This window comes from Puma concolor, chromosome C1 (assembly GCF_028749965.1).
Source record: "Puma concolor isolate L17-30 chromosome C1, mPumCon1.1.hap2, whole genome shotgun sequence".
In the NCBI taxonomy this organism is placed as follows: domain Eukaryota; kingdom Metazoa; phylum Chordata; class Mammalia; order Carnivora; family Felidae; genus Puma; species Puma concolor.
In genome coordinates, this window is record NC_141674.1 from 18,099,102 (window position 1) to 18,383,413 (window position 284,312).

General features: G+C 47.9%; 5 protein-coding genes and 2 long non-coding RNA genes across 24 annotated transcripts in view; 5 read left to right on the forward strand and 2 right to left on the reverse strand.

Moving 5' to 3' along the window:
• Positions 1–1,281: 1,281 nt before the first annotated feature.
• Positions 1,282–4,439, reverse strand: LOC147577842 (uncharacterized). Its single transcript, XR_015254141.1, has 4 exons — positions 4,136–4,439; positions 3,015–3,130; positions 1,575–1,870; positions 1,282–1,387 (listed from the first exon to the last, which is right to left on the reverse strand). It is a non-coding gene; the product is annotated as an uncharacterized LOC147577842 (long non-coding RNA).
• A 14,670-nt stretch (positions 4,440–19,109) lies between these two features.
• On the forward strand, positions 19,110–54,274 carry GRHL3 (grainyhead like transcription factor 3). 3 transcript variants are annotated; one of them, XM_086716039.1, is made up of 16 exons: positions 19,110–19,365; positions 31,118–31,304; positions 34,574–34,635; positions 36,030–36,375; positions 36,632–36,705; positions 37,710–37,863; positions 38,074–38,185; positions 39,548–39,642; positions 41,267–41,425; positions 41,988–42,066; positions 42,186–42,322; positions 44,349–44,383; positions 45,515–45,603; positions 46,498–46,583; positions 48,998–49,062; positions 53,324–54,274. In XM_086716039.1, exons 1-16 carry the CDS (start codon positions 19,349–19,351, stop codon positions 53,436–53,438), a joined length of 1,812 nt encoding a protein of 603 aa, XP_086572165.1. In that variant the 5' UTR covers positions 19,110–19,348; the 3' UTR covers positions 53,439–54,274. The 3 variants fall into 3 exon arrangements, with proteins under 3 accessions (XP_086572165.1, XP_086572166.1, XP_086572167.1); XM_086716040.1 differs by having other exon boundaries at positions 42,189–42,322; XM_086716041.1 differs by lacking the exons at positions 45,515–45,603; positions 46,498–46,583; positions 48,998–49,062; positions 53,324–54,274 and adding an exon at positions 44,949–45,506.
• Positions 54,275–58,344: 4,070 nt separating this feature from the next.
• STPG1 (sperm tail PG-rich repeat containing 1) lies at positions 58,345–115,506 on the reverse strand. 9 transcript variants are annotated; one of them, XM_086716052.1, is made up of 11 exons: positions 115,401–115,506; positions 114,867–115,027; positions 109,414–109,554; positions 96,503–96,624; positions 89,247–89,405; positions 85,284–85,385; positions 80,663–80,833; positions 76,195–76,303; positions 70,936–71,101; positions 61,841–62,031; positions 58,345–59,632 (listed from the first exon to the last, which is right to left on the reverse strand). In XM_086716052.1, exons 3-11 carry the CDS (start codon positions 109,484–109,486, stop codon positions 59,556–59,558), a joined length of 1,170 nt encoding a protein of 389 aa, XP_086572178.1. In that variant the 5' UTR covers positions 109,487–109,554; positions 114,867–115,027; positions 115,401–115,506; the 3' UTR covers positions 58,345–59,555. The 9 variants fall into 9 exon arrangements, with proteins under 9 accessions (XP_086572178.1, XP_086572177.1, XP_086572176.1 ...); XM_086716051.1 differs by lacking the exons at positions 114,867–115,027; positions 115,401–115,506 and adding exons at positions 111,743–111,854; positions 113,980–114,008; XM_086716050.1 differs by lacking the exons at positions 114,867–115,027; positions 115,401–115,506 and adding an exon at positions 113,980–114,074.
• Positions 115,507–115,645: 139 nt separating this feature from the next.
• NIPAL3 (NIPA like domain containing 3) lies at positions 115,646–166,916 on the forward strand. 3 transcript variants are annotated; one of them, XM_086716049.1, is made up of 13 exons: positions 115,646–115,800; positions 120,216–120,538; positions 140,629–140,697; positions 142,169–142,340; positions 144,879–144,938; positions 147,495–147,640; positions 151,305–151,401; positions 153,478–153,613; positions 155,652–155,740; positions 157,178–157,241; positions 160,311–160,405; positions 161,829–161,860; positions 164,315–164,448. In XM_086716049.1, exons 2-12 carry the CDS (start codon positions 120,443–120,445, stop codon positions 161,843–161,845), a joined length of 1,041 nt encoding a protein of 346 aa, XP_086572175.1. In that variant the 5' UTR covers positions 115,646–115,800; positions 120,216–120,442; the 3' UTR covers positions 161,846–161,860; positions 164,315–164,448. The 3 variants fall into 3 exon arrangements, with proteins under 3 accessions (XP_086572175.1, XP_086572172.1, XP_086572174.1); XM_086716046.1 differs by lacking the exon at positions 161,829–161,860 and having other exon boundaries at positions 164,315–166,916; XM_086716048.1 differs by lacking the exon at positions 164,315–164,448 and having other exon boundaries at positions 161,723–161,858.
• On the forward strand, positions 116,401–228,308 carry LOC147577843 (uncharacterized). Its single transcript, XR_015254541.1, has 2 exons — positions 116,401–116,794; positions 227,068–228,308. It is a non-coding gene; the product is annotated as an uncharacterized LOC147577843 (long non-coding RNA).
• Positions 187,450–223,763, forward strand: RCAN3 (regulator of calcineurin 3). 4 transcript variants are annotated; one of them, XM_086716043.1, is made up of 6 exons: positions 187,590–187,729; positions 195,008–195,259; positions 215,139–215,312; positions 216,567–216,738; positions 218,373–218,525; positions 221,717–223,763. In XM_086716043.1, the coding sequence occupies exons 2-6, from the start codon at positions 195,065–195,067 to the stop codon at positions 221,740–221,742; spliced, it is 720 nt and encodes a 239-aa protein (XP_086572169.1). In that variant the 5' UTR covers positions 187,590–187,729; positions 195,008–195,064; the 3' UTR covers positions 221,743–223,763. The 4 variants fall into 4 exon arrangements, with proteins under 4 accessions (XP_086572170.1, XP_086572169.1, XP_086572168.1 ...); XM_086716042.1 differs by having other exon boundaries at positions 218,373–223,763; XM_086716044.1 differs by lacking the exon at positions 195,008–195,259 and having other exon boundaries at positions 187,450–187,729; positions 218,373–223,763.
• Positions 228,309–241,852: 13,544 nt separating the features above from the next.
• Positions 241,853–284,312, forward strand: part of NCMAP (non-compact myelin associated protein) — a 42,561-nt gene continuing 101 nt past the window's right edge. The window contains exons 1-4 of one of the 3 annotated variants that reach the window (XM_086716059.1): positions 241,853–241,942; positions 275,057–275,145; positions 278,344–278,428; positions 281,629–284,312. The exon at positions 281,629–284,312 is cut by the window's right edge and continues 101 nt beyond it. In XM_086716059.1, coding sequence (XP_086572185.1) covers positions 275,064–275,145; positions 278,344–278,428; positions 281,629–281,770 — 309 coding nt within the window. In that variant the 5' untranslated portion in view covers positions 241,853–241,942; positions 275,057–275,063 and the 3' untranslated portion in view covers positions 281,771–284,312. Of the gene's footprint in view, positions 241,943–265,643; positions 265,739–271,654; positions 271,826–275,056; positions 275,146–278,343; positions 278,429–281,628 lie in introns of those variants that run through there. The other 2 variants (XM_086716061.1, XM_086716060.1) reach the window with 2 other exon arrangements.

The following is a 284,312-nucleotide window of genomic DNA, read 5'->3' on the forward strand; positions in this document are numbered from 1 at the left end:
ATGGGGAGAAACGGCGAGTAGGCTGACTGCTGGGGCCTGCTCCTGCGATGGCTGTGCCTAGGCCTCCCTTCTGCCAGGCGTGGCTGGCGAGGAGCGCCTTCCCAGTGGCCCGGGCCTCCCTTGGGCCCGCTGCCCCGCAGCTGCCATTTCAGATGTGAGGCTGCAAGCTCCTGAGGGGGGGCCACCTCCCGGGAGATTACGCACCCCTGCAGGAAGGCTCCAGTGAGGAGGAAGGCCGGGCGAGAGGGGGCACCCAAATGAATATCAGGTCCACGGTGGGCACTCAGTAAATGAATGAACCCCGGGAAACAGTGGCTAAGAATGTGGCCACCGGAGCTGGTGGATCTGGGTTCACACCGCGGTGCCGCCTTTAAGAGCTGTGTGTCCGTCAGCAAAGGAGAACCGAATGCCCACTGCCTAGGACTTTGAGGGGGATTAGCAGAGCACTGGGGCCTGCTAGTGCCACCGAGGACCTGGCTTTTAGACTTAATTTAATGAAACTTATATTTAAATCTGGAAACTGACTCAGCGTAAAATATTTTCCTATGAAGGACCACTTTGTTGTTTTGGTAGGACTGCATCACACTTTTCATGTATTTTTCTCTAACTAGCTGCTTTATTAAGATATAATTTACATACCAGTAAATTCTCCATTTGAAAGTATACAACTCAGTGGCTGTTAGTGTATTCACAAGGTTAGGCGACCGTCACCACTAAATGCAGAACACTTCATCACCCCAGAAAGAAAGCTCATACCTGTTAGCAATCTCTCCACGTTCTCCCCTGCCCCCAGCCCCTGGCAACCATAATGTACCTTCTGTCTCTAGGAGTTTGGCCATTCTGGACATAGCATATAAATGGAGTCATTTAAGATACGTCCTTTTGATCCTGGCTTCTTTCACTGAGCGTAGTTTCTCAAGGTTTCCTTCATCTTGCATTTACTCCTTTTTATGGCTGAATGATATGTAATATTCCTTTGAAAGTGTATGCCACCATTTGCGTATCTAGTCATCAGTTCACAGATATTTGGGTTGTTTCCATTTGTTGGCTACGAGCCCCTGGAAACATAGCATTCAAATTGAGATGTGTGCTAAGTGTAAAGTCAATTCCAGATTTCAAAGACTTGTACAAGAAAAGAATATAAAATGCCTTGTTAACACTTTATTTGTATTGGCTGTATGTTGAAATCACACTTTTTTTTTTTACATGTGTTGGGTTAAATAAAACATATCCTTACAAAAAACTAGCCTGCAAACAAGACCGGGAAGGCGTGAGCCGCTGGGGGGTGGGCAGGGGCAGGGGTAGTTCAGGGCCTGAAATGCAGAACAGGTTGACTCAGCAGCCAGAGCAGATACTTTTGGTCACCCGTCCTTGGCACTGAGGGCAGCTGCAGGGAGGAAAATCTAGGCAGGAGTTGGGAGCAGACCCGCACGTAGAATTAGGGACAAAAGGAATAATTCCAGTGGCCAGTGACAACAGTGGCTTCTCCTGGCACCTGGCCTGGGTCGGGGCTGCAGAGATGCTCACACCCCCATAAGCTCCCCGGCTCCTCCCAATGGGAGAGGCCTCCTTACCCCTGGGCACCGGGCACCTGGCTCCTGAGTGGCCATCAGGAGCCTGGAGCCCCGGCTCTGCTGTGTCACCATCCTGCTGTATGTCCTTGGGCAAGTCCCTTCCACTCTGGGCCTTGTCAGGCGAGGGGATTGGCTTAGGGGATCTGGAGCGTTCTCCAGCTTTACTATTTAATATAACAATTTTAACATTAATATTTCCTATTCTAAATGAAAAAGTCCTGAGTCAAACAGATGGGAGATCAATCCCGGCTTTCTCCTTACGGGCTGTGTCACGTCTCTGCCCCATGTTTCTCCATCTATAAAATGGGGTAAATAATAAATAGTTACCTCACAGGGTCACCGTGTAGTTTAAATCAGATAATCATTGCTGAGGCTGAGTGCTTAACTAGGTACCAAGTACTGTCCTAAGTGCTTTGCACAGATGAGCATATTTAATCTTCCCACCAAACCCTCCAAGGCAGGTCTCATCAGTTCCATTGCCAAGGGCACATAGTGACAGTGTTTCAGAGCAAGGGTTTTAAAGCCAGGACTTCCAGAGTTCTTTATGTCTCATGCTAACCCAGTGCCAGCACACATAATAAACCCTCAGTAAGTGTTGGAAGGGAGAGGGAAGCAGAACCCCATGGTTGTTGATATACCTCGATGGAGACACTATTAAGCTCCCCACCAAACAGATAGGGACACCAGGCCCAAAAGGATGAAGTGATGTGTCCTGGGCCACCGCCAAAACGGTGACAGTGCGAAACCCAAGTATCCTGGCTCAGAGCTCCCTCAAGTCTTTGAAACAGGAGTGGATCTCATGCAAGTCTGCTGGCAGATGAGTGGCCCCAACCCAGGCTGATCTCAGAACTTATCACTTGGCTGATTAACATCTGAATATCAGCGCCGTGCTTCTGGAAATGCCTTTGTCTTCCTCTGTGTCGAGTCCCTGAACTCATCTAGGTAGAATCCTTAGTTGCTAGGTCTCGCATTTAATAAGAATTGTCTGCCCAGGGCACTTAAAAAGTCACTCTTGGCTTGAGACTCAGTTCAGATATTTCTTGAGTGTTTACTGTGGGTAGAACATGTATTAGGTGCCAGAGCTACAGGGAGATGAAGGGACTACCTCCCTGCCCTGCCCTCCGGGAGTTCCCAGTTGAATCAGACAGATAAAAGAAATTCCCTTGCTCAAGAATAATTGCTTAAAGATGGGCAAAAATGATAAAGGCCAGTGTTGGTGATGGTGTGGAGAAGGAATCACTCTTGTTCCCTGCTGGTGGGAAAGGAACTTGGTACCACCTTTCTGGAGAACAGTCGGTCACAGGGACTAAATGTCATAAAATTGTGCCTGCCCTTAAGATCCTGCAATCCTACCTCTTGAAACCGGCCCCGGGGAAATAGTTGTGGCTGGGCACAAAGATTTAGCTGTAGTTATGTTAATACAGCATTGATTATACTAACGACAAACTGGATGTAACTCGAATGTCCCTCAGTGGGTGCTTGGTAAATGAGGCCAGGTCTTCCATACAAAGGTCTTCATAGAACATTTCATGCTGGAAAGAGGTTCACGTTGTTGCCTAATGGGAGAGAAACAGCAGGTAACAACAGTATCCGTGCAGTGATATCATTTTTTTTTTTTTTTTTTTGGTCAGGATACATATTTGCCACGATGAGAGCTAACATTTATTGAGTCAATTACAGGGATTATGTCAATCCTACAACATAGATCGTTTCTTTAAAAAAAAAAAAAACCTTCTAAATAAACTTTTTCATATCATAGATGCGGTTTTTATTTTCATTTTACAACTGGGGAAATGAGGTTCAGACAGTTTAGGAGACCAGGCCACCTGTGTATAGCTGGGATTAGAATCCAGCTCAGAGAGCCTGTGCATTTAACCCCGGGGGCTGTGGCCTTCCTGTAGGCAGAGAAAAAGGTAGGGAAGAGCCACAGTAGTTCTCTTTTTTTTTTTTTTTTTAATTTTTTTTCAACGTTTATTTATTTTTGGGACAGAGAGAGACAGAGCATGAACGGGGGAGGGGCACAGAGAGAGGGAGACACAGAATCGGAAACAGGCTCCAGGCTCTGAGCCATCAGCCCAGAGTCGGACGCGGGGCTCGAACTCACGGACCGCGAGATCGTGACCTGGCTGAAGTCGGACGCTTAACCGACTGCGCCACCCAGGCGCCCACAGTAGTTCTCTTTGGATGCAAATTTTTCAGTTATTTATTAAATGTATTGTTACTTAATTTAGTCTTCATTATATTTATCTGCATTTTCTTTTTTTTTTTTTTCTCTCGATGAGCACGGTTATTTTTACTTCAGATAATACTGGCCTATTGACCCTACAAATCAAAAAGATCAAAAGCTTGAACTGTCAACAGGGTTTTTTCCCTGCCATGCCTTCCAACTGCCAGAGGGCTGTTTCAGGCTAAGGAGCAGGCACACCAAGATCCAAACTCCTGCAAAGAGCGGAACCTCATCCCCAGCCAGCCCCCCTCACGCAAGATCCCAAAGGGCTAGGTTCCAGCCGAAGGGGTTCAGTCTACCCACCAGCCCCTGACCTCCAAGGCCTGGACCTCACCTGCAATTCAAAGGTGGGCACTCTGGTCACGGTGGCCCCATTCCTCTTGATGTAAGGCTTCCAACCACCTCATTTCAGAATGAACCAGGCAAGGAGAATCCCAAAGCAGGTGGCAAGGATTCTTAAGAAAACCAAGATTCATGTTTTTCCCAAATCAGTTAGCGATCCCCTAGTCACCACCCACCAACGGGTTAGTTCTTTTTACTCCCTGTGCTGGCTGGCTGCTGTAATAACTGTTCATGATTTAAACTGTCACAACGGCTCTTAGACGGCCATATCTTAGGTTTCCACCCTCTGAGGAAAGGGAGACGTTGAGAGCAAGCCAAAGAACTGTTGGGGGGGGGGGGGGGCGGGGAGGAGTGGGAGCGTGGGCGGAGGAGGAGGGCAGGGAGTTGTAACCATACCGAAAATAGCAAAACGGCAATAATAAACTTAACCAGCATTTACTGAGAACTTAGACATGCTGTGAGGTTTACATGCATGATCTCATTGAATCCTCCCTTAAAACACCAAGAGGTAGATCAGGCACTGTTACTACATGACCTCAAAGGTGGGAGAACCCAGGCGGAGTGATATTAAATAACTTGCCGGAGGTCATGTCACGCAGCTGATAAATGATGCAGTTAGGATCCTAAACCCAAGACCTCCTCTTGCTAAGTAGCGCCTTCCTGGAGCTGTGGGAGCCCCAAACAGTCTTTACACCTCTCGGTGCACACACACACACACACACACACACACACACACACACACACACGCACGCACGCACGCGCGCACGGGCGCGCGCGCATGCGCTTTGCAGTTTCAGGGAAACTGCTGCTTTCAAGTCTCTTGGCCAGAAAGAGCTCACATTTCTTTTGGATTTATGTGAGGCCACTTTGGAAATAGGCCAGCTCGACGACTCTGAGATCAGGCACCCGGGTTTGTATCCTATTGCCAACACTACACGTTTCTGTGACCTTGGGCCTCAGTATCTCAGTGTAAAATGAAGATTGGTAATAATACATACACGCATGTACACAATCGCATGCTGACCATAAGGTTTGGAAATATACTATTATTTTGCCTGGATTATAATGTAACATAGCTAAACCGTTCACATTGGGTTATTCTTTGTTATTAGTATTTGTCTGTTTTCAGACTTAATGGCTACTATGTATTTATCTCATGGGGGTTATATGCATGCGCCTGTGTATATGTATACATACAGATATAGATGTTTAAACACATGTATATATATTGAAATATGTGTGCAAGGAACTTAGCATACAGCCTGACACACAGCAGGGGCTTAATACGTGATGGCTCCTGTTATTTTTATTTTCAGAAATCTGGCCTCAACTGACTCTCACCAATGTTAATTCAGTGCTTGCTATGGGAGGGCCCTGGGGGGAAGCTCACACCCAGTGGGGTAGGCAGACATCCTCATGAAGAATTCTCATGGGAGTCTACATAAGTGATGTGCTACCTATATGGACACAGTGCTTCAAGAAAATAATAGACAAAGGAGTGCATTATTGCCAGGGAGACTTAAGTGGTAAGATTTTTATTTTTAGGTTAAATGCACAATACAGATAGGTGCACAGGTCTTAAATGTACAATTTGGTGAATTTTGATGGAAGTATACACTCGTGTAACCACCACCAGAATCAAGATGGAGAATATTTCTATTCCCTGCCCCCCCCCCAAGCCCTTTTGTGCCCCTTCCAGTCACAAAGGCAACCACAGTTCTGTTTTTTCCACAGTAGCTTTGCCTGTTCTTGACCTTCATATAAATGGAATCATTTACAGTGTCTTCTTTTTAGGTCTGGCTTCTTCCATTTAACATGGGTGGCAGGTTCTAAGTTGAGCTTCAAAGCATTGCTAGGATTGAGTAAGTAAACAGTGGGGGCCAAGGAGGTAGCTTGAGAAAAGGTAAAAAGGGAGAAAGATTAACATAGTATGCTTGGGGAATGGTAAGTGTGGCTAGAATAAGGGTTGGGTTCCCAATGGGGAATAGTGAGAAAGGGATGGAAAGGTAGGTTGGAGTTTTGTTTTGCAGGATTTTAAATGCCAGGTCAAACAAAGTATGTGGACTTTATCCTGAAGGCAGTGGAGAGCCACCTAGGATTCCTGAACAGAAGATGAAATGTGGGTTTTGAGAAGAAACATAGATATCTATCTCCATAGCAGATAGCATAAAATGAGTAGAAAGAGTCTGGGGCCAGGGGATCAGTCGTTGGATCGTTCATTCATGCATGCATGCATGTATGCACGCATGCACATATGCGGGCATCCATTCAGTCTCCCAACTTTTTGACCAGATAGACTGTTCATTCATTCACTCAAAAAAAATGTATCTGTGACTGGGGTCTGGTTTGACCATTCTCCATTACATTTCATCCCTGGCTTGGGTCCTTGGACTAGAAAACAAATAAAAATTTGATAAACCCTGTCTGTTGTTGTTTCAAATTCTACTCTCCCTTCTTCCACATTCTAGAAAATCCTTAATCTATTCTGGGCATCATCATCAAGTCTTAAGAAAATCTTCATCCCCATCAAGTATATTTTTCTTGAAGACCCTATTGGGCAGGCATCCCCTTATTTTGTGAGATTAGCCCCAAGAAACAGGAAAGGCTTAAATCAATGAAAGCAAGATTAACTGCTTTTGGTGGAAGGCTGGCATTAGGATTTCCCAAAGTGGGTTCTGCACTGGGCCACTGGTTCTATAGTTGTTGCAGGTATATGGTAGGGATAGGGAAGATGATTACATGGCCACCTCAGTTTGGGAAACCCTGGGTTGAAAAAGCAAACAAAACAGCTTTCCTGAGGCGCCTGGATGTCTCAGTTGGTTAAATGTCCAACTTCAGCTCAGGTCATGATCTCACGGTCTATGAGTTCGAGCCCCACATCAGGTTCTGTGCTGACAGCTCAGGGCCTGGAGCCTGCTTCAGATTCTGTGTCTCCCTCTCTCTCTGCCCCTCCCCTGCTCACACTCTGTCTCTGTCTCTGTCTCTCAAAAAATGAATAAAACATTGAAAAAAAACAGATTTCCTAACTGTTGGACTTTTAGAGACTTGACTGTGCATTGCTAATTTTTAAGGGGGTCTGGTGAGTAGCTCTACCCGAATGGTTGATCCCAGAACCTTTTCTTGGGCATTCTTGTATTGTCCAAAAACACATCTGTGGGATTTCCTGACTTGACTTTAGAGAATTCAAAAGCAATTGAGATCCAGGAGAGGCATGGAGCAAACTGCCCAGGACAGTAAAGCCAGAGAGAGGAGAGCCAGGAGCTGTGAAGAAGAGGGTGCTACTTCCTCAGGAAGGGTGGGGTGGGGTGGGGTGGGGTGGGGTGGGGGAAGGGAGTGGGCTTGAGCCTCACAAGGAAGTGGGAAGAAGAAAGAAGCTTCCCAGCTGGAAGAGGAAGTGGCTCAGGCTGGACTGGGGCCTGGAGAGGATAGGCATCATGCAGAATTCTATGGAAATGTTCTCTTCAAGACTGACTGCATCTGGATGCTGTTGCAGGACAGAAGGAAGAGGAGGAAAGAGTCCAAGGTTCCTGGCCACCGACTGGAACACAGGGTCCCCCATCACAATCTCTAGGGCTCTACCCACACCCACGGACAGAGGCCTGTGAAGCTGAGCTCCACCCCTTCCTGTCCTGGCTCAGACACTGTCACAGGCCCTGGGCTGCAGCTGCCCCTGCTGTCAGGGGACCAGAGGATGATCAGGTGGCGCTTCCAGAAAACAGAGTCTGAGATTTCGTGAAAGATGGGCAGATCTGTGTCTCATCACCACCTAGGTGGTGGCTTCAGGCAAGTTTGCACACGAAATTACGGCTGCCGCTAATGTTCTGGGGTAATTCCGGCCCCGGGTTCAAGTCCCAGCTCCACACCCTCCTTGAACAAATCACTTTACTTCTCTGGGCCTCAGTTTGCCCACCTGGAAATGAAAAGCCTATTTTTTCCTAACAGTAAAATATTTTAAAAAAAAATAATAACATAATAGGTATAAAATAATTAGCATGCGTTGGGCACTAAGGGCTTTGTAAAAGTGTGTCTGTTCCTTACCAACAATAAATTCCTCCAAAGCCCATTGTCTCTGCAAAGGGAAATTTGTGGCGTGTTAAAATGGTTAAGTGATGTTTTACTGTAGGGGGTAAAAACTGGTAGAACTAGTTGAAACCAATTGTTTTTTATTTTCTGTAAACCCCACCCATCTCATCCCCCTGGGGTCAAACAGGGCATAAGAATAACTCAGTGGGGCTCTGCTCTAATGGACACTCCTGCGGGGAAGGACTCTCATTCCCAGGGATGCTAGACGCCTCCTCTATCCCCAGCATTTGTCCCCTGCTGGGGGTGACTCAGACTGCTTGATAGGCGAGGGGTTGGGGGTGGGGGGGTTGGGGGGGGAAGTGTCAGAGGTCACTACACTAAAAAAAAAAGAAAAAGAAAAAGAAAAGAAAAAAGAAAACCTTCCATTTCCCTGGCGGGGCCTGTTTTATAACAGATCACTACATCCCCAGGCTCCAGGGGAAACATCCCTCCCTTACCATAAACTAATCCGTCCTGAGGAAGTGAAGACCGATTCCTGCCTGAGGCGTCCGTAAGGGCAAAATCCTGGGGTGTGATGTTTGAGGCTGGCCAGGTCATTGTGATGCAGGTTTTGCTTTCTGACCCCACACCTTCCCTGGGGCCTTGCTGGGGCCTTGCTGTGGCTCCTGAAAGCCTCGTGGGGTCTTGCAAACAGTTCTTGGGGTTGGGAAGGTTTAGCCTAGAGGCTGCTTGGATGCGGGGGTACATAGGTGGGGGATCAGCTTTTGAAGATGGCACCAGGTCGCGGGTGTTTGTGAAATGTGATCCTGGCAGATAAGACATCTGGCACTAACGCTTTCTTCCGTTCTGTTTTCTCTCGGGGGGCACCTTCAACATCACAGATCACAAATCTTACCTAAAAGGAACCCGAATGACCTTCAAACCCAAACCTTTCATTTCACGGTTGAAGGGACTGGTTCAGAGAAGAGTTAACTTGCCTAAGGTCAACACAGCCAAGGAGAAGCAGAACTGGAACTCAAACCTTGACCTCCTGTCTCTTGGTCCAGTGCTCTCTCCCCCACTGGGTAACAACAGTACTGGTAGCAGCCGTGTTAAGTGCTTCACATGCATTTCATCCTCACAACCATCTATGAAGTAGATACTGTTACTGCTGCCATTTTACAGATGGAGGAAACAGACCCAGACAAACAAGCTCAGGGTCACGGCTAACAAAACGCAGAACCAGGATTTGAACTCAGGTCTGGCTAGAAACCTGGGAGCTCAGATCATTAACACTAAACTTAACTCTCAATACTCCAAACCACCTCCTGGGCTGCGGGGAGCCTGGAGAGTGGACCAGGGTGAAGCAAAAGGCTCCCAAACGTGTCACATCCAGGTGAGGCTAAGTATAAGCTGTCAGTTATCCAAGGGTGACCGAATGAAATACTGTGGGACCCTATATTGGGTCATCAATCACTTCAGAGGCCACTAACAGTTTTGAAATATGGCCACACAGCCAAAGCCACTAGCTAGAGAGTCAGGTCCCTGTCACCTGCCTACGGAGACTCTTCTCCTCCTGGAGGTGTCCTCAGGGCCCTTTAATGGGTAATACTGGGGGTGTCTGCTCATGACTGAGGAGGGTGTGAATGACAGAGCTCGTTGTGAAAGGGGAGGGGGCTGAGGCTGAAGCATCTCTCCAGGGACAGTTGTCAAGGCATGACTCAGATTTCGAAAGAGCCTGGGCAGAGAGAACACTCATGCTCACTTCCCCTCTGAGGATGAGGAATCTGGTGACTAACCTCCATCACCAGGCACATCTGCCCTGGGCTGCGTGCCCTGGTGGCTGGAGCCGAAGAAGAGACAAGACAAGGAACTCACTGTTTCCCTGGGAGGCAAGATAAGCCATGTGTAATGACAGCAACAACAGCTGACATTACCAGGACTTAGAACACAAGAGTGGTGCTAAATGCTTTGCGTGTGTTCAATCATTTAAAACCCTACAAGGTAGGAGTTCTGCCTACTTTGAAGATGAAGAAACGGAGGCTCCGAGAGATCAAAGAACTTGCGTAAGGTCCCACGGGTGGTAAACGGTAGAGCCAAGGTTTGAACTCAAGAAGGTTGGCTCCACAATCTATGATCTCAACTAGATGGTGCCCTACCGTGTGTTCATGTGTGTGCACGTGCACGTGTGCGGGGCAGACGCTCTGCAGTAGAATCCTGCATCCCCTGGAGGGGGAGATTAGCACACTCTCACGGAGTCCACCAACACGTGAGAATCTGAAAATTCCATCAGGAAACCGATTTTGCAGAAAGCCAGTTGTAGACAGAGGAAGGAGGCAAGGTTTTCCAGAGTAGAGGGGTTTGGTGAAGGTTCCCCCACCAAGCTTCCTGGTGGGCAGAAACATACCTTATTTGTTCCTCCCCCCGGCCCGTGGCACAAACGCTTGGCCAAAGCAGGTCCTCACTAAGCCTACTGAATAACTGCTTGCTGAGGCAACATCGACTGGTGGTTCAAGGGCTTGAGCTTTAGAGCCAAATGTCCCAGGTTCGAATCCTAGCATGGTCACTCTAGGGCTGTAGGACACCATCAAGTTCCCTGGCCTTTCCACGCCTCAGTTTCCTTACTTAGAAGATAAGAGGTGGTGATTGTATCTAAACCTTTGGGCAGTTGTAAGGATTGAGTGAAACCGGTCAGGGAACGTGTTCATCACAGTCTGGCATATAGTTAAGTGCTCAAAAAATAAGAGCTACCATTGTAATTTTTAATGATTCAATGAATCTTCATAGTTGTTTAAATGAATAATGCACATATACAGACAGCAGGTCCTGAAGTGGAGGAGATTCCAGAACATCTGGAAAATCGAAGGTAGAGGTGGTAAATAAATAAACCCAGCCCGGGAGGGAAAGCTGACCACAGCGTGACATGTGCCCAGGTAGTGTGGGCAGCCTGTCCAGAGCACACTCCACTAACCCCAGACACTCACTCCTGTTCAGCACTGACACACCAGGACTCTGTGTCCAAGCCAGGTCTTGGACATTTTCCTTGTAGTTCCTCAAGGAAACCCTCATCTGAACCCCGCAAGCCTCCAGTTGGATCCCTGCAGACAGATGATAAGGGGAAATACATTTTTAGCTTTGTTGGCCATGGTGGCAGTGGGATTAATAGGTGTTTTTTAGCGAGGCTCCCTTTTATTTGAAAGTGGGCAGTAACTTTTTTTTTTTTAAGTTCCTTTGAGAGAGTGTGCAGGAGTGGGGGTGGGGCAGAGAGAGAGGATCCCAAGCAGGCTCTGTGCTGCCAGCGAGGAGCCCAACCTGGGGCTCGAACCCCAGCGATCCGTGAGATCGTGACCCGAGCCAAAATCGGGAGTCAGACGCTTAACCGACTGAGCCACCCAGGCGCCCTGGCAGTACCTTGTTTAACGGTGGCCCTTTTAACATGCAGACTGATGATGGCAATGGGGATGGGTCGCTAAGGCCAGAGAACAGGTGCCTGGAAAGAGTGGGCCTCCGGGGCTGAGCCAGGTGGGTTCTGTTCTTTGCAGAGGGCCCTCTCCTCCTAGGATGGAGGCTGCCTTCCCTGGCTGCCTTTTGCTCTGGACAGTTCCTGGCAACAGAGAAAAGACTTTCCAAAGAGTCCTCTGGCTGCTTCTTCCTCCCCCGCTCAGGGACAAGCCTTCTCTGATTTGCTACTTTTTTAAAACCACAGTTTCCTTTTTCCTTTCTTTCTTTCTTTCTTTCTTTCTTTCTTTCTTTCTTTCTTTCTTTCTTTTTTAATGTTTTATTTTATTTTTGAGACAGAGACAGACAGAGCATGAGCAGGGGAGGGGCAGAGAGAGAGGGAGACACAGAATCCCAAGCAGGCTCCAGGCTCTGAGCTGTCAGCACAGAGCCCAACACGGGGCTCAAACTCACAAACCGCGAGATCATGACCTGAGCCGAGGTCGGACGCTTAACTGAATGAGCTACCCAGGCCCGCCACCCCCCCTCCCCCCACTTTTCTTTTTTATTAGCAGAAGAAATACTGTCCATAAGTAAGCCGAAAGAATAAAATATAAATGACCCCTGATCCCATTATCCCTGATACTCTCTGGTGTGTATCTTTCCTGTTCTTTTTCTATTCATATAAATGGGTTTTTAAAACAGGAAGTGACTAATTTACTAAAAGTAGAATTTGAGACTCAGAAGTAGAAAACAGACCCAGCTTCTAGACCCAGAAGCTTTCAGTAAGTTGCTGCATGAATGGGCCTCCCTTTTCTCGTTTGTAAAAGGGTAACAGCAGCTACCTCATAGGGTTGTCATGAGCATTAAATGAGATAGAACACTGAGCCCAGTGCCTTGCCTACAGTAAGGACTCTAACAATTGTGCTGTAAACTCAGTAAATAACTTTACGGGCCTCCTTTCAAACTGGCTCAGTGTGCAACTACATTCGGGTATCTTATTCATCACTGAGCTTCTGTTGAAGGGTATTTATATTAACTCTAATTTTTTAGGATTATAAACGATGCTCTGATGCATAAACTTGCAGATAACTCTTTGCACCACAGAGATTACTTGCTCAGACTAAATTCTTATGAGTGAAACTGCTAGATCCAAAATGAGCTAAAATCTAAAGCCCACGTTTGGACTGATTCACATTCCCTCCAGCAAGGAGAGAGCCTGTTCCCTCACCCTTAACAACACTGGGGTTTGGCATTTTCTTTCATCTTTATCACCTTGGTAAGTGAAAAAACAAACAAACAAACAAACAAACAAACAACACTTGCCTGCTTGTTTTCCAGGTATTCAAACCTTCTCTTGACTTTTTTAAAGGGACGCTTTGAGGACAGTTTTAGACCCCATAATGATTCTTCCCGTCCAAAGCACTGCCAGGAAGGAACACAGGTGGTGTTAACAGCAGAACTGTGATAAAAACCTCAAGTACAGAACCGAAGAGGGTCTGGATGCTGCCCACCCCTCACCCCTCACGGGCACAACTTGCAGCTTCTTCCATGCTTTCAAATGAGGGCTGTATTCTCTGTGTAGGGCGTGTGGCCTGTTTCTCCACTAAAGTCCAGGGATGGGGTAGAAAAGAATTTTACGATGAAATGTTTACAGAGCTTCAGGCACATGTCCAGGATAGCACTTTGGGGATCCATCAGGCTCCATAATGGTATCCAGGATGATGCTTTATCCAAAACCTGAGGTTCCAATCCAAACTCCTTTCTTAAGTAGGGATGTTTTCTCCGAACATCAAGTTCAAATGGGGCCAAAAATCCAACCCCACCCCCCCCCTTCACTACCTCCATCCTGATAAAGCCAGAGAGAAGCCAGAGATAAAGCATAGGAAACATATTCTAAACTGAAAAGAGCTTCACACATCGGGCTGTTAACAGAGGCTGAGTGCTGAGTGCTTGCTGTGAATTAAGCCGTGTACTGAGGCCAGAAATAGGTGGTGGCCAAGGACCCTAAGCTACATGCTCACCTATAGCCCCGGCTATCTTTTATTAGGTACCTACTATTAGCCACTGGCTTTCCATTGAGATCTTATTTAATTTAATCTTCAAATCAACCCCACTGAGGGATGATGGGGAAACTGAAACTTCCAGAAATGAGTCACTGGTCCAAAGGCATATGCTAATAAGAGGAAGTGTAGCAACTCGAACTTTGCAAGTCTTCCTTGGGGGTTGGAGGTAGAAGGCAGCAGCCGATTTCCCCAGGATGTCAATTAGCTTCTGTACATTGTACATGTTCATCCGTTTTTCATTTATTCAACACATTTATTGAACACTTACGTTGAGACCTGGGACAGGCGCCACATAAGATTTATTTTTCTTTGTGTGCTTTCTGCACTCCAGAATCTTATAAATCCTTCCTACCTTACAAATCCTATCAACCAACCTATCTCTTTTTCTTCCTTTCTTCCCTCCTTCCCTTTTTCCTTCCACCACCCATTCATCCATCCAAGGCTTTATTCTAAGCATTCAGGATGCTGAAAGGACTGCTTCCAAGGCTTTAGGGTCAGGCAGACATCGGTCTGATTCCGTCACTAGTCAGACAGCCAGGTGACCCTAGAGGAGTTCCTTCACCTCTCAGAGCTGTTCCTCTTCTGCAAAGTGGGGATAATTATGACAACTACTTCACAGAACTCCAGGGAATGACATGACCTGCACATAAAGCACCTAGAACTGTGCCTGGCATGTACAGGGATGATGGCACGTACTAAGGACAGTATCTCCTTTAACTTGCAGAGCAATCATTTCACCGAGGAGGAAACTCAGGTAACAAGGAAGTAAAGTGGCTTGTCCAAGGTCTTAGGCAGTTGACTCCAGAGTTGGTACCCTGTAGTAACTTGGCCAGTGCTCCAGGAGTCAAGTCCGTCTGGAGTGGATTATGTGACCCCATTTGACAGGCAGGAATGGGATAAAGCATCTAAAGCACGTAGCACAGGGTGAGTGCTCAATTAATGATCATTTTAATGAAGTCAAGATTAGAACTGATTCCTGAGCTCCCTGCTTCGAACCTGCAAGTTGGGCAGCCCCCATTTTCCATGCACACACTTCACAGGGAGGCTCCAAGCAAGGACTCCACATCTTTACTATCTTTATCTCTACCTTTGCTCCAGGAAGAATGGGGACAGAAGGACCACTTAGTTAATGGGCATTAAAACTGGGGTTTGGGGGTGCCTGAGTGGCAGCTAAGCATCTGATTCTTGATTTCGGCTCAGGTCATGATTTCACAGTTTGTGAGTTTGAGCCCCACGTCAGGCTCTGCGTTGCCTTGCTTGGGATTCTTGCTCTCTCCCTCTCTCTCTGTTTCTCTCCTGCTTGTACTCTCTCTCACTCTCTCAAAATAAATAAATAAACAGCAACAACAACAAAAAACCCCTGGGGTTTTGTAGGGGTACCTGGCTGGCTCAGTCAGTAGGGTGTGTGGCCTTTGGTCTTGGGGTCATGAGTTTAAATCCCACATTGAGCACAGAGATTACTTAAAAAAATAAAAATATTTATAAAAAACAACAACTGGAGTTTGGCATAGTATTTCTAATTAAAAAGCAATGCAAGATCAGTGCAGAAACCTGGTAGGGAAGAGAAGATAGGGAAAAAATTAAAATTCTGTCATTTTAGCACCCACAGAGAAGTACTGTTGACATTTGGGAATTTGTCCTTTCAATATTTTTATGTAGGTCAACAGATTTTCATTAAGTCTTGGATGCCCATGAAGTCTTGATGTGTTAGGAAAAAAAGGACTGTTTGCAGCGCCAACATGTCCAACAGCGCAAGTCTTGTACCCTAAGATGGCACTGTGCTTGTGCAGTCCACAGCCTCTGCAGACAAACAAAACAGCTCCTGCTCTTAGCATGTACTTAACTCCATGGTCCTAACCTTTATCCCTCCCCAACACGTAAAAAGTGTCACACTCTTTCAGAGATAAATCTGGAAAGGAGAAGGAGGGATTTCCAGAAGTAATCTAGAAAAGGAAACCTGGGTCATCTCGCATGTAACGCCTCCCTTTTCGTGATTCATTAATCTGGTCTCAGAGGCTCCGAGAGAAGAAATTTACCCAGTTGTAGAGCTAGGAAGTGACCAGCGGCCAGGCAGAACTTGAACCCAGGGCAATCCCTAACTTAACCTAGTTCTACAAGAATGGAGGCAGAAAGATGTGGGTTCAGATTTCAGCTTTTACTTATCAGCTTTTACTTATCAGCTTTTCACTTTTGAGAAATCATTTAACTCCTCTCAGTTTCTTCACCTGTAAAATGAGGCAGCAGCTTCCTCATGAGGTTTACATGAGAATTAAGTGAGAAAAAAAGGCTATCCTAACAATTACTGAGTGCTCTGGGCCAGGCATTGCAGAATGCACTTCACGTGCATTATCTCATTGAATCCTCACAATGACCCTATTTCACAGGTGAGGAAACTGAGGCTCAAAAAGCTCAAGTCATTTGCCCAACATCACGTGGTTGGGCTGGGATTTGAACCCAGATCTGTCAGTCTCAGAGCAATACTGTTAGCTAACATAGGTAACTCTTAGCACAGGGCTTCCAACATACAAACGTGAAATAAACAGCAGCCACCATTATTTGCTTACACTGTTGTGAAAATAATTACTATGTCACATGTGACTGGTTGGTCTCTGTTTTCAATCTTCTCAGCCAAGAAACCAAGAATTGGGCCAATCCATAGAGGAGGAGAGATGCCAGCCCAGCTTAGCCCTGGGGCATGCCCAGGCTACACAGGAGGAGGAAAGGGGTGTGGGCAAAGCTTGGGTAGTGTCTCTCTCAAACCTTGGCATCTGTGATTCGTTTAATGAAGGGCTAGAACAGCCCACACCTCACAACTGGGAGGCATAGCTCTGCTGAGGGGTCTGGTAACCTTGTAAACTGGCTCATGGTGCCCGCGCCTACCTACCCTAGACCATTAGTCTATGGTCTCCATTCCACCCAGGGTGCCTTCCCATGTTTGGAGACATGGGACCCCTCTGCCCCATGATCTGGGCCTCTGCTGATCTCTGCAGATGGGTGTGTGTGATTAAAGAGGCAAAATCCAGAAGTAGAGAGAGAGGACCCATTTTAAAAAGTCCAGCGAGCACAGACACGCCGCCCGGAATCCCAGCCTCCATCTGAGCCCAGCCAACATGAGTCACCTCCACAGCCCTTTACCTGTGAGTTGCAACACAGCTGACAGAAACTCCCAGCCTTCCAGGAGGCGGGCAGACCAGTGTGCCATTCCTTGGGCCGCAGTGAGCTTTGCAGTTACAGCTGGCACCAAATGGCTCTCCTGCCACCAATAACATCTGCAAAGTGGTTGGACACCGGCTCTGTTCTTGGATCAAATCCCAGCTCCAGCTCCACACTTCTAAGCTCTGCAGCTTGAGTAACTTAGTCACTTGTACTTGTTTCCTCATCTCTAAAACAAGGACAATCAAAGCGCCCCTCTCACAGGGTCCCTATGAGGATTAAGTGAGACGATGCACGTAACGGCGGAGCACGACGTCTGATATGTGGTTATCTGAGCACCTACCGTCCGCCAGACCCGTAGTAGGCACTGGAGGTTCAAAAGCGAACAGGACAGACAAGGTCTTTACTCTAATGGAGTTCACATTCCAAAAAGGGGGGGGGGGGATGAACAATAAACAATCAGAAAAATATAAAAAAGCTGTAAGAGTTTTGCAGCGAGCCGAATAAAGTGGTGTGATATAGTGACTGAATGTGACTTTAACAAGGGCAGCTGGGGGGCCCGGGTGGCTCAGTTGGTTGAGTGTCCGACTTTGGCTCAGGTCATGATCTTGCAGTTCGTGAGGTAGAGCCCCGCAAGGGGTTCTGTGCTGACAGTTTAGAGCCTGGAACCTGCTTCAGATTCTGTCTCCCTCTCTCTCTGCCCCTCCCCTGCCCGTGCTCTTTGTCGGTCTCAAAAATAAATGTTAAAAAAATTAAAAAACAAAAAACAAACCCCCCCCCCCCCATTACCCAGAAAAAACAAGGGCAACTGGGAAGGCCTACTCTGAGCTGATGACTTTATTAGCAATTACTATTACTATTTACTGTTATTCGTCAGGGTCCCCTTGGCTGCCACCAACACAGCCTCCAGTGAGAAACCAACCTCTGACATTTCTCAAACCCAGTACCCTTTCTCCACAGTCCTGACCTCACCCTGAGAAGGCTTCTTCAGATTCTGACTTTACCCTGAAAACCTCCATCATATTGGCAGGAGGAGCTGAAACCGCACCCTTCCCTGAGAGAGAAAGGAGTGGGCCAAGGCGAGGCTCCCAGGAAGACAGAGCAAAGAGATAATTTGCTAAAAGGGAAGAGGGGGTGGGCAGAGAACAGAAAGAGAGAGGGAAAAAACACATACCAAGATCTGTAGCTTAGATTTAATTTCAAATTAATCCTGGTGGAAGCTCTAAAAACAGCTCTAGCATTCTCCTAAGTGTGTCTGTGGATCTTTCGGGTTTACCAACCTTGTTCCTCACAGAGCCAGCTCATGGCAATTATTCCACAATTACTTAGTCTGAGGAGTATCTGATTTCTCCTGTGTTTCCAATGAGGAAGAAAGCGCTTATTAGGCTCTGTGAAATGACCAGCTAGCTAAGGCTTCAGAGGTGGTGGACTTCAACTTTTCCATCCCTTCTGTGCTGGCCAAAGGTATCTGGTTTGCTCATCTCTCATTCAGATCTGTATCACACCAAATAAAAGGCTGCTTCCCACCCTATCTCCACCCCCCACCACATGCACACACACTCCAATTGTAGACTCCTCAAGAACAGTGACCCTGTCTTCTTGGCCTCCGTCTCCTCAGAACCCAGAGTAAGGCCTGGCACACAACAGGTGCTCAGTAAATCATCTGTTGAATTGCGGCCACTGACTTCAGCTCTAAGGGACAGCCAGACTTGGAGAGGACTGAAGATTCAGATCTGGGCTCTGACACTCAACTAGCTTTACCCCTGGGCAAGTCAATTTACCTCTCCCGCCTCCATTTCCTCACCTGTTAAGTGTGTTGGGAAGGAAGGGGGTGCAGTAATAATATCAGCCACGGTGGGTTACTGTGAGAATCAAAAGAACTCACTTGAATAACTGTAAGATTATTCAAAAATAACATACTGTTATCTTAAGGGGAAAGCTCCGAAAAACAAAGGGAATTTACACACAGGAGCCCCCCCCCCCCCCATACGGTGGGGTTGGGGCGGGGAGATCGGCTCTCTGAGAATTCCCCAGTGACTGAAGTATTTGATGCTGGGTAGAGGAAGGGGCAAAGGAATTGAGGGGATGTTCCCAAGTATCCAGGATACTAACTAGAAACAGAAATCGACCTTTGGCCAAGTATCTGTCTCTGTACTTTTCCTCTATCTTCTCTCCAACATTTTTTTCCCCTCCCTCTCTCCTCCCTCTTCTCCACCTCCCACCCCCACACCTAGGAAGGAATTGGCCAGCTCCACCTAGCCGGCCCCCCTTGGCTCCGCCCCCAATGCGGCAGGCCAAGAGTTAACAGCTGCACCTGTTGAGGCATACCTGCTGTCGCCGGCACCTGTACCCATAGCCAATCAGCACCAGCGCTGCCGGGAACCTACCTGTCAGCAAAATCCCGACACTCAAACCTCAACATAAATCAAACACTTCCCTGGGCAGGGAATGTCTGTGTCAGGCAAGAATTAGAGACAAGCGGTCAGCAGAGCCTCAGTGCTGGTGCCCGTCTTCATCTTTGAGCTTGGGAGCCTGGGAGCAAGAAGATGTCGAATGAACTTGAGTGAGTAAACATTGGTGGATGCCTGGCGCTCTCTGAGCATGGAGGCTCCGTGGGGTTTCCAGAAGGGGGAAGCGCAGGGAGGCCGGCGCCAGGATTCACAGAGCAATTTGTAAGGGTAAATGAATGGGCTGACGATCTCACTTTGACGTGTTGAGGCAAGCCCCATCTCAAGCTAGAGTTGAGTGTTTCCCTGGGAAAATAGGTTTTTTTCTCTCTCTCTCCATGCTGAGCAGTTTCGAGCCAGGTAGGGAAACACAGAGGACTGAAACCGCGAAGGCTGTCGGCACCACTTTCTAATACTCTTAAAGGGACTCAGAAATCAGCTCCAATCCCAACTAGGCTATCTTCTTGACAAAAGGAACTTCTTTGAGGTAGTTCTAAGAGCAGTCTTAGGCGGAGAGCTGGATTTCTCTAAAGGGGCTTGTTTGTTGGGTTGGAACAGTCCCAAGTGGGAAGGTTACAGAGTGGTGTTTAAACATATGGGCTCTGTAGTCAGCCTGACCTAGGTTCAAATCCAGACTCTGCTCCTTATGGGGTATGTGATCTTGGACAAGTCATTCAGCTCACCTGAGCCTCATTTACTTCATCCAGAAAATGGGCACAAGAATGTTTTGTAGGGTTCCTGACAGAGTTGTGTGTGATAAAAACTGTAAAATGCTAAGCACAGAGCTCGGGTCTGAAGATGCATTAACAAAATGTAGTTGATTTTATTCAGAGGCAGTTCTAAGTCTGAAGAAGCTGAGATGTGGTTTTCAGTGAGGTCATCTCCATTGCCTGGCAGGATGCAGTGCCTTCCTGCCCATATGAGTGAGATTTAGACTCCCCACTGGCTGATGCTGATCTTCACCATGGACCCCCTGCTTAGGGTCTAGACCTCAGAGAAGGTGGCTTGGAGCTGGGATTCTGGGCTGCTTTAGTTTGGGTTCAGGGAATTGGCAGATGCCAGGCTTCTAAACCACAGACTCTCCTTGCTATGCTCAGAGGTGAGTGGGCAGAGACAAGGGCGGAACCATCTTTTTTTCTAGCTACTCCTCAATAAATTGTTTTAAGAACATGAGACCTGCGGGGGGCAACTGGTGGGTCCTAATTGCAGACAGTGTTCCATGACACCCGCTAGCTCTTGAGTTCTCCTGGATTAGCCAACTATGTCCATAGTACACTGACTGGGCATCAGATTTCACTTAACAAACTCCCTGGGGTTGACGATGTGTTGACAACTGGAATAAAAGCAGGGGCACTGGAGGCAACACCTGGGTTCAAATACCAACTGTCGCTACTGAGCTGTGTGACCTTGCACAAGTCACTTCACCTACCTGAGTCTCTGTTTCCTCACTTGTAAATTGTGGGTGCCATAGTGGAGTTGTTGGGGGACCCAACTACTTTGGAAAAGTGATTGGTTTAAAGCCTGATAAGGAGCAAACTAACAATACCCTTGTTACTTCACAGAGAAATAACCGATGAGTATTTATGAGCCTCTTGCTTTTTATTTTTCCACACTCCTAAAACAAAAATCTTAGGTCTTGTAGATCTGCTGGTTAACACTGCAGAGGCTGGAGACAGAATCTGCTCATTAGTGCCCCTTTGGGGGGGTGGGGGGAGGGGTTGGTAAGGTCCTGAAGCTGGGATACTTGAACAGAAAGGTTTCCTGATTTTCTCCTTCTTAATGATTTGGGTTTGAAGTCTGATCAGCTGACAGTGGACACTTCTCTGATCCGATTGGGGGAGGGGGAGGGGAACCTGTGCCCGCAGAGTAATTGCAGACAGACTCGGAAGCCACCATCTGAGATTACAAGGACAGAGCCTCAGTGCCCTGGGGCTGGGCTACACTTACGGATAAGGTGGGGGGGGGGGGGGGGGGGGGAGGGTATCAAGTGCTTGGCTTGCAACTTTTGAGTAGTTGCTGCTGGTGCTGCTGTGACCACAGGCTTGGCTGCCGAATTCCCCCCCCCCCCGGCCTCCCCCCCCCCTCAAAGTGCCGAATTAGGAGGGCTGGTTCTAGCGTCCATCTTGAGCTCCGACAGTGTGATGAACTCTTGCCAGGCCTTGGTGTGGTGGGAAAAGCCGGGCTCGTGTAGGACTAAATGCTGCCACTTGGCAACCGCAGGATCCTGGTGAAATTTGTTTCTCCCCTCTGACCCTCTGTGTCCTCCTCGGTCCAACATGGGCTGTGCACACCCACCTGGCCGGGGAAACAATGCGCTCCGGCGTGCGGGCCACCCGGCTCGGGGCAGGCCTCGGGTGGAAGGCGGCACTTCGAAGGCCGGGTCCTGGGGTGCATGGCGGCGCGTAGTTAGAACCCCGCTCGAGGCGGCTTGCGGGTGGAGCACTCCAGCCTTTCATGTGGTCGGGCCCAGCGCCTGCCCGGTGCGTCTGCCTGCCTCGGGGCCAACGCAGGCCGCCTCGGGTGCCGCCAGTGGGCGCCGTCTGCTGCCCCCGAGCTAGAGCCGCCGCAAGGGATCCTGGGGCTGCGCGAGGCGCAGGAAGTCGCGGCCTGGCGCGCTCCTCTTGCGGGACGCAGTGGGCGCCTGCGCGCAGCCCGCCGTGGCTTTCTGAGGGGGCGGTCGGCTTACAGCCTGGGGTCTTATCCCGGTTGCTGTGGGTCCTTCGGGCCCCTTTGGTGCTACAAGTAGAGTGCTGCCCCGGGGGCCTAGTGTGTGCCTGGCGCACCTGCCCTGGCTCGCCCCGCCCAGGAGGAAATGAAGCGTTAGGAGACTAAGTGATCAGCACATAGTAGGTCTAATCGAGTGGAGGAGAGAGAGTGAAGTGAGCGAGGCGCACCAGGATTCCCTCCTCCAGCCTTGCACGGTCTTCGGACTGAGAGCCCACCTGCCGCCTAGAATTTTCTCCCTCCCGAAAGCCTTGGAGAGACGGGACTGCCCGTGGGAGGGGGACAGGGGACGTCCCAGTGGGTGACCGCAGGCCTCTGTCGCCGCTCCATCTGATCTCCAGGAGCGCCAGGCTCCAGACTGCCTGGAGCGCTGAAAGAGTTAACCAGGAACGCCTCCCCACTGCGGTTTTGTGGTCGAAACCATGATTGCCAGGAGCAAATTTTTGTCGTGCACAAGGTGTGTTATTAAAAGTCGGAGTTACGCTGCTGGTGAATGAAAAGTTAAGAGCCCTCATTAAGCTCGGCCTGTAAAACAGGCGGACTGAGGCTGAGACAACCCTAACGGCGGCGGCTCCGGGTGCGGGACGCTCCCGAGGCTCCTGCCACTGCACTGGCTGCCCAGGCACAGCGAGGGCCCGGGGTCAGGTGCCTGGAGCCAAAGGGGGCGTCGGGGGTCCACCCAGAGGAAGCCGAGCCGGAGGAAGGGCGGACAGGAGGAAGGGCCACAGGGCCGAAACAGAAATAACATACTGGAAGCTTTCCCTTTGGTGAAAACAAAAGCAACAGCCAAGCATTGACCCGAGGGGCCGACTCCACAGCAGACACGGTGCCCGGTGCTTGGTAAATACATGATCTCCTTTAACTCTCCCAACAATCCAGTGAGGATGGGAGCGTAAGTGCAGTGTTGCTCAAGGACGGGTCTGAGGCTTGCCCCAGGCTTGCTCGAGATCTCCAGGAAGAGCTGGAATCTTCACCGGGTCTCAACCGAGGGGCTAGAAGGATGTTCCACACCAATGTGTCACCCTGCTTCCTATCTGCACAGATATTGAAAAAAGAGGAGGAGATACGCCAACCTGTTAATAGTGGTTATCTCTGAGTGGAGGAATGCAGGTGAATTCTAGTCTCTGCTTCCAATTTGCTCTGTGTTCTACATTTTGTATATTGTGGTTTTACATACCTATGTTACTTTTGAAATGGGGAAGGTGAGGAGAGAGAGCCATTATTTTGCAGAGAATTATTGGTTCACCTAAAACTGATGTTCTCCAAGTGTGGTTCCTGGACCAGCATCATCATCTTCACCACCTGGGAACTTGTTAGAAATGCAAATTCTCAGCCTCACCCTAGACCTACTGAATCAGAAATTCTGGGGGTGGGGTTCAGCAATGTGTTTTAACAGGCCCTCCAGGCGATTCTGATGCATGTTCAAGTTTAAGAACCATTGGCCTAGAAGACCTGGCAGAGGATTGGGAGACAAGAGGTTCCCAGATCCTCTTCTGACCTGCCACGTAGTTGCTTGGTCAGCAAGCTGAGAGCTCGTTGCTATGGGGGTCACGCTTGTGTTTGAGCCCAGCTCTGCCATGTAGGGACCAGGTGACTTTTGGTTGAGCTCCTTAACCTTTCTAGGTGTCAGTGCTGTATGTGTAAATTAGTGATAATATGCCTCCCCCCCGCCCCCCAACAGGTCAAGTACAAGAATGAAAAGGCACGGGGCCTGATGCTTTTAAATAGCAGTTCCTTTTCCTTCCCGTGTTGCCCTTCCCCTCTTGGGAGCTCAGCATTTGCAACATGGAGCAAATAATCCTGGCTTCCTTTCATCTTCTAAAAAATTCAGAACTGACCTAGTGGATGTCCTGAAGGGAAATTATCTCACCAATATTTGGTGTTATTTCACTGGTGGGTGGAGCACCCGGGCAGCAAGAATTGGAAACTTTTGAGAGCAGGGACAGCGTGGTGTTTACCTTTGTGTCCTAGTACCCAGCACAGGGCTTATTATAGGGTAACTCTCAGTGAATGTTTATTGGATGAATCAGTGCGTGAATGAATGAAGGGATGTGGCACCCTGGGTTTAGAGGTGGATTTCAATTTCTTTCACATCTCAATTGAAAGAGGGAACAAGGGGTGTCTGGGTGGCTCAGTTGGTTGGGCGTCTGACTTGATTTTGGCTTAGGTCATGATCCCGGGGTAGTGGGATCGAGCCCTATGTTGGGCTCTGCACTGAGCTTGGAGCCTGCTTAAGATTCTCTCTCTCTCTCTCTCTCTCTCTCTCTCTCTGCCCCTTTTCCCTGCTCACACACTCATTCACTCACTCCCTAAAATTAAAAAAAAAAAAAAAGTGGGGGAGGGACAAGAAAATTGGACAGGAAATGAGAAGGACATAGCACGAAAGAAAAATTCCCATAGAGGGCAGAATTTTTCAAAGAGGAGAAAGCGAGTTTCTGTTATAATTAGAAAATGGCACATAATTAATTTGCGTGCAACCAGAAGCGCTGGCTGGAGCCTGACCGCCCTCAGCTTGCCCACCTGAAGCCAGATGATGAAGCTGGCAATGCCTGCCCCTCTTATCTGGGAATCTCCAAGCTTTAAGTCTCCTGTTGCTGCTAGGAGGAGGTGTCCCATTTACAGGTAGGAGAAGGTGAGGCTGTGAGTTGTCGTGCAATTTGATGGGGGCTGCCCTACAAAGTGAGTAATAATAATGATAATAGTTCACATTATTATGTGCCAGCACTCTGCTGATTACCTGCATTATCTCATTGCATTTTCCAACAGTAATACCTCATAAAGCTGCAAAGATGAAATAAAACAATGACTAGAAATTGTTGGGCCGGCACCTGGTGCTTGTTAAGCCCTCGAGTGAACAGTAGCTATCATAATAATTCTGTGAGATTAGTACTCTCGTCTTTCCCTCTTTTTACAGGTAAGAAAATTGAGGCACAGAGAGGTCAAGTTGCATTAAGTCACACAGCTAGTAACTAGCAGAGCTGAAACTGGAACCAGGTTTGCCAAACTCTGGGGCCCACCCCGTAGTCATGAGCTCACACTACCTCGTTCAAAGTGGCGTCACGATAGAGCCATGCGCTAGGCTCCCTCCTTTTTCCATCGAGGCCCCCAAAGAGCCCCCAGCATGTGCCCAGGCACATTTCACAACCTGTGCGTCCAGAAACCAGATGGGCCACTGGCAAGCACGAGAACCCCAGAGTGCTCCCGTCATGCCCAGGGGAACACTGTGCATGGGACTGACTGATAAATGATTCCTCGGTGAGTGGTTGTGGCAAGGCCTCCCTGTGGGTAATTAGTGAGTGTGATTGATCACTGCTGAGGAGGCTGGGTGGCTCATGACAGGGTTTGCAAGTTACTGGGTGTATCTGGGTGTCCACACCCAGCTCAGGTGGCCCCTGGAACTCTTCCTCCTTGGGCTGGAGGGAAGTGGGACCCAGCTCACTGGATCTATCCTGTGCCAGGCAGGGGCTTGAGGCTACCCCCGTGGTGGTGAGTTTTCTTCTCCCTTCTGCAAAATTGAGTAAGAGTCCTTCCTTTTACATCTCTGAACTATTGAAATGCCTTTGAGGTGGGGCAATGATTCAACTTAGCACTAGCTGGGAAGCTAAAAGACTCAACTCTCAACCCTGCTCTGTACTGAGTATCCTTTGGCAAAGTCACACTTTGTCTAAGAGACTAGAGTTTGAAAGTCCCTTTGCACCCTGAATTGAACCCCAAAGTCCTCAAGTAATGGCTCAGACACATTTACTTAGTATCATTGGGAGTTTCAAGTGGTTCTCAGCCCGAAGGCAGTGGGCACTCGGAGCCCAAAAGGACTTGGGAGGAAACCCACTTCATCATCCTGGGCTTCCTCCAGCATGGTGCCCAGAAAGCTCCAGGGTAGAGTCAGGAGGCTAAGAGTATGGCTGGGGGTGGAACAGCTGGTGCCACACCCCTCCCATGCTGTGGGCCCACAGTGAGCTGCTGGGGCAAGGCCCCACCCACATGAGAACCCCTGCTTGGGCAGTTTGCACATCCCCACGGGCTCGGGACAGGGGCTTCAGGAAGTGAAGCTTATCAGGTAGACGCCCGAACTCCTCTCTCTTGATCTTCTATCCAACCCTCTCCCAAGTGGAGGAGAAGGCTGGACCAGGGAGGCTCTGAGGAGGCAGCCTTGTGAAGGTTCTTGATGTTAGAAACCAGAGACCTCTGTTCTAAGCTTTATGCCGTGAGATACTAGCTGGGTGGCCTTAGGCACGCCAGTGGCCCTCTCTGTGGCTCAACTTTTCCTGCTATCACACGGGGGATAGTCATACGTTCCCTCCCTATTTTACAGGGGCGTTGCAGGATCAGAGGTGATGACAAATGTATGAGAAGCATGTTGAAAAATATAACACGCTATGCAAATGAGAGGGATTATCAAATCTGTGACTTGAGTTTCCTCCTCAGTGGGCTGGCCTTCCTTGAAACAAGGCAACTTATGCAAAAAACCTGGCACACAGTAGGTGGACAAGCTCTGGGAGCGGTCCCAGGCTTATGCCTTTGATCTTGTGTCTCTTCTCCTCTGCTCTGGAAGATCCAAAATCCTCCCCACCTATCTCACTGCTCCCTCTTCCCTCCAGTACTCCTCTTAACAACATCCGGTTACTCCCCAGACTTTAGGCAGGTCAGGCTCCTGCTTCCTTTCCTTCATCGCTGTCTTCGCCTAATGTTAGGTGTTTGTTTTTGTGGTTTTGTCTGTCTTCCTGCCACTGAAATGCAACCTGCATGATGGCAGGGATGACCTCGTCGTCTTGTTTGCCTAGGACAAGGCCTGGCACATAGTAGTTACTTGACAAATATTTGTTAAGATCAGGGATGGAGGGTTGGATGGATGCCACCCATGTTTATTGGGTTTTTCCTCTCTTCTGTGTCCCTTCTTGGAAACTAATTGTCGGTGGAAAAGTGACTAGTTGTGGAGTTAGATCCCAGGAGGGCTGGCTTTGTAACTCACTTGACCAGTCCCCTGGAACAGGTCACCTAACATCTGTGTTGTCTATTTCCTGGTCTGTAAAGTAAAGATAATAACACACCATGTATGTTGGGAGGCCCCATGAGATAATGAACGTGAAAGTCAAGGCGAGGGGTTATTACACTGTCTCTTTTGTTTTTGACACAGAACCTTGTTCACAGGAGGCTTAGGGAGGATGTTAATTTAAGAACCTCAGGCAGAGTCTCCCCTTTACTCTCATTTGGGGGGCCATGATGATGGTGATGATGATGGCTATTATTTACTGAGTGATTATTCTCTGGCAGGCTCTAGGCTAAGCACACTTCTTACGTTAATGCATTTAATTCTCCTAACAGCCCATGAGATTAGCCCCACTCCAAAGTAGCCATCCCTGGTGACTCCCTCACATGACTGTTTTAATTTTCTTCACAGCACTTATCACTGACTAAAATTAACTCATTTACTCCTTGTTTGTGGTCTGTCCTCCCCAATTAAGCTGTAAGTTCCATGGGAGCAGAGCCTTATCTGTCTTGTTCTTGGCTGATTCACCAAGGCCTAGAGAGTCCCTGACTGGGTGCACAGAAGACATTCAGGAGACCCATCTAACAGATGAGGAAATAGGCTCAGAGAGGCTAATGCCTTACCCAAGGACACACAGTTGACTTGGGTCTGTCAGGTTATGACTCTGGTGCTATTTCTTTCCATGGTGCTGCTCAGGGTTCTTCTATGCCCTGGTAGAGATCTGACATCAAGAAGGCTGCCCAAGGCCAAGTCCTCAGGCCATCCTGTCCTCCCCCATTCTCCTTCCTCCTTCTGGTAGCCGAGGAGCTCTGCCTTGGGCCAACAGAGAGTTGGTGGAAGCCCTTGAGAAGGTGACTGCACAGGGTGAGAGTCACCTTGTCTCCCCTCCTTATTCTGGCTCTGTCATCCTTAAGTAAGGCTCACTACTTGGAACTCTTCACGTCTCTCACCCACTGGGCCCTTGATCCTCAATTCCAGTGTTAAGTGAAGGATAGAAGTTCTTGGATTTCAGGATTTGGCACATAAGTCAATGCCAGTCTTATCCATAGTCAAGACTTTCTGGAAGCCAAGTGCTTAGTCTGGGAACATGAAATTGATTGGTAGCATGAGCAGGCATGGGGACGAAGACACTAGGGCTCCCAGCGCCTGGCCAGAAACTTCCAGTCATCTTGCTTTCTTACTCAGTTCCTCCTTCCTTGTGTGGGTGGAAAATCCTTTTCTGTATGTCAGTGGACCATTTGTTCAATGTATTGCAGAGGAGGGGAATTTCCAGAATAAGAAAGGTATCCCGAAAGGAGACGAGCATGGGGTACAGAACATCTTAGAGTCCAGAAGGTCCGAGTTCAGGTTGAGCTTCTACCACCTACCAGCTGAGGGACCTTGAGCAGGTAATATTACCTGTTTGAGTCTCCATTTCCCCAGTACCTGTCTCTCAGGGCTATTGCACAGAGTCGATGAGACAGTGCAGAAAACCAGCATGGTGTCTGCCTGTGGTAAATGCTTAAGGTGTGACAGCCACTGTGTAGCAAGGACTCAGAGGGTGGGGTCCCAGCAGGGTGGACTGGAGACCCTCGTAGGCCAGAAAGGCCTCCCAGAATAACGACAAACACTGACCTTTTCTTCCTTATGGGACTTTATCACTGTCTTCTAAACTTGGATTTTTAAATACGGTAAGATAACTGACAGCTCATCACAGCTGGTAATGGCCATTCCGCCAGAGTCAACGAACGGGCTCTAGGCCCAGGTCTGCCACTGGCTTGCAGGGTGACCGTGTCTTGTATCACTTTGCGACGCTCGATGTCTGGCTCCAAAGCTGGGTCCGGAGCACAAGAATGGCTCTCATGTATTAAGCACTTGTTATGTGCCAGTCTCAGTTCTAATCATTCTTTGTGTGGCAATGCACTCAATCCTCATACTCCTATGTGGTGGGTGCTTTTATGAGACCCCTCTTACAAATGAGGGACAGTGCAAAGCACTGGGGGTCCCAACTGATGTGGAGGGAGGGCACCCACCAGGCCTTTCCCTGCTTCTCCCTCCGTCCTTTTAGTGTGGGAGTTTCCTTTAGCCTGGGGCTGGGAGGGGCCGGGCCAGCGACCTGGGATTGCTCTGTAAATTCTTCTAACCCCCCGGCCCAGGAGGCAGCTAGGAGGGGCCTACTTCTCACTTCTCCGTCTTAATGCCCTTGATTTATTGTAACAGAAACTCGGGGTGTGCCTCCCTTTCCGCACCCCTAGCGCAGGAAGGTTTCTGTCATTTCTCTTTCCTGTGTGACAGCTGTCTCCCCCTCCCTCTCAGAGCCCTATGTCCCGCACCCTGGGGCCCAGTGTGATGGGAGACACTGTGCCCTGGATGAAGCCCCCTCCCCCTCCGCCCCGAGAGCTGCCGCCCACTGCCTGCCTGGGTGTGGTCTGGCTGCTGTTCCCACTCTGTGTCTGGGAATGCAGGCTTGAGCTGCAGGGTGGCTGGAGGGCACTTCCCGCAGCATGATTGTGAGGTCCTTGCCCACCCACTAGCCTCCCGCAGTGTCCCAGCCTAGCTGCTCCCATCTCTCAGCTGCCACTCTCCACACACTCATTGCTCTAAAATGAACAGACCGGAACTTTCCCACCTCTATGGCTTTGCTCACCGTTACGAGCACGTTTTACAACCATGATTCTCAAAAGGTGGTCCCTAGGGGCGCCTGGGTGGCGCAGTCGGTTAGGCGTCCGACTTCAGCCAGGTCACGATCTCGCGGTCCGTGAGTTCGAGCCCCGCGTCAGGCTCTGGGCTGATAGCTCAGAGCCTGGAGACTGTTTCCGATTCTGTGTCTCCCTCTCTCTCTGTCCCTCCCCCGTTCATGCTCTGTCTCTCTCTGTCCCAAAAATAAATAAACATTGAAAAAAAAAAATTAAAAAAAAAAAAAAAAAAGGTGGTCCCTAGACTACCGGCATCAGAATCACCAGGGAACTTGTTAGAAATGCAAACCCCCAGCTACCCCAGACTTACTGAATCAGAAACGCCAGGGGTGGAGCCCAGAATTCTGTGTTTTAAAAATAAGCCTTCCGGGTCATTCGGATGCAGCTAAAGTTTGAGAACAGCATCCTGTATTACAGCATCATCCTGCTTGAGCTTGATTGCCCTCAGGGCCCCTCACTAACAGGAGTTTGAGCAATTCCCTTAGCTTCTCTGAGCTTCAGTTTCCTCATCTCTAAAATAGGGACACTAATAGTGCCTGCCTTGCGGGGTTCTTATGAGAATTAAGTAAGAGAATCCATGGAGAGTGCTTAGCACAGCATCTGAAACATGGTCAATGCTCAATAAAGATTAGATAATAATTTTAATAATCTACATCATTATTCTGTGTCATGTCCCTATCCCTATGGCCTCCCGTGGCTCTTCTGTGTGATCTATTCCCCAGTGCTGAGTATTCCCCCTGCTAAAATGTCCTGCTTCCTCCAAAAAGCCTCTCATGATCTCTTTCCTTTGAGCCCCTGTGGCTCGTCTCTTGGGCCACATGCCCTGTACGTGTCTGAGTTCTCAGCCCTTCCGGGTTCCGTCTCCTCCGCGTGCCCTCCAGCTTTCGCCTCTGGTTCCTGGCTCTGACTGGCTGCTCGTGCCCTCTGCAATCCGTGTTGGTCTGAAAAGGCACTTCCCAAGACCAGGTTCTGCCCACAGGCTTCCTCGCCCTGGCTCTCTCTGTTCCTCGCCACGCTCCCTAACTTGCAATGATCGCCAGCCTTCCGTGGCCTTCACAGTCTGGAGAGGAACTTCTTTGGAAGAACTTGTGCTGGGCCATCTGGAAACTTTGTTCTTCACAGCTTGTCGTTGTTTCCTATCCTTCTAATGCTAAATCCCCCTTGAATAAGGATCTACCATGGAAACATTTTACTGAATCCTGTCTGAAGCTTTGCAAGGTTGGGATTATGGTCTTTGTGCTGCAGATGAGGGAACTGAGGCCCGAGGTCTACGGCTTTCATATGGCAACATTTGATATTGACTGAAAGCATCTAGCGCCCGAGGGCAGGTACGTTCTAGTCCCCCAAGCTGCCCGGTGGTGGCAGAAGAAACGGTCCCAGGTTTTTAAGACTCTGAAATCCCTGGGCACTGGCCTGAGGCTGATCATCCATGGACCTTCTTCTGGGACAGCCTAAATTTAACATTCCTTACTCACCTTCTAGTTTCAGGTCCGTACGACTGCTAAAGAATGACCCAGTCAACTTCCAGAAGTTCCCCTACACTAGTGAGGACGAGGCCTGGAAGACCTACCTGGAAAACCCCTTGACGGCCGCCACGAAGGCCATGATGAGGGTCAATGGCGACGACGACAGTGTGGCGGCCTTGAGCTTCCTCTATGACTACTACATGGTGCGTTCACCCCTCTGGGCATGTCCCCCCCCCCCCCCCCCCCCGACTGAATGTATGCCTTCGCTTTCAGGCCTCATGGCCCCGCAGGCCTCCCCCAGCCCCTCGCTGTATTTTTTCTCTCCTCTGGGTCTTTGCACATGCTGTTCCCTCTGCCTAGCCCCCTCCCCTTTCCCCCTGACCAAACCCCACTCTTAACTCTGGATCTCAGCTTCAAGGTCACCTCATTCATTCACTGAGAACGGGGAAGGTTTTCTTGGGTCTCGCATTCTGTGCCTCTTGGTTCCCTCATTATTACCATCATTACCCTTGACTCTGTCTTTAGAAACTTATTATTTATGCATTTATTTCTTCATCTCCCCCATGACTGAGCTCTCGAGGGCAGGAACCATGTGGTGATCATTACTCGGTCCTCAGCACCCCACACTACTGGCCACACACTCAGTGCTCCGTGTGTGCTGATGGAATGGATCAATGTGTACCAATGGCACACACACGCCCTTGGGTCATCCCAGTTGCCCTATCCCCCGCACCCACCTATCCCAACCTTACCACCTGGAACATGCCTTCTGCTCTTGAACCATTTTCTTTTCTTCCCAAGGCCACTTTCACTTGGCAGCTGTCCTGCCACATCACCTCTCCCTCTCCCGAGTGTCTGACTGTCCTTCCTGCCGTTGCTGCCGTTCTGTATGATTCAACACCTCCTGACGGACGGCCTTTATTGTTCTCTGATTGTTTCCGGGGACCTTGGCCTTGACACTCTGGTAGGCTCTCCGCTCCTGAGAATTAGGCCCTCCCATATCTGACATGCGGGCTTGAAGTAGTCAGCAGTAACAAATACATAACACAGTGACCTAGCTACCCCTTCCAGTGCCTGTGCCAGACATTGCTAATGGATTACAGCCTGCATTCTCACTGGGGGTACGTGGGGCTGAAGAATCTTTTTCAATGCAGTGCTCCAAGCAGCTCCTACCCATCTGTCTGAATTGTCACATGACAGCAAACTTTCTTACCTTCCCTAGGCTGGGTGACTGCTCTAAGAGACTCTCCCAGATTTGAGAATAGGAAACAGAAACAGCCAATTATTGAGATAACTGGCTTTGAACTTGAAGATTTAAAGCTACTTTGTAAAGTATTTAAAAAAAATTTTTTTTCAACGTTTATTTATTTTTGGGACAGAGAGAGACAGAGCATGAACGGGGGAGGGGCAGAGAGAGAGGGAGACACAGAATCGGAAGCAGGCTCCAGGCTCTGAGCCGTCAGCCCAGAGCCCGACGCGGGGCTCGAACTCATGGACCGCGAGATCGTGACCTGGCTGAAGTCGGACGCTTAACCGATCGCGCCACCCAGGCGCCCCATAAAGCTACTTTGTAAATAAGCCCTCAAATTTACTGACCAAAGAAATACTTTATCTACCTTACCCCAAGGGGGGGAAGGCAAACTCTCTGTGTAAATTCACGGGCCAAGGATGGAACGTGTGGCCCCAGATTCGAGAAGGCCCCCAATTTTCTCTCTGGCTTTCCTTCTCCCCTTGGAGTGGTATGGTTACCCTAGCTTACTTCCTCCCCAGCAGACCAATAGCATCCTGATAGCATTTGGCACAGGCCGACTGGAGACACAGTGGGAGCTAAGAATCCTAGGCCTGGATTGAAACCCAGCCTGGGATTTACAGCTCAAGGTTGGACCATAAAGTAAAATCCAGCACCATCTCCCCAGGCAAAGGACCGTTCCCCAGGGCCAGAACGGTGGGGAGCCGCAGGTGACCCCTATGGTGGTTTTAGTGAAATACTGTGTCCTGATGAGGCACACCTGCCCTTCCTCCCCATTTCAGGGCACTCTGGGTTCAGAACAGCTCTGTGGATAATGAGGACAGGGTCTCATGATGTGAAGAGAGCACTGAGTTGGGATTTGAGACCTGGTCTGGTCACAGACTGGCGATGTGGTTTTGGGCAATATAGTTCTAAAGGTGACAGCTTATCCTTTCTTACTGAATGCCAGGTACCTTCCTTCATCCTGTCCCATGGGGTGTGAGTAGGAGCCCAGGCTTTGGAGTCACTAGGCTGGGTTGGAGCCCTGGTTATGGCTTTATTAGCCAGAAGTCGAAATGACCTAGATGCTCTAAGATACAACGATATTATAATTATAATCATTAAAATAACATTTATATAGTGTCCTCCATATGCTAGGTGCTGTTCTAAACATACATGGGGTTGATGTTGCTATTATTATCCTTGTCTTACAGAGGAGGTACAGAGAGGTTAAGAGACTTGCCCAAGGTCACACAGCCACTGTATGGCCTATCTAGGAATTGAATCCAAGAAATTTGGATCCAGAGTCCATGCTCCTAACCACTAAGACAACAGAGCCTCTCTGGGCCTCAGTTTCTTCATTCATATAATGGAGATAACGTTAGTAGCTGTCACAGAGTGGTTGTAGGGACTAAATTAGAGATCACATAGAAGGCCCTTCATACAGGGCCCTGTGCACAAGAAGCACTCTACTGAAAAACCACAATGAAAGGGCTCCTGCTGGCTCAATCAGAGCATGTACCTCTTGATCTTGGGGTTGTGAGTTCGAGCCCCATGTTGGGTGTAGAGATTACTTAAAAGTAAAGTCTTAAGGGGCGCCTGGGTGGCTCAGTCAATTAAGTGTCTAACTCTTGATTTCGGCTCAGGTCATGATCTCACAGTTTGTGAGTTCGAATCCTACGTCGCGCTCTGCGCTGACAGCGTGGAGCCTGCTTGGGATTCTCTGCCTCCTCCTCTCTCTCTCTCTGCTCCTCCCCAACTTGCTCTCTCTCAAAAATGAACATTTATAAATAAAGAATAAGGAAATAAATAAATCAGATCTTTTTTAAAAAGTAAGCATTAACAAAATAATAAAAATGAAAAATAAAAGTAAGCATTATTTTTATTAATAAATCTCCACGATACCCTTGAAGTAGGCATTATAATCCGCCCCTCGCCGTACGAAGAAACAGTCTCAGAAAGGTGTGGCCGTTTATCTAGAGTCAGACAGGCCTTTTAAGTGGTCAAGTTAGAACTTAATCCGGATCTGCCTGAATCCAAATTCCATGATGCCTAACTGCTAATCTTGGGGTACTTCTCCAGCTGGGGGCTCAGACTAAATGATGGCCTGCCAACTCTAAGGACTGGGTGGCAGGTTTTCTCCCAGTGACCAAGGTAGCTCCCCTGTCTGGCCAAGTCTGCTGGTGGGGGGGTGGGGGTTGGTCTTAACATAAATGTATAAATCTCTCTTTCCTCTCCTCTCAGGGCCCCAAGGAGAAGCGGATACTGTCCTCCAGCACTGGGGGCCGGAATGACCAAGGAAAGAGGTGAGGCACGCCCAAATACCATCTCTGCCCCTTTCCTCACCCTTACCTCCACCTCTGGGCTTATCCATTGGGCACAGAGGGCTCAGGGCTTAGGACCCATGGGACTCTTAGGGGCCCATGAAAGTGTTAGAATTTATTGTCAAATCAGAAGAAAACAATGATTGTAATCCATCCTGGATTATATTTATTTTTATACCAATGCAATTGTAAAAGGTATTTTAAAATATTTTTCATGGAAGAAGGAGCCTGTGAAGGCAAAAGAGACTAGGGCCCATCAAGTCCTAGAGACCCTGCTTGAACACACACACACACACACACACACACACACACACACACACACACACAGCTTACTGAAAACAAACTTCAAAGCCATCGTCTAGGAAAAGCCCTGAAGGCAGCTTTTCTGTCCTAGCTCCAAACCCCTCCTCCCGGCAGCCTCCCGGGAAGGGAGACCTGGCCTGGGGCGGGAGGGGGGGAGGTGGTTCAGGTACTTCTTTCCTCTGGCTCTCTTGGGCCTCTTCCTGGCATTAGTGCCTTGGGGCACTGATGTTCCTCTCCCTGTGGAAGGCAGCCCAGGCCATGCTCGTGGTTAGATGGGCACTAAGAGGGACCCTGCCCTTTCTCTACTCTGCCCCAGCCCCCCTCTCCCACCACCTCCCCCACTGCTCTGCCCCACGTAGGGCCTCTGCTGGGAAACCTTCCGGGCTTCTGTCTGCCTTCCAGAAAATCCAAACTGCTAAGGCAGGCATTACCACTCATGTAGCTGGCTCAGGGCCCCTCCATGCTAGAAACAATAGGGTTTAGTGTGTGGGACTTTTCTGAAAACTAATTTTTCTTTTAATGTTGTTAGCTTTTCGGATTACAAAAGTAATACCTGTTTGTTATAAAATATTCAAATTCTATAGAAATGTATAAAGTAGAAAGTAAAAGTTTCCTGTATTCCAACTCCCCTCCCCCCCCCTTAACAGTTTGGGGTATATCCTTCTAGACCTTTTTCTGACCATATATTAACTGTACTCACAAATATACGCCACCACCCCCTACACACACACACTGTATTGATGACTGAATACAGGTGTTTTAAAGTGGAGACATTTGACTCTGGATAAGAAATAAATAAAATTTCAGTTTTTAAAATTACCAAGGACAGTAAAAGATAAAGCAGATGTTTTCCCTTCAGCCCTGAGCTGGTACTTTGTTCTGTTCTTAACATCCTCCTCCCTGCTCATCCCTGTGACAAACGGGCCTGGTACTGTGCCCTGAGTCACGCGTGTCGGGAAGGTCCGACGTGACGTTGTGTTAAAGAAGGTCGGTGCTCACCCTCCAGTCCGGCCAAGGATCCCCCTGCCCCTGGAGAGAAGAGGGGCACTCACTCAGCCCTCCTCTCTCCCCAGGTACTACCATGGCACGGACTATGAGATGGACCTCACTCCCCTTGAAAGTCCCACGCATCTCATGAAATTCCTGACCGAGAATGTGTCTGGAGCCCCAGAGTACCCAGATGTGCTCAAGAAGAATAACCTGATGAGCTTGGAGGGGGCCGTGCCCACTCCGGGCAAGGCAGCTCCCCTCCCCGCAGGCCCTGGCAAGCTGGAAGCTGGCTCTGTGGACAGCTACCTGCTGCCCACCAGTGATGTGTATGATAACAGCTCCCTCAACTCCTTGTTTGAGAGCATTCATGGGGTGCCACCCACACAGCGCTGGCAGCCTGACAGCACCTTCAAAGATGACCCACAGGAGGTGAGGGCCCACCCCCATACCCCTCACAGCATCCCTGGATATGTGCATGCATGTGCAGAAGGGGAGAAGACAGTGAGGAGATCAGAGGTTTGGAATCCATGGGGTGAAAAGTCCTAGAGCAGAGGCAGGTTTGCCATGTACTGTTGTTCCAGTTGTGCACTAAACAACCTGCACAGCTGTATGGAGCAGGCCCGGGATGAGGCCCCAGCAGCCTGAATGTGGCCATTTATTCTCTCTGAATTGTGTTTCTCTGCAGTCACTGCTCTTCCCAGATATCCTGAAAACGTCCCCAGAACCCCCGTGTCCAGAAGACTATCCCAGCCCCAAGAGGTAACTCAGCTGCTCTGGAACTTTGGCCACTTGGGCAGTAGGCCGGGGGCTACAGACAGAGCCTCATACTGTCCCCAGAGTAGCCATCATCAATGAATGAGAAGAGGAGAGTGAAGGCACATGAAAGGAAAGAGACTGACTTCTCCATTTGCTTCCTGGGCTGGCAAGGGGCTCAGAGCCCTGTTTAAAACACTGAGGTTCTGAGGCACCTGGGTGGCTCATTCGGTCAGGCTGCCTGACTTCGGCTCAGGTCATGATCTCATGGTTCATGGGTTCAAGCCCCACATCGGCTCTCTGTCGTTAGCACAGAGTCTGCTTTGGATCCTCTGTCCCCCACCCCCACACACACACATCTGCCCTTCCCCCGCTTGTCTGCCCTTCCCCTGCTTGTGCACGCACGGGCGCGCTCTCTCTCTCTCTCTCTCTCTCTCTCTCTCTCTCTCTCAAGTAAATATTAAAAACAAAACAAAAAAACTAAGATTCTGTTGCCCTTAGTCTCCCCTATGGTTTTGTCACCCCTCAGGGGTCTCTCTGGTTTCCATTATTTGTTATTCAGCAGGATTGTGGCTCAAGGAAACCACTAAATAGAAACTCCAGGGACGCCTGGCTGTCGTAAAGCATGCAACTCTTGACCTCAGGGTTGTAAGTTCGAGCCATATATCGGGTGTAGAGATTACTTAAAAATAAAAATAATTTTAAAAATCTTGAAGAAAGGGAGGGAGAGAGAGACGGAGAAAGAAAGGAAGAAAAGAAAGGAAAAGAAAGAAAAAGAAAGAAAGAAAGAAAGAAAGAAAGAAAGAAAGAAAGAAAGAAAGAAAGAAAGAAAGAGGAAAAAGGAAGGAAAGAAACCAAAAGTGTGGAAACTGAGGCCCAGGGAGGTTGAGTGATTTACTAGGTCACACAGCAAATCCATAGCACAGCCTCAGGCTCCCTGCCCCACTGCCCTCTGGGATACTCCTGCCTGGGAGCTCAGCCTTACTGTCCTCACCCTCTCTTCCCTGCAGTGACTTTGAGTACACCCTGGGCTCCCCCAAAGCCATCCACATCAAGTCAGGGGAGTCGCCTATGGCCTACCTCAACAAAGGCCAGTTCTATCCCATCACCCTGCGGACCCCAGCAGGCAGCAAAGGCCTTGCCTTGTCCTCCAACAAAGTCAAGGTATGTTGCCCCTGGAGCAGCTTGGGAAAGGGGTAGGATGGTTGGGCCAGCCCTGCCTGACAAGGACCCTAGGATAACTGTCCATTGCCATAGAGTGGGGGAAACTGAGGCAAAAGGGCAGGGGTACCGGACCAAGGCTCTGGGAAGGGTCAGGGGATGCCTGGGCCTCTCCAGGAGGCTGGGAGTCACTGTGGCTGCTTGTGCCTGCAGAGTGTGGTGATGGTGGTCTTTGACAATGAGAAAGTCCCGGTGGAGCAGCTACGCTTCTGGAAGCACTGGCATTCCCGGCAACCCACTGCCAAGCAGCGTGTCATCGATGTGGGTGAGAGCCCACTCAAGCCTCCTCTCTCCATCTCCCTCCCTTCTGCCCTCCCCCCCACAATTTCTCTGTCATACACACACACACACACACACACACACACACACCCCAATCAGGTCTTGAAGTGCCCTTTTCCCCAGCCCTCTGTGATCTCTGCAGGACTTCCTTCTGACCCCAGCCGCCTGCCTGGCCCCTGTCTCCAGGTCATAACTATGGGGTTTGCAGGGATTTGCATCTGTTGGCTGCAGGCTGTGGCCTTTTACTGTGTTGCTTTGGGATAAACAGTGCCCTAGAGACCCCAACAGTGTTGGATAAATAGACCCCTGGCCTGCTTGTCCCCACGGGGGGCTTAGCCAATTGAGACACAAATGCATAAGACAAGAGAGCAGGCAGCTGGTGACTGGGAAGATTTGAAGGGCGGTGCGAGAGAGCTCTGCTCTGGGAGCTGGGACCTCGGCTCTGTCAGCAGCTAGGGGGCCCGGGGAAGGGGCACGAGGTGCCACCTCATCCCTGCCCCAGGCCCTGGGATGGGACACGTAGGAGGCACAGCCCATCCTCGGGCCTCAAGGTTCTGGCTCCACACTCTTCTGACCGTGTGACCTGTGTCACCTCCCCTTTCCGAGCCTCAGTTTCTTTAGCAGTCAAATGGAATAAGGCCAGCTGCCCTGCCTGCCTATGTGCTGTTTCTTCTGCCTGGGAGCACGTGTACCGGAGAACATGATATACATAGGGGTGATTCTGTGACTTAACTGAGAGGCTACATAGCAAGTGGGTAGGAGCCTGTGTTCAGGGGCCAAAGCTGAGCTCCATTCTTGCTGTGCCTTTTTTTTTTTTTTTTTTTTTTTTTGTTAGCTGTGTGACCCTGGTCAAGTGACCCGACTTCTCCGAGCTTCATTTTTTGCGTGTGTAAACTGCGTATACATAGCATCATTGTGAGGATTAACAGAGGGCTCGCCACATTGACGTGTTCAATAAATGGGGTGGTGGTTCTACCGTTTGTTCGATATTCCTACCACCATCGCTGCCCTCATCACTACTACTAGTATTTTATCTGGGAGATCTCCTCAATCACAGTCCCAGTGAGAACGCTAACCCCCACCCCAAAATCATGAGGGCCCTGACCTAGTTGGCAGAGTTAGGGGTTCTCTGTGGGGTGTGGGCAGATCTGCTTCCCAGGTTGGACCTCAGTTTTTGCATCTGCAACTCAGGGCACAGCAGTCAGTCCTTCCTTCCCCCTGCTCACCTGCCCCTGCCCCCCCCCCACCCCAATTGAGGGATGGTTCTTGGGGAAGACAGTACAAACACCTCCCCACCACGTCCCCAAACCCCTTTCCTCCTGACTCTCCTGGTCTCCTGTGGTTTCAGCCGACTGCAAAGAAAACTTCAACACCGTGCAGCACATCGAGGAGGTGGCCTATAACGCATTGTCCTTCGTGTGGAATGTCAACGAGGAGGCCAAGGTCAGTGTGTGGCTGTGATGGGGCTGGTCACTCACAAGTCCCCAGGTGGGCACCTGGGATTGTGGCAGCCGCTCTGATGAGGGCGCCTACGGAGGAGGCAGGGCACACAGCACTGGCTCTAAAGCCAGAAGGGCTAGGCCTGCCTCCAGCTCCGTGACCTCAGACCGGCGCCTCGGCCATCAAACTGGGATGCAGTTGTAGCACCCACTGAGAGGCTGACGGGAGGATCACGGGAGATTAGCGGAAGTAGAGCACAGTCTGACACCCAAGCGGTGGCTGCCGTTACGAATCCCATCCACCCACTCTCCAGATGGGAGAACTGAGCCTCGTGCAAGGTCACACGGCAAGCCACCGAGGACACCAGCTTCCCTGACTTGCAGGCCGTCAGTGTGGCAGGAGAAATGCTTTGGAGTCTGGTAGATGAGGCTGAGATCTGTTACGTGGCTTCCCGCATCCGTAAGGAGGGATAGGAGTCCACCTCCTGGGGCCGGGGTGGGGATTTATTCCATGGGATCATGCGTGTCTAAGAGATGGGCCCGGCGCCAGACCCACTGGAGAGGCCTGAAAATGGAGCCTCTGGTGACTCTTTCATACCAGCCATTTGGTGCCTAAGGCCAACTTTCCATGTGCTTCCGGGCCTCTCTGTGCCCTGGTTTTCTGTTTGGAGAGCCGGCACCGTGGACAGGGCACTAGTCTGACATTCAGGGACTGGGTGACATTCAGGGACTGGGTCCCTTTGCCTCCTTGGGCCAGGCCTGCCCTATCATTCCACGGTTGAGTCAGCCCTGGCAAAAACATTTCTGGCCTAGACAAGCGGGGGAGCTGGGTCCTGTCTCCCGGCTTGCCTCATGGAGCGGTCCAGGCCGCCGGGAGGAAACGGAGCTCAAGGGGCTCCGAAAACACAAAAGGAGGCACAAACGTGAGGGATTATTATTATTCAAACAGATGCCAGGGGCCAGAGGAGGGACTGGGGCCTCCAGTTCGGGGAGGCGGGGAAAGAGTTTCGTAGGAAGGGAGAGGAGGGTTTCGGTTGGGATTTTCTCACAGCCTCTTAAGCCCCCAGGCTTGGGTCTCTCTCAGGTGTGAGCTGGGTGGGAGCTGCATTAGGGCTGAGTTGGCTGAGGGGGAGGTATGTCAGGCATGCGCCCGCCCGGGGGCCTGGCCCCACCGCACCCCAGCCCTACCTGTGCAGGTCAGGACCACTTCCGAGGGAAATGTCCCAGAGAACAGCGGCCAGTCTGGAGTGGGGTCTGGCCCTGGCGCCCCACGGAGGAGTCGGTCAGGCAGACAGTCGTCAGGCGAGCTTGGCAGGGAGTGCCCAGCTGAGACTCACCCCAGACTGCCGTCAGAGTTGGGCGGAGGCTTTGGGTTGAGACCCCAGCCGTCCCACTCCCCATGACAGGCCACTGCGTGCCAGGCCCACTAGGTGCTCCGTGCACCCCCTGTGTCCCCTGGGGAAAGCTGGCACGCTGCCCTGGGCACAAGTCTGTCCATCTGTAAAAGAGGTGGTGACAGGCGCCTTCCAGGGGCGCCGTTTCCCAGGCTCGATATGCAGGGCGGTTTTGGGACGGCAGGGCTGGCCGCCGGCGCAGGCTGTTTATCCAGCTCCCCTGTGTGTCCCCAGGTGTTCATCGGTGTCAACTGCCTCAGCACAGACTTCTCCTCGCAGAAGGGGGTGAAGGGCGTCCCCCTGAACCTGCAGATCGACACCTACGACTGTGGCTCGGGCGCTGAGCGCCTGGTGCACCGCGCCGTCTGCCAGATCAAGATCTTCTGTGACAAGGTGGCTGGGGTGGACGGGCCCTCTGCTGGGCCCCGGCAGGGAGGAGGGCCAGCCCCCACCCTCGAGTCCTCCCCAGCCGCGCGGGTGTGTCGGTCTGTGGTCTGTCTCTGCTTCTTGCTCTCCAAACACCTCTCTCCTCTGTGTGCTCGTCACTGTCTGCCTTGGCCCCTGTGCGCATTTTTCCCGGTCTCTCTGCGCTTCTGTCTCTCATCTCTGTCTCTTTCTGAAGATCTCTTTCTAGACCTCAGCATCTCTCCATGTCTCTTTCTGTGTCTGTCTCTCTCATGTTTCTCTTTCTTCTTCGCATCCCTCTCTGACTCCACTTCCCTCTCCTCTGTTTCTCTCTCTGTTCCTCTCTCTCCACATCTGTTTCTCTCTTGTCGCCTGTACTGGCCTCAGACAAGGCTGGGCCGGGCCGCATAGGTTGGGAGCTGGTGCTTTCCCATCTCCCGGTCTCACTTTGGAAAGAAAGCAGCACTGGATGGCTGGTCCAGATTTAAGATGCAAAGCAGCCAGCCCCTCCCAAGGCCCTGGGTGACCCCCTTTGCCCTCTTCCCGGCAGGGAGCAGAAAGGAAAATGCGGGATGATGAACGAAAGCAGTTCCGGAGGAAGGTCAAGTGCCCCGACTCCAGCAACAGCGGTCAGTGGGGATGAGTCAGGGGCTGGGCTGGCCTGGGGTGAAGGGGAGAAGGAGACTGGAGGGCAGAGGCTTGGGACGTGAAGAGAGGGGCCTCGGACGCAGTGCCTTCCTTTTCCCAGCAGGTATGAAGGGCTGCCTGCTGTCTGGCTTCAGGGGCAATGAGACCACCTACTTGCGGCCTGAGGCTGACCTGGAGACCCCACCGGTGCTGTTCATCCCTAATGTGCACTTCTCCAGCCTGCAGCGTCCCGGAGGGGTGAGGGTCTTGGGCCAGAGAGGGTCTCGGCCCCTGGGTGGGGTCTGATCAGCACAGGCCAGTGAGGAGAAACCTACCACTCAGCCACTACAGACCAATTGAGATCTTTATAGGCCCCAATGTATATATATTTTTAAGTTAATGAATTTATTTTGAGAGAGAAAGTGAGGGTGGGGGGGGCAGACAGAGAGGGAAAGAGACAGAGTCCCAAGCTGATGCAGGGCTTGAACTCTCGAACCGTGAGATCGTGACCTGAGCCGAGATCGAGAATCAGACTCTTAACCGACTGAAGCACCCAGGTGTGTTCCCCCCCCACCCCCGACTTTTTTTTTTTAACATCAAGATGCAAATACTTGTATTGAATCCCAGGGGATTAAAAACATGGCCATACATCCATATGTAACATCAGTGAAACTTTTCTACTGGGGAGAAGAAGGTTAACGAAGAAACGGATTTCATAACCACCAAAGCGTTCACACCTGGGGCACACACGGAGGGTCCGAATTTCTGAGCCCCAAATTAGATTGCTGCTGACTCAAAGCTGTGTGGATCGCGATGGTCGCGGCAATGCCCGCGAGCGCTCGCTGTGCGCCAGGTGCCGCTGTCAGCACGGTCCACGCGCCGGCTGCGTTAACCTTCACTACCTCCCCGGGAGATCGATACCACGACTCTCCCTGGACTTGTGGGCTGGACGTTGAGGCGGAGACCAAAACCACACGGTACATGGCAGAGCCAGAGTGTGGACGCAGGCACCTCGGCTTTAGAAGCCACACCCGGGAATTCTAGCTGTACCACCTCTCAGGCCAGTGAGCCATCCTTTGAGGGAGACACTGCTGTCCTCTCCACTTTCCAGATAAGGCCACACCATAGCTCAGTGGCAGAATCGAGACTCCAGAGCCTATCTAGTAGTTTGCTTCCATATTAAACAGTCTGACTATTTCCTGCCATTGAGGTCCCTCCGTGTAGGTGGGACTGTTTGCAGAAACAGCCCTTGCCCTCCAAGATGCGTTCAGTGCCTTGACCTCGAACAATAAGAGATTCTGGAACTGAAAGAGCAGGCAGTTCTTTTTTTCTTTTTTAAGTTGATTTACTTATTTTGAGAGAGAGAGAGAGAGAGAGAGAGAGAGAATAGGAGCAGGGGTCAGAGAGAGGGAGAGAGAGAGAATTCCCCACATGGAACTCGACACGGGGCTCGAAGCCACGAACCGTGAGATCGTGACCTGAGCCGAAACCAACAGCCAGCTGCTTAACCGACTAAGCCACCCAGGTGCCCCGAGAGCAGCTAGTTCGGAAGCGGCCCGTGGTCCACACTTAAAGGCCTCCTGCGTCCACCATCCTCCCTTCACTGCCCCGCCCCGGAAGCGCTCTGTGGCCCCACAGTCAGGTGGCCGCATCACCCTAATGTCTCTCCCCAGCCAGAGGCCCCGAGTTGGGAGATGACCACTCTCGGGATTGAAGGCCCTGTGGCCAGGCTGACGGCTGCTCTGTGGGGAAGAGGGAGGCACCCTCGCACCTATGAGCCTGGGGGCCGCTCAGTCCCGACTCTGCCTCCTGCTGGGTGCGTTCCTTCCGGAGGCACTCACCAGGCCCGGTGCCTCACCTCACGGAACCGGCGATGACTGCCGCAAACAGTCTCTGGAACCCTCCGGAGAGTGCCCTTCCCCCCACCCCCTTTTCCCCTGTGCCTCAGCTTCCACTGCCCTGCATGATGGTGTGCAGTCCCGACCCTTCTGGGCGAGCTGGGGCTCAGGTGGGGCTCATGGAGTTGGCCGCGTTCCTTTAGCACCTCCAGGCTCAGTCCCCTACCCTTCCACTTGGGCTGGATGCTCCCTTTCCACTCAAGATCTCAGCTCACCTAGGAGGACTAAATCTGAGCAGAATGGGCTGGAAAGCCATCACAACCGCATTCCCCACCTCACCCCCACAAAGATTGTGCCCCCTCCCCCCAGAAGGCCACCAGCAGCAGAAGGCCCCTCTCATCTTCCTGCCTGCATGTGATGGAGAATGTCTTCTCTGTTCATTGCAGGCAGTGCCCTCGGCAGGTCAGAGCAGCTCCAACAGGTAAGGGCCTCACCACCCCCCCCCACCCCCCCCCCCCCCCGCCCAACCTGGCCCCCTGCTGCTTGCGCTGCCCGCCAAGCCAGGGCCTGGGCACAGAGGAAGCAGCCATGGGACTCTGCTCCCAACCCCCAAGCTACATTCACGCTCCTTTCTCACTGAAACTGCCTGCGTTTTTATGGGTTTGTTTTATGTGAAAAGCTGGCGAATCTCTGGCGAGACACCTGCTTGTAAAAAGGGAAAGCAAAGGCCTCTGAGATGGTAGCACAGATTTGGAGAGTTAGGAGGGGCCACAGTGCTGGAGGACCAACTGAGGGGTCCACACACACACCCCCTCCCTGACTCGAGGAGGGAGGGAGGCGCCCCGAAGGGCCCCATCCCCCCCTGTGTCAGCGTAGAGATCTGTCCGAGGGGAAAAATGGAAAAATGGCCTCGTGGGCTTGAGGCAGGGATGGGGGGCCACGTGAGAGGAAAAGCGCACATAAGAAAGCACCTTAGTGTCGATATCAGTCTCTTCCCCCATAGACAAGGGGTACTTTTCCTCTGGTGCTTTCACACCGAACCACAGTGCCAGCCAGCCAGGCGAGCAGGGGTTATTGCCCGGCTTTATGGATGAGGAAATGGAGACTCAGAGAAGTGAAGTGACGTGGCCAGGCTCACACAGCTCTTAAACAGCAGAGGTGGGCTGGAACCTAAGCCTGTCTTCCTCCAAACCCCACAACGCTTCCCCCTCTCCCCGCCTCACATCCGAGTGGATTCTCCCAAAAAAGAACAACACGCTGATGATGAAACAAGAGTCCATATTTACTGAGACCCCACTGTGTGTCACACGCTGTTCTGAAAGCAGTTTGCGTGACGTCCTTCAGCCTCACAACTTTATGAAGTATTCTTGTCCTTACCTAATTGTCACCCCATTTGATAGAAGGGGACACTGAGGGACTAAGAGATTCATCCTGAGTCACCCAGCTAGTGAGTGGGATTCGAACCCAGGCAGTCCCACCTCTAGAACCTGCTGCTTTCGCTGCCGTCCTCCTGCGCTGTGCCTGCCCTCATGGGGTTTTCTGCACATCTGGGGCCCCTTCCAACTCTGGGATCCCCCGGATTCCTCACGAGCCCCTCCCTGTCACCCCCCAGGCTGCCTCTGAAGCGCTCCTGCTCACCCTTCGCTGAGGAGTTTGAGTCTCTGCCCTCCAAAAAAGCCAAGGAAGACGATCTTCAGAGAGGTACCCTCACTCCCAGCCCATCTGTTCTCTGAGCCCACCGTGTGGCCCCCAGCCCCCCACGGGGCCTTCCCCAAAGCCTCGAACGCCAATCCTGGCCTGGCCGCCGGGGCGGCACCCACCCAGCAGAGAGGGCGCAAGGAGCTCTTTGGAGCTGTATTTGGGCCACGACTTGAGGGTGGAGTGGGGATAAGGGTGACACGCAGGGTGCTTGGAGAGTTGACAGTGGAGCCGGAGGTCTTCTGCCTCCACTGGCCTCGTGGGCATGTCCCCTGTTGGGCATCCCACAGCAGCTGGGCCGAGGCAACAGGTCCATTATGTTGGGCAACCCCCCCCCCTTCTCTTCTGGGGGTGGGAACAGCATTGGGTTTCCATACCTGGCTTTCTGGCTCTGACAGCCTAAATCTGTAACTTCCTGGGAGAGGGGGATGTGCCCAAACCTCGGGGGGCTATAGCTGATCATCAGGAAGAAACCAGCCAGCAGCCAAGATCAAAAGCTCCTGGCAGCCTTCCGTGGAGCCTCGTACCGCACTTGGTGTTTAAAATGTCATGTCATTAATTCCCCAACACCCCTGTGAAATAGGGGGTGGGGCCACCTCCATTTCCCATTTGGATAAAGTGAGGCTCAGTGATGTAACAATATCTTCTTCAAGGTCACCTGGCTGGCAGGTGATAGAGCAGGGATTCCAACCTGCCCAGATTAGCACAGTCTGAGGGGGGCCTGCAGAGCCCGTGGGATTTCCCATCTGGGTACAGACCCTCGGCGAGGATTTGCCTTTCCTGCAGAATTCAATCGAATGCCCGAAACGATACTTTTGAAGATTCCCCCATCCCATGAGGTATTCCCCGGCTCACTGACCCTCCCCTCACCACTAAAGCCACCCCTTTGCCTCTCAGTTCTGCTGTATGTGCGGAGGGAGACCGAGGAGGTGTTTGACGCCCTCATGTTGAAGACGCCAGACCTGAAGGGGCTGAGGAATGCGGTAAGAGGCCCTGTGACCCCGCCCAGCCCTGGCCGGACCCCACTCTGAGTTCCTGTCCCCACTCTTCACCACACAGTTCTGATTTCCCACAGGAAGCCTCTGAGAAGGAATATGCTGGAACCCTGGCTTTCTGATGGTCCACCTGTCCCACCCCATTTCAGGGGGGCCTGCGGGCCTGGCTGGTGGGGGCGTGCCTCTGTGATGTTATCTCGAAGCCAGAACCCTGGCCCCACCCTGGGAGGCACACACACCATAAATCCTCCCTAATCTGATGGCTGCTGTCTGACAGGCCAGAGCTTTTTGTTGGCTTTGCAAACCTGTTTCTGTTTTAATGGGAATGAAACCCAAAAAGGCCAGGCCCCAGAGACTCTCTTTTTTCTTTTCCAGGGGGCCTCATTCCTCTCGCCTGTGGTTGGCTGGGGGGCACTGGCGGGGGCAGCCAAAGGTGGTGTCTGGGCAAGGAGACCTTCCCCAACCCCCCAGATTGCCAGAGCGGGCAAAAGAGCCTTGAACAAAACCCACAGCAGCTTTGTGCCTCAGCTTAAAACCGAGCAAACACAAGCCTCCACCAGGGCCGGCTGTGCTTAAAGGTCCAACCACAGAGCAAAGCCAGACAGGTCCAAGATGCCAGGCGGGAGGGCGGTGGGGGTGGGGGAATGAATCTAATAATAGCACCAGCTTCCTTTTACTGAAGACCCACTATGTGCCAGGCATCGTGCCAAGCAAGCTGCGTTTGCTAGCTCACCATATTCTCTTAACCCTGAAAAGTGGGTACTATCATTATCTCTTCATTTCCCACAAGGAAACGGCCTTCCAGTGGTCGGGCGACTTGCCGAAGTGACAGAGCTACCATCCAGCCCAAGCTCTCTCCACTCGGCTATCCCCTCCTGGTCACTTCACATACCATCCACCCTGCTTGGTCGGCACCAGCCCCAGAAGTTGGGCTCACAAAAGGCCACTAACGTCACTTGAATATTGACTCAGAATCTTTGGGCCGGACAGTACCTAAAAGGGTCCCCATCTGGTATTTGAGCTCTCTCCCCAGGCGGGTACCCGCTCTTGACTCGTGTCCTTCCAGGAATGGGGAGCTCACCGCCACACGGGGCAGCCTACGCCGTCTTTGTACAATTTATGGTTAGAAAATACCTAAGTCCGTTCGAGTGAATGGAGATCTTCCTCCTGGAAGCTTCTAGCCATATAGCCATTAAAACAAATAGCCTAAGAACTTTTCTGGACCGGAGGGATCTCCGGCAGGGCGGAGAATAACTGAGGAGCCAAACCTGACCCTTTTCCTAAAAGGCCCAGAGAGAACGTCAGTCTGAAGCCCTTGGTCTGAGGCTCGCCGCAGCCAGTAACGCCAGACTGCAGAGTAACCTCTGCCCGAGCCTCTCACCAGGGCACAGGCCCCGCGCTGGGCCCTTCGTGTAATCTTCTCGGTCCCTGCGCAGGACCCCGCTGTGCGTTTACCCCGTTATTGTGCCCGTTTTGCAAACGAGGAAGCCGAGGCTGGTGACCGGCTCAGAGTCTGCCCTCCGGTGGTGGAGCTGGGACCAGACCAGACCCATCTGGCCCGGAGGAAACTTCCGGTGGTCTGGGAGAAGCGGGCTGGCTCTCACGGCCACACTCACGGGCCTCGGAGCTGCAGGTTCTTCGTCTGCAGAAGGAGCACCCGTGATTTGGGTCGTGACGGTTGGGATGGGGCAGGAGGACCAGGGATCCGGCTGGGCCTTGGTTGAGCCCAGCATCCTCCCCCATCCAATGGGGTTAGTAATTCCTGCCTAGAAGGGGGCAATATTTCGATAATCCCCCTCGCGACAGGGTGGGAGCGTCCCCACCACTCCCCTTCTAAAAGGACAACAGTGAGCACTTATGGAGGCCTTCCACCGCCAGGAACCGACCCAGGTGTTTTACACGGGCCAGATTGGTCACGTGAGCACCCCTGTGAGGTAGGCGCTTCGACCGGCTTCCCCAGCTAGTTTGCCCAAAGTCGGCAGCTGGTGAGTGGAACCCGCTGGAACAGTGTGGTTCTGACTACAGGCGAAGGTTGGGGACCTGGTGGCTGCTCTTTGGGGTATTTTACAGCCACTAAACATGCAGTTTTTCAGGAGCTTGTTGTGATGCGGGAAGGCTTATAACATACAGTGTTAACTAAAAACAGTTCTATAAAGCTGTCTGTGTGGAACATAAAAGATCTGTACACATGGCCAAAAGATGGGAAAGGGCACAGCCAGATGTCAGTAGCGTTTATCTCTGAGAAACAGGATTAGGGACTATTGAAATTGTCCTCTCTAGATTTTTCCACAGTATGGATGTATGTTACATTCATAATCAGGAAACAAAAAGTCCTAGTATAAAAGGCTGGAATGGATCCAGTCTGGGCAGCAGACAACACATCCCCTACTGTTTTCTTCCAGATCTCTGAGAAGTATGGGTTCCCTGAAGAGAACATTTACAAAGTCTACAAGAAATGTAAGCGGGGGTAAGTGCTCATAACAGCTCTCCCTCCCCCTTCCCCTGTGCTGCCCCTTTCCCTCTATTTTATTTTTTTATTCTAATTTTTAATATTATTTTTGAGAGAGAGAATTCACATGAGCAGGGGAGGGGCAGACAGAAAGTGGGGAGAGAATCCCAAGCAGGCTCTGCACTATGAGCGCAGACCCTGACTCAAGGCTCAAACCCACGAACTGTGAAATCATGACCTGAGCCAAAACCAAGAGTCAGATGCTCAACCGACTGAGCCACCCAGGCGCCCCTTCCCCTTTCCCTCTAAAAGTGTTGGCTCTGGGAGCTCCCAGCAGGTGTGCTCTGCCTGGCCCATGCCAAGCAGCATTTGTACTTGGCTTCGTGGAAAGGATGAGGGGTGTGGGGTTGGGTGGAAAGCCCCCCGTCAGGCAAGGCCACCTGCAGAGATCGGACACTGAACACCACCAGGAAGGAAAGGAGTGGCAGACTGATGGAAGGGTCTTTGTAGAGACCACAGGTGGAGGGGCAGCGCAGGTTCAAAGATCAGAAGACCCAGGTCCAAGTTCCGAGGCCGCTGGATAGCCAAGTCATTTGATTATAACGATGATGATAGTGGCCGCCATTCACTTGCCTATGTGCCAGATACTGGGCTACGAGTAGCTCACTTAACTCTCACAGCCACACTATGAAGTAGACACCCATTACCCATGCTTCACAGATGGGGAAATTGAGGCTTGGAGGTGATAAGGAATATCCAGGAGCAGGAGCAGCAGAGTAACGGCGTGGAGGCAGAAGGGCCCAGCAATGTGGCCACAGGCCGAGTCAGGGGGCCCCAGGAGGGCAAAGCTGCTGATGAGTCCGGAAAGGGGGTAGTGATTAATGTGGTTTTGAGGGAGCCCCCCGGGGATGCTCCCCAGGCCTCCCGCTCAGGTCTGGATGAGGCAGCAGAGAACAAAGCTTTACCTTGCAGAGGGTCCAGCGGTGCGGGACCTTCCATATGTTCCTGGGGATTAGTGCTAAACACCACAGCACCCTTTGCTATCTGCCCGGGAGATCCCTTGGCAAAGGGAGACGGAGGGCCATGTGGTGACTGCCTTCCCAGGTTTGGGTCCCGTGGTCAGAGCCAGTGAGCTGGACCTTCACAGCCCTTGTGAACTGAGTCCCTGCACCTGCCCAGCGGGGGCCTCGGGTTAGCGAGGAATGGTCAGCGCCATTCCCTGCCCAGAGGACCCACTCCCAGCCCTCTGCCCACAGCGCAGACCCCATCCTCTTGCTCTAGATGGTGTAGCTCCAGCTGCACTTACTAGCGGCCCCCGGAAGGTGCTTGGGCATCGCCCCGTGGCTACTGACTACGGGCTTTCCTTTTTAGAAGGCTTTGCAAAGCCAGGCAGGTTTTGTTCCCAGGCTGAGGCCCCGTCCAGTCAGGCCCGGGGGTTGGCCTCTAGCCCTCCCTCCTCTTTGGTTCCCAGCAGCCTCCCCCAGAAGGGCAAGGGGTGGGGGGGTGTGCGGTCCTGCAGCCCCTGGAGAAGGATCCGTTGGGTTTTCGTTGTATGAGCGCCTAGGGTTTTTTGTGGGCTTTTTTCTTCCAAGTTTCGGTTTCAGATTGGGGCTCACATGTTCTCTGGGACGGAATCCACCTCATAGCAGAGGGCAGGCCCTGCTTTGCCCAGACAAGCCCAGCCCTACTTCCCCTTGGTGCCAGTGCCCACGCCCCCCAGCTGCAGCGGCACCTGGGCCACCAGCCTCCCTGACGGATGCCACTGCAGGCTGCGCTGAGGGGCTAGGAAACGTGTCGGTGTGATTTGGGGGTGGGGGTACACACGCAAGGATGCCCCAGCCCCCGGGGTAGATGATAGCGTCCACGTGTGGAGCACGTCCTATGTGCCAGGTGCTGGGCTAAATGAGTCCCAGGCATAGTTCGGTGTGATTATGTGTAATTCTACAGATGAGGAAACTGAGGTTCAGAGTAGTTAGTAACCAGCAGAAGGAATCCCGGCCTGTCTCCAGCCTCTGCATGCACCCATTTTTTACCTCGCCTCCTGCTTGTTCCTCTAACTGCTAAGTGATGTGCAAACAAAGACCGTGGCCAGGTCTTGTATTTGCCTAACCCCGTAGCCCAGGGCATCACTCAGCGGCCCTTCAGAAGCACCCTACACCCCCCCACACTCGCAATCATGAAAACTTCAGCTCTAGCATCCTCTGAGATGCTTAAATGAGAAGAGTCCACAAAAACGCTTTGGGGAGAGGAGATGCCGGGCCTGTTTTCCACCGCCCTCAGCGGCAGACTCACCTCCTCTGAGGAAGAGAGAAAATTCTAATCGATGGCCTAGTTTCTTTGCACAGAACCCTCCTGAGAGTCCCCCGGACAAAGGTAGATACAATCAGCTTTACAAGCACCACTGAGTGATTGAAAGATTAACAAATACATTGTTTTCCCGGCAGCTGGCCAAGCGTTTCAGGGGAACCAGGACAGAAGACAGCTAGTAGCTGGCAAGTGACAAGAGGCCCACATTCTGGGACGGTGGTTCCCAACAAGCCCTGCCTCTAGGGCCCGGTTGTCACTGACCTCTGAAGGGAAGGGGTCTGAGGGCTTGTCTGGGATCCCTTGTGTGTAGGTGTGCACTCGGGGCCTGCGGGGAGCCCGGCAGGGGAGTGGGAGGGAGGCAGCCTTCAAGTTCATGCACGTAAGACACACAGGGCCTGGCATCTAGAAGCCCCCAGTAAATACCACTATCCGAATCACACACCCGGCTGCCAGCAAAGCGCTCACCCCTCTGGCCCAGGCCCCGCCTCCTCCGGTCTGTTCCCAGCCTGCAGCCCCTGGACGAGGATCCCTCTGTGAAAGGAAGGAACGGCTGACAGAACCTAAGGAAGTGGGGCGCCGTAATGAGACACTGACAGTCAGCACCCCACCCTGGGCAGCCTGCGCCCAGACCTCCTTGCTGGAAGCAGCAGCGTCTGCAGAGACGGCCCGACACAGGCCATAGGCTTAGGCTCGCTGCTTCTGTAAGGTCTCCATCCTCCAGACCCGGGGACGATGGGGACAAGGCGACCGCCTCCCCGGAGCTTCCCCTGGAAAGCCAACAGCTACTTGTCGGAAGCAGGGAGCAGTAACGTGAGATCCTCAGCCCCCCGACTCCCGCCCCACTTGAAATAACCTTGCGGCCATCTAAACTCTTTCCCAGCCCTGGATTTTGCCTTCCTTACATATGCCACTTCCTAACTTACATTCATAGGGTTTTTGTTTTTCTTTCTAAAAAACTGGTACAGCAGAAAGAAACCGAAATCTGGATTCAAGTCCAGTTCTGCCATCTATTAACTGTGTGACCCCTGTGCTTCTTTGAGCCTCAGCTTCCCCATCTACCCACTGGAGTAATAGGGTTACAAAGAGTCATTTTCTCGGGCCCTACTAGATTCTGAATTCCTGGAGGGCAGGCTCTAGGATCTCTGCGTGGCCCTTGTTCTTGCTGGGCGCAGGGCCCTGCACATGGAACAACCTTGGCAAATGCTAGTGGGGTGGATGGATGAGTGGCTGCAGACACTCAACTCCATTACAAAGGGAAGCTGGTGTGGTCAGGTCAGGTCACATCTTACTGGGCTCTTCATCAGGGAGGCAGCAGCCAGAGGGGTGTCCTCTGGTTAACACCGTGGCCTTGACCCTCTGCGGAGGCCCACGGCGTGGAGGCTTGGTCCCGCTCAGGTTGGCCCAGGTCCCTGCCTGGAGGGTGTGGGGAGAGAGGACGGAGCCCCTCAAGTCTCTTGTACCATCTGTGAGATTGCAGCTTCGTGGGGGTGGAACTGAGAGGGCACTCGTGTGGCACCTGCCTCTGGCTCAGGCGGGCACATCTGAGTGACACAACGCAGCCTCCCATTGAACCCAAACCACACTGGTCCACCCACCACACCTCTTGTGCTTGAACTCTCGCTTTGTGCCCGAGTCCTTGGTCCGGCCTGGTGACCAAGGAACACCGCATCTTCCACACATCTCACGTCAGCCACTCAAAGTGTCCACACTCGTGTGTATTAGGAGAGGTGGTCTGGCGCAGCGGTGGCCGTGGTTGGAGGTGTGGCTCGGCCACTTGGGGATCGTGGCCTCTGCCGTAACGGGGGACAGTGAATACCCGTCTCTGTTGTTCTGACGGTCAGAGGGAAAGTCCAGGAGGTGCCCGAAATGTTGGCACCCAAGAGGTGGTAACCGTTACTGTCATCCTTGTCACCCAGCAGCCCTGAAACAAGGGGCCTGCCACATTCTAGACACATCTCCTCTTCTCTTCCAGAATCTTGGTCAACATGGACAACAACATCATCCAGCACTACAGCAACCACGTCGCCTTCCTGCTGGACATGGGGGAGCTCGATGGCAAGATTCAGATCATCCTGAAGGAGCTGTGAGGCCCAAGCATCCACACCCTCAGACCCCGTGGGGTGGCTCCAGGCAAGGAGCCCCCTGGGGAGTGGCCCATGCCGCACACAACCTCTCCTCATGCCCCAGTGCTGTTACTTGAATGCCCTCCCTGAGAAAAACACATCACAGACCCACAGATGTCAAGGTCAGGAAGGGACCCAGGAGGTATCCTGACCTGAACCCCATCTCATGCTTGAATCTACCCTGGACTTCCTGCCAGCCCCCGCCCAGCCAGAAAGAGTGTCGTCCTGCTTAACGTTCCCATAGCCTGTCTCCTTCTCGGAAGACCCTGCTTTCAGTCCATCTCCTGGTTGGCCGTTCAGATGGTGCCAGTGGACCCTCTTTCCCAAAGCTGACTCGACTCCTGTCCGGCCTGCATTCTTGGTTCTTCCATCAACTTCAGACTGAGGATCCCTTACCCTTTGGTCAATTAACTTGAAAACTCTTTTGATTTTCAATGCAAACAACTTTTAAATGTTACCATGGTGGAAACACTCTCTTTCTCCCGGATTTCCTTGATACAAGTTGTAAATAATAGAGCTGATTCATTGGAGTGGCTGCTGTATAAAATAACTTCCATGCCTGTTCACTGATGTACACATTTCTTATTTACAATTTTCATTTATGTTATATATATATATATATATAAGTATATATTGTATATATATGCAACATTTTATATTTTTCATGGATGCATTTTTATCATTTCAAAAAATGTGTATTTCACATTCTTGGACTATTTTTTTTAGCTGTTATTCAATTATGCATTTTGTATACTCACGTGGTATTTAGTAATAAAATTCTACCTATGTATTACTTCAAACGCTACACTTGTTCCTTCTGTGGAAGTCTTCCCGGAAGAGAGGGCGAAAGCGTATTGGGCCCGCCTCCTCCTCTGTCCTGAGGGTGCTTTACCTGGGCTCCAAGGCTGGTGGCGAGGGCTGGGCACGGGCGAAGCAGAGGTGCCCCCGGGGAAGGGAGTGGGATCCTGATGTCGAGATCTGTGTCTCACGCCGCCCCACAGGTTGAAGGTCAAGACCCTAGGACCACTGACTGGAGATGAAGAAGTCCCGGGAAGGACCTCACCCCGGGCGGAGCCCCAGGCTGGGAGTCACGTGACCGGAGTTCTCTGCCAGCTCCGCCCCCACGCTCTGGGCCTCACCATTCTCCCCGCAGCTGACTCAGCAGCTCACAAAAGCTGGTGCTCCCGTCTCTTCCCAGCTTCGTGGTCAGTGACATCATGCTGGGACGTTGCCCGGGGAGCATTTACACCACAGACATTGACAACGGCTACAAATCAAGGCCTTTATTCCCTCTAGGGAACAGACGACAAACCTGCCCTTCCTTCCTCCTTCGCCCGCTTCCTAGCGCACGACCACCTCTGGGCCTCAGTTTCTTTGGCTCTGAAATGAGGGGCGCAGGGGGTCTACGCCGCCGGTCATCTGTAACTATCATCTTTAGAGCCCCAGAGCTCACCGCTGGGTCTCAGAGGCCACCTCGAGGTGGGGGGGGGGGGGGGGGGAGGGGGAGAGCGGCAGCTTCTGAGGACCCTCCAGACTTCAGACCCGCTTTTCCCCTTTTACACGTAAGGGTTTCCCATAAACTTCTGTCTGAACAAAACTTTTTAAAAGATTTGTAAACCGCAGATGCCTCCAACTCTCAGCTCTGACAGCCAGAGCCTGTGGTCCTAATTCCCACCGCCCTGCCTGGAGTCCGCACCAGGACTAGGGTCCCGCCAGTGAGCCAAAGAGCTCAGTAATCAAGAGAAATCAACACAATGTGTTGCTTTTTTTTTTTTTTAAATAAAGGCAAAAAAAAAAAAAAAAAAATCCATGATGAACAAGATATCAAAATTTTGAAGCCAGGATCAGCATCACTGATGTTTCCTTTGGCCTCAGCCACCAATATGGCCTGCACGGCACTGCTCAGGGGACCCTGTGGGCATCCGGAGATGCCGTGTCCACTCCCAGCCTCGCCGCTGCTCTGACACCTCCCGAGAAGTGAGAGCGGGATGACGTGTGAGGATGGAAGGACAGAGTGTGTGCGGAGTGCCGGCACATCCACGCGTGCCAGAGGTGCTCAGCATCTGTGTCCTTCCTTCAGAGCTTCCTGCCGGCTCCCCGCCCCCCTCCCAGAAGCAGGCCGGGAAGCAGGCAGGTGGTGCTTCTCGACCTTGGTTTGCACCCTGGAATCACCTGGGCAGCTTTTATCCCTCTCCCCACCGGCCAGACCCCACCCTGGAGCACTTAAATCAGAATTTCTGGGGGTGGGCCCAGACCTCAGAACTCGTTAAAGCACCACTCCACCCACCCCCGTGATTACAATGTGCAGTCAAGGTCCAGAACCACTGCTCTAGAGAGGCCATAATTATACAGGCCTTGAACTTGAAGCCTTTGTCATCCTGCAGTGTCTGGCCAAATTAGCACCCACAAGGAATCAGTACCCGTGCATAGCTTGCTGCAACGTTCGGGAAGGGAGCCAGGCAGCTCCATACCCACACGTTGGCCAGCAGCCACCGGGGCTCAGTTCTCCTCAGCAAAGCCACCACGCGGTGAGACCAGGGCCGTTGGTGCCTAGAAAGGCCGTGGGGACCTCAAAGAGAGCCCTGCAGGGCTTGAGGAAATTCAGCCCTGCCCTCAGAGAAGTCAGGGGGCAAGGGCAGCCCCTGAGCCTGACAGCTGCCATTCTAGGACTGTCTCTTGCTCCAAAGAGTAAAAGGGGGAAAAGGAGTGAAGGAAAGTCCTTTGCAAACAGGAGTCACTTTGGAAAGGTGGCTGTCAGCCGGTAGGGAGGGCATCCCCTGCCTGGTAGCTCTCCCCTAGATGGCAAGTTGCCAGTGATGGGGGGAAAGGGAATGAATGAATAAGTGACGGAATGAGAAGAAAGGAGGGAGGGAGGGCGCAGGGAGGGAGGAGGGAAAACAGGCAAACAGCGGACGGGCCAACAAATGGCCAGAGTTAAGCAATTAAGTGTATTTACGAGACCCTCGCTACCCTAAGTGTGGTCCACGGGCCAGCAACATCGGCATTGCCCGACAGCTTGTTAGAAATGTTTACACCTAGGGGCGCCTGGGTGGCGCAGTTGGTTGGGCGTCCGACTTCAGCCAGGTCACGATCTCGCGGTCCGTGAGTTCGAGCCCCGCGTCGGGCTCTGGGCTGATGGCTCAGAGCCTGGAGCCTGTTTCCGATTCTGTGTCTCCCTCTCTCTCTGCCCCTCCCCCGTTCATGCTCTGTCTCTCTCTGTCCCAAAAATAATAAATGTTTAAAAAAAAAAGAAATGTTTACACCTAAAACGAATACAGTGTGATAAGGTCAATTATATCTCAATTAAAAAAAAAGAAAATGAAATGCAGGCTCTCAGGCCCCACCCCAGACAGAATCTGCCCTTTAACGAGATATCCAAATGATACGCGTGCCCGCTAAAATTTGGAAAATACTTTATTCAGCTATCAGTGTATCCTAGCCTGAACTACACACATCATAATCACGCTGAGAACTTTTTTTTAAGATTTTAAGTAATCCCTACGCACAATGTGGGGCTCAAACATGCAACCCTGAGATCAAGAGTTGCACGCTCTACCGACTGAGCCGGTCAGGTGCCCTTACTAAGAACTTGAATAAAGATACCAATGCTCAGGGGGCGCCTGGGTGGCTCAGTCGGTTGAGCCTCTGACTTCGGCTCAGGTCACGATCTTGCAGTCGATGAATTCGAGCCCCGCGTCGGGCTCTGTGCCGACAGCCTAGAGCCTGAAGCCTGCTTCAGATTCTGTGTCTCCCTCTCTCTCTGCCCCTCCCCCGCTTGTTCGCACACACTCTCTCTCTCTCTCTCTCTCAAAAAGTATACATAAACATTAAAAAAGAAAAAAAAGATACCGATGCCCAGGCCCAGACCCTACCTCAGATCAGTTAAATCAGAGCTCTGAGGATTGGGGCCTGGGCAAGGCTATCTCTGTAACAGCTCCCAAGTGATCATAACAGCCAGGGTTTGAGAATCCCTGGGCTGGATGGAGCTGTGAGCAGCAAACGACATCTTTAGAGAGACTAGACATGGTCAGGACAGACCCTCTGAGCTCAGGGCCTCACCTCCAATCGTGTCTTTGACAGAACACAGATTCAGACTGGCTACGAGCAGCCCTGCCACTCTTTTTCCCAGAGTCCCCTCTTTCCTGACCCCACTTGGAGGGGTCTCCTCTGGAGAGACAGTATTCACCTGCCAGTGCTCGGCCCAGCTGCCGAGAGGGAGGAGAGGCCTGTCTCGTTTTCCCATACGTGTCCCCACGGAGACCCCCGGGCCCACAGAGACCAGACCCCAAGGCCGGCTGCTTCTAGCCCAACGGTCTGCTAAAAACCAAGGCGCGGGGATCTGGCCCCGTTGTCAAGAGTCTGGGGTCAAAGAAAGGTACAACTTTGAAAGGGTCTTCCAGAACTTCTAGCACCCAAGTGGACAACTGACGGCCTGCAGAAGTCTTCTTTAGCCCCAGCAAGCAATTGGAAGTTGCAGTGTGGTTGTCCGCGTCTCAAATCAGGAGATCTGGCATTTTAAATATTCCCCAGACTGTGTGGAAAGTGGGCCGATGTGGCACCAGTGATCTGGAGCCGTGTCGGACGCCCCTTCAGCCCAGCAGCCTCGGCTCCCACACCCCATCCCTGCCCCTCACTGTTTTGCCCCATGTGCCGCCTGCCCGGCCCCCGCGAGTGTCGACCTTGAGCCCCGGAATTCGAACCTGACTCTTAACCTTCGAGAAGGAGCTCCGGACCTGACAGGATGGGAGCACGGGGCGTCCCGCCTCGAGGTCCAGGTGGCATCGCTCTTAACGAGGTGCCCCAGGCCATCTCCCGCCCGTCCCGACGCAGCGGGCGCTTGAGGGAATCTGAGGTTCACAAAAAGGCCAGCTTTGGCGAGACGCAAGAAGTCGGTTTAATTGGATATGGTATTCCATCCTTCTCCCTCCCTCTTCCTCACCCACCCCTCCCCACGGGGGGGCCAGTCAGCGGCCATTCTGACGGGAAGGCCACTCACCCTCTGGTCACAGAGCAAAGTCAGGGGAGGGGCCCCGGGAGTGAGGGGCCTGGACTCCGTGGGGAGCGGGGAGGGGGCTGCATAAGTGCCTTCCGCTTGCAGAAGTGAACGACAACATCAATATTTGGGAAAGGAGGGGACGTGTGGTTTCTTCTATTCCCCCTTGGTTCTTTGGGAATCTCTCCCTCTTGCCGGGGGAAACGGACGTGGCAGGTCAGAAAAGATTCATCAAAGGCTGTGTCAAACTTGAGCAGGAGGCCTGGGAGGAGACGGAGGCCAGGCCCGGGGATAGGAAAGTCCCAGTAAAAGAAAGAACCCGCAGGCACCAAGCGGTGCCTCCCTGCCCCCTTGCCCCCTCAGAATGCTGTTTCCAGGGCTCTGGCTCCAGCAGCGACCTGCCCATGTGTGCTGTTGAATGCCGGGCCACTCCACGGATGTGGTGGCCTTCTCCTGAAGGTGGGTACCGAGCACAAGTGACCACGGTGACTGGGGCCATGCTCTTCCTGAAGGTGAGGTGCGTAGGCTTAGCTGGGGGCCCGGGCCCAGGCAACCCCCTTGAGTCTGTCACAAGCACCTCTGGGCCTTTCCGGCTCCCGGAAGTCAAGGGTGAAGGATGGGAGTTGTGCCCGGGCCGCAGTCCTGTGCGGTCCACCCAGCAGGTACAGTCTGGACCTCGAGCCCTGGCCCAGCGTCAGGCTTCTAGATGGGGAATCTGTCAATGGCAGCCTTCTCCCTCGAGCCTGAGCTTCAGGAACCTCTTACATCTGCGGAGAGGACTGCACATCCCAGCACGGGCAGGTGCATGGCAGGTAACCAAGGAGGGCTCTGTCCACCCCTCATTTCTGCTCAGGGAACCACTGGAGTCAGTGGAGGCGGGTGTCCAATCTCCAGGAGGCAGTTCAAGACAAGGACAAACGCAGCCTCCCAGCTCCACGCCAGCCACGGGGGACGGGGGGGCAGGGGCAGATCTGCCCTCCAAGTCGTCGTCTGTCACACACGAGATGGGCATTCTCTGAATGAACGTCCTGGGGGGCCTGGGTGAGGCAGCTGGTGGCCAGCGTTCTCCCCGAGCTTGTGTGGGGTCCCTACAACACTGGGATCCATTTGTTGTCCTCGTTGTAGAGAAAGGACTGTTTTCCAGGGAATTCTGGCTTGTACGTGGCTGTGAGGGGAGAGAGAGAAAAAGACGGTATTAAGAGGGAAGAGGCCGGTTGCCCAAGCCCCTGGCATTCTACATCAGAGCTGGCGATGTCGGGGCACCCCTGCCCTGGTCCCTGCAACTTACAAGTGGGGAGGCAGAGAGGGGAAGGGATTGGCCCAGTCGAGGCAGGACTTGAACCCCGGCTTCCAGCCTTTAACTCCCTAACAGGAGAACATTTACAAAAGAGTTTTCAATCAGATTTGATAAAGAAAAAAAAAAAAAAAAGGGAGTAAAACAATACTCTTAAAGAAGCAAGGTGTCAGCTTGATAGGGTTTTGTTTTTCTTTAGTCCAGAAATTTCCAGAAGGGCGCCTGTCTGGCTCAGTTGGTAGAGCATGTGACTCTTGGTCTCAGGGTTGTGAGTTCAAGCCCCACACTGGGTGTGGAGCCTAGTTTTAAAAAGGAAAGAAAAAGAAATTTCCAGAAAAGTGAAAACCTTGACAACTGCAAGCACTTTCCGTAGGAGACCAGCTGCCAGGACCACACAGGGGTGACTAGAAACTCTCATACTGATGCCGATTCGGCCGACGAGGATCCAGGCAGATCCACACCCACGGGAGGCCAAGCAGGCATGTGGCTCACTCCCAGGCCAGTCCTCTGGGAAACCCACCTAGATGCAGGTGGTCACAGCAGCAGGAAGTGGCCTGCACCTGTGTGCCAGGTGCCCCACACCATGTGCAGCAGACACTCAGAAAAAGCTTCTAGATGCCTGGACCAAACAGGGTCAGACAAGGCTCCTCACCGGTCCCCAGGCCTTCTGGAGCCTTCTGCTTGACTGGAGCGTGAGTACATTTGCCCCACCCTGCTGGGTCCTGCCTGGACTGACCAGGTGACCCCAAGGTCAAACCACTGCAGTCTTCTTGACTTGGTTATCATTCCATTTCCAAGGCTGGAGCCATAAGGATGACTCTCCCTGTCCCGTCCACCTTATGATTTACTCACCAGTATGTTTGGAGGGGAAGGTGTCTCCCCTACCAGACTGACACCTCTGGGGGTAACACCAGGCTAAGTCACCGTTGTCCCCCAGGGGAGGAGCGTCATCAGCGCTCCCTGGACGACTGATTTGGACAGACCTAGCAGCCACCCCGGCTCTGCCTTCCTCCTCCCCCACCGCCTGCCCACCAGCACACGCTGTCCAGTCCCCAGCGCCACCAGCTCCGGCCAATGTCAGGGAGGGGCAAAGAGCTAAGGGGCTGTGAGAGAGCTACAAAGAGGTCAGGGAGTCTAGAGACCACGCGCTGGAACAGGTCCCTCAGGCTATTAGCTCTCACGAAGGTCCCAGAGGCGACAGGGTCCCACGGCTTCAGCCATCTGCAAAGAGGGCTCGGAACCCGACAGCTCACGGGAGCTGCTCCAGTGAACAGTCCCCGGCTTGTTTCACGACAACAGGGCACAGGGGGGAAACGGCGTGGCGCTCTGCCCTGCCGCTCTCTCACTGTGGCTCAGTGCACAACTTGCTCTCCGGGTCTTCCCCAGCTATAGGGTGACTCTGCCAGATCAGGCCAGTGATTTAAGTACTTTCAAGAACGGTGTGGGGCGCCTGGGTGGCGCAGTCGGTTAAGCGTCCGACTTCAGCCAGGTCACGATCTCGCGGTCCGTGAGTTTGAGCCCCGCGTCGGGCTCTGGGCTGATGGCTCGGAGCCTGGAGCCTGTTTCCGATTCTGTGTCTCCCTCTGTCTCTGCTCCTCCCCCGTTCATGCTCTGTCTCTGTCTGTCCCATAAATAAATAAAAACGTTGAAAAAAAAAAAATTAAAAAAAAAAAAAAAAAAAAGAACGGTGAAATTGTTGACCCATCTGACAAAGTGCTATGGCCCCTTTCTCCAAAATAATAATAATAATGACAATAATAATAATGTCTTCATGCTCCAAATCTGCAGGCAGTCTCAGGGTCACAGACCCCTCTGGGGGTCCGGATCCCATCTCCGAGCCTCTCGGACATTCACGGTCATTGGTTGTGAACCCCTGGACGGGACTAACTCCAAGAGTCCTTTCACCTCAAAGAAAATCCTTTCATACTCCAAAAGCGCAGGCCTAAAAGTCTTCCGGATCGACTCTAACCTCTGTAACCTTCTTGGCAAACATCCCATAAATCAGTGACATTTGATGGCCCAGGAATGACAAACACTTCCAGATTTGGTTTTTACAATCATTTAAAACAATCCTCTGACCTGGGCCGGGCAGGCCGGGCTGGGACGGGGCTGCTGTCCACCGGCTGGTGTTGGATGCAAACGATGCGCTGGAGGTGAAGTGTCTGGGGGGCCCCTCGTAGTCCACGATCTCGTACTGACCGGGGCCTGGAAGAGGCGGCTTCGGGGGCAGGGGCGAAGGCTGGGCAGAGAAGTTCAGGAGGGGGTTTCTCCTTCAAAAAGAGACAAAATGTGAAGACGGTGCTCAGGCAGTCTGCTGGGGAAACGGTTGTTTTTAGACGTGGCCAAGACCTGCCCAGCACCGAGTCGTTGGGGCGGCTGGGCAGGGCCGTGGCTCCACTGCCGGGGAGCCGGGGGCCCCCGGACCTCAGTGTTCTCTTCTGCGCAGTGGCGGTTCTCACAGTACTTTCCTCATAGGCTTACCGCCAGGGTTCAATGGGATGAGGCATCTGTAACACAGAAGTCGGGGCAGCACCCAGCACAGTGAGAGCGCCGCACGAGGTGTTGCAGATGATGTCGTTGAACTAACCAGAGAGGGCAGACACGTGCCAATTCTGATCACCCGGTGGCGCCCGGCTGGGGCTCCGTGTAGAGAACTCCGGCCTCGCGTGGGCTCTAAGGAAAGAGCATGGGTGATCCACTTGTGATATCTGCCATGGCCCAGGAAGTGGGACGAGGCATCCTGAGTTCCAAGGATTTGCCATCCCAAGACTAGTAGATCTCAAGAGACCATTCCAGCACGGGCATGCCGAATCCTACTAAGTATCTTCCTGGCAAGGCAGGACGTGGGAGTGGAAATCAAGAGACCCGTGCACAACACTTACCTTTTGCTGACACCTTTGGAAGCAAGGGCATTTTAAAAAAAAAAAAAGGTTTTTTTTTAATGTTTGTTCTTGAGAGAGAGACACACACACAGAGCGTGAGTGGGGGAGGGTCAGAGAGAGAGAAAGAGGGAGACGCAGAAATCAAAGCAGGCTCCGGGCTCTGAGCTGTCAGCACAGAGCCCGACGCGGGGCTCGAACTCACAAGTTGCGAGATCACGACCTGAGCCGAAGTCGGACGCTTGACCGACTGAGCCACCCAGGCGCCCTGGAAGCAAGGGCATTTTAAAACTTGGAGAGTAGGGGCGCCTGGGTGGCTCAGTCGGTTAAGCGTCCGACTTCAGCTCAGGTCACGATCTCTCGGTCTGTGAGTTTGAGCCCCGCGTCGGGCTCTGGGCTGATGGCTCAGAGCCTGGAGCCTGCTTCCGATTCTGTGTCTCCCCCTCTCTCTGCCCCTCCCCCGTTCATGCTCTGTCTCTCTCTGTCTCAAAAATAAATAAAAAAAAAAACGTTAAAAAAAAAAAAACTTGGAGAGCTAGAGGGGACCTAGAGATGTCTTATCCACCCTCCTTATTGTGCTAAAGAAACTGGCACTCAGAGAGAGAAAGTATTCACCCAAAGTCGCCGAGCAAATGAGCGGTAACGACAACACCAGAACTTAAGTCTCTGGGGCCTAGCAATTTGGGGAAGGCATCATGGCAGAGGGGACTCTTTGAGTTTTAGAGTCACGCAGACCTGCGTCTGAATTCCTGTCATCCCGCTTACTGGCTGTGGGACCTCAGACAAGCCCCTGGACCTCTCTATGCCTGCAGGAGGGAGAAATCGCACCCTCTCTTTATAAGGGAGGTCAAGAATGGAGGAAAGGTATGGAAGGACCGAGCAGAGCCCACAGTAAGTGCTCAATAAAAGTGGCCACTGTTATGATGATGCTCCTGGAAGCCACTGCCTCCTGCTTGGTCTTAGAGGACGAACCAGGCTCAGGAAAGAGACGCCAGGGTCCCCCCCCCCCCCCCACTCCCCACAGACTCACCTGAGGCAGGCCAGCCGGCCAGGGGAGGCCCCTGAAAGTCATGGTAAATCTGCCGGAGGCTCACATCTAATAATGGAGGAACAGCTGGCGTGGATGCTTCTATTTAGAACAAAGGTGCCCACAGAAAAAGGAGAGAAAACATTGCCTCTTTCTTCCCCTCCAGCTGACATGGGCGAACTGGTTATAGTGTGTGATCAACCACTTCTCCCCTCGGAGATAAAAGCTGGCTTCTCCTTGTTCTGGCTTCTGTCGCCCCTTCAAAGCACCCCCAGAAATTGGATGAGTGTGTCACTGGCATCCCTGAGAGACAGGCTGGATTCCTCACCGCCGCAGCTGGAACGAGCCAACCATTGCATGAGGTCACCCCATCGGTCTGGCTCACGCCCTCGCCCTGATCTTCGAGAAGGCCATGAGGTATGTACGTTCCTAACCAGGAACAGCCTGTAGGAGGCTGGGCCCGTGTCTCATCAGGATTCTTGGCCAGAGGGGTTAGAGCGGTCCCGTGCCCTCCACTCTGTCAGCGTGCCCAGGAGAGGCTCAGCTGTGACAGCTCAGCTACCCGGACCTTTAAAGAGTGCCAGGGGCACCTGGGTGGCTCAGTCGGTTAAGTGTCCGACTCTTGGTTTCACCTCTGGTCATGATCTCACAGTTCGTGGGTTCGAGCCCCGCCTCGGGCTCTGTGCTGGCAGCATGGAGCCCGCTTGGTTTTCTCTCTGTCTCCCTCTCTCTCTCTCTCTCTGCCCCTCCCATACTCTCTCTCTCTCTCCCTCTGTCTCAAAATACATCAATAAACTTAAAAAATAAATAAAGAGTGCCAGCCACGTGTGCAGCTCTGTGCCAGGCACTCTGTGCTAAGACACAGACCCTGAATGCTCCCAAGGGCTTGACAATTCACGGCTAGCGACAGTCGTGACTGGTGACAACTTAAGGAAGTATACAGGCTTTGCACCCAAACTTGGGTTTGAATCTGCACTTCCCCACTCGCCAGCTGTGTGTCCTTAGAGACGTCTCCTAGCCTCCCTGAGGCTCAGTTTCTTCATCTGTAAAGTGGGGGATAATAATACCTTCCATCCAGGATTGTTATGAAGTTTAACTGGTGCTTTCTTTACTTGTATTAGTATGTGGTTTTTTTTAAGCATGAAATGTTAGAATAGAGGTAAAAACACTGCACTGAGAGAGAGAGAGAGATTCCCACTAAGTGAACCCAGAAATCTACCCTAGAAGAGATAACCTTTGCCCTGAAAAGTAAGCAGGGAATTCTTCAGGTAGAAGAGGTGGGGGAGGGGGCATTTCTAGCAGAGGAAACAGGAGGGGCAAAGTCACGGACAAGGCACGAGCTGTGGCTGCACGTGGCAGGAATTGGGACAGGGAGGCAGAGGCCGAGCCTCCCAGACGGCCTTCAGCCCTCAACTCACCCAGGACTTCTAGGCTGTTCACCTGCTTCTGGCCATCCACCCTCAGAGACCCTGAGAGAAGCCGAAGGAAAAACTCCTAACCCAGCCTAATCCCCTAGGCCCCTTGCTCCCATTTGACCTTCCAGAAACACCCAACACAGGTTCAGTCTTCAGCCACTCCACGCCTTGGCCCGTGCTATTCCTTCTGCCAGGAGCACCTACTGTCCCTGCAAACTCTGATCATTCTTCCCTTCTCATGTCCTTCTGGGAAACTTCTGTGGCCACTGCCCTCCCCCTCCCCCTCCGCCACCTCTCTTCCTGTGGCTCCACAGAGGAGCATGGAATCTGGAGGCAGCCGGACCTGCATGCCACTCCCTGCCCCACCAGCTTCATCTGTATTCTACGTGACAGTAGTTAGTGCCCTGCAGGGGCGCCGGGATGGCACTAAGGGACATCCGTCAACGCTCTTAGCTCGGTGTGGCTGAGCCCTCGCGATGTTCTAGCCATTCTTCTTTTCCCCGCACAGAACGTGCTGGGTTTCCTACGCTCCTTATGTGCCCAGCTCTTTATGGCAGGGGACTGCGTGTGACTCATCTCTGAGGCCCCCTCCCTACTCCCAGGACATTTGCTGAACTGTAGGGAAAACAGAGAGGTTGCACCAAGTAGGGGAGCCCAGACATCTGAGCCCCACCTGACAGTTTTATCATCGTCCAGGGCTGCTCCCTCCACGGCGAGGTGGGGCTGGGCAGATCACAAAGGTCCGGCTGGATCAAACCCAGGCCAGCCCTCAGTGCATTGTGACCGGAGCTTTTATGAGCCTCATTGCTCAGTTATAAAAGCCAACTGGGTCCTGCCCCGTAGAAAGAAAACATCTATCAAAGGCTCTGAGTTGGCCACAACTGGATTAAGTATGTTTGCAGCTTCCAATGTGAGCTGTTTGCAAATCGCCCGAGAATAATGAATGTCGCAGAGGACTCAGCAGGTCACTGGGGGAAGGCATCCGAGACCCCTCGGGACACTCCCAGGCACCAGCACGATTCACTCTGCCTCGGGGATTCCCAGGGTCGGGGAGGGATAAAGGGGCAATTTTTTCTCATCATTAAAGGGCAGCTGGTTGCCTCTGGGGTGGAATGCACTCTCTGTTTAACAGGGTAGAGGGTGACAGATTACAGCCGCTTGGGAAGAAGCATCCCATATCTAATTGAAAATCCCAGGGGAACGTTAGGTGGGTCATCGTAATTACCCAGATTGGAGCAGGGCCAACAGGGTTTGATTCTTCAGCTCTGGCTGTGGCAGGACAGCGTGTCTGTGCAAAACCAGTGGCTTAAAAATTCCAGGAAGTAGAACAAGGGTTAGGAAGATGTCAGTGGGCGTTTCCCCTCGTTGCTGACGACAGCACCCGGGAGGGACCGTTTTGATCTCCAAAATAGCCCTTCTCCTGACTCACCCTGATTCACTGAGCCATCACTGTGACACTTCTCTTCTCTCCTAAAGAGCCCCCTGGGAGCTGATAAATGCCCTTAGCTTTGAGTCAAGGCAAGGTGGCCACGGCAAAGAGACACCTGTGCCCTGTTCTTCAGTTAGGGAGCCCAGAAACGGTCATCCTAACACCCTGCCAGCCCTTAGCACAGCATCTGCCCTCCGAGGGCCACCCAAGAAGCACCAGGTGAGCGCAGAGGACCCGCTCACAGACCTCAATAAAAATGCAAGTTACATGTATGGAAAGCTTACCGTGTGCCAGACCCAGTGAGTTATGTGAGTTATTTTAGCCTTGCAAGCACATTATGAAGTGTTCATTTCACGATCTGTAGGGTTGAATTTGAATTTCTGGGACTGAGGTGACCCCCTCCCCGCCCCCAGGCCCCCAGAGCTGGCAAGTCAGGAGGCTCGGCGCTGGCCTGACTTGGAGCCTGTGCTTTCCACCAGGCCACATTGCCTCCGCAGCCCATTCTCAGCTCTGCAGGCTGGGCCAGGGGAGTGGAGACAAGACAGGCCCATGCCTGGCCCCCTGCCGGCCTCCCGACCAGTCCCAGGACATCACCCAACCCTCCCCTCCCTGGGCTTCACTTTTGTTGGTGGGGAACACGGGACTAACAACTGTAGGGATAAGTAACATCTCCCGATTCTGCGTCCTCAAGAAAGCAGAGCCGAAAGATTATTTTTGCAGGCTAGGACCCTCCCCTCCAGATAGGGAGCCAAGTGTTCGCAATCGTAGACAAATAAGGACAGGCCTCAAATCACGTCACATGGGTGTGACGCCTGTGTTTGCCCAAAAGAAACATGCGAGGTTTCTCAGTTGCCCCACGCAGCCCCGGAGAGCTAAATGTGCTCAGGCTTAGCGTGGATAAAGTCCCAACGAAGTCACATAGAGATGGGGAGGAAGCAACGCAGACCTTCTCAGGGCCCTGAGGATCCCAGCAGGTGGCCCCCAGCTCCTGTCCCTCTCTTCCCTCCAGGGACACAGGAGAGGAAACAGAACACCAGTTTGAGAGACAGGAGTCTGGATTCTCCCTCCATACCACGACATCCAGCTGTATCTTTTCCTTATATTAACCCATTTCTTCATTATTCAACATAAGCAGATGGATGTTTATTTAGGCTAACCCAAAGCACACTTGAGTTTTATCTTTTTGTTTTTTAAATACAACTACAGATTGTCAGCTTCATCCTTTCCATGTCAATTAAAAATTTATATATTTTGGGGGCGCCTGGGTGGCTCAGGTGGTTAAGCATCCGACTTCGGCTCAGGTCACGATCTGGTGGTTCATGAGTTCGAGCCCTGCCTCGTGCACTGTGCTGACAGCTCAGAGCCTGGAGCTGCTTCGGATTCTGTGTCTCCCTCTCTAGCTCTCTGCCCCTCCCCCACTTGCACGCACGCACTCTCTCTCTCTCTCTCTCTCTCTGTCAAAAATAAACAAACATTAAAAAATTTCATTTTTTAATGTTTATATATTTTGGGCCTCCTTTGGGAGTCCAGGCTGGTTCTACGTTCACTGCCCCCAATATGCTCTCCTGAATGCCATGGTGAGCAAGCACAGGGTCGTGGAGTGTTGGAAACGAAGAGACTTCCCCTCTTTTCCCACATGATGAAACAAAGGCTGAGGGAGGTGCTAAGAGCCACCTAGACCATAGGGGCTGTTAACCAAATGTCCTGCCCAGGGCACCATCCACTCACCAGGGTGAACCCAAGTGGGGGGTCTATCTACTCACCAGAGTGAACCCAAGTTTTTTTTTGTTGTTTTTTTTTAATTTTTTTTTCCAACGTTTATTTATTTTTGGGACAGAGAGAGACAGAGCATGAACGGGGGAGGGGCAGAGAGAGAGGGAGACACAGAATCGGAAACAGGCTCCAGGCTCTGAGCCATCAGCCCAGAGCCTGACGCGGGGCTCGAACTCACGGACCGCGAGATCGTGACCTGGCTGAAGTCGGACGCTCAACCGACTGCGCCACCCAGGCGCCCCTGGGTGAACCCAAGTTTAAGAGACATTGGGTTTAGTAGGGTTTGGGGTTTTTGTTGTTGTTGTTGTTGTTTTACGTCGGGACATCTCAGAGCTTTTAATTAGGCCATGCACACAGTGATGCTCCCAGAGGTACAGGGTTCATATGCAGGGCTTCCTAGACTTATTAACCAAAGATCTGTCACTCGCAAAGCCCCACAGAGAGCCAGTGATCCCCAGACACCCCCAGACACACCAGCACCACCGCACTGCACCTGCTGGAAAGACTGCTCTCGGGATCTGTGTGGCCACACAACCTTGGGGCCATATGCTCCAGCATTCTGCTACCCCTCCTCTGCCTTGCTCTGGAGTTGTTCCCAGGTGAGCCTAGCTAAAGGCGTGTACAGTGCCCTGTTCACCCGAGCACCCCCACGGCCTCCGGCACAGACCCAGAAACCTACAGGGCCTGTTGACTAACAGACGCAAATGCCGTGAGATGGGAATTATCCCCAACCACTCGTTCAAACTTCAGCAAAGGCCACACAGCACTTCTCTGGGGCAAGCGGTTCAACGCTGAGTATTCTCCACTCTCCTTCTCACCATTTCCTCAAAGAAGCTTCCAGATTCGAGCTAGGAGCCTGAGCGGCTCGCGCCAAGCAACAGCCGTCCCCTGTACGCTCATACGCCTATAGGATACGGAACAGCAGCAGCTCTAACGATAACATTTCTCGTCTAACCCTCACAGAAGCCCTACGAGATGAGACTCTTATCCCCGCTTCATAACAGGGAGACAGGCTCGGAGAGAAGAAAGGGACAGAGCCGTGACTCACGCCCAGGTCTGCTGACTCCGAAGCCTGTCCTCTTACCCACTCTCTTCGTCGGGACAGTAAGGGAAGGTGTGCAGGGGTGCCCTGAGCCAGCCCGGAGGCGGTAAGTCCCTGGTGTTCAGAGAGAGCGTGTTCCTGGAGACTATCCTGCCCCGGTTTTGAGCCCTGGAGCCCGTGAAGGCTCAACCTGCAGAACCCAAGAACCGAAGGGCAGAAGGGACTTCTCCAGTGGATTCCATCTGAGGTCTGGATCCCTTCTCCAGATCCTAAGTCTGGCACGGAAGGTTCATCTCCTGCTCCTCTCCCCCCACCCCATCTCCTTGTCCTGGACTGATGGTCAGAGTATATGCCCAATGTTGTCAGTCTCCCGGGTTGCCTGGACGTCTGACCCACTGTGGGTATGAGCCTGACCACCTGCCTGACCTCTTTGGAGGGGTCTTCTGCAGGTCAGCCTGCCCAGTGGCCAATCCTGCCTGCAGAGGACTATACCCGGGTGAGGCCTCAGATGGCGACAGGCAGACTGACCTGGCAGTTAGTTCCAGAAGTTCTAGAACCATCTGAGGAATAAGTAAGCCCTGTGAACCTTCGAACCTGTTAGGTGAAAGTAACATTAAATGCACTGGATATTAAACATGTTAACACAAATCCTGGGCTTCACTTTTTAAATTGGTGTGAATATTGTCACCTTCTCACCTGCTACATGCCAAACATATATTATAAAATCTGAAAGCAACACTATGAGGCATGGACTGTCCCCACTTTGCTTCACAGATGAGGCCTTGGAGGTTCAGAGGGCTTAGTACCATGGCCAAGGTCACACAGCATGAAAACAGCATAGCTGAAGTTCAAATCCAGCAGGTCTGTCCAACTCCAAAGTCCAGACTTCCAGCTTATCAGTGCAAAACTCGAATGGCCCCGTGCTGCTGTGTATCCTGCTACCCCAGTAGAGATTTTATGTTATAAAAGTAGAATCATGTCGGGGCGCCTGGGTGGCTCAGTTGGATGAGCGTCCGACTTCGGCTCAGGTCATGATCTCGTGGTTCGTGAGTTCGAGCCCCGCGTCAGGCTCTGTGCTGACAGCTCAGAGCCTGGATCCTACTTCCAATTCTGTGTATCCCCCCCGCCCCCGCCCCTCTCCCGCTCGTACTTTGTCTCTCTCTCTCTCAAAAATAAATAAGCATTAAAAATTTTTTTTAAAAAATATAGAATAATGTCAGCACCAGGATAAACACAACATCATGAGGAATGCAGAAAGATCCAGACAGTCCTGAGCCTGATTCCTAGCAGCATTTCAAGTTAGCTGTGTGGACTTAGGCAGCTCCTTAGCTGCCCTGAAGCCTACCTATGAAGTAAGAATAATAATTCTTGCAACCGGGGTACTACGATGGTTGAATAGGATGCTAAGTTCCTGGTGCATAGTAGTTGCTCAATAAATATGCATTCAGCAAGTATTTCCTGAGCACCTACTATGTCACAAGGGCCCCTGGAGAGTGAGTGACCTGGCGCCATGTTCTGCCAAGCAGTGACACCCCTCCCTTTTCTGCTCATGTTGGGTCCTTTCCCAGAACCGCCTTTCAAAAGAAAGATCAGAATAATCAGGACTCACGGGAAAAGAGCCTTTTTCAGAATTTTGATGTGGTCATTGGGGTTGTAATAAGCAGGTCCCGGGCCCGTTGATGTCAGTTTTAATCCACGTCCAGTTTTTGATTTAAAACAAGACGTCAATACCTTTGGCGACTGCTTCATGAGGGATTCGTTGATATTATAATGCCCTAAGAAGAAAGACATTTTAAAACAGAGTAAGGAACTCGCCCCAAATAAATAAAAAGCAGTACCTTACACCTAAGAATACATTTAATGACTATAAGGTGGGATCACTCCAAGATGGTCAAATGGGAGGGCTGCCTGAAAAATAATACCCTTTATTTTTTATTTTTTTTTTTAAATGTTTTCATTTATTTTTGAGACAGAGAGAGACAGAGCATGAACAGGGGAGGGGCAGAGAGAGAGGAAGACACAGAATCTGAAGCAGGCTCCAGGCTCCGAGCTGTCAGCACAGAGCCCGACGCGGGGCTCGAACTCACAGAGCGTGAGATCATGACCTGAGCTGAAGTCGGATGCTTAACCTACTGAGCCACCCAGGCGCCCCGAAAAATGGAGAACATGGGCCATGTGCATCACATACTTAGCTCATTGAATCCTCACAGAAGCCCAGCTACATGGGTAATTGTCACCTCCATTCCAAAAAGGAGGAAATGAAGACTCAGAGATAGCGAATAATTTGCCCCCCGCATTTCATCTAACTAGGAAGTAGGCCCAGTTTCCTCCGCTATAAGGTAAGAATAATTCTTCCAACAACAGTAATATTTTAGTTCCAGGCGTATAGTCGTTGTTTAGTAACTATTATGCAATCAACAAATATTTATTGAGCACCTACTACGTGGGCCCAGGGCCACCTGTCTCCAAAGTCCGTGCTTTCCCACTATGCCCTGCTTCAAGAGAGAATAAAATTAACTTGCTTCAAGGAGGAAGACAATGACCCGGGCTGGGGGGGAAGTAAAGGCAGTCTCCCCTAAATTGTCAGAAGCCCTGCCGGTGGGTGCAGGTGTTTTTCAAATGCAAAGCAGCGGTGCAGAGCGAAAGCCTTGAGGACATCTGGACCCACTACTCAGAAATTAAGGGAATTATTCAACATGCAGGAAAAGCTCTAAGCGTAGAGACTCACGTAACAGCAGTAACTGCAGTGTGAGAAGGGCTAAGTGGCCTGAATGTCCAAGGCCAGGGGTACTGTCGTGGGAACAGCAGCCCGACCCGGTGGAATATGAGCCTGGACACAACAAATACGGAGACCAGAAGCCACACGGCAATGTTTTGGAAAAATAAAGGTGAGTGAAAAAAAGCAAAATAATGCCTAAAATTTCCCATACTATGATGATGTCTAGGTACAAATGGATACATCTGAATAAAAATAGGTGGGGGACACCTGGGTGGCTCAGTCAGTCGAGTGTCGTGTCGGAATTCAACTCTGGTCATGATCTCACGGTTCATGAGTTCGAGCCCCGCGTTGGGCTCGCTGCCGTAAGCAAGGAGCCTGCTTCAGGGATCCTCTCTCTCTGCCTCTCCCCTGCTCTCTCTCTCTCAAAAATAAATACACCTTAAAAAAAACAGATGGGAACCCAGAAAAGTGGAAGCGATTACATTAGTGTAATTAGTAATTACAGTTACACTATGGGCGGGAAAAATATTTCAAATTTTCTAAACATGGTGAAGTTGACTTTGTTTTCAATAAAAATGTACTTTTCTTTTTTTTTTAAAGTTTTTTTTTTAATGTTTATTTATTTTTGAGACAGAGAGAGACAGAGCATGAACAGGGGAGGGTCAGAGAGAGAGGGAGACACAGAATCTGAAACAGGCTCCGGGCTCTGAGCTGTCAGCACAGAGCCCGATGCGGGGCTCGAACCCACGGACCGCGAGATCATGACCTGGGCTGAAGTCGGACGCTCAACCGACTAAGCCACCCAGGCACCCCAAAAATGTACTTTTCCATTGCAAAAGTACTGAAAACAATATGGTACGTATTAGAAAGATTTTATTTAAATGATAATACCAGTGGTGGCAAAGGTGGGGAAAAACAGTTACCTCACAGCAGCAGGAGGAAACTAATCCCTCTGCTGAAGAACAATTTGGCCACCAATGTATATAAAAAAAAAAAAAACCTTAACTATTCTACATGCTTCTGACTTAGCAATTCTGCTTTAAGTAATTAATATAAGGAAATACTCTTGATTTTACACAAGCTGTGAGCTACAAGGATGTTTGCTGCCTCTCTACTTATATTGGTGATCGGTTTAAAACAACCTAAATTTCCAGTAAGAGGCCATTTGTTCCTTAACTTATGGTACTGCCATGGGATGGAATACCAAACAGCCATTTCAAAAAATGATATTCTTAGAAGGGTTTTAATAGCATGAAAAGATGTTCCCAATATATGCTAAAGTTTTAAAAAAGTTGCTTCAGATTCTGTCTCACTCTCTCTCTCTGGCCCTCCCCTGTTCTCTCTCTCTCTCTCTCTCTCAAAATAAACATTAGGGGCGCCTGGGTGGCTCAGTCAGTTAAGCGGCCGACTTCGGCTCAGGTCGTGATCTCACAGTCCGTGAGTTCGAGCCCCGCGTCGGGCTCTGTGCTGACCGCTCAGAGCCTGGAGCCTGTTTCAGATTCTGTGTCTCCCCCTCTCTCTGCCCCTCCCCCATTCATGCTCTGTCTCTCTCTGTCTCAAAAATAAGTAAACGTTAAAAAAATTTTTTTTTAAAGAAAAATAAACATTAAAAAAATTTTTTTTAAAAAGCAGGGGGGTGCCTGGGTGCTCATTCAGTTAAGCGCCTGGCTTCTGCTCAGGTCATGATCTCATGGTTCGTGAGTTTGAGCCCTACATGGGGCTCTGTGCTGACAGCTCAGAGCCTGGAGCCTGCTTCACATTCTGTGTCTCCTCCTCTATCTGCCCTGCCCAACTTGAACTTGCTCTCTCTCTCTCTCTCAAAAAATAAACATTAAAAGTTGAACCATCGGGGCGCCTGAGTGGCTCAGTGGGTTGAGCGTCCAACTTCAACTCAGGTCATGATCTCACAGTTTGTGAGTTCAAGCCCCGTGTCGGGCTCTGTGCTGACAGCTCGGAGCCTGAAGCCTGCTTCAGACTCTGTGCGTGTCTCTCTCTGCCCCTGCCCCACTAATGCTCTGTCTCTGTCTCTGTCTCTCAAGAATAAACAAACATTAAAAAAAATTTTTTTAAGTAAATGTCCAGGTTGCAGCCTTTATAATATTGGGATACATCTCTCGTATTAGGTTTATTTTTCTCTCATTCATGTGTAAATATGTATACATTTGTATATATGTTGTATAAAATATGTTTCCCCCTCCCACGGAAAGGTTAAAGCAACGCTTGATTATCAAATGCTGAAAAGCAGAAGCAGGACAAAACAGGCGCCCGTGATCTTACGGCCCAGAGAGAACCCGGTATAAGCTCTGGTGCATTTCCTTGGGGTCTTTTCCAGAGTGTGGTTGGAAAACTACTTGCTGCTGAGCCCACTGTGCAGATTCGATTCTGCAACCCCCGTTTCTCAAGTGACACTTTAACACAGGTGTTTCCCTTAACTGTAAGAAGCTTCTTCTATTTTGAGGAAAAAGAGAGAGGAGGACATTCCTGAGGAGCTTGGCAGATGTAAACTTTAGAAAACCCAAGCAGCAAACGTGCGGAGGTGAGCATTTGGCTCAGAATTGAAGGCGGGCGGGTCCTGGCCCTCCGCCCCTGAGGTAGGGGCCCTCAGAGCTGCTGGGACAGGGGCCCCGTGCTCCGCATCTGTTTTCCCCCAGCGGGGGAAGAAGAAACCACCAGAGTTATTTCTGAGAGGTCAGGGCTGATTGTTTCTCCCAGGAGGGCAGCTCCCCCCAGCAGGTTTCTGAGGCAGCAGGCGCCAATCCGGATGGGCCTGGATTCAGATCACCGACGGGCCCCTGGGCCTGCTTTCCAGGTGTCATTTTTTGTCTATAAGACGGGGGTCGATGATCGCAGTGGCTCACGCCTTCTGAGCATGTGACGGCATGCTGGCCGAACACCCCACGGCATCTGGACATCATTGGCTGACAAATGGAGACCCTGTGGCACCCGGTAGGGGCTTCACAGACGTTGGTGCCCACCTCTCCCTCTCCTGCTGGGTTGTGGGCTCAGGCGGCTGGCTGAGAAGGTGCCCACCTGGGGGGGGGGGCGTGATTCGCTGGCAGGGCCTCTGGCCAAACTCCAGGGCTGCCGGCTTTGTTCTGTATAAACAAACAAGGTGGGGCTTTGCCTGTGATGATGCAAGGCCGGGAGCTTTAGCGGGGCTTAGCCTCCTAATTAGGGCTGGTTTTGTTATTCAGCTTCGGACTGATCTTCTCAGCTTTAATCGGGATTTGGTGAAATCTGAAGTGTGCTGCAACTTTATCCACACCCCCCTCCTCCCTGTTCCTCCCCTCAGCTCTGGGGCTCATGGCTCCCTTGGGACGGCGGGGGGGGGGGGGGGGGGGGGGGGGGGAGGGAGCCGTCTTCAGGACCCAGCGGGCAGGTGACAAGGGCTCCCGGAATACCAGTGGCAGCATCACCAGACCTCTCTCTGGAAACCTCTGGCTGAGGCTGGAAGCGGGGAGCGGGTCTGAGCGAACAGACCTCTCCCAGCCCAGGGAGGAAGACGCCTGCAGGCCCCCTCTTGGGGCAGTTCCAGAAGTCACGAGGGGCTCACAGGGGCAGCAGCCTCCTCAGTCAGACACCTCTGGACTTAGGCCTGCCATGTGTTAGCTGTGTGACACCAAGCAGGTCACTTCCACTCTCGGAGCCCCCTCTCCTCACCTGAAATGCGGGCCCACAAGGAAGACAGGTGTGTGAGGGCTGCACAGAAAATACTTAGCACCGAGTAGGTGCTCAGTAAACGGAGCTACTGTCCATCGGTCAGTGACTAGTTGATGAAGTCAGCTCTGGGCTCAGGAGGAAAGGAAGGATCTGGACACTCAGCGTATTGAGGGCCCCGTTGGCCCGGGATGGCACCTGGGGCGTGTGAGCGTGCACACTTCTGAGGCGAGAAGCCGCTTCCCCAGCTGGCTGCCCAGGGAAGCTGCGCCCGGTCCTGAAAGGGGAGGCCAGCGAAGCTCCTCTGGGGGCCATTTCCAGAGCAGCGCCTTCTCCCCAGCCTTCTCCTTTTTGTTCAACACCTGCTCAACATCCCCTTTACCCCAAAGCCTAACTCCTTCCGAAGAGACTCCCTCCGGAGCAGTGGTGCCCTGCGGAGCAGATCTGGTCCATCAACCCTTAGGTCAAGGCCAGTGCAAGGTGGCTGCTTACCTGGGGCAGGTCCTGTGTCAGTGATAGTGAAAAATCCTCTCTGGGTTTTGGACATAAACCCGGCTCGGGCACAGACGTTGTTTCTTTGCTTGCAGCAAGAGACAGAGGCCTGGGGACAGGGGAGAAAACAAGCACGGTGTGCCCAATGCCTTCCCTTTCTTTCTCTTTGTCATCAAGCCCAGACAAGGGGCACACTGGGGTAAAAAAAAAAAAAAAAAAAAAGAATGAAAAAGAAAAAAAAAATCTGATTTAAGCCTGTCCTCACAAAATGAACTGACGTGAATGGAAAAGGTCCCAGTGCCTTTTCGGTCGCCTCAGCTAGAGTGGTCCGCGAGTTTGTGACCACCCTCAGATGTCTGGTCACCCAACATGGCGCAGAGGACCGTGCCCGGAAGAGAACCCGAAGACCTGGCTGCCAGGCCCGCGTCTGCCCCACACGGGGCGTGATTCTGCACGAGGTGTTCAATTTCTCTGAACTTGGGTTTTCTCACCTGTAAAGCAGACCCGATAATCCCTGCTCTACTCGATGGAGTTTATGCTGGTGACAGACATCGTCTATAGGACGGGGATTTTTCTGTAAGTCTGCGACACCACACATGCACGTTATTTTCATAATTTTTTCTATGCCTTTCGTTCCTTTCAATACACTTAGTCCTACATATCTCCACCCTGATTCCGTACTGTTCAAACAGCCCTTCTATAAACGCAGGATTTGGGGCACACCAGGGCGTCATGTAATTTAAGATTACGATCAGATTTACAACGCTCCCTTGTCCTGACTTTTCTGGACCGACCAGAAATCAAGCATTTTGACTGATCCATGCAATATACAGTGTGCACAGCACTCTAAAAATAACGGGGGGGGGGGGGGGGAGAACACTGAGATCATTCTTCTGTGATACGTGAATCATAAATATTTTAAATGCCAATTGGCAGTCAGTCCCCTGTATTCATTAGATAAAGGTGCAATAAAAATCGGATATGCCATGACCGGGCCTATTTACTGAACAAGTGAAACTATGTGCTGGGGCCCAGATGGTTTGATTTTCCGAGATACTCCTTTGTCAAAAAAATGTTTCGCGAGAAGTGCAGATGGCATTTCGATTTTGTGTTTACAAAGGCGGAGGAATTTAGCTTTTCCCGGGGTCCTAATGGCTAGAATGCATGCAGGGAGGACAAACAAAAACATCGGGTGGAGGGGCGCCTGGGTGGCGCAGTCGGTTAAGCGTCCGACTTCAGCCAGGTCACGATCTCGCGGTCCGTGAGTTCGAGCCCCGCGTCAGGCTCTGGGCTGATGGCTCAGAGCCTGGAGCTTGTTTCCGATTCTGTGTCTCCCTCTCTCTCTGCCCCTCCCCCGTTCATGCTCTGTCTCTCTCTGTCTCAAAAATAAATAAACATTAAAAAAAAAAATAAAAAAAAAAAAAAACATCGGGTGGAGAGGCTAATTACTGGACAGAGGGCCAGGAGCCAGGCTGCCTGGAGAGGAAGTAATCACACGGTACCACGAAAAAGGAGCCGAATAGAGAGGTGGGGGGATCGTGGTAAGCAGAGGGGAAGAGAGGCCCCGACAGACCTCACTGCACCGTGTGGCTAACAGGATTAGCGCATTTCTGCTTCTTGCCAGTTGACTCAACCATTGTTCTCCGGGTCTGAAAAAAGCCTCCTGTAGACAAAACACGATCTCGGCCTTATTCCTCACCCAGACAGAAAAACAACTGAAAAAGGGAGCATTTTTGTCTACCCTGAGTGTGTGTCACTGGAAGATTTCACCATTAGACGAGGAAAACGGTCCACTCCACTAGCAGGTTGGGGGAAAAAGAAAAAATGAAACAGGTTTATTGTATTACCAGGGGGAAAAAAATCCAAGATACAGTGGAGTAGAAAATGCACGTGTACTGTGGATAACGTAATCCTAATGCTGGAAGTAGGGATGGGGGAGGAAGAGAATATGAACGAAACTGCACCTGTTTTGAATGGCGGTTTGCTTCAGAGAGCGGAATCACAAGAGACTTCTACTTTCCTAGCTCAAGCATTTCTATAATGCTCGAATATGTTTTAGGAGGAGCATGGATGCTTTTCACAGTCACATTAAAACCATAATCAACAAAAAAACATGCACTTGAAATGGATCCATTGGCAGAAGGTCCGAACTCTGTCTTGGGAAGCGGTCTTTTCTAGATGAGCAGCTATACGCTACTGGGGGTAATTCCTTCAATGTCATAAACACTTATCGCCAAGTGCTTGGCATGCCAGGCCCTGCACGGGGCACCGGAGATGTGAAGTGAAGGAGCACCCAGTGGGCTGGGGAGGCAGGTGTGTGAAACACTAAGTACCTGTGTCAGGAATGGCAAAGGCATTTTGCGGTGGCCAAGAACCTTTATTACCACTTTCTTGGACCGGGCCTTGACCTCTCTCCTGTTAGTGTAAGAGCCTTCTAACTGGTTTTTCAAAAGCCACTCCTCGCCCACACCACGGTCCCGTCTCCATATGGCTGCTGGAGGGAGCTTTTTAAAAAAGTATATCAGATGATGTCATCTCACACCCCCTCACCGCCCCCCCTCCAAAGTCTTCCCACAGAGAATAAAATTAAAGATCCCTCCCAGGGTCTTTAGGGTCCTGAGTGAACTGGCCCCTGCCTATCTGTCTGGCTTCCCCTTCTCCCCTCTCCTCCTAGCTAATGCTACTCTAGCCACCTTCTTGTAGTTCCCAGAGCTAAGCTGCTTGCTGTCCCAGGACCTTTGCACATGCTGTTCCCTCAACTCTGCCTCTCCCTTCAGTCCTCGGGTCAGCCTCAGAGCCTTCTCTGACCACCCAATCTAACCCAATCTGAAGTACATGATACTGCTAATTTTATAAATTATAAAATTTATAATCAGGGACGCCTGGGTGGCTCAGTCGGTTAAGCGTCCGACTTCGGCTCAGGTCAGGATCTCACGGTCCGTGAGTTCGAGCCCCGCGTCGGGCTCTGTGCTGACAGCTCAGAGCCTGGAGCCTGCTTTAAGATCCTATGTCTCCCTCTCTCTGCCCCTCCCCCGTTCATGCTCTGTCTCTCTCTGTCTCAAAAATAAATAAACATTAAAAAAAATTTTTTTAATATTTATTTAAAAAAATAAAAATAAAACTTATAATCAATAATTTTATATTGATTTGATGTTGAAATAATGTTTTGAATATACTGAGCTAAATAGAATATGCTATTAAAATTATTTCACCTATGCCTTTTTACTTTTCAATGTGGCTACTGGGAAAATTTAAATGATGTATGTGGCTCCCATTATATTTCTATTGAACAGTGCTGGCCTCACAGGCATATATTGCTTTGAGCACATTACAATTGATTTGACCACTCACAGAAGGTGGGCAGGGGCCTTGTAGTCAGAAAAACAAGTATTACTTGAAAGTGTTATAAAAGAAAAAGGAGGGGCGCCTGGGTGGCTCAGTCGGTTAAGCATCGGGCTCTCGATTTCCGCTGAGGTCATGATCTCACCATTTGTGAGACGGAGCCCCTTGGTCAGGCTCTGTGCTGACAGTGGAGAGGAATTCTCTCTCCCTCTCTTTCTGCCCCTCCCTTGCTCTCACTCTCTCTCTCTCTCTCTCTCTCCCAAAATAAATAAATATTTAAAAAAGGACATTAAAGATGAAGTATTCTAAGACCAAAACATTTTGCAGCATGGCATAGTGATATTAATACCTTATGTACAATTCACGTCTTATGTTCTCACACTTGATGTCTCATTTGCTTTTTATAATAACCCCATAGGGCCAGTATAATTGATTCCATTTTACAGCTGAGGCTCAAGAAGTGACGTGACTTCCCCAGAGACAGTTCTGCTGATCTCCATGTATAGTGGAACCCTGTGCGCCCAGGGCTGTGCCAAGCGCTCAGCATCCATGACCTAATTTAACATTTGCATTAATACCACGAAGTGGACATGTGTCCCCATTTTACAGATCAACAAACTGAGTCCCGAAAGCTGAAGGGACTTGCCCAGAGCCACACAGAAAGTGGCAGAGGGGACATTTGAACCTGGCTCCATCTCTGAACCATTAATCATACCGTTCTGCCTCCGTGACTACATAGTGGGGCGTTACTGTTAAAAAAAACCAATTTCTGATACGGAAATATCAGGTGGAAAATAAGGTGGTAAATACCTATTGTCACAGATGAGAAAACTGCCCCAGAAAGATTCTAGGGCAGGAGTGATGACCGTGTTTTCCAGGGACTGGTCTTCCCACTGCTCCGCCCTGACCTCCAGGGTTGCTCACATCTTTCTCCAGGTTCTGCAAATTCTCTCTAAAGGCCTTGCCCAGCCTCAGGTACCCACTGGGCAGTCAACAAATACTAACTGATTTACTAATTGCATTAAAATGATATTTCCCAAAGCATCGTTGTCCACCCCCCCCCCTTCATTTATTTTAGTAAAGCATTCATTCGATACATATTTAACAAGCATACCCAACATCTTACATTGTAATGGTTTGGTGCAGGAGTTTCAGATTTGAGGGCTTTCGCAAAACTTGGCAACTGAAACATGCTGGAACAGGAATTACTGAAGTCTTTCTTCGAAACAAAATGTGATGGGATAGTGTACGCGTTAGCTGCAGGGTATTTAGAAATGATGGTGTCCAGTCGGGCACGCTGTAAGGGGAAAGCCAAAGGCATCAGCAGTCTTACATAATCTGGGGGCCCCAAAGGACAGACGTCAAGGGGATGATGCCCAGCACTACGTCCAAAAGCAGTTTGTAAAAGCTGAAACTCTAGCCGGTAACAACGATAAACTGACCTCAGGCTTTGAGGATTTGCTCTTGGAGGATGCGAGTTCTGGCCTGTTTTAACTTCTGTAAACTAACTCAAGTTATTCATCTTATATTTGGGACTTGGCAAAAATAATGTTGCCATAAATGCATTGCCACCCAATCCCATTTGAGGCCACTTATTCTTGACTCATCAGCTGTTGGGTAATTCATATGATGGGAAGCTTTCAACTTTCTTCCTCCAGCCAAGGCTTTCCTTCTGAGTAAAACCCCACGTCTTACTTCTAAGATTAAGTAATCTGAATTGCTCAAATAACAAGTTTGCTTCTAATGTCTTAAAGGCACAAGGGTCCATGGGGCTTGCTGTCCACCTGTGCCTCCGATCCCTCACCTAATGGCTGATTTCAAAAAACCCTACAATATCTTTCTGTTTCAGTAGAACTGATCCTATTCCTTCCAGGAAGCCACAATAAACTATTTTCAGTTAAAAAAAAAAACAAAACACAAAAACAAACAGAATCAATGTTTGCCAAATGAAAAGGGGCAAAAGCCATAGAAACTTGGTGATAACATCACTTTACCCTAGGATGGTATGGCAAGTATTGGAGTCTGATAAAACAAACGAGAAAATTCTCATTATTTTATGGTTAAAAGCTTGAGAACACTGCTCTGGGTTTTCCTCAGCGGGATAGGGGTCACTACCTATACAAACACAGCGAGTGGGTGAGGCTGTGGGAAGGCACGAACCCCCACCCCCACCAACTTCTCGCCCTTGCTCGGTTGCAGTGGGTCCCAACATTCAGTCTATGGACCACCGATGGTACGTGGGTGGATGTGCTCCCAGGGGCAAGAATGTTCTTGTCCAGAGTCCCAGCTGTTCAGAGTCGAGCCTGGGTTCAAGTCCCAAGTCGGCCTCCCCCTGTGTCCGGATTCACTGATGTTCCCAGAAGGAAGGTCACCCCAGCCCTGTATGCACTTTGCCTTTGAGTTTTGGGCAATAGTTAACTGAGTACTTTCCACGGGTTGTTGCATTTAATCCTCATGAAAAACCTGGGGAGTGGTTATTGTGATTATCCCGAATTTACAGATGAGGAGACTGGACTTTCTCCATCAGATAAGGAGTGGAACCAACATTATCACCCAGGCAGTCCGCCCCTACTATATGGTATGGATTAGATACCTCATTCTTTTTTTTTTTTTTTTTAATGTTTATTTATTTTTTTAATTTTTATTATTTTTTTTAATGTTTATTTATTTTTGAGACAGAGAGAGACAGAGCATGAACGGGGGAGGGGCAGAGAGAGAGGGAGACACAGAACCGGAAGCAGGCTCCAGGCTCTGAGCCATCAACCCAGAGCCCGACATGGGGCTCGAACTCACGGACCGCGAGATCGTGACCTGAGCTGAAGTCGGACGCTCAACCGACTGAGCCACCCAGGCGCCCCAATGTTTATTTATTTTTGAGAAAGAGCAAGTGGGGGAGGGGCAGAGAGAGAGGGAGACACAGGATCCAAAGTGGACTCTGCGCTGACAGCAAGTCCTACGTGGGGCTCGAGCTCACAAACCGTGAGATCATGACCTGCGCCAAAGTCAGACGCTCAACCGACAGAGCCACCCAGGCGCCCCTAGATGTCTCATTTTAAAGAGGAATGGGTCAAAAGGAATAAAGCAATACACGTTTTCATTTACAAGCTGGCCAGCGGATAAATGACTGTGGAAGGTTCTAGTTCAAGAAGAATCGCTATGCTCTCTCTCCTCTGCCCACTAGGCTAGACCCATCTTTCCTCTTTCCTCTTCACTCCAAAGGAAGAGGGTGGGAAGGTGAAACCCTCCCTGGTGGTACTGTCTGTAGCATTCCCATCCTGAGTCACTCAACAGATTAGGCAAGAGCGTTTTTCTAAAGCACTATTTCCCAAAGTGTTTCTTGGCATGCGAGGTGCATAAGGTAAGTGAGTGTTGGCGGTCGCAGCAGCAGGGGGAGAGTTCCAGAGCCAAATAAACTTGAGAGGGTCTCACAGCATCTTCCCATTTTGAAGATTCATAATACCCGCCGCCATATTAAGTGCCCTGAGAAGTCCTACAATAAAGAAGCCCAACTATATTTAACTAGGCCTTCCAGAACCACTCCTGCCACCATGCAAATACAGAAAGGCCATGGAAGTCTCCTCCCACCAGACTGACTGCTGTGTCATGAATAATTCTGGAACAAAGATTTAGAATATGCTAATGAAGCTCTTTAAATTACTTGGACTTAGAGAGAGCACAGGTCCCCTCCAAAGGTTGGGTGTAGTGGTTCCAACAACCATCAGGAAGTTTCTAGAATTTATAGATCCACAGAGTGTTTTGGTCAGCCTCACCTACAATCGCGCTCCTCCTGGCCAGACCGGGGTCAGTCAGGCAGATCTTTCTCTGACAAGGGCTGCTTTTAATTCCTTCAGAGTCTTCAGATCGGAAAAGGAGGAGGTAACTAACGAATCTGAAAGTTACCAAGTCGGGGGCAGAGGCACGAAATTGCATCTGCGCAGAAAGCTAGGTGAGATGTGGGATCTCCTAATAGATCTCCCCCAGCCACTGCCGGCTGCTGCCAGGAACCCAAATGTCTAAAAAAAGAAATTCCCATATCCATCAAATCGGGGAGGGGAAGCCGGCACCACTCAACGGCCTGCGTTCTTTTTGGGTTTGGTCTGAATGTTTTAAAGACCCGACAGGCGTGATTCGATTCTGTAACACTCCGACCTTCCCTTGGGCCTCTTCTCCTCCAGACGGCCCAGCCTCCTCGTTTGGAAAGTTACCGCACGCAAAGCCTCGTCGGGAGGAATTGACCGGCCACGAACGTCTCAGAGAAAACCTAGGTGTTGCAGGAGCTATTGTTTGTGACTCAGGTGGTAACACTCATGATATTTAGCATGTTTACAATGCTCCCAGTTTCAAAGAGCATTTTGCTCATTGCAATTTGCCCAGAGCCTCCAGGGAGTCTCCACTTTTATGAGGCAACTGGGACACAGAAGGGTGACGTGCTTGAGGCCACGTCGAGCATCCACAGCTGAGTCAGGATCAGGTCTTCAGTCTTGTCTCCGGTGCCAGAGCCTGGTGAGGTGGCATTTCTGTTGCAGATTACTTTCAGGTCTCTTTGTTTGCAGGGCGTGGTTCCTCTGTAAGCTCACTGGGGGCATGTGTGACTTCAAGGGCTTTGCTGATGGGGAGCTAGCTCCAAAGTCAACTCGCTCCTTGAGTACTCACCTCTGCCAAACTCAAATTCCAGTAAGTGGCTGCATTCAGTGTGTCTTAAATGGACCCTTTGTGTGTTGTTTTCTTTGTTGTTTTTTTTTTTTTTAAATCCATTCCAATGTCAGGCATTATAATACATCTTTGCAAGAGATAATTAAAAAAAATTTTTTTTAATGTTTATTTTTGAGAGAGAGGGGGACGGGGAGAGACAGAGCACAAGCAGGGGAGGGGCAGAGAGAGAGGGAGACATAGAATCCGAAGCAGGCTCTGGGCTCTGAGCTGTCAGCACAGAGCCCGACACGGGGCTCACACCCGCGAACCACGAGATGGTGACCTGAGCTGAAGTCGGATGCTCAACCGACTGGGCCACCCAAGTGCTCCTTGAGGTATTTTAATATTTAAAGGGACAGATGGCATACATGTTTTGTTGATGCAAGTTTGGGTTTGCTTTCTTTTTCACTTTCCTACCTCAGCCGGTCTTACCCTAGTTTGGCCCTTTTCCCTTGCTATATCTATTCTTCTTGCCAATTTACAAAGATTCGAATAAAGAACAAGAAAATCCTGCCCAAGTCTGTTCAGGGACATTGGGCCTTCATAGAGTTCCTTGATTCTTAGAGCCATCCACCAACATAAAGACCCTCATTGCACAAAGAAGGGAAATAGGGAGGGGAGGACGATCGCTGCATTTCAGGCCTGCTGCCTGCTTTCTTTCTGCCCCCATCAGATTTCTCAATATCTTGAATAACCCAATGAGACCAAGCGGTGTAAAACCTCATATTAGAGTGAGACCTTTTCCCCGGAACCTAAAAATCTCAGGAAAACATCTGCTTAGCCCACTCCGTGATGACAGAATGGATGGTGGATGATCAGGTCCTGGATCTCCCTCTGGCCTCTCTTCCCACTCTGGCAACGTCTAGCAGGGGAGGGGAATTACTTAAAGACACAGGCTCTAATTTACTTGCGTGACACGTGAGGTGGCAGTTATGCTCCTAATTAGAACCACGGCATTTGGAGAGAAGGGACCAGATGACCAACACGTGTTTATGCAAGGAGCAAAGGAAATTACTGATCCCGCTAGTGGCCTCACTCAAGGAGGGGGTTCTCACCATAGAGGGAAAAGTGCACGTCCCTTTCTTAGACAGCGAGACACTGTTGAACACCGGAGATTGGTGAATGACATCGTAGAAGCCAGGACCCGGGATATTATCCTGAAAGGGAGAGAACGTGGTGTCACTGGGATCCACTCATTTCCACTGTGCTCTTCTGCGAGCTTTACATCCATTACATCCACGCTAAGCCTCAGTGTAACCCTCCAGGATGGCACCACCACTTTCCCGGTGACGGCTCGGCTCTACCGTTTCCTAGCCTGCCCAGTCACTGTCTCAGTGACCAAGCGCTGGGGTTGGAATTCCAGCCCAGGTCTGGGACCCCCAAAGCCCTGACTCTCCCTCCACCATGCTGCCCTGCATTCTAGAAGAATGCTATTGTTTTGTCATGGCATTAGAGGAGTGAGCACAAGATGGGATGCTAAGTATAGCTGATGCGTGAGTCAGCGTGTGCTGATTGGGTCCGCCAAACCCAAGGTGAGGGACCGATGACCGCTGTCGCGTTAACCGCACCCACCTGACTCAGCTTCCTCCTCAGCCTTTCAGAGGAGAAAGCAGGGAACGTTTCTGTTTACAGAGCAAAACGAAACAAAAACAACCTTCCTCCCAAACAAGTCCCTTTCTAATTCTCAAACAAAAGGAGGCAGGCTCACGAGGCTCAAATGCTAAACGACGGAGGTAAGAGAGAGAGGAATAAACAAACGCTTGATTTCTAAGCTCATTTCTGCTTTTGCAGCTAATTGGACTTTCGGCTCATTTCCCAGGCAAGTTACCAGGGGGAAGTATATGCTGACGGAAGTTGGCCAAGCAAGTGGCATGAAATGAAAAGGACGTTCCGTTGACTTGAGAGTTTACCGGGTGCCTACTCGATGCCACAAGCTTTTCAAAGGTTGCTTCATTTAATGCTCTGACAAGGAAGGGGCTACTGTCCCCGTTTTACAGGTGGAGACACCGAGGCACGTGGGGATGCATTTATCCAACACCCCACTGCTACTAACGGCCGTACCTGAATTCAATGCTAAGGGCATGATGAACGCAAACCCTTTGCAGTGGGGGTGTTAGCAGGCCCATTTTAAGGAAAGGAAGGCCCAGAGGCATTGGGTCCACATTTAGTAAATGGTGAAGCCCAGATTTAAATCCGGGCAGCCGGACTGCAGACTTGCTCTCCCCAACCTCTGTCACCCAGGCTCGTTGTCTCCACAATCCCTACCACTCTCCTCGGGGCAGAAAGAAAGCTTAAGGGGCCACCAGGGCTTTCCAGGACTTTCCAGTCTGGCCTGAGAAGTGTGTGATTAAGGTTTAATATTTGGGATAGGGCCATCAGTCAGTGAGATTAATAGGTTCTTCTGTGCTGAATTTTAAATGCAGGGAATCCTTTGAGCCTCGCTTAAAGCAAGTGGGTGAAGGGGCACAGATTCCCACTTTGTAGGTGATGGTGATCTTGGGTGTAGAGTGCGGGCTGATCACCAGGGAGAATGGGGTAGGCCATGAGACGTGCAGCAGAATCAGGTGCACCAGCGCCCTAGGCCGAGTCCCGCACGTGGGAGAAGATTCGAGGAGCTACCGAAAACAAGGAAGAGATTTTTCTAGGGGGCTGTTTGTAGGGCTAGCACTTATTTATTGAGTGGCCACTCACTGTGTGCCAGGCACTGTTCTGAGCACTTTATTTATTTTTTTAAGTGTATGAGAGAGAGAGAGAGAGCAAGTGGGGGGAGAGAGAGAATCCCAAGCAGGCTCTACACCATAGAGTCCAACAAGGGGATCAATCTCAAGACTGTGACATCATGACCTGAGCAGAAATCAAGAGTCAGACACTTAATCAACTGAGCCACCCAGGCACCCCTGAGTACTTTATGATTTTTTTTTAAGTAGGCTCCACCGAGCGTGGAGCCCAACGCAGGGTTTGAACTCACGACCCTGAGATCGAGACTCGGATGCTTAACCACCTGAGTCACCCAGTTACCGGCAGTAACTCATTTAATCCCCATTTTAAAGACAGAAGGACAGGACCAAAAGAGATAAGGCTCAAGGTCACATGGCTAGTAACTGTCAGAGCCCGAATTTGAACCCAGGGGGTCTTAGTACAAAGTCAACTCTTTTTTTATAGATTGAGGGATAACTGACACATAACATTCTATTAGTTTCATGTATACGGTGTAATGATTCAATATATTTATATATTGGACAGTGATCACCCGGTAAGTCCAATAAACAGCTGTCACCATACAGTTACAGGATTTTTTTCCTGTGATCAGAGCTTTTAAGATCTACTCTCTTAGCAACTTCCCAATATGCAATACAGTGTTATTAACGGTAGTTGCCATGCTGTATGATACGTCCCCGTGACTTTTTTATTTTGTGATTGGAATTTTGTGCCTTTTCATTTCCTTCACCCATTTTGCCCATCTCCACCAAACATACAGAATCCACTACTCTTTTTTAATTTTTTTAACGTTTATTTTTGAGACAGAAGGAGACAGAGTGCGAGTGGGGGAGGGGCAGAGAGAGAGGGAGACACAGAATCTGAAACAGGTTCCAGGCTCTGAGCCATCAGCACAGAGCCCGATGCAGGGCTCGAACCCACGGACCGTGAGATCATGACCTGAGGCGAAGTCAGACGCTCGACCGACGGAGCCACCCAGGTACCCCCAGAATCCACTACTCTTAAGCATTAAACCAAACTAATGTTCAAATGCGAAGGTGTAGGATAGAAGAAAAACAAAAATCCTCCTGCGTTTTGAATCCGCAAATTCCCGTCTCAGTGCTGCTACACGCGCCAACTGACTTTTAGCAAGTCGCCCCTCTGGGCCTCAGTTTCCTTATTTGCAAATCAGAGACATGGGGCCACACACCTTTCTTTGGGTGCCTCTTAGCTTGGAGAGTCCCTAAGTCCAGGGAAAGCTGAAGCAGGACATGTACTCGCGACTCTTCCAGGTTTAAACAGTGAACGAGGAAGACGCACCTCCCTCGCCCCTAGTTCACTGCTACGCTCGACGCCCGCCATCAGTTTCCCACCAATTTTCTGGGCACCTACGTGTCTGAGGGGCTAGAGTTGCCCAATAAAAGCTACCTGCCCACCCTGCCCAGGTGAGTTTGAATTTCAGATAACTACAAACGATCTTAGTGTAAGTACGTCCCCCGCAGTTTGGGGGGACATAGTGATACTAAAATAGTTGTTCGCCATTGATCTGAAATTCTACATTAACTAGAAATCCTGCGTTTTTCTTTGCTCGATCTGGCAACCCCACTGGACCTAGCTCATGTTTTCATTCTGCTGTGTTGCAAACTGGTTGGAGGCCAGGCCAAATATGAAGAGGGCTGTCACCTCTTAGCCTGGAGGGACAGAGTGCTGCCTGTTTGCTCTGAAGGAATGTCTGAGAAGAGCTGTCCAGGCAGCAGTCTGCTGGAGCTGGCCCGTGGCAGCTCCAGAGGGGGACTGTTAGAATGTCGGAGGTTTTGCTAGCGGCCCCGGGTGGGGGTATTTACACCACAGAAATTGGCAAATGCTATCAATCAGAACTTCCCCCCCTTCGCGGAGGGGACAGCTGGTCTACCAGCCCACCGCTACCTTCACATGACTCCCAGCTAGGTTTCTAAGCTCCTTGGAGGGAAACGTCCAAATGCAGAGCCTTCAGGCCCTCTCCGGCAACTGCTAGAAGTGGTGAATGGCTCTCTGGGCGGGCAATAAAAAGTCAGACCTTTCACCTCTGGGATGACAGTTCACATGACTAACCTTTCGTGGCTTCGGTGAGTTGAGGCCTCTCAGAGCAGATCCCAGAAATAAGAATCCAGACTGCAACTGGGGTGAACTTAGCTGCCTTGGTTTCTTGGCCAAGACCACCCCCAGAGGGCAAAAATAAGCAAAGCAAAAATGGGTGTGGGAAGGGAGAAGGGAAGAGAACTATCGATCTCAGCCCTACCAGCTGCCTATCGAGCACTGAGAGAATTATGTGGATGTCATACCTGTTGTCTCCCCGGCCTGCCCCAAAGTGTGAGGATTAATTGAGTCAATACACGCAGAGGGGTGAGAGCCGGTGCGTGGCCACCCTCGTCCTCGTTTCTACCTCTGCATTGCCCACGCCAGCCGCAATGGAGCCGAACCTTCCCATGGAGGTTAAAGACCTGGAGAGTGGAATTAAGCAAGAGAGGACTGGCTCATGTGCTCCCATCCCTCCACCCAACACACACCTGGGTGACGTTTGGCTGAAACGCACTTTGAGAGCCCTTCTGAAGGATTAAAGTCCCGGAAGGCAGCCTGTGCGGGTGCCAAGGGTGGGACAAAGATCTCCACTCGCTTGACCCTGGGATAGGGTAGGGAGGTCATGAGGAGCAGGGCACAGACCTCCTCACCCCAGACATGTCCGTGGGTTATAGGAAGCTTGGAGTCCCACAGCTTGCAGCCAGCTATGCAGCCTGAGCTTTTGAGTCCTGATTTCATAAATTCTGTCCGATTAATACTTTCAAATCAACGGTTCGTCAAACTGCTTCTTGGCCTACAAAACATAGCCTCTGTTGGATCATTGGCTAAAGGCCACACAAGAGGAATGAAAACTGCTGAGGGGTCTGCTGAGGGGCTTAAAAGGATCTAATGGGGAGGGGGGGCGCCTGGGTGGCTCAGTCAGTTGAGCCTCCGACTCTTGGTTTCAGCTCAGGTCATGATCTCGCGGTTTGTGAGTTCGAGCCCTGCACCGAACTTGGGATTCTCTCTCTCCCTCTTTTTCTGTCCCTCTCTTGCTCGTGCTCTCTCTCTCAAAATAAATAAACTTAAAAAAAAAAAAAGTATCTAACAGGAGGAGGACGTGCCTGAGGTAGAACCAGAATCCTGTGCTGTGGTTAAGCCCCCGGCAAAATCACACAGGGATGTTAGGCTCCTGGGGAAACAATTTTTCCCCACAAATGCCTCTGGTCTTCAGATCTCAGGACAATGTGTCCAACGACCCTGCTGACTTCATCGAAGCGAGAAAGCTTTTAGTCGGGTTGATGTGGCCAGAGTGAAGAGGACAGCACCGCCTGGACGGCGGGAGAGTCGGCCTCTGTCCCCAGGGTGCGGCACCGGCCCTCAGGCCCCTCATCTGTGGGGGCGTCAAGATCTGTGGTTTTCCGGCCACATGCCAGGCGTCCACAGGGAGCCAGGGAAGCTGGCAGCAGCTTGGAGGAGCAGTCTGCCCGTACCTGGCCCACCAGTGGGCTTCAGGACGAGACACTGTCACAGGAAGGGCTGTTCTGCTGAGCCCGGGGTTCAAGGTCACAGAAGCTCTTTCTGGTTCAAACTGTCTCTGACTCTGAGATTTGCCCCTTGGAAGACACCTTCCTCCTTTCTGCCCTCTGTCCCTCCCTACCCCTCCCCCACCACACACATATGTTTCTGTCTGGCACCAAAGTCTCCACACCTCTGATCACAGCTGCAAAGGGAGAGAGGCCGCGAGCGTACTTCATGCAAGAAAACACTGTTTTGTTCAGAATGGGGCAGGATGGCAGAATGAAGGGACCCTGGAAGCTCTGGGGGAGCAACCAAGAAAGGGGATGAGGTCTCTTGAGGAGATTGTTTATCTTTGCGGGGGGGGGGGGGCGGCGGGGGAGGGTGTGGCAGGAGGGGCAGAGAAAGAATCCCAAGCAGGCTCCGTGCTCAGTGTGGAGCCTGACACGGGGCTCGAACTCATTACCGTGAGATCACCACCTGAGCTGAAATCAAGAGTTGGATGTTGCGGCGCCTGGGTGGCTCAGTCGGTTAAGCGTCCGACTTCAGCTCAGGTCATGATCTCGCAGTCTGTGGGTTCGAGTCCCGCGTCGGGCTCTGTGCTGACAGCTCAGAGCCTGGAGGCTGCTTCAGATTCTGTCTCTGACTCTCTCTCTCTCTGCCCCTGCCCCGCTTGCACTGTTTCTGTCTCTCAAAAGATAAATAAACGTTAAAAAAAATTAAAAGAAAAAATAAGAAAACTACTGTGGACCAGGGCTTGTGCTAAGGTGCAAGGAAGGATACAGCACGATCTGTTAGCAGTTCACACACTCTAGGAATGGGATGGAGGGGCCGCAGCAAAACAGTGCAAAATGGACAGGGGGTGTTCCGTGACTCAGCGAGGGATGCATAGACTGGAGATGGGCTCATTCATTCCATGCACTTTTGAGGGGTGTTGGGGTCAGGAAAGGACAGCGATGACCCCAGGAGTTTCCGGACAGGTGGTGAGACGGGCACACCCCCTACCATCAGGTGAAGCAGAAGGTGGACAGGGGCACAAGAGTGGCTGTCCAGAGCTCAGAGGAGGGTGTCCCTGCTTCCATCCCGGGGTGACATGGGAAGCAGCGTCTGGGAACCAGGAGCTGCCACCTGCATGCATCCTTGCCCGGCCTGACCCTGGCCGTGCAAGTTACTCAACCCCCTTTTTGTCTCAGGGTCATTATCTGAAAAGCAGAGACAACGAGGAGACTCAGCTCACAGGGTGATTATGGGAACTAAACGGGTCAATAAATGCAAAAGTCTTCGAGGGGTGCCTGGCATGCGGTCAATGCCAGCCAAGCGTTTGTTATGTCCGGGAACATATACTGCAGACCCCGTGGGGAGGCGTGCCGCTGACCCTACTGTGGTTCAGACATGCAGCCGAGTGCACACTTGGGGTAATTATCCCCTTGAACACGGTGGCCCCTGCAAACTGAACTTCCTTTCGTTGAAATATCCCTGACATGTGGGGCGCCTGGGTGGCTCAGCCGGTTGAGTGTCTGACTCTTGATTTCGGCTCAGGTCACGATCCCGGGGTTGTGGGATCGAGCCCTGTGTGGGGCTCTGCACTGAGTGTGGAGCCTGGTTGACCTTCTCTTTCTCTCCCTTTGCCCCTCTCCCTGGGTTGCTCGCTCACTCTCTTTCTAATCGAATGAATGAATGAATGAATGAATGAATGAATAAATAAATAAATAAATAAATAACTCGACATGTAAAACATCCCTGATCCAGTGCCTCATCAAGTTAATCAATGAAATGATATTAGCTTTCTACAATTTCACACAAATTAAATACAGGCCTGCTTTCCAACTGGGACGGTGGATTTACTGTCAGGCTCTCTATCGAATTAACATGTATGTTTAAATTGAGCCCTTCTAGAGGATACAGTATACGCATGCTACTGGCATTCATTGATTAGAGCCTGGAAGGGATAAGCTGGCTTGAGAGTCATGGGCCTCGCAATTATAACGTCCTTGCTTTTTTTTTTTTTTTTAATTTTTTAACGTTTATTTATTTTTCAACTTTTTTTGTTTCTTTGTTTTGTTTTTTATTTATTTTTGGGACAGAGAGAGACAGAGCATGAATGGGGGAGGGGCAGAGAGAGAGGGAGACACAGAATCGGAAACAGGCTACAGGCTCTGAGCTGTCAGCCCAGAGCCCGACGCGGGGCTCGAACTCACGGACCGCGAGATCGTGACCTGGCTGAAGTCGGACGCTTAACCGACTGCGCCACCCAGGCGCCCCTAACGTTTACTTATTTTTGACAGAGAGAGACAGAGCATGAGCGGGGGAGGGGCAGAGAGAGAGGGAGACACAGAATCCGAAGCAGGCTCCAGGCTCTGAGCGGTCAGCCCAGAGCCCGACGCAGGGCTCGAACTCACGGACCGCGAGATCATGACCTGAGCCGAAGTTGGACGCTCCACCGACTGAACCACCCAGGCGCCCCACATCCTTGCTTTTAAGATGATGCAAAGATATTATTAGTGTTACACAGCCTGGAAGGCAGTGACCACCGTCCAGAGGGAAATAGAGACAGAAACAGGGAGGTGGAGGAAGAAAACGTCCATCAGCCTCCTGGGCTACGTTCTGCCCCAGATTAGGCATGTCTCTTCATGCACACGGAGTCACCAGCACATTTGTAAATAATCGTAAAAATGTGCAGGGAAGCAGACTTCATTTTTAGCAGCCTAAATTGCCAGTCCCGACACCAAGCTCCGTGAAGGATTGATTACAGGGCATATGAGCTGGGCAGTGTTTCCCCACAAAGTCAGACGGACAAGGTGAGTGCACATTTCACAAGGCACCGATTCTCTGTGTCGAAGACGTGCTAAATGGGTCACAGAACTAATGTGAGGATACAACCAAGTTATGAGATCAGGCTCAGGGTACGGATGATTCATGTCCTAAGAAGGGTGGTGAACATCAGAGTTTTAAAATCTGTTTTTAATTTGTATTGCCTCACGAAATTGTTGGGTGATGTTACACAAGATCTTTCACTTCTCAATGTCCATTTCCCTCAAGAGAAATGAGAATAATAAGCATGGAACAAGAAAAGTTTTTTTCCAGTTTTTATAGCTTGAAGAAGCTAAAAGATTATATAGTCCAAATTGTTTGTGTTTCAGATGAGGAAACCGAAGCCCAGAGAAGTCAAGTGACTTGTCTAAAGGCACACAGCCTCTTAACAGGGCAGAACACAGGGAACCTGATTTACGGATCCCGTCGGTGCTCTTGCCACAGAATTGCGTACTTTTTTACAGACGGCTTTCAAATACCTAGATGAAAGTTCCCACGTTGTCAAACCAACGTGACTACATCTGAAAAGTATGAATCAAATTTCTGAGCGATTTCTTTCCGTATCTGATGCTGCTTACAGCTTGGGCTGGTTGCCCCCTTGGTTCCTTGAGCAGAAACGTTTCTGAAAAGTAGTAGTTTGAATGCTAACTCGAAATGCCAGCCTCTTCGGCTTCTGGAAGCGAGTCTGGGGAACCGGATCACATAGAAGGGCGCCTACACTCATTGCCTGACATCCTTCCCTACCTTGTGCTGGGGCTGTTCTGGCGAAGGCCTTTTCAGAAACATATCTGCTGACTTTCATAAATCAAATGCATGGCTCTGGAGGCCACAAAAGGTGTGGTAGTGTGTGGAAACAACATGAGGCTTTGGAGTGAGCTAGACCTGGGTTTGAGGTCTAATTCTTTCCAGGTTGATTCAGCAAATATTTATGTAGGGCCTCTTATGTGCCGAGCCCTGTGCTGAATGACCTTGGGTGGGTCATTTAACTCCCCTAAGCCTCGATTTCCTCTCCTGTCAAATTAAGACAATGAACCCTTCCTTTTAGCATTGTTCTGAGGATTAGGGACATGGTCTAAAAATGATTTCACACCTAGAAGGGACCAATAAAATGGTGGCTGCTACCATTTTTATTGGAGGCTGGACTGCAAGTATTCTAGAGATGGGCAACATATTATTACTGTCTTGACAAACAGGACCCCAAACAGAAGGTACAGAGACCGGTGGACAGTTAAAACACAGACACAGAAACTAGAGGGAGAAGAGAGAAAAGTCCTGAGCAAATATCTTCTTTATCATCTCTGAGGTAAACCTTCAAGTAATTAAAAATGTGCGTGTGGGTGTGCACGCACACGCGAGCCTATACACACACCCTATATTCTTTATTATTTGCTTTCTTAGAATCCTAAAATGTTAGAAGTGAAAGGAATTTAAACGTCCTCTCATTCAGCGTTCTTGTTTACAAAGGAGGAACAGGCTGAGGGGCAAAGGGGCCTGACGAGGCCCCCCACGTGGCCAAAGGTAACTGAGATGTTGACTCCTTCAAAAGAATGTTATTCTACAGATCTTGGTTAAATGAGTAAAGGAATGAAGATTTGAAAGACTAAGGATGTCTGTGAGGTGCTTCGGCCCCCTGCTGGTGAGAGAGGAGACCGTCAGACCCTTGAACCTTTAGCCAATGCAATCCCAAGCTACTTGAGGACCCACGAGGAGTCCGGGGAGCCATGCAGAATCTTCCAGATCAACGAGGAAAAGAGACACAAATATGTGGAGAAACGGGGCGGGAGGGGATACAGCAACAGAAACAACACACTGTTAAAGGAAGTTTGAAAAAAGGGGGGATCTTTATCACAAAGGTGGTTTTAAGTTTATTCGACCCTTTTATTTTTCCTTTTATGTTATTTGAAGAAAGGTTTGTTATTTCCTCTCCTGTCATAAAGAGTGAACGGGACCAGAGGGAGAGAAAAGGATTTTTACCTTTTACTTCATATACCTGGGATTCTTGAATTTTATACTTTTTTTTTTCAACGTTTATTTATTTTTGGGACAGAGAGAGACAGAGCATGAACGGGGGAGGGGCAGAGAGAGAGGGAGACACAGAATCGGAAACAGGCTCCAGGCTCTGAGCCATCAGCCCAGAGCCTGACGCGGGGCTCAAACTCACGGACCGCGAGATCGTGACCTGGCTGAAGTCGGACGCTTAACCGACTGCGCCACCCAGGCGCCCCTGAATTTTATACTTTTATAATAAATTTTAAAATACATTTCTTCTTGGGAACGCAAGCTGGTGCAGCCACTCTGGAAGAGAGTATGGAGGTTCCTCAAAACACTAAAAATAGAACTACCCTACGACCCAGCAATGGCACTACTAGGCATTGATCCATGGGATACGGGTGTGCTGTTTCCGAGGGACACATGCACCCCCGTGTTTACAGCAGCACTATCAACAATAGCCAAAGTATGGAAAGAGCCCAAATGTCCATCGACGGATGAATGGATAAAGAAGATGTGGGATATATACACGATGGAGTATTACTCGGCAATCAAAAAGAATGAAATCTTGCCATTTGCAGCTATGTGGATGGAACTGGAGGGTATTATGCTAAGTGAAATTAGTCAGAGAAAGACAAAAATCATATGGCTTCACTCATATGAGGACTTTAAGAGACAAAACAGATGAACATAAGGGAAGGGAAACAAAAATAATGTAAAAACAGGGAGGGGGACAAAACAGAAGAGACTTTTAAATATAGAGAACAAACAGAAGGTTGCTAGAGGGGTTGTGGGAGGGGGGATGGGCTAAATGGCTAAGGGGCACTAAGGAATCTACTCCTGAAATCATTGTTGCACTATGTGCTAACTAATTTGGATGTAAATAAAAATAAATAAATAAATAAATAAATAAATAAATAAATAAATAAAACAAGTTAAAAAAAATAAATAATGAAAATAAAATAAAATACATTTCTTCTTTAAAAAAATGTTTGGGGTACAATATGGCACCATGAGTCCAGACGCCATCGTTCTCCCTGAAGCTAATAACTTCCCAACTCATTCTTAACCTTCCCGCACCCTGGGAGAGAAGGCTATTGGCTCCTTGGGTGACACTGCCCTCTATTGGTCATAGGGACAACTGCACCAGCCTGGCTCACACACACCCGTCCCGAGGCTCAAACCCAGATTAAATGCAGAGTTTCTAAGACGATGTTATTACCTTTTTATAATAAAATCTTTTGGCTTGACTATTGAATCCCTTTTTTTCTGATTCTGGAATTGTTGAAGTCTGGTTCTTAAAAGGAATGGAGGAGGATTGTGCTGGATGTGCAGCAGTAAAACCTGAACAACAAAAGCGAAGTAAAAATTAGCACGAAGAATTGACAAAGGCAGAAAACGAAGAGCATTTTAAAGTGTTATTTTATTTTCAATATTTTTACTTTTATTTTTTTAGAGAGCTACAGAGAGAGAGCACGCGAGCAAGGGAGGGGGACAGAGGAAGGGAGAGGGTCTCAAGCGGGCTCCACGCTCAGCAAGTAGCCTGACACTGGGCTCGATCCCATGACCCTGGGATCATGACCTGAGCCTAAATCAAGAATGGGACGCTCAACTGACTGAGCCACCCAGGCGCCCCTAGATTTTATTTTCTTCCTTTATTTTTTAAATGTTTATTTTTGAGAGAGAGCACAAGCAGGGGAGGGATGGGCCGGGGGGGGGGGGGGGGGGCGGACAGAGGATGTGAAGTAGGCTCTGTGCCAACAGCAGCAAGCCTGGTGCAGGGCTCGAACTCACCAACCATGAGATCATGACCTGAGCTGAAGTTGGAGGCTCAACCCTTTGAGCCGTCCCGGTGCCCAACACCACCCCCCCACCCCAAGATTTTATTTTTAGGTAATCTCCACACTCAACGTGGGGCTCACATTCACAACCCTGAGATCAACAGTCTCACCCTCCACCAACTGAGCCAGCCAGGCACTCCTTAAAGTTTTATTTTATTTTTTAATTTTTTTTAACATTTATTTATTTTTGAGACAGAGAGAGACAGAGCATGAATGGGGGAGGGTCAGAGAGAGAGGGAGACACAGAATCTGAAACAGGCTCCGGGCTCTGAGCGGTCAGCACAGAGCCCGACGCGGGGCTCGAACTCACGGACCGCGAGATCATGACCTGATCCGAAGTCGGACGCTTAACCGACTGAGCCACCCAGGCGCCCCCTTAAAGTTTTATCTTAAATGGAATAGGAGAAAAACTTGCCTTTTGATAGGAGGTAAACATGAAACTTTTTTTTTTTTAATTTTTTTTTCAACGTTTTTTATTTATTTTTGGGACAGAGAGAGACAGAGCATAAACGGGGGAGGGGGAGAGAGAAAGGGAGACACAGAATCGGAAACAGGCTCTGAGCCATCAGCCCAGAGCCTGACGCAGGGCTCGAACTCACGGACCGCGAGATCGTGACCTGGCTGAAGTCGGACGCTTAACCGACTGCGCCACCCAGGCGCCCCGAAACTTTTTTTTTTAATATTCTCTTTACTTTTTTTCCCTCTTGGTAATCTGGCATTTCCCCACCCCAGGGCAACTAAACTAGTGAGATTTGGTCACATCGCTGAAGCATCATTTATAGAAAATCAACTTAAAATTGTGGATGTCCGGGTTGTGACATACAAATGATATACAAATTCTCCGCTCTCCTCCGCCCGGCCCCACATGTGGGAGAATGTCTCACATGAGAGACAACTGTTAAGGCTCCACGAGGGGCATCTCTCTGCACGGCAGACCAATTCCAAACTCCAACCTGTGAGGGTGATAGAATCTGACTCCGTTTTCGATGTGGGGCTGACTGCTCACAGCTTGTAAGCCTCAGCCCCCGGCTTCCCCTTCTGAGCCACATTGGGTAAACTGAGGAGAAGGCCTGGAGGCTCTCCCCTTTGGTGCCGGCCAGAAGTTCAAACCATACCAACCCTTGCCCTCACTCCAGCCCTACCAACTAACCGCAACAAAACCCCAAACGTGGCTCTCTCCTCTGGTTCTCTCGAGCCATTTTGGGGCCACATTAGGAAGCCGACCCTGCTCTCCCCAGAAAACCTCACGATGTGAGGAATACCCCTCTTCGTGTCCCCTTGGTGCGGCATCACCAATCTTGACTTTCAAGCCAAATTTTGGATGGGGGTCCACCCTGACTCTGCAGGATGCGCACAACATATCTCAACATCCAAGTCCGAACCCTCGTAGAGGAAATGTGTGCCAGAGTCGGAAAAAGCCAGGAGACGAAGGGAGGAGGGATGCGTTAAGAGTGGGGGTGCGGTTGCACAGGAGCTGGCTTTAAGGCCCGTTTCTTAGTCTCCAAATTTTTGAAAACACAAAACTGGTTTTCAGGCTCAGACACCCAATGCCAACAGGGACCCCTCAGGAGGTGCTGTGACAGATGAGGAAACTGAGGCTTAGACAGATGACGTCACTCGCCCTTAAGTGAAACACCCGGCTGGGGTTTGAACACAGTTGGTCTAATGAGCCGAGGCTCTTAAGGTCCAAGCTGCACCTCCTCGTTCTGAGTCTGGCCCATAGTCAGCTCCCCACACACCAGTGGGTGGAATAATGGGGGGCGATCTAGCCCAATGTGCTCGGCTTGAGGGTGAAGCAAATAAAAGAAGCAGAAGAAATGTCTGGTTAGAAAACATTTGAGAGAAATCTACGATGTATTTATGATTTTCTTCCCTTCTCTCCCCACCCCCATTTAGCAGGTGGATGGCTATGTAATTTTCTTTTAGCGAACTAGACAGCATCAGAAAACAGCAGACGCAAGGCTTCCTAGCTTTTGTTTCTAAAAGTCCATGGAGCGATTTAAAGAGTTTGCAGAGAAGGCAGCAAAGAAAGGGGGATTCTTTTCTTTTCTTTTCTTTCCTTTCCTTTTCTTTTCTCCTTCCTTCCTTCCTTCCTCCCTCCCTCCCTCCCTCCCTCCCTCCCTCCCTCCCTCTCTCTCTTTCTTTCTTTCTTGGTAAAAGGAAGGACATTTCCCCCAGGGGAAGGAAAAAACCTTCCTGACTAAAAAAAAGATCACTTTCAGGGCGCCCGGGTGGCTCAGTCGGTTAAGTGTTGACTTTGGATTTTGGCTCGGGTCATGATCTCACGGTTCATGGGATCAAGCCCCACAGCGGGCTCTGTGCTGACAAGCATGGCGCCTGCTTGGGATTCTCTCTCCCTCTCTCTGCCCCTCCCCGCCCCCTCAAAATAAATAAACAAATGTTAAAAAATAAAATAAAAAGATCACTTTCACTTCTGGCTGTGGTAGAACCTCCTGCATGAAAACAACCCTCTTGAGAAGAACCAGAAAAATAAGATTTTTATTTTTTTAATTTTTATTTATTTATTTTTGAGCGAGAGAGAGAGAGAGGGAGGAAGAACAAATGGGGGAAGGGCAGAGAGAAAGGGGGGACAGAAGATTTGAAGCAGGTTCCGCGGGGACAGCACAGAGCCTGAGGTGGGGCTCGAACCCACAAACCGCGAAATCGTGATTTGAGCCAAAGGCAGCTGCTTAACTGACTGAGCCGTCCAGGTGCCCCGAAAAATAAAGTTTTTGTTTTGTTTTTTTTTAAATCTTTTTTTCAACGTTTTTTATTTATTTTTGGGACAGAGAGAGACAGAGCATGAACGGCAGAGAGAGAGGGAGACACAGAATCGGAAATAGGCTCCAGGCTCCGAGCCATCAGCCCAGAGCCTGACGCGGGGCTCGAACTCACGGACCGCGAGATCGTGACCTGGCTGAAGTCGGACGCTTAACCAACTGCGCCACCCAGGCGCCCCGAAAAATAAAGTTTTTTAAAAAAATACTCTGGATAATTTGACCTTCCATTTCCAACCAAAATGGGGCTGGCTTTGCCCTCTGAGCTAGGGAAACAAAAGTTAAACGTGGACAAAATATATCAAACGATGGTTTTCAAGACACCGGACACGAAGCAACAAAGGATGGGGCTGCCCCGAGAAATGGGAAGCAAATGAGAGAGCAGTGGGATTGCTCCCAGCTTACTGCCTGGAGAACTTTCCAGGCCACAGCACAGGATGGAGGAATCCAGGGAGAGCCTGGCTGCCTTCTTGAGTTGAGGAAATGAATCCGAAAGCCCAGAAAGACCAGGTGGCTAGAGCTGACAGAGCAGAGAATCCAAGAAGAGAGCTCCCCAGATAAAGAACTCTGGAGCCCAGCACTGGGTTTCCCTTCAGGTACCTTTCTGAGTATTGCTCGGGATACACATGCGAGAAAACTACCCAAAGCTGGGGAAAGAATCAGCCAAAAGATGAATACCTGAACAGCAGTACAGGAATAGCTTACACCAAACCAGGAGACCCTCCTGTTCCCACGCATCAGAGGGAAAAGCTTTATAATACGGAGGACATAGAGTATGCAGAGTTTTGCCTCCGAAATAGAGCAAAATTACCCCTAGGCTTAAGGCCACTCGGGTCCCAGCTAACACTCAACAGCAAGACTTGAAAAACTCCAACTGTTTCCAAGTAATTTAACTGTATCCCAGAACAAAGCATAAGAATTTACAGGACTGGAAAAGGATCCAGCACCCAACAGGTACAATGAAAAATATATAGTGTTCAGTTAAGAATTAATAGGCATGTTGGGGTGCCTGGGTGGCGCAGTCGGTTAAGCGTCCGACTTCAGCCAGGTCACGATCTCGCGGTCCGTGAGTTCGAGCCCCGCGTCAGGCTCTGGGCTGATGGCTCAGAGCCTGGAGCCTGTTTCCGATTCTGTGTCTCCCTCTCTCTCTGCCCCTCCCCCGTTCATGCTCTGTCTCTCTCTGTCCCAAAAATAAATAAAAACGTTGAAAAGAAAAAAAAAATTTTTTAAAAAGAATTAATAGGCATGTAAAGAAAAAAAAATGCAATTCATCATGAGAAGATATACAATCAATCAAAACCAAAATTTAATTTATAAAAACAGGCAGCAGATCAGATTTGGCTAAGGGCCAAAGTTTGCCAACCCTTGCTCTAAAGCAGCCATTAAGAAAACACGGTAAAGAGTTATTCCTTTTTTTTTTTTAAGATTTTATTTTTATTTAAAAAAAAAATTTTAATGTTTATTTATTTTTGAGAAAGAGAGAGACAGAGCATGAGCAGGGGAGGAGCAGAGAGAGGGAGACACAGAATCCGAAGCAGGCTCCAGGCTCTGAGCTGTCCGCACAGAGCCCGGTGTGGGGTTCGAACTCACAAACTGCGAGATCATGACCTGAGCCAAAGCCAGAGGCTTAACTGACTGAGCCACCCAGGCGCCCCATAAGATTCTGTTTTTAAAGTAATCTCTACTCCAATTCAGGGCTCATACTCAAAACCCAGAGGTCAAGAGTCATATGCTCCGCCAACTGAGCCAGCCAGGTGCCCCAAGAGTTATTCCTAATAAGCCAACAAAGGAGATAAAATAGAAACAAAAATATACTCAATGCAGAAGATGACAGAAAAAGTAAATAAGGCATAGATACGACAAATAGCAAGCAAATCGCAAGATGGTAAACTTAAACCCACACACCAATGTTCACATTAAATTTCAATAGTCTAAATAGTCCAATCAAAAGACAGAGCTGCTCAACTTGGATAAGAAAGACCTAACTATATGCTGCCTGCAAGAAATATACTTTAAAGGTAATCCCAGAAATACGTTAAAAATAAAACAATGGGAAAAGATACACTATGCTAACATTAAAAACAATGCTAGATATTAGTATCAGACAAAGCAGATTTCAGAGAAAAAATATTCCCTGCAATAAAGAGGGTCATTTCGTAACCATATAGAGGTCAATTCCTTAAGAGAACATTACAAGCCTAAATACCAATATATCTGATAACAAGAAACTCAAAATACACGAAGCAAAAGCTCATAGTACTGTAAGAAGAAATAGAATATTCCACAATTACAGTTAGATTTAAAAGTTCCTCCCTCTGTACCCCAATGTTTATAGCAGCACTTTCAACAATAGCCAAATTATGGAAAGAGCCTAAATGTCCATCAACTGATGAGTGGATAAAGAAGTTGTGGTTTATATACACAATGGAGTACTATGTGGCAATGAGAAAGAATAAAATATGGCCCTTTGTAGCAACGTGGATGGAACTGGAGAGTGTTATGCTAAGTGAAATAAGCCATACAGAGAAAGACAGATACCATATGTTTTCACTCTTATGTGGATCCTGAGAAACTTAACACAAGACCATGGGGGAGGGGAAGGGGGAAAAAAAAGTTAGAGAGGCAAACCATAAGAGATTCTTAAAAACTGAGAATAAACTGAAGGTTGATGGGGGGTGGGAGGGAAGGGAAAGTGGGGGATGGGCATTGAGGGCACCTGTTGGGATGAGCACTGGGTGTTGTATGGAAACCAATTTGACAATAAATTTCATACGTAAAAAAAAAAGTTCCTCCCTCACTAATTTAAACAAGTAGATAGAATATCAGTAAAGATATATAAGACTTGGGGGCGTCTGGCAGGGTCAGTTGGTAGAGCATGGGACTCTTGATCTTGGGGTTGTGAGTTCAAGCTGCATGTCGGATATAGATAGTACTTAAAAATAAAATCTTAAATATATATACATATTATATATTATATTTATATATATTATATGTATTTATATATATTATATATAAATATATATTTATATATTTTATATTGTTATATATTTATATATCATATATTATATATTTATATATTATATATTTACATGGATTATATATTTATATAGATTATATACTTATATATAATAAATATATATATAAGTATATATATTTATATGTTATATAAATATATAAATAATATATAATATATATATATATGTGACGTGAATAATACTATTACCTAACTTGACCTAACTAACATTTATAGAACACTGCACCTATCAATTCTATATAATCTATCCCAGAAAATTGAAGAGGAAAAGACATTTCCCAATCTATTCTAGGTGGTCAGCATCACCCTAATATCAAAATGAGACAGTGTCATGGTGGGGTGGGAGGGGAACCACTACAAATCAATAATCCTCATAAACCTACACACAGAAATTGTTAGAAAATTTGGGGGCCCCTGGGTGGCTCAGTCGATGAAGTGTCTGACTTCAGCTCAGGTCATGATCTCACAACTAGTGAGTTCAAGCTCCGTGTCAGGCCTGGAGCCTGCTTAGGATTCTGTGTCTCCCTCTCTCTGCCCCTCCCCCACTCATGCTCTGTCTCTCTCTCTCTCTCTCTCTCTCTCTCTGTCAAAAATAAATAAACATTAAAAAAATTTTTTTAAATAAAATTTTTAGTAAATTAAATCCAACAGTATATAAACAAAGACAATACATCATGACCAAGTGGAGTTTATCTCAGTAATGCAAAGATAGGTTAACATTTGAAAGTCAATGTCATTCACCATACTGACCAACTAAAGAGAAAAACCATATGATCATCTCAGTAGGTGCAGAACAGAATTATAGAGTATGTATTCTTTTTTGCCTCTCTTCTTTCATTTAGCATAATTAGTTTGAGATTCATCCATGTTGTTGAAATATCAATGGTTCATTGATTTTATTGCTGAGTAGCATTTCATTATATAGAAATGTGACAATTATTAATACCTTGTGGATGGAAATTTGAGGTGCTGACAGTTTGGGAGTACTACACATAAACTCTTCTCTCCATTCCACTACAAGTCCTCATACAAATGAAAGAGTGGGCATACATTGTCATTTCTCTTGAGTAAATACTCAGGAGTGGAATGGCTGGATAAGATGTTTAACTTTCAAAGAAACTGTCAGGGGCACTTGGGTGGCCCAGTTGGTTGAGCCTCTGACCTCGGCTCAGGTTATGACCTCACGGTTTGGGAGTTCGAGCCCCATATCCAGCTCGCTGCTGTCAGTCCAGAGCCTCTGTCCCCCCCCCCCCCCCCGCCCCTCCCCTGCTCATGCTCTCTCTCTCAAAAATAAATAAACATTAAAAATAATAAAAATAAACTGCCGAACTCTTTCCCAAAGTTGTGCTTTCGTAAGTCTCCACTATTAATGTATGAGAGTGATTGTGCCTTCACGTCCTCACCAACAATGGGCAATCTTTTTAATTTCTGCCATCCTGTGGGATGTGTAGTATCTCACTGTGGTCTTCATTTGCATATTTGTAATGACTAATGATGCTGAGCATCTCTTTATATGCTATTTGCCATCTGCGTATCTTTTTTTGGTGGTTATCTGTTGAGTACGTAGAGAAAGCATTTCATAAAATCTAGCATCCTTTTAGGATAAAAAAAAAAAAACAACCTAGCCAACTAGGCCTAGAAGCAAATTTCCTTAATCAGATAAAAGCTATCTATCACAAAAGCCTATAGTAAACGTGATACTGAATAATGAAATATTAAAAGCTTTCTCCTGAGACAGACAATGAAGCCAGGCGACTGCTGTCATAGTTCTCTTCAACACTGTCCTGAAGGACTCTCATCAGTATAAGAGCCAAGAGAAATAAATAGATATGGATCAGAAAGGAAGAAATAAACATGTCATTATCTACAGATGACTAGATTATGTGTGGGAAAATTTGAGAAGAATCTATAGATAACCTATAAGGGGTAATCACTGAATTTAGTAAGGTCACTAGAATCAAGGTCAATATACAAAAGTCAATTTGTTTTATTTCTATACCAGGATACAATTAGAAAATGAAATCAAAATATTACCATTTATAACAGTATAAATATCAAATGCCTAAGGGAAACCAAAGCAAAAATGAACTATTGGGATCTCATCAAAATAAAAAGCTGCACAGCGAAGGAAACAATCAGCAAAATTAAAAGGCAACCGATGGAATGGGAGAAGACATTTGCAAACGACATATCAGATAAAGGGTTACTATCCAAAATCTATAAAGAACTTACCAAACTCAACACCCAAAAAAACAAAATAATCCAGTGAAGAAATGGGCCAAAGACGTGAATAGACACTTCTCCAAAGAAGACATCCAGATGGCCAACCGACACATGAAAAAATGCTCAACATCACTCATCATCAGGGGAATACAAATCAAAACCACAATGAGATACCACCTCACACCTGTCAGAATGGCTAACATGAACAACTCAGGCAACAACAGATGTTGGCGAGGATGCGGAGAAAGAGGGTCTCTTTCGCATTGTTGGTGGGAATGCAAACTGGTGCAGCCACTCTAGAAAACAGTATGGACGTTCCTCAAAACACTAAAAACAGAACTACCCTACGACCCAGTAATTGCACTATTAGGCGTTTATCCACAGGATACAGGTATGGTGTTTTGAAGGGGCGCATGCAACCCCATGTTTATAGCAGCACTATCAACAATAGCCAAAGTATGGAAAGAGCCCAAATGTTCATCCATGGATGAATGGATAAAGAAGATGTGGGATATATATACGATGGAATATTACTCGGCAATCAAAAAGAATGAAATCTTGCCATTCGCAACTATGTGGATGGAACTAGAGGGTATTATGCTAAGCGAAATTAGTCAGTCAGAGAAAGACAAATATCATAGAACTTCACTCATATGAGGACTTTAAGACACAGAACAGATGAACATAGGGAAGGGAGGCAATAATAATATAAACAGGGAGGGAGACAAAATATAAGAGACTCTTAAATATGGAGAACAAACAAAAGGTTACTGGAAGGGGTGTGGGAGGGGTGATGGGATAAATGGGTAAGGGGCATTAAGGAATCTACTCCTGAAATCACTGTTGCACTATATGCTAACTTAGATGTAAATTAAAAAATAAATTAAATAAAAATTTAAAAAAAAAAAACATCAAATGCCTAGAAGGCATAAAGGAGATACACATGACCTCTACACAGAGAGCCGTGAAACGCTTTAAGATTTTATTTTTAAGTAATATCCGCACCCAATGTGGGGCTCAAACTCACAGCCCCACATTCAAGAGTCTCATGTTCTACCAGCTGAGCCAGCCAGGTGCCCCTCTGTAAAACAGGTTTGAAAAAAATTTAAGAAGACCTAAAAGAAATGCACATGGATGGGAGAAATCAACATTATAGACATGTAAGTTATCCCTAAATTGATTGCTAGAATCAATGCAATCCAAACCAAAATGGCAGTAAGGATTTTTATTCTTAGGACATTAATGAGTTGATTCTAAAATTAATATGGAAATGCAATGGGGCCAAGAGTCACCAAGATAAAATACAAGGTTGAAAGATTTATACTACTACATTAAAGACTTATTATAGGGGCCCCTAGGCGGCTCAGTCGTCTAACCATCTGACTCTTTTTTATTTTTTAAAAAAAAATTTTTTTTTCAACGTTTATTTATTTTTGGGACAGAGAGAGACAGAGCATGAACGGGGGAGGGGCAGAGAGAGAGGGAGACACAGAATCGGAAACAGGCTCCAGGCTCTGAGCCATCAGCCTGGACACGGGGCTCGAACTCACGGACCGCGAGATCGTGACCTGGCTGAATCGGACGCTTAACCGACTGCGCCACTCAGGCGCCCCACTAACCATCTGACTCTTGATTTTGACTCAGGTCATGATCTCACGGTTTGTGGGAAGGAACCCCACGTGAGGCTCTGTGCATAGAGTCTGCTTGAGATCCTCCCCCTGCCCCTCTCCCACTCATGCTCCTTCTCTCTCTCTCTCTCTCTCTCTCTCTCTCTCTCTCTCTCTCTCTCTCTTAAAATAAAAAAACATTTAGGAAAAAAGACTTGTGTGGGTACCTGGGCGGCTCAGTCAGTTAAGCTCAGGTCATGATCTCGCAGTCTGTGAGTTCAAGACCCGCATCGAGCTCCGTGCTGAAAGCTCAGAGCCTGGAGCCTGCTTTGGAGTCTGTGTCTCCCTCTCTCTCTCTTCCCCTCCCCTGCTCATGCTCTCTCAAAAAATGAATAAATGTTAAAAAAAAATTTTTAAGAATATATATAAAAAAAAGATGTTATAAAGTTACAATAATTAAGACTGTGCTGAGTAATTGACCAGAATAAAGAATCTAGAAGTAGACCTGCATATACATGGACACCTGATTTATAGCAAAGATAGAGCAGCAGAGTAGTAGAAAAAGAATGGCCTTTCTTTTTTTTTTTTAAGTGTATTTATTCATTTTTGAGAGAGAGAGAGAGAGAGCGTGCACCCATGTGCAAGCAGGGAAGGAGCAGAGAAAAGAGGGGAGAGAATCCCAAGCAGGCTCTGCAGTGCCAGCACAGAGCCAGAGATGGGACTCAAACTCATGAACCGTGAGAGCATAACCTGAGCCAAAATCAAGAGTCAGAGGCTCAACTGACTGAGCAACCCAGGTACCCCGAGAATGGCCTTTCAATAAATGGTCCTGGTTCACTTGGATATGGATATTGAAAACACCAAACTTGTACATCCACCTCATACCATACACAAAAACAATTCCACTGAATTGTAGGTCTAGACACGAAAAGTAAAATCATACGATTTCTAGAAGAAATTATTTGGGGCTAGGCAAAGATTTCTCAAGTAGGACAGATTATACACAGTAACTAAAAAGGAAAGGATTGATAAATTGGGCTATATTAAAATTAAGAGCGGAAAGGAAAATCACAGACGGAAAGATATTTACTCCACCTGTAGGTGACAAATTGACTCATTTCTAGAATGGTTTAAAGACCTCCTAAAAATAAGAAGAATCCAGGGGCTCCTGGGTGGCTCAGTCGGTTGAGCATCTGACCTTGGCTCATAGTTCATGGGTTTGAGCTCCGCATCAGGCTCTGTGTTGACAGCTTGGAGCCTGGAGCCTGTTTGGGATTCTGTGTTTCCCTCTCTCTCTGCCCCTCCCTCACTCCTGCTCTGTCTGCCGGTCTCTCTCCCAAAAATAAATAAACATTTAAAAAAAAATTTTTTTTTTAAGAAGAAAACTCCAATAGAAAACAAATGGGCAAAAAACTTGAACAATCACTCTTCCAAAAAGAATATTCTAAAGGTCAACCAATGTATGAAAAATTGCTCAATTTCATCAATCAAAGGGCAACGCAAATTAAAACCACTATGTGTGAAAGATGTTGGCGATGACGTAGAGCAATTGGAATTCTCATACGTTGCTAGTAAAGAAGAAAAACTGGCAAAACCGCTCTGGAAAAATGGCGATATTGACTAAGCCGATCATCAACACATCTTAGGACCCAGCAATTCTACTCCGAGGTAGAGACAACATATATACACATATGTCCCCAAAACATGTACAAGCATAGTTTAAGAATCTTATATTCATAGTAGCCCCAAACTGGAAACGACCCAAATGTCCTTCAATGGTAGAATGGATAAATAAATTGTGGTGTATTCCAACCATGAAAAACTTTATAACAACGAAAATGAACTCATCACTGATACAGGAAACATGGAGTTAAATCCCTCAAATATGAGTGAGAAACGCCTGAGAGCAAAAAGTTCACGTCGTATGATTCCAATTTATATAAAGTGCAAAAACAGGCTAAAGTAGTTAATGCCATTAGAAGTCAGAATAGCTGTAATGTTTACTTTTGCAGAGATGGGGGAAGGGACAAGATGGGACTTTTGGGTTACTTGTTGCGATTTCACGTCTTAGCCTGAAGAGCGATTCCATAGGCGGTGTTTTCATTATGAACATCCATTAAGCTGTATAACTCTGACTGGTGTACTTTTTCTGAATATGTATTATGCTTCGATTTAAAGAAGTATTGAAGAAAAAGAGAGCACAAAGTCAAAGGATGGGAGGAAGAAAGAGAGGTCTGGCTGGGGTGGGAGAGCATCAGGGACTCTAGAAGCCCACCAGGGAGATGGAAATACCCCAAACAACCCAGCAGAAGGGGGGCTTGCATTAATTTTAGGAATATAGAAAGTAAGATCTCTTTATACATCTAAATGTGAGGACTGAGATTCTTACCAGATACATGGAAATAACAAGTGTGTTGAATAGACTTCCTCCTCCTTCCCCCCTCATCCTTTCTTTTCATAGTTTCTTCCCAGTCACCACATTAGAAAGCAGTGAGGAACCACCAACGCAATCTATCTGATGTCCCTTAAGCCTCGAGGGTATGTCCCAGGATTTACTATATTCCTCTAGAATGTGTTCTTATGGGCCAAAAAGAACACATGTCAAGAGCTCTCTTGCCCCTCAAAGACACCTGTGATTAAATTCACAAGACCTTTCTGTACTTTGTTGGCTTTGCTGGAATGTTTTTTGCCAGGGTGTTGGTCTTTGTGTGTTGAGTCATCCATCTTGGCAAAGTTCTGCGACACATTCCATTTGTTTGATGAAAAACTCTACCACGGGTTCTTCTAAGCACCTGAAACAGCAAAATACAGCGTGTGTAGGGATCATTTCACCTTCTTGTTAACCATGTTGATTGGGTTCTGGTCTATCTGCAGAAGACACTGGGGAATCTTGTGGGCAGAGACTGAGATTTACCAAGTTCGAGGACCCTAACTCCCAAGCACATCGCACTGCCTGTAACAGGAACTCCGAACGTGTTCACTGTTGACGTTGCTTACAGAGCTACCGAAGGCTTGAACTTTATAAATTTATCCACGCTCAGGTAATTGACATGCAATCTAATTCATCAGTTCTAAATGTACAGTTCAAAGTTTTGGCAAAGGTTTACAATTGTGTCAAATACATCACAACGAAGACATAAGTATACCCATCATCCCCAAATGTTTCCCGTGTTTCTTTGCCATCAGTTCCCTCCCAACCCTGCATCCGGCAACCACTGCTCTGCTCTCTGTCACAAGAGTTGCCTTTTCTAGAATGTCATATATGTGTAATCATGACTATCTTTTTTCACATAGCACAATGCTTTTAAGATTCTTCCATTTGTTGCCTGTACCAGTAAGTTGTTCCAATTGCTACACATTCTGACCACGGTCATCACGAATCAAATACTTGAGAAGAAACTTCTTCCTATTTCTTTTTTTCTTTAATTTTTTTTAATGTTTATTTTGAGAGAGAGAGAGATAGAGCACAAGCGGGTGAGGGACAGAGAGAGAGGGAGACACAGAATCTGAAGCAGTTCCCAGGCTCTGAACTGTCAGCACAGAGCCCGGCGTGGGGCTCGAACTCACGAACCGGGCGATCATGACCTGAGCTGAAGTCGGACGCTCAACCGACGGAGCCACCCAGGCGCTCCCCTTCTTCCTGTTTCCGAACTTTACCTGTGCAGGTCCCCCCTCCTCTGTGGTATTCTACCCTATAAATTCCAGCCTCTACAGGCTTCCTACACTCTGATTTCTATCTCCCCAATCCAGAAAGCTGGGCTTTTTTGAGGGTACCCTCCTCCCCCGCACTAAACTGTGGCCCGGAAACTGCCCCCAGCACTAACCTTGGGCAATTGCAGGGCTCACCTTATTTCCCTTCTCTCAGGAATTGCCACACTAAGCTACCTCTTGTCTTACGTCTAAAACCAGTTGCCTCATGTCTGTCTTTATTTTAGTTGTTAACAGCAGGAGCAGGACTCAATTTCCATTGCAGTTCATGTTTCGTGGACAGACTTCACTTCTATTTTGCTCATCTTTTTTTTCCCCCAAAGAACTTATACCATTTCCGAACAAATGGAGGCCTGAATGAATGATGGCGTGCTCAACCAATCCTTTTCACCTTCAGTATTTGTTCCCCACTTGTCTCTTAGCAGCAATTCTCAATCTTTTTTGGTTGATAAGCTACACTGAAACTTTAATCTTTAATAGAGCTATTGGCAGTCCACTCCAAGAAATTAAGAGATTCAAAGCAACAGAAATCAATAATGCTCACAGCAAAACCACCTACTCCAGTATAAAAATGTCTTCTAGGATCTATACAAGCAGCCACCATTCACTCACCACCCCAGAGTGCTGTGTTGTCTTAGTCCTCCTACTGAGTACTTAGTACTTCTATCATCTATTTCCCTAGCCACAAGAAAACTCTTATTTTTAAAATGCACTAATGGGAGGGGCGCCTGGATGACTCAGTCGGTTAAGTGTCCAACTTCGGCTCAGGTCATGATCTCATAATTTGTGAGTTTGAGCCCTACACTGGGCTCCGTGCTGACAGCTGGGAGCCTGGAGCCTACTTGGGATTCTGTGTCTCCCTCTCTCTCTGCCCCTCCCCTGCTCGCGCTCTGTCCCTCTCTCCCAAAAATAAATATGTAAAAAAGATTTTTAAATAAAATAAAAATGCACTAATGGGGTGAGCACAGCATGATGGGATCCCTGGGGGATCCCTGTGTTGTACATCTGAAACTAATGAAACATCGTGTGTCAACTACACTCAAATATAAAGGTTAATTAAGAAATAAATAAATGATAAAAAATAAAAATGCACTAATGTATAGAATTACAGGTGTTTAGAAAAAGAATTAAGCTTCCTATTATAATGGTGATATGGGCACCTTATCAAATTTTTGAAATATACAAAAAATTAAAGAGACTTTCTAAAACAATCCATAAAGTCACCTAAAGTCAACACTGGCAATAATGCTTTCGAGCCTTGTCGCTGCATACCTGTGAAGCCAGGATGAGAGCAGGTGCAGCCCAGGTCAGAACGGAGCACTGTCCGGATGTACCTTACTGGTGCACGTCCCTGTATAACTGTTCATGACAGGATGTCATGGGCCTAGAATCTCAAAAAAGAGTAATGAAGATATACCACCTTCCTAATCGGTGGTACGTGTTTAAGCAAGTCCCAGGTGAGCCCCAGCACAGTAATCGAGAGTATCCAGTCCTGGGTTCAAGGTTGTACTCTGCCGCTTACTAGTTCTGATTCTAGACAAGCCACTTAATCTTTTGAGCCCACTGCCCCCTCCATAAAGTGAGAATGATAATGGTACTTTCCTCTCAACGTGCTCATGGATTAAATACAATGATCCACGTGATGAAAGAGATGATGCTGCCAGGCCTATGGCAGGCTTTTATTAATACTAGGTTTTGACCTACGCACAGGGATAATATATTAACAGCTTAAAATAAGAACTATCATTTATTGAGCCCTTACAGTCCTAAATACCTTGAATGGAATACTTCATGCTGTCCTTACAATAATCCAGTGAGGTATTATCCTCATTTTATAGATAAGAAAACAGCAGTTTAGAGAGAGGGGTTAGGTGACTTACTCAAGGTCACACCAGAGTAAGAGGTGGAATCGGGCTTTGAACCTAGAGAGTCTGACTTCTGCTCACTCTTAACCACTACAGCAACCTCTAAGGCAGAACCCACTGAATGTGAACCTGCTAAATTTTGGTATTTAGCAGCCTTGAGTGGGTATGGTTGGATTTTCACTCTCTTTTCACGTCAGTGATTTTCAAAATGCAGGGCACAGCCTGCAGTTTTTTGTGAGCTTTTTGTTTGTCATGTGCGTGTGTGAGTGCTGGATGGCAACATAAAATGCATTTCTAGCATGGATCACATTCCAAAAGTTTGAAAGCCACTGTTCTTTGGGACTCTTCTTCAAGTATTTGAAGGCAGTTGTCATATCCCACTACCTAAAGGCATTGGACCTTTTCAGCCTCTGCAATACCTCCTTGTGGTATGGGGATTCCTCCCTTCCCTCTTCTGGGTATTGTCTTCCAGCCCCATCACCAGATTCGTCTGGGTCTCTCCTCAAAGTTTCTTAGGGACGTCTTCCTTAATCACTCTCTCCTACAGAATACCACCCCTCTCTCTCCAGCCCGACACTGCCTTATGTTTCTCAATGCACTTTTCACCACCAAGCATCATATTTTATATGTATTTCTTTGTTTATGGTCTTCCCCAATAGAACGTTCATCACTGAATCCCCAGTGTGTTTCCTAGCACATAGTAGTTGCTCGATAATATTTGTGGGATGAATGGATACTAGGGGTAGACATATTCTAGCCATAGTCCTTATAGATGTATTCACAATACAACTCTTTCCTTTCGGAGCCACATTCTATAAGGTTTTAACTCACCTGACTATAAATACAGGCATATCTTCACTCAACTACATGCTAGAAAAAAAAAAACCCTTTATCATTTATGTTATAGTATTATCACATATTTTATACATCTATACATGCATATTAATGTGCGGCATGTATCAGTATATACTAAATCATATATACTGTTACTGTATGTGGAACTTTATAGTATTTGAGTGAGCAGTTTTGACTATATGAGATTTTTACCGATTCAGTCATATATAATGCTAAAGGTGCATCTTGAAAGTATTTTACACTTTTCAAAGCCCTCTCGGGGGAAATAATCCATTTACTATTTTTTCATGAACTGAGAAGGCATGTCAGAGAGCAGGAAGGAGCTTTAGCAGCCGGCTAGTGACTGCCAAATTCCAATCTCACCCTTTCACTTTACAATAAACTGAGGCCCAGAGCAGGGGAGACTTCGCTGAGGGACACCCAAGTTGCTGGGGAGGACCTGGGGTTAGAACTCAGCTCTTTGTCGTCCACCCACTGCCCAGCACGGAGCCCCCAACCGTTTGTACACTCCCAGAGGCAGAGGCAGGGGGCCAGAGGCCCACGCCCTTCATAGGACCTCCGTGGGGGAGGGCAGGCCGTGGTTATCATCACCAATTTAGCTGGGGGCACACCATCAGGAGGGAGCACCTCCGACCTTGGCTTTTTCTCGCCCTGGGGCACCACCCAGCTCCGCAGAAGAATTCCGCACGCACCCAGAAGGCCGGGGATCTCAGTGGTGTCCCATGGGGTGCGCCAGGTCCTCCTCCCCAGCACCCCGCGACCCGTTCCCGGACAAGAACTGCCTCCTACCTCGTCGGGTTCCCCGCGGCTGACTCTGGCCTGCGCAGCCTCCCCGTCGCTATGGCAACCAACCGCCTAACATTCTAGGGTCCTACCTCAGCCCGCCTCGTGAGTAACTAGCCAATGGTTTCCTCTGTTTCTTTAAGGTGAAAAGTTGTTGGCCAATCGCCAGAGGCTTTTCAAAAAAAAAAAAAAAAACCCCGCAGGGAGTTTGCCAGAATTTTAAGGGTTCAGGTTAATTAAGTCAGGATGGGTTGGGAAATTTAAGAGGGGATTTTCTAAGTGATCCCTCAAATGTCTTGTGATAGACCAAGAGCCTTAGAATTTTACCTACCCAGAAATCTTAGTTAAAAGAATAAACCTAAGACAACATTCCTCCAAGCCCTATGTATAAAAGAAAAAAGATTGCTATGGACAACGATCCAATGGCAGACAGACATATAGTGTTCCTTGAGCCCCTCTTTACAAGCTTCAGAACAGTCCCTGTGATCTTGTCACCCGCCAGCTCAGAACCCTCAATGGCCCCCCCTTAAATTTAGGATGAAATCCAAAGGTTTTATTTTTTTTTTTTTCAACGTTCATTCATTTTTGGGACAGAGAGAGACAGAGCATGAACGAGGGAGGGGCAGAGAGAGAGGGAGACACAGAATCGGAAACAGGCTCCAGGCTCCGAGCCGTCAGCCCAGAGCCTGACGCGGGGCTCGAACTCACGGACCGCGAGATCGTGACCTGGCTGAAGTCGGACGCTTAACCGACTGCGCCACCCAGGCGCCCCCCAAAGGTTTTATTAAGCCGTCCCTGGCCGGGTCCTCTGATTGCGGCTCCTACCGCCCACGCCCCAGAAAAATCTTGCTCGAGTCACGCTTTCCTATGGGCAGTTCCTACGAAATGCCAACCTCGTTCTGCTCTCGGGTGTTCCCTCTGAGTCTCTCTGCCTCCAGATCTGAACCAAATCTGGCTACTTTCTCCTCCTTGGGGGTCTCTGCCCAAATGCCATTTCTTCATCTGTAAAATGGGCATGAGCTCCACGTCCCTCTCAGGGGCTTGTTGCGAGGATCTGAAATGAGATGCATGTGTGAAGAAGTGTAAGCTCCATGCACGTGTTGATTACATTTATTGCCTTCTGTACTTACAGTTGTACATTACAAGTGCTAGGCTCACTGGAGGACCTTAAGCATTGCGGAGCTGCGGACGCGCTGGGAGCGTCGGTATATAGCTCAGCCAACAGGTGTTAGGGGAGGGCCCGCAAAGGAAGATGTATATGGCCCCCAGTACTAAGGAAGGCTTTTGGGGTAGCCGGGTCTCGAGGGATGTGAAGGATTTGAATAGACGGTGAGAGCATAAAGTGCAGCAACAGCAGGAGCAAAGCCCAGGAGGCAGCGCTCCTGGCAGGCTGACCACCTGTCGGGCAGGGGGAGGTGAGCAGTCACCTGAGCTCTCCGGAGAGCGAGAGCGGGGTTTGTTCCAACGTTCTTGGTGCGGCCGCTAGAGGGGACCCCCTCCAGGTGAGCGCGAAGCTGGAGGAGGGCGCCGCCTCCCCAAGTCTCTCCCCCTACGCTTCAAGCAAGCTTTGAGGCACAGCCAATAGCCGGGGGCTGTCCCGCCCATCCCTTCCTCGCAGCCACTCGCCTGCACGAAGTCGCCGCCAGCCTCTGACTGGCAGGCGTCCTGGCAAATCACATCGCGGCCTTTGAAAGCAAAACACTGCAGCACCCTGGCCGCTCTTGAGTTGGGGAAGGAATTAAGGAGGCTGTGCCTCCGGGTTGCGCGAAGAGTCCAAGTCATTTCTCAGAAACCTCCGATAGGTGGTCCTTAGAGAAAACGCCGCAGGTGAGTAGTGATTAAGCCTGGGGGGGGGGGGGGGGGGACTTGAAATCAGCCTTTGTTTTTTTCAGGAAAGGGAATGCATTTGGAATCATCTAACGCCCCCTAGTACAAATACCCTTCCTTCTTGCTGTCATCAGCCTTGCAGGTCTGGGTCTCGCTGCCTCGGAATGCTTTTTTCCCCCATTTTTGCAGGGGGCATGGGTTTGCCTTAATATAGATGATGGCAGGCTTTACCAAATCAGGAAGTGAAATGCGGTAACTTTGCCAAAATTATCCCTCTACACGCCGGCTCGGGCTTCCTGGCAGTAGCAGATGGTGGAGTTAGCAGGTGGAATGAGGGGAGGTATTCTTGATGTATACTGGCTGCTGGAAGTTGTAGTTTCCTGCTCAATGGGAGGGCAATGAAGAGTGTAACCCTTTAGTGAGCCAAAGCCCAGGAAAGGGAAAGGGCTTGGCGTAACTGGCACTCAACAAGCCGGAAGGCGAATCGTCAGGTGGTGGGAAAGAGCGTATTTTATTTATTTTTTTCAGATAAAGCCAAATCCTAATGCAAACTCTACTCTTAGCAGCCATGACCTATGGTCCTGTCATCTGTCTGACCTGCTCTGTGGGTTGGTGAAATAATTCATTGAGATAAGGGGTGGGGGGGGAGAGGAATGGAAGCAAGCACCTAGAATTATCTTTCCTTTCTTGAGTCAGTGACCCTGTGCTCACTGCTGGCTGTGACAGCCTCAAAATTAAGGGGTGGCTGGGAACACAGAGTTGGCCACTTGCCTCTTGGGCATATGTTAGTCCTGGAAAAGTGCTTTGAAGGCAGAAAAGGAGAATCATCCAGGCAAAGAATGTGCGCCTTACAAGGGAGGGCAACTGGCAAAGAGTTCCTCCAGAGCTTTTATTTTCTTTTTTGAATGTTTATTTATTTATGAGAGAGAGCATGTGAGCAGGGGAGGGGCAGAGAGAGAGGGAGACAGAATCCCAAGCAGGCTCCGCACTGTCAGTGCAGAGCCAGGTTCAGGGCTGGAACCCTCGAACTGTGAGATCATGACCTGAGCCACAATCAAGTCAGATGCTTAACCTATTGAGCTACTCAAGCAGCACCCCCCATCCGAGGCCTTTAGTCTAGACTCCTCCCGAGCTGAGGGAGAGTTTCCTGTCTTTGCAGGTGATGCCTCAGAGGCCTGAGCGTTTCTGAGGCAGAGAGAAGAGCTGCTTTTTAAAAGCGAATTAAATGACAGTCACAACACCACCACAAACAAAAACAAACACAGAAACCCACCTGAACAAAGTAGCTGGTCCAAAGAAGGTTAGGAGGCCTAGGTTTCCATCACCCCATTGGCATGTCCCCAAGGCCTGTTTGCTTTCTCTGACATCCTGTGGGCGGGGCTGGGTGCAGCAGTTGTATCTCTGGAGTTGTGGTTGATGAGGCCTGAGTAAGCCATTCCATTCTTGATTGCAAACTGCATCAGGTGCTTAACAGGCCTGCCTTTAGCCAGTCAGGAGGTATAGATGGAGGTCACCATGCCAGGCCCTGGGCCAGATCTTGGCAAGGGATGAACAGGGGATTCAGCAAATGCCTTCCCAGAGTTTGTGCCCCAGTGCCTCTCCAGCTCCAGCTTGAAAGCCTCTAAGGGTCTCTCGGAGGACTGTCCCTGGGCCACTCTTCCTTCCTAAGGCTACTATATTCAAAACATGAAAATACATAAATTTAACCCAATAATGCTTTTCACCCACACATGAAAGTATCGTGAAGAATAATTATGCTTTTCACAAGACTGCAAATACTTTACAGTCAGGGAGGTTTGATTATGGGATGTGAGTTATAAAATTGATGAGTGTACCCTGTACGTATTGTATATATATGGCATGTATATGTATGTAATTAAGGTATTGACTATATACTGAATGTGTAACCTCATCTGGAGATAGCAACAAGGATTTAATTTTGAGGCCCTTCAACAAAGTGAGACCTGGGCTAAATGGTCTTCGTGGCTGCCCCTGTGCCAAGCCCTGCGTCTCGTGTCTCCTAGATGCTGGTTGCAGTGTTAGCCCTGTGACATATGACTCCTACCAGGAACCAGCATTCCTGGGGAGAGGGCTAGATAACAGAAGGAACTGGAAGTCACAGGACAAAGAGCAACTTTGTCCTCAAGCCTGAAGCCTTGAGGCATAGCAGAGGCTGTGTCTGTTTGGCATATAGTAAGCCCTCAATAAATGTAGCATGAATGCATGAAAGAAAGGAATATTTGTGGGTAAATTAAATAATTAAACTGATAATAAAATTAATAATAGCTGCCATCCATTGACCATTTGTTATGCATAGCATTTTACATGCATTATCTCATCAAATTCTCACAACAGCCCTGTGGGGGTAGAAATGTTATTATCTGATTATCTGTATTTTCCAGCAGAGAAAACTGCCTGGAAAGTTAAATGACTTGGACAAGGCAAACAGGTAGCATATAACAGATCAAAAGCTATGTATAACATTTTTTAAATTGAAATGAGCATAGACTGCAGTAGAATCCAAATTTGTATGATTGATTTTTTTTTTTCTTTTCTACTATAAGAAGACTTCAAAGAAACCCTTAGCGTTGTGGTAAGGTGTTTTTGGCCAGGCCTTCCAGAACCCTAGGAGCATACTTCATCTTTCTTCTCCATTTGGTAGAAAAGCTTGACATGCATTGAAAATATCAGTCCGATAAAGTCAATGGGAATTACTGTCATTGACGATCTTACTTGAAGCCACATTATTACCCCCACTTTACAGATGAGGCACCTGAGTCTCCCAGAGGTGGTATGATCCGGTCACATGGGTCTTCTCCTAGGGTCCAGTGTTACCTCACCTGTGCTAGGCTGACTTTCGGGTAGCAGCCCAGTTCTTCCACCATTCGTGAAGATAGCTTTTCTTCTCGTTCTTTCATTCCGATATCGAACACAGGTGGTTCCTTTATTATGACAGCAGGATATTTTTTGGAGGCCTGGAGAGGCAGACAAGACAATCTTCTACTTCTCCTGTAGGGGAGCCTATGGAAAAGGTAGGATTTCAGTTAGGATATGATGGGAAGAAGGAAGCCGGGGGGGGGGGGGGGGAGCAAAAAGGCGATTAGAAAAAAAAATTTTTTAACTGTTTAATTATTTTTTTTAATGTTTATTTATTTTTGAGAGGGAAAGAGAGAGCGAGCACAAGTGGGGTCGGGGCAGAGAAAGAGGGGGACAGAGTATCCAAAGTGGGTTGTGCACTGACAACAGAGATCCCCATGTGGGGCTCAAGCTCTTAAACTGTGAGATCATGACCTGAGCCGAAGTCGGACGCATAACCCACTGAGCCACCCAGATGCCCCTAATTATTTTTGAGAGAGAGAGAGAATCCCAAGCAGGCTCCATGCTGTCAGTGCAGAGCCTAATGTAGGGCTCGATCCCATGAACCCTGAGATCATGACCTGAGCCGAAGTCAAGAGTCAAACACTTGGGGAGCCTGGGTGGCTCATTTGGCAAAGCGCCTGACTTCGGCTCAGGTCGTGATCTCATGGTCGGTGAGTTCGAGCCCCGCGTCAGGCTCTGGGCTGACAGCTCAGCGCCTGGGCCTCCTTTGGATTCTGTGTCTCCCTCTCTCTCTCTGCTCCTCCCCTACTCACACTCTGTCTCTCTCTCAAAAATAAACATTAAAAAAAAATATTCTAAAAGAGTCAGATGCTTAACCAACTGAGCCACCAGGTGCCCTGAGGAAAGGTAATTTTTAAGGGCCAGGGAAAAAGGTTTTGAGGTAGATGAGCCATGTCTTTATTATTATTTATTTATTTTTATTATTTTTTTAATGTTTGTTTATTAAAAAAAAATTTTTTTTACCTTTTATTTATTTTTGAGAGAGAGAGAGAGAGAGAGAGACAGAGCACAAGTGGGGGAGGGCCAGAGAGAGGGAGACAGAATCTGAAGCAGGCTCCAGGCTCCCAGCTGTCAGCACAGAGCCTGATGCAGGACTTGAACCCAGGAACCGTGAGATCATGACCTGAGCTGAAATCGGACGCTCAACGGACTGAGCCACCCAGGCGCCCCTTTAATGTTTATTTTTGAGAGAGAGAGAGACAGAACGTGAGCAGGGGAGGCACAGAGAGAGAGGGAGACACAGAATCTGAAACAGTCTCCAGGCTCCAAGCTGTCAGCACAGAGCCCGGCCAGGGGCTGGAACTCACAAACGGTGAGACCCTGACCTGAGCTGAAGTCAGCTCCTTAATCCCCTGAGCCACCCAGGCATCCTGAGCCATGTCTTTATTAGGGGAGGCCAAAGGCATGATATAATTTTGTAAATGACTTCACTTCTCATGACGGCTTGTGTTTTGTCCTCAAAGTATATCTCCCCTTGGGTGATCGAGCTGGGCTCACTGTACTTGCATTCTTCATGTTCCCCCCCACCACCCTAGGGCGCCGCCAGGATAAGGAATCGCACCCTTGCCTGCCTGTTTGGGAGAGACAGAACCTGGCACTTCTCGGGGTGAAGGTGAGGGAGAGGCTGTAAATCAGCCAGAAGAGCCTCAAAGTCCTCCAACGGCCCCGTGAAAGGAGGTGACCCCCGCCAGGAGAGATGGTCTCCGGGTTCGGCCCCGCCTAGCGGCAGCTCCAGCTTCCCAGGGAATGTTCCACTAGCGCCATGGACCGAGCCCGCGGTGCGGCCCTGCAGCTGCGCCCGCTCCCGCCCACAAGCAGCGCAGACCCCGGCGGCAGCGAGGCTTCCTTCTCCTACAAGGCAAGAGCTTTCTTTCTGGTTTTGAAATGCGGTGTTTTCCTAAGCCGAGAGTAACACAGCATAGCCCTGGCTAACACATATTTCCGGGGTCTGCGTGCCTGTTAGCGGCAGAAACAGGCACAAATGTAGGAGAACGGGTAATCCAGAAGAAAGAAACACTCATTGAAGTACATAAAGACAGGGGGTTAGAGAAAAACATAAAAAGAGAAAGAGAAATATTTTTAAAAAATGTTTAAGCTTTACTTATTTTTGAGAGAGAGAGAGACAGAGCATGAGTGGGGGAGGGGCAGAGAGAGAGGAAGACCTAGCATCCGAAGCAGGCTCCAGGCTCCGAGCTGTCAGCACAGAGCCGGACGCGGGGCTCGAACTCACAGACCGTGAGATCGTGACCTGAGCCGAAGTCAGGCACTTTAGGGACTGAGCCACCCAGGCGCCCCGAGAAATATTTTTAAAGGGAGGTATTCCCACTTAGAAGATTTGTTTGTTTGTTTTAAATCACCTACTCTATTACTCAGAGACAAGCCTTGTTCATATTTCTCCTTCCTGTCTTTTTTTGGTGTTACGCTTTTGGGATCAGACTGCACAGAAAGTTTCCTGTCTTGGTTGTTTCACGTAGCCCTATTTGTGGGTTATTTCCCCGTGTCATTGAGTCGTGATTTAACGCATACTTTTTGAACGGATTGCCCAGTAATCTGTTGAGCTGCTCTATCAAAACTTTCTGGACACATCCCCTACTGTTAGATGTTCAGGTTGTTTCTACCGCGGGGTGAGTGTAAGCAGGGCTGCAGTGAGCATCCCAGAGTGCTGCTTGCGTCCCTGCTGTCTCTAAGAATTGGCTAGCCCTGGGAGAGGTGGTCTCTGCCGGGTGAGTGAGGCCACAAATGCCAGAGCATCAAGAACAGAGAACACAAGAAAATACAGTTAATGCAGTTGGCTGTGATGAATGTGTGCCAAACAAACAGATACAGAATCTAAGAAAACACAGAACACTCTCCCAGGTGAGATTTCTAATAAGTTTCCGTTTCAATTACAAATTATCTCTGTTACTTATTGTAGAAGTACCTTCCGGGTGCCGGAGCAAAGGTAAATCAATCATGGTGACTCTACCAACAAGCTTAGGAGTTGAGTTGAGGTGGGAGACGGGCACATGCACAGTTATGAGCGAACTGAAGTTCCGGGGGGGGGATCAAGGGAAAGAAGACACGTCCTCGAATCCCTATTCTGCTCCTTCCCAGCTAAGTGCCCTTGGACATATGGCTTAGCCCCTCAGAGCTTCTCTTATGGGTAGAATGGTGGTAGTGATCCCTCCCTCCATCCCTCCTCCCTCCAGCCATGTGGATCAATGAAAAAGCACCTAGCCCACGCAGGAGGCACGCGGGAGGTGCTTGACTCTCGAGTGCCTGGGGTTTACAAAGAGGAACAGAGGCAGGTGCCCAAAGCGGAGGAGCGTAGTTAATTGTGCCTAGGGAGAGAGACAAAAGGGAAAACTATTATAATAAGACTACAAGGTAGCTCCTGCCACCAGAGGTAAGAAGGGCAAGAAGGAGATTAGAACAAATTGGAACTCCTCCCCCGCCTTTGACAGAGGGAAGACCCGATTGGCCAGTTTGGGTCAGGTGTCTACTCTGGTCCAATCTGTGGTGGGCAGGTGGGTGGAGTCTCACACAGCAGACAGGTTTCTGGGGCTCCCTCCTTGTACGCGGCTCTCAGAGAAAAGTGGTTATGTGGGCTGGGCAGGCTGCCCCCAAATCATCTCTTATATTTGGGGCAAGGAAAACGTTAAGAGGGCCCAAGTGCAACTTTATCAGTGAGGTGAAGTTAGGAGCACGCCGTTTGAATTGCAGCGCTGCTCTCTGCCCTGGTTGTTGGGGCAGGGGGGAGGGGGGGGTCTGTGAAAGGGAGCCCAAGAGGCCAGCTGCCCAGAAGGCAGCATCGCAAGGGGTTGCCGGCACTGGAGGCTTGGCCTCAGCCTGGAAGCGTCAGGCCTCAGTTTCTTGTGTTTAGCGAATAGGCTTTCAGCTGAGCACCTGCTCTCCCTGCCTGTGTGGGGTGGGCGAGGCTGTATAAACCATTGAGCTCTCTCTTCCCTGAAGGAGTTTGCAGTCTGGGAGGGAGGTGGGGGGAAGCTATTTTTATCAGTGCCTTAGCCTTCAGGACATTTTTGATGCAAAAGTAGAGCTAGGAGGGGTGTTACCAGCATGGCCTTTAGACTCAGAGAGACCTGTCTTCAAGGCCCAGCTCTCTCACTGTCTGTCATTGTAACTTGGGGGAAAGGCATGCAACTTCTCTGCGGGTCAGTTTTAAATCCACCCTACATGGCGGTTGCGACCATGACCTGAACTTACAGGTGTAGGAAACTGAAGCTGCCTGCATCCTCCCCTGTCTCTACTGATAGAAATCCTACGTATTCTTCCAGCTCCAGCTCAGGTATCACCTTTGGCAGTTTTCCTGACAGGAAAATAGAGGTCCTTTATCACACTTCCATAGCCCGTTCCCAGTTCCTGTAGTAATCATCACGATCATAGCAGCAGCTAACTTGTGTTGACTGTTTACTGTATGACAGGGACTGTGCTAATCCTTACCGGGCCCCTCAAGGTAGGTATTATTACAATCCCCTTTTACGTATTAGGAAACTGGCACAGAGCGGTTAATTAACTTGCCCAAGGACACACAGTCAGTAGGTAGTAAAGCTGGGATTCGAATTGAGTGTGTGCATTGCCAAGGCCCTTGCTTTTATCCATGGCTCCCTGCTGCCTGCATTGGGCCCACCACTCTGCCAGGCCCCTTCTCTCCCTGACACCGGTTAGTAAGTATTGAAATGGCAATCCTGGGGAAGATAATGCCTCCCCTGCTGGAGAAGGTAAGCATCAGGGAGCTGGCCTGAAGCCAGGTTACAGAAGTAGCAGAGCCTGGAGAGCCAGGCAGCTGCCTCTCTTGTATTTGAATATGAGTAACCCTCAGAGCAAGCCAGAATGCAATTCATACTGAATTGTTGGCAGTTTTAAGCCCAAGGGATTGTGGGAGGTGAGTTTAAATAGCAAGTAATGACTGGTCTTGTCACCGTGATATTTAAATAGAGGCTCTTGTTGGCAGATGTAAAGCAGATGTTAGAACGGGAGATCTGAGCTGAGGTTTCACTCGGCAAGGTTTCCTACCTCTGGGACCTTTGGCTGCTTTTCTGGAAACCGTTCGTTTTTTTTCCAGAGTCGTAGCTGGCGCCAAAAAGGTCCTTAGAGCTATTGCTAAGAATAGTGATAATAAAAATAAAAATGATCAAAAATAATGATAGTAACAAGCTAGAATTGTTTTTGTACTTTTTTATGTGCCAGGTGATGTTTCAACATGTACGTTATTTCATGTAACATGACATTCCCAACATGTATGTTATTTCATGTAACATGACAACCCCATGAGGGTTTACAGTCCTCCATTTTTCAGAGGGGAAGCCAAAGCTCAGAGAGTTAAGGTAATTCCCCTGAAGTCATACAGCAGTAAGTGGCATAGGCAGGACCCAGCCCAGGACTTCTGGTCTTCAAAATCCACACAGGGAAGCTGAAGCAGAGAGAGAAGTGACCTTGATTTTGCTGCCCCACCCTTGACATTGAGGTCTGTTGAAGCCACGCCAAGAAAGCAGCTGAGTTTGAAACCTTGCTGTCTGCTTGTAGTGTGGCCCTCACCCTCCTTCCCTCTCCAGCAGCCCTTCCCATTCAGAGACTGCACTGTGAGTACAGGGACCAAAAGTCCTGGCTTGTGCCTCACGGCCACGTATATTAATAGAGCCCCCTTTCGTTTTCAAAGCGTCCCAGTTGGGTCGACCTGTGTCCTCAATATAAGGTTCCTGATAGTTGGGAGGCCTCACTACTTCCTCACCTGTATATATGGGACCAAAGTGCTGGGGACACCTGTTAAGGTCCGGCCCTGCCGCTTGCTCACTCTGACTTTGGCCATGTCTTGGTCTTTCTCGGGCAGTTGAAATTCTCCACTGGCAGGAGCCCCCATGGAGGTATTTGCCTCCAAATGAGGCTGGCCCTTGCCTCTTTCCTCCCTTCTCTTCCACCTCAGTGGACTCTGCCCAATGAAGTCGAGAGCCAGTTGGGAGCCAATTAGGTGTTGCCTCAGCGGCATCGTCCCCATCTGACATCGCGGGCGGAGGAACTCAGGATCCAAAGATATGGCAGGTGAAGATGCTGGCCTGAGGCCACCACCAGGCAGTTCTCCCAACCTGCCCCTCAGTGGGGCAGGAACCTGTTTTAGTCTTGAGACAGAGTCACGGAGTCCAAAGTCAAATCCCTGTTCTGGGTTAGCCATCCACGTGGACTTGTTGAACACTTCCCCCTTTAAATGACTTCTGTGAACACACCTGGTGTGGTTCCTCTGCAAAAAGAGGAAGTCGGTGAAGCCACCCAGGCCCCACCCCTCGTTCCCTCCCTACCAGCAGACCCAGACACCCCCATTTTGCAGTTTTCCAGCTCTGAGGTTTGGAGGCGGAGCTTAACGTCAGGAGTTCTGCCGGTTGTCACCTCGACTCTGAATCGCCTCTCGCCACACACTTGAGGGCTGCTAATAGGTGTACGTTCAAACTGTGTAACCCCTGGGCCGGTGGCATCGCCTTTGCCTGACTTTCAATGCTCACAAAATTGAATCAAGCACCACTTCACAAGGGCTTGGGGCATAATTAACGTTGATGAAGCCCTTTGAAATGCCTGGATGAAAGGGCATTTAATTATATTGCGCTGTTACTAACCAGGTCTGTCTGTAGCCAGTTATTATGCGTGGAGATTGATATACTTGTGGAAATGGCTTTTAAAAGAAACCCCAGCTGCCTGTGTCACTAGTGGGAATGTATCACTCCCGAGGCAGGGTTGTCTTTTTTTCCTAATTTACCTGGGCTGCCTTTGAAGGGCACCTCAGAGAACACAGTGGGAGACAGCCCGGAGGAATAGTGACCGTCGGGAGACTGGAAGTCAGACCTGGAGCGACACAGAGCCTCCCGTCCCCACCTCTGCCAAGTTGTTACATTTCTTTGGGCCTTACTTTGTTCACGTGTAAAGTCCTTCCAACCCGTGTGCCGAACCTAGGACTCCTGACAGTACACACTTCGTAGGTGGGTTATGGCCCAAAGGCAACGCATGGAAAGGGTTTCACGCCACACCTAATGTGTATATATATAAAAACACTCCGTAAATACCGTCCTTGATTATCATAGTAACCTTTTAACCTTGTTTTTCTGCTGCTTAGCCTGCTTATAATTTTTTTTAAGTTTATTTATTTATTCTGAGAGAGAGAGAGGGAGAGGGAGACAGAATCCCAAGCAGGCTCCACACTCAGAGCCTGACATGGGGCTCAAACCCGCAAACCCACGACATCACGACCTGAGCCGAGATCAAGAGCCGGAGCCACCCAGGAGCCCCTACGGTTTTTATTTCTAGGTTTGGGCCCTCACCATCCTCCTCCCCGAAATAGTATTGACTTGTCTACATGGCCACAGGGGCTCATTTCCCTTCTTGATCTCTTTACTTCCACCTGGCGAGTTGTTAGCACACTCTTCGGGCAGCCTTGTGGACCTCATCGGCATTGCATCTGAGGACAGCTTAGTCTCTTGCAGTAAAAATAAAATAGCTACCAGTTACAGGTTGAACCATATGAAACTACCATTTTGTATGGGTCCAAGTGGCAAAATAGTGGCATTTTCCTCCAGCTCACCCTAGTTCCAAGTTACCGAGGTAAGTGCTTTCTCCCAACTATCTCAGGAAGTCCACGCACCAGCTCTGAGAGAGGGGCACTGCTGACCCAGCTAGCGAGGAGGTGAAGCAAATCCCCCAGCCCGCCCTTGAACCTGCAGCCGCGTGATCCCCACGTGCCCTCTGAGAAGCCCTCACTGTGGTCTCCGCTTTCTGCACAACTCCCAGAGCCTGGTTCCAGCTCCCCTTTGTCCCCCATAAAGGAAATAAGGCAGCTGTGAGGTGTTGTGGGAGCCAGAACCAGGGTCCTTCTGTCTCCTCTCTGCCCAAAGCAGTCACTGTAGAATCACTGCCAGTTAACTCTTTGAACCATTAATCATTAGCATAGATAAACTGACTTTCTGCGCCGAGTGCCTGCCTGGCCCCCAGATCTCTGCCTCCTTGAGGATGAGTTCCTTGCTCTGTAGCCTTAATGAGCTACACTTAATGAAGGGCTTCCTCTGGGGTCTTCAGACTTGACCCTCTAAAGAAACACCTTGTGTTTCCTCATTCAGTCCTTTGGTTGACATCTAAGACATAAAACTTGTGTCACAAGTTTATATTTGCAAAGTGTGTCGTTTCTAGCACATTTTAATACGAGTATTTTTTTATAGCCCCTGAGATATAAAGCCCACGTGATATCTACCATCAGCCTTCAGAACAAACTCCTTTTTATTTTATTTTTTTATTTTGAGAGAGAGAGAGAGTGCGCACGCATACGAGTGGGGGAGAGGGAGAGAGGGGAGGGGGGGAGGGAGAGGGAGATGGAGGGAGGGAGGGAATCTTAAGCAGGCTCCACGCTCGGTGTGGAGCCTGACAGACTCCATCCCCTGACCCTGGGATCGTGACCTGAGCCAAAACCAAGAGTCGGGCACTCAACCAACTGAGCCCCCCCAGGAGCCCCTGAAAAAGCTCTTCCTTAGCAGTCGGAAATTTTTACGTCATTCCTGTTTGTCCCTAACTTTGTATTTTCCCAACCTTTCCCCCACAGAATTTTGTCCCCAAACAGCGTCTGTGTTTTAACACTTAAAAATTATATGGATGCATATCCTACTTGTGTACAAGAAAGGATGTAAAATAGGCGATCGAATTTCACTGTTAATATTTCCTTTGGCATAAGGTTTGTGAAATAACAAAAATTCAACCAAGTAAATTTTGTAGATCTAATTGGCTTTATTAATTGATTCATGAATCAGGCAGCATCACATCCAGCAAGTAGAGGGGAGCTCCAAAGGGCTACAGAAAGGGAAGGGGTTTTAAAAGCAAGACAAGAAAGTTATAAACAGAAAAAAGGACTATTTCAGGTGAGATGACCTTTGGGGACAAACGGGTCTTATTAGGTGGATTGTGTCATCTTCCTTTGGGGGATAGAGAGAGTCCATGTGACAGAGTACTTTACTGGTGTTGACCAGAAGCTTCCTGACTGACCAGTTAAGACTACATTTCTGGGGGAGGTTAGAACTTCAGTTAGGGGAGGTATTAAGCCCCAGTTTGGTGAGTTGGCCTAAGTGAGGCCATTTTGGGCCTCTGGCTTTCTTTTTAACATGTTCAGAAATAACTGATTCAACCCAGAAGCTTTTTATTGATACAATTGAATAAAAGCAATTGATTAATGTAATATAAAGTTTTATAATAATTATCAAGCATAAAATAACACATGAAGAATGAATATCTGGGGGTACCTGGGTGGCTCAGTCAGTTAAGCATCCGACTTCAGCTCAGGTCATAAATTCACAGACCATGAGTTTGAGCCCTGCATCAGGCTCTGTGCTGACAGCTCAGAGCCTGGAGCCTGCTTTAATTTCTGTGTTTCCCTCTCTCTCTGCCCCTCCTGCCCCTCACTTTCTCTCTCTCTTTTGCTCTCTCTCATAAATAAATAAACAATTCAAAAAAATTAAAAAAAAAATTTTTAAATGAATATCTGAATGAGAATGGGACTTTTTTTTTTTTTTTCAACGTTTATTTATTTTTGGGACAGAGAGAGACAGAGCATGAACGGGGGAGGGGCAGAGAGAGAGGGAGACACAGAACCGGAAACAGGCTCCAGGCTCTGAGCCGTCAGCCCAGAGCCCGACGCGGGGCTCGAACTCACGGACTGCGAGATCGTGACCTGGCTGAAGTCAGACGCTTAACCGACTGCGCCACCCAGGCGCCCCAAGGGACTTTGTTTTTAATATTCAAGACAAATATTACTGATGGCTAGAATGGGACAGATTTTAGCATCAGTTCTGTTGCAGGTTTGGGGTGTTATAGCTAGAGGTGCTGAGAACGTGTTCACAGAAGTACCTAGAATGGAAGGAATGTTGTTATGGCAGCATCCCTAAATTCTTTCAATTCCTCCTAAGTTTCGTGCTAAAAATCACATAGTGATAACCTATTTTTATTGACTTATCAGCTAACAATATGAGGAGAGCCTCTTTCAGCCTCATTCAAAACAAAGTACTATATACATTTCATTTACCACAGTACTTGTTTGGCTTTCACAGTGTAGGTTCCCTCTCCTTGTAGATTCTTTGGCTGGTCTAATAATTAAATTGACCTAAGATAGATTCCACAAGAGAAAAATTTAATGTCATACATATGGAGGCCCCAAAGAAGTAACCAAAGCTGGTAACTTTCATACCTTTTAGACAATAAATTTGTGAAGAATTGATAAGACAAAAGGGGTTGGGCTTTGGGTAGTAAATTAGTGAAGTAGTAGCAAGTTTTGTTTATACAGGCTTCTTGGCCTTAAATTTCCTATCTCTGGTGATAAGAATGTCTTTCTTCCTTCTGGTACATACTGGAAAGGTACCTTTCACATGGAGACTTATTTCCCCACTTTCAGGGGGACAAATGGGGCCTCAGAGTATCCTTCTTGTACTGGCTGTTTCTTAAGTAACTTTAATTCAAAATAATCAGTATGCCAAAGTGACATATTTTGGGGTGACCTATTTTGTTCCTCCTCAGTAAGTTCTGTGACATTGACCAAAAAGGCATTATCAATTATGCTGATAAGTTTTCACTTAGAGGCACATTGGGTTAACCTGATATATCCAGAAAGGGTTGGGGAAATTGAAATCTTGTTGATTTTACTACATCTTTGCCTATACAGTATTTCAATACATGTATTTTAATTATAGTATGTGATACAAATATTTACTATTTACTAAATACTAAATTTACTATTATATGTACTATAATATTTGTACATATAATTGCAATTATAAATGCCTTATCACATGCTTGAATATGGCAATTATAATCCCTAACACAATCACTAAGAAAATAACTCAAAAATAGTCAAAGAAATTATAAGGGAATTAAAATGGTACACTAAGAAATATATCTCTTTAACACAAAAGAAGGCAGTAATGGAGAAACTGAGGAACAAAAAAAAAGAGACATGACATATAGAAAACAAAACAGTAGAAATCCTTCTTTATCGGTAATTACATTAAATGTAAATGAAACAAACTCTCCAATTAAAGGGGACAGATTGGCAGAATAGATTTTTTAAAAAACACAATCCAAGTATATGCTATTTACAAGATACTCACTTTAATTTCAAAGACAAAAAAAGATTGAAAATAAAAAAGTGGGAGAAGATAGCCCATGCAAACAATAACCAAAGGAGAGCTGAACTAGCTAAACTAACATCAGACAAAATAAACTTTAAGATGAAAATTATTACGAGTGACAAAAAAGAACATTACATAATGGTAAAAGAGTCAATCTATCAAGAAGATATAGCAGTAATAAAATATATACACCAAAATACATGAAGCAAAAATTGACAGAATGGAAAGAAGAAACAGGTAGTCCAGCAGTTATCATTGGATACTTCAGGACCTCACTAGCAGTACCTCACTGTCAAGAAAATGGAAGATTTGGGGGCGCCTGGGTGGCTCAGTCGGTTGAGCGAACGACTTCAGCTCAGGTCACGATCTCGCAGTCCATGAGTTTGAGCCCCGCATCGGGCTCTGTGCTGACAGCTCAGAGCCTGGAGCCTGTTTCAGATTCTGTGTCTCCCTCTCTCTGACCCTCCCCTGTTCATGCTCTGTCTCTCTCTGTCTCAAAAATAAATAAATGTTAAAAAAATTTTTTTTAATAATAAAAAATAATAATAATAAAAGAAAATAAGAAAATGGAAGACTTGAACAACAACCAACTAGACTCAACCAACATCTATAGAACATCTCACTCAGTTGTAACAAAATATCCATTATTCTCAAGTGCATATGGAACATATGGCATAGAGCATATATTCTCTGGGATAGAGCATATATTAAGCCATAGAACAAATGTCAATAAATGTAAAAGACTGAAATCATATAAAGTATGTTCTCTGATCACAATGGAATAAAGTGAGAAATCAATAGCAAAAGGAAATTCATAACAATAAAGTAGGAAGTTCACATAATGTGGAATTTAAACAACACATTCCTAAGTAACCAGTGAGTTAGTGAAGACATTACAGGGGAAATTGGAAAATACCTTGAGGGGCCCCTGGGTGACTCAGTCGGTTAAGCATCCAGCTTCGATTCAAGTCATGATCTCGCGGTTCATGAGTTCGAGCCCCGCATCAGGCTCTGTGCTGACAGCTCAGAGCTTGGAGCCTGCTTCAGAGTCTGTGTCTCCCTCTCCCTCTGCCCATCCCCTGCTCGTGCTCTGTCCCTCTCTCAAAAATAAATTAACATTTTTTTTTTAATTTTAAATAAAAAAATACCTTGAGGCAATCTCATCCTAAAGTTAATATGCAGACATGAGGAACCCCAACTAGCCAAAACAGTCTTGGAAAAAGAAGAACAAAGTTGGAGGATTTCAACTTCTTGATTTCAGAACTTACTGCAAAGCTACAGCAATCAAAACCATGTGATAGTGACCGAAGGATAGACTCACATATCAATACAGAGTCCAAATATAAACCGACACATCTATGGCCAACATACTTTCGACAAGGGTGCTAAGACTACTTCTGTGAGGAATGAATAGTGTTTTAAACAAATGAGACAGAGACAACTGGATATCCACATGTGAAAGAATGAAGTTGGATTCCTTCTTCCCATCATATACAAAAAATAACTCGAAATGGATCAAACACCTAAACGTAAGAGCTAGGACTATAAAACCCTTAGAAACATAGGTATAGGCACACATTGGAGACATTGAAAATTTGGTTCTAGACAACCTCCAACAAAGTAAATATTGCAGTAAAGTGAGTCAAATGAATTTTTTGTTTCCTAGTGCATATAAAATTATGTTTACACTATACTTTAGTCTATTAAATGTGCAGTAGCGTTATGTCTAAAAAACAATGTCGTGCCTTAATTTTAAAAGACTTTATTGCTTAAAAATGCTAATCATCATCTGAGCTTCAAGTCAGAATCTTTTTGCTGGTGGAGGCTCTTGCCTCCATATTGATGGCTGCTGACTGATCAGGGTGGTGGGTGTTGAAGGCTGGGGTGGCTGGGGCAATTTCTTAAAATAAGACAGTAGTGACATTTGCTGCTCTGATGGACTCTTTCTTTCACAGACAATTCCTCTATAGCCTGTGACGCTGTTTGATAGCATTTTACCCACAGCAGGACTTCTTTCAAAATTGGGGTCACTTCTCTCAAACCCTGCTGCTGCTTTATCAACTCAGTTTATGTAATATTGCAAATCCTTTGTTGTCATTTCAATAATCTTCACAGCATCTTCACCGGGAGTAGATTCTCCATCCACCATTCTCTTTCTTTGCTCGTCTATGGGAAACAACTCCTCATGCATTCAAGTGTATCATGAGATCGCAACAATTCCGGCACATCTTCAGGCTCCCCTCCTAGTTCTACTTCACTTGCTGTTGCCACCACATCCACAGTGACTTCGTCCACTGAAGTCTTGAACCCCTCACAGTCATCCATGATTGTGGGAATCAACTTCTTCCAAACTCCTGTTAATGTTGATATTCTGATCTCTTTGTATGAATCACAAATATTCTTAACAGCATCTAGAATGGTGAATCCTTTCCTGAAGGTTTTCAGTTTACTTTGCCCAGATCCATCAGAGAAATCACTCTCTCTGGCAGCTATAGCCTTAGGAAATGTATTTCTTGGGGTCGCCTGGGTGGCTTAGTTGGTTAAGCATCCAACTTCGGCTTGGATCGTGATCTTGTGGTTCACGAGTTCAAGCCCTGCATCAGGCTCTGTGCTGACAGCTTGGAGCCCGGATTGGATTCTGTGTCTCCCTTTCTTTCTTCCCCTTCCCCACTTGTTCATTATCTCTCTCTCTCTTGATCTCTCTCTCTCTCTCTCTCTCTCTCAAAAATAAACAAATGTCAAAAAATTTTTTGAAAAAAAGAAATGTATTCCTTAGAAAATAAGACTTGAAAGTTGAAATTACTCTTTGATCCATGGGCTGAAGTCGGACTTGTCACCGACTGAACCACCCAGGCGCCCCATCATCAACTTTTAAAAAAGAAAAATAACAAGTGTTGGCCAGGATGTGGAGAAATTGGAGTCCTCAGCCGGTGGGAATGTAAACAGGTGCAGCCACTATGGAAAACAGTTTGACCATTCGCCCAAAAGTTGAAATAGTCACCATAGATACCCAAGAGAATCAAAAATATATGTTGGTACAAAAACTTGTACAAGGATGTTAGTTATCTGTAATAGAAAGTGGCGATAACTCAGATGTGACTGGTGATTGGATAAACAAAATGTGTTATATCCACGTAATGGAATATTATTTGACCATAAAGGGGAATGAAGTATTGCTACATGTTATAACATACGAACCTCAAAACATTATGCTCGATGAAAGAAACCAGACACAAAAGACCACATACAGTAGGATTCCATTTATATGAAGTGTCCAGAATAGGACAGGTCCAGAAACAGGAAGTAGATTCGTGGTTGCCGGGGGCTGGGGTGACGGGGAACGGAGAGGGACTGCTAATGGGTTTGGGGTTTCTTTTGCGGGGAGATGGTGGAAATGCTTGGGATTTAGAGAGTCGCATGGTTGTACAACACTGATGAAAAGTGGACATTTCCAATATTGTGTTGCAACTGTAGAAATCAGATGTGCACCCCTCCCCCGTTTGATGTCGTTGCTTGCTGTGGTTTGTTAGTGTTTGTTCGTTTTCGTGATTTTTCTAAATTCTTTTCATAAAGTCCATGTGACCGCTGTTATATGCAGCCTGATGAAGTCTGTTCCTGTTGGGTGGTCACCTTGTGTTTTGACAGTTTCCTTAACCACGTAGATCCAAAAAAGGAAAAAAAAGAGAAAAAAAAAAAAAAACCTCCCCCAATTCTCCCAGTCTAAGCACATTGGCTGTGTGTCGGGCCCTCCGATGCTTGGCCAGGCCCTTTATACCCCTGTGCCTTAGCCCTTGCTCCCTGCTTGCATCCAGCCTGCAGGCCAGCCAGAGGTGAAGGCTAGTGTTTAATCAGGCCTTTTTGGAGCATGCATCCAGCCCTGGCTACATGCATGGCCTTTTTGATTCCCCGGTATACATGGAGACTTTAGAAAGCCCTTATCCTCTGTGTGTCTCCTTTCCCAGACTCTTCCTGCCAGGCTTTTCTTTCTGTCTGTTGCTCCTCCTGAGTGCTGTCCCTTGCCCCAAGCTGTTACACAGCCATTACTTGTACCTTTAAAGGCTTTAAAGTCAGACAGAACAAAGACAAGCCCTGTGCCAACCCTTCAGGGATCACCAGACAGGTCAGAATCCACAACCACAGTTTTTAAAAAAAATAAGGTTCATGTATCACTCTCTCTGTGTCTTCATGGCTGTCACAGATCTGGGGTGTAAGGGATGGGAGGCAGGCAATTTAAAATGCCACAGTGCTCTCTTACCGTAAAGCAACAGCTTCTCTCTTCACCATGCCTTCCTCTGATTGTTACATGTTTTTGGCTAGACCCCAGGGTTGTATAAACAAAGTGATTCTGATAGGTTTTGTCAGCTCATTAGCTGTTTTTCTGGAGAGATGGGTCCCTGGAATTCTCTATTCCACCATTTTCAATGGTGTCACTCATAACATTGTGAATAGACCAAAAACCACTGTGTGGGGTACTTTTAAAAGGTCAAAATGGTGAATTTTATGATTTGTGAATTTTACCTCAATAAAAAAGGTAATGATGGGTTAAATAAAGATATGCTAGGTCTATAGAATGGCCTTAAAGAGCATCTCAAGTCAGGCATTGCAATGGGAAGACATTAGCTGGGCAAAGAAAGGGGGTGGGGAAATCAAGCAGGAGAATCATACACACTCAAGTTGGATGAAAGATGAAAGCTACCTGTTAGTGAATATCTGGGATAGAGTCAGATCTTGAGTCCCAGACAGAAACCGCTGGATCATTCATCAACCTTGGTTTACTAAGGAAGTGTATCAGTTAGCTACTACTGAGTAACAAACCACCTGGAAACCTAAATTTACAAACCACAACCATTTTACTGCTTGCAATTCTACAGGTCAAGAATCTGAACAGGATCCAAAAGAGGTGAAGTCAGGATGTAAAAGAGATAATAGGACTTGAGTATTGATTGCAGTACTATTCACAATAGTCAAGGTGTGGAAATAACCTAAATGTCCATTGAAGATGAATGAAAAAAGAAAACGTGATGTATCCATACAATGGAATATTGTGAATATTATGCAGCCTTGAGAAAGAAAAACGTGTTTCTGAAAAAGGAAAAAAACAGTCTGTGTCAACAGAGATGAAACTTGAGGACAAAATGCGAAGTTAAATAAGTGCTACGGGCTACATGTTTGTCATCCTCCCACCCCCCCCACCAAAATTTATATGTTAAAGCCCCAATCCCCAATGTGATGTTTTGGAGGTGAGACCTTTGGGAGATAATGAGGTCATGAATGTGGAGCCCTCGTGAATGGGATTAGTGCCCCTGTAAGAAGAGACACAGAAGGATCATTTCTCTCTCTCTCTCTCTCTCTCTCTCTCTCTCTCTCTCTCTGACATGTGAGGATATAGCAAGAAGGTATCCATCTGCAAACCAGGAAGAGACCTCTAAGCAGGAACAGAATCAACCAAAATCTTGATCTTGGACTTGCTAGCCTTTAGAACTGTGAAAAATATTGTTGAAGCTACCCAGTCTGTGGTATTTGTTAGAGCAGCTAACACTCACTGAGACAGTAAGCCAATCACAGACCGACAAACGCCACATGATTCCACCTAGATGAGCTGTAGACCATGGTCAAACTCGCAGAATCAGAGAGTAGAATGGTGGTTGTGGGGTTGGCGGGGAGGGGAAATGGGAGGTGCTAATCAACAGGCATAGAGTCTCAATTATGGAAGATGAATAAATTCCAGAGATCTTTGTGCCTATGTTTAACAGTACTGCATTATACACTTAAATTGTTCTTAAGAGGGCAAATTTGGGCTACAGTATCATCTGGAGTGCTGGACCGGGGCTGGAGAATCCAAAATGGCATCACTCGTGTCTGGAGCCTCGGCTGGCAGTTGGCCGAGATGGCTGGGCCTTTCTCTTCTCTTGCTGTTGACTGGGCCCACTCATGTATCTATTTGGTCTTCCACATGACCCCTGTCTCTCCTTATGGATAGGCTGGGCTTCTTTATAGGTGGTTGAATTCCCTCCGTACAAAAGTAGAAGGTATAAGGCCTGAGCCCAGAAGTCCCAGAGCCTCATTTCCACCTCATTCACAAGGCCTACCCAGATTCGAGTGGTGGGGAGAACAATTCCCACCTCTTGAGGGCATACAGAGATGAGAGAGATGTTTGGCAGGCATCATTCTCTTTTATTTACCAGAAATGGTAACCCCAACTCGGACAGTGTAATTGTGAGAGTGTCATGGTAAAAGTCCTGCCTCTCCACTAGGCCTCCACTGACACCACCCAGTAGGAGAAGGGGACTTCACTGCTGCCAGCTGGGGTTAGAAGTCCACGCTCCCCGTGTGGGCTCTTCTCACTCTGTGGGGTGGGGAGGTGCCTCCTCACCGGATCCCAGATCCCTCCTGGGCCTTCTCTGATAATCCCAGCACGTGGGTTAAGGTGCCTTGTTATAACTGTGAAAGGTTGGAAATCTAGGCTCCCTCCTTGGCCTATGCTGGTGTTGGGGATTGGGTCCGGGGGAGCTATTTTTTTTTTTTTTTTCCTGTGACATTTGGAACACAGCAGTTGTCTAAAAGTTTTCTGTCTTGGGGCGCCTGGGTGGCTCAGTTGGTTAGGCATCCGACTTCAGCTTGGGTCATGATCTCACAGTTCATGGGTTCAAGCCCCACATCAGGCTCTGTGTTGACAGCTCAGAGCCCGGAGCCTGTTTGGATTCTGTGTCTCCCTCTCTCTCTCTCTGCCCTTCCCCCACTCGCACTCTGCCTCTCTCTCTCAAAAATAGATAAACATTAAAAAAAATTTTTTTTAATAAAAACAATAAAAGATTTCTGTCTTGCTTGACTGCTCATCTTCTGGTCTTTCGGCTAGAGAGCACGGGCTTTTCTTAGAGCTTTTTTGTCTATACCCATTATTATTCCCAGGTTGCCCGTTTCTTCAGCTTCGAGTCTGAGCGACGTGAGGTGAGGAGAAAACCCAGGGAACCCACTGCCGTGTCGTTCCTTGTGCCCTCAGCTCCCCAGCCTGTCTGTCTTCTCCTCTCCACCTTTCAGAGTTGTCTCATGTTTGCTTTGTATACAACATCCAGGGTTTCCTGTTGTACACAGCAGGAAGCATGGGAAAAAGTGAGTCCACTCCATCTTGCTGGAAGCAGAAGTTCTGTCATTTGGTTTTTAAACTGGAAGGAATAACAGAATTTATTGTATGTAAATGGCATTGGAATATTTAAGACATATGTTTGTTATATTCTTAAGTGCAGTTTATTAGACTTACAAGCATTTCTTAGTTCCTTCGTAAGATTTTATGTAAAAGAAACTAAATTTGTGAATCTGTTTTTTTATAGCAAATATAATTTTTTTAAGTTTATTTATTTTGAGAGAGAGAGAGAGAGAATGAGCACAGCAGGGGCAGAAAGAGAAGAGGACAGAGGATCTGAAGCAGGCTCTGTGCCGACAGCAGAGAGCCCAACACGGGGCTCAGACTCATGAACCAGGAGATCATGACTCAAGCCAAAGTCGGATATTTAACCAACTGAGCCACCCAGGCGTCCCTAGCAAATATAATTTAAAAAAAAAAAAAATCAATGTAATACAGATAGGCGCTTTTTTTTTTTTTTTTTTTGTCTGCAAAAGCCATCCTTCGAAGAAATGAACACTCAGGTTTACTAGGCGTTGGACTCATTATAAACACGTACCCGAACTGCATCCCATAAAGCATGGACTCAGGCTCTGTGGGGCAAACAATAGAAACCAACTCCAGCAAAAAAGACTGTGGGGCTGCTCCCAGAATGGAAGGAAGGGCTAGAGAAGGAGGTCTGGGGAAGTCCCAGGCACCATGATGGCCCCTGGGGCCTGATTTGCCCAGGCCTGGCCTTGGGCAGCAGTGAGCCCAGCCTTCTTTCAGGCCTCCATGCTTCTCTGTTCAAGATTTATACCCCAGAGAGAGGTTCTGACCTGCCTGGTTGGCTCAAGCTTGAGTCTAGGCCCATCTTTGTCCAGGGAGGACAGAGCACTTGGAATAACAGTCCCAATGAGACTTTGCAAGGGGGAGAGGGGGCAAGAGGGAGCCTTCCACAGCAAAATCAGGGTGCTGTTACCAGACCAAAAGGAACGGGATTAAAATGGCAGGTGGGTGAGCATCACAGATGTCTGCAGACTACGAGTTCTAGAGCCAAGTAGGTTTGGGACACCTGGGATGGCCGAGGAGGAACTGCCCGTGAGGCCCTCCGACCTGCCAGTGCACTGTGGCCTCCAAGCAGTGCACCCAGGATCCAGTGTTTCCCAAACTTACTTAACTATGTGGTGCTTTTTGCCTCAGAATCCCATTGACGTCTCTAGGAACTCAGTTAGGGAAACCCTGGCCTGGTTGATCTCCAGTGACCTTTTTAGCTCTGAGATCTTGTGATCCCACAGGAAGGACATGGTTTCTGCTTAAGTCTGTTTAAGAAGAGACAGACAGCAGGGGCACATGGGTGGCTCAGTCTGCTGAGCGTCCGACTTTGGCTCAGGTCATGATCTTGCAGTCCATGAGTTCTAGCCCCACGTCGGGCTCTGTGCTGACAGCTCGGAGCCTGGAGCCTGCTTCGGATTCTGTCTCCTCTCTCTCTGCCCTTCCCCCGCTCATGCTCTGTCTCTCTCTCTCTCTCTCTGTCAAAAATAAATAAACATTTGAAAAAAAAGAGAGAGAGAGACAGCAAAAACACATCAATAGAGATGGAGAAGGACCAAGGAAGTGCAGCTCAAGCAGTGAGAGCCTTCTGGGGAAGAAGTGGAAGCCAGCTCCCTTGGGTCCATGAGATGCCCTCAATGACCTTCTATTAAGGAGTTGTTTTCTAAAGTGAAATGGACGAAAGTCAGGTTCCTGTCTGGCCTGCTCATTCACTTGGTTTCTGTTGGCAGTCTGGCTTAGGTGACCAGAGGCTTAGGTGGGGGCTGGAAGGATCCTTAGAGGTTATCTGGGCTGGCGTTTACATTTTCCAGACGGGGACACACAAGCCTGATGAGGGGAAGGGACTCCCCCAAGGCCATGCAGTGACGAGGCAGCAGAGCTATAACCAGAACCCAGGTCTCCTGGCTCCCAGCTCAGCATCTTGCCTTTATTTTGCAATGCTGCACCTTGCTGGGGACAAAGTCAAGGACAGGCCATGGTGGTTTCTGTCAGTGAAAACACCCCCTCCCTCCTCCCATCCTCTTCCACAACCACCTTCTTAGCTCTCTAGGCCCTCAGCATTCCAGGAAAGAGGGGAGGAGAGAGGGACAGAGGCTTGACTTCCTGCCTTACGAAAACTTGCTAATTAGATCTTCCAGGTGAATTGCAAGACCGTGTTTGTCTCGTTCACCACTGATTTCCTAGGGCCCACCCAAGCCTTAAGGACCCGGCATATTTCACAGGGAGGTGGGCTTGGTGGGAGGAACCTCTTGAGCTTAGCGGGAGTTGGGAAAGGCCCATCCTGGGGAGGGAGGATGCATATTTGGCTAAGATAGAACATTTCTTGGTGTTTAGTGGTGAAATAACCCCGGAGGGTGTGTTGGCAACATAGTATAGTGTGGTTTAAATGCTGAGGCAAGTACCCTTTGACCCAGCAGTCCCCCTTCTAAGAATTTATTCCAAGGAGGTAATCCTCATAAATGCACAAAAATGCATGTACTAGGATATTCAGTTAGAGCAGTGTTTTCAAAAAAGGAAACAGCCTCAATACCCAATAATGGAGAAGCAATGATAAAAAATACGGTACATCGAAAAGACGAGTTATTTGGTATTTATTAAAAATGATGAATTAAATATGCTTGACAGGGGAATGTGTTTGTAATATCTTAAGTAAAAATGGGTTATAAAAGGATTATAGTCTTATTTTTATCAAATGAACTAACATTGTCATTCATATCTGAATTATGGACGGAAAAAAGTTTACAAGAACAAAATGTTTGCAGGAGTTGTCTCTGGGTTTTAGAATTACAGGTGGCTTTTCTATTATGTCGTAATTGTTACTGTTCCTGTCATTTATTTGTATTTCCTAACTGTTCTACAATGAATATATATTTGGTAGTTATCTTTTAAGGTTAAAAGAAAATGCCATGCCAAGAAATCTGAACCTTATTCTTAAGGTGATAGAAATTAAATGTTTATAAATGAAATGATTAAAAATTAAGCACATTAGCCAGTTTAAAGAGTCTCACTGAGGGGCGCCTGGGTGGCTCAGTCGGTTAAGTGTTCGACTTCGACTTCGGCTCAGGCCTGATCTCATGGTTCGTGGGTTCGAGCCCCGCGTCGGGCTCTGTGCTGACAGCTCAGAGCCTGGACCCCACCTCAGATTCTGTGTCTCCCTCTCTCTCTGAACCTCCCCCACTCACACTCTTTGTGTGTCTCTCTGTCAAAAATAAATATTAAAAACTTAAAAAAAAACAGTCTCATTGAGACCCCTCTGGCAACATGACAAATCCACTGATAAAATGGCAAATTGTATTCCTGCCTTTGTTTCGCTTGTAAATTCTGATTTCTGATGTTGCTTTCCTGCACAAGACTGCGGGGAGTCGACCCATTAAGGGAATAGCAGAGCAGATTCAGGCCTTACCAGGTCTTTATGACCGGTGGACAAAGGACGTTGCTTTCTGGAAGTATCCGGCTCAGGGCAATGTTTTGTAAACCAGCAAAGCAGCCGCGTTGACCATGAGTAGTAAAACTCCAATAGAAGGTCAGGGGTGTGGCTTTGTGGCAGATGTTTTCCTGGTTTGGTTTGGGGACAGCAAACAGTGGGACCTCAGATGTGCCCTGGGGCCCTTTAGCTTCGACCCAGCTCACATCTGCTCCTGTGAATTTTCCTTACAGGAAAACCTGATCGGCGCCCTTTTGGCAATTTTCGGGCACCTTGTGGTCAGCATCGCGCTTAACCTGCAGGTAAGTGTCAGTCACCAGCACCGTCTACAGTGGAGACACAGCTCTGATCAGCCGGGGCGTCTGGTGTGGACCCCGCTGCCTCCTCACCGTGGGACGCTGTCTACTCCATTCCTGGGCTGGGCCTACAATATCTTGTGGGTTGTTCCAGAATCTTCTTCGCCCCCATGTCATCCCCCCCATCACCCCTCCGCTCTGATGACAGCACTCACCATTACTTAGAATCCCTGGGGGCCCTGGAGCAGCTGCTCTGGAAGCCGGCCCCCTTGGCCCATCCAAGCTGGCAAGCAGCTGCTTGCTCCCAAGCCCTGCCTCGGAGGTTGCTTTGGGGACACCCGTGGACAGGATATGTCCCACAGCACGTGGGCTGGCTCCGCTCTGCCAGTGCTTACTCAGGTTCTAGCTGCAGTGAACCCGGAGCAGGGACATGAACACACATGGGCACCGGGTACATCTCGGCTCCCACGCACACACGTGTGCGGGAGTGTTTCTGTGTGTTTTTGGTCTCGTAGCCACTTGTTTGGTTCAGGCTCTTCTTTCTACAGACCGGCATCCCTGCCTCCACATCTGCTTCTCTGGAGCCCGCCTCACGGTCCCCCCTAAGGAGCCCCGTGGTCCTCTAAGTCTGCCTGGCTCTCTTCAGTCACCACCCCACTTTCTCTGCCCCGAGCCTGCACTTCCAGAACAAAGGCTGTTGGCCATACTTGGGCCAAGTATCCAACCAAGGGAAGGCAGCGTCCACGGATACCCCCGGGGCTGTCCCAGCGCGTCTACAGAAGGGAGTGAGGGCCGGGCAGGCACCCCGAGGTGCCCATGAGGAGTCCTGGGCATTGCAGTTAGAGGGAGACACTCAGGCCAAGGCCGGGCTAACATGGGGGTCCTAGACCACAGCTCCCACTCCAGACTGTGACGTGCATTAGAAATGCACCTTTCCTTGGGGCGCCTGGGTGGCTCGGTCGGTTGGGCGTCCGACTTCAGCTCAGGTCATGATCTCGCAGTCTGTGAGTTCAAGCCCCGCGTCGGGCTCTGTGCTGACAGCTCAGAGCCTGGAGCCTGTTTCGGATTCTGTGTCTCCCTCTCTCTCTGCTCCTCCCCTGTTCATGCTCTGTCTCTCTCTCTGTCTCAAAAATGAATAAATGTTAAAAAAAATTTAAAAAAAAAAAAAAAAAAGAAAAGAAATGCACCTTTCCAGGCCTCCCCCACACCTCCCCTGAGGTCGAGACGTTTATATTTTCAGAACCTCCCCAGGAGTTTTTGAGGCTTTCCAGCCAGTTTGAGAACTTCTGTCTTAGAGTGACAGTCGGGTATTGAGAGCCCTACTGCTTGCCTCCCCTCTGAACAAGGACTCCAGCACCTGACAAACCTTCCTAAATGAAGAGGTGGGGGCGGGGGGGGGGGGTAGACTTAGGATACATACATCGCAGCATCTTTCCCCAAACATCTGGGCAAGTCACATTCTTTCTCGGATTTCTAGAAGTACTGCCACATCCGCCTGGCAGGCTCCAAGGATCCCCGGGCCTACTTCAAGACCAAAACATGGTGGCTGGGCCTGTTCCTGATGCTGCTGGGCGAGCTGGGTGTGTTCGCCTCCTATGCCTTCGCTCCTCTGTCACTGATCGTGCCCCTCAGCGCCGTCTCCGTGATTGGTAAGCCCAGGCTCCCTGCACCACTCCCCTGGGACCCACCTGCCTGCGCCCGCACCGTCCTAGTGAAACAAAACACCGTTTTGCTTGGCCACATAGCTAACACTTACAAAGGGCTTCATACACACCGGTCCTGCATTTAGCACTTTACAGATACTAATCCTTCTAATCCTCCTTTTTGAGGTACTGTCATTATCCCCATTTTACAGAAACGGGGGCACTGAGCGGTGAAGTTCCTTCCTCCAAATCACAACAGCTAGTGAGTGGCGGGCCTGGGGTATAGATAGATGGGGGGCTGTCTGGCTCCCTAATCTGCTTAAAAATAATTCAGAAAGTGTACCAGAATTGCCTTTTATTTCCACTGAAGAAGGAAGGTAGAAACTTGGACCCTTTCATCAAGATAATCCAAGCTTTCATAGGGTTCAGGTGTCTCACACCTCTAAAAACTGCACATTCAACTTATTCTCTGATCTTTTTACATCAACTGATACCATCTTTAAAACATTGTTCACTTTCTCGGGGCGCCTGGGTGGCTCAGTCGGTTAAGCGTCCGACTCTTGATCTCGGCTCAGGTCATGATCTCCTGATGGTTCTCCTCCATGATCTCCTCATGGTTCATGAGTTTGAGGCCTGTGTCGGGCTCTGCTCTGACAACGTGGAGCCTGCTTGGGATTCTCTCTCTCTCCCTCTCTCTCCCCCACTCCCCCACTCACTCACTCTCTCCCTCAAAATAAATAAACAAAAAAATATATTGTTCATTTTCTCACATGCCATTTTTCTGTCATTTTTGTAATCACTGAGCCAGGGTTTCAGAACATTTGAGCCAATGAAAAGATAAAAGAAAAAGACACTCAAGCCAAGCCCACGAGACACTTGAGGTGTTCACACACACTCTGTTCCTTTCTCACACAGTATTGTTCTAAAATATAATCTGGGGGTGGCTGGGTGGCTCAGTCAGTTAAGCATCTGACTCTTGATTTCGGCTCAGGTCATGATCTCATGGTTGGTGAGATTGAGCCCTGGTGGTGCTCTGAATTGACATCATGGAGCCTGTGTAGGATTCTCTCTCTCCCTCTTTCTTTGCCCCTCATCTGCTCACATGCTCTCTCTCCCTCCCTCCCTCCCTCTCTCCCTCCCTCCCTTTCCCTCTTTCTCTCTCTCTCTCTCTCAAAATAAATAAATAAGCATTTAAAAAATAAAATATAATCTGAATGCCTTTAGTTGTGGCAGAGGTCACCCCAGTCCTTGCCTTTCCTTGTCGTCTAATCTGGCCCACTTTCTATGTTTATTTTATTACACAGCCCCTACGGGTATTGACGTTTGTCTTCTGCCCATTGCTGATCTGAAAAGGACTTCAGAACCTTTACTCAGAATGAGACATAGGTGACCAAGTGCTTTAAATATTTGCCTTTGAATTTTAATAATTTAGTAATTCAATAATCAAATTCTTAACAATAAGAATCTGAATTGTAATGATGGGTTCTCAGGTATCAGCCACTAGAAAGTAAGGGGCTCTCAGAGCTTCTTAAGTCACCCAGTAAAAAATAATATTAAAAATAAATAAACATTAAAATAATAACTACAGTTTCTTGGGCACCTATTACTTAACAGTCACTATTCCAGGCACTTTAATAGTAATAATAGCTCAGTTATTGAGCATTTACTGTGTAACAAATTATCTACATGTATTATCTCATTTAATTGCCCTTATAACTCAGAGAAGTAGGTATTTTCATTGATATGCTGATGAAGCAACATTCAGAGAGAGAAAATGAGAGAAGGAAAAGGAGGATGCGGAAGTGGGGGGAAGGAATTCCAATTTATATGGAGCAAACACCCCCACCATGGCTGATTTCACAGCCCACCATGCCTGAAACCACAGTGGCTTCCTGCATATTTAACAAGCAGCGAGCTGGTGTGAGCTGAATCCAGACTGAGACTCCCATGTAGTGACTTACCCACCGGTACACAGCCAGAAGAGGCAGCGCTGAGAATGGCCACCCAGGTCTGTTCACGGTGAATGCCAGCCCCACCCTTCCGAGCAGTAACCTGCAAGTTGGAGAGGAAGAGAGAAGAACCAGGGGAAAGTGTCAGAGGTAGTCATGGCAGTGGAAGCAGCAGGAGCCCTGGCCTCCGACAGCCCTTCCCAGCTGCACAGTCCTGAGTGGGTCCTTCACCTCTCGTAGCCTCAGTGTCCCGTTTTTCAGATGGGAATAATAGCACCCACCTCGGAGGGTAGATGTGCCAGAAACGACTTGTGCAAATCACCCGTCACACTGCAGGTACTCAACCCCAGCGCTCCTGGGCCTGTGGGAAATCCTCAGGAAGGCTCAGAGGGGAGCCTCCCTTTCCGAGATGGAATAACAGAAGAACCAGAAGGACTGAGTTTTGGGGAGGGGGGCATGAGGGAGAGGTACCAAGGAGTACCAAGTTCCAAGGCAAACGAGTCAACCCCAGGGCCTGGGCAAAGGGACTCCGTTGGGCTGATGGCAACCTCAATTTTCTTTTCCCTGTGCTTTTACTTATTTTTTTTTTTTATAGCTAGCGCCATCATAGGAATCATATTCATCAAAGAAAAATGGAAACCTAAAGACTTCCTGAGTAAGTTCACTGATTTGAGTCCACGTTCTTAATGTTACGCTTGTGCCGTTTGTTCATTATAAAGCCAGCTCACCCCAATTTAGAGATCATCTGTCTCCTGCTCCCTTCTCTGCTTCTATATTCTACCCTCATCAGGCTCCTGAGAGCTGGGTTTTTTAATCAGTGGTTCCCAAATCTGGCTGCACAACAAAATCATCTGCGAGACTTTTTAAAAAGGGCTTTCATTCATTCCACTCAATCTATATTTACTGAGCATCTATTGTTGGGATTTTAGGAGGCCTGATAAAAGGCACCCTCTTTCCCTAAATGAGTTCTAAAGCAATGGGAAACAAACATGGAGGTCAAAGACAAGAGGTCACAAGTTATGCTTTATTGTTTCTACAAACCAGATTAGAGCGTGCAGCCAAATGAACTTGCTCACGTGGCCAAGTTTGGGAACAACTGTTCCGAATCGTTGGTGCCGGATAAGAGCGAGACAGGGCCAGAAGGCTTGAAAAAGAAAAGAATCTGACACTGCTCAGCAAACATACGATGCCAAGAGTCTTTTGCTCAGAGTGATCTGAGGTAGAGCCCCGATGACAGAGGAAGGGTACAGGGGTAGCTGGACTGGTTCTGAGACCAGTGTAGAGTTTTATGTTCCTTCCAGGCTCACTCTAGGTGGTCCTGGTATAAGAGACACGCTAGTCCAGGCAGTGCCCTATGTAAATTGGAAAAAGATGGCCCCTCTGGACATCTGTAGGTCTATGGGTACATGACCTGGTGAGCAGAGCATGGGCTAGATTTTAGCCCTCATCACCGCTTCAGCTAGGTGCTCTTAGGCAGTGAGCAATTTATACAACTGTACATGGCTGTCCTGCATAAAGTTCCATTAAATTCAGCAAACATTCTCCCAGTGCTAGACCTGTGCTGTTCACCACAGGCATGGAGCTAAGTAAGACCTTTCCCTGCCTGAAGAAAACTTAAGACAACAGACTTGTATATCTTAGCACAGAACTCATTATTGAATTTAACCGTGGCTCATTCATTCATCGAACAAATGAACAACTGGTTTTTGAGTACCTTATGAGGCCTAGAATGAAAATTAAAGACATGTGATGTGGTATCACATTTTTCTGGGAGACAATGGAATGAAATATATAGTTAGTTCCATCCCACAAAAATCCAGAGGCCTGTGGTAACCAGGCATAGGTCAGAACTCACAGCCCTTTTCAAAGCTTGCCTGGGTCTGGGCTGGACTTCCAGAGGTTTTTCACAAAATCCCCAGGGTGCAACTGGAGTGTGACAGGACCCAGGGGAAGAGGCAGGAGACTCCCCACCCCTCTAACAACCTCTGACAGGTCTGTGGAATAGAATATTGACAGTATTTGGACCGATCTCTCGGGATTAGGTTAACCAGCCGACGGGAAAGGATAAGGTCATTTTCAAAAGGTACATGGTAGGCTCTGTAGGTTTGCTTGTGAGGTTTTGTTACGTTTGGTTTTTTATGTTGCCCATAAAGTGATCCGAGCTTTCAAATGCTCCCCCCTGTAACATGCCCATTAAAACCACGGTGCCTTATCAGAATGGCTACCAGGAAGGAAAAAAAAAGAGGCAGTCTTACTCTAACACTCTCCCAGTGGGAGTGGCAATTGGTGCGACCAGTTTGGGAGACCGTTTGACAGTAACTACTGGGCTGACCGTCGGTGTATCCCCTGACCAGGGAATCGGCACTCCTCGGTTTACACCCAACAAGAAATACGGACGATATGTTTTCCAAATGACACGCTCAAGGATGTTCCTAGCTGGTTATTTGTTATCACCCAGCAACTGGAGAGCCCTCAAACACCCATCAGCCGCAGAATGGATACACCGTACAGCCCTACACCCCACACCAGGATGCAGATGAATCTCACGAGCTCCCAAACCTTAATGTTGCACGAACCCAAACACAAGGAAACGTAGTGTGTGAGCCCGCGTAGATAGAGTACAAAACCAGGTAAACTGTCGGCACCTGTTAGAAGTCCAGGTTTTCTCCCGAGGCCACGGTCTAGTGATTCAGAGGAGACACAAGGGAGGATGTTGGGGTCCTGCTAACGTTCCCTTTCTTGATCTGGGTGCTGGTTACGTGGGTGTGTTCACTTTGTGAGAATTCATCGGGCACTTTTTTGTATACGTGCCCCACCTCACTAAAATGTTTTCAACATTACATGTTATTTTTTTTAAATAACAATAAGGAAGGGGTGCCTGGGTGGCTCAGTCGGTTAAGTGTCCAACTTCAGCTCAGGTCATGATCTCGTGGCCCGTGAGTTCGAGCCCCGCGTCGGGCTCTGTGCTGACAGCTCAGAGCCCAGAGCCTGTTTCAGATTCTGTGTCTCCCTCTCTCTGACCCTCCCCCGTTCATGCTCTGTCTCTCTCTGTCTCAAAAATAAATAAACATTAAAAATAATTTTTTTTAAATAACAATAAGGAAGATAAGAAAAACCAAAAACAACAACAACAACAGCAGGTACCAGAAGCACATGCTGGCCTGAGGCCCAACCTGCCGCCAGCCCTGTGACAGCCTCCCTTTCTCTGCAGGGCGCTACGTCTTGTCCTTTGTTGGCTGCGGTTTGGCCATCGTGGGCACCTACTTGCTGGTGACATTCGCACCCAACAGTCACGAGAAGATGACAGGCGAGAACATCACCAGGCACCTCGTGAGCTGGCCTTTTCTCTTGTACATGGTAAGAGAAGCCATTGTGCCTTCCACCCAAGATGGCAGGAGGGAGCATCAAGTCCTAGACCCTGGGCACCTGAATATCCAGCAATAGGGGATTCAAGTGAATCATGACGTATTTCACAGCACCAAAGACCGTGCTTGTGGCAAGGATGTACTCCATGGGAAATGCCTTTTTCACTCATATCCTGGGTAATGTCTAAATCTGCACATATAATACGATAATTTTAGTTTTTAGAGATAGTGTAGGTGTGTGTGTACAATGTATATGTGAAGGACTAGACGGAGAAACAGAAACTCTATCTATAATTGTCTCCGAGAGCTGGAATTATGATTGAGTGTTCACTTCACCTGTGTCTTTATGCATCATCCAAAGTTTCTCCAGTGATCATTTAAGACTTTTAAGGTAAGAAAAACACTTAACATTTTAAACAGTCATAGAAATGTTACCTATTTATTTTTTCCCAGTATCACACAGCTGCTGGAAGCTAATAGAGACTCCAGAGACACTGGAAACTGTCTCTTAAACCCCTAGCCCCGATTACGTCCCACGTTAGGTCTACAAATAAACTGAGGAAGCATGTAAGGTATTTAATAAGCTGCCGGTATATATTCCTGTTCTATGCCAGGCAGGCACTGAGCTAAACACTTTCTTGCGTATCATCTCAAATTCTCCCAGAACCCTATAAGGTTTTTCTCCCCATTTTATGGAGGAGAAAACTGACGCGTCGGGAGGTTAGCTGACTGCTCAGAGTCCCACGAGGGCAGAGCTGGATTCGAAGTCGGGCCTGCCTGGCTTCACAGACCACCTTCCTTCGCCACGGCCCGCTGATGAAGGTGTTGACTGTTTTTCCTCTGACACAAGCAGCCTGGGACTGCTCTACAGGCCTGAAACGTCCTTTTTCCTTAGTTTGCTCCCAAGGCAGAGGATAGATGTCCCCCAGATTGGGACTGTCTCATCTCCCTACCGTCAGCCAGCCCCAGCGTGTAGCTGGTGGGCGTGGAGACTGCCATTTCTCCACACCCTGTCTCTGGCAGGACAGAGCCAAAGAACACCCCTCTTCAGGAAAAGCTTAACCCCAGAACACAGTTTTCTCTTAGGGAGTCCTGGGCTTGAATCTGTCATGCGCTGTGTGACCTTGGCCAGGTCACCTAACCGGAAGCTCTGCCTCCTTCTGTGTAAGCTTGGTGGGAGTCACTGGCCCGGGGCTGGTGGTTGGGGGACGTGAGGTGGTGCGGCAATCACCCAGCCCTTGGCAGATGCCCAGTGACCTACTCTGTTTGTCTCCTTGTGTCTCCAAGGCATTGCCGCTGTAACCGAACTCAAGGGGTCGCTGCTTGGGGTGCATCCAATTGAACACAACCCGAGGAAGTGTTGAAAGCAAAGACCTTTTATTACTTGTCACAAGTAAGGAGACAGGGAGATAGCTCTCAAAGCACTGTCTCCCCGTGGGGTTAGGGCAGGAAGCTTTTATGCAGTGTGCTGGAGGGCAAGGGCAGGGAGCTGGGCACATTAAGGAACTGATGCATTTTCTGTTTCTTAGGCACTTTGGTTCAGCTGCACATGCTTATTAGCATGTTGACGTGCTAGTCCATATATTGTATATTCACAAAAAATGGCAGAAAACCCCACCCATAGGAGATCTTAGCATTAGAATGAGTGAAAGGTAACGTTAGGGCAGCTCATAGGGCTTCTGTGCAGGCCCCGGTCTCCAGTGTGGCTCGAACTGGCTCACTTAAGGGGTGTCTCTCTAGTGGGGTACCTGGCCTTGACCTCTCCTTGACGGGAGCTGTTTATTTCCCTGCCTTTGCCCCTGCCCCCCTCCCTCCCGCTGATAGATTTCAGTCCCCTGACGTGAGTACGTCTCTGTTGTGACCTAACACTGCCAGCTAGAGAGATGTGGCCCGATTCGGTCAACATTCATGGAGTATCTGCTGTGTGCCAGACACGGTGCACGTGAGACTGACGGCAGGTGCACTTGTGAGCAGAGCATGATATACAGAGTTGATAGAGTTGTCCAGTCGCTGTGTGGTACGCCTGACACTAACGTGACATGGTGTGTCAACTATACTTCGGTAAAAAGAAAGGAAGAGAGGAGACATGCTCCCGGGACTCAAGGTCACGTACGCAGCAGCACCAAGCCTATGCCAGCACGCATTTAAGCCTCGTGAAGAATGGCTAGAAAACCGGGCCCCCTGAGAGCACGCACGATGGTTAGCAATGTTGATGAGCAACTGCATCTGCTTGATGGTGTATGTTGCGGCAATTAAAGATAATTATGACAACTTCAGAAAATACGAGAGTTGTTTTTGGTAACTAAAAACAGCCCAGGACAAAACTGCGCTGACTGTGATGACAAGTAGATAAAATATGTATTCACTGCAACAAAGGCAGGAAGAAACAGAAAAATGAAAACAGCTGGGGTTTTGGTTTTTTTTTTTATGGTCTCCAATTTTGAGGAATTTAAAAATTTTTCGAAATGCCCGTTAATGTTTCTGCGTTGCTTTTTATGAGTGCCTTCTACACCCTAGGCCCTGGGCCTCTCGCATCCGGGCAGCGTAGCCTAGTGGGAAAGTGCACGGGCCCTGAAGCCAGACTGCCCAGGTTCGGATCCCGGCTCTGCCATTTCATTAGCTAGCACTGTGACAGTGCCTACTTCACAGAATTATTGTGCTGATTTAACGACCTTAGTCTAGACACAGTGTTTACAAAGTGCCTGGCGCCTTTATGAGTTCGTTACGCGTTAGCGATGATTATGGCCTTACAAAGTAAGAATCGTAATCCCTATTTCACAGATGAGGTAATCGAGGCTTAGAGATATTAAGTGACTTGCCCACGGCCACACAACCATTGTAGAAGCAGATCCAATTTCAAACTTGGGCCTCGCTGACTCCAAATGTCCTTTCTTTCGACCCCACCAAGCCACGCACATTGAAGGTTTGGTTAGGGGACAGGGGCACGTATACTTAAGCCAAAGGTTCTACTTCAACCAAAGAGCTCTTCTCCTCAGTGAACAGTGTCTCCCTCTTTTTTCTTTTTCATTTATTTTTTAAAACTTTTTTTTATGTTTATTTATTTTTGAGAAAGAGACAGAGTGCGAGACAGGGAGGGGCAGAGAGAGGGGGGAGGCACAGAATCTGAAGCAGGCTCTAGGCTCCGAGCTGTCAGCATAGAGCCTGATGCGGGGCTCGAACGAACAAACTGTGAGATCATGACCTGAGTCGAAGTCGGTTGCTTAACCAACTGAGCCACCCAGGCGCCCCTAGTGTCTCCCTCTTTGACCCACCTTCAGTTTTAATGGGGTTACCCACGGAGCAGTGAGGTGGGGAGAAACCTCAGCCTGATGAATCCCGGCCATGTAAGACAGGGCGTGTGTGAGGCCAGCGCACCCCCCTCAAAGCCCTGAGCAAACTCCTCATCAGTGTTACCCAGAGGGTAGAGATTCACTCAGAGTTTACTCAGAGCCCCTCCCGTTTCCACGGGAGAGTTTGGGAAATGCTGGGTGCTTCAATTCCCTGTCAACTCTGAAGGAGTTGAATCCTTCCATGACTTTCAACTCCGTGACTTTAGTGACACCAGCAGCATCAACTCCAGCCCAGCCCAGCAGGGCCTCCCAGGCTTGCCCACACCCACGGCCACCACTGACCTCCCCGCCTGCTGACTTCCACAGCTTGTCGAGATCATTCTGTTCTGCTTGCTGCTGTACTTCTACAAGGAGAAGAACGCCAACAACATCGTCGTGATTCTTCTCCTCGTGGCCTTACTCGGTGAGTGGGGGTCTGGGTGGTTGAGTTTTGCCACCATCGGGCAGCACCACAAGGTCCCTGCCGAGTGGAGGTGGCTTCCGTCAGTTCTGTCACTCTGCTGACTGCGTTCAGTGTCCTTGCTCCAATACCAAGAGTCCCCTAAGTGCCAGGAACGGTGCCAGAGAGAGAGCCACAGCGGTGGACAAGACAGACAAACCCCTGCCCTAGGGAGGCCTCCATTCCAAAGGGAGGAAGTGTTAATAAACAAGCAGACAAATGCATAGATCCTGGAGAAGTTTGGGCCGTGGTGATTACAGTGAAGAAGAAGACAGCAGGGTAAGGGCGAGGGAGGTAAGAGTTTATTTCAGAGAAGTCAGCGGTGGGGCAGGCTCCAACAGCTGCCTCCTTAAGGCTTCATGGAAGCCTGTCGGGCTGGGAAGGAGTGCTGGATTCAAAAGCAGGAATCAATTTTGCTCTGTCACCTGCTTTTTCTTTCCTTTGGGAGGGATGGGCACAATGTGGGAAATGGCCCCTGAATCAGACTGGGGCAAGGCCTGACCCCACATAGAGTGTGATATACTAATCGGGCTGTGAGATGTGCCCGGACTTCCAGGGGAAGGAGAAGGGGGGGGGGGGGCCTCCTGCTACCCCCTGGGGCCTCTGTAGCCTGGGGCAGGTGACTCCCTCCTGTTGAAGCCACACTGTCCTCTAAAAATAGGCCTGGGAGAACACCCAAATCTCAGGGGGGGTGACCAGGGGTAAATGAGAGCAGCACAAGTGCCCAAGACGTGTTGCCGCCCTTGTGTCCTTCCCACACCGAGCCTCCACACCAGTCACAGGCCGTCAGCCACACAGATAGGGGCCACAGGGGCCAAGGTTGCAGCATTTTGATTTTTTAAAAACAGCTTTATTGAGATATAATTTACCCACCATAACATTCACCTGTTTGAAGTATACAATATAAACGGAATCCTCTAATAATGGGGCTTTTTGTGACTGGCGTCTTTCACTGAGCATATTTTAGAGGTCTGTCCGTGCAGTAACTTATAGTGGCGGTCCCTTCCTTGGTGATCTTGTTTGCAAAGCAGTTTGGAAGGTCAGGGTCCCTCTGATGAGCAGGAAGGCCAGAAGGCCCTAAGGCACATTGGCTGCTCTCCCTGTGTCCCCTTCTCACCAGCAAGGACACCCTCACGAAAGTGCCTGTCTTCACTGGCTGCTGCTGTTTGACAACCGTCATCTAGGTAGCCGAGGGGCCCAGAAGCCGCTGTGTGTGGTGGGTTGTTAGCAAGAGGGAAAAGGAGCAGAAGCCAAGAAAAATGGGAAAGCGGAGCACCTCAGCCAGAATAAAGGGCTTCATTTGTACCCACACTTGGCAGTGGTTTCTTTTCACTCCTCCTCCGGCGGGGGGGGATCGGACAGTTTAGGCTTAGCAGTCATTTCTGCACCACTGGATAAAGCAGTGGTCTCCATAGTGAGGTGAGCAATGATCTCTCCTGCAGCCGTTATATAATGTAAATACCATATAAGCACAGTGGTACGTGGGTATCACTTTAAAATACACAAACATGTATTATCGGAAAAGTATGTGCAGGCACATAGGGGTAGGATTCCAAAACATCCAGGGACCTCTAACAAAATGTTTGTTTTTTTTTTTTAATACAAGTGAATAAGCATTAAAAAAAAAAAATAGAGCTCCTTGCACACCATGTTTCTTTTCCCTGTGATTGCCATGAGAATGATACTCAAAAGTTCATTTATCCATTCAAAGATCGTCTTGACCTCCTACCATGTTCCAGGCACAACGCTGCCACTCGCGTTCAGACTTAGACTCAATGCCCTTTCTTGCTGGAGTCTGGAAATGACATTTGGAGACGCCTGTTGGTATTCTGCTTTCTTCTCTTCTTGGACGTAGCAGCACAGATAGGGCAGCTCATGGAAGGGGCATAAGAGAGCCAAGGCAAACGGCTTCTTCTCGCCACGTCGGTCACTGGGTTGGCTCTGCCAGTGCTCTGTATTTTTCATCAAGTCCTTTGGGGTCATAAACTGACTTTCAGGGGGCGACTCCCTGCATCCGTCCCTCCTGTTCACCTTCTGCAGGCTCAATGACGGTGGTGACGGTGAAGGCCGTGGCTGGCATGCTGGTCCTGTCCATCCAGGGGAACCTGCAGCTCGACTACCCCATCTTCTACGTGATGTTCGTGTGCATGGTGGCCACCGCTGTCTACCAAGCCGCGTGAGTCGCAGACCCTTTTCCTGCCGGGCCTCTGCACGCAGGTCTCTTCCGGGCGCTGGGCCCGATCTGCTTTGTTTCGGAAGCTGTAGGGAAGGCAGAACGATCCCACCACACAGCCTGCAGCCAAGGTTAGGCAGCCGCTGTGGGGGGGAGAGGGGTCGCTGATTGGCCGAGCTGTCACGTGGTGGGGCGGGGCTCTGTGCCCCCGGAAAGACGAAGCCCGGAAGGGACGTTGTTTTTCCCGCCGCCTCAAAATGGGAGAAATGTGTGATCACCGGCAGCCTCGCCTCCCGTCTCCTCCCAGGCAGGCGTCTGCTTCGTGGACTCTTGAAGCTGTGCGGCCCCCAGGAGCCACCTGTTAGGTGGAAAACGGAAAGTTGCCATTTCTTACCCCCAAGAAATCTTCCCCGTAGAGCGAGGTGATCGTTTCTCTCTCGGAAGCGGTGGTCCTAAGGGTAGGCCTGGGCCTTGTCCACGTCTGAGACCCGGTGCTCGGCAGAGGGCCCCCGACGGCCTGGGACCGGATTGAGTGTTGGGCCCTAGAGCCTCTCCCCTCCAGGCCTTTCCCTCAGCTTCCCTGGGATCAGATTCCTTGTCCGCAAGTGAGAACAACAACGGCCCCGACCTAAGAGAATCGCATAAAGCGCTCAGTACCGTCCCCAGAGTACTGTCCACAACATCTCAGCTTCTTTTATGATTATGATGACTATTATTATGGCGATTATTTTTTAAATGTTTATTTATTTTGAGAGAGAGGGAGAGAGCGAACGAGCAGGGGAGGGACAGAGAGAGAGAGAGAGAGAGAATCCCAAGCAGGCTCCACGCCGTCAGCACGGAGCCCAAAGTGGGGCTCGAACCCAGGGAACTATGAGATCATGACCTGAGCGCAAACCAAGAGTCAGATGCTTAACCCGCTGAGCCACCCAGGCACCCCTATTATGTGGATTATTACTGGCTTTAGTCCTACTACAGAGATTCTGGTCATCACCCCTGAGCCGACCCAGCGCCAGGCTCTGTGCTGAGCACCCCACGGTTCCAGAGATGAATCCGATGCCCACTCCCCCTTCTCACTCACCCAGTCAGCACACGTCCACCGAGGGCCCGCTGTGTGCCGGGCCGGTCTGCACACACAGGCCTGAGCAATAGTCGCTGTCCCCAGGACACTCACAGCCCTGGGGTAGGGGGAAGGGCAGCCACACTAACGGAAGAGAACAACTGAGTGGGATGTATGTCATGGTGTAGGCAACTAGGTAGTAATAACTAAATGCTATGCAGAGAATGGACAAAGAATATATTCCAAGATGAGGGAGTGTTCATCCTAGATGGAGAGATTAGGAATGATTCTAATTCCTCTCTCTCTCTTTCCCGTACTGACTGCAGCGAGCACATTATTTTTGCATTAAGAAGAAAATTTGTTTTAAAAAAATAATTTACAGGAGCACCTGAGTAACTCAGTCAGTTGAGCGGCCGACGTCGGCTCAGGTCACGATCTCGTGGCTTATGGATTCGAGCCCCATGTCGGGCTCTGTGCTACAGCTCAGAGCCTGGAACCTGCTGCTGATTCTGTCTCCCTCTCTCTCTGCCCCTCCCCCCACTTGTGCACTGTCTCCCCCCTCCAAATATAAACATTAAAAAAGTTTTTTTTTTAATAATTACAGCAATAGGCAGAATGTGCTAAGTGCTGTAAGTTTCTTGGACTATATACAAGGACAGAAGTGGCTCTTTTTAGTGGGGTGGGGATGCTGGCGACAGTGACGGGAGGAGCGTGAGAAGGGCGTTTCGGGTGACGAGGACCCTGTGGCCAGAGAGGTATGAGACCGGGAAGGCATGGCCCACGTGGGGAACAGGATTGTCCAGGGGACAAATGGGAACAAAAGCGTGGACCCCAGACCGAGAGAGGCACAGGGGTGGCATCTTTGTAAACCCAAGGGATGTTCCTTCATGTGCCATCTTCATTTTTCAAACCGAGCCTACTGTCATCAGCTCTCACCTCAGCCTTCCTGACATGCCCACTGACCACAGTGCTCTTGTGTTTAAGGTTTTTAAGTCAAGCCTCACAGATGTACGACTCCTCTTTGATTGCCAGCGTGGGCTACATTCTGTCCACTACCATTGCTATCACAGCAGGTAAGGGTGGCGATCGCTAGATTCCTGTCTCCCACCTGCGCAGCAGGGACATTAGCCCAGTGTGGAGGGACAGGGCTCTGCCTCTCTCAAAAGGCCAGTTCTGCGGACTTGTTCTACCTCTCAGAGTCGTGTATGACGTCATAGAGAAAGTGCAGGATTTCGGGCCAGAGGGACCCGGGTTTACATCCTAGCACAGACACAGAGCCGTGTGACCCTAGGAAAATCACTTAACCTCTCTGAGCCCCAGTTCCACATTCATAAAATGGGAATAACACTCACGTCCTAGAATTGAAACACACACAAGATGTACTTTGTACAACTGGCACAAAGTTTCTCCAGCGATTTTTGCCATCATCTGCTAGCTCCACTAAGTGATCACAGATTTCTTCTCTATAATTTTTAGAGATTATGTCCGGATGAAGCATCTGTAATGTAATAGGTGCTGAGTAAGCCGTCATCAGTTTGGCAGGCCCCCTTTCTTCTACTCCACCCCTACTTTTTCTTCTGAGGTGGCTTCGGAGGCTGCAAGCATATCAGAGTGTGTTTGTTTTTAAGGGTCAATGAAGATGAAAATCTCCGAGGTAATAAGGCCGATAAGAACAGTGTGCCTCCCTTTGAGGAAGGCCCAGCCGTAAAGCCAGATGTTTTGCACTGCCCTTTAGACAAGCGTGCCAAATCCTGCTCACAGAGGGGGGAACAAGGTAGGCACGCGTCCTGCCAGAGCCTGTGCTGAGAGCAGGACCCGGGATCCCGGGAGGCGTTGACCCAGAGCAGCCAGAAAGTGAGCCCGCTGCACTGACTTAAGTCATGATCCAGAACTTGGGTCCAGTCAGGGTTGAAAGGAAAAGCCAACAGCATGATCAGAAGCTGGGCAGGAATCAGGAGCTCAGGGACACAACATGAAGCCCCGGGAGGTAGAATGAGTCCAGACAGACGCAGGCTGCAAGGCAGGTGAGGGCAGCCAGGCCCATGTGGCTCCCGGTGCAGGAGCGGGCCTGCAGGCCTGCCATCTGCTGGCCACGCGAGGTTAAAGAGCTCTGACAGCTTAACACCAAGCCTTGCCTTTCCCTCTTATGAAAGGCGGGGGAAGGGAGTATATAAAAACTGGCAAAGAAAGTCTGTAGTTTCGTTTATAGTGTGTTTAATTGGGGGAGGCTGGGTGCAGGGTCCATGAGAACTCTATAGAAAAACAAGATGGAGATAAGAGGAGTGTAGGAGAAAGAGAAGACAGTCTGTCTCCCCACCCCCCCCCCCACCCCATCGCCCCGCCCCGAAATGGCTTTTATTCCACTCTTCTGACATTTGCCCTGCTGGTCATGATGTTTCTGATCACTTTGGTTTCCTACAGGGAAGAGAGTTTAGCCAAATGCTAGACAGACTGGCAAGAAGGTGATTTGAAAACAGCTCACCCATATTTCCTATTTTCTGCTGTTCCAGGCGCAGTATTTTACCTGGACTTCATCGGGGAGGATGCGCTACACATCTGTATGTTTGCACTGGGGTGAGTTACGTCCTGCTGTCTGGCCTGGGGCATTGCCTGGGGCCAGAGAACTCCAGGCAGTTTGCCTCTCTGGCCCCACTATTGCTAAAGGATCTCAGGCAATCCTTTAGATCCCAGGGAGCAGCCAGGATTTAGAGCTTTGTCCTCCAGAGGGTGAGGCTTTTCCTCCCAAAGGGCATTATCTCCCTCCCCCTTCTTCTCTTTTGGGCTCTAATCTCCTTGTCATTTTGAAAAGATCCCATTTTGACACATGAAAAGACTCTCAGCCTCACCCCAGATCACAAAAATGCATTTTTTTAAGGTTTATTTTTTGAGAGGAGGGGGAGGGGACGAAACAGGGGGAGGGGAGAGAGAGGGAGAGAGAGAGAGAATCCCAAGCAGGCTCCACTCAGTGCAGAGCCTGACACTGTGTTCGATCCCACAACCATGAGTTCGTGACCTGAGCCTCTATCAAAACTCAGATGCTTAACTGACTGAGCCACCCAGGTCCCCCCCCCCAGAAATGCATTTTGAAGCCAAATGAGATGCCATCATTTTGCAAAAAGTAACAGGATTAATAAGCCATGTTGGCAAGAGGAGAGGACGAGGAGACCAGCTCTCTGCCACACCGAGAGGATGTTTAATGCCAGAGGACAATTTGGCAATGTCAATAAAAATTGTAAGTGAGCAATGTTCGATGCAACATTCCATTTCTAATCACTTATCTTGGAAAAATCATTGAAATGGGACGCAAAGACACATGTATGAGGCTGTTTTTTAGTTAAAAAGTTAATTGTACAAGGAAAAAATTGGAAGTAGCCTAAATACCCAGCAATAGAATACAGGCTAAATAGATTGTGGTATGTCCATATAATAAAGTACCATGCTGCCATTTTGAAAAATTGAGGTCAGTCTATAGGTACTGACATAGAACCATGTCTAGGATATATTAAATGGAAAAAAATACATTTTTTAAAAATGTATAGTCTACCCTATGATCTAGCAACTCCACATCTAGATATATACCCAAAACAAATAAGTACACATTGACAAAATGACTTGTACCTGAATATTTATAGTAGCTTTATTCATCATATGTCCAAATGGATACAACCCAAACGTCTATACACAGGAGAGTAGAAAGCAAATGATATAGTATATTAAGACAGTGGATTCAATATAACAAAACCAATGAACTACTAATATATACAATAAGGTGAATGAACCTTAAAAACATTTATTAAGTAGGGGCACCTAGGTGGCTCAGTCAGTTGAGCATCTGACTCTTGATTTTGGCTCAGGTCATGATCCAAGGGCTGTGGGATCAAGTCTCCCTTCGGGTTCCATGCTGAGGGTGAAGTGAAACCTACTTATCCTCTCTCTCTGTCTCTCTGTCTCTCTGTCTCTCTGTCTCTCTCTCTCTCTCTCTCTCTCCCTCTCTCCCTCCCTCCCTCCCTCTCCCTCCCTCCCTCTCCCTCTCTCTCTCTCCCTCTCCCTCTCTCCCTCTCCCTCTCTTCCCCTCCCTCTCTCCCTCTCCCTCTCTCCCCCCAACCCCACCCCACCCCACCCCCTGCCTCTGCCCTGCTCACACTCTCTCTCTCTAAAATTAATTTAAAAAGCAGGGCGCCCAGGTAGCTTAGTCAGTTGAGCATCTGACTTTGGCTCAGGTCATGATCTCACAGTTTCTGGGCTCTAGCCCTGCGTCAGGCTCTGTGCTGACAGCTCAGAGCCTGGAGCCTGCTTCGTACTCTGTTTCCCTCTCTCTCTGCCCCTCCCTCCTGTGCTCTGTCTCTCCTTCTCTCAAAAACAAACAAACAAACAATAAAGAAATAAGTAAATAATGAAAAGTTTATTAAGTGGAAGAAACTAGACAGAGTATATACATGCTGTATGATTTCACTTATAAGAAGTTCAAGAACAGGCAAATCAAGTTTTGGGTGATAGAGGAGGTCAGAACAGTGGCTTCCTCTGGGGCAGGGTTAGCATGGATTGGAAGGGGCGTGAGGAAACTTTCTGGGGTGGAGGGGATGCAAATGTCTCCTCTGTGGACCTGTGTGGCGATCACACAAGTGTCCACACGGACCAAATTCATCGAGCGCTACATTTAGGGTTTGTGCATTTTACCGCATGTAAATCACACCTCAGATTTTATTTTATTTTTTATTTTTTTTTCAACGTTTATTTATTTTTGGGACAGAGAGAGACAGAGCATGAACGGGGGAGGGGCAGAGAGAGAGGGAGACACAGAATCGGAAACAGGCTCCAGGCTCTGAGCCATCAGCCCAGAGCCCGACGTGGGGCTCGAACCCACGGACCGCGAGATCGTGACCTGGCTGAAGTCGGACGCTTAACCGACTGCGCCACCCAGGCGCCCCACACCTCAGATTTTAGAAAGCATGTTTATTTATCTAAACTCTAGGGAAAAAGGAAAAGACTCTAGAAGAATGTACACCTGCGGGGGGAGGGGGGTGGGATTAGGGAGAGATCAGGGGCTTTTTCACTTTTTCTTTCTCTCCTATACTGATTGAATTTAGGCCACAAAGAATTTTTTTGATTTAAACAAAATATTTTGGGGGGCACCTGAGTGGCTCAGTCGGCTAAGCGTCCGAACTTCAGCTCAGGTCATGATCTCTCAGTTCATGGGTTTGAGCCCCGCATCGGGCTCTGTGCTGACAGTTCAGAGCCTGGAGCCTGCTTTGGATTCTATGTCTCCCTCTCTCTCTGCCTCTCCCCCATTCATTTCTCTCTCTCTCTCTCTCTCTGTCTCAAAAATAAATAAACATTAAAAAAATATTTTTTAAGGGGAGGTTCTGAAGACACAGGCCAAATGGAAGGGAAGACATTTTGCCCAGGAAGAGTCTAATTTATCCTGATTAACGCAGTGCCGAGCGTAAGGGTGTGTGAGGCCATCGTTTATCTCCAGTCTGCTCCCTGCCCATCTCAGGCCCCCCAGCCTCCCCAGGGCTGTTCAGCAGCAAACCCCCTCCCTGTGGCCTGTGACCCTCTTTTCCCCCTCACCTGGGCTTGAAAGTAGCCCCCCCCAACCTCACTCTGGCCTTTTTTCTCTCCCTCCCTTGCCCCTGTTCTCAGGTGCCTCATTGCATTCTTGGGTGTCTTCTTAATCACCCGTAACAGGAAGAAGGCCATTCCATTTGAGCCCTATATTTCCATGGATGCCATGCCAGGTAACGTTAAAACCCCATGTGTCCAGCTGCCAGCCCATCCATATAGAATGGCTGCTACTTCCTGTTTAAAAAGAGACGGCTCTCTGCTGGGTTTGGTACAGGGAAGGTGTGCTGTGCCGTTATGGTGTGACTGTCTCTCTCTCTCTCTCTCTCTCTCTCTCTTTTTTTTTTAAATCTCACTGTGCCAGATAGGAGGCAATGGTTGAGGCACCTCAGTTGGTTTTGAGCCCATCTCGCCAGTTACCGTGTGTATTTTGGGATCTCTTAAAGACAATCCTGATTCACACTGGATAGAATTATGATCTGTCCATCAGGCTTTGTACCTGTGAAAGGAAAACTCCACTCATCCAGTTGGAATAGAACGACCAGAGAGGGGAAAGAATATAGGATGAATGAAATTCAAATACTATAACCTCACTCCTTAGATTCCACGAGGGAGTGGATTGTTCTGGAAAGCCTAGTTTCCCAGGGAGCTGGGGGTTCACCCTGAGCAGCACAGGCTCAGATGTGTTTCGTCCTTGACAGTCACAAATGCGTGAATCAGCAGAGCACTGCACAGAAGGGAGCCGTGAGGGCTGTGGAGAACTGGGGCGTGCCCGCCCAGCCTCTCCAGGGACCCAGATGAGAAAAGTTAAGACACTGGGCCAGCCCCATCCAGGTTTGCCCACCTAAGTTCTGTGGGTTGCCGGTGACCACCTGCTTTCACTTTTTAGCTCAAAATTAATTTTTATTTTAGATATAACGGCGGAACTCTCTCCAGATCATAATCCCCACCCTGCGTTAAGACAGCCTAATGAAGGGGCACCTGAGTGGCTCAGTCGGTTAAGCGTCTGACTCTTGATCTTGGCTCAGGTCGTGATCTCACGGTTCATAGGATCAAGCCCCAAGTTGGGTTCTGTGCTGACAGCTCAGAGCCTGTGTGAGACTCTCTCTCTCCCCTGGCTCACACGCTCTCTCTCTTTATCTCTCAAAATAAATAAGCATTAAAAAAAAAAAAAACTTCTTAAAAAGACAGCCTCATGAACAAATTATAACCACACTGAAGGCATCCGGTAGTCCTTAATAAAGGACGCTGGGATATAGCTGTGTTCTCAGGGCTGACTGAGGTGCCCCTGCTTTAAATGGCCCTATGGTTTGTGTGTCTTTTATATTATTTCCTCATCTTGCTCTCAAGCTGTCGTCTGTCATCCGTGCTGTTACCAGCCTGCCTGTGTACAGCAACTCCAGGTCCAACTTCTCATTTGACCCAACGTGCTCGAATTGTATATAAAATTAAGATAAACAAGCTCTGAGTTGGGGCCTTACGGTTTCTCCTAGGAGTTAAGTGCATGAGCTTTAGTGCATGGACTTCAAGAACATCTAATCTGGCTGCTCAGATGCCTTTTTTGCTTACTTCCTTGTTTCTCGGCTGTGTCCCGGATAGATGAGGGCGCTGGATAGCTGAATTCCAGATAGGTGAGGTGTCAACTCTGTGTGTGTGCAAGTATGTGTATGTATATGTGTGTTTGTGTGTTCACAAACTGTGTATGTGTATATATCTATATGAGTACTTGTATATGCATATATACAGATGTATTTTCCAGTGGAAAATAGAAGGTAACCTAAGGTAATCTTAGATATCAACATTCTGTGGTCTGTTTGTGGATGTGGCTCTGGGCTTCCTCTTTGTACCTTGTGACGGGTGGGAAGTCAGAGGTTGATGAAAGGAGACCCTGCCCTGTTGCCGTGGCGCGTCAGACACTTCCGAGTGGACGTGTCCCGTGCCACGTGGGCTTGGAGTTCTGGTGCCCTGGATTCCGATCCCAGCTCTATGTCCACCCGCTCTGTGACCTTGGGCATGTCCTTGGACAGGCCAAGGCCTCTGACCTTGTAAATTGGGATTCCTTCTCTCAGGGTAGTGGGATAATATGTGAAAGGCTCCCTTGCACAGTGTCTGCGACTTGGTAGATGCCTGGTTCAGTTTGGTTTCACTTCCCTTTTGCTTTAAAAAAAAATCTTTGAAAATTTCAAACACGTGTTCAACCTGATGCCAGGTAGAACACAAAAAATAAAAAAATAAAAAAAAAAAGGAGGGGGACGCTGGCTGGCTCAGTTGGTGGAGCACAGCATTCTTGATCTCGGGGTCATGAGTTCAAGCCCCACATGGGGTGTAAGAATTACTTAAATTTTAAAAACTTTAAAAATAAATTAGTTAATTCATTAAATTAAAAAATAATAATAAAACTGTTTAAACCCAGTGCCTTTCCTACTACCTGTATTCCCTGGTCAGCATTAGAGCCTTGCATTTGGCCTACCTAGATTGACCTTCACAACCGACCAGTAGCTACGGTTCAAGAGGCATTCAGTTTCTAAAAAAAAGGAAAAAGCAGGGGCACCTGGGTGGCTCCGTTGGTTAAGCACCCGACTTCAGCTTAGGTCATGATCTCACAGTTCGTGGGTTCCCCACATCGGGCTCCGTGCTGACAGCCTGGAGCCTGCCTCAGATTCTGTGTCTCCCTCTCTCTCTCTCTCCCCTTCCCTCTGTCTCTCAAAAATGAAAAAACCTTAAAAGAAAAAAAAAATTTGTTTTTTAAAGGAAAAAGCAGTCTCACAGTCCCCCCACGGTGCACATCGCCCTCATTTTCCATAAATCAGTTAACCCATAATTGTTAGACTGTGGGTGTGGTCCTGCTGCTTAAGAACTTTGAAAACATCCAACAGCTAAGCCGTGCCCGGTAAGCGCACCCTTTTCCCGAAGGAACAGGCACCCCCCTCAGCTTTTGTAACTTCACCCCTTGGAATCTGTGTCCTCGTCCGGATAATGGGGCTCGGATTGGGGGGCGGGGCGGGGGGTATTAAGTGGAAGTGTGCAGGGCGGCCACACGGCATTCCTGTTAAGAGTGTGGGCTTCAGCGCTCAGACCACCCGAGTTTAAACTCTAACGCTGCCACTTGCCGGCTTTGGGACCTCAAGCAAGTTCTATAACCTCTAACCGCCTCGTTCTCCTCATCAGTAGTTGTGAGGATCAGATGAGATCAAGCTTTTTTTCTGCCAGGAGCTCAATACTCAGTACCCGTTAGCTGTCCTCATGCCCCCTGTGGTTACCATTGTGATGTAGAGCGCTTAGCCCAGAGCCTGGGCGCAGTCGGGAGTCTGGGACCTGCTGTTATTGCCTTCATAGTTTCCTGGAGGACACTTTGAGTTCAGTTTCCTCCGACAGCCTAGCGGCAAGAGAATTTGAAGTCTCAAGTCCCAGGCCAGGAAGAGAGTTGCCCTCCAAGGTCAGGTCCCGCCTGATGGGGAAAGTGTAGAACAAGGCTAACGGAATTCAGGAGTAAAGTCCCTGTTCTCAACTGTAAGAAGAAATCCAACATCAGTATGTGCCCAGGAGCGGTAGGCAGAATGGCACCTGCCCTCTATGCGGATCAGGGATGTTAAATGTTAAAGGTCAAAACTCGCCTTCTGAGTGTCCCTGATGCATCTGGCACCGCCGCGTGTCCATGACACGAAAGTTACCCTCCCTCTTCTCCCAGGGGGATAATGAAATGTGCTGGATCCTGATTTAATTCCGCAGGAAAGTATTGGCATCTACCACGCTCGAAGCACGGTGCTGGTTCTGCTCCCCCTGGGGCCCAAACACGCGTTCCCACCTCGTGCTAGGCCAACCCATGGTCTCTCTTGACAATGGCTGGTCTGTGTGCATTATTTCCTGAAGATTCGTCCCCGGTTGCTTAGCAACCGTAATATTTCTAGCACATATTTCTGGATGTTCTTTTTTCGATCGAAAGCATTCAGGAAATTGGCAATGCACGTGATCAGCGCCCCAGCACTATAATTAGCCTGCGATGGGGTGGAGGAAGACGCAGTCTCCTGTGCCCCACCCCCACCCCTTATCACGTAATGATGTGGAGAAAATGGATTTCATTTCAGGTATGCAAAACATGCATGACAAGGGAATGACGGTTCAGCCCGACCTCAAAGCTTCTTTTTCCTATGGGGCCCTGGAAAACAACGACAACATTTCTGAGATCTGCGCTCCTGCCACGCTTCCGGTCATGCAAGAAGAACACAGCTCCGGGGCTGCCCCCGGGGTTCCCTACCGAGTCCTGGAACACACCAAGAAGGAATGAGCCCACCTTGCTCCCTTTATAACTGCTCAAGCCCTGCCGATAGTGATTCAACCCTGAATTCTGAAGTTTGCCTTTCGAGTCTTTTTTTTTTTTTTTTTTTTTTTTAACCGAGAACTCTCCAGAAGGGGATCTGGAAGAGCCTTTGTCTCTGGCAAAGAATATATTATCTTGGCTTGGAGATTCCGGATGACCAGGGTGGTGGTGGGGTGGGGGGGGATGAAAGCAGTATTCCGGGGTGGGTGGGGCGAGTGCGGGATTCAGACCCCGCCCCGTTCCGCCCCCACCCCCGGTCCCCCAGGTTGGGAGAGCCCCCATCATCCCCGAGGATGGTAACTGAACATCCCCCTTCGGTGACCGCAAGCTGCCACATTCCTCGCAGCTGAAACAAGACAGATCCCGCCCTCTCCTTTCCACATCGAGGGAGAGGCTGGGGACCCCTGAATCCAGTCTTCCCCTTGACTGATCCTCCCCATCTCGCTCGCGATTCCATATTTTCACGTAACGTTTGCGTTGTCTTCACATGGCATAGCGGGCCAGCCCCGGGACCCTTCTGTCATTCACCTGCAGAAAACGCACGTGTGCCCCTTCCGGTTGTCTGTGCCTTTCTAGCGAAAACGTGCTTGATGTGTTCGTATTCCACCCGCGCTTGAAAGCTAATTTGTTTTTGGTTCCGTGAACTGTATGATGGCCTTTTTTTTTTTTAACCCCCCCAAAAGGAACGGAGAAGTTAAGAGAAGGAGGGAAATAACGTTCAGGAGCATCGGTAATGATACGTTAGCCTGAAAAGGAAGAAACATCCCTTCCCATCTTACAAAATGTGGTCGCATCACTTACAAAAGGATAGACAGAAAATCTGGCTCTTTTATTATGGGTATTTTCCTGCACACCAATGCCCTCTGGGAGGCCTGGGGGCTCTTATTTCAGAGACAGCCTCCATCATTCCCCCTCCATCCTCTCCTTTATAGATCAACAAACCAGACTTGAATTATTAGTTAATTAACTTGGAGCTGATAGAGACGCTGGGTCCTCCTTTCATACGGTCCCACATATGGACCCACATATGGAAAAGCGGGCATTCTCGGTAAGGGTTGCTGCTTTCTTTCAGGCTACTCACGTGATTGTCTTCCCCTAGACTGACTATACTTTTGAGAACGGCAAGAGTTTGCAAATCTTAGCATAAGGATCCCCTAAGGAGTTTATTTAAAATGCAGATTCCTGCACCCCAAGCGCGGATATTCTAAGTGGGAATGGCCCAGAAGTCTGCGTTAAGTCTGCGTTCTTAATTGGCAGTACAGGTCATTCTGATGCATGTAATCCAAGAATCCCACACCTCAAAAGCCTAATAATTGCGAGAGACGGTCTGCTACAACCCCCGGGGGGCCGACACACTCCAGCCTGGAAAGTCGGAATTAGCATTCCTTGTTTCCCGTCTAGGGTTCACTTGGCAGGTCAAATAATTCCCATAGGATCTGTGGCATTCATCCATTCAGTGATAACTACTTAGAACTACACTTGACGTTTCCCTAGGCAGTCTTTAACTAATAGGCAAGATAACAGTGTTAATAGACCAGTGTTGATAGATCATTAACCTTTATGGATTGTGCTTAATACCGATTTAGTACCTTGACTTCAAAACCCGGCATCTGTCGCCTGCGATAACCACTTCTGTATTGTGTCTTAACCACTTCTGTATTGCGTCTTCCATGCCTAACAAGGCAGCAGACGGTGACCTTTTTTCTTTAGGATAGGTGTCCACTCAGTTCAACAATATTTGTGAGGCATTACCTGTGTGTTAATAAGCATTTGGACGGTGAAGGCTACAAAGCATGACCATGGTTCCTGCCTCCCCAGACCAGCAGAGGAAGACACATACCCAGGAAACTGTGGCAGGGCAGGCCTGGAGAGGTGCACCTTGCAACAGTGGGCCACGGAAAAGGACAGTTTGAGGGAGGGGGCGCTGCCAAAGGTCAGACCCCAAGCCTGGAACAGGGTACTCAGAATTGAAGGTGATTTGGGGGTGCCGGGTTGGCTCAGTAGAGCACGCAACTCTTGATCTCAGGGTTGTGAGTTCGAGCCTCATGTGTGCTGTAGAGTGTACTTAGAATAAAAATTAAAATTTCTGAAACTATTCAGTTTCAATTCATTTTATTTATTTTTTTAAGTTTATATTTGACAGAGAGAGAGAGAGAGAGACAGAGCATGAGTGGGGGAGGGGCAGAGAGAGAGGGAGACACAGAATCTGAAACAGGCTCCAGGCTCTGAGCTGTCAGCACAGAGCCTGACGTGGGGCTCGAACCCACAGACCGCAAGATCATGACCTGAGCCAAAGTCGGACGCTCAACCAACTGAGCCACCCAGGCACCCCATCAATTAATTTTAAAAATAAAAAGAATTGGAGATGTTTGGGGCCTCACTCATTGATGGGGGCAAATCTTACTAAGGTTTGAGCAAAGCATAGAAGTTAGGGCTGACCAGCAACACCCCCCCCCCCCCCACACACACCCCAGGTAGAGGGGCCAGCATTTGCAAAGGCACAGTGATAGGGAGTGGGTGTTGACAAAGAAAGGAGAGGCAGAGAAGGTGGTGGGAGATGAACCCGGAAAGATAACCAGTGGAGGGGCGCCTGGGTGGCTCAGTTGGTTAAGCATCCAACTTCAGCTCAGGTCGTGATCTCGCGGTCTGTGGGTTCGAGCCCCGCGTCGGGCTCTGTGCTGACAGCTCGGAGCCTGGAGCCTGTTTCAGATTCTGTGTCTCCCTCTCTCTGACCCTCCCCCGTTCATGCTCTGTCTCTCTCTGTCTCAAAAAATAAATAAAAGGTAAAAAAAAAAAAAAGATAACCAGTGGAGGCCAAATCATGGAGGCCTTGAATACCTGACAGAAGAGACCAAGGTGCATCTTAGTGGGCATGGGAGCCATTGATGATCCATGAGGAAGAGAACGGCAGGATCAACGCTGATTGGAAAGGAGGCCTTATGCAGAGTGTAAGAGAAAGAATCTGAAGGGATAATAAAAGTCACTTTTCAAGGTCAAGCTGCAAAGCCTGCAAGAACAAAACACAAAAGGAAATTAAAATCTGGTTTTGCTGCTATTCAGATTTTCCAAGTGATTTTTCTGAGGTGGGCAGGGATGAGGTGGGAGGGCAGAGCGGATAAATGGAAGGTGAGCAGGGAAGCCATTTATTTTTTTTTAATTTTTTTTAACGTTTATTTTTTTTTTAATTTTTTTTTCAACGTTTACTTATTTTTGGGACAGAGAGAGACAGAGCATGAATGGGGGAGGGGCAGAGAGAGAGGGAGACACAGAATCGGAAACAGGCTCCAGGCTCTGAGCCATCAGCCCAGAGCCTGACGCGGGGCTCGAACTCACGGACCGCGAGATGGTGACCTGGCTGAAGTCGGACGCTTAACCGACTGCGCCACCCAGGCGCCCCTTAACGTTTATTTTTGAGACAGAGACAGAGCATGAACGGGGAAGGGGCAGAGAGAGAGGGAGACACAGAATCAGAAGCAGGCTCCAGGCTCTGAGCCATCAGCCCAGAGCCCGACGCGGGGCTCGAACTCACAGACCGCGAGATCGTGACCTGAGCTGAAGTCGGACGCCCAGCCCACTGAGCCACCCAGGCGCCCCGCAGGGAAGCCATTTAAATATGTCAAACCCAGGTGATCATTTTGGTGTATTATGTGCTCCCAACCTTACTCTGCCCCTTCCCTGTTTGGGTTATGGGCCTTTTAGTCCCAATCCAGGCAAGAATGAGATGAGTGGGTAAAAGTGCATTATAGTTTCCGGTCAGCTGACGGTCATGGTTTCAGTGCCACTCAGGCATTGCCCCCGGGGCCTGGGCCTCCCCTGCCTTCAGGTTGGGGGTGATGGCATAGCTGAGCTCCAGGAAGGCTGAGCAGAGAGTGCGTGGCAGCTTCCTGAGGGGAAGCCAGGGGCAGGTAGGTACCTGGGTATTCTGGAAGAACAGCTGATGTGGATCCAGAGTTCTGAATCTGCCTTGGACTATCTTCTCCCAGCCTTTCTCCCCAAATGTCAACTGTTAGCTGGTGACACTTGCTGTTGCGGGACGGGGGTGGGGGGCAAGCAGACATCAACTTTCCGCTCACATATTCCCGATTTTTTATTTTTTTCTCTCGGCTCTGACATCCCCCAAGCCCTCTTGAATGCTCCAAGCAACGTTAAGTCTCCCACCTCTCTCTCCTTCCTAGCGGCCAGTGCCTACACCAGGGTCACCAGACCTGGGTTTAAACTGTCCGTTGTTCTCTGGTCTTCCCCTCTCCACTCCGCTCTGCCCCCCCTCTTCTCAAGGCTGGGACTCTGGGTTCTCTAACCAGACAGCTCAAACCCAGGTAGGTGCCTGTGGGCTTTGTCGAGAGCTCAGCCCCTCCCCGCACCCCTCCCTTGAAGCGATGATGCCGGGTCGCCGGGGTTCCTGCACCGTGGAGCCGATTGCTGGGTAGGAAGGGAGGACTGATATGTCCATTGCCTTCCTGGTGGAAACCAGCCACCTCGATGGTACTGTGCACACAAGACAGCCATCAGGGTAGTTCGTGTTGGAGCAACTCCACCCTGCACGTGTATGAACCCCAAATCTGGTCCAGCAGTGGCCGGTAGGCAAAAAAATACACTGCGTGCTTCTCTGAGAAGCGGTGTAAGTGAAGTCGCCTTAGAATATATTCTGCGTGGATGCTTATATTTTGTGAACTTCATGACTGATACGACATGTCGTATGTCTCAAAAAAATAGGTGTGTTAGCTGCAAATAACATTACGAAGTGGTGTTTCGTTTAAAAAAAAACAACCCACGTGATACTGTTGAGTTTAAGTCTTATGTTTGGCTAGTACTTTCTAAAGTTATCTAGAACGGTGCTGTGCCATAGAACTTTCTGCAAGGGTGGGATTGTTCTATGTGCCGCGAGGTACAGCAGCCACTAACCAGATGTGGTTATTGAGCCCTTTAAATGTGGCAAGTGCAACCTAGGAACTAGATTTTTAATTTTATTTAAACTTAATTAAAGTTAAATACCCACATATAGCTAGAGTATGGCTGCTGTAGTAACAGTGCAGTTCTAGAAACGCCCGTGATGGCAGTTAAGGCTGAATTAAGCACCCCCCTGCCTTTTTTTTTTTTTTTTTTTTCCTGCAGTGGTTAAGTGTATAGACTCTGTGGCCAACTGCTTAGGTTTGATTCCTAGCTCCCCACTTAGTACCTGTGTGACATCGACAAGTTACTTAAACTCTCTGAGCCCCATCTGTGAAACAGGCACAGTAACAGTGTCCACCTGAAGATTCTTATGAGGATTGGATAAGCTCATAGTTACAAAGTCTGGCAACTATGTCCAGCATTCCATCAGGATGTTATATTATATTGAAGCAATGGGGAAGCCCTGAGCGCAGAAGCTTCTGTCCCCAAGGAGTTCGGGCCCATGAACCTCCCTTTACGGATGTTTGCCCACTTCCCCTGTATCCTTGGGATTTTATGGAGGCTACCTGCGTAGGCCTGAGCAATGAGTAACTCCGTTTCCAACCCCTCTCCGGGGGAGGGAGGGTAGAGCTGAGAATTCCCATCTTCCATTCAGGCTGACCAGCCCCCATCCAGGACCCCCACCAGTGTTGCCTCATTAGCATAAAAGATGCTCCTGGGGCCCCTGGGTGGGCAGTCCATTAAGGGTCCGTCCTCGGCTCACGTCATGATCTCACAGTTTGCGGATTCGAGCCCCGCGTCAGGCTCTGGGCTGATGGCTCAGAGCCTGGAGCCTGCTTTGGATTCTGTGTCTCCCTCTCTCTCTTCCCCTCCCCCGTTCATGCTCTATCTCTCTCTGTCTCAAAAATAAATAAATGTTAAAAAAAATTAAAAAAAATAAAAATAAACATTAAAAAAGAAGAAGAAGAAAAAAAGCTCCTAGTGCTCTTATCACTCACAAATTTACAAGGTTTAGGAGCCCTGAGTCAGAGACAAGGTCAAAGACAAATATTAGAGCCAGAGATATTCTCGATGTTCTTACCACTGAGGAGACTACAAGGGTTTTAGGAGCTCTGTGCCAGGGACAAGGTGCAGAGACCAATATGTATATTTTCTTTGGTCTCATAGTGCCCTCGTTAAACAAGCTCCCTCGCCCCTTCTGTTCAAGTGAGGACACAGCGAGAAAGACTACGAACCAGGAACGGGTTCTCACCAGACTGAATCTGCTTCAGCCACCCAGTCCACGGATGTTTTAGTTACAGGAGCCCGGATGCGCTAAGAGACCAGTGCGATGAGAGAAGATTCTCACGGCAGGGCAAACGGTGCCTGCTGCCTTCTCACGTTGACACTGGAATGTGAATCTTCACCGTTGCTCCCTAGAAACGTCCGTGCACTTATTCGTCAGGATTGTTTTATAAGTTAAAGAACAGCAACAGCAACAATCCACAAAGCCCATCTTTGACTCTCCAAAAGCCTGTTTGTCATGAAAACAACAGCCCCAGAAATACGTCTTTGCAGATGTCAGTCGCACTCTGATCCTTGTAAGCATCCCAGACAGATTCAGGAAATTAGATAGCTGTCGTATAATGTCTTCTACTTTTCCCAAAATGTCATCTTCTACCAAAACGTTCAAGTCACAGACATTTATTCCTCTTCACATGAACGACACTGAGTATCTTAGCACGCGTTTATACGCATTTGTGTATCCTTTTCTGCCAACTGTCCAGTCTTTGCCCACATTCTCTGGCCTTATTGGTCTCATTGATTTGAACGTGCTATTTGTATTTTGCATCAATTAACCCTTTCTCTGTGATGTGACTTTCAAGTATTCCCCAGTGTATTTGCTTTTTGATTAGCTTATGTGGCTTTTTTTTTTTTTTTTGCTATGAAAAAATCTTTTTGTTTTGTGTGTTTTGTTTTACATATAATCCAATTATTTCTATCAAATATATTTTTATACATAAGTATTTTATAAACATAATGGAATTGAGATGACATTTCTATAATACGCTAACTTTCTAAATTTTCTGGACTCTCTGCTCTCCCCCACTGATATGTCTGCCTATTCATTCACCATTAACATACTGTTTAAATTATCTTTATTTTTTTATTTTTTTTTTAAATTTTAATGTTTATTCATTTTTGAAAGACAGAGAGAGACAGAGCACAAGCAGGGGTGGGGTGGAGAAAGAGGGGGACACAGAATCTGAAACAGACTCCAAGCTCCGAGCTGTCAGCACAGAGCCCGACACGGGGCTCAAACTCACAGACTGTGAGATCATGACCTGAGCTGAAGTCGGACACTTAACAGACTGAGCCACCCAGGCGCCCCTATACTATCATTTCAATAAACAGGACATTAATATCCAAATAGTAAACAGGCAAAATCTCACCATAAAGGCAATCCTTTAAGCTGAATAATTTAGTGTTATGAAAAATGTAGGGCAGTGTTATTATTTGCCTCATCTTGCCACAGACCCATAAGAAGACACCGGCATTCGGGAACCAAACTTGGCTTGATGTGACTCAAACATGGTGTTTCACATGTCAGGAGAGGGGGGGCCCCGCAGAGGGGTCCATTGCCTAGTTACCTGCGGACCCAGGACTAGAACCCAGGTCTTGGGATCTCCAGTCTTTTCCTCCCCCACTGCACCAAGTCCTGCCACAGCCTATGTTCCACATCCACCACTGGCTTCTGAGCTCTTCCTCCTACTGTGTCATTTCCCTCCCTTCTCACAACAGCTCTGCCAGGAGGCTGCTCTGTCCTCGTTTTATAAGCACAGAAACTGAGGCTCAAAGAAGTTCAGTAATTTACTCAGGGCCACTTGGTGTGTAAGTTATAGAGCCTGGATTCAAACCCAGATATAACTGACTCCAAAGTTTCTCTCTCTCTCTCTCTATGTATGTACACATATACATGTGTGTATAGATATATGTATATACACACATATATACATATATACATACACATATATATGTGTATATACATATACATATGTATATGTGTATATATGTACATATATGTATGTATGTGTATATATATGTACATATATAACTTTTAAAGTTTATTTTTTAGTAATCTCTACACCCAACAAACTCACAACCCTGAGATCAAGAGTCACATGCCCCTCTGACTAAACCAGCCAGGTGCCCCCTCTATATATTTTAAATCCAGTCTTTTTTTTTTTTTTTTAACCTTTATTTATTTTTGAGACAGAGAGAGACAGAGCATGAATGGGGGAGGGGCAGAGAGAGAAGGAGACACAGAATCGGAAGCAGGCTCCAGGCTCTGAGCCATCAACCCAGAGCCCGACGCGGGGCTTGAACTCACGGACCGCGAGATCGTGACCTGAGCCGAAGTCGGACGCTTAACCGACTGAGCCACCCAGGCGCCCCATTAAATCCAGTCTTTGATATGTCAGTAGACAAGAATTCTTTTACTTTTAAATTCTTTATTCATTTTTTTAGCACAGAATGTAACTTTCTCTTGAGTCTGGAGTAGCCTAAGAGTGTAAGTTTTTTTTTTTTTTTTAAGTTTTTATTTATTTATTTATTTAGAAAGAGAGAGAACAAGCATGAGTGGAGGAGGGGCAGAGAGGGAGGGGCAGAGAGAATCCCAAGCAGGCTCTGCACGGTCGGTCGGGGTGGAGCCGGAAAGCGGGGCTCGAACTCACGGTTTCATGAGATCGTGACCTGAGCCGAAATCAAGAATCAGACGCTTAGGCGACTGAGCCGCCCAGGCGCCCTACTTAGAACATAATTTCTTAGGCAGCTATTGAGTCAGGAGACAGAAACCATACCAGTTACTGGAACAGAAAATGTAATATAAGGAATTGGTAACTAGGTAGAAAGCTGTTTACTGGGCAACTGAAAGGGTAGGAGAGAATGCTGAAGTCTCATAGCGACAGCGGCGGTAAGAAGCAGCCCCCACCCGAGGGCTGGGGGAAGACAGGGAAGAAGCTGGATGTGGGGGGAGAGCTTGGGAATTCCCTGAGCCTGCACTGATGGGTTAACAAGGCAGACAGCATTAGAAAGACTTAGGATGCTCACACCCCAGTCTGGCTAAACAAGATTAGGTAAATAGGTATAGAGAGAGAGAGGCAAAGGCGCCAGTCCAGATAGTTACGGGCAAAGCCCCAATATAAAACAAAGGCAGAAGAGGTAAACAAGATTAGGTATTCAGGGTGGAAACACCCCCAATTTAGTACAATAGCAGAAAGCTGCTTTCACAGGAAGGAAGAACCAAATTAGGTAAACAGGGCTGCAAGGTGAAGTTGCCCAAAGCAGAGCGAATTAGCAAAAGGAAGGTTGTTTGACCCTTGTGGACCCTGAGGTAGCACGCTCTTTCTTGTCCCCTAGACTAGTTCAGGTTAACAGAGGTAGTGCCTCAAGTCCTCTGTAAACAACCTTCCGCCTGGGTGCCAGGATTTTGTTTTGTATTAACCCAAACCCCTGAGCCCACATATTTTCAAAATGCCCTTTCCCTCACACCCGTGAGTTAATGTTCACAGCTTCACTGTCTCTTTGTGCACGCCCATGACCATGGTTGTAAGCCTTCTGATCCTAATAAACACTGAGCAAGGACCCTTAATCGGGGCTCTTGAGCTCTCCCGGACATTAGCCATCTCTAGCGTTTTAATCCTGCGTCCTGCTTTCTTGCTGGACAAGAAAGAACTCCAGACCCGGAGTCTACGACAGGTGGAATTATTAAAACTTAGATATTATGCCTAAAGGAGGGGCCCTGGGGAGCAGAAACTCAGAGAGCTACAACTAAAGCTGGTGCTGTGTCTCTGAGTTGGAGGAGAGGCCTCACGGGATTGGGACCCAGCCTATGAGGGTCTGTATGAGCCCTGGAGCCCACTGAGGAAGAAGACAGACTCCCTGAGCTTCAGTGGGAGAGGAAGAGTTCCTGGGTGGCTCAGTCTGTTAAGCGTCTGCCTCTTGGTTTCAGCTCAGGTCATGATCTCATGGTTCATGGGTTCGAGCCCCGTTTCAGCACGGGGCTGACAGCACGGAGCCTGCTGGGGATGCTCTCTCTCCCTCTCTCTCTCTCTTAAAATAAATGAATAATGTAAAAAAAAAAAAAAAAACAGGTGAAAGAGGGGAAAAAAGGTATTTCATCATGCCAAGAAGATACGTTAAAAGTTCCTGTCCAACATGGAGCCTAAGCAGCCACACTCACCTCCAATATGGAGCCTAAGCAGCCACACTCCCCTCTTCTCAGTGCCAGGGCTTAGTCAGTAGGTACCAAGAACAAGGGTGCTCTGGGCAGCAAAAGGACAGATTCATCGGAAAACTATAATAGACTCTACAGACGCAGAGCAGCATTTGCCCCAGATGGAGCCCTAACAGTGGAATGTCTGGCGGTGGGGGCCCAATGGGAAGGATGCTGGGGCAGGGAGGGGGACAGGACGGAGCTGAAGAAACATGGCCCTCCACGAGGACAGGGAGGCAGGATCGGGAAAGGCATCTCAGCCCCTGGTGTGAAGTCCTGCTTGCTTTTGCCTACAGCACAAGGCGGCCTGCGGGCCCCTCACTTCCACACCTGAAGGGGAAGCCACAGACAGCCCAGCTCACCTCCTCAGAGACAAAAATCACCCCTCACACTCGGGGGACAGGAAGCCTTTGGGGAAACAGACTCACACAAGTGCAAAGGAAAATCCGCACTTGCTCAAAGAGCAGGGAAAAGTACCATTAAGGGGACAATTTTTTGCCATTTTTCTTGCGTGCAATACCCATCTTAAATGCAAATAGAAGAGCCCTTCCCTTGTGTGGGAACCACGGGTATGATACAACTTGTATTTCGTAGCTTGTACGCAGATCTGTACTTTGTTCTATCAAGGCGCTGGAAACCCTGCACAAAACTAACTCAACTGTTTGTATTTCACTGATTGATACACACACGTGCTCTGTGCCTTCACGAATGGGATCAGGGTCCTTACACGAGGTCAGAGAGCCGGCTCGCTCTCTCCCCACCACGTGAGGGGACAGAAGGAGGTGGCCATAACCAGAAAGAGGGCCTTCATCAGAACCCCACCATGCCGGCTTCATGATCTGGGGCTTCTGGCCCCCAGAACTAGGAAATCAATGTCTGTTGTCGATAAGCCACACGGTTTATGGTCTTTTATTACAGCAACCAGAACAGATGAAGACAGCAAGTCGTGAAGCTATTTTTCCCTCCGCTCCAAACCTGCCCTTCTAGGGGATGGCCGTGGGAGGCTGCAAACCCCCTCTCTGCTGGGCTAGCTGCTTCCTGGGAGCAGGGGGTCGTGCTCACGAAGGGGGTCGTGAGGCTGCAGGAGGAAGGGGCTCGCCCCTTCCTGTCTACTTCCTGTTTCTGTGCCCATCTTCTGGAGGCACTTCCTCCCCTCAGTGAAGCCTCAGTTGGGTCTAGTTTGCAGCTCTTTCCAACTCTCACGCGATCAGCTCCACGGCCCCCACCCCTCAGCGATATCTGCACACCCTCCTGGAGGCCTGGGGGTGTGGTTTATCCACGGGACCCCTCCTCCTACCTTTTTTTTAAACAGCTTTACTGACATAAATCACATACCATACAATGCACTCTCTAAAGTATATGATTCGGGGTGCCTGGGCGGCTCAGTCAAACTTCTGACTCATGGTTTCGGCTCAGGTCACTATCTGAGGGTTCGTGAGTTCGAGTCCCCGCATCGGGCTCTGCGCTGACAGCACGGAGCCTGCTTGGGATTCTCCCTCTCCCTCTCCCTCCCTCTCTCTCCCTGTTCTTCCCCCTGTCGCTCTCCTTCCCTCACTCAAAATAAATAAGTAAACTTAAATGAAATAACTTACGTAACGCAACAGTTTTTAGTCTATCTACAAACATGTGTAAGCGTCGCCACAGTCCACTCTAGAACATTTTCACCCCCTCAAAAAGAAACACCGAAAAGAAGATAGCAAGCGTTGGCGAGGGTGTGGAGACCTTGGAACCTTGGTGCACTGGCAGTGGGGATGTAAAATGGCACAGCCACGCTGGCAAATGGTATGGTGATTTCTCAAAAGATTCCAAATGGATTGCCCCGTGTTCCGGAAATGCCACTTCTGGCCACAGACACAAAAGAACTGAAAGCAGGGACTCAGATACTTATACACCCGTGTTCAGAGCAGCGTTCTTCGTGATGGCCAAAAGATGGGAGCGACTCAAGCGCCCGTCAACGGATGCACACGAGGATTCGTCAGCCTTAAAGGGAAGGAAATATCGACACATGCTAGGACACGGCTGAACCTTGAGGTCAGTACGCTAAGTGCATAGGCAAGACACAAGAGGACAAATCCTGTGTGATCCCATTTATGTAAGGAGTCGCCAACCCACTCTCTGTTTCTATAGATTTCCCGATTCTGGACTTCCACATGAACGGAATCATGTAATATGTGGGCTTACATGCCTGGCTTCTTCCAGCCAGCATGTTTTCACGGTTCATTCCAAGTTCTAGCCCATGTCGGCATTTCTTTTCTTTTTGTGGCTGAATAACCTCTTATCTTGTTAAGTTTTCATCATTACGACCTCTTACCTTGGTCCCCTTCACCCTCGGAATGGTCACCGCTTTCCGCTCTCACCGCCATGATCCCTTAAAGTTCTTTCTGCCTGTTGGGTTTGAGAGCCCCTAGTTTGATAACCTTATGTCAGTAACAATTCTTTCCATTAAGCTCTTTCGGTTCAAATCACTGTTGTGATTTCTGTTCCCCGATCAAACCCTGACTGATATGCAAGAAAAAGTAAAATAATTTGAATCCCTGGTCCATGCAGGCAGCTGTCTGTTTTCCATGTTCCATTTTTCTCTTTATGTGCGTGCACCTCCCCCCATACTTCCTTCCCTAATTATGGTCATCTAGCTCGTATCCTCCTCAACCCATCTGCAGCTCAAGTGAATCAGGAAATAATGTCTCCACCTAACAAAGTCAAGGATCAAAACGCTTAGAGAGCCGCTCCTTCCTGTGTGGAGTGACATCTCGGCTCTTGAAGGCTCTCGAACCGATTTGCAGTGAATTCAGGAGCCTCTGGGTCTGCAGGCAAATGGAACTGATTCTTTGCAATTCAAAGCAACACGGCAAGATGGAACCTTGTGAGGCATCCAGACTTCAGAGCGCACTGAGAGACGAATTTCCATACCCAAACCTCAAAACCATTCACATGTTCTTTTGTTTGTTTATTTTAAGTAGGCTCCACAGGGAGCATGGTGCTTGAACTCACCACCCTGCTGAGATCAAGAGTCCCGGATGCAGCCAGGCACCCCTCACGTTTGTTTGTTTGTTTGTTTGTTTGTTTGTTTAAGATATGTTTCTCTTTACAAAAATGTAATCATTATCAATTGCCTCCATTTCTGTTAGTATTTTATAGTTCCCCAGCTTTCAATAAACCGTTCGTTTTGAACTCAAAACCATCTTAGGAGGGAGGTACCACTGTAATTTTCATTTAGCTGAAGAGGAACCAGGCTTAAAGCATGTGAGATGTTCTCAAGGTTCAACAACTGGTCAGTAGCACAACCAGGATGGGAGCCTACAGTTTTCTGAAGACTTTTTTTTTTTTTTTAAGTTTATTTGTTTATTTTTGAGAGAGAAAGAGTGAGCAGGAGAGAGGCAGAGAGAGAGAGAGGGAGAGAGAGAAACCCAAGCAGGCTCCACACTGTCAGTGCAGAGCCTGACGTGGGGCTCGATCTCACGAACCAAGAGATCATGACCTGAGCCGAAATCAAGAGTCAGAGGCTTAACCGACAGAGCCACCCAGGTGCCCCATTTTTTTGAAGAGTTTTAAGTAAAGTGACTGTAGCCCTGAGAATGTCTCTCTCATACACTGCTGAAGTTTGAGGGTAGGAAGGGGGAGACAGGAAGGAGGTAGTATAAATTAATAAAACTTTTCTGGAAAATATTTGAAAATATGTGTACCCTGACATTGCCTTCCAGATAATAAAACTACAAAATAGTTTCTATTAACAGCTAGATCAATAAAAAAGAAGAAATAACCAGAAATATATATCTACTGTGTTTTTATATATGCCAAATTGTATGTATACAAAACAGTGGGTTAAATGGATTCTTTAATAATTAACATTAGAACCACTGAAAAAAGAATTTAAGGGGTGCCGGGCTGGTTCATTAGGTAGAGCATGTGACTCTTGATCCTGGGGGTATGAGTTCAAGCCCCACATTGGGTATAGAGATTACTTAAATTAAAAAAAAAAAAAAATCAAGGTGCCTGGGTGGCTTAGTAAGTTGAGTAGCTGACTCTTGATTTTGGCTTAGGTTATGATCTCATGGTTTGTGAGATCGAGCCCCGAGTTGAGCTCTGCACTGGCAGCACAGAGCCTGCTTGGAATTCTCTCTCCCTCTCTCTCTGCTCCCCCCTTGCTTGCAGGCACACATATTCTCTCTCTCAAAATAAATGAACATGAAAAAAAAAAAGGAAAAAAAATTTAAAAATCTATCTAAAAAAAGAATTTAAGTTAGAGTCTTACCTATATTTTTTAAATTTTTTTTTAACGTTTATTTATTTTTGAGACACAGAGAGACAGAGCATGAACAGGGGAGGATCAGAGAGAGAGGGAGACACAGAATCTGAAACAGGCTCCAGGCTCTGAGTGGTCAGGACAGAGCCCGACACGGGGCTCGAACTCACGGACCGCGAGATCATGACCTGAGCCGAAGTCGGACACTTAACCAACTGAGCCACCCAGGCGCCCCGTATATTTTTATACTAAAATAAATTTCACTCGAACTAAAGTGATAAATATAAAAAATACAAAATCAAAAAAAAAAAATGAGGGTCACTATTAACCAGGGGAAAGCAAACGAAGAAATTATGAAGCAAACTATAGATACATTTACCTTAAAAATTTTTTTAATGTTTTATTTATTTTTGACAGAGCACAAGCTGGTAGAGGGGCAGAGAGAGAGGGACAGGGGATCTGAAACAAGCTCTGTGCCAACAGCAGCAGGCCTGGCATGAGGTTCAAACTCCCAAACCATGAGATCATGACCTGAGCCCAAGTCAGATGCTCAACTGACTGAGCCATCCAGGTACCTCTACCTTTAAACAAAAATTTTAGGGGTGCCTGGGTGGCTCAGTCAGTTGAGAATCCGACTCTTGGTTTCGGCTCAGGTCGTGATCTCACGGTTTGTGGTTCGAGCCCCACGTCGAACTTGGGATCCTCTCTCTCCCTCTCCTTCTATCCCCTCCCCTCGTGCTCTCTCTCTCAAAAGAAATAAATTAATTTAAAAAAATTTTAGGGGCGCCTGGGTGGCGCAGTCGGTTGAGCGTCCGACTTCAGCCAGGTCACGATCTCGCAGTCCGTGAGTTCGAGCCCCGCGTCGGGCTCTGGGCTGATGGCTCGGAGCCTGGAGCCTGTTTCCAGTTCTGTGTCTCCCTCTCTCTTTGCCCCTCCCCTGTTCATGCTCTGCCTCTCTCTGTCCCAAAAATAAATAAACGTTGAAAAAAAAATTTAAAAAAAAAAATAAAAAAAAAATTTTAAACATCTATTAAAAAAAGAAAAAATTCAAAAGGGAAAACAAACTAAGGAAATTTTCAAAAAGTATAGTAATCACACGATTACTATCGACAGTATATAATGTGTTCTTACAATCAGTCAGACAATGTTGATAGCTCATAAATACACGTGAAAAAATGTTCATCCTCTCCGGTAATCGAGATGTCATGGGGTTGTTTCTGCCTACGAAACAGGAAAGGCTTTTAAAATAAATACAATACCCAATATTATTAAGGATGTGGTAAGGTCTACATTGAGGATGTGGGATTGTATGATGTGTACAACTGTTCTGAAATTCATTTTGTCAACTTCCAAGAAGAGTTTTAAAAACGTATAAAGGTACCTGTTGTTTAGTTAATTATACAAGACAAAATTCTAAAGAAACCTTGATTCTAACAATGGATGATTAGATGAATAACAGAATACAAACAATGCAATATTATGTAGCCATCAAAAAATATATTTTTATAAATAGTATTTTAAAACACAAAGAGTGGGGCGCCGGGGTGGCTCAGTAGGTTTGGTGTCTGAATCTTGGTTTTGGTTCAGGTCATAATCCCAGGGTCATGGGATCGAGCCCCAAGTTGGGCTCCCCACTGAGCATGGAGCTTGCTTAAGATTCTCTCTCTCTCTCTCTCTCTCTCTCTCTCTCTCTCTCTCTCTCTCTCCCTCTGCACCTCTCCCCTGCTCGTATGCTCTCTCTCTCTCTCTCAAATAAAATAATAATAATAATAATAATAATAATAATAATTTAACAACACAAGGAAACACTTGCAATATAACGTGAAGCTAAATAAATGGGAGATCTGAATTGAATGAGTCCAGTAATATACTTAATCTTACCAAAAAGCCTGGAAAGAAATATACCAAATAGACCAATTCAAATATTGAATTGTGGCTATCTCTAGACCGTGAGGTTGTAAATGATTTGAATTTTCTTATTTATCCTTTGTTTTCAAATGATCTGCACAGGGAAAGACTAATTTTTATAATGAGAACATGAAAAACATCAACAATGCACATCACTACATCTCCCAACCAATGCTGAATGTGATGCCAGTAAGAAGCTTCACTCCTCCAACGAGCTATTGGATCATGTTGCAACTCTCCTGTTGGGGGAATGACTGATGTTCCAGGAGTAGGAGACAAATGAGGATGTCACCAGGGAGGCAGGTTAAATTAAAGGCTCTTCAGTCAAAGGCACCTGCGAGACAAATCCCACAGGAGATCTGGAGTGTGCAGCAGATTAGGAATTTAAATATCTAGTAAACCCAAATGCACATTAATAAGCCTGAGGGGTAGGGGGGAAGGTGGGGGGAAGAGAGATTGAGGGAGAGGGAGAGAGAGACCAATTGAATTGGCAGTCAGGCTTCTATCTTCGGCCTTCTAGCATCATGCTCTCCCATGAGGTGACCTCTCTCACAATCAGAAACAGCTCTGTTTCCTCCCTCCCTTTCTCTTTTCCACATGTATTGAGCACTGTGTATCAGAACCAGATATTGTTATAGGAGCTGAGGATTCATCGGTGAACAGTTTAGACTGTGGGAGGATTTGCTAGGCATATCAGTGGGGATTAGGTTTGGCTGCAACACACACCTAACAATGTAAAATAATAATATTTGTCTCTCAAGTAAAGGCAGGCTAGATACAGGCAACCCAGGGCAGGCAGCTCCAGTCTCACAAGGGATTCAGGCCCCTCATCCTTTTGATCCATCATTCCAGCGTTCAATCTTCAGGGTTACCTCCTGGTCCATAATGGCTGCTGGAGCTCCAGCCATCACATTCACACCTCGGGCTAGAAGAAAGAGAAACTGTAGAAGGGCAAAAGGGTACTTCTCCCAGCTGAGGAAGCTTCTTTTTGCTCATATCTCATTGGGCAAAATTAAGTCATACGTGGCTGCAAGGGAGGCAAAATATTGCTGCCTTGAATAAAATTTACTTGTAAACCAGCTACTGTGTACTGAACATCTGTAACGTGTCTGGCACTTTATAAAACAACCCTACAAAGCGGGTATCATTGATGCCATTTAACACATGAGAAAAGTAAGGTTCAGTAGGTTTAAAGAGTTTGCTCAACAGTCACACAATGGTGGCTAACGGTGGAGCTGACCTCCTAAATCCCATGCTCTTTCCACTGTATTTTGTTGCCTTCCCATCAGCAAATAAAAAATAAAATGAGAAGAAAGTTCCTCAGTCTTGTCATTATCTGTATTTAAAGACAGGCCACTGGGGCACCTGGGTGGCTCCATCGGTTAAGCGTCCGACTTCGGCTCAGGTCATGATCTCGCGGTCTGTGAGTTCAAGCCCCGTGTCAGGCTCTGTGCTGACAGCTCAGAGCCTGGAGCCTGTTTCAGATTCTGTGTCTCCCTCTCTCTCTGACCCTCCCCCGTTCATGCTCTGTCTCTCTCTGTCTCAAAAATAAATTAATGTTAAAAAAAAAAAAGACTGGCCACTTTTTTTTTTTTTTTTCTTTTTTCTATTTAAAAGGCATTGGAGATGCCTGGGTGGCTCAGTTGGTTAAGCATCTGACTTCGGCTCAGGTCATGATCTCACAGCTCATGGGTTCGAGCCCCATGTCAGGCTCCATGCTGACAGCTCAGAGCCTGGAGCTTGCTTTGGATTCTGTGTCTCCTTCTCTCTCTGCCCCTCCACCACTTATACTCTGTCTCTCCCTTAAAAATAAATAAACATTAAAAAGGTAAAAAATAATAATAATAAAATGCATTGATGCTATCTATGCAGCCAATGGAAAGAGCTGAAGTAGATCTGTATAAAAGCAGGGACTTGGTCTGTTTTGTTCACTGCTATTTTCTCAATATCTAGAATAGTGCTTGGCAAATAGCAGACATCCAAAAATATGTGTTGTTTGTATAATGTGAAAAGAACATTCCCATGAACCCTGAATGTGCTCCTATGCCCCTTTCTACTCAATCCTACCCCTCAGAAGCAGTCACTATTCTGATGTGAATCACCATAGATTAGTTTTGACTTCCCTTGGACTTCATATGAATGGGATAACGTCTACAACTCTTCAGTGTCTGGTTTCTTTAACTCCACATTTTTTTTTTTTTGGAGATTTATTCTATTATGTGCATCATTAGTTCATTCCTTTTTATGACTGTGCACTATTCCATTGACCGAATATACCATAGTTTGTTTATCCATTCTTCTGTTGACAGATATTTGGAATATTTCCTTTTTGAGGACATTATGGGTAAAGATACTAAGAGCGGCATGTATGTACACATTTGCTTACATTTCTCTTGAGTGTGTAACTAGGAGAACAATTTCTGGGTCTTGGGTAGGTATTACATTTAGCTTGACTTAACTGGCCGTGTCCAAAAAATGGTTGTTCCCTTTTTTCCGCCAGCAATGCATCAGTGTAAGAAAGAGATCTTTTACTACGTCTAACACTTCTGCAACGACTTTTTAAAGTATTGACTTTTCGATCTGATCAAGTAAGAATAACAAAATCTGCGATGAAATCGCCTGTCTGGAAATTGTCCCGAAAGGCAGGAGATGAGCTGCTGAGGCTTTCTAGCATCATCTGACAGGTTCTACTTGAGTTTTCCAGGACAGCAAAATGCTTATCAGCCTTGGCACAGCTTTCAGGGGATTGAGCCACAAGAGATCGATTTCTCTTTCCCTTGTTTTTCTCTGCCTGTAACTCAAACCTCAGGAGGAGGGAGTGTTAGAAACGTGAAACCGTATAAAATTCATTCATAAGAAGCACTTATTATCCGTGTGTGCCCAACACCTTGCTGGGCGCAATGGTAAAGAAGAAAGATGGGCAGATTCCCTTCTTGTTCTCAAGCTGCTCGCAACCTAGCCTGTTGGATACAAGATGGCAACCCTTCCCCTGCCCACCATGTAAAAGACTGACGTTGTTCTGGATTCTGTCCTCTACTTTTCGTGCTCTATTTCACTTGCTCTCCCTGGCTCATCTCATCCGCACCCATGGTTTCAACTACCCATCACACCTCGCTCCCAAATCACCACACCAGAGCTATTTCTTCCAACTGCTTTCCTCTCGAATGTTCATGCTTCCGTGTAATTCATCAGCAAATTTTGTTAGCTTTGCCTCTCGGATACAGGCAGGATCACACCGTTTTTCAACACATCCTTCCCTACGACCCTTGTTGAAGGCACTATCGTCCCTGGTCTGCATTACTGCAATAGGCCTAGCAAACCAGGCTCACTATCTTATTACCTTTGCCTGCTCCGTATTCATTTCCCTGTCTTTTGGTAACAGAAACTTGAGTTACCTTCGGTGAATGTGACCATCGGGGTTCCAGGAAAATGTTCATCTGAGATGCGTTTGGCAACGGTTAATCACAAAGGTACGGGCAGGGTTGAGGGAATCAAGAAGGAATGGAGAGCCATTACCACCCCGAGGCCAAAGGAAGAAAGATTTCAACATAAATAGAGCAGAGATCTGTATGAGACTGGACACAAGCCTCAGGAGATGTAGATGCAGCCACGACGCAGCAACTTGGGAGGGAAGGGGCCTCTGGATTAATACCCTCACTTCATCTCCTTCCAACCCCTCTGATCTCCTACTCATGTCTTCTACTGGAAAAATTCACATGGAAGCCGGAGGATAAGGGACCCACTGAAGCACTCCATGCAGGTCGGCCTCCTGAGATCCAAATCAGGAAGAAAGGAGGCGAGACGTACATCATCTGAAGGCACCAACAGAAAATACCTCACACACGAAGCTATGTCTCCTCAATTCTCAGTCTGTGAGACTTGAGAGCCGCCCACCTCGCTGCAGCTCCAGAAGGGAGCATGTGACCCAGGCCTGTGACCCCAGGCCCCTTCTCAAGAGAGCGGTTTACTGAGTTGCCAATAACCCGAGTGAGAACGACAAGAGGCAGTCCCAGAACTTTCGTGGACAGCCGCGAGGAAAAGAGACTCGTTCTGTTGGTGAGGGTGCGATTTGAAGTTGTCAGCAGCCAGCCATTCTGCCGTCTCATGGAGAAAGGCAGCCTGAGAATGAAAAGTCAACACAAAGGACAACAGTCAGGAAGTGGTGAATAGAAACTAAATGTGGGAGTGTCTGGCGGGCCCATTCAGTGGAACACGTGACTCTTGATATTGGGGGTGTGAGTTCGAGCCTCATGTTGGGTGTAGAGATTATCTAAAAAAAAGAAAAAAAAAAAAGACTAAATCCTGATGTTATCATTTTAAGCCCCTGGATCCAGTCTGACTGGAGTCCATACTGTTTCTGTTACATGAAACAATGAATTTCATTTGTTGCTTAGTCCAGTTTGATAGACTGCATGCAAAAAAAAAAAAAAAAAAAATTGAATATGGGGCACCTGCGTGGCTCAGTCAGTTAAGCTTCCGCCTTCGGCTCAGGTCACGATCTCATGGTTTGTGAGTTCAAGCCCCGCGTCGGGCTCTGGGCTGACAGCTCAGAACCTGGAGCCTGCTTCGGATTCTGTGTCTCCCTCTCTCTCTGCCCCTCCCTCACTTGTGCCGTCTCTGTGTCTCAAAAATACATAAATGTAAAAACATTTTTTTTAATTGAATATTTAATCCCAACCCCCAAAGGCCAACACATACTCACACATCTGTAAATACGCTGTTGTTACTACGAAATGCCCTTTCCCATATTCTCCACCTAGAAAACTCCTATTCAAATACCGTCTTACCTGCGAATCTTTCCCTCCTTTTTCTCAGCAGGATTGCTCACTTCGGTCTGTTTTGTCAGCGCTTTGCAAATGCTCTATTAGCACATGTGTAAAATTGTATCACAATTAGCCCTTCGCTTATCTTTCTCCTCTGTGAGCTCCTAAAGGGGTGGATTTTGTGGAAGATATCCTTAGCAGCCCCTTGCCTAGCCTGATACCTCACGGGGAACTCTGGGATAAACAAGGCTAAATGGGTCTTTTTACCTTAGGACCTCCCAGAAACATTTCTGTGTTAACATGCAGGTAGCTGTACAGAATGCCATAGTCTCCGAGCCCATTTGACCTAAAAACTCAATTTTTGGCCAAGCTGCTGGGTTGGTGGCATCTAGAGAAGAAAAATTACCGCGGGCGGTTCTTAGGGTGACTTTCATGAAAGAAGTGGCTCTCCATAAATATTTGTGAAATGAAGAAAAGGGAAAAACTTGGTTAGGTCAAGGCGGGGAGCAGGGGCAGCAGGGTTGTAAGCAGGAGAAACAACAGACGCAGTGAGCAGGAAGCAAGAGAGGTGATCTCTCTGACGGTGCAGGGTCAACTGTTGGGGTGATCGGACCATAATCCAACCCCATTTCCTTAGCGTAAATCTAACAGCCATTAGATGTACCCCAGGCACCGTAATCCTTTTTCTTCCCCCCATGCCCAGGGGGCTGAGTGTCTACAACACTGCCTGCAGGATTCTGACCTTCGGTTTGCTTTACCTTGCCTCTGAGGCAAAGGGGTGGGTGATCAGAACTGATTTTCTTCCAACGGCACACCCTTAAGACAAATTCCTTTCCTGTTCTATGGCTGTTTCCCTCTCCAGGAAGTAAGGGAATAGCCACAAGCTCACTTCCAAGCTCGGCTCAGATGACTTATAAAAAAAAAAAATTAAAATAAAAAAATTAAAAAAATAAAATAAAATAAAATAAAATAAAATAAAATAAAATAAAATAAAATAAAATAAAATAAAATAAATAATAATAATATCTGCCAAAGAAAGCCCCAGGCCTGCCATTATAACCGTGGACAACTCATTGAACAGCTTAGGTACTTGCTCTATTTGTAAACTAAGCGTAATTATGTCCCACTGTCTCCCCGGGCTTCTGAGTGCATCAAGCAAGACCGTGCGTGAGAAAAGTATTCTGTAAACGGGAAGTAAAGCACTAAAAATGTAAATGTTATTAACATTGTACATAAGGGAGGGAGGGGGAGGAGGCGGGAGGCGGGAGGCGGGAGGCGGCAGGTGGCAGCGGAAGCCCACCGCGGTTATAGCCCAGGATACGGAGGAGCCGCACACCCGGGGCTACCTAGAGTTCGGCTACCTACTAGCACCCTCTCCTCGGGCAATTAAGCACGTGGAAGCCCTCTTCGTCTATAAAAGCTAATAATATCCGGTTCGTGAGGTTAAACGAGGTAAAGCTGGCCAAGCACGGGGCGCAGTGTACATAGTAACTGGCGCTCAGTAAACGTCCCTAATACTCCCACTGACTCCTCTTGTGACTGACACGTGCCGCTAGCGGGAGAGAAACTATTCCTGGCCACCGTGGGAGACGAGAAGGGCGCCAAACGTCCTGCCATCGGGGTACCTAAAGCCCGCGGCCCCAGCGGAGCGGCCCCAGCGCTCCCGCGCCCCCCCAGCCTGGGAACGAGCAAACACCGCGAAGCCAGACCCCCGTCCCGCCCCCACGGCCGCGCGCGAGGGGCGGGGCCGCTTCCGGCGGGCTTCCGGACCCGGCGCACCCCAGCCGGCCGCCGCCTTCGGGCGCCTGCGCCGCGCGCGCTCCGCCGTGGGAGGGGGCGGGGCGGGGACGCGCGGGCCCAGCGCGCGCGCGCGCGACGCCGGCAGCCCGCCTGGGCCCTGACGCCGCTCGCGCCCCCGCCGAGGCCGCGGTTCCCGCGAGCATCAAGGGCGTGGCGGCGAGGCTGCGGGCGGCCCGAGCCGCGCCGACTGTGCCCCGGCTGCCGACCGCGGCGTCTCCCCAGGCCCGGCTCCTCGCGGCGGCCCGGCTCCCGCGTGGCCCGTCGGGCCGCTCCGGCCTCGCGCCTGCCCGCCTGCCTTCCTCCCTGCAGTGGCCAAGCGCGCAGGTGAGTCCCCCTCGCCGGGTGGGGCCGGCACCCGGCCTCTCCCAGCAGGTTGCAACCAGCCCCGGGGAGGATGGAGGGCGCGGGGTGCGGAAAGTTAAAGAAAGAAAGAAAGAGTCCGCAGATGCCCGATACAGGTGGCCGTTCCAGTGCCCGAGACCCCAGAGATGCTGCGCGTCCTGGGTCCAGCCCCTAGCGCGCCGAGCGTCTTCTCTGGCAGCTCCGGGCTGGTGTCTTGGAAAACAAAACAAAACAAAACAAAACAATTCTTTTGTTTTTTGTTCTCTCCTGTCCACCAGGAATTTTTTCCCAGCACTTTGACTTTTTGAATAGCTGACAGGCCCATCCTGCTTCTGGAGGCCGGAAAGGTGCACTCGGGCACACAGGGACGGCGAGGAGTTCAGAGCCCCTCGCCTCCACCCCCCCCCTTGATGCACGAATAGCCGTCGTTTTACTTACTCGCTAACTTCTCGAAACTTGACTGTCTGCCTCCATCTGCTGTCTGGAGCGGTGGAGGGACAGTGGTCTGTTTCCAGGTTGCTTCCAGATTCCGTGCAAAATCCGATCCTCTCTTTCAGGGATTAGGAGTCCAGTGTAGGGAGCCGTTTTCAGATCCGTGTTTCAGTTACAAGCTACGATTCTTTAAAGTGATGCTTTCGTGTGGCGCCCAAAGCCGGAAATATTCTCTCCCCTGTGTTGAAAGTTCCCTAGCACACCACGTTTATCTGAACTTTGCGGAGAATCCTCTGCATTTTATGGAAGTCTCTGATGTACTATTTGGTAAGGGAAGCAACGGGTTTCTTTGTAGCTGATATTGCATATGGTTTACAATAATTCAAGACTATTTCATTAGCTCTTTCAATTTATTAAATGATAAAAACACAACATTGAGATTCAGGGTATAGATTTTTGCACATCACGCAAATTTGTGCTTTTGGGCAGGGACTTGATGTTGGTGTTGAAGACTTGTGATGGAGGAAGACCGTGAAAGGCTTGAAGACGACGCCCTTCTTTAGCCATGCCATCAGCTTTCCATTTCACTGCTGTGACAAACCTTTTCCTTCCTAGCTTGGGAGGAGATTTCAGTACTTTTAGGGAAACCAAGATTTTTCCCATTATTGAATTGTACGTTTGTAAAGCTTTTAAACATGTGGATGTCAAGGGTTACAAATGAGAACACATTTTGTATGGTGCCCCGGGGGATTTGTTGGTTGAAAGAGTTAAGCAGAACATCATGGGAAAAAAAAAAAAAATACTGTGCTTTGGAAATCCATTAGGCTGAAGCCTGTGAAATAATGGAAGCTCTAAAGTTGAATGCCATTTGTTGTTTAGACCCCCCAAAACCCACAGAATGTGCAGGGCAGACAGTGGATCTATCTAGAATATAGAGGTTATATAGTGAGGGAAAATGCATTATATTCAGCAAAACAAATAGCATCCGTCTTTTATATCCCTACTTCAATAAGTCTTTAAAACCGATTATTTTCATATGTTCTGACTGTTGATATTTGTTGTTTATTTCTCTTCTCTCTCTCACACTAAGAAATCCCTCTATGCCTGGTGGAGCACTGAATCTCAATAATTGTAATAGGACTAATTCTAAATAATCTGTGAAGAGAGGGTATATAGGTCATTGAAACATAAAAAAATACAAAAATCTAATTTTCAGCTACTTAATTTACTTCCCCAATTTTTTTTCTTCTGCCACAACTATTAAAGAGCAGTAAAAGCCTGCCTCTAAGTGGTAAATGAGCAGGAAATAGACGTTGGAGGCTTACATGATAGTTATTCAGAACCCCCATATCGACAATTCTGAGGGTTGTTTTTTTTTTTAAGAAATCTAGTCTGAATTCTAATTTCGAAGTTTTTAAAAGGAATTTAGTAGTTCAGCAACATCTGTGAGTATTTTTCTTATTTTATGTATGAGACAACAAATAAAAAGCCATGTGACTTCCTCCAAGGTTATTGAGCAGGGCATATGTAAAGCCGGAGAGGGAATAACTTGTTTGCTTCCAGTATTGTTTGGTAGCATTTTGAGTACATCAGAAAAATAATAAAAGCGAACCTAGCTAAGCTATTTTAAAGGTTCAACAAGTCGAGAAGTATACTATTTTGAAAAATTGTTTTTTCAAAAAATCCTGGAAGAGGCTGAATTTGCCTTTTCCCAATCAAAACTTAAAATGCCAAGTCAAATGCACATGCCTGCCGTTTTGCCGTGATGGATTACTTTTGTCACAAGGCTGGTAGGAGAACAGATGGTCATGCTACTTGGAGTTTTCCACTCATTTGATGTTTCCATGAAGAAACAATTCGCCAGAAGCCAGCCACAGCTACAGTGGCACTGAGATGATGCTAAACCCTGATTAGCGCAGACCTTTGCTTACAGAAGCGGGAGGATATTGGTTCAGCCCTGTTAAACCAGTCAGTGTTTCCCTGGTGTAGTAAACTTAGGGACAGCTTAATCTTGTAATAGTTGGAGTGGGCCAGAGTTAGCAACTGCTCCAGTAATAACAGCATAGAAACAATGTACTTTTGTAATTATTTTCTTTGTCTTAATGAAATCAAACTGCTTGTTAAGCTGAGTTACCTTACAAGATGATCTTACAGATGTGCGAAGGTTGTCATTTCCACTATTTGATTTTGATCATCTCTTTCTGATCAAATCTAACTGCATTTTATGATATCAGAAAATTATGAAATGGTCGATGATGTTGACTTAAGCTATATCCGAAAAAAGCTCGTGGCTTGCCTTCAGCAACAGAGGCATCATCTGAAAGATAGTCTCTCTAATACCGTGTGCATTGAATTACAACATAAAATTCCATGAAGCTCTTAAAAAAAGCACGATGGCCTTTTTTTCAGCCAACTGTTTTTAAATCTTTAAGGGGCGCCTGGGTGGCGCAGTCGGTTAAGCGTCCGACTTCAGCCAGGTCACGATCTCGCGGTCCGGGAGTTCGAGCCCCGCGTCGGGCCCTGGGCTGATGGCTCAGAGCCTGGAGCCTGTTTCCGATTCTGTGTCTCCCTCTCTCTCTGCCCCTCCCCCGTTCATGCTCTGTCTCTCTCTGTCCCAAAAATAAATAAACGTTGAAAAAAAAAAATTAAATCTTTAATGGTTTTCTTCCTGGAGCCATAGTACTCCTTCCAGTGGTTGCTCTGAGCTGGTTTTACTGCTAGATCAGCCACTGAACAGTTTTCTTGAAATGATACAAAGTGTTTATTTTCTTTTTGTAGCCTTTTTATTGCTTGGAATTAGATTATTTGGACATGTATTTTTCTCATTTTATTGCTTGAATATCTGTTCCATTGATGGTTCTGACATTATTGGCATCCTCAATCCAGCAATTCATTGATGTGGATTGTGCCTATGTAAAAATCATTGAGCACTAACTATGTGCAAAGCATTGTTCTGAGCACTTAGCATTTAATCCTTCTGACAGCCTTTTGGGTAAGGGTTATTATTTTATAATTCTATTTTACAGTTGAGGAAATGGAAAGGGAGGCAAAGTGATTTGCCTAATATAGAGTACTGGGGAGCCAGAGTTTAAATCTAGAAAATTGATTATGGAGACTGAATCTTCTTGGGATATACTTAAAGACTGTTCAAGCTTGTTTGCAGTACTGTGATATTTCATCAGTCCATCCTTTTAAAGTGTATCAAATACCCAGTAATGTATAAGTAAAGAAAATGTAGCAGCACTATAAAGACTACTGAGATATCTTGGGACAAAAGGCAAATTATTTAACAATAACCTAAAACATTTGAAGAGAAAATAATCATAAGGACATTACTAGGAATACTGACAAAATTTGAAGATAGACACTGATTTAGATAACAATATTATGTCAATGTTAAATGTCCTGGTTTTGATCACTGTACTGTGGCTTATGTAGGAAACTGATCTTGTTCTTACACACTGAAGTATTTGGGAGTAAAGACAGCACATTTGTCTTACTCTCAGTGGTTCAGGGGGAAAAGTATGTATATATATAGAAACAATGATTTTAAAAATGGGCAAAAATGTAATTAATTGGTAACTCTGGGTAAAAAGTATTTAGGACTTCCTTCTACTAGTCTTACTTTTCTGTTTGAAATTACGGCACAAGAAAAAGTTACCCTAAAGTGAAGGAAGAAAACAGGAAACGAAGGTATAACCTTCTAAGAATTTTTTTTTTAAGTCAAGTGAGGGATTGTTCCTGTGCTCTGATTTTTCTTCTCCCTCCCCCTCCCCTTTCCTTTCCTTTCCTTTTTAGGGGTTGGAGGAAGGAACTTGAAACAAAAAATCTTGTCAAAAATGGCTTGATTTTTCTCATATTTCAAAATCTGGTCATTCAGAGCTCCCCAACCTTCCATTCTCTAAAAAACCACGCACAGTATTTTCCTCACCTCTTTGTAATGGGTTGGGAGTCGGGTGAGATTAAAAACATTAGCTCCTCTAAGAGATAAGATATAAAGACAATCTACTTTTAGTGATATTGAAAGTTAAATTGGGTTAATATATCATTTCCCTGCCTAAAAACCTTCAATGGCATGCTGATATTGACTCTGTTTTGTATCAGGACGCTGTAACCCTACTTTTAAGGCAGCTTGGAGACCCATGCCTGCCTTTCTAACTTTGTCTCCTGCCACCCCACCAAATACATTACGTTCTGGCCACATCAGATCTTTGTTCGCGATGATCTGTCCTCCCTTTGTCCTTGAACTGTTCAGGCTTTGCCTGGAACGCACCCCCTCATTTTTCTGCTGAAATTGTTTATCTTTAAGTCTCTCCATAACATCCTTGGGGAAGCTGTCTCTAATCTCACATAGAATTAAATTTTCCTCTGTCTGTGCTGCCGTATTAGTGGGGTAAACACAGTGCTATCTGCTTTCATTCAGCAATCCTTATTAAGCCTATACTGTCAGCCAGAAACTGTGCCAGGGACAAGGGGTTCAAAGGCACTCACGGTCTGGTAACAGGGAGTGATTTGTAAACAAATAGTCACCAGGTAAGTATGTAACAGAGAAATAAACAAAGTGTTGTGAGAATTATGAACTCTGACAGCTCAGTCTTGAAGAAAAGGATTACAAAGAAAGCCTTAGTGAGATACCATTCCCCCACCCTGCCCCCCCCCCCCAACCTGGCCCCTTTCCAGATTGGAGACTTACAGCACAATAATCTAATTAAAGGTATGAAGTTTAAAATAATTGTAGTACCTGTGGGCCACACAGGCAGATATGTGTAATAGGAAGCTAAAAATACAAGTCTGGAGCTCAGGACAGAGGTTGAGTCTGGGTGCATGAATCATACAGATTAGTGATTTTCAGGGTGTATAGGCAGGAAAGACCTAGAGACAGATTAGAACCTCTTGGGATCATGTACTTTTTCCACCCAACCTTCCCCCCCCCCCCCCCCCCCCCGCCATTGCCCAAGACTCTGCTCTTACTCCGGTGACATCCTTCCCAGCTTACAATTCGTTGCGGAAAATGAGAGGCAGTATTGATAGCCCCATGTTGTGTGTGTGTGAGCCACAGGGTGAGCAGGAAACAGCTGAGAAGCACTGGCAGTTAAGTGGTTAAAGGCTTGATGGATGACACCACTCCAGAAGAAGATGATGAGGAGGAGGAGGGAAACCTCAAAGAGATGAACTTGTAGAGGGTGAGTGACGACAGAGGAGCCAGTGACAGACAGTTGGTTTAGGAAGGAGAGCCAGGAAGGACCGAGACCCTACCTGGAAGGCAGAGGCACACTGAATGCCGAGTGACGAGTGACGGGTGGGCGGCAGTGTCTGGTGCTGCAGAGACAGGCACGTGAGGATGGTTTCAGCCGAAGGTAGTGGCAGAAGGCCAGTGGCACCGAGTTCTCGAGCATGTGCTGTTGGGGAACAGAACACAGCAGGACAGCTTACTTTTTGCAGGGAATTGGTAGGAGAGGCGAAGAAGCAGCGGAGAGGTAGCTGGAGGGGAAGACAGAACTCCAAAGGAAGATTTCTTTTTCTAAGATTGGGTGGGTGGGGGTGGGGAATCCCGAGTAGGTGTGTTTGCTGAAGAAAAGGGACCGATGGAGAAGCAGAAATTGAAAGCTTAGGAACTCTTAGAACAAGATCCTTCAGGATTGGTTAGCATTGTTGAGAAGAAATTCTTGCTCTGGCGGGAGCTCCTTGAGGACAGGAACTATTTCTTACCCGTCTAATATGCCTAATAATAGCTGGCATGTGATGGGCATTCAGAAGATGTTTATAAAAATGAGTAAGGACTTGACTTTTGGGAATTAGTCTTTCCTGATTGGTGTAGTAGAATAATGGGGGGAAAAAAACCTCTACTGTTTTTAGCCTGTAATTGACATCTGTCATGTACTCTGTATAAGCAATATATTTGCAGCATTGTGTTCTTTGAAATAAAATGTAAAATCACAAATGAAGTCATAGTAAGCTAGTAACAGTCGTGATCGCATGATTTTTCTGTGCCTGATTGGTATTTTTAAAATTCCATTTTAGCATCTTGAAATTTGTTAGGGTCCAGGCAGTGTGCTCGGAGGGTGTGGGTACAGCTCATCAGAGGAGACCGACATGCAGAAAGTCCATAGAAGACAGATGTTCTTCCGTTATTTAACAGAGGGCCGCTATCGGCTCCAGGCCTTCAGGATTAAGATGATTAATTTATAAATGTTCAGAAAAAAGGTCATCTCTTCAGTTGTCGTCTGTGTCAGATTTTGCCTTTCATCCGTATTTCTGGTATTGACAATGACCTGCCTCATAGAGAACTTTCGGGTCTGTGCAACTGGGTTCTTTGAGAGTATATTCAAAAAGAACAAATCGGTTAAGACAGGTGAAGTCATCTCGCAGCAGACCATGTTTCACGGTGCAGATGGTGAATGAATCCGTGTGGGTTGTATTCAGCTGCTCCAGTTTCACTGTTGTAGACCTAAAACCCAAAACAAATATGTGAAGGCAGCTCTGGTTCACATTTTCCTTCCTACTGCTTGTAAACTAGCGCGCATATTGATACTGTCTCATTTCGTACTGCCCATTTCCCCCCCGCATGTCACTAGAAAACTTTTTGCCCTTTTTTTTTTTTGTAATATGTCATTGCCGTGAAATGTATTACATTAACTATGCTAAGCAAATCAAATTAGAATATATAGAACTTACTTGTGAGGACTGTAATGAATTGATTTAGACTCTGATTTATCTTCCCTGAATAAAATTGCTTCCATTGATAAATTGCTGTCTTGAGAATTGACTGGAACAGTGTTTGGCCTTCAAAGTCTTATCTTTATGCTGTTTTCTCTTTTTTAACACCAGATGCCTGGTAGACACCTTAGAACTTTAAAAACGGAAAAGACCTGCTTTTAGGGGATAATGCTGAGGGACACTATGAAATCTTGGAATGACAGCCAGTCAGATCTCTGTAGCAGTGACCAAGAAGAGGAAGAAGAGATGGTTTTTGGTGAAAATGAAGATGATTTGGAAGAGATGATGGATTTCAGCGATCTGCCTACCTCGCTCTTTGCTTGCAGTGTCCCTGAAGCAGTGTTTGAGGTGCGAGAGCAGAAGGTAGGCACGTATCCTACCTTCCCCTGCATTTGGTAGTGGGTTCAGTGGATGTGGATGTGGAGAAGCAGCAGATGCTGCCTGTTTGCACAGTCTGTTACTGGCCCATGACGAGTACAAGAAGCACGCCTCAACCTTTAGACGTTGCTGCAGCATTTAATTGTATTGTACGACAGTAACTAACAGTCCACAACACGTAAGAGGTATTTCCAAACCAGTTCTTTCCCACAAATATTTTGTGAAGCAGTGGTTTATAGCGCATTCTCAATCAGGTCTTATTAAGTCCTGATTCATTCATTCATTCCTTCATTCTTGGAGCCTGTGAGTAAGGAACAGCTAGTGATTTTCACCCTGGCTTCCTATTCCTTGAGAGTAAATTCACACAGGTCAGAAGTATTTGAAGCTTTTTTTTCTGAGGCTGATTACATTTATGATTCCGTTGTAACAGACTTGTCAACATTTCTTGTATTACTTTCTACAGCTTGGGGAAAAATGGTTGAGTTTATTTTTTAAAGGCTACTCTCCTTTAGTTCATATATTATTTACCTGGAAAGAGAGGTTTTATGTGTGGCTTTTTCCTCCCATCATGACCTCACAAAAGCCTGTAGGTTTTAGTCACACGAAAGTAAACTATTTCTGCTGTTGGTATAAATTTTGCATGTTCTGAGACTTTCTCAATACATTACTATCACCCATCCCTTAGTTTTCCATCTGTGTCCTCAAAGTATTTTCCCTCCAGTGACTTTCTTGGAGAGAACTTGATAGAGTTTGACTCCCTACATACTTGAGTGCCTCCAGTGTGTAAGGCATTGTGCTGCTTGCTTCAGGGGATAGAGTAGGAATTTAAACAGCTTCTGCCTCAGACAGTTGATAGTCCCGCAGTGGAGATGGTAAGTAATTTGGCGCGAGATGGAATACTAGTTCCTTTGGAGGCACTTGAAAGTACATCGAGGGGTCAGAGGACAGAGGATGACAGCCAGGTCCAGTAAAAGATCTTATGGGGAGATGGCATTGGAGGAGGGCAGCGTGAGCTGGGTAGGAGATTCCCAGGGAAGGGAAAGGGAATTCTGGCCAGAGGAAACAGAGCGAGCCAACGAGCTGACTCAGGATGAGTGTGGACACTTCAGGAAGCAGTTGTGTGGCTGGTGCGTAGATGAGGTGCGGCCACAGGGAAGAAAAGTCAAGCTGGAAAGGTCAGCTTGGGGCATCCTGCAAAGTTCAAGGGGGTTGCCTCTCTCTGGCCAATAGTCTTCTGAGCAAAGGGGTGACCATCAGAATTACATACTAGGCAGGTCAGTGGACAACATGTGAAGGGCGGAGTGGTGGAAGGAGAGCCAGAAGCAAGGGGCCAGTTAGGACGCTCCTGCAGCAAACCTGCCTGGAGATGCTGAAACCCCCGAGGGAGCAAGGGAGAGGGACCACAGCCGCCAGTTTTGTATCTTTCAGGTTGGTTTTCATTCACAAGTGTTGTCTTCTTTCTCAAGTTCAGCCACGACATAGACGTTTTGAAATCATTCTTCCTAGGTTTCTCAACTTTTTAAGAGCTCTGCATTTTCACGTAACAATTACATTAACTCTGTTGTTTATTTGCGATACACGAAAATCACATGTGTTCCTAGTTTATCTTAAAATTCATAAGGATTGTTTCAAGAAACCTCACAATCTCTCTTCCAACTTTTTTTTTTTTTTTTTAAAGTGTAGCCTAGGAAGTTTTTTTTAACTTGCCAAAGTGGTGAGTTCTTGTTGGTTTTCATTTTAAAAAACCATCTCGGGGGGCGCCTGGGTGGCTCCATCGGTTAAGTGTGTGACTCCTGATTTCGGCTCAGGTCGTGATCTCACGGTCGTGACATGGAGCCCCGCATCGGGCTCTGCGTGGACAGCCGGAACCCGCTTGGAATTCTCTCTTGCACGTGCACTCTCTCTCTCTCAAAATAAATACATACATACATACATGCCATTTGGGATTATATCTAACCTAAATTAAGTTGGGAATCTTATCAGCAGAAATTCTAGTAGCAGTTCAGTAGACCTCCTGTTATATGCAATTCTCAGTCATGGTAAACTTTACATAAAAGCCTTAATGGTAATATCTGAGGCTGCAAAATACTTATTTTATATTGGAAGTTTGTACCTTTTGGCCACATTCTCCCATTTTGTCACCCCATTCCCCCTGCCTCTGGCAACCACCAATCTGTTCTCTGTGAGTTCATTTTGTTTGTTTTGTTTTGTTTTTTAAAATTCCCCATATGAGAGAGATTATATGGTAATTGCCTTTTTCTGTCTGACTTACTGCACTTAACATAATGCCCTCAGGGTCCATCTGTGTTGTCCTAAATGGCAAGATTTCATTTTTTTTTAATGGCTGAATAACGAACGTCCCATTGTGTATATACGTGTATATGTACATATGTATGTAAATGCACATACAACATACACCACAATGTCTTTATCCATTCATCCATTGATAGACCGTCTGTTTCCATATCTTTCTTATTGTAAATAATGCTGCAATAAACATGGGATGCAGATATCTTTTCAAGTTAGTGTTTTTGTTTTTTTGGGATAAATACCCAGAAGGGGTATTGTTGGATCATATGGTACTTCTGTTTTTAATTTTTTTTCCTTTTTTTAATATTTCAAGTTTTTATTTAAATTCTAATTAGTTAACATATATAGTGTAATATCAGTTTCAGGAGTAGAGCTTAGTGATTCATCACCTACATATAACACCCAGTGCTCATCACAAGTGCCCTCCTTAGTGCCCATCACCCATCTGGTCCATCCCCCACTCTCCTCCCCTCCATCAACCCTCTGTGTGTTCTCTATAGTTAAGAGTCTCTTAATGGTTTGCCCCCTTCTATTTTTTTTCTTTCTGGTTTTAATTTTTTGAGGACGCTCCACACTGTTTTCCATAGTGACTACACCAGTTACATTCCCACCAACAATGCACAAATGTTCCTTTTCTCCAGACCTCACCAATACTTGTCTCTTCTCTTTTTGACAATAACCATTCTAACAGGTCTGAGGGTGATATCTTATTGTGGTTTTATCTGCATTTCCGTGATGATTAACAATGTTGAACATCTTTTTGTGTACCTGTTGTCCATTTGTACATCTTCTTTGGAGAAACGTCTGTTCAGATCTTATGCCCATTTTTAAAATCAGATTGTGTGGGTTTTTTCTGTTGGGTTTATGAGTTCTTTATATATTTTGATATTAGCTCTTTACCAGACAAATGATTTGCAACTATTTTCTCCTGTTCAGTAGGTTGCCTCCCCCCGCCCCCCCCCCCCGACTTTGTTGATGGTTTCCTCTGCTGTGCCAAACTTTTTACTTTGATGTAGTCACACTGCTTTTTGCATTTCTTCCTTTTGGTTTTGGTGTCAGATTCAAAAAATCATTGCCAAGGGGTGCCTGGGTGGCACAGTAGGTTAAGCATCTGACTTTGACTCAGGTCATGATCTCATGGTTTGCGATTTAGACCCCACATCGGGCTCTGTGCCAACAGCTCAGAGCCTAGAGCCTGCTTCGGATTCTGTGTCTCCCTCTCTCTCTGCCCCACCCCGACTTATACCCTGTCTCTCAAAAATGACTATAAACATTAAAAAATTTTTTTAATAAAAAAAATTCATTGCCAAGACCTATGCCAAAGGGCTTATCACCTATTTTTTTCTTCTAGGATTTTTTTATGGTTTCAAGTCTTACATTCAAGTCTTTAATCTATTTTGAATTAATTTTTGTGTATGGTGTAAGGTAATGATTGAGTTTCATTCTTTATTTGTAGCTGTCCAGCACCATTTATTGAAGAGACTGTCCTTTTCCCATTGTATATTCTTGGCTCCTTTATCGGAAATTGACCATATATGTGTGGGTTTATCTCCCAGCTCTCTATTCTGTTTTCATTGATCTGTGCGTCTGGTCTTATGCCAGTACCATAGTATTTTAATTACTGTGGCTTTGTGGGTTTTTGTTTTTTGTTTTTTAATGTTTATATTGTTGGGAGATGGAAAGAGGGAGAGAATGAGCAGGGGAGGGCAGAGAGAGAGGTGGGGGGACAGAGGGTCTGAAGTGGACTCTGTGCTGACAGCAGAGAGCCCGATGAGGGGCTCAAACTCACAAACTGTGAAATTGTGACCTGAGCCAAAGTTGGACGCTTAACGGACTTAGCCACCCAGTCACCCCTAAATACTGTAGCTTTTGTAATATGGTTTGGAATCAGGGAGCATGATCCTCCAGCTTTGTTCTTTCTCAAGATTGCTTTGGCTATTCAGGGAGTTTTGTAGTTCTGTACAAGTTTTAGAATTCTTTGTTCTATTTCTTTGAAGTATGCCATTGGAATTCTAATGCAGATTGCATTGAATTTATAGATTGTTTTAGGTAGGATGGACATTTTAACAATAATGATTTTTCCAGTCCATGAGCTTGAAATATCTTTCCATTTATTTACTAATTCTTTATTTCTTTCATTAATGTCTTGTAATTTTTAGTATATAGGTCTTTTACTTGTTTGGTTAAATTTATTCCTAGGTATTTTATGCTTTTGATGCAATATAGATGGGATTGCTTTTCTTTCTTTCTTTCTTTCTTTCTTTCTTTCTTTCTTTCTTTCTTTTTTGATGGGATTGTTTTCTTAATTTCTTTTTCTGATAGTTATAAATGTAAGAGATGCAATGTATTTTTGTGTATCAATTTTATATCCTACAACTGAATTTGTTTACTTACTTGTTTACTGAATTTGTTTATTAGTTTTAACAGGGTTTATTTGTTGTTTTTTGGAGTCTTTAAGTTTTCTATGTATATCATGTCATCTGCAAATAGTGACAGTTTTACTTCTTTTCTAGTTTGGATGCCTTTCACTTATTTTTCTTGCCTAATTGCTCTGGCTAGGACTTCCAATACTTTGTTGAATAAAAGTAGTAAGAGTGGACATTTTTGTCTTGTTTTTGATATTAGAAGAAAGGCTTTCAGCTTCTCATCATGGAGTACATAGGACAAGCTGTGGGCTTGTCATATATGGCCTTTATTATGTTAAGATATGTTGCCTTGGGGCACCTGGGTGGCTCAGTTTAGTGTCGAACTTTGGCTCAGGTCATGATCTCATGACTCGTGAGTTTGAGCCCCGCGTCGGGTTCTGTGCTGACAGTTCGGAGCCTGGAACCTGCTTCAGATTCTGTGTCTCTCTCTCTCTGCCCCTCCCCTGCTTGTGCCCTGTCTCTCTTTCTCTCAAAAAAACAAAAAACAAAAAACAAAAAAAAAAACCATTAAGAAAAAAAAAAGATATGTTCCCTTAATACAGAGCTACAGTAATCAAAATAGTGTGGTACTTACATGTCAACTATATCTCAATAAAAATTTTTTTAAAGCCGGTGTGGTTCTGGCATACAGACAGACATTGACCAACATTAATGGAATAGAGAGTCCAGAAATGAACCCTTATATGTATGGTCAAATGATTTTCAACAAGGGTGCCAAGACCATTCAATGGGGAAAGGACAGTCTTTTCATCAAATGGTGCTGGGAAAAGTGGATATTCACAAGCAGAAGAATGAAGTTGGACCCTTATCATATACCTTATACAAAAATGAATTCAAAATGGATCCATGACCTAAATGTCAGAATTAAAACTATAAAACTCTTAGAAGAAAATGGAGGGAAATCTTCTTGACATTGGATTTGGCAATAATTTCTTGGATATAACACCAAAAGCACAGGTAACAATAGAAAAAATATATAAGTTGGATTTTATCAAAATGTAAAATGTGTACATCAAGAAACACCCATCAATGAAAAGGCAACCTACAAAATGGCAGGAAATATTTTCAAATCATATTATCTGATAAACGATTAATATCTAGAATATGTAAAGAAATCCTGAAACCCAACCATAACACTCAAAAACAAGCAACCCATTTGAAGAATAAGAAAGGACTTGAATAGACGTCTCTCCAAGGAAGATATATAAACGGCCAACAAGCACATGAAAAGATGCTCAACATCATTAATATTAGGGAAATACAAATAACAATCACAATGAGCTAGGACTTCACACCCATTAGGATGGCTCCTGTCCTAAAAACAGAGAGCAAGTGACAAGGATGTGGAGAACTTGGCACCTTTGTGCACTGCTGGTGGGAGTGTGAAATGGTGCCACTGCTGTGGAAAACTGTGTGGTAGCTCCTCAAAAACTTATGCACAGAATTACCATATGATCCAACAATTCTGCTTCTGGATAGATACACAAAGAATTGAAAGCAGGGACTCGAACAGGTATTTGTACACCAGTGTTAATAGTGGCATTATGCACAATAGTCAAAAGGTAGAAACAACCCAAGTGTCCATCTACGGATAAATGAATAAATAAAATGCAGTACAGGGGCACCTGGATGCCTCAGTCGGTTGAGCGTCTGACTCTTGGTTTCAGCTCAGGTCATGATTTCACTTGTGAGTTGGAGCCCCACTTTGGGCTCCATGCTGACAATGCAGGGCCTGCTTGGGATTCTCTCTCTCTCCCTCTCTCTCTGACCCTTCCCCTGCTCATGCTCTTTCTCTCTCTCAAATAAACTAAAAAAAAATGCAGCAGAGGGGCGCCTGGGTGGCTCAGTTAAGCGTCCGACTTCAGCTCAGGTCATGATCTGACAGTTCGTGGGTTTGAGCCCCGTGTCAGGCTCTGTGCTGACAGCTCAGAGCCTGGATCCCGCTTCGGATTCTGTTATCTCCCTGTCTCTCTGCCCCTTCCCTGTTCATGCCCTGTCTCTCTCTGTCTCTCAAGAATAAATAAATGTTAAAAAAAAATTTTTTAAATGCAGTATATACTGACAATAGAATATTCTACAGCCTTAAAAGTAAATGAAATTCTGATACTTGGTATAACTTGCACGACCCTTGAAAGACATACTGAGATAAGAGGCACAATAGGACACATACTGTATGACTTCCTTACATGAGCTAGCGAGTGTGGTCTGGCTCCCAGAGAGTAGAATAGCAGTTGCCAGGGCTGGAGGGATGGCGGTTGGGAGTTCTAGTTTAATGCATACACAGTTTTAATTTGAGCTCATGGGGGAGTTCTGGAGGTGGAGAATGGTGTTTCCCAACAGTATAAATATACTTAATGCCACTGAATTGTACACGTTTTAAAAAATGGTTAAAATGGTAAATTCTGTGTTTTGTATATTTTACCACAATAAAAATGCGTTAAAAAAAGTTAAAAAATAACCCATTGTTCTTGAGTTTAACATTCTTTGTAATATGCTTGTGCGTGTGTGTGTGTATATGTATACATATACACACACACACACACACACACGCACAAGCATATATATGTATCTACACACATAGATACATGTGTGTAATATGTATGCATATATGTACGGGACACCTCTTTTGTCCTACTTCACATCGTCTTGGCCCCCCGCTTTTCACTCCAGCTCTTGCTAGAGCACCTAGCTGTGCACAGGTGTAACCTCACTATTACACCGTAGGTACCTTGCATTCCGTCGCAGTGTTTCTCTGCTGCCTGTGTGAAGTTGCTCAGCAGTACCGATGCCTGGGCAGAAATGGAAACGTGAGGGAGTTAACACCCCACAGGACAGCCCTTGACCAGGGGAAGACTAAAGCCAGTGAATAAGTCCCTCTTCCTCTGACGCTGAGAGGGTCTTCTCACTGCCCTCCCAGAGGGCTCCTGGCCACATTATACCCTGCTTGGCCACACAGGTGACCGGCTTGACGACACAGCCTGGACAGAAGGGAGACTGGCTTTCCGTGCTTCCCTGTTTCACTGTTCCCCCTCTGTCCTGTGCAGTCACTTCCCAAAACAGACTCTCTGTGTGCCCTTACCTTGGCCTCTGCTCTCCCGAGGAGTCCAGGTAAGACACAGGTGAATAACTTTCAGGTTTGGTTATTTATCTTGTGTGAAGGCACTAGCCCAAGCTCTTAAACAAAGGGTGATTTTTAGGCTTTACAAAGAGGATAAAGACTAATAGAAAACCCATGTACCCACCCAATTTAGCTAATAAAATTTGATTAATATAATTGAACTCCTCGTGTCTCCTCCCACAGATAACCATTATCCTAAACTCAGTGTTTATGATTTCCCATGGAATTTCAACTGTTTATTAAGTCTAACCATATGAAATTGCTGTATTTGTAGGTCACGTGATCAAATATTGCTATTTCCTGTGGTTCAAAATACTGTGTATGCATGTATACTATGATTTACCCTTAAACGATGCTAGAGTTAAGAGCCCTGATCTTCCATGGAGTTAAAAATCATGTATAACTTCGGACTCCCCCAGAATTTAACTATAAGCCTTGCCAATAACAGAGTCAATTAACACATACATTGTATGTTATGTATTACATACTGTATTATAATAATGCAAGCTAGAAAAAAGAAATATGAAAATCATAAGAGAATACATATACTCTGTTATACTATATCAACAAAAATATATATAAGTGGATCTATACATTCAAACCTGGGTTGTTCTGTATTTTTAAATTGTACTGTTTGCAATTGACATGATTGTCCATGTAGAAAGGAATCACCTAGAAACCATTAGAACTAATAAGTGAGTTTAGGAAGATTGGAGGACATAGGGTCAATATATAAAATCAACTGTACGTCTATATGCTAGCCATAAACATTTGGAAACTGAAATTTAAAAAACATTACCATTAAAAAAATAAAAAAAATAAATAAAAAACATTACCATTTACAGTAGTACCATGAAATATTGAAGTATAAAACTAAGGAAGTACGTGCAGGATCTGTGTGCTAAAAAACTAAAACACTAGTGAAATACATAGTATTTTACATTATTTTTAATTTCATATAAATGGCATAATTGTAAAAGTTCTTTTTTCCCCCTCAACATTATATCTGGAGGATTAATCCACGTTGAAATACGTATTGTTTCACTTGCTATATAGTGTCCCATTTTAGAAGATTACCACAGCTTTTTTACCCCTTCTTATGTTGGACCTTTCGGTTATTTTTGATAGGTTGCCGTTGCAACAGCGATGCTGAATGTTCTGTGCATGTGGGGGGTGCAGGGTGGGTTCCCCAGGGTGTCTAGCTGGGACTGATGTTGCTGGCTTGTAGGGTTGCGTTTCTTCAATCCTAGCAGATCCTGTCACGTGGTCTCCAAAGTGCAGTCAGTACCTGTTTTCATTCCTGCCAGCCACGTAAAAGAGTTCCCGTGGCACCATAGCATTACCAATGCATTCTGTTTTCAGAATTTAACATCTTTGCCAGGCTGGTCATTAACATTTTTGTTACTTTTTAACGAATTTCTGGATAAGCTATAAATGAACGCTTCTCAAATTGATTGCTTAGTGGAGGACCAGGCTTTTCCTCCAAACTATCACAGACTGATGTTTTGGTAAAATGCAGTAAGAAGGTCACAGCAATGTAAACTTGCTGAAGTGTTTCTAGACACTCCCTGGACTGGTAGCAAACTTTGTGGGCTCACACTGGGTCCTCGGACCACACACCACAGTACATTATAACATTTCGGGATTTTCAAATGTCCTAGGAGCTTTTGAGATGAAAGAGCTGTCTCCAGTTACCTTTAAGTATATTTGTAGTTTCTACTGTGAATACATTGTCTCAAAACCAAGAGTTAAAAAGGATTTTGAGTCCTTTCATTAGGTCATTAGGTATCCTAATTATTGGCAATATTAAGATACCAGCGAGTAATGAGGTGGTTCTCATGAGGCTGTCATGTTCTTAGAGATCATTGGTCTACAGGTTCCACGTTCTCTGTTGCTTCACGGGTACAGTAAGCATTGAGCATTGTGCCAGCCACAGTTACAGTTACAGGGTCTAGGGAGACCACAGTGAACAAGATGACGTGCCAGCCCTTGGGGAGCATAGGGAGAGAAAGATACTAACACGCAAACAAGTGAATAAGAAATTCGGGTAATAACAAGTACTGTGAACAGAATAAAAAGTAGATAGGGAGTTGTCGGTGGTCATTTTTAACTAGAGTGGTCAGGGAAGACCTATCTGAAGAAATGACATTTGAGCTGAGACCTGAATAATGAGGAAGAACAGTGTGATAATGAGTCCGCCTTGGCTTCCTATAATTTAGTTGAAATCTCTCCTAACAATTTAACTAACTTCTCTCTAATGTGTACGTATAGACAGAGTGCCATATAGTTTACCTTTATCAAAAAAAAATTTTTTTTAACATTTATTTATTTTTGAGACGAGACAGAGCATGAACGGGGGAGGGTCAGAGAGAGGGAGACATAGAATCTGAAACAGGCTCCAGGCTCTGAGCTGTCAGCACAGAGCCCGACGCGGGGCTCGAACCCACGGACCGTGAGACCATGACCTGAGCTGAGGTCGGCCGCTTAACCGACTGAGCCACCCAGGCACCCCAGTTTACCCTTATCAAAATACACTGGCACCTGTCCTTCATCAGAGGTCCCCCCCCCCCCAATAATCTCATTTCAGTTGGGAAAGATCTGCCATTCCCTAAGTCAAGGCAGGACTCAAGGCTCTTAGGTCCGAAGAAACAGCTGGATTACCCATGTGAGTGTGTTCCCGATCTGTCCGAAGCAGGGCTCCCAGGGGTCGGGATGACTCAGGAATGAGCCCTGGGGAGGGTCACACGTGTCATCTCCACACTGCCTGGCACGGAGCCCAGCTTTCAAGACTTGCTGTCCATCAAATATGAGCTGAGTGAGACTGGGAGGGTCACCTACAGGGTCAGGATACCAACACTCGCCAACATTTATGTTGAAGCCTCATAAATTGATTTTAGTAACCATGTCCTTTCTGTTTCTTTTATTTCCTCCTCTGATTTACATTCCATTTTTACAAATTTTATAGGTGATACAAGGGCAGCAGGACATGCCCGTAACATATGTGTGTATGTGTGTGTGTAAATAAGCGGGTAAACAAGTTCAGCGTGTTTGAAGTGCGTAGCAAAGTATTTTTACTGGTTTGGGAGTACAAAGAACTCTTTTCTTCCTGAACTGTTTTGAGAGTAAGTTGCCAACAGTGATGCCCATCACCCCAGGACTAAGATATGTGCTTCCTGCAAGCAAGGGCCTTCTCCTAGGAGAAAATACAAAATTCAGGAAATTAACGTTGGTTTATTATACCCTTCTCATCCTCAGACTCCATTCACAATTCTCTGGCTGTTCCAATAATGTCCTTTACGTCAAAAACCTCAGCTCCTTTTGTCGCATTGCACTTACCTGTCCGGCCCCTTTAGTCTCCTTGAGTCTGGAAGAATTTCTAGTCTCCTCTGGTCTTTGTTGGTGTTCGCACTCAAAGATTCCAGGCTGGTTATTTTGTTGCATGTCTCATTTCGGTTCCTGAGATGTGTCTTTGGGATTAGATCCAGGTTGTGCATCTTCGGCCAGAATACCATGGAAGTGATGCTCTGTTCTCACTGCGTCCTGTCCGGGGGAGAGATTTCCATTTGTCCCATTACTGACAAAATTCACTTTGAGCCCTTGATTAAGGTCATCTCCCAGGTGTGTCCACTGTCAAGTAATTCTCTTTCTCCTTATAATTATTTTGTGGGAGGTATTTGTAAGTGTTCTGTTTCCCTATCAGTGTTCTAAGATATTCATTTATTCATATCAGTACAATTCATAGTTTCCTATCTTTTTGTTGTTGTTGTTGTTGTTACATTTTTATTTATTTTTGAGAGGCAGAGAGAGACAGAGCGTGAGTGTTGGGGGTACAGAGAGAGACACACACACAATCCGAAGCAGGCTCCAGGCTCTGAGCTGTCAGCACAGAGCCCGACGCGGGGCTTGAACTCACAAACTGAGATCATGACCTGAGCCGAAGTCGGACGCTTAGCCGACCGAGTCACCCTGGCGCCCCATGCTTTCCTATCTTCTTCCTTGGTCTAATCTGTCAACTGCCATTACTTTGACTTGTCCCAGGTTTGGGCGGTGGTTGCCCCTTCAAGATGGCCTCTGTGTCTTTTTGACATGTGCCCACCATTCTTTGCGTACGTCCTTAAACTCTCTAGCACAAGATATTCCAGAATTATCTCATTGTACTTTGCCTGCCCCAGCCCTAGAATCCGCCATTTCTCCAAGGAGCCCTGACTCCTTCCAGTGGAGAACAGTGTTTAGAAACCAGGATATGTGAGTTAGCTGTCGCTGTTCCTGGGCTGCTTGCTGGACAGAGCTAGGAAATCCCTAGATGCATGCATATGTGTGTTTACAGTTCTACTTCCAACCCCAGTCCAGCACTAAAGAATTTGTTTCTAGTTTTCTCCCATTCCAAATTTGTAACTCTTCTTTGACAGAGAGAAAATTAGCTTCTGTTATCTTATTTTTACCTACTCAGTCACTCCCTCTGTACTTAACTGCCAGCGTCCACCCTCTTCCCCATGTGGACGCCCTCCTTACCCCCACTGTCCTCCAACACCTTGCACCCAGACCCACCATGTGAAAGTGCTCTTCACCCCATCCAGGTTCTGATGGTCCCACTACTCAGGATCCAGTATGCTGTGCTGGGCCACCTTCCCACACAGACACATCCTCACCGCACTTGGGCTCCGTGACCTTGTGCTGGAATACCTCCCCGCACAGACCTCCCTCCTCACCCTTCTCTCCCCGTTCTCCCCCCACTTGGGCTTCGACACCCTGTCAGTCTGCCCCTGTGCTGAGATAACTTTCCTCCTCCCCTGCTCTGGGCAGTCTTCCTGCGTGGATACCCTCCTCAGCCCCCTGAGCTTCCACACCCTGTGCTGGGCTGCCCCTCATGGGCATTCTTTCCGAACCCTGTTGGGTTCTGGCCCCCCATGCCAGGCTTGCCTCCCGGGTGACCACCTTCCTCACCCCACTGGAACTCTGACACCCTGCTCAGGGCTACTGTGGCTCCCGGCTTCCCATCAGCATGGACACACCAACTATACTTGGCTTTGCCTAAAAGCTTCTTGTCTAAATGTTCAGGAAGAAAGCTACATTTCTCTTTTTAAAGGACAAATAATACGTGTAAGTTTCTTCCCACTGTTGTTTGTGACATTCTTTCAAGCTCACATGTGTTTGGAAAGATGGGTCTCTAGCCTTAATTACCTTCACCCTCTAATGTCCTTGAAGAAAACACCATGAGAAAACAAGCTTGTATCCTTGAATAAATCACACAATCAGTATGTGGTCCTTGTAGCCTCAGCACCTAGGGTAGGACTGGCCTTACTGAATGAGTGAGTGTGGATGAACAGTGAGGAAGATTTCAACAGACAGACACACACACACACACACACACACCACACACCCCTAGATGGAGTCCACAGAAATAGATCCCGAAGTCACTGCCAACCACTGGCACATGGGCAAGCTTGAGGATGGAACATTCTTGATCTTTGTGCATAACTGACCTTGATTAAAAAGAATCATGTCTTTCTGCTTCACATTTTCCTTTTATACTTTAATAACATCATATCATCCATTTCTGTTTGTTTGAAGTGGTTTTTCATTCTCCTGGTCTAGCCAGGCACCATGAGTACATAGCAAAGCATTTTCTTTTTTCTTTTAAAATTTTTTTAACATTTATTCATTTTGGGGAGACAGAGCATGAGCAGGGGAGGGGCAGAGAGAGAGGGGGGGAGACACAGAATCTGAAGCAGGCTCCAGGCTCTAAGCTGTCAGCACAGAGCCCATCTCAGGACTCGAAATTGTGAACCACAAGATCATGAACTGGGCCAAAGTTGGACACTTAACTGACTGAACCACCCAGCTGCCCTGCAAAACACTTTCAAGGCCATCACCAAAGAGTTAATTTTTTTTAAGTTTATTTATTTTTGAGAGAGAGAGAGAGAGAGCATGAGCAGGGGAGGGGCAGAGAGAGAGAGCGGGAGACAGAATCCCAAGCAGGCTCTGCACCATCAGCTCAGAGCCCCACGCAGGGCTCGATCTCATGAACCGAGAGATCATGACCTGAGTCGAGATCAAGAGTCAGACACTTAACTGACTGAGCCACCTGGGCGCCCCACCAAACAGTTAAATTGTAAGAAATAGCAAACAAAAAAAAATAAGATTAAAAGCCACTGAAGTGAAAACAATGTATTTTCTCAACATGGAGAATTCTGCTATAACTACAAAAAAAAAAAAAAAAATCCCTGCTATCTTCTCCTTCCATTCAAGTCCCAGGTTCATAGCAGAGTAATACAAGTTCCTCAGTGTCCTAACAGAGAAGCAGTTTCTCTGCTTCGAAGGGTCAGGGGGCATAGGTCTAGTTCTGAAGATCCTGAGAAGACGGGGCACTGATGTCATCAATCAGTGGTACACTGTTGCCCAGAACACCCAGGTCTCTGGGGAGGGCATGTCTCCAGGTGGCTGCTCCAGCAGTGTGATGCATCTGAACGGTTCCTAACGGACGGTTAGGAAGGGCAGATTCTAATTTTCCATTGGCAGCCTCCACGGTACCTGCCATCTAGTTCATACTGTGTCACTGCTTGTGCGTTCACCTCCTTCTTGGGGAATCCGCATCGTACAGAAGAGCAGCTGGTTTTTTGCGACCACAGAATAGCAAGTGGAATATTGTCAAAGCCCTACCCTGTTTGTGTTAATAACAGTAACAGTACTCTATTCTCGTTAGAGTACTTGTTAGAGAACTATTCCTGTTCTAAGAGCTTTAAGTATTCACTCTGTCCTCCATAATACCCCAATGAAGTGAGTACTTTTATTATCCTCAATTAACAGGTAAGGAAAGTAGGCACAGCGAAGGTAAGCAAACTGCCTGTCAAATCCAGACAGTCTTAGCTCTAGAGCTCTGTTACTTGAGGAGATAAATGCCTGGTAGAAGCCATCAGACCTTCCTGAAGTTGTCCCTCCAGGTTAGGGATTCCTCCTGAGGTCTTCCCTTTGTGGTCTCGTGTTTGGAGAAGTGACCAGTCTCTGTTAACTGGATGAAGAAGGAATATTTTATCCATGATAAAGGCCAGTGAGCAGAGAGCTTCTGTTCCTCAGGAATGGATATAGAGGAGGGTTTGGTATGTTCATCAGAGCTAGTGCTCCATCACCAAAGTCATAGGAAAGAGACCACAGCGTTGACTTCGATAGAAGCCTGAGACGAGATATGATGTTCAAGCTGAACCTGGGCTTCCCTCATCTTTCCTACTTCATCAATGGGGAGAAGAGAAGAGAGGAAGTAGAGATTCAGCTGGACACCCCGGAGGGCAGAATCATGGATGTCCTTGTGCGTGAATATACGATACTGACCTTGCCAGCTGAAGCCTGGGTTCTTGGAACGGCAGTCTGGGTGACTGATGCTGTTTCCCTTGTGCCTGAGGAAATTCACACGGTTTTCAGGGAAAGAAATCACTTTTGTGGTCTTTCTCACCTCTAGTGTCGGATCAGAAACTGTGTTTGAGCCCAAGGGCCTGGATGAGCTTACAAACCACGGGCCACCTTGAGTCCTCACGTTGGGTAATGCCCACCTGTAACCTGACTGCCTCTTCAAGATGCCCACCAGCAGCACAGTAATGGTCAGGGTAGAAGACAGGCTGAGCAAGACAGCATTCTCTGCTTTTCTCCTTGTGTCTGCTCGCTCCCCAAGTTGGTTGTTCCTCCAGGAGGCCTCACAGTCTGCTCCTCTGTCTCCTCTGCTCTTTTCCGTAAACAACCAGGCTTCAGGCTGAAAAGAAAAGGCCCTTGCTGCTGCCCAGGGACTGTCAGGAGCTGGGATCTCGCTGGAAGTTCTCACAGTGAGGGCTTCAAAGATTGCGCCTTTCCGATAAACATTCCCCAGAAAAGCCAAATAAAAAGTGCTTTTGTTTCCTGATGGGCTCCCGGTACCATGTGAGTAGCACTGATTGAGTGCAGCACCTCTGGAACTCCAAAACTGAGTGAATGAGAGAGCGTGGCTGGGTCGCACCTCCTGGTAGAGGCCCTGACTGCCACTCATCAGTTTAACTGTTCGTGTTCCAGTTGGCTGTGGTGGTGTGGTTGTGGATCTCATTCCCCTCCTTCAGTGGCAAACCGTTTTCTAGTCGTTTTCAGGGTGGTGATTGGCCACCAAACTGCTGAAAAATGGCCTCTGCATTGGGCACACATCTTCTGTAAAGACACAGTCACACATCTTTTTCAACGAGCCGTGGAAGACAAAAGGAGAAGTTTTTATAACCGCACTTACTAGTGACGACTCAGGGTGTGTTGTCCCACGTGAAATGGTAGCCTTGCTGTGCTCCCGGCTGGGCAGAAGGCCGCCACCCGTGTGCGAGGCTGTGCTCAGCAGTGGTGAGGGCTCAGGTCCACCTCCACAGCTGGCCACAGTCGCCACCTCATCCCATCCCTCCTCTTGTTTTCCCTCTTCCTTTTTTCTCTTTTTTGTTAATTTGGCAAGACTTGCCTACAGTAAAACGTAGAGGTCTTAAGTGTGCGATTTGGTGAGTTTTGGCAGTATTTACCCACGTGATGGACACTCTCATCAAGGATATTTCCATCCCGACCCTATTACCAGTTTGCAGTTTGTTACCATCAAAAATGATTTATCATTGGTTTGACTACTTTTCGTGTACATGGTATAGGAGATATTATGGATTTGGGCGGGAATCATAGCCGCCTAAGAACTTACGTTCCAATAAAGGCAGCGGATGTATTTGTAAACTTAGTATGAACCATTAAAACCTAAAAACCAATACTGAACAGATAGTATCCCGTATCTTCTTGAATTTTAATTCAGTTTTATGCCTCTTTCTGATCTGGAAAGGTGTTGAAGGCAACATGCATGCCATAGCCCAAAGGTTACAGAAGGTTTTTAAGTTTTCTGTGTGTTCTGCTCCCCTCTAGCACTTCTGAATTTAGGGCCCAGAAGTATTACAAGTGCTCAGATTATCAAAGTTTTATTTTTTTTTATTTTTTTTTAAATTTTTTTTTTTCAACATTTACTTATTTTTGGGACAGAGAGAGACAGAGCATGAACGGGGGAGGGGCAGAGAGAGAGGGAGACACAGAATCGGAAACAGGCTCCAGGCTCTGAGCCATCAGCCCAGAGCCTGACGCGGGGCTCGAACTCACGGACCGTGAGATCGTGACCTGGCTGAAGTCGGATGCTCAACCGACTGTGCCACCCAGGCGCCCCATCAAAGTTTTAAATTCACCATACCCAGGAGCATGCATGCTGTTTTTTTCCTGGTCCGTGAATTCCATCCCTCTGCCTGTTTGAGTCAGCAGTGATACTGACGAGCACCCAAGGCACTTGCCTTTCCCCGGGTGGACACAGAGGCCTTACCTCTGACATCCATGAACCTGCTGGAGAGACGGGATTTGCTATCTCGGATTTACAGACAGACATAGAACATGAGAAATTTCCTGCCGTAGGACTCCAAAGATAATTCCACAGCTGAATGGATTGAGCATCGCTTCTTCTCAACAGTGAAATTGTTCCAGTAGTTACTGTTCCAGTAATTGAAGTTTGGTTTTTTTCATTATTGCCATTTATTAACAAATGGGAGTAGAACCTTTTTTTTTTTTTTCTCAGCCTTATAGAATAACTCGCTCTTTATTGCTCTATTTCGTCTCAGATATTTAGGATATATATATATATATATATAGTTATTTTTTACCAAACAATGCTAATTTTGTAGAATTACATATTCCCAAATGAACCTTGAGAAAAAGATTTTGTTGTTTTGCTTTTGTAAAAGAGGGACTATGGCTGTAGGATATTATGTGTCTTTAAAGAAGATGCTAAATGCACTTTACTAGCATCATTCATAGAAATTCTATCCAGGGGGGTAAATAGAAAGTGAAAAAAAAATTTGAAAAGAAAGCCAAAGAGGAGAGAATAGGAACATAGAAAATATGAGGAAAGTAGATAAAATAAGATGGTAGGCATCCAAAAATATCAGTAATCACAACAGTGGACTAATTCGTCCAATTAAAAGCTAATGACATCAGAAAGGTACATTCATAGGGGCGCCTGGGTGGCTCAGTCGATTGAGCTTCTGACTTTGCCTCAGGTCATGATCTGATAGTTCATGAGTTCAAGCCCCAGGTTGGGCTCTCTGCTGTCAGCAGAGCCTGCTTGGGATCTTCTGTCCTCCTCGCTCTCTGCCCTTCCCCCACTGCCTGCCCCCCCCCCCAAATAAACTTAAAAGGTACATTTATATAAAATGTTCCCCTGAAGCTAGATCTCAGGGAACTCTGCCGTTCCAGATACAACTGGGAAGTACCCTTCCCCTAAAAAAGTACATTTATATAAAACTCTAGAAAATACAATCTAATCTAGAGTGATAGAAAAATGATAGTCATTGCTGGTGGGGTGGGGCACTTCATACATAAAAGTCACTTGTGCTGAGAAAAGACTTAAATTTCAAAGATAAAACCATAATACTTTGAGAAATGATCTAGGAGAACATCAATCTGAATATAGAAGGATTCCTCTCTTCCTTCCTTCCTTCCTTCCTTCCTTCCTTCCTTCCTTCCTTCCTTCCTTCCTTTCTCTCGAGAGGGAGAGCATAAGCAGGGGAGGGGCAAAGAGAGAGAGGGAGAGAGAATTCCAAGCAGGTTCTGTGCTTGTAGCACAGAGCCTGATGTAGGGCTCAAACCCACGAACTGAGATCATGACCTGAGCTGAAGTCAAAAGCTGGACACTCAACTGACTGAGCCACCTAGGCGCCCCTAGAAGGATTTCTTAAGACACAGAAAGCACAGAAGGAAGAAACTGATAAATTCAGTAATGTGCAGATCTAAAACTTCTGTTTCTCAAGCACACACACACACACAGACACACACACACACACACACACACACACACACACACCCCAAAAAGAGCTGGGAAAAAAATATTTATGGCCCATTTAATTGACAAAGAATTAGTATTTCTGTGGAATTTCCATGACTCAATAAAAAAAGACAACCCAGGAGAAAAATGGGCAAAAGATATAAACAGGCATGTGACATTAACAGGAGTCCCAAATAACCAATAAACAGGAAAAGAGGCTCAACCGCAATCTTTAGAGAAATGTGAATGACAGCTAACATCAGAGCCCATTTGCAAGCCCCTACCTCCCATTAATAAAAAGTCCATATTAAGCAAAGATGCCTGCAAAGATGTGTTGACAAAGACATAACTATAGCACATGTCTGCTCTTAGAGAGTAAACTGGTACAAACACTTTGGGAAACTATTTGGCGGTATCTACTGAAGTTAAAGATGTGCCAAGTGTAAGGCCCACAAATTCCACTTATAGGTGGGTCCACCAGGGAAACTCCTGCATTTAGGTACCAAGAGATGTATGCAAGAATGTTCGTGGCACCACTGTAGCAGACAATATGGGGCAGTCCAGATTCCACCAGCATTGGATAAATCACCGTATGGCTCTTCGGTGGAATACTCCGTAGCAGCAGAAAAAAAAAATGACTTACAGCTACAAGGAAGACTCTTAGGAGCAAAATGTAAGGGGAAAAGCTCACAAAAAGTTACAGAAGTGTACATGCAATGTGGTTATGTCTTTCAGGACACAAATAAATGTAAAACTATCAAGAAAAGCATGGGAATAATAAGCACAAAACCCAGAAATGGTTACTTTGAAGGAGGAAACAGATGAGCTGGAAAAAGCCAGTCTGGCTCAGTGGGGGCTTCAAACCAGTACAGTGTTCTTGTTCTGTGATTGCGTGTATTTAGATCTTTGTTTATACTTGACATTTGTTTATTTTATACTTCGAACCTATACAATATTTAATAAAGTTAATTACTTTTAAAATAGGTGCAAATTGCCGAATTTAGCCCATGGCAATGGGATACCTATGTACACCTGCAATAAAAGTACACGTTTTTGGAAAAATGGTAAATCATGAGTTCCGTCCCATTACTTACGTTTAATTAAATTTCCTTTTGCTAAAGGTTTTCCTTCTTCTCCCCCCTCCCCATTTCCCCTGCCCTGCTGCTCCCCGATTTTTAGGAGAGATTTGAAGCACTTTTCACTGTCTATGATGACCAAGTGACATTTCAGTTGTTCAAAAGCTTTAGAAGAGTCAGAATAAATTTCAGCAAACCAGAAGCAGCAGCAAGAGCGCGAATAGAACTCAACGAAACAGACTTCAACGGGAAGAAGCTGAAGCTGTATTTTGCACAGGTACAGGTGGACAGGGAGGGCACTGTTCTCTCAACCTCCTTTCCTCCCAAAGTACCATCACTTCTCCATTTTCTTGCTTATTGCATCAGAGGTCTTTGAATCCCAAGCAGCAAGTAATGCAAAAGTATTTTTCCTTTATTTTACAGATATATAAATATTTATTAAGCATATTTTCCCTCCTAACTCTGTTTTGCTTATACTGATAGTCAAAGGAATTCATTTTTCTGGGCACCATTTCTCAACTGGTGAAGCCCTGACATCCTAAGATCAGTGAATTAACTTTTCTCCCGTGCACTTGTGATGTGACATCCTTGGGAGAATTGAGAAAATCGTCTCTGAAACCGTTTCTATGTTGTGTGATTCATATGAGACCCCCTCACTGAAAATAGCTGCCAGCCTAGGGATGACCAGGGGGGTGGCGAGGACCGTGCAAAAAAGGCTGTTTCTGGGAGCCTGTGGGTTACCAAGAACCGTAAGTGCTTACTGTTCTGATCCCTACTGGTGGAATTCTCCGAAACTAATTTCTCCTCAGAAGAATTGATGACATAAAGGCTTTTGACCTCTATTCATGTATTAAGTGGGCTGTTTTACTTTCAACTGATGCTTTTCCCCCTTGGTCTTAACTTTCAAATTAAAAAAAAAAAAAGGAGGGGGGTGGGGAGGAAGTACCTGAGTGGCTCAGTCGGTTAAGCGTCCGAGTCTTGATTTCAGTCCAGGTCATATCTCTGGGTTCATGAGTTTGAGTCCCGCTTCAGGTGCCACGCTGACAATGTAGAGCCTGCTTGGGATTCTCTCTCTCTTCCTCTCTACCCCCCTCCCGCTCTCGCTCTCTCTCTCTCTCTCAAAAATAATAAATAAACTTTAAAAAAGCAGAAGCTTGTTGTCTCACACTCCAAACGAAAACCTAGATGACAGTTGTCAGGATATTTCAGTGGAGCTGCTTGAGACGCAGCCGATGTGACCTAATCTCTTCTACAATCGGCATGTAGGTTTCCTACCATTCATTGTTCCTTCATCTGTTTGTCAGTTGCTTCTTCCAGGCAGCTGTCGAACACCCGGTGTGCGTGGGCTCTGTGCTGTGCACCGTGTGTGCCCCGGGGTAAACTAAACGGACCCGGCCGCCGCTGGGAGGTGCGGGCTGTGGAGGGGGGCTTGGCTTTCGTGGTCTGCGAAGAGGTGTCACAGCCTGAAGAGGAAAAGGAAGAAACAGCCCCGTTGCAACCTGCTCTTGAGAACCTCCGTCCTTCCCCACAGGTACAGATGTCCAGTGAAACACGGGACAAGTCGTATTTACTGCCACCCCAGCCAGTCAAACAGTTCCTCATCTCCCCTCCCGCGTCGCCTCCGGTGGGGTGGAAGCAGGGGGAAGACGCGACACCTGTTATAAATTATGACTTACTCTGTGCAGTTTCCAAACTGGGACCAGGTAACAAACTTTCATCTTTCCTTTTTTTTTTTTTTTTTCCCCCAAGAAACTTTTTTGTTGTTGAGAGAGAGCAGAAGGGGAGGAGCAGAGGGGTGGCGGGGGGGGGGAGAGAGAGGGAATATCTCAGGCAGGCTCCACACTCAGCCCAGAGCCCGATGTGGGTCTGGATCCCATGACCCTGGGATCATGACCTGAGCCAAAATCAAGAGTCTGATGCTCAACTAACTGAGCCCCGCAGGCATGAGAAACCTGAGAAACTTTTGTGTTAAAGGCCCTATTCAGCGATTTGTGTTCTGGCCAACTGGTAGCAACACGATCAGAGTGGAGGATAAAGTCAAATAAACCCGGGTTCAAAATCTAGCGTTTGCTAACTTTGTGATTTTTTTTTTTTAAGATTTTAAAAAAAATGTTTGTTAATTTTTGAGGGGGAGAGAGGGGGACAGAAGATCTGAAGTGGGCTCTGTGCTGACAGCAGAGAGCCAGATATGGAGCTTAAAGTCAGGAACTGTGAGATCATGACCTGAGCCAAAGGCAGACGCTTAACCGACTGAGCCACCCAGCTGCCCCTTTAAGATTTTATTTTTTAAATAATCTCTACACCCAATGTGAAGCTTGAACTCACAACCCCGAGACCAAAAGTCGCATGCCGGTTGCCCTGCGAACTGTGATCTTCAGCAAGTTACTTAGCTCCAATTTCTGAACCTGTTTTCTCATCTAAAGTAGCGGTCGTAATAGCTCCCGTTCAGTGTGGACTCAGTATAAGGATTAAATGTTATATACATAATACTCAATAAATGTAACCACAGTTTTAACTGCTGCAGATTCTACTAGTAATAACAGGCCGTTAGTGAATGTTGGTTACCTTCTCTACACTGAAGACTTACTTCAAGGAATTGGTGGCAATACCAAACCATTCCTTCTAAATTCTTCTACTTGTTTTCATTTCTTTTTCTTTGATTTCTCTCATCTCTTTAAAATAATATAAGAAATCAATGCCATTGCTGGTTGTTCACCTACAATAATATTATGCCTCTTATAAAGGGAAACAGGCTTTTTAGGGAGGTGGCTTACTGTTGTTTTTAGACATGATAGGCTATATCTTAGATGTATGAGGTCCTATTATAAAGGGCTTGCTTGGGGCATCTGGGTGGCTCGGTGGGTTAAGTGTCCGACTTCAACTCAGGTCATGATCTCACAGCTTAGGAGTTTGAGCCCCACGTCAGGCTCTGTGCTGACAGCTCATCCTGGAGCTTGCTTCGGATTCTGTGTCTCCCTCTCTCTCTGCCCCTCCCCTGCTCATGCTCTCTCTCTCTCTCTCTCCCTCAAAAAACATAAATAAACATTTAAAAATTAAAAAAAATAATAAAGGGCTTGCTGATGCTGCCTGGCACCTTACAAGTCTCTCCTGCAGGAAAACCAAAATCATTCTAAAGTTAAGCAGTTCACTCATACTGTTCATACAACAGTAATTAGCATTTCCATTTTAACTCCCAAGACCTCAGTACCCCTCACCAGCTAATTTCTTAAAAGGGCAAAACTGTCTAAGAACCTTCAAGTATCCTATCTCTCGTGCCAAAACTGAGTGGAACAAGTTTTAAGAAACAGACGCCTGTTCTTGCCGTTTACCTCCACAGGAGAGAAATACGAGCTCCATGCAGGAACTGAGTCGACGCCCAGCGTGGTGGTTCATGTCTGTGACAGTGAAACTGAAGAGGCAGAAGAAACAAAAAACCCCAAACAGAAAATTACCCAGACGAGGCGCCCCGAACCTCCAGCCGCAGCACTGGGTGAGCCCCAGACCTTCGATGGGGCGCTGTGAGGCCGCTGGTTGTGGTGCCAGGCAGGTGCCCTTGTGGGTTCAGCACCGGAGCCCCGTGCCCCTCTGCAGCATTGCCGGTCATTGGCGCTGATCCTGTGTGGGGGGGAGGCTGGGAGTGAATGGGGCGCGGTGTGTTTTGCCACCACGCCTGTGCTGCAGACACAGCCCTATCAGGTCGCGGCGGATTTTACCTGGTCGCAATTTTAACAGATCTTCCGAACAGCACATGAAATGAAAGGATTGGCCCCCAACGTGTCGCAACTATTGACCATTTTTTAAGCGGTAGCAAATTAGGAAATTTGGCTGATTTCTGGCTCCCTCCAGCAATGGTAACTTCCCTGATTCCATTTCGCATGGGGTACCAAAAAACTAAAGCGGTAGTCACCGAGCTCGGTACCATTTTTATGAATTTAAAAATAGTCTTACAATTTCAATAATCTGCTGTGGGTACTTTTGTAATGGTATAATAGCTTCCAGCTACTCTGTTGATCAAAGGTCAATTGTTCCTCCATATACGTGAAATTTTTTGCACAGAAAGAAATCTGAAATGTAAAGTAATTGATAGAGAATCATTTTTCTCAAGTAGTTTTTTCTTTAGCTTTGGGGAGGAAATGCCAAATTCACTTTGACTATGGGAATCACATAGTACAAATCCTTGTGGGTGTACTCTCTTCCCTGTTACTGTTAAACTTCAAGAGGACAGTGACGCACAGACCACTGTTCCCAATGCACCGTCCCTCCCAGAGAAAGAACTGCTACTTTGGAAGTAGGACACACCACCAGAGAGTTTGACTGACGAGGACCTCAGGTGGCTCATGCGATCTGCCATGTGGGACCATGTGCTAGCCTGTAGCATACCCAACTGTCTTTAGCCACCTGTTGAGTTTTTCAATGGTAAACATATTGAGTGTGTCATTCATTGACTTTAAAGTTTTTTTTTTTAATGTTTATTTTTGACAGACAGAGCATGAGTGGGGAGGGGCAGAGAGAGAGGGAGACACAGAATCCGAAGCAGGCTCCAGGCTCTGAGCTGTCAGCGCAGAGCCGGACGCAGGGCTCGAATTCACAGACCGTGAGATCATGACCTGAGCCAAAGTCGGACGCTCAACCAACTGAGCCACCCAGGCGCCCCTTCATTGACTTTAAATTAGAAAAGGTACTGATAAGGTTTTCCGAAGACCAATGTTTAATGGCCTATTTAAACATTTTCCAGTTTCCTTTGGAAGAAAAGACACACATACTCTTTTCCGCTGAGTTAGGGAAAGATGGGGAAATTGAGATCATTCAGATAGTCAGACTTCTGTTCCTGGTACGATCTTTTATACCCTGGCTTACACTTGGCATTTTTCCCTAAAACAGAATCGTTTCTGAATTGTGTTTCAGGAGTGGATAGTGGAAGCCCCTAAAGCAGAAGCAAGTATCTTTTTAACTTTCTGTGGTCTGTTCAGACTTTGTAATCCTTTTATAGAAAAGTCTCATAACTAAGAAAACCTGGCTTTGGTCAGGTGGCTCTGCTGAGCTCTGTTCACTGTGCGGTTTCCTCCATGTGTCAGATGTCTGGAGCCCCCTGGCATGTGTGTGAGGGGCCGCACATGGGAGTTTGGACCAATAAACCAAGGAGGCTGTGCCCACACGGAGAGAAGAACACAGAAATTCATGCCAGGATGTCCGTACGTTTTTGGTAGCATGTTTTTGTGGGTTAGAGGTTCTTATTATGGAGAGATTTATCTCTGAGGACTTAAACTGTATTGCCAAAAAAAAAAAAAGTTTTCTATATTTTCCTTGCCCTCAAATTCTCTCAGATGATATACTCTCCTCTTTATAGATGTGTGCTGCTACTAAGCTTCAGTATAAATTCAGTTGAAATTTGTGATCTCATAAGCAGTTTATTAAATTCAGATAATTGTTTGGCAGTTTAACTGACAGTCACTTGATACATTTGCTTTGCATTCTAAATTTCCCATTTTGCCAGTTTTCAATCTTACCTGGCTACACTAATCATTGCAGATTGGACCCTGTCAGGAAATGTGTGTATTTTCAACAGGTGGGAATTAAAATTTTTCCTTTTAGGTAATGTTTATTAGCTATAATTTTCTAAGTAATCAGAATCCATGATGTTTTATTATTTGGCGTGGCTTTCATGGTCTTCCTTCCAGTTAAAGAATAGTCTATCCCTAACTTACATAACCTGGTTTTAAAGTCAGGCAGTGCAAATTACCTGAATATTTTCTTTTTCTCTGTTCTTATTTTTTTGAGAGTATTGAATAAATTGAAAAACTTAAATCAAAATAAATATATATTAGATATAAAATACTTAATATATATTAAACTTTTCTGAATGGAAAACATTAATATTTTCATTGCCTCTAATGTAGTTCCATAAGGTGAATGCTAAAAGAAAAACTACTAAATGCCCATAAACTTTTAACTATTGTGAAATTAACCAGTTTCTCAACAAGTATGATGGGCTCTGTCCTTTTTTTGGCCATTTTTATATCCAGCTTATGTAACCATCTTATAAGAGATGAGGCTCGTGTTCTTTTTTTAAGTTCCTTTTAATACGTTTAGCTACATTTTTCTTCTCTGAAGTTGAGTTATTACTTAGATTGAACTGGTAGTAGAGTAGCTATGTGCTCCTTGGAAATCATAACTTCTTCTCGGGAATCAAATTACTTAGAGCATTGTGAGGAAAGAAAATGATGCTTTGTGTTAGGAAAAAAACAGTCTGTGAGGGATAAGAAAATCATAGCACTTAATGAGAATAGTCAACAGAACCTGCAGTGCGTTGGCTCTTCCATTCTAGGTTCTTGCAGCATACCCACCTGATAAAACCAGAAATCAGCCCATTTAAGAAGTGTGCTGGTGTGAGGATCGACTAGTTGAAGGTTCTAAGAGGCAGAAAGGGTGTGAACAGTTCCCTTGCCCTCGGGAGCAGAGAGCAGGAGAGCAGATTAATCTTCTTACTGTCTGCTTCTTGAGACTTTATACACTAAACCTGTCCACATAACTGAGAGCCCAGTAAACGCTACCAGGAACTTTTAAGCTCAACAAAATGGTTCAAATAGAACATGGTGTGTTTGAATCAGAGCTGCCAGGAGATGGGACAGGAACAGCACTGTCGTTCTTTTAGAAAATGGTCATTTTGTTTCCCACTCCCAGCGATTTCATCTCAAAAACTGTTGTGATCGAAAGTGAAGACTAGCTTCTCTCAGAACCTGAGCCACTGTGCTGAAGGAGGCTTGGGAAAATGACGTACTCTACTCCTCCTGTGACACAGACGAGAAAACTGAGGTGATGCCACTTGTTTCAAAGCTCGCAGGGACTAGCTTGCATTCCCAGCTCCCATGTTTGGGCCTTTTCTACTTTTTTCTTGCGTAGGCCTCTTTAGAGGCCCTCAGAAGCAGTGAATCTCTGTCATAAGAAAACAAACAAAAAAAAGGGAAAACTATCTCCCCCTGAAGGGATACAGTGAACAAGAAACATCAGATGAAGGTAGTGACTTAGTAATTTCATGAGTGAAGTTATGTTCCGTGTTTGTGTTTCTGTTGTCATTGTGCTGTTGGGATTGGAATCCCATTAAATAATGGCATTTTGGTAGCCAGCAATTATGTTGACATTTTGTGTGGGCTTTCCCAGATTTTAGTCGTAACGAGATTAAAATATAAACAGTCATACTTGAGATGTGACTCTCAGGAAGCAGCGTGAGATCTCATCGGATTTGGAAACAGTTTGCAGTGGAATATGACACCATTACCCAGTGCTTGTAAAAGGTTGAAGACTGACCTGTGCTTCATGTTTTTAGATAGACTCGTTTACAGACCATAGCTTTATTTTTAAAAGGGAAGATCTCAAACATAATTAAGCAGTGGAAAATGTATGCTTTTCTTTGGTGCATCAAAGTTCCCTGTCTGCTGGTATCTGCCTTTTCTCTGAAGATGTGTACTTTAAAACCTGTCACCCAGGTGAACGTGGTCAACCTTCCTTCCCCCCCCACCCCCCCACTGTGCTCCTGTTTTCCACCTACATTTGCATCGTCCTGTATGAAAGGAAACAAATTACTTTATCCGTGTGACAATATAAAGGAACAAAAGGTGAGGGGATTCATTCCTCCCAGCTGGAAGGTAAGTCCATTGTAATAGAAGCTCACTTTTTAACAAGTTAAATACATTTGAAGAAAAAGGTTTATGAACCTTGTTCAACAATATGACAAGGACTCGTTTGCTTTATAAACTCCCCTTGGGGTCCGGGCCAGCCAGATCATTTTCATTGGAACGCCATCGTGGTGTTTAACCGTGAATCGGGAAAATGCCAATACCTTGAAGAGTGTTGTTTTTATTACCAAATACACAAGCCACAAAGCAACAGGAAGTTGCTACAACTGCTCGGTTTTACCGACCAAAAAGATCATAAAAACGGTCACGTTCAAAATAGAAGTTTCCAGCCAAGCTTAAGAAAAACGAACATTGAGCTGAGTCCAAGTGTCTCCATCCATTTAAACAGAAGTGTAAAGACCTTTTACTACATTAGACACGTGGTCTCTCTTGTAAACTGTGTCTCCTTTTGAAGCAAAATCAATTATGGGCTGCATACCCTTGGAGTTTCCTGCACCGCTTCGACTGAATGTTCATTCTGTCATAACGGAAGATCTCTATGCAGATAATACGCGCTTTCCTGTATTGTTTCCTATTTAGTGCCCAGGCTGCCTCCCCCAGGCTGGGGACTGCGGAGAGAGAAAGGTGGCTACTCATGTGGCTGCGCTATCCTCTTCCCACTGCTTGTCACCCCGAGGTGGGGGCCCCAGACAGGAGGGATCCACGTTTCTGCTGCCAGCGCACATGTCCTCCAACTTTATCTTCATTGAACCCAGGAGTTGGATTGCCATTTTCTCTAAACATGTTTGTGATCTTGTGTTATCTTCATGGGCACGTTACTTTTCTGGTACTATAAATTATAGTGAATATTCATTGTACTTCCGAAAACTGGTCAGTAATTTATATACATGTATTCCGTATTTTAGTGTGCTTGAAGTGACAGTCCGTAATTCGTAGTAGTTCGTTACTTGTCAACTTTGGCTATCCTGTATTTTTAGGACATGTAAACGTTCCTTGTCCTATCAAAGTGACAAAAGCAGAATGTAATTTTTTTGGAATCCTTGTGATTACTTGTAACAGGTTTTGTTTTTAAAGCTAATAAAAATAAAATTAGGGTTTTTTTTTTTTAATCCATCTGTTGGATTGAGTTCTTGTACTATTTTAAAAAAAAATTTTTTTTTTAACATTTATTTATTTTTGAGACAGAGAGAGACAGATCATGAACGGGGGAGGGTCAGAGAGAGGGTGACACAGAATCGGAAACAGGCTCCAGGCTCCGAGCTGTCAGCACAGAGCCCGACGCGGGGCTCGAACTCACGGACCATGAGATCATGACCTGAGCCGAAGCCGGCTGCTTAACCGACTGAGCCACCCAGGCGCCCCTTGTACTATTTTTAATAACTGTCATTTACACTGGGACACCTGGCTGGCTCAGTTGGTAGAACAGGCAACTCTCTATCTCTCGGGGTTGTTAAGTTTGAGCCCCATGTCGGGTGTGGAACCTACTCTAACTAGTAGATTCCATTTGAACGTTAGTATTGTGCTGTGCCAGAGTTAAAGGTGTTAACTCACTGCAGACTCTGGAAATAACCACGATGGTTTGAGTTCTTTACCAAGAAAAGTTTTCTTACCTGGGTTTATCCTCAGTTAAAAATGATTCATTCCAGGTAAAGGCTTATTTTCTGTCTTGGTTTAAAAAACCAAAAACCCTCCAAATCCAAATGCTGAAGCTAAAAATGACTGTAAAGCTTATCTAGTGCAGTGATTGTTTCAATATATACTTAATTCTTCAGCCATAGAACTCTATTCTTTGTTCCAATGAAATCTTACATAAAGTCTAATGTAAAACTGATTACCAAACAAAGGTGAACAGCTGCTCCCTTTGAAGGGATTGAGGGAGAAGTGAGGACCAGAAGGGTATCTAGCCCCTGGGAGAGCTCAGCAGAACAGTCCCAAACACCAGTCTGTCCAGTGGCTGCCACATCCCCACGCATGCATCTTTATGAGTAAATGCCCAAGAAGAATTGCCAAATTCATACATCTGGATGGTAGCCAACCTGGGACTAGAACCATAGTTTCCTGCCTCCGTTCCAGGTGGACCATGCTCCACTACTCTGTTAAACTGAAATCTTTGGTTTTTTGGGTTTTTTTTTTTTGGAAGAATTAGGATTCAAAGGCTCTTAAAATTGTTAAGTGTTTTGTTTGTTTCAGTAAAACTAAAGGCGGATTAGTCCCCAACGGTTCTCCTTTAAACAGATGTTTTTCCAAGCTGTGTTCCTCAGGGCTGCCTCCAGGGGGAGCCAGGCTCCCAAGTCAGTGGGACCTTGCACCCTGCTTCAGACCCACCTGCATTCCTTGTGCAGAATGGCGTTAGCATGAGATTGCACTTGAGCTAAGGATTCCTGGGCTGAAACAACAACTTGTAGAACCACTGCAAATAACCTGAGGATAAAATGATTTTTTTAATGCAGAATAGAAAATAGAAGAATAAAGGTTTAAGTAATTTACCTCATGAAAATAGACTTGACTTGGGGCACCTGGGTGGCTCAGTCCAGTAAGCATCCAACTTCAGCTCAGGTCATGATCTCATGGCTTGTGGGTTCAAGCTCCACATCAGGCTCTGTGCTGACAGCTCAGAGCCTGGAGCCTGCTTCGGATTCTGTGTCTCCCTTTCTCTCTGCCCCTCCCCTGCTCATGCTCTGTCTCTGTCTCTCAAAAATAAAACATTTAGAAAACAAAAATTTTTTAAATTTTTTTATTTATTTTTGAGACAGAGCATGAGCAGGGGAAGGGCAGAGAGAAAGGGAGACACAGAATCCAAAGCCGGCTCTAGGCTCTGAGCTGTCAGCACAGAGCCCGACGCAGGGCTCGAACTCACAGACTGTGAGATCATGACCTGAGCCGAAGTCGGATGCTTAACCCACTGAGCCACCCAGGCACCCCTAGAAAAAAGAATTTTTATTTAAAAAAATACACTGACTTAAAAGTGTATGAAACTCAACATACTCAACAGTGTATGAAATTCAACAGAGTCCAATTATCACCAAGACACGTGTTAAACTAGATAGCAGGAGTGGGCAGAAATTCCCGCTGCCTTTTCTGAACACATCACAATATGGTTCTAATCTAGAAGGAGAAAGGATTAAAATTCTTACACGCATGAGCAACATCTCAAATCTTGCTAAACATCTCCCAGTCTTCTGAGACATAGAAGGTATAACTATAAATTAGTTGTAGATTAAGTATTTAGATAGTAATGTTATTTGTGAAAAGCTTATGGTCAAAATGCCTGGGAAAGTTGACTAGTTTCTGTATTGCCATGCTTCTAGGAACTTTTTAATTTTAATTTAATTTGAGAGAGTGCAAATTAATTTGAACTAGGATATACCGTGTTTATCAAATCTAATTAGCGACAGAGCCCTTTTGCCCAGAAGTGTTCAATTGCATTGCTGTCCGGGGAACATTTAGAGAAACATTCTACTAAAATCTTGACATGGAGTCTGATTAAAGGATAGTTTTGTGAATTAAAATTTCTTTATTAATTTCTCTAAGGAGGACAGTTATGAGGTTGGGGTATCAGAAGGGCCTTCCTGATTGAATAAATGGGAAAACCAAGTTGATAAAACTATTAGAATTTACAAAAGTTCAGCAGAGAATACAGGAATAACTTAGAAAAATCAGTAGCATTCCCTTACACCATCAATGACCAATATATAAGCAATAACACTCATAATTGCAACAAAACATCAGCATAAACAAACTTTTGAACTCTAATAAGGACATGATAATTTACGTACATGCTTTTAAGCGGGATAACTTCATATTTTAGGAATGTCAAATTTTTTCCAAATTCTTTTTTTTTTTAATTTTTTTTTTCAACGTTTATTTATTTTTGGGACAGAGAGAGACAGAGCATGAACGGGGGAGGGGCAGAGAGAGAGGGAGACACAGAATCGGAAACAGGCTCCAGGCTCTGAGCCATCAGCCCAGAGCCTGACGCGGGGCTCGAACTCCCGGACCGCGAGATGGTGACCTGGCTGAAGTCGGACGCTTAACCGACTGCGCCACCCAGGCGCCCCGAGATTTTTTCCAAATTCTAAATGCAATGGAATCTTTGTCAAAATTCCAGCTATATATTTTTTTACACTACACTCATTAAACTTATTCTAAAAGGATAAAAAAAAAATAGTTAAGACAACCTTAAAAAGAAAAAAGGTGCAGGAGTTGCCCTAACAATATTAAGACAACCTAAAAAGTCACATGAGATTGATACAAGAAAAGTCAAAGTTTTAAAAGAAGAATAGACACAGACCAGTGTCTATGTAAGATGTAAAAAAATTTTAAGTTTATTTATATTGAGAGAGTGCAAGTGGTGGAGGGGCAGAGAGAGAAAATCCCAAGCAGGCTCTGCACCACCAGCACAGAGCCCAACGCGGGGCTCGAACCCACAAACCATAAGATCATGACCTGAGCCGAAGTCGGACGCTTAACCAACTGAGCCACCCAGGCGCCCCTGCAGAAGATTTTAATATACAATAGAGAGGCATCATAAATAATCAGAGAAAGGCTACACTGCCTAGTCGATGGTACTGGGGAAAAAGGTTTAGTATAGGTAGGTCAATAAAACTTGGTTCCCCATCAAACACTACATACAGAGATGGACTCCAGAATATAGAATGTAAAACTGTGGAGTTAATAGAATGGGTTGTAGGAGAATGCCACTGTGACCTAGAGGAAGGGAAAGACTTGATCAAACTTTAAAAGCATAAGCTATAAGGTTAAAATTATTTGATTACATCAGAACTAATGATTTAGAGTCTGTGAAGAATGCCATGGACAATGTCGGCAGATAATAGGGAGAAGATATTTGCAATCCAAATATGGGATAAATAAATATATGAGGTACTTTGGCAAATCCAAAGGAAAAGCATCCCAGTAGGAAAATGGGGTAAAGGATATGAACAGCAATTGACAGAAAAGTAAAGGGGGCCTGCAAGAGACCCTCACACCCAATAAGCAGATATGTGTAAAGTAAAGCAACAAGGTGGCACTTTATACCTACTGGATTTTCAAAAACGTAGAAAGTAAATAATGCCAAGTCTAGCCAAAGGGTGCGGATACAGGAAACCCAATGTAACACAGGTGGGGGTGTTGACTGGTTTAGTTATTCTGAGGAACGATGTGGCAGTACTTAGTCATTTCAATAAGAACAAAATCTTTGACTCAGCAGCTCTGCTCCGGGAATATCCCAAAGGTATTATTCTCAGATGGGTCCGGAAGGAGACACAATGAGAATGTTTATTGCACCGTTATTTATGGAAGCAAGCTGGTGTCCCCTTCTGGGAAGTCGACCCCACGGAGAAGCATATAACAGAGTAGCCATCTACCCAGCTACATGGATGCTAGACCGCGTGACAAAAGTCATCAGTGAGATGTGTGTAACACTTGAGTTACGTAAATTAAAATACGAAGACAGTACTGTGTTGTGCAAGAATATATACAAATAAAAAGATCTACGTTAACCACATACGTACGTACTAATACAGAAGAGGCATCTTATATGGATCAGTGATGATGATGTGCTGTGAACTAAGAAGGCTGATTTATTGCTAGACTTTATATAACCTTTACATAGTCATTAAAAAACTATTAATACCTCTCTTTTTCCTCCTTTGATTCTACATCAGGGTTAGTTTAAATTTGTGTGCTATTTCTGTTGCTCTAGAAGAAACTATTTTGCTGTGATTTGTTTAGGTAAAATGCAGCTTTCATTGGAGATGTTTATGCCTTTTAGGATAAATATTTCAGAAACATATCAGGTACCACCTATTCTGTTGCTAGATGTGTACATGTAAATGCTTACTCCAACTAAGTTACGTAGATTCCTTATTAGATCTACTCCCCTGTGGTGGGAAAAAATACACCTATCATTCACTGTTTTCTGAGTTACAAATGAATAAGCGTTGCATGTGGTTTGACTCTAGATTCACCATTTCCTTTTGCTTCAAAGAAGTAATCAAGATAATTCTTGGTCTGGTGCTATCCTCCTTCAATGTGTTTTGAATAATTGAGGCGTTTTTTTTTTTTTTTTTTACTTTAAAAAAGTATTTAAATGTTTTCTTTTTTTTCCACCTTTTTAAAATTTTCATTCATTCATTCATTCATTCATTCATTCATTCATTCATTCTCAAGTTAGTTAACATACAGTGTAGTCTTGGCTTCAGGAGTAGAACCCAGTGATTCATCTCTTATGTATGACACTCAGTTCTCCTCCAAAAAGTGCCCTCCTTAATGCTTGTCACCTATTGAACCCACCCTGACACCCCCCACCCCAGTCAACCCTCAGTTCATTCTCTGTATTCAAGTCTCTTATGGTTTGCCTCCCTTGCTGCTTTTATCTTCTTTTTCCTTTTATCTTCTTTTTCCTTCCCCTATGTTCATCTGTTAAGGGTTTCAAATTCCACATATGAGTGAAATCATGTAATATCTGTCTTTCTCTGACTGACTTATTTCGCTTCATTAATGAAGATCTTTAATGGAAAATTTTACAATCTTCTGTCCTAGGAGATTTTACGAAGCCTCTTGGCCCCAAAGGAAGTAATCAGACCAAAAATGATTTCTCGGAAGTTGCCTGAGTGAATCCTTTGAATGAAAGGTATTTTAGAGGCCAAATTTATGCGTCTTCTATTACTCATTTCCTTGATAACTTTGGTCATTTTCCCAGATTATTCATTAGAAGTTTCTAGCAACTGTTGGAAAGTCTGGAACAGAGATTTGTTCTCCTTTGCAAATGAGAAGCAGCCCCTGGGCACTGATTTCCCAGTGCCACCTGTTCCCAGTGTCAAAGACTTGGCTCCTTCTTGTTCTGGGATTTACTTATCAGGCACCCAGAAGATTAGGTGGAAATGATCCGGTCATCTAGGGTGCTGAAGGTCACAGAATTGTGACTGGGGCTTGCTCCCAGAACTGGCACGTTAGAGGATTGTGTGGGTGAGCATCTTGTCCCCTCTCTATCCCTCTCTACAAGGTGAACTGAATTAGTCACAGAGCAGAAGGAACCATGTCTGTGACAGCCTGCATGGTTTTCTCTGCTTCTGTGGCATTTGTAGAGCCCACAGGGCTCATTCACTCCATTATGGTGAAAGGCCCGTGCTCAGGGGCTCAGTCCAAGCTTGGGCACCTTGACACTGACCAGTCATGCTTGCTAAATGTTTCCTCTCTTCTTCTGTCATTTTTTTAAAATGTTTTTTCCCTTGTTTTATTGAGAATCATTGCAGGTGTCATTTTTTCTTAATAGTTGACTGACCTGTGAGGGAGGTGCAGTCCTAAACTGGTCACAGGAAAACCACATTTTTTTAAATGTTTGTTTGTTTGTTTATGAATGACAGAGAGAGAGAGGGAGAGCACAAGTTGGGAGGGGCAGAGAGAGAGAGAGACAGAGAATCCCAAGCAGGCTCCATGCTGTCAGCACAGGACCCAACGTGGGGCTCAAACTCACAAACCATGAGATCATGACCTGAGCCGAAACCAAGAGTCAGATGACCGACTGAGCCACCCAGGCACCCCAGGAGAACCACAGCTTTAAAGAGTGAGCCTCCAGTGAAAAGTCTTTCAGTTAGATTGGTTGGTATTTTTACTCCTTGACTACATTTTTTTTATAGCCAAAATACAACCAGAAAATATGCAATGATTAAATATCTTTTTTTTTTTTAAGTTTATTTATTTTTGAGACAGAGACAGAGCATGAACAGGGGAGGGTCAGAGAGAGGAAGACACAGAATCTGAAGCAGGCTCCAGGCTCTGAGCTGTGAGGGCTCGAACTCACGGACTGTGAGATCGTGACCTGAACTGAAGTCGGATGCTTAACCGACTGAGCCACCCAGGCACCCCGCAATGATTAAATATCTTGCTTTCCCTGGAGCAAGACTCAGATTGGTGAGATTGTTTTCATCCTGTTCCGATTCCATAAATCCCTGCATTTTCCCTGGTCACTCCAGAGAGTCAGCCAGGTGGGAAATGCCCCCAGACAGAGTCAGGCTGACACTGAAGGTGAAAAGAATCAGTGGGGTGTCAATGTTTAGAAGACATTCTTATCCAGGAAAAAAGACGTTTGTATTTTGGTCCTGGTTATGGGTAACTTAAGATAATCTTGTTTGCTTACAGCTCAGGCCCTTCTGCAGGATGGCAAACCTTTTAAAGAAAATTTTTAAAGAGATTAGGATTCCAATAATAAAAACATGAAAAGTGCAACAAAACTAGCTTTAAATTATAAAATGTGTAGGATAGGATTTCATTTTTATAAAATAGACAACCCATATTTGCACACAGAAAAGATTGGAAGGCTATACATTGAAATTTTTTTTTTAATTTTTATTTTTGAGAGAGAGGCACAGAGCATAAGCTGGGAGGGGCAGAGAGAGAGGGAGACACAGAATCCGAAGCAGGCTCCAGGCTCTGAGCTGTCGGCACAGAGCCTGATGCAGGGCTTGAACTCACAAACTATGAGATTGTGACCTGAGCCGAAGTTGGACACTCAACTGACTGAGCCACCCAGGCACCCCTTTTTAAAAATTTTTTAATCTTTATTTATTTGAGAGAGAGAGAGAGAGAGAGAGAGAGAATGAGTGGGGGAGGGGCAGAGAGAGAGAAGGAAACAGAATCCCAAGCAGGCTCCAGGCTCTGAGCTGTCAGCATAGAGCCCTATGTGGGGCTCGAACCCACGAACTGTGAGATCACGACCTCAGCTGAAGTCAGAAGCTTAATCAACCAAGCCACCAGGCACCCCAAGAGAAGGCACCCCAATCTTCAGCAGACTCCAGGCTCAGCACAGAGCCCAAGGCAGGGCTCGATCACCACCACAAGATCATGACCTAAGCTGAAATCCAGAGTTGGACACTTAACCAACTGAGCCACCCAGGTGTCCCGTGCCCCTCAATTTTTATTATTTGCCCTTATCTGGTGACCCAAGAAACCACGGCCAAAGGCTGTATTTCATCAATTCCTTCACGACTGTTTCCTGGGCATCAGTTAAGCTCAGAGAACTATGCTTGATGCTGTGTAATGATCACCAGCCTAGTCATCATTGAGAAGAAGAGTCACACTGTTCTGTCACCGTCAGGTAGGAGATCCGGGGTCCGGGAGGAGGGGCCCGGATGCCAATGACAGTCCTGAGGGGGCTCCCAGCACTGAAGGGAATGAGGTGCTGACTGGCAGCAGGGAAGTGGCGCCTGGAAGACGAAGCAGGTCAGGCCTAGAGGCCAACTGGTGGGCAAGTCGCTCTCTCTGTGGCCTCAGGCCCCTCCTCTGAAATGGGAGGCTCTCAACCCTGGTCACACATTGACCACCTAGGCATCTGGGGGCCAAAAGTGAATATCTGGCCCCGCCCCCAGAACTCTCGTTCAATGGGGCATTGGTGACACCAGCAGAAGCTTTTCAAAACACCCAGGTGATTCTAAGGGGCAGCCAGGACTGAGACACCCCCCTTGGGCTGGAGAATGTTCACGTTCCCTTCAGCCCCCAGCCGTGATTCACGCCCAGACATGGGTTCTGGATCCCGGATCACCACATTCTCTGGCCCTTAGGATCTCTGTTGACGCTTTCATTTAGCAAAATGTCTATTTTACAATATTATATTGCAATTGCAATTTAACTACTCTTTGCAATATTATAATTACTCTTTATTTTTTAAATGTTCATTAAAAAAATTTTTTTTAATGTTTATTTTTGAGAGATAGAGTGTGAGTGGAAGAGGGGCAGAGAGAGAAGGGGACACAGAATCGGAAGCAGGCTCCAGGCTCTGAGCTGTCAGCACAGAGCCCGACGCGGGGCTCGAACTCACGGACCACGAGATCATGACCTGAGCTGAGGTCGGCCGCTTAACCGACTGAGCCACCCAGGCGCCCCTGTTCATTCATTTTTGAGATAGCACAAGTGGGAAAGGGGCAGAGAGGGGGTAGGGGACAGAGGATCCGAAGTGGGCTGTGCGCTGACAGCAGAGAGCCCAGTGTGGGGCCCGAACTCAACGAGCCACGAGATAGTGACCTGAGCTGAAGCTGGACACTTAACTGAACTGAGCCACCCAGGCGCCCCTGTAATTACTCTTTAAATTCGCAAAGCGCATTACTGTCCAATGAAGGAATTGTACTGACACGAACTCATTCAGTCCTCATCACAATCTGTGGGTGGGCAGTGGGCAGATATCACTATTCCCTCCCCCCTTTATTTCTCCCCAGAGCACTCACCGCCCTCCAACATGCCTTGCATTGGCTTATTTTTGTTTTCCCCACATGAGAACATAACCTTCATCAGGGCAGGGATTACTGTCTCTTCTGTTCGCTGCTGGCATATAGCAGGCACTCGGTAAATATTGGTTGAATGAATTAATGAATCATAGAAGAGTAGTCAGTCAGAGAAAGACAAATATCATATGACTTCACTCATGTGGAATTGAAGAGACGGAAGAGATGAACATAAGGGAAGGGAAGCAAAAATAATATAAAAACAGGGAGGGGGCAAAACATAAAAGACTCTTCAATATAGAGAACAAACAGGGTGGCTGGAGGGTTGTGGGGGGGGATGGGCTAAATGGTCAAGGGGCATTGAGGAAGACATTTGTGGGGAGGAGCACTGGGTGTTATACGTAGGGGATGAATCACTGGTTTCTACTCTTGAAATCATGATCGCACTATATGCTAACTAACTTGGATGTAAATTTAAAAATAATAATAAATAATAAAAAAAAAATTGAACTGAAAAAAAAAAATGAACCATGGAAGAATAAACTAAAGCCCAGAGAGGTTAGAAGACTGCCTGAGGTCGCACAGCAAGTACACGGAGTAGCTGTTGAACTGCATCTTGTCTCCGTGTGTTCTTATGGCTCTGTCTACGCTTGTTCAGGTTTCCCAGGGTGACTGTGGTATTCGAGTGGACCCAGGAGGTACCGGGGGAGGGGGAATTCGGCAGTTGAGAAAGCTGAAGATGAGTTAGCTGCCACCAGAAAGAGCTCCCAGAACCGTCAAGATAAAAGTGCAGGCTCCTTGCCAAGGGGAGGGAGAGCACCTTCTGCTGATGGCCAAAGGCTTAATTTCATTTACAGCCTCTCTTTGTCATCCTGGGAACAGTTTTCCCTTGTAGTCACCTGCAAGTGATTTGTGCTAATGCACTGAGTCATGGGCTTCCTAAAAAACATAGCATCAAAATGAGGAAACTGCCTGGTGATTACCTGAGCCGGCTGTCTAAAAAGGCAGTCAAGACAGGGGCGCCTGGGTGGCTCAGTGGGTTAAGCATCCAACTTCGGCTCAGGTCATGATCTCTCGGCTCATGGGTTCGAGCCCCGCGTCAGGCTCTGTGCTGACAGCTCAGAGCCTGGAGCCTGCTTCCAATTCCGTGTCTCCCTCTCTCTCTGCCCCTCCCCTGCTCACACTCTGTCTCTCTCTTGCTCTCAAAAATACATAAACATTAAACAAAACAGCTGTTAAGATAATCAAACTTACCATGGATCTGGAAGAGCCCTCAGAGACCAAACAGTCCAACCTGCCATTTTACAGATGAAAAAGAGGCCCAGGGAGATCAGGTGGCTTGTTGGGGGTTACAGACGCCTGGCTTGGCCCCATAACTCTCTTCTTTCCTCACTCTCCATCACCCCGATGCTCCCAGAGGTAAAATGGGAATTAACCCAAATGCAGGGCAACAGTTCATGGAAAGGGATGCCTACCTCCACTGGATCTTGTTAACCTTATAGATAAAACTGTCAGTTATTTTACCAGCAAAATAGGCTTATTCAGGAAGAGCAGAGGAATTGCAATTCAGGACATATAAACTATGGCAGAGTCATAGGCACGTCGGGAGAACAGAGAAGAACCCTCATTTATAGAGGGTGTTAAGAGGGGCTGTTATAAACACAAAGCCCACTGGAGAAAACTGGGAGTTCAAAGTGTAGTGGCTTTTCATTGGCCGAGTTGGAACAGTCTCTCATTGGCTGGGCTGTTGCCAGGCAAGGAGAAAATCTTCCTCCTGCTGGGGTGGTAAAGTGCAGCTTCTTCCTGTTGGGAATGCAAAGTAGGTCTCTTCCTGTTGGTTCTGCAACTGAGGCCTCTGGTAGGAGGTGAGAACTGTCCCTTCTGGCCTCCCGACTGCATTTCATTGGAAGTTCTCTTTATTCCGTTTCACAATTGCATCCCTGGGTACTACACGGTCCACATTTATCTGGGGAAAGAGTCACATGAAAATCATGCTATGCCCTGTAGGTAATTAATTAAGAACTACAACTTCTGAGTCTTTTGGACTTTGCTACTCTCCACCTCTTGATTGAGAGACAAGAAATTGATTTTTTTAAATGTTTGTTTATTTTTGAGAGAGAGAGAGAGAGAGAGAGAGAGTGTGTGTGTGTGTGTGTGTGTGTGTGTGTGTGTGTGTGAGCAGGGGAGGGGCAGAGAGAAAGGAGGGCAGAGGATCTGAAGCAGGCTCCACACTGATATCAGAGAGCCCAGTGCAGGGCGTGAACCCATGAATCGTGAGATCATGACCTGAGCTGAATTTGGACGCTCAGCTGAACCACACAGGCACTCCGAGACAAGGAATTGATTTCAAAACCAGTTGGTCTAGGTATGTTTGCTTTCTCTTTTTTTGTTTTTGTTTTTGTTTTTTTGGACTGAACTAATTAGTGTGGATCTGGATTTGTCTGGATTCATGATTCTCTGTGCTTTGTCTTGCCCCTGAAATTGCATTCTAATCCTACCTGACATTTGTCTGGTTTCCCCGGCAACCATCTCAAAAACCATAAACAGCAGATTAAGGCTTTGAAGGGAGAAGTGAGAGCTGCACAGTCTTGGCTGGGAGGTAAGATCTCAGGTGTTCAGGGGCAGCTGGGTGGCTCAGTCAGTTAAGCATCCCACTCTTGGTTTCAGCTCAGGTCACGATCTTACGGTTCATGGGATTGAGCCCCAGTTTGGGTTCTGTGCTGACAGTGCAGAACCTGCTTGGGATTCTCTCTCTCTCTCTCTCTCTCTCTCTGCCCCTCCTCCACTCTCATACACTTGTGTGCTCTCTCTCTCTCTCTCTCAAAATAAATAAATAAATTTTAGGGGCACCTGGGTGGCTCAGTCAGTTAAGCATATGGCTTCAGTTCAGGTCATGATCTCCCGGTTTGTGAGTTCGAGCCCCACGTCAGGCTCTGTGCTGACAGCTCAGAGCCTGGAACCTGCTTCAGATTCTGTGTCTCCCTCTCTCTCTCTCTGCCCCTCCCTGGCTCGAGCTCTGTCTCTCCATCTCTCTCTCTCTCAAAAGAAATAGATAGACATTTTAAAAAAGGTTTTAAAAAGCCTATTTAAAAAATAAACTTAAAAAAATACAAAATAAAAAAAATCTCAGGTGCTCAGGAGGCTAGTTTGTGGCAAAATACCCTCTGCTGACAAAGAAAGGATGAGTTGGAGCATTTGAGTATTTTCCATGTGGAAAGAGCAGGGTTTTTTTTGTTATTTTTAAATCTCCAAGCAGCTAAGAGTCCATATGGTACATCTGAAACAGGGGTGGTTTGTTGGGTAATTTTGTAAGCAATTTTCATTGACTTATGAAACTGTTTTATATCAACATTATCATCTTTACAGGGAAAAGAACATGGAAGATGGCCACATTTATATCCCACCAAATTCCCTTTAAGTGGTTTTTTTTTTTTTAAGTAATCTCTACTCTGTACCCCATGTGGAGCTTGAACTCAGGACCCTAGGATCAAGAGTTGTATGCTCCACTGACTGAGCCAGCCAGATGCCCCTCCCTTCACATCTTAATCAGCATATGGACTTATATTTTATATCGTCAGAGTTTGTGTGTGCCATTTTCATTCTCTACCTCTATACTCTAATGGATAAACACACTCTTGTGTCTCCTCTACTCTCAAGAAATTGCTTTACTTCTGACACTTCTGGTTACCGAATGTGTGCTGGGGGGAGGTGGGGTCCCCACATCAAGCAATTCTGCCACACCCACTAGGTGTCCTCTAATGTAACTCAATTCTCACACTATCTACCAGGAGTTAGCATCAAATCCCCCAGGTTAAGGACTCAGTCCCCCAAAACTATTTCCTTCTCCCCACCTTCAATTGCGAATCATAGGTCCAGATTGTTACCTCTGCTACCAACTGGTATAAATCAGAGGTTCCCATGGTCCCCTCCTCGGGCTCAATTAATTTGCTAAAGCAGCACACAGAACTCGAGCAAACAGTTTACTTACTAGATTTACCTGTTTATTACAAAGGATATTAAAGAATACAAATGAACAGCCAGGTGAAGAAATATATAGGGTGAGGTCTAGAAGGGTCCTGAGCACAGATGCTTCTGTCCCCATGGAGTGTGGGGTATGACACTTCCTGGAACAGGGACATATTTGTGTTTACCAAATTGGAAGTTCTCCAAACTCCCTCCTTTTGGATTATTATTTTTTTAATTTTTAGATGTTTATTTATTTTTGAAAGAGACAGAGCATGTGTGCGGGAGGGGCAGAGAAAGAGGGAGACAGAAGATCCCAAGCGCGCCCTAGACTAACAGCAGAGAGCCTGATGTGGGACTCGAACTCACAAACCATGAACCTTCATGACCTGAGCTGAAGTCAGAGGCCAACTGACTGAGCCACCCACATGCCCCATATCCTTTTGGATGTTAATGGAGGCTTCATTACACAGGCATGGTTGATTAAACCATTGGCCATTGGTGATTGATTCAACCTCCAGGCCTCTTCCCCCCTTGGATGGGGAAGGACAATAAAAGGCCAACTCTAATCACTTGGCTGGTTCTGGCAACCAGTTTCCACCCTTGGGTGAACTAGAGACTTTCCAAAAATAATTTCATGAAAATAAACTCAGGTGTGGTTGGAAAGGGCTTGTTATAAATAACGGAAGACGCCCATTTCACCCCTATTATTCTGAAGCGATTTCAGGAATGAGGGCAAAAGCCAACTATTATAACGAAAGATGTCTCTATTGCTCTCATCGGGAAATTATAAGGGCCTGGGGAGCTGTGAGCCAGGAACCATGGACAAAAACCAAAATATATATTTACTATAGATCACAACATCACATCCACACATCTCCACAAATTGCAAATAGTATTTGTATGCCTGGTGCCTCTGTTATGAAGCACAATTGGCTTGGCCGTTCTCCATCACTTGGAATTGTAGTCATTTCTAGTTTTTACAACGTGTGGAATATCACTTGGTAATTTTGTTCCTGTTGCCTGATGTAGCACCTTAGATGCCCTGTTCCTGGTGTTAACCTTACACATAAAACTGCCAGTTATTTCACCAGCAAAATAGGCTTATTCAGGAATAGCAGAGAATTACAATTCAGGACATGCAAGTCATGGCAAAACCATAAGCAACTCCAGTGAACAAAGAAGAACTTCCTTTTATAGAGGGAAGGGGGTAGTTGGGAGGGGCTGTTATAGACAAAAATTTCATTGGAGGAAACTAGGAGTTCAAATGTAATGGCTTTTCATTGGCTGAGTTGTGCCAGTCTCTCATTGGCTGGGCTGTTGCCAGGCAAGGAGAATATCTTCCTTCCTAATGCTGGGGTACTAAAGTGCAGGCTTCTTTCTGTGGGGAATATAAGGTATTGCCTTTCTCTTGATTCTGCAGTCGGTAAGGAGTGGTAGAGGGTAAGAGCTGCCCCTTCCGGCCTTCCGACTCCATTTCAAATGAGGTTTCCTTTATTCCAGTTCACCACTGATTTGCCCAACAAGTAAAAATGAAAGCCCGTGGTCAGGCCAGCTCTGTACTGGGAGCCACCCAGGACAGGGGCACGTTTCCTTGCCCGCCCTGGGCTCAGGCTCTATGCGTGTAAAACCCCAGGGAGACTGGAAGGTGTCTGAGTTGTGTCCAGCTCAGTCAAAAGGAGGGTCAGTGATTCTGGCTGTGGAAGCCTCCACTGCTCAGGACATGAACTGACTCATCAGCAACCATCCCGTGGCCTTCTCTGCATCTTCCTCCCCGTTAGCAATTCCAGTCTGCCTGTCTTCCAGAATATCTCCCAAATCTGACCACCTCACAAGATCTGATCTCTGCCTGCCTCTGACCTTATCCTTATCCTGTCTACTCTGCCTTCAACCCCTACTCTGGTCAACCACATTGGCCTTCTGGACTTTCCCTCCTTCCGGAATGCTCTCCTGCTCTAGTGTTCCCTGTACTTTCTTGCTTGTCCTAGTTAAAAAAAAAAAAAAAAAATCAACACAGTAAATTTGAAGATCTAATTGGCTTTCTTAAGGGATTCACGAGTCAGACAGCATCCCTCCTAGTAAGTAGAGGGGAGCTCTGAGGAGTCACACAAAACAGAAGGTTTCTATAGGAAGGAGGGTGGGGAAAGGAAGTTATTAGCAAAAAAGAAAAGGTATTGTTTCAGGCAAGGTCATTTTCCCTGTAGGGGAAGGGAAGAACAGGGCGTTTTATCATGCAGATTACCTCATCTTTCTTTGGGGAACAGAGAGGGCCCTTGTGACAGATTACCTCACTGGTGCTGACCAGAAAATTCCTGACTGATCCTTGAAGGCTACATTTCTGGGGGAGGTTGAAACTGCAATTAGATTAGGTTTAATCCTGAGTTTTGTGACTTGGCCTAGCATAAGTGACTCCATCTTGGGCCTGTGGTTTTCTTCTTAACATCCTTCAGGCTCAGCTCACCTGTCTTCTCCTGGTAGGTGGTCCTTACCCTTCCTCCCCTGAAGGGACCCCTGCCTCCTACTTATAGGGATCAACAACAGCATGTTATTATTTCTTTCAAAGGACTTTTCATAGATTGTCTTTCTCTCTCACGTTGCCATCTTTTTGTGCTTGAGTATCAGCTGTTTCCCCCACCTCCCCTGGAAAGTGAGGTCTACAGGGTGGGGCGGGACCTCTGCTGACTCTTCTCCACCTTGCAGAGTGCCTGGCCTGTAGTGAACATTCAGGAGGACTTAATGAATGCATCCCCAGAAAGATGAAGGTTACCTAGAGCCTTTCCATGCTTCTGCCTCTCTGGGCTTGGCTCAGGTGTCTGACCCTGGTCCACTCTTTATGGAGGAGGCTGGTGAAGGGAGGGGTTCTGTTCCTAAATCTAGGAACAGAAGTATGTGCAAAGCCATTCTGATATAGCAGGTGTCCTATGACTTGGTTGGTCTGGGTTAAGGGAGAAAGCAGAAGGGGGGGGGGGCGTCAAGCCATGGATGGCAGATGGCTGAAGACCACCAAATCCCATGCAGGGGGGACCTACCCAGAGACGTCAAGGTCCCCTTTGTGTTAGCACATCCCCATCCCCAGCCCCTATCACTTAGCATAGTAATTCTCCCATGTATCCAGCATTTTATAAATATTATCTCACTTTTTATTTTATTTATTTTAATTGTTTTTAATGTTTATTTTTGAGAGAGAGAGAGACAGAGCACGAATAGGGGAGGGGCAGAGAGACGGAGGTAGACGCAGAATCCGAAGCAGGCTCCAGACTCTGAGCTGTCAGCACAGAGCCCAACGTGGGGCTCGAACCCATGAACCATGAGACCATGACCTAAGCCAAAGTCGGGCACTTAACTGACTGAGCCGCCCAGGCGCCCCAACATCATCTCAGTTTTAATCCTCATCAGAACTATACTGGGATAAGGATATTATCTTCATCGAACCAAAAGAGACTGAGTCTCAGAAAGGTTTAAAAAAACATCCTATCGTAGCACCTGCGTGGCTTTGTTAAGCGTCTCTTGGACTGGTCTCTGGGCTAGGTCATGAGTTTGAGCCACGCATTTGGCTCTGGGCCGACAGCGCAGAGCCTTCTTGGGATTCTCTCCCTCCCTCTCTCTCTCTGCTCTCCCCTGCTTGCTCTCTCTCTCTCTCAAAATAAGTAAACTAAAAACATTTTTAAATAAAAATTTAAAAAAAAATTTAAAAATCCTGTCTTGCAATGAAGTTAGGATTAGAACCTGAGACCACTGACTTTGGAGCCCTTGACCCCATGCACATCCCAGCAAGAGCTTCTGGTAGCATCTGGAAGTGGCCGTAGAGATCTCAGATCCCAGGGCCTGAGCAGACTGTCACTGGGTGCCCCTCCCTTCTTCATGGACCCTGCTTTGTGGACAGGTTCCCCTCTCCCACCACAGTGAAGTTCTTTGAAGTCAAGGGTTGTGTCTCAGGTCTTTGGTGAAGCAGAATCTCAGAATTATACTTCTTTACAAAAAAAATTTTTTAAACATTTATTTATTTTTGAGAGAGAGAGACAGAGAGAGAAACAGAGCACAAGCACGGGAGGGGCAGAGAGAGAGGGAGACCCAGAATCCGAAGCAGGCTCCAGGCTCCGAGCTGTCAGCACAGAGCCCACGCGGGGCTCGAACTCACAAGGTAAGATCCTGACCTGAGCCGAAGTCCGACGCTCAACTGGAGGAGCCACCCAGGTGCCCCTCAGAATGTACACTTCTCAATCTTTGTTAATAAATACTACCTGGAGTTTCCTGTGAAAACATGGTGGACTCAGTTCTGCCAACCTGGGAGGAAGTGGGCAAGGCTTGGATGGCATTTCACAGGCGGCCCGTGGCAAAGCCAGTAGGCCCATAACCCAACACTCTCTGTAAATACTCCTGGTTCGGTCACTAACCTTCGATGTGACTTTGGGCCACTCGCCTCTGCTTCCCAGGCCTCAGTTTCCCTCTTTAGAAAAGGAGAGGGCTTGGGATTCTCCTAAGACCTCTTCCCTCTTTCTGTACATATTGGTTGAAGGCCTGTGGTGTGCCAGGGTTAGAGTGCTGGGGTAGGGCAGCCAGCCGGTCTGATCGAGGAAATGGGGCAGGTTCCCCAGGGCAGAGTTTTTGACCCTTGCTAGTTATCAAAGCTGCTGTAACACCTGGCGGCTGTCTAAACCCCAACCTGCCCCCAAACCTTCCAATCAGATGAACACAGTCCCACTTTAAAGATACCTCCATCCGGCCTGCGGTATCTGTCAGGTGACTTCTCCCCGCTTTCGCCCTTGGAGAAAACGGACCTGGAAGAGGTGGCCGGCTGGGCTGCGCGCCCCGGACGAGGAGCCAGAACTGGAATCCCAAAAAGGACCCAGGCCCGGGAGAGGCGCGAGGACACCACGGGGAGGCGCCGCCACTCCAGCGTCCCTACCCTGGCGCCCCCGGGGCGGTCCCCAAGGCGGTGGGACCGAGGGGCGAGCTCGGCCCCTCCCCAGGATCACCTGCGCCGGGCGGGGCGGGGCCGGGGGCGGGATCCCCGGCGGGAAGAGCCCGCGCGGCGGCGCCGGCGGGAGGGCGAGCGGGCGGCGGCGGCGCGGGGCGGGCGGCTCGTCGGGCAGGTAAGGGGGACCGGGACGCACCCGGGTCTGCGGGGGGCACACGGGCGGCCGGGCTCCGGCGCGGCGGCCCGCGGTCCACCTGCCGGCCGCCCTGGGCGAAGGAGAGCCCGAAGGGGGTGGGGGGAGTGAGGGGTTCCGGGTGTCGCCCCACTTTCGTTGGAGGGCCAGGAGTGTGTGCGCGGGGGCAGCGGTCAGGGCTGGCGGGAGGAAAGTTGATCATCTCCCGTGGGGCTTGGAGATGGGGATGGGGCAGGCGTAAAGGGGCCCGGAGTGCCCGACAAGCTCAACCGAGAGCAGAGAAGCGCCCTTGGACTGCGTTTGGGGGGTTGACACTTCGGCATGGAGGAAGCAAGTCGGTCCTTTGTCCCGCCCCCCAGCACGCCTCTGCGGAGAGCCTGAGACTCCCCGGAAGAAAGGGGAGCTGACCTGGCCAGCCGGGAGGTGGAAGGGGCTTTGAACCGCTCAGGACCAGTGTTTGCTTCATCTGTGAAATGGGCGTCTTGGTGGGTGGGCCCTATGCGGAGGCCCCCACCCCTCCGGGAGGAGGATCTGCGATTCTAGGGGATGAAAAGCCACGTTAGGGTTCGGATCAGCAAGTTCAGAAGACACGTTGCAGCAGCTGCTGGGTGGCTCGCCTGACAAGCTGCTCCAGAGGAGAGAGGCAGGCACGGGCTGCTGTTCAACCGCCTGGGGACCTGGGTGGGAGGAGGAGATGGGTGTGTCACAAATACTAGGGCTGGTTTAGGGGGACCGAGGAAGCCCTCTAGTCTGGGAGGAGGATCCAGAAGGCTTCCCGGAGGAGATGGGATTGAAAGCACTGTGCTTGGGGGCCGGTGCTTTGGAATCAGTCAACCTGGGTGTCGGAATCCCTGCAGCGCCCCTTAGCGGGAGGCTAACTTAGCCTTGGGCCAAAGCCTTCATTCCTCTGTGGTTCAGTTTGATGTACTCATTAAAAGAAGCTGTCTCTCCGAAAGATTAAGTACTATAATCCATATAAAGTACTCAGTACAGAGTCTGTATATCGTAGGCGCTCCACAAACATAAGCTATAATTTCCACTAGACTGAAGCTCCTGGGGGACAGGGACAATGTCACAATGTCCGTTCGGTTTGCCATTATATCGGCATAGAGTAGGTCTCACTACATCTTTTTTTGAATGAACGAATGACGAATGGGTATGTAGTAACTGTTTGACACGTGGTGAGTAGTCAGCCAATAGTAGTGAATTTAGAAATGGCCAGATCCCAACAGGAGGGTATGGATATAGAAGACAATGGTTTAAGAGGACGGAATAGTGTAAACCAAAGCCCAAAATAACAGATCCGGGATCCCTGCTTCCTATGGGGAGGAGGGGTAACATGATTAGCATATCCAGAGCATAGAGGTAGGGAAGGGCACCCAAAATCCTGGAATCCCAAATCCCACACGGATTTGGTGAAGGAGCCACATGGTCACAGGTGAAGGAGCTGGAAGTCTGGGTAGGTCAAATACCTTTCTCATGTCCTCTCAGTGACCATCTCAAAGTTATGGGGGGAAAGGAAGGAAGGGGGCCAAGAGACAGCAAAGGACCATGGGTACCTGATGGGAGCAGAAGATGAAAAGGGAAAGCAGCCCCCGGGACCCCTCCGTGGGGGTGGGGCGTTCCTCACCTTGACCCTGCTGGTGTCTGTGCGGCCGATGGTGAGGTGGTCAGAGGGGGCAGTGTGGTGCCAAGCAGGCCAACCGCTGGGTGTGTGTGTGACGAGCCAGGCACGCACTGAGCTGGGTTAGAGGAATGTGCTGTGACTTGAGGGGAATCTGCTGTAGTAGTTTTATATCAACGGCTAATCCTAGAGGCCAGTTCCTGTGCTCCCTGTCCCTCTATGGACTGTGGCCAATCCAGCCTCAGGCCGGGAGGAGCTGTGTCTTTGGGAATAGAACCACTCGAAGTGAAGTGAAGAGCCTTTCTCTTTTCTGAAGTCCCGGAAGGCAGATGTTGGGTTTCCACCTCCCCTGGGTGACCAGGAAGGTGTAAGAAGCAAAGGTCGGAGGTGGAGGGGAGAGTTTGGGGGGGAATACATCCACAGGAGATCAGAGGCACTGTACCCCCCCTCGAAAGAGCCGGGTTCATAACTTCTCCTCATAGCGCTTTCCATAATTTCCATAATCATTTGTTCAGTTTGCAATTTGCCCTGGACAAATCAGTGCCCCAGAGACCCGCGGGGGTCCGAAGAGAAGGAAAACAACACCCACACTGATCCCCTCCCCACTGCTCCTGGGACACAGGGTCACAATGTGTGAGGGCTACGGGGACTCTTGGCAGTAAGAGAGGGCACCCTCCATTTAAATTTGTTTTTTTTTAATGTTTACTTATTTTTGAGAGAGAGAGAGAGAGGGAGACACACACTCTGAAGCAGGCTCCAGGCTCCGAGCCATCAGCCCAGAGCCCGATGCGGGGCTCGAATTCACGAACCGTGAGATCAGACCTGAGCCGAAGTCAGACGCTCAACCGACCGAGCCACCCAGGCACCCCAAAAGGGCACCCTCCATTTAAAGGTGTGGAAGCAGAGGCCACCCAGGCAACCCCTTAGGCTGAACTCTTGCTGTCAGATGGACCTGGGCAGATGCACACTTTGCAGGCTGCCATCGAAGGGCCCCTGAAGGCGGCCTCGAAGCCGCAGCCTGTTTATTTCTCCTGGATAATGTCCAAGCCCTGTGCGTGCTGCCCCATCACCTTCCCCACCTCCATCCAGCCTGCTGATGCAGTCATTGGCATCTTGGCTTCTGGCATCCCACTCTTTGCTTTGGGATCTGGCAGGATGGGTCCCTCTTTGTTTTCCCTCAAACAAATGCCTTATCGGAACCAGAGATCCTAGGCAGGCAGGAGGAGGTAGGTAGGAAGAAGGGGGACTGAGCCAAGGCAGAGAGCGGCTGTGGATTCCTGAGCAGGGCTGGGGTGTAGGTAAGGCTGAGGGAGGTGTGGCAGGGGAGGTGGGAACCTCTCCTGTGGTTTGAACTCCCGGGAGTGGTGGCTGCAGGCTGGCCTAAGGAAGGAAAAGAGGGTGTGCCAGTCTCTAAGACAGAGAGGCCTGTAATTCGGCCAGCTTCAGGGCCTGCTGTGAGCGGCCTCCTGCCTGGGCCGCCATTCCTGAGCCGCTGGGGCCCTTGGTGGGACTGCCACATCCTATGGTGGCTGCTGGGGGCCTTGAGGAAGCGGGGCAGGTGGTGCAGACCCCGGAGAGCCGGTGCGCCCTGCTCCAGGCCAGCCTTGGGCAGAAGTCAGCAGCAGGCCTGGGCGAGGAGCAAGGGCTTGGACCTCTGCTTTGGAGTTGTGGGGTCTTGTTTAAGCCATGACACCTCTCTGAGCCTCAGTTCCCTAATTTATTAGAGAGAAAACTATCCACAGCAGTCACTCAATAGATATTAGCTTCCCTTCCCCTTTATTTATTTATTTAAAATATTTATTTTGGGGAGGGGGGCGGGGAGGGGCAGAGAGAGAGAGAGAGAGACGATCTGAAGCAGGCTCTGTGCTGACAGCAGAGAGCCGGATGTGGGGCTCGAACTCACAGACCCTGAGATCATGACCTGAGCCGGAAGTCAGACGCCTGACCCTCGGAGCCACCCAGGAGCCCCTTTCTTCCCCTTTTAAGAAACTTGTGCCTTGGGAACTGTGGAGCCAACCTGGAGGGCAAAGAGCCTCTGAATTTTTTTTTTTTTTTTTTTTAATTTTTTTTTTTTCAACGTGTATTTTTATTTTTGGGACAGAGAGAGACACAGCATGAACGGGGGAGGGGCAGAGAGAGAGGGAGACACAGAATCAGAAACAGAGCCTCTGAATTTTTGAATTCCTCCACAGTTTACACACCATTCACTCATCCCACTTCTCCAGGGCTACCAACGCCCCCGGCCTGCACTGGGGATTCAGACACACCCCCAGTTTCTTGCAGACCCCCCAGCACAGCACCCTGGCTTTGCTCGGAAACTTCTGTATATTCCTGCACCTGGGGTATCTCTTCAGTCTCTTTCTTGTGCTGTCAAAAGCAATTGTGTAACTAGTTCCCCCACTGCTGTACCTCATCCCATCATCCCCCTCCCCCAGATTCTCTAAGGTTTCAGCCTGCAGGTCACAGAGGGAAACAAAGGCGCGCCCACATGGTGCTAAATGCTCCCGGCATGCCTCCCTCCCTGTAACACCCACAGCATCCCAGGAAGCGAGTTAGGAGGATTCCCTAGTTCCGTACCAAGGTTCGGAGACATGTGCAACCTTCTGGTTGTCACAGAGGTAACCAGTGATGCATCCTGACTTTCCTAGGCAGTTCTGCCTTCAAGGGCCCCTTCCTCCATAAAAATATCAAAAGTTTTATTTACGACTGCATTGAATAATTAATTAATAATTAATTAAATAATTAATATTTAATTTTAAATTCAAACTTAATTTTTTAAATTTAATATATTTAATATTTAATTGAATCTATATTTAAGTAATATATATATTTAATATATAGTTTTGAAGTTTATTTATGTTGAGAGAGACAGAAACAGCGTGAGTGGGAGAGGGGTGGAGAGAGGGAGAGACAGAATCCCAAGCAGGCTCCGCACAGTGTGGAGCCTGACCCGGGGTTCAAACCCACGAAGGTGTGAGACCATGACTTGAGCCAAAACCAAGATGACACTTAACCGACTGAGCCACCTGTTGGTTAGTGGGGAGCCCACTGTCTCCCCATGTCTCCCCAATGCCCCACTGCATTGGTATATTAAAACATTTTCTTCAACCTAGAAGTTCCTCTTTTCTTCTGTTTTGAAAGAAATGGAAACATTTTTGCGGGCCCCGGGGCTTTGTCTCCTGTGCCCAGTGGCAACGTTGGCCCCAGAGCTAATAGGCCTGGAAATCCAGCCGACGCCCGTGGGGTCGCTGTGAAGTTCTAACTCCTCCCTGCCCTGCTCTTTAGCAGTTAAAAAAAAAAATGAACAAAGAACTGGGGGAAAGGACTGGTTATCTGAAACCGTACCACCTGGAGTGGTATTAATAGTTCTTTCTGGAAAAGGAAACTTGATTTGTATATCCCACCCCCCCCCCGCCCCCCACCCTTCAACCCCCTCCCTGCCTTGCTGGTTTTGGACCAAAACTTTAAAAACATTTTTTAAAATATTTATTTATTTATTTATTTATTTTTGAGAGAGAGAGAGAGAGAGCACTAGTGGGAGAGGAGCAGAGAGAGAGAGAGAGAGGGGGGGAGACACAGAATCCGAAGCAGGCTCCAGGCTCTGAGCTGTCAGCACAGAGCCCTCCATGGGGCTCGAACCCACAAACTGTGAGATCATGACCTGAGCCGAAGTTGGATGCTAAACCGACTGAGTCACCTCGGTGCCCCTTGACCAAAACTTTTTAAAGGTCAAGCCCGCTGAATCCTCTTTCTCAAAAACTCCAGATGCCCTACCTAGGGCTTTTCTCCATGTCACGGACCTTAAGGAGAACTGGTTTGCCCAGAGGACAAAGGGGATTCATTTATTTTTTAGAAATAGCTCCAAGTTCCTGCCTAAGCCCCGAAATCAGTATCGTTGGTCATAATAATAACGACAACAATAATTAACACATTTGCGCGCTCTCCGAGTGCGGGGTGCTGTGCCAATCCCTGAGCGCGCATGTTTCCTAAAAGCCTCGGTAACCCTACGGATAGATACTGTGATTATCTCCATTTTGCAGATGAAGAAACTGAGGCTTAGGGAGACTGAGTGGCCCAAGTGGCAGGGGGTCTGCTGGTTGATTGTCAAAGCATAACCTCCACGAGGGCAGGGACTGTTTCCCACTGTCTCCCCATCACCCGGCACGATGTCTTGGTACACACGAGCCTTCAATACAGAATGAATGTTTGACCCCAGAGCCTGACCTCCTAACCTCTCCTCTGTCCTGCTCTTTAGGGAAGCTTACCTGCTTCTGGTCCTGCCCTTACAGGGCAAAAATTGGTAGCTACAGCCCAGGGGTGGTCTGGGACGGGTCAAAGCTGGGGGCAGACTTGAACAGAACAGGCAAAGGTGGAGGCATTCACTGCCCCATCAACACCCCTCCTACCACCCCCACCCCCAGCCTATGGAATCCCGCTGGGAGAGTCTACCCCTCGCCCAGGCCGCTGCCCAGCTAGGAACTCAAAGGTGCAGCCTGACAGTCACGCAGGCAGAGTGCAGCAGGAAGGGGATGGCCGAGGGTGTCTGTGTGGCTCTCCACCCTGGGGCCCATCTTTTTTCCTCTCCTGTTAGGCCTTTGGCCCTTCCCCGGGGTTCGTTTACAGCCAGATAGCTGGTACCCCCAGGGGAACTTGAACTCACCTGACAAAGTAATTAGACACCTAAGAAATACAGCTACTGTAAAAGAAGGACAATAAACCAAGCAACACGTTCCATCTGAAGCAGAATTATTGAAGCAGAGGGACCAAGATTTGAAAAAAAATTTTTTTATGTTTATTATTTTGAGAGAGAGAAAGAGCGCAAGCAGGGGAGGGGCAGAGAGAGAGGGAGACACAGAATCTGAAGCAAGCTCCAGGCTCCAAGCTGTCAACACAGAGCCCGATGCGGGCTCAAACTCATGAATCGTGAAATCATGGCCTGAGCCGAAGTCGGATGCTTAGCCGACTGAGCCACCCAGGTGCCCTGGGACCAAGATTTTAAAGTAAAACCTGATCATAATACTTAAGGAGATAAGAGCAGACATTTGTAAAACAATGCAAGAATAAGAAGTCATAGGTGAGAACCAAGTGGTAACATGAGCTATTTAAAATAAAGGACCGGGGCGCCTGGGTGGCGCAGTCGGTTGAGCGACCGACTTCAGCCAGGTCACGATCTCCCGGTCCGTGAGGTCCGTGAGTTCGAGCCCCGCGTCAGGCTCTGGGCTGATGGCTCGGAGCCTGGAGCCTGTTTCCGATTCTGTGTCTCCCTCTCTCTCTGCCCCTCCCCCGTTCATGCTCTGTCTCTCTCTGTCCCCAAAATAAATAAACGTTGAAAAAAAAAAATTTAAAATAAAGGACCGAATAGGCCGGTGAAAATATCAGGATGGATCCCACCGAAGAATTCACTAGTCAAGAGCCAATTCGGATTGAGAATTATCCCCCCAAAGCAGGAAAAGATAATGAGGTAACAAATAAAAAAGAAAAGCAGAGAGAGATGGAAAGTAGGAGTAGGAGTCCCCAAAGGAGAGGAAAACAGAAATGGAGAGGGGAAATAAGGAATCAGATGATGGAGAGTAAACATTCCAGAATTAAAGAAACATGGATGAACTCAGATTAAAAGGGTTCCTAGAGGAGCCAATGGTAGAAATAAGGGAAAATCCACACTGATGGGGGTGAAATTGAGACTATGAAAGACAAAGAGAAAGAGCAGAGAGAGAGATGATGACCCTCACGAAGGAACCAAGAATCTGATGGCCATTCTGTTCCTCACTATGGACTCTTGATAAAGGAAGTCACAAAGTTACTAACAACTGAAAGAGAAGGACTCTTTCCATCCAGCGTTTTAAAGCCAGCCAAACTGTCACTCGCACGTGAGGTCATAAGAAAAATATTCCTAGGTAAATAAAACTGCCGAAGGGGAAGTACACAGACCCACACTGAAAATCTTCTTAGAGGAAATGCTTCGATAATGAAAGAAGCAAATCCGGGAGAATCCTGCAACAACGAAGGCAAGTCGGTGCTTCAGGCCAGGCTGAGTGCAAGCGGCAGGGGTGGTGGTGCTCAGCATTTTAGGTGGGAAGAGGGTCTTTAAACATATTGGAAAGACTGGAGAATGCCACGACACGACGGACTGGCCAGACCAGGGAGCTATCTATATACAGTGCCTGCTCTAACCGGGAAAGTGAGAGAATCCCAAAGCCGCCCCTAACTGTTGAAGTTAAGGACACAGTGGCCAGAGCTGTGCGATCCAGGGTCTGGAAGCTGCTCTGCTGTAACTGCCCGGATCCTGGAACTCGGAGTCCGGCTCCAGTGTTACCGACAAAACTTGCTCATCTTTTCAACAAAGAGAGGGTCAGCCCCGGGCTCAGACACTGACTGGGAGGTAACTGTCCAGCTAGAAAGCTGGAACTTAACGACATTGATCTGCTTCATCTAATTTATTTTGTTACCTTCTGTTGATGGCAATGGACAATTTTTTTTTTCTGTTTTCAGAAGTGATGGGAAATTTCTGTTTCAAATAAACTGGTAACGTATTTCAAAGGAAAAGTAGGTCCCGGAATCTCAATACAAAGTCATCATGATTAGTGTAAACACTTATTTAAAGAGGTCAGAGGTGGCAAAGGTGACCTGGGGAGGAGGGGGCGATTAGGTCTCATGATAGAGGCAGGTTTAGCGGGCTGGAGTTAGGAAGACGTGTTCCTGGGGAGCCAACTGCTCCAAAACTTAGTGGCTTAAATCAACAATTTATTATTTTTTGTCTCCTGGCGCTGTAGGTTGACCAGGTTCAGCTGGGAGGTTCTCGCTCAGGATGTCTCACCAGCTTTCGGTCAGATATTCAGGCGACTGGCCTGGGTATCCGAGGTGGCTCATGTGCATGGCCACCTGTTGACCCTGGCTGCCAGTTGGGAACATAGTTGGGGCTGTCACCTCGAGCATCTACCTGTGGCCTCCCCGTGTACCTTGGGCTTCTCACGGCATAGCAGCTGGGTTCCAAGAGGGAGGTTCCCGGGAGCAAACACTCAGGAAGCAAACGATGGCACCTAAGGGCTGTACCCAGAACTGCCAGTGTCACTCCCACCATATTCCAGTGGTGCTAGCTGTCACAGGGCCCGCCTAGATTCCAGGGAGTGGACAAGTAGACTCTGCCTCTTGGTGGGACGAGTGGCCAGGAGACATTGCTGGAGACCTTGTGGGATGGAAAACTCTGCGCAGCCAGAATCCGGGAATCCTGGGAAGCACCGGTGAGTTTGGGAGAACGGAAGTGGCTCATTCTGCCTGGGGCAGGAGGAAAGAAGGAGATGCGTGCTGGCGGATCAGACTGAGAAAAGTTCCTGGAAGATGTCGGGTGCCAAGACTAAGTCAGAAGGGACCGATGGTATTGGAGCGGCAGGGAGACCCCGTGCAGAAGACTAAGGTCTTGGCCGTTCTACACTTTGAATTCCTTTTGCAACAAGTAGGTCCCCAGGGAAGAGGCTGGTGGCTTCTGTTCCTTCGCAGTGGCATATCCCAGCCCCATGACGGAGTGAAAAACACTCTGCCCTCAATCCACTGGGCAGTTGTTGGATGGTTATCGTATGCTGGGTGCTTGGCCAGACCAGGCCAGGTACTACGCAAGTAAGTCCGACTCATGAACCACTGGCTATCCTGGAAATTCCACTATTTCTACCTTCATTCTGATGCTGGCGGGCTGGGTCTGGGGACCCAGAGGGGGTCCCACAGGACCAGCCTAGAGGGTCCTTCATAAACAATAGAAATTAAACTCGAGGGGCGCCTGGATGGCTCAGTTGGTTAAGTGTCTGACTCTTGATTTCAGCTCAGGTTATAATCTCATGGTTCATGGGATCGAGCCCTGCGTCGGGCTTTGTGCTGATAGCGTGGAGCCTGTTTGGGATTCTCTCTCACTCTCTCGCTGCCCCTCCCCTGCTCACGCTCTTCCTCTCTCTCAAAATAAATAAACATTTAAAAAGAAATTAAACGCGAGCCAGCAGGAGGTGAAAACAGGTTATTGAAGATGTAGAGAGAGCAGATACAGACAGACTGGGAGACTCAGGAAAGAAGGGAGGGAGTCTCGTGTGTGTTCGGGGCCTGGGGGTTTTTACTGAAGACAGTGGTCAGTGTATGTGTCCTCTCAGGCATCCAGGAACCAGTCAGAACAAAGAAGAGGGTTCGGGTGTCGTTCCTGGGATCCAGGGGGTCTTGGCGTCCAGATGTCTATGCTGCCGTGGTCTAGAATACACGTGTAATAGCTTTCTGTGGTCATTCTCACCCGGTCCTTCCTTAGGTGTTACCTCTTCTAGAGAAGTCAAGGAAGACATATGCCCTTTGCATTACAACGCTTGTGTAAAGTGGGGTGGGGGTGCAGTAGAGCTCAGGGAGCCCGAGTCTGGAGAGTTCAGTGCACGTTCGAAGCTGATCTTTCCTTGGCATCTGCCCGTCTCTTCCATGAAGTGTGCATTCATTCATTGATTCATTCAGGTGTCTTCTTAGATGGCAGGCCCTGCGCCGAAGGCTGGCAATACGGCTTTCAGGCAGGATCTGTCCCCCAGGGGGCCCCTAGCATAGAAGGGAAGACAGACCAGTCTACTAATTACGCTTCCATATGCCGAGTGTTCTAACCGGGGTCCCCATGAGATGCTGTGAAGATTCTCAGAGGAGATTGACCTCCTTGAGGTTGGTGGGGAGGCTCTGGGCAGGTCTTGGAGGAAAAGGAAACCAGCATTTCTGGTGCCCACTGTGCAGGCACTCTGCCGGGGGTTTGGCACGCGGGACTAAATGACTCTTGTAGGCAAAACCCTTACACATGCCCGGTTTATACAGCAAGGCGAAGTCATTGGCACTTGTTATGAACAGCTATTATCTCATTTGACTGTTGCAACCAGGAATTAGATAGAAATCACAAAGCCCAGCTTGCATAGGAGGAAACAGGCTCCAAAGGGGTTCGGTCACAAGCCCAAGGTGACCCCATTCAGGCAGATTCCAAGCCCGGGGGAACTCTGAAACCCCTACGTCTGTCCTAACTCTAAAACCCATAAGTCTGCCCACTGTAGCACACTGCCAGTTCACAGGGAGCAGGGTACCTGCCAAGAGAGGGGAAAAACCTTGTGGGAAGGAAAACTCGAGAGTCCCAAAGAGCCAAGCTGCGGGGTGTGTGGGTGCCAAGGTGGAACGGGAGAAGGGGCAGGAGAAGATGTGAAGGGCCTTGAATGCCAGGCCAGGGGAGGGGCGGGGCCTTTATTCTATCTGCGAAAGAGAACTGACCGAGGGATTTGTGGCTCCCAGCCCATACTGGAGTCTCTCCTCCCAGGTCACTCTCCCATGAAAGCTAATGTCCACGTCCTCTGACACGGAGCCAGGCCCTGAACACGGGTCTGCTGACTCCCAGCCCAGAACTCACTCCACACCCAGTCTCCTCCCTGTCTCGGCCTCCCTTGCAGGCTGTGGTGTTTGCTCAGAACCTGAGCCCAGGGCAGAGAGCACAGAAATATTTATTTATGTCACGGCCAACCCTGCCTCCTGGAGGCCCCCAAGGGGTACCTCACAGAGAGGTTCAGTTATATAACCCCAAGTTGACACAGCAGGAAGAAGGAGATACATTATAATTACTCATTTTTCTCAATCCTGGACACAGTTTGAAACTGACTAGCTTAACATTTTCCTCTCTTCTTCTCCCTCCCTCATCTTACTGACCTCGGATTTCCAGGATCTTGGTGGTTCTAGATCAGTTGTTGATTTTAGCCTCGATTCTGGTGAGACGGGGGGTTTGGGGAGATCTTCCTACATGGGGCGGAGGGGACAGAAGTCAATGTATTCAAGTTCTGCTTTGTGCCAAACCCTACCCCAGGGGCTCTGTAGTCATGATCTCCTTTCCCCCCAAAACAGCAACCCTATCCAGAAGGTCCCATTCATTACCTTGATCTTACAGAAAGGAACGGAGGTACAGAGAGGTTAAGTAACTTCCCAAAGGGCACCCAGGAGAGCCAGGTCAATCTGGCTTTGATGCTTCTGGGGTTCAAACCTCTCACATGGATAGGTAACAGGGATTCTTGAGAGAGCAGGGTGCTGGCTTCTCCCAATCCCAGTAAAAGGGGCGCCTGGGTGGCTTAATTGGTTAAGCATCTGACTCTTGTTTTAGCTCAGGTCATGATCTCACAGTTTGTAGGTTCGAGCCCCACGTCAGGCTCTGTGCTGACAGCAAGAAGCCTGCTTGTGATTCTCTCTCTCCCTCTCTCTGCCCCTGACCTACTTGTGTGCATACTGCCTCTCTCTACCTCTCTCAGTCAAAATAAACAAACATAAAAAAAAAAAAAAATCCAGTAGGGGCGACTGGGTGGCTCAGTCGGTCAAGCATCCAACTTTGGCTCAAGTCATGGCCCCACAGTTCATGGGTTCGAGCCCCACGTCAGACTCTGTGCTGACAGATTCTGTCTCCTTTTCTGTCTGCCCCTCCCCCACTCGTGCTCTGTCTCTCTCAAAAATAAACATTAAAAAAAAATCCCAGTAAAATATAATAGCAATACCAATAATAATAAAACTTATAAAGTTTTTAGAAAACTGCTTGGCACATACTAAGCGATCATTACATGCTTATTCTTAACATTGAACCCTCAAAATATGGAACAGACGCTAAGTCAGATTGCCTGGGTTCGTGCCCCATCTCAGTTGATGACCTTGGACAAGTTATTTAACCTCCTTGGGCTTTGGTGTCTTTCTTTCTTTCTTTTTTTTTTTTTTTTTTTAATTTTTTTAATTTTTTTTTTCAACGTTTATTTATTTTTGGGACAGAGAGAGACAGAGCATGAACGGGGGAGGGGCAGAGAGAGAGGAAGACACAGAATCGGAAGCAGGCTCCAGGCACCGAGCCATCAGCCCAGAGCCCGACGCGGGGCTCGAACTCACGGACCGCGAGATCGTGACCTGGCTGAAGTCGGACGCTTAACCGACTGCGCCACCCAGGCGCCCCATCTTTCTTTTTTTTAAAGAACATACTTTAGCTTTTTTTCTTTTTAATGTTTATTTATTTATTTTGAGAGAGAGAAGGAGGGTGGGAGCAAAGGGAGAGAGAGAGAGAGAGAGAGAGAGAGAGAGAGAATCCTTAGCAAGTTCCACGCTCGGCGTGGAGGCTGACATGGGCCTTGATCCCACCACTGCAAGATCGTGACCTGAGCCAAAATCAAGGGTCGGATGCTCAACCTGGGCAACCGAGTCACGGAGTCACCCAGGCATCTTGGCCTCGGTTTCTTCATATACAAAATTTAGATGGTAATATGCTTTCCACTTCTGGTGGATGAGACAGTCAAAGAAACATAAAGTACTTAGTAGAGAGCCTAGCACTTAGAACCAATGTCAGCTACTATTACATTACTGGGATTCAGACCCAGGTCACTCTGTACCCCCTGCCCCAACCCAAGGATTTAGTGACCACATAGTACCACTCAAACTCCACCCTCCCAGGCAGCCTGCCTTCCCCCCCCTCCCCGGCACCCTCCTCAGTGCCCTTTCTCTGAGCTCCGCAGCACTCACAGCCTGTCTTGTGTCTTCGTGTCTCGTCTGCGTCACCGTGGCAGCCACATGTGGCAGGAAAGCACAAGCCAGATGATCTGTGCTTGATCCTGGCTCGATAGGACCATTCAGCCAGCAATTAGTGAACACCCTCAGCCCCTTCACTAAGCCAGTGGTGAACACCCTCAGCCCCTTCACTAAGCCAGTTTCATTCAGCAACTATGTGTTCACACCTGCGGTGTGCCAAGCAGTTTTCAAGGCTCTAAGGATTCAAAAGGTAAAAATCAAAACCCAGACACGGCCCCTGCACTCGTGGAGCTGAATCTGGCATGGGACATGAACAGTCATCAAACAGAAGATGCTAACTAACCAGTGGGGAGAGAGGGACGTGGCGTTGTGAGAGTGCGCGACACGGGGATTTGAAGTGATGCTTGGGGTAAAGTATCAGATGTGTCAGTAGGTGAGGAAAGAGTGCTCGGCACGTGCAAAGGCCCTGTGGCAGGGATGGGAGGGCCTAATAGAGAGGAGAGTAGAAAGGTCTACAGGATCCAGATACTGTACAGAAGACTTGTTGACCACTGTAAGTTCTAGATTGGGGTAGCCTTGAGGTTTTTGGAGACGGCTGTGGCTGCATGATGAAGGATTGCAGGGCAGAAGCAGGCGGGACCCGTTGGGAAGTCTGGTGCCAGAGCCTCCGTTGTAGCATCCTGCACCGCTGCCCATATGGCATCATCTTCATTTCCTAAGTGCTTCCTAGGGTGCCAAGAACTGTGCCAGGCACTGGGATGTCACCTCTAGGTGAAAAAGACAAGCTCCCCACTCTTGCAGAGCTTAGGGTCTGGAGAGATGGATGGGTCACAAACAAGACAGAGCTGGTGAAGGAAATTCACGGGGGTAAGTGAGATGATTTCTGGGGGCGGGGTAAAGGGAACATCTCAGACAGAAGTGACATGGAAACTGACACAGTCATAAAATTGCATAACCACGTGGTAGTTTAGAACTCCAGCAGGGAAGAGGGGCGGGCGTAACAAACTCGTGAAGCAGCATTTTTTTTGGCGGGGGGGGGGGAGCATGGGACATAAGTTTTTGAGGTATTTGAAGGTTTGGTTTTGAAGTGTAAGTAGGAATTCACCAGGCAGACGGGGGTTAGGAGGTCACCCTAGAGAGAAGCACAAATACGAGAGAGACAAGTAACGTTATGAGGCGTGTACAGCACAAAGGCTTTGGCATTTTTATTTTATTTTATTTTTAAATTTTTTTTAACGTTTATTTATTTTTGAGACAGAGGGAGACAGAGCATGAACGGGAGAGGGGCAGAGAGAGAGGGAGACACGGAATCAGAAGCAGGCTCCAGGCTCCGAGCCGTCAGCCCAGAGCCCGACGCGGGGCTCGAACTCACGGACCGCGAGATCGTGACCTGAGCTGAAGTCAGACGCTTAACCGACTGAGCCACCCAGGCGCCCCGGCTTTGGCATTTTTAAAGTGTGGTCCTTCAGCTCCATGTGGGCTCACATGCAGGGCCTGTATCGTTTCCTCTTGGTCTCCACTGTTGAGGGCCATCTCTAGCACATAGCACACGATGAGTGAGTATTTACGGAGTGGATGCGTGCACGACCAAAGGAATGAGTGAGTGAGTGTCGGTAGGGGAGGCAGCAAAGAGAACAGGTTGTCCAGTGCAATGCTCTGTGAAGCACTCACGTAGTTTTAAATTTTCTAGTAGCCACATTTAAAAAGTAAAAAAGATGAAAGGTAAAAAGAAACAGGTTAAGGGGCACCTGGGTGGCCCAGCCGGTTAAGCGTCCGACTCCAGCTCAGGTCGTGATCTTGCAGTTCACGGGTTCGAGCCCCCGAGTCGGGCTCTGTGCTGACAGCTTGGAGCCTGGAGCCTGTTTCTGATTCTGTGCCTTCCTCTCTCTCTGCCCTTCCCCCGCTTGTGTCTGTGTCTCAAAAATGAATAAACATTAAAAAAAGAAGAAGGGGCGCCTGGGTGGCTCGGTCGGTTGAGCGTCCGACTTCAGCTCAGGTCACGATCTCACGGTTTGTGAGTTCGAGCCCCGCGTCGGGCTCTGTGCTGACGGCTCAGAGCCTGGAGCCTGCTTCAGATTCTGTGTCTCCCTCTCTCTCTGCCTCTCTCAAAAATAAATAAACATTACTAAAAAAAAGAGTTAAAAAAAAAAGAAGAAAAAACAGGCTAAATACATTTTGAGAATATATTTTATTTAACTCAGTATATTCCAAATAGCATCAAACAGGTAATCAAAGTTTAAAAATTCCTACTGAGATATTTTCAATTCTTTTTATTTTGTACTAAGTCCTGGGGGTCCCATGGGTATTTTACAGGCATCACACATCTCGATTCAGACCAGCCACATTTCCAGAAGTCAGTAGCCACATGTGGCTGCCATATTGGAAAGCACATGTCTAAATGCTGCCAGGCAGTAAGAAAACCTGCTGAGGAGTTCGGACTTCACTCATCTTAGCTGATGAGAGGCCGCTGAAGGTCTAGGCAGGGGAGAGCAGGGTCAGATCTGTTGCCTCGGGTGGCTGTGCAGCAGATCGTTTTGCGAGTGGACAGGCCCATTCTGTCCTCTCTGCTGTGGGAAGGAGGGTCACACTCAGGGCGTATCTCACTCCACCAGGCTGTGGTGTGACCGGAGAGGGGAAGATCGGGCACTCTCCCCAGCTAGGAATCCCCCCTCCCTTGCTGAACTCCAGAGCCCAAGGCTCCCGCCCCTGCAATCAGCCACTTCTGTGGCTCAGCCTGTCTCTCCCGAGGCCATCAGTGGTCCCTGAACAGGACAGGCTTTGGCTGAGCACGGCATCTGTGTAGTTTGTAGGTAAACAGATGTGGCTCTGGGCAGCTGGGCAAGGAAATGAAGCACCTATTAGCGTGTTTAGCAACAGCCCCACCTGGCCTAGCTCCCTCGGGGTCTCCTGGGGACACACTGGCCCACGGAGGCACATGCTCACATACTTGCCTCCCTGCCCCGTGCAGCTCAGTACCCCCAGGAGTGTTGCAGGTGCCCCTGTATACCCCTTACATCCTTCCCTGGACCCCAGACTCACGCTGCCTTGCCTCTTCTGCACGCCCTAAAGGTCTCTTCCACGTTCCCTCCAACTTCAAGGAGGGCAGAGCGGGTGCTGGGAGGTGTCTGGTTTGGGAAGCAGAAGACCAGGCCCCAACCCTGCCCTGGTAGCTCTGCGACTCCGGGTGGGTTACGGCCTCTCTGAGCCTCAGTTTCCTTGGGTGAGAAGCAGAATGGGTGCCATACGGATTAGATGAGACTGTGAGTGTGAAGGCCTAAGTACAGAGCTGGGCACAGGGGAGGGGCCCAACAGAAGCAGTCATGACTGCCTGCTAAGTGGCCACCATCCGCCACCCCCCTCCTGGGGACCCAGGTCCCCCGCACACACCCAAGGCCCTGGATTCTTCCAGCCTGCACGCCTGTGGTCTTCCCAGGTTGTCAGCCTCAAGACAGGGCTCACCCGGCATTGAAGCAAGGTTTCCTGCAAAGACGGGGGTCCCTGTGCTCAGCTCTGTGGGTGTGAGGTATGAGGTGTTGGTATTCCAGGACTCTGAGTTCCACGGGCGACTCTTCAGAGAGGACACCGGGGCCCTCAGGCCTTAGAGACAGCACCCGGGACAGGTCAGCACCGAGAGAACCCTGAAACAATATCGGGCTGGCTTACCCACTGGGCACGACAGACACAAGGCTCATGAAACTTGTAAGGATTCCCAAAATATTTTAATTTCTTTTAAAATCGGGGTGGGGGGCTGGGGCGCCTGGGTGGCTCAGTCAGTTAGGTGTCTGACTTTGGCTCAGGTCATGATCTCACGGGTCGGGGGTTCGAGCCCTGCATCGGGCTCCGTGGTGACAGCTCAGAGCCTGGAGCCTGCCTCGAGTTCTGTGTCTCCCTCTCCCTCTGCCCCTCCCGTGCTCATGCTCTGTCTCTCTCTGTCTCTCCAAAGTAAATAAACGTTAAAAAAAATTTTTTTTTAAATCGGGGTGGGGGGCAAAGAAAACCAACTTTGAGTGCAGAAGAAAATGTTTCCAATTTTTTTCCTCACATCAGGTAAGGAAGATTTAGAAAATATTTAGAGCCCATGAAGATTTATTCTGAGGTGGGGGGAGCCCACAAAAGCCATGACGCGGCTCTGACTGATTCTTCGTTCAGATGCTTTTGTTGGGCAGGGTACTTTCTGTCAGTTCTTGTTCAAGCCTTACACCCTGGTCCAGCCACACACCTCTCTCTGTTACCTCAGATGAGGAAAATGAGATGCACAAAGGGTCACTGAGTTGCCGGGGACAGGGAGCTTAGAGGTGACAGCGGTGGGATGTGGGCTGGGGTCCATCTGAGTCCACACGCTTTTACTTCGTGACAACACACTATTTGCAAGTTCGTCATTTTACTTAATTTGGTCCCCACGGCAGAAGGGGGGGACAGTCCCTCCCATTTGAAAGCTGCGGAAACTGAGGCCTGGGAAGGAGAAGGAAGTGCCTTGCTCGCAGTCACTTGCCTTGTCGGTGAGGGAGTCGGGGACTAGCCCTCTCCTCCCGAACCCTGCCTACGGCCCCGTTGCCTCCACCCTCGCCCCCACTGTGCCACCCTCACCTCGGCCACCCGGCGTGCGCGTATGGCTCCCCTGCCCTCCTTCCCAACCTCTGTCTGCCTGTGTTCCCACCTACAGAGGGGACGCTCGGGTCTGTGCTGTGTCCACATCCCCGCTCCTAGCAAAGGTGGGGGCTGGTACTGCCACCCGAGAGGGTGGGGAGGAAAGAGAGGCCCTGGGCCAAAGGCCAGAGTGAAGGTTTGAACGAAACCATGGGTCCCCCGGACAAATGCCCCTCTGTATCTCAAGGCCTGTTGTGACAGGCCAGGGGCCAGCTCTCACCGCAGGCGGCTTAAACGGCCGGGGTGGTTTCCTCACCTCCTGTCCTCTGCAGGCCAGTGCCTGCCAGGCCCGAGCTTGGGCAGGAAAGGGCAGGAGTGTTCCCTCTGGAATGGAGGGTGTGGGAGGCAAACAAGAGTTGGAGAGGCCGAGGGGCCATGTCCTGAACCAAACTGGGAGACTGCACGAGTCACAAGACGGAAGGCGAGTGAGAGGGAGGTCACTGAGTCCCCGCTCTGCGTCTTGCGGGAGAACAAGTCAAAGCCCAGACAGGACAAGCGACTTGCCCAAGGTCACGCGGCAAGTGCGTAACAGAGGAACTCATGACTTCCAGCCCAGGGTCCCCACCCGCCGCAGCAGGCGTCCCTGTCAGAGAGGCGGCGGTGGCTCTGTTAAATAGGTAAGGTGGTGAGCTCCACGGACCAGGCGAGAGTGTCACATGTTAAAATTACAAAGTACTGAGTTTCCTAGAATTCCGTGTGAACGTACAGATACTCCAGACGCAGTTTACATCCTACACTCATTAATTACAAACACTTTGAGGTTAGCCCAGCCCTTGGGAAAGGCAGAGGAAGAGGCAGAGAACCAAAAGCAAGACCACTGAGGGGCACCTGGGTGGCCCAGTCGGTTGAGCGTCCGACTTGTGCTCAGGTCGTGATCTCATGGCTCGTGAGATCAGTGAGAACTCATGCGAGTTCAAGCCCCACATCGGGCTCACTGCTGTTAGCACAGAGCCTGCTTCGGATCCTCTGTCCCCCCTCTCTGCCCCTCCGCTGCTTGCACACTCTCAAAAAGAAACACTCTAAAAAGAAAAAAAAAAAAAAAAAAGCAAGACCATTGAAAGGTTGGTATTAGGGACAAGTCCAGATTGTTCGAAAACATACCACATGAACTACCCACGGACTTTCCTGTCTCCGTGCCCCTGGTGCCTCACCGGCCGGCAGTTTCTTCATTTGTGAGGAGAGGGCCGTGGACCCAGTTGTATTCAGGCTGGCTTCCGTGGGATCCTGCGACCGCAAGGAGTTGCCCCCCCAGGACCACCCCAGGGGTGTGGGGAGGGGTGAACGAGAAATAGAGGCGGGGGTTGGAAGGGAGGCGTTTGGTTCCCCAAGCCCTTTGGGGAAGCTTTTCTATCATAAATTCATTCCCCAAACTCTCCCAGAGAAGAGTGGATTTCCTTTCAGTCTGGACCCACACACCAGAAAAGCAGCCAGTTGCCCTTTCTCTGGTTGGCGGAACCCCCTACACCTCCGTCCTCCCCCGAGTAGGACAGGTGACCGCCAGGCTGCTGCAGGGCACCGCGCTGGGCCCCCCCGGGTCCCCAGATCCCGTGTCCTTCTCACACCTTGTTTGTTCCTCCCGGTCGGCGGGGCCTGTCCTCCAGGAGCTCCTGGGGAAAGGTGACTGGGGTGGGGTGGGGTTTTTTTGAAGCTTCGCATGGCAGAAAATGTCGTTCTTCTACCCTTCCACTCAATATTTAGTTTGGCTTGCTGTACCCTTCCAGGCTGGAAATTATTTTCCCTCAGAACTTGGGAGCCTTGTCTCAGAGCTCCCGGTATTGCTGCTGCCAGACTCTGATTTCGTCTGATTGTTGGGCCTTTTATTGGTATTCAACCTTATTATTATTGTTTTTTTAACCCACAGACATGTATGAGATATTGTCTCTAGGCCCTGTGTTCTGAAAGGTCACAACGATGAGCCCTACGGTGGCGGGTCTGCTTTACTTACTCATTGTTCTGGGGACTCAGAGGGGCCTCTCCTTCTGAAAACTCATGGCCTTCATTTCTGGGAGGCTTTCGGGTGTTCTTTGATAATTTCCTCTTCTCGATTTTCTTTTTTTTAAACATTTCTGGAATTCTTACCAACATGATGTTGGGCCTCCAGGAGCAATCTGTTCTCACCTGTTTTCTTTACCTTTTTTGTTCCACCTTCTGAGAGATTTTCCCCTCTTTCAACCCTCCTATTGAAGTTTTTGTTTTGTCATATTTTTATTTCTTGGCACCCTTTCTTGTTCTCAGAATATTCTTTTCTTATAGCACCCTGTTCTTGTTTTATAGATGCAGTCTTATCTCTCTGAAGACAAGGAAGTTTTCTTCTGCCCTTTGTATTGCCTGCTTGGTTGTTGTTTTTTTTTTTTATGTTTATTTATTTTTGAGAGAGAGAGAGAGAGAGCATGAGCGGAGGAGGGGCAGAGGGAGAGAGGGAGACACAGAATCTGAAGCAGGCTCCAGGCTCTGAGCTGTCAGCACAGAGCCGGACGCAGGGCTCCAACTCAAAAACCATAAGATCATGACCTGAGCCGAAGTCAGAGGCTTACCCGACTGAGCCACCCAGGCGCCCCTGTCTGCTTGTTTTAAATGCCTCCAGCTGTTCATTTGTTTTGTTTACTGTCTGTTCAATCACGTTTGAGGCTTTTCCCCCCAAAGGTCTATAGACCCTTAACTGTCTGTTTTTGTTTAAGAAGAAAGCATTAGAAAGCTCATTTATTTTTTTCTAAGTTTATTTATTTTGAGAGGGGGGACGGAAAGAGAGAATCCCAAGCAGGCTCAGAGCTGGCAATCCAGAGCCCAAAGTGGGGCTCGATCCCACCAACGGTGAGATCATGACCTGAGCCGAAACCAAGTCTTGGATGCTTTACCAGCTGAGCCACCCAGGTGTCTCTAAAAAATTCATTAAAAAAAAAAAAAAAAAAAAAATCATGAGAAGCTCTGGGTGTGGGGGTGGGCTTTTCAACTCATGACGCCATTGGCTGATTGGTAGGAACCTGGTCATTTCATTGGAGGATCCTGTAACTTGAGGCAGTATCTGTGTCTGTTCTCTTTGGCTGGTCAGGCTCCCCAGCCCCTCTCTAATTTCCTGCCTGGAGGTTAAGCCTGATTGTCCAGAGTTCTGGCCCAAGGAGCTAAGGGGACTGGGTGAGCCCCACACTTCATGATTTAGACTTTCCCCCTGGCCCCCTTTTTGGCCAGGAATTGACCACCACCAGCCCTAGGTTTCTCTCCTCTGAGTCCCAAAGTCAGATGTGCATTGAATCACGTAGGGATCTTGTAAAAGGTGGTTTCATGTCCAGGTTCTTACCCAGTATTCCTGACGTGGCCCGAGATTCTGCAGTCCTACCAAGGTCCTCAGAGTTGCCGATGCTGCTGACCCACCAGCCATGTTTTGGGAAGCCAGGGTCTAGGGCAGTGCTGCCCCATACAACTGTGTGCACCAGTGGACCCTGCACCCACCAGTAGGGGGCCACAGTGCACATTCAGCACTTGAAATGTGGCTGGTGCGACCAAGGCACTGAATTGTGATTTTATTGAACTTTACTTGGTTTTCATTTAAATTTGGGTGTCCACAGGGGGCTGTCACCTAGGGCAGTGCAGGTCTCACCATACTGTGCAGGACAGAGAGGCCAGTGGCAGGGAGAATGGGGGAGCGGGGCTGGAGCTGAGCCTCTTAGAAACTTTCATCTTCCTCTTTTGAGCCCCATTTGGCACCCTGCCTTTTGGTGGCACTCGTTGCCACCTGTTCGTGAGCTTTCCTGAGCTTCTTCAGCTTCTTTTGTCGGTTTCCCCCGACCTGCAGGTTTGGGCCACCTCGGCCTTTTCCAGCTGCAGAGTCATCAGCTCGTCCAGCTTTCAAACCTGGGTCGGCCTCTCCCCAATGTGGCTTCTTCTCGCCTTTCCCTTTGGCCATGTGGATACACATTTGATTCCTTTACTGTCCTCCATGGGGGTTTGGGGAGGACGCAGAGATGAATGTTTGTCCTCCCTCCATCTGCTATGTGTAACCAGAAGGCCCTCTGCAGTTTTGTTTTGTTTTTTAAGATTTTATTTTTTTCAAGTCATCTCTACACCCAACGTGGGGCTCAAACTCACAATCCTGAGATCAAGAGTCACATGCTCTACCAACAGAGCTAGCCAGGCACCCCCTCTCTGCAGTTTTTGAAAGATAAAAATAGATCCCAGACTTTGTTCCTCCCGGGATGATGCAAAGCTGAATTTGGCTGTTCCCTGTCGTTTCCTATGGGCCGAGAGATTTGTCACGCTCGGTAGCCTGGAGAAACCATCCCTAAGTCACTGCAGAGCCTGAGAGCCGCTGGACAAAGTCAAAGGCTCTGCCTGTCTGGGGCGAGAGAGCCTGGCTCACCCACTCAGGGTGGTTTCTCTATTCCGTGAAGGGACTGGGGAGCCCATGGAGGGACCAGACAGCTGAAGGCATCCTCACACATCAGAGCAGGGCAGGGAGTGGATTTTCAAGACTGAAGGCTTTCTAAGCCCTTGGCAGGGGGGAGGTTTGGAAAGGACAGATTGAGAATGGTTGCCAGTTGACTGGGCAAACAAATCATGCAGATGGGACCAAATCCTGGCTGGCAGGGGCTGGGCTGGGGTGGTCCTTTGGGACAGACGAACTACAGATGGATGTATTTGAAACTTAGGTTGGAGGTAGGTGCTGAGGCTTATGGGAAATCAGCTTGCGTGGCGGGAGTTGCCCACCTGAGCCCACATCCGCACCCGTGTCCCCGCTGACCCAGGGTCCCCAGGACTCTCTCTGCTCCTCTCCAAAGCATTTCTCACATACTCCTTCCCAATGCATGCTGGTGCCCACAAATCTCTGGCTACGTGACCCACCTCCACATCCCCCACAGCGGCTAGGTACATCTCTTCAGGCACAGGAGGGGAGGCAAGAGTGGATTGAGTACAAACCTTGGGGCCAGAGAGATGAGAGTCTAAGTTCTATGTATTGGGCTGAGTGATGGCCCCCCATGGGATCCACATCCTACCCCCCAAAATGTGGGATCATGTTCCCTTACATGGCAAAGAGGAGTTTAAATTAACAGTTATGAGGGGCGCCGGGGTGGCTCAGCCGGTTAAGCATCGAACTTCGGCTCAGGTCATGATTCATGATTCATCTCCTGCTTCAGATTCTGCGTTTCCCTCTCTCTCTGCCCCTCCCCTGCTCGCACTCTGTCTCTTCTGTCAAAAAAGAAAGAAAGAAACATTAAAAAAATTTTTTAGGGGCGCCTGGGTAGCTCAGTCGGTTGAGCGACCGACTTCGGCTCAGGTCACGATCTCATGGTTTGTGAGTTCGAGGTGAGTTCGAGCCCCGCGTCAGGCTCTGCGCTGACAGCTCAGAGCCTGGAGCCTACTTCTGATTCTGTGTCTCCCTCTCTCTCTGCCCCTCCCCCACTCATGCTCTGTCTCTCTCTGACTCAGAAATAAATAAACCTAAAAAAAATTTTTTTAAATAAATAAAACAATAAAAATAAATTTAAATAAATTAATGGTTATGAGGTGGGGAAATTATACTGGGTTGCCTGGGTGGGGCCGATATAATCAAAAGTCTTTAGAAGAGCAAGGCAGGAGAGCCGGAGAGAAGGAGGCAAGATGATGGAAGCAGAGGTCAGGGACAGAGAGACAGGAAGATGCTACACTGTGAACTTGAGGGAACTCCACCGAGGGTGGACCTGGACGGCCAAGGAATGCCAGTGACCTGCCTGAGCTGGAAAAGACTAGGAAACGAGATTCTCCTCTAGAGCCTCCAAAAGGACCATGGCCCTGCCCTCACCTTGTTTTTAGCCCAGTGAGACTGATCTAGACTGCTGACGTCTAGAACTGTCAGAAAATTAACCTGTGTTGTTTTGAGTCACTTCCTTTGTGGTAATTCTTTACAGCAGCCCTAGGAAACGAACACCTAGATCGCCCATATGTTAGCACTGAGACCGTGGGCTGGCTGCCTAACTTCTCTGAGCCTCAGGTCCCTCGTCTGGAAGATAGAGGTAATATACATGAGGAAGTACATGGGAAGTCCTTGGCGTGGGAGTGGGTATACAGCAAGCCCTGGATGAACGGGCAGCTGTTGTGTTTGTGGTCATCGTCACCGTCGTCGTCACCACTGAGCGTCTGTCCGCAGACGTAAGTACAGACGGGACATTTCCCTTGTTGCCTGGACTTTCTCGGGTCGCAAGGACAGGGAACTGTCAAGACCTGGGCCGATCGCTCGACTCCAGTATTTCTCAACCTGGGGCGATCTGCCTCCCAGAAGATGCTTGGAAAGTCTAGAGACATTTTTTTTTTTTAATGTTTATTTATTTTTGCCAGAGAGAGAGAGAGAGAGAGAGAGAGAGAGAGAGACAGAGCATGAGCGGGGAAGGGGCAGAGAGAGACAGAGACACAGAATCCAAAGCGGGCTCCAGGCTCTGAGCTGTCAGCACAGAGCCTGATGCGGGGCTCGAACTCACAAACCTCGAGATCATGACCTGAGCTGAAGTCGGATGCTCAACCGACTGAGCCACCCAGGTGCCCCTAGAGACATTCTTGGCTCTCACACCCCAAGGGTGCTGCTGGCATCTAGTGGGTAGAGGCCGGGGATGCCGGCCAAAGCCCCGGGCAGCCCCCGCAACAAAGAGTTGTCAAATGTAAACCGTGCCACGGTGGAGGAGCCCTGCCATCCACTGAAGGTTCGTTGTGGCTCTTGGGCTCAACTATTAACGAGTAGAAAGAAGAGTGATCACAGGGCAGGCCCCTCAGAGTGTCCCCAGGAATATTGCTTACCTCCTGTGACGCTTGGCGGCCACGGGCAGCCTCAAGGTGGAAGGTGTGGGTTTGAGACGCAGCTTCTCCACTCGCTCGCTGTAAGACTTCGGGCGAGTCACTTCACGTCTCTGAGCCTCTGTTTCCTGTCAGCAAAGTGGAGACGAGAAGGCCTGCCTTGTACTGATCAGATGAGAAAACGCGTGGAAGCCCGGTGCCTCGCACTTTGTCGGTGTCCCCTTAAATGGTCGTTCCCTTCCCTTCCTGACTAGAAGGTCAAGGGGGAATTAATTACTTCCCTCTGACGTATTCACGTAGGGGCATAAACTTTCTAACCTTTTAAACTTCTTCCCCCTTTGGGACAGTGGGACACGCGGAGACTTACATGAGGGCCCGGATGTGGTTTGAGGACTTTTGGGAGCTGGCCCTTGGCTTGGGCCCCAAGACCGAGGGGCAAATGGAAGCCACGGGTCACATTCCAGCTCTAGGTCGGTCTCAACCACAACGCCCACAGGTCTCCCTCCTGCTGACTCCTGGCACGGCCCATGTTGCCCTTCTGGCCCTAGGCAAAAATCCGCCTTGTGACCCCTTTCCTTGGGGATTTCTATTTATAACTTTTCATACATGGAACTTCCCAGGCTTGTAGGTCTTGGTTGGAAGCTCTTGGGACACCTTTCTTTCCAGTGTGGGCCACAAAAAATCAAAAAGGAAGGGTGTTCGAGCCAGAATTTGGCAGGATGGGTAAAAAAGACTTAAAAGATATGGTGGGCTTGAAACCCAGACTTGCAGATCCAAAGGCTACTCACCGCTTTTTCCTTAGGACTTTTCGTATGATATTGACCAGACACCCCAGTGATCAGTGCTGGGCGAGGCATGAGGGGGGTGATCCCCACTAAATACCGATTGGAGGAAAGATTCTTAAAGGAAACAATTCCATTCTCATCCTCTGTGTCTGAGCTCTGGAGACGTGATCCCCATGGTTTTTCTTTGAATCCTCTTAGCGCGATGTACACGGTGGGCCTGGTTGGATGAATGACAGGGAAAATGGACAGAGGAACAGGTGGAAGGATGAAAGTGTTTATAGTAGAGGGTGGGTGGCCGGGTATATGAGTGGATGGGTGGGTAAAAGAATGGATAAATACACGACATAAGAAATTTGCTTCCTCGTTTCAGGGAACCAACCAGAAGGATTCAGCATGTAATTGTGTATGACCCCAAATTCAGGAGAGCGTTAAGCCAATTCAGACCCCACCTTTGAGAGCTGTGACACACAATGGGACAGAGTCACGCAGATAGGGCAGGCGGGGTGGGGGAGACGATGCAAAACCTAACAGGAATGGAGAGTCTAGGTGGTGGCCATTTAGGGTTCAGCTAGACTTGGGTCAACAGAACGTTTGAAGGCTCATTCCTAAGCGTCCTGTATGCGATGCTGCTGACAAGTCAGAACGCCTCTGTGTTCTCCTCGGTTTGTTCCCAGTCTCAGCTGCCTTCGAGGAAGGATTCCTGCCTTCCAGCCTGAACAGCACACACTCTCCTCTCTCTCCTAACATCTCCAGAGTCAATATCTGCAAAGAAGAATGGGCTTTTGGAAAACACTGGTTCTTTTTTTTTTTTTTTTAATTTTTTTTTTAACGTTTTTATTTATTTTTGGAACAGAGAGAGACAGAGCATGAACGAGGGAGGGGCAGAGAGAGAGGGAGACACAGAATCGGAAACAGGCTCCAGGCTCTGAGCCATCAGCCCAGAGCCCGACGCGGGGCTCGAACTCCCGGACCGCGAGATCGTGACCTGGCTGAAGTCGGATGTTTAACCGACTGCGCCACCCAGGCGCCCCAACACTGGTTCTTAAGATAAGCTATGAATGGCTGCAGTGTAATAAATAGAACCACAGATTTGAAAATCCCTTAGTGATCACTAAGGGGGGGTCATTTTATAGACAGGAAAAGGACCCAATGATCACTGGGTCATTTTATAGACAGGAAAACCAAGGTCCAGAGAAGGGAGAGGACTTTCCAGAGTCACATGGCCAGTCAGTGGCAATGGGAGCCCTGGTCTCCTGGTTCTCACCCCAAGTTATGAATCTGTGGCACACGCTTCCCCACCCCATCCGGCAACCCTCATGCTCTACCAGTCCCTTTAGGATTTTGCCTTCCTGGCAGAGGTTTTACTGTTCCGCAGTGGAAATGCAAGAGCAGGTCAAACCCTCCAGAAATCTAGTAAATCCCTCTTCCATTCCCCTCCCTGGGACACCATATTCATGGTTTGATTCTCTGACCTCCCTGTTCATACTTCAGTTTGGCCACATGCAGCAAACACTTGACCAGGTGGAGGACTCGGGGCTCAAGGGCCAAGGAGAGCAGGGAGAGCACAGACTGATGTCAGAGGAAAAAAAAGAAGGGGGGCCAGGAGCTGACATTTACCGCTCACCCACCATCCACCAGGCACCCTGCTGGGTAATTATATCTCACTGATTCTCACAACCTTATGGGATAAAGGGTGTCACCCCTGTCTTACAAATGGAAACACCGAGGCCCACAAAACTGCCTCAGCTTATAGAGCTGGTCAGCGATGAGGCCAAGATCAAAACCCAGGTCTACCTGACCCCAAAGCCCTTGCCGGGTCATGAGCTCCTAGACAACGTGCGCTGTTATGACAGAGCACCAAAAGTTCTCAAGAGCCACCCAGAAGGAGCTGAGGACCCACATCAACAAGATCAAGGTTACCAGGGGCCAACGCAAAGTCTTGTACTTGAGCTCAAAATGACATTTGCGCAAGAGCGTCGTGGAGACCTGGTTATTGGGCAGCAGCGGATCATAATATTGTCCGCATCGCAACGCAGCTGCTCTTGCCTTCTACTTCCAAAGCACTTTGCAGTTTAGAAAGCCTTTCCATTTACCAACCTCAGGGCTTTGACTGACTGGAAACGAGCATAAGACTAAGTCCGAAAAAGGTTTGGGGTTGTATCAATGGGGGGGGGGGGGGTGTGTGAACAGTATGCTGTGATTGCCGATAACGAGCTATTTGTTTGCATTAACCCAGGGTGATCTCAACAGACTTTGTGCACAGCCACTGTGCCAAATATATTACATGTTTTATCTCTGTTGATTCTCACAACGGACCCCGTGGAGCTTGCAACTCCTGTTTTACAGATCAGAAGACCAAGAGGTAAAGAAAGTCGACCAAGGCCACATAGCTAGAATTCAGGCTCAGGTCTGATAAGTATCAAGACAGATGTCATTCTGGACATTTCAGGCCCCCTCTGGAGTTATGTGTCCCGTTCGGGGTGCTTTATCTAAGGGAGACATTGGCACACAGCGAAATGAGGAAACCATGAAGGAAACTATCATTATAAAGATTGTTTGAAGGAGCTTAGAATATTTATCCTGGAAAAAAATAACCAGAGAACATATCACTGCTGTGTCCAAGGGCAGAAAGCTCCTTTAAAAGCAGATTGGGTTCGCAGGACTTTTACCAACCGTTTTGGGGTGGGGTTAAACAGGGTATACTGTAGCCAACTGCTATCGCCACCTATTGGTGGGAGGTAAAATTGCTGTGCTGTTACCGGCTGCTGTCATTGTTCTATCCTTGAAGTTTTGCATTTCACCGTTCATACGTAGAGGTGCTTTTATTATTTTTTTTATTTTTTAAATGTTTATTTATTTTTAAGAGAGAGACAGACAGAGCTCGAGCCAAGGTGGGGGGAGAGAGAGAGGGAGACACAGAATCTGAAGCAGGCTCCGAGCCGTCAGCACAGAGCCTGACGTGGGGTTCAAACTCACAAACCGTGAGATCATGACCTGAGCTAAAGTTGGATGCTTAACTGACTGAGCCACCAGGAACCCCCGTAGAAGTGCTTTTAAACCCATCAGGGTGTCATGTGTAAGAGGTAGCACATTTACCTTCTTGGGAAGAGAATTAGGACTGATGGGTGAAAATTACAAGGTGGGATATTTTGGTTTCAACATGAAGGTTAATTTTCTGAAAAAAACATCCCCCAAACTCAAGAGGCTACTTGGGAGTAGTGGGGCTCAAGTCTGTGGAAGAAACCACGTCATGCCGAGTTTTCCATGGTTCAGGAGGTGGGGAGAAATCGATCCCAGTGTTTTGGTGGGTGTAGGACATTCATGGGTGACCTACTCTGAGTTACCATTGGCCAGTTGCATAGCGGTCTGCCAGTGTTGGTCGTGTCTTTGTCGTCTTATCCAGGAGGGAGCTTTTAGGCCAGGCCAGAGGGAAAGAGGGTACCACTGAGGCAGAGGAGTAAGGGAAATATTTGGGACCGGTGGGATCTGGCAATGTTTATCTTCCAGATACGGCTCTAACACTTGACCAAGGGCTAGGGAGAGAGGAATGACTCAGAGAGTAAATGGTCCTGACCTTCCGTCACTTCCCAAACCAACCTCCCACACAGGACCGTTTGTAAACAACCCAAGGGAACAACAGTTCCTTGTAGATTCTGTAAATGTGATTAAGGTTCTGCTGAAGACAGAGGTTCAGAGTGTGGCCAAGGGTAGGGGCCAGGAGATAGGACCAGTCAGGGGTCTGGGGTCTGGGGCAAGGGCTGAGCTGCAGCCTGTGTGAGTTTTCTCATCAAAGCGTTACGCTGATTTAGGCCCTGGGTATTGGGCCATTTGTGTCCTGTGCGTTCCCTCGGAGGCAGTCCAGTGCGGGTTTATGGAGAAGAGGCTGCAGAATAGGACAACCCCTGGCTTGACTCTGAGCCTGGCTACATATTAGCCTTGTGGGTTTAGGTTAATTGCTTCTCTACTGTGAGTCTGTTTCTTCATCTGTAGAAAGGGCGGTGATTGTGCCCTCCTTACCTGATAGGTATGGGGACTGAATGAGACCTCCCTTCATAAGGCACTGAGCACCATGTCTGGCACACGATTTATTATTATTATTGTTATTATTATTATTAAATTAACCTCTGTCTGTGAAAACCTTTCTCCCCCTCCCTGCACCCTCTTTGCTTTTCTATGGCCGTGAACCTCGTCACAGGCACATTTGACACTGAAATCCCCCTGCTGGACCTCACTTGGTTAACAAGAATCACTGGGTCCCACACATGAAAGCACCCACATCCTTGGCCATCAGTGTTCCACCACCCTCCCTCCCACCTTCTCTGATGTGGCAGGAACAGAGATGTCATTCAGAGCCTCGGGTCCAGACATAAGGCAAGAAATGCCCTGAGATTACTCACTGTTCCCTCAGAAGGAAGAGTAGCCGGCCCATCCGTAAGGAGGTCTGCACCCAGCACTGGGCACCCCCGAGGTCACCTTGAAGGGCCTGCAGAGGAATCTGTGTCCTGGTGGCCTTAGGCAGCTGCACTACTGGTCAGTGTGTGTGTGTGTGTGTGTGTGTGTGTGTGTGTGTACATGTGCACGTGTACATATTTCTGTAGTTACCTGTCATGACCCCCTCTAGATGCCCAGGTGCCAAGAGCAGGTTGATGCCGTGGGAATTACACAGGCTTTGAAGTTTGCAGGGCCAGGTGCAAATGCCAGGTCTGTATCTTCCAGGCTGTATAAGCAGGGAGAGAGAGCTTGATATCCCCAAGCCTCGGGGCCCTCATTTGATCAAGGCAAGAGGAAAACCTGTTTTGCAATGCATTTGCTAATTGAATCAAGGCATGGATTAAAAAACAAACAAACAAAAACCTGGCAAAAGGTCTTGGCACACAGCAGGCACTTGGATAGAGGCTTCTGTCATTTTTGTGCACGTTGTTTCAATGGCAGATGTGTCCACAGGCAGGGGTTAGCTTGTCCAGGGATTACGCCATGTCTCTGTCACTAAGCGATCCTTGATCTGTGGCCACCTATTTGCTTCTCTTTTCTGTTTTTAAAAGGAATTGGAAGAAAGGATTATTGGTGAATCTTCTCAGCTTGATATTGGTAGGGATAGAAGCAGAAGGTTTAGGCAAAGCATAATAAAACTCTTTCCGATGGGACGGGGAGTGGGGGAGGCGGGGGCAGGTGCCTCTCACTGGGACCGGGAGTGGGGGGGCAGGGGGTGGGGGAAGGAAGACTTTCATCCCATGTTCCCCTACGGGTCCCTGTGTATTTTTGGAAAAAGAATTTTTTCTTGCTTTGACCTCCAGATCCACCTGTTTCTCATTGAGTTCGGCAAATGTTTGCTAATACCCACTACAACCCTGAGAGCTACCATTTATTGAGCACTGAAAGCACTTTCCGTACTTAACCTCGAACCCTCAGCTCCCTTGGGAAAAGCTACCTCGTTTTACAAATGTGCAGCAAACCAAGCTGGGAGAAGTCCAGTCACTCGCTCCAGAACTTCTAACTGGCAGCGGTGAGAAGAGCCAGGCGCTGTATCTGGGAGAGGTAGAAGGATATGAAAAAGACCCCGAGTAGCCTCTACCTTCAGGGCCCCGACAGTGAACACGGAAGGTTAACCAGCAGACACAGCGACTGAGACACGTGCCGTGGTGGCTTCTTGGCAGGGCGCTGCCGTGGGGGCAGAGGACAGATGGCTGATTCCGGCTGGGGGACGGGGAGTCTGCCTAGGGGTGGCTGGGCTCAATCTTGAAGGATGTGTTCATTTTGGAGGGGGAGCAGGCAGTGGAACATGGCCCGCGGGCCTGTTTCAGACAGTCAGGAGACAGGAAGCCCAGCCAGGAAGAAAGGTTGGCCCTTGCAGGAAGGTCAGGCAGAGCCCTGCAGGGCTCCTTGGGAGAGCCCGAGTTGCGTGGGTCCTAAGGCCCTAGGGTCTTTGGTAGGAAGAGACAGACAAGAACTGGGGTTTTAGGCAGGGCCCCATGGCTTAAAGGAGGGCAGAGAAAGTGGAGGCAGAGGGGGTCTTTCTGAGTCTGAGGCCCCCACGGGGCGGGGCAAGCCACAGACTCCAGAGCCCCAGCCTGGGTGCAGTGACCTGTCCCCCCCCTCCCAAATGGAGGGACACTGACCCTTTTCCATCAGGAGCTGGGGGCCTGGGGAGCTGCTCTCAGGAGAGGCCCACTGGGGGGACCTGGGGAGGCCAAAGCGTGGGGCAGCCCGCCCACCGCAAAGACCAGGAACGACGGGGGAGGATGGAGTGGTCTGTTGTCACAGAGGTTGGGCAGAGCTTGGTGTGAGGAGGCAAGAGGCTAGGAAGAGGGCATGGAAACAGCCAGGGAAGGGTTTGTCCTGCCAGATACGCAAGTGTGGGCGCTGAGAGACAATTGTGTTTGAGCCCAAGAATGCCGTGATCAAACCTACGGCCTCTCTCACTAGAATGTGAGCTTCTGGAGGCAGGGAGTCTGTCTCGTATCTCGTCGTGTTGTTCCCAGCGCCTAGCACAGCGTCGGTCACTGAGTAGGTGTTCGATTCTGGAGGGATCTGGCGGGAGGATCTGGACGCTTGTTTCTGGGGGGTGTGAGGTACTAGCCGCGTACCTCCTGGCTCACTCCTCAAGTGTAAGACCACGGGGGTATGAGTTTGGATTCCTGTCGCTTTCGGGGCAAGGGGATAAGACCGTGCACTCGGCGAGTATGTTTGAGTCCAAGCTCCACGTCTTCCTCGCTGTGTGACTTTCGTCGAGTCACTCAACCGCCCTGAGCCTCAGTTTGCTCAGCAGCAAAATGCGATGATGCTTGAGAAGATTAATGAGTGAGCTGATAGAGCGTGTGAAGGTGCCTGTGACAGAGCCTGGTGGTCGCTCAACACGCATTATCTGTCCTCCTGCCGAGGGCTTTGTGCCACCTGGCCTTCGTCCTCTCTCCTCTCCTCCCAAACCGGGCCCGTCACTCAAGGCCCATTTCAGTTTAGCTTTTCCTCGAAATCGTCGGTCACAACCCAATGATGGCTCATGTCACTGGCTGCTTAACAATAGTAGTCAAGGTTTCCCTCTGCTTATTTACTTGTTTATGTCCGCCTCCTTAGATTGGAAACTTCTGAAAACAGGAACATCATTTCGAGCGTCGTAGGGGGTTTCTGACAGTCCCACCGGCATGGGAGGCGGGCGCCCTGGGTTACGTTCTAACTTGGGGCTCCATGAAGCTTTGGGGGCTTCACTTTCATCCGGAAGATGGCAATAATAGCCTCCCTCACAGAGTTTCTAGAAGACCAATTTAGACGTTCTGTGTGAAACCCAGGAGACATTTAATAAATATTGTTGAATTAATTTAAACTGCTTCGAAACATAAAGTTCTTCACAAATGTCAGGCATTACTTCTAATTCTCCCTAGGAGATAGCGAAAGGCCTTTTATTTACTTGCTGGGAGGAGAAACCGCGTGCTTGAATATTCTCCCGTCATCCAGGTGAAGAACGAAAGAGGCGTTGTACAGGGATTATAAAGCTCACTCTGGTTTTGTTTTGTTTTGTTTTAACGTTTATTTTTGAGACAGAGAGAGACACAGCATGAACGGGGGAGGGGCAGAGAGAGAGGGAGACACAGAATCGGAAGCAGGCTCCAGGCTCTGAGCCGTCAGCCCAGAGCCCGACGCGGGGCTCGAACTCGCGGACCGCAAGATCGTGACCTGAGCTGAAGTCGGATGCTTAACCGACTGAGCCACCCAGGCGCCCCAAGCTCACTCTGGTTTTAAACAAAATGTCATCTTTGTTCTTACCAGGGTCGAGATGACCACGGCCACCCCGTTGGGGGGGACTACCTTCTTCTCACTGAACGTGACCACCAGAGAACAGGACTTTCTGTACAAGAGTAAGGTCAACTTGGCTTGGCGACCGGGGGAGGGAATGGCGGGAAGAGGACCAGGGGCAGCTCATGGTGTAGAGGTCAAGAGCATGGGCTCTGGAGATGGACTGCCTGGGTCTCAGTCTCCGTTCGACCAGATGCCCGACATGACCACTGCGTGATCCTGAGCACACGACCTCACCGCTTTGTGTCTGATTTTTTGTCAGGAAGATGGGGATATCACGGAAGCTACCACATAAGGTAGATGGGAAGACAAAACAATATAATCCATGTCAAGAGCTTAGAATGGTCTCGAGGCACACAAAGTACCTGATGAGTATTATTATTATCATTACTGCTATTACTGTTATTATCATCAGGGAGTTTGGGGGTCTAGAGGGCAATGGACTTTTGACTCTCACGTGAGATGTCTTTAAATGAGTCACCTTAAAATGTAACTACTTTCATCCCACGTTTGTAAGGCGAAAACATCCCATCAATTCACAAAGGAGTAAATGAGTAAAGCTAGGAGTAGTCTGGGAGACACCTGCCAGGAACCAGAGGTCCCCAGAAAGAAAAACGTGATGACCGCTCTTCAGAAAACCGCTGAATTGTATTAGGGGAAGTTGGGCCCATTTCTGTCATCTCTGTCGATGTCTCTGCACGTGGAACAGGCCTCCCGACACTGAAGTGTTTCCCCGGTAAGAACAGCTCCAGACCACGTTAGTGGCAGGATGTGTCTCTTCCATGGAGACCCAGAAAACATCACTCTCGGGACACGGTCCCACATTAGCCTGCTTCCTGCCAGGTGGGGGGACCTTCAGAAACCTGCTGAAGTATTTCACAACAGTTCTCAAGGGAGATGTAGGGTAGCTAGAATTTTTGTCAGCAAGGTGGGAATGATTCTGCTTTCATTTAACTAAAAGTGATGACTCTCAGCTAGGCAATTTTGCCCCCTAGACAAAATTGCCAGGTTTAGAAAATAAAATACAGGACACCCAGTTAAATCTGAATTTAAGATAACCAATATTTGTTGAGTATAAGGATGTGCCAAGCAATGTTTGAGACACGCCAAAAAAATAATTCATGATTTGTCAGAAATTATTCTCATTTTATTTTATTTTATTTATTTTTTTTTTTTAATTTTTTTTTCAACGTTTTTATTTATTTTTGGGACAGAGAGAGACAGAGCATGAACAGGGGAGGGGCAGAGAGAGAGGGAGACACAGAATCGGAAACAGGCTCCAGGCTCCGAGCCATCAGCCCAGAGCCTGACGCGGGGCTCGAACTCACGGACCGCGAGATCGTGACCTGGCTGAAGTCGGACGCTTAACCGACTGCGCCACCCAGGCGCCCCAATTATTCTCATTTTAAATAGGTATTCCATACTTCATCTGGCCACTCGACTACCAGGGGACACTTGACGATGTTTGGACACTTGCCTGTCACAGCTGGTGGGGAGGGAGAAGTGTCGTTGACATCTAGTGAGGGCAGAGATTGTGCTAAATATCCTACCATGCACAGGACAGTCCCCACAACAAAGGATTACCCAGACAAGGTTGAAAAACCATGAACTAAAAGTATTATCACTGGGCTCCACAGGAAGGAAAAAAAACCAAGTTATTCTATGATGGATCCCCCCACCCCACCCCCTCTTTCTTTCCTTCCAGTCTTACTTCCTGTCAATATTTGCACGTAGTTTTGTTTTTTGTTTTTGTTTGGTAAACCTTTTATAAGAGCATTGCATACCTTCCAAAAAATGCATGAATCCTAAGTGCACAGCTGGATGAATTTTCACAAAGTGAACACGCTTGTGTCACCAGCCCCCAGATCAAGAAACGAACCACTACCAGTTTCCCAGAAGTCCCAGCACCCCTTGCCACACGATCCCCACCTGCTCAAGGGAATCTGCTGTTCTGACCTCTCACACCAGACCTTAGTTCTACCTGGTTTTGAGCTTTATGTAAATAGAAACATATCATACATAGGCTTGGGTCTGGCTTCTTTTACTCAACATTATGTTTGCATGCACATATTTTAATGGTTGCAACACAATGTGTATATGCGGGTGTGGACATAATCTCATATTCTATTTTTCACACATCATTCAAATTATAGTGCGATATTTCGTGAGAGGCATGCACACCTTATTAAACCATTCCTATATCTGGAATATAAATAGTATCGTAACTAACATCGTCATTTATATAGCTTTTTCTGTATTTAGGATTATCCCCTGAGATAAACTCCCCAGAATCAAACAGATTGGCTTAAAGTATGACTCCCCCTTTGTGGTTTTTTGTTTTTTTTTTTTGTATTTTCAGTATCAATTCTGACAAGCATGTTGATCTTGAACATGGACTTAGAGGTGGGCATTGGGAGTGGGCATTGATATTGAAATTAGAATCTGAGATATTAAGCTACAAGGACATTCACCATAGCCTTGTTTTTAATAGGGTAAAATTGAAAACAACATAAATATGCTTAATAGAGAATTGGTAAACGAGTCCAAACAATGGAGTGCTACATAACCATCAAAAGTCATGGAAAAAAATGCAACTGCATGGAAAGATGATTAGGATAGTGTTGCAAAACTGTGTATGGAACATTGTTCCATTTTTATCAAGTGCACATTTCCCCACTTTTATGACTACTTCCTTGAGGTGGATTTTCAGACATAGGATTAATACCTTTATTCAAAAAAGACCGGTAGATAGGTATTTAATATGCATATATGCATATACATGATCACACTGGAGAACGTCCATATGTGTAGATGATCAACAGTTCCTGGGGCCAAGAGTTCTTTATCCTCCCCCACCTTTTTTTTGCTTGCATTTATATTTTCAAAATATAACTACAAAAATCACATATTTCTTTTGTGTCATCAAGAAGAGGGACAGGCGCTTTGCTTGCCTGTTGACACAGGAAGCTTGATGCTATGTTAGGACTGATAACAACAGGATGGCCTGAGACAGAATTTTGGCAGGTGGTGTGCTGAGGACTCTGCCCTCAAGCCCCATTGGGGGTAGGGGTACTCTGCCACTGTACATATGTATGTCTGTGTCCTGGGGTCAGCAGTCAGGGTCCCAGGACATCACATTCTCTGCCCCCCCTTGATCCAATGAGGATGCAGGATGCCCTGTGTAAGCCCCCCTGCCAGTCTCTGAACACTTCTCTTTATTTCAGTTCACACGTTTGCCATTTCCACCCCTCTCCTCGTAGGTTCCGGAGCCATCGTTGCTGCCATTGTCGTGGTTGTCATTGTCATCTTCACCGTGATTCTGATCCTGCTGAAGATGTACAACAGGTACGGGACGCCCTGGGCTCTAGATGGTCTTGTCCCATCGGTGATGTCAGAATGAATGGGAACTGACACTGTGAGTGCCAGTCGCGTGCCCAGCGGTATCCCTAAGTCCGTCGTCAAGCGCTCTAACCCTTTGGGTGTCCTTTTTTGACATCTGTTCTGCTGTAGGAACCTCATGGTAATATTTTTGCATCTGGAGAAATATTTTTTACATATAATAATCATAATGACAATGATAATGGCCTTGAGCACTGTGGGAAGCCCTTGTAATAGAGGGCTATTACAGTAATAGAGGAATATTTCAATCCTTTTCTCTCAGGGAGCCTTCTGCTAGGTTGTGTTGAGCAGACTACGTAAGTAGTTGAGGTTTCAAATACTGGAATGCCTGTACCCCCAGCTCCACTTTATGGGACCAAATAAGACAAAATATAATTTGATTTCATAAAGAATAAATGTTGGGGCCCCCGGGTGGCTCTGTCGGTTACGCATCCAACTTTAGCTCAGGTCACGATCTCACGGTTCATGGGTTCAAGCCCCGCATCGGGCTCTGTGCTGACAGCTCGGAGCCTGGACCCTGCTTCAGATTCTCTGTCTCCCTCTCTCTCTGCCCCTCCCCTGCTCAGGCTCTGTCATTCTCTCTCTTAAGAACAAACAAACATTAAAAAAATGTTTTTAAATAAAGAATAAATGTTGTGTTATCACCTTATGTGTTAGCACCTCTAAGTCGCAACTTTGCTAGAAGGTATTCTTTCTAGGCAAGAAATTAAAATAAAGAGACTATAAACACAACCACATCATAGCAGACTTGGAAGCCGTTAAAAAAAAAAGATATTATAGAAGAGTTTTATTGATGAGGACAACCATTTACAGTATATCGTCGGTTTACAAAAATAATGTATACGTTATGACTATACATGTGGATTACACACACACACTCAAGAAACATTCAAACGATACACAGCAAAGTATTGACAACCAGTGTGTCTGCACAATGGGATTGCTATTTGGTTCGTTGGTTGGTTTTTGCAGAGGTGCATATATTTATTTACTTTCGAGGAGGTGTAAACATGCATTGTTTTTATTTATTTTTAAATGTTTACTTATTTTTGAAGGAAAGAGAGAGCATGAGCAGGGGAGGGGCAGAGAGAGAGGGAGACACAGAATCCGAAGCAGGCTTCAGGCTCCGAGCTGTCAGCGCAGAGCCTGATGTGGGGCTTGAACCCACGAACTGCGAGATCATGACCTGAGCTGAAGTCAGTCACTTAACCGACTGAGCCACCCAGGTGGCCCAAGATGCGTTGTTTTTATAATAATGTTAATGTTATTTATAAAACATGTATTATATGTTTTATATTATATATTATGTATATATTATATATATATATCTCATATATATTATATAACATATATTGATCTCTTAATATGTGCCAGGCATGATTCCAAGCTCCTTGTATTAACTCATTTAATCCCCCACAACAACCCCACAAGGGGGTAATTTTATACCCCCCCAATTTTGTAGGTGTGAAACAGGCACCAGGAAATGAGCTAACTACTCAGCCCTCCGTGACAGAGTTGGGATTCAAAGCCAGTACATGTGGTTTCAAAGAAAATGCTCCCACCACTACATGTAATAATAATAACACTTAATAAGTTATTATTAATATTGGGGGGGGGGTATTGCAATTTGGATCCATCCCAGACCAGGAAGTGGCATCAAACCACAATGTCTGCCCTTCATTCCTGTCCATCATTCCTGCGCTCTGAGTCTGTTTTCTGGAGTGTAATTGGATGGAGACTCTACTCACCAGTTTACAGTGATGCCTGGGCTGAAATGGAGAGACCAGGGTTCAGTCTTTGGTCTCTTAAAGGCAGCCAAGTCATTTAACCTCTCTGTGCCTCAATTTTGTCATCTTTATTTTTTTAAGTTTATTTATTTATTCTGAGAGAGAGCAGGGGGAAGAGAGAGAGAGAGAGAGAGAGAACGCACAAGCAGCAGGGGAGGGGAAGAAAGGGAGAGAGAATCCCAAGCAGGCTCCGCACTTTCATCGAGGATCCTGATGCAGGGCTCCATCTCATGAACCGTGAGATCATGACCTGAGCCGAAATCAGGAGTCTGGTGCTTGTCCGACTGAGCCATCCAGGCGCCCTGATTATGTCATCTTTAAAGTGGAAAGCTCGGGGCGCCTGGGTGGCGCAGTCGGTTAAGCGTCCGACTTCAGCCAGGTCACGACCTCGCGGTCCGTGAGTTCGAGCCCCGCGTCAGGCTCTGGGCTGATGGCTCGGAGCCTGGAGCCTGTTTCCGATTCTGTGTCTCCCTCTCTCTCTGCCCCTCCCCCGTTCATGCTCTGTCTCTCTCTGTCCCAAAAATAAATAAACGTTGAAAAAAAAAAAATTTAAAGTGGAAAGCTCTCCAAGTGTGATAACTGAGTGATGATTACATCGAGAATGCCATTGTTTTGAGGAATATTTAGGGGTGAAGTGGCATGACCTTTGCAACTAACTCAAATGGTTCATGATTAAAAAAAAACAACTGTGTGCATGTGTGTGTGTGTGTGTGTGTGTGAATGGAGAGAGGGGGGCAGGAGAGAGAGAAGGCAAATGTGGCAAACTGCCAGCCATCAGAAAATTGTTCCATGAAGGATATTCAGATACTAATTGTACTGTTTGTGCAACTTTTCTGAGCATTTGAAATTAAAAAAAAAAAAGAATTATGTTAGGTCAACAAGATGAAATTTCATGCAGACGTTAGAATTAATGATTGTTGCCAGTCACTGCATTTTCTGGCATATAAAATGAAAGACTGGATATACGTTTTGAGTCCATTCTCTTTTCAACTACGTAAAAAGTTCTTAAATATTTCTAGCAATAAACTTAGGAAGCACAATGAAACTGCAAAATGTAACTCACGCTACGGCTTTGGACAGAAAAAAAACCATAACGTCTTCATTTCGTCTCTAATAATAGTCACCTATCTGACACCATTCGTTAACAGGGGGAAAAATACAATTAAATATCTAATCTAGGTTACACAAAAAATGGAAGGGTCAGACTAGCTGAAGTCTAAGGGCCCTCCCACTTGCAAAATTCTGTAGTTGGCCATCAAGCAATGTGATTTAACGATGATCCACGTCAATCCCGTCAGAGCCAAAATCATTGAGTCTATGGGGCAGAAGACTCCAACATGCATGCGTATCTCGTTCCAGGAAAATGAGGACAAGGCGGGAACTGGAACCCAAGGGGCCCAGGCCATCCTCCCCTTCTGCCTTGGGCCCAAACAGCAACAGCGGCCAACACCCTGCAACTGTGACCTTCAGCCCTGTTGACGTCCACATGGAGACTCGGTGACCCCCACCCTGGTGCTATCTTGGCCACCATCCAAAGAGCCTTCTCCCGTCAAGACCCAGAAGCACATTTCTCCTCTGGCAGCTTCATTATGAGTTCCTTCTGGTCGACAGGGGCGTCTCTTATTCAATTCCTGATGCTTCAGGCAACCCCTAACCCTGTCCCGCCCTGCACCGCCCTGGCTATGTCCATATCCCTATTGCCCCCCTTACAAAAAGCTATGGAACATTCTTTTGTGATCTGATGAGGTAGACCCAGGTTGGGAATCCACTGAAATGGATGTGGCTGTCTTCCCCAAACACAGTTGCTAGACAGACAGACAGACGGCTAGCCCAGGAGTCTTCTGGTCAGGAGGCAGGGGTTAGGGCATGCCCCCGAGTGTACAACAGGGTCTGCCACTGGGGTCAGATCAGAATGAGTGCCATCTATATCCACGGCTTTGCAGAGCAAAGTATTCAGTCCCATTAATCAGGCACAGGGGAACTAACTTGGGCTAACTAACCAGAAAACCAGCTTGTTAATTTATAACTTGTTCCAGTACTGGAGGACCGCTAGCTAGCTCATGACAACCGGTCAGCACGTTTCTCCCTCTTTGAGAAACGCTATGGGAGAAACTAAATTCTTCTTGAAATGTTTCTACTTCATTTGTAAAGAGTCCGAGAGGGACTAGGGTGACCTTGAGGAATGATGGCCTCTAGGGCAAAAGCTTATTGCTGTGTCGCTGGGCCTTGAATGAGTCTGGGGCTAGTCAGAGCCCCTCTTCTCCCTTTGGGGCTGCGTTAAGCCTGACTCAGCCTCATTTCCTGGCTCTCCTCTATTTGGATTCCCAGCAATCCTCTCTGTCCGGGTAAACCTTCCTTCCAAGGACCAGTATTAGAGACTGATAAGATTACAGCCCCATGTATGTTACCTGCGCCCTTCCCGGTCACCTTGCAGAGATTCAGGGCACGTTCTCAGCACCACATTCACACACCATGTCTCTGCACAGAGCTGATCTTTTCGACTCTTTAGCCTGGAGAACAATCTGTTGAGAGGGGAAAGCATTTTTGAGATTAAGAAGACTTGTCTCCCAAGACCTGCCGCCTGGTCGTGTGGCCTTGGAAGAGTGACTTGAGCGCTCCATAGTCAGTTTGCTAACCCCAAAGTGGGAATGATGACATCTGCCCCCCTGGGGTTACGATAATCAGCCACGGACGTAGTGAAGCACCTGGGGTAGTGCACGGCACCCAACAGATGCTTAATAAATGACAGCCAGCATTGTTTATGGCAGTCAGAATATGTCTTAAAATCAATGGGTCCGTTACCGTAGTTGTACTCTTTCTCTCTCAAAAAGCTGGTTTTTAATCAGTTGTGCATCTTACCGTTGAATGCATCTTGGAAGCAAGGTAATAAATCCTTATCCCGTTCTAGAAAGTAACACACGCTGCCCTTTAACCTCACATTCTAGGAGTGTCTCCCTCTTGGAGTCAGAAATCTTTGAGGGGAAATCGAGGGTCAGGAAGGTAAGAAGACTGACCCAGGGTCACAGAGTCCTGCCATCCCATGATAAAAATGCTCACTTGAATATGTCTGGAAAAATGCTTGCAAATTCGTCCTCCCCAGACAACATTTGTCCCTACTGTGTTTAAATATCCACCAAGTACCAGGTCCTTGGCAAGATGCTTTCACATAAATTGTCCCATAGGATTTATTTTTCCCAATAATCCTGGGAGGTATTATTTTTTTCTGTTTGCAGGTGAGAATTGCAAACTCAAGGAGAAAGGTACTTGCCCAAAGTCCCACAGCTATTAAGTTGCAAAGACAAGACTCAAACTCACGTCTCCTCGACTCCAAAGTCCCTCTCTCTCTGTTGTACCAAATTATTCCCTAACCTCCTGGCTCAAAACACAAGAGTGTGAGCCAAACAAGAGGAGGACAGGGGTCCATGTGCCTGAGCGGAAGTCAGGAATCTAGCTTCCAAACTAATAGTGGGGACAAAGCCATTCTGGTAGCCTCCTTTGGGCTTCCATGATTGGAGCCAAAGGACCCCTTTCTAAGCTCATGGAAGCCCTAAAGATTCTCATCTCATTTCCCCTAACGTTTTCCCCAAGGAGCAAGGGGTAGAATGGCATCCAACCAGGGCAAAGCCATTTCCTGAAGGGCTCAAACCCCAAATAGATATGTTTCCCAGAGATATTCTGCTTTTAAAAAAAAAAGACGTTGGGAATGTTCCAGCCCGAAAACCAAACTCTTCTGCCCATAGTGAAATCTAGTAATTCTGACCAGAGGAATTATCCTCTGGTCTATGTTGTTCTGCTAAATGAAAGCTTGGAAGTGAAGGAGGGGGGAGAGGGAAAGAGGAAAGAGGAAGGCCAAGAAAAGGGTTTTAGTGTTTTGTTTTTAACTAATGGAGATAACTCAGTAATCCTTTATGGGCCCCTATGTGGAAGTTGAGGTGCCACTAAACACATTAAGTCATGGTCCCTGTTCTCAAAGAGTCTGCAGCCGGTCTCCCGAGACAGGGATCTTGCAACAACGCAGAGTTATTTCATTTCTGACAGGTGCA

Excerpts from the sequence above, each read along its gene's own strand:
- GRHL3 (XM_086716039.1), top strand. Across the intron at positions 34,636-36,029 it reads CGGAATGACCAAGGAAAGAG|GTACTACCATGGCACGGACT; the intron begins GTGAGGCACGCC and ends CTCTCTCCCCAG. Across the intron at positions 39,643-41,266 it reads ATGTCAACGAGGAGGCCAAG|GTGTTCATCGGTGTCAACTG; the intron begins GTCAGTGTGTGG and ends GTGTGTCCCCAG.
- STPG1 (XM_086716052.1), bottom strand. The coding sequence starts at position 109,486 with ATGGATGACTCAACACACAAAGACCAACACCCTGGCAAAAAACATTCC. Across the intron at positions 80,834-85,283 it reads CGTGCACTTTTCCCTCTATG|CGTGCCCGACTGGACACCAT; the intron begins GTGAGAACCCCC and ends TTCCCCTTACAG. Across the intron at positions 76,304-80,662 it reads CTGCACCAAACCATTACAAT|GCCTCTGTCTCTTGCTGCAA; the intron begins GTAAGATGTTGG and ends CCCTGTCCCCAG.
- NIPAL3 (XM_086716046.1), top strand. The coding sequence starts at position 120,443 with ATGGACCGAGCCCGCGGTGCGGCCCTGCAGCTGCGCCCGCTCCCGCCC. Across the intron at positions 147,641-151,304 it reads GGCCTTTTCTCTTGTACATG|CTTGTCGAGATCATTCTGTT; the intron begins GTAAGAGAAGCC and ends TGACTTCCACAG. Across the intron at positions 160,406-164,314 it reads TTCCATGGATGCCATGCCAG|GTATGCAAAACATGCATGAC; the intron begins GTAACGTTAAAA and ends ATTTCATTTCAG.
- RCAN3 (XM_086716042.1), top strand. The coding sequence starts at position 195,065 with ATGCTGAGGGACACTATGAAATCTTGGAATGACAGCCAGTCAGATCTC. Across the intron at positions 195,260-215,138 it reads TTGAGGTGCGAGAGCAGAAG|GAGAGATTTGAAGCACTTTT; the intron begins GTAGGCACGTAT and ends CCCGATTTTTAG. Across the intron at positions 216,739-218,372 it reads AGTTTCCAAACTGGGACCAG|GAGAGAAATACGAGCTCCAT; the intron begins GTAACAAACTTT and ends TTACCTCCACAG.